Here is a 232917-nt window from a genome sequence, read left to right as displayed (position 1 = left end):
ACCAATGTCAGAAGGCAGCTGAGAAGGTAAAGGATTCTGCCCTGGCTTTTAAGGAGCCGACAGATGTTGCTAATACTGCCCAGTTCTTTGAAGCTTTGTGACCAGGCTTGAAATAACTGAAGATCAGCCTCTGTGACTGCTCTCTGCGTGGACCTATGGATGAAAACAGCTTTGAAAACACTATAATGTACAACCAAAGCAGAATTTGCTAAGTCTCTCATCAATGACGGTTTAGAAAGCATGTGGTGCAGAGGGCTTAGTTGGACCCATTTATAAGGCTTGTGAAAATGTTAGCACTTTAAAGCTTATACCTGTTCACTGTGTTATTCAGCGAGTACCTTGCGAGAAGTGACTGAACCAGTTGTATCCATGGGAAACCTCATTTGTTTTATGACTAATAGTCTACCTGTTCCTTGAGCTCCGTCAGCAGTTGGGGCTGACATCTACCCTGACAGGTGCCACCTAATTTGTTTATCAAGAGTAAAGTTTGTAATTTAAAAGAATAGTTTAAATTGTGTGTGTTTGTACGTGTGCACACCCTGTGTGCACTCGCCATGGAACACTTGTAGAGGTCAGAGGGCAGCTTCATCGAGTTGGTTTTTTTCTACCTTTATGTGGTTTCTGGAGATGGAACGCAAGTCATCAGGCTTTCAAGGCAAAAACCTTTACATGCTGAGCTTTATCACTGGCCAAAAAGGTTATAAATTTTTAGCTTCTGACCTAATACAGATTTTTTTCTCAACAAGGAGAACCATCCTTAAACATTATTCTGAATACTGAATAACCTCAGAAAGAACTTCATGAGTTCTTGGGACTTGGTGTTTTTTAGAAGTTTGGTATTTTGGGGTATTGTTGCAAGTGCCAAGGGAATGTCTGCACATCAAACTATTTACTGCAGTTAAAGAGCTTCCACCAGTAAAACTAGAACCTACTCATGTGCCCTGTAATGACAAATACCAGGAAAAGACTCTAATCCTCTTAAAAATGCCTTCCTCCTCCTCCCAGAAGCCAGGAGTTGCCAAATAGAAGGCCCAGTGCCAGGTGTGGGATACCTCCCCTTGAGCTGTTGATCAGAGGTGTGCTGCAGACCCACAAAACAGTACAGGCTTTTGCCACTGCTCTTGGCTGTCCCCCAGAACTTGATGGTAATACCCTATTGCTAGAGACACCACACACTTCGGTTATAAGACATGGAGAGATCTAGCTGATACCAGGGAGCTTCCTCCTTATTGATGAGCTTTCATAACTATGCCAGCTACTGTGGGTGGAGGGGAGGATGTCAACACTTTTACACAGAGGTGAACAGTAAGGACCAGGTTGGTAAGATATGCCCAAAGGTGTGATAGCGGCATGAATGTTAGGGGGGCAACCAACTACTTTCCAATTGGCATTAAGGCCTGCTTCACAGGGGCAGACTCATGAACGGCACTATAAATCTGGCCAAGGACCCATGGCTGAGGTCATGAGTACCAAGGGTGAACGTACTATTCTGCCAAACAGACGTAATATCAAACTGCATTCTAAATTCATATCTCTATATCCACAAATTAGTACAGCTCTCAGACTTCAGCAAAAAAGTTTCTCTGTATAGTGGAGACTAAGGCAGAAACTCACAACTGCTCAGCCATAAATAGGACATCAATATCACGCCCTCCCCTCCCCCAAGGCTCAGGGACCATCATTTAAGAGCCAGAGATGGGGGGGGGGAACTAGAGGAAAAAAGTGTTGTCTGCAAATAATAGGACCACTGTACTCATACACTTAGGGCAGCTGTGGTTGCTTGCACAAGATAAAGCTAGTAAGCATTCTAAGATGGAAGAGGTAGCGTGAGTGTCCACCCCTAGCTGAGGAACTTTGGACAGCGGGTGGCTTCTGGATGGTTTAAAAGGATGAGGTAGGTCAGCCATGCTCAAGTAAATGGCCCCACACCTAGGAGCATAAGGTTTAACACAAACTGGATGTGGTGGGTTATTATAAACAAAAGACATGAAGTTGGGACAGGACAGGGTGGGGAGGTCAGGGGTGCACATATAGGAAAAGTGATGTGGAGATGAGTATGAACAAAATATATTGTATGAAATTCTCAAGGAATTAATAAAAATACATTTTAAACTATCTTTCAAGTTATGAATATGATTGATGTTCTAACTATGGCAGAAAGCAGCTGTTTATTTCAGCTAATACTTTGAGACTATGGTCCATGATTGTGAGGAAGTCAAGGCAGGAACTTCAAGTAGCTAACTGACATCCTCAGTCAGACGCAGAGAGAAATGAATGTGTGCATATTTGCTTGCACTGACCCTGATCTTTCCACTGGGCCCCTGCCTAGGCAAGCGTGCTGCACACTGGGCTGGGGCTTCCCACATTAACTTGAAACAGTTCCTCCCACAGACGTGCCCACAGGCCAGCTCAATATAGACAATTCATCACTGACACTTTCTTCCTAGGTGATTTCTAGGTTGACATGAGAGCTAACCATCATAGTTGATATTGTATGTTCATGGGCCAAGACCAATATTTGAAGGCATTTGCCTATTTAAAGATAGTTGTAAAGTGTGTAGACCCTCATTGCAGATGATTAATCAATGTTAATTTTAATAACATGAAACAGACCTCCAATTAACATTATCATAAAAATTATGCTTAATTATATCTTGCCTTTTATCAATACAATTGTGGAAAGTTTTTTAATCTCATTATGAAAGTATCACATAATGCTCTTAATTTGTTACTTAGCCTGAAAGGCCTAAAATACTTGCTGTGTGCACCCCTGATCTAGAACATTCATTACAAACTTCAGAAGCCTGGCAGGCAGATGTAAATAAGAGAAGGCAGCCAACAATAATGGTGAGAAGCACAGGAAGTATCAGTGAACACATGGGTAAAATGGCAAGTATATGGGAGTGTAAGTCAAAGCCCTATTTGTCTATCTGTAAGCATCTAAATAGTCTGTTCTAAAACAACCCAGGTAACATAAACTGATACAGGCCACGAAGCACATGTAATACAGATTATGAAGCATAAATGATAATATAGGCTATCCATTCATATGTATAAAGTGGAAAGAACAGTCTCAATTTAGTTATCCTCTAACAGACAAAATATGCAATATGCTTATAAATGAAATTATAATGCTTGTAATTATAAGCATTTTATATATGCTTATATATTATATATGCTTGTAAAAAAAGAATATTTGTTGCAGGCGGTGGTGGGTCACGCCTTTAATCCCAGCACTTGGAAGGCAGAGGCAGGTGGATCTCTGACCATTACTGATGATTCCTAGTATATGGATTTTTGATGAATTCAGAAGAAAATAATAACTGGGATGTATATAACTGATGTACAATGTTTAAACTTTATTAGTATTTTGATGAGTTTTCTGTCACTTATTTGGGTTTTAAAATCAGTGTGTGGCACCTGTTGACAGCCCAAGACAGCTCCTGGGAACTTTTGGATGAGAGCCTTACTGAGTCACATGATTCCGGACCCCCACCAATGCATCTTGTAACGTGTGTGTGTATTGCAGACCATTATTATTTGTTACCACTAGAGCAGATCTTCTCAACCTGTGGGTCATGACCCCTTTGGGGAGTCCCATGACCCTTTCACAGGGGTCACCTAAGACCACTGGAAAACACAGAGATTTTCATGTGTTGAAGGGTCACAGCATTAGGAAGGTTGAGAACCACTGTTTTAGAGCATGCCTCTGGAGCCTTACAACTTGGGTTTGAATCTTGGCTCCACAGTTTTAAAGGTGTATGCTCCTGGCAAGTTCCTTTACATCTCTATCTGCTAAAACAGAGGAGATGATAATAGGGTTGTTGTAAGGATTAGAAAATACAGCCAGGCAGTGGTGGCGCACACCTTTAATCCCAGTAATCAGGAGGCAGAGGCAGGAGAATCTCTTGAGTTTGAGGCAGCCTGGTCTACACGGCGCAAGTTCCAGGACACCCAGGGATACACAGAGAAACCCTCTTAAAAAACCAAACCAAAACAACAACCACAACAAAAAGAAAATACATGAAGCACAAAGTACAGTGCATGCACAAAAGTTATAAAATGGCTTTCTGTACTAGTACTGCAGAACAGACACTTATGTAGATGAAAGACGTGTACTCTCTGCCTCTGGAAAGAACTCCTGGGGAGGGGGTGAGAAGGAAGTACAGATTCAGTTTAGGATATTCCCATTGCTTACTGACACACTCTTTTCCTATTTCATTTACCTAACAGCGTCAAGTAAGGATTTCTAAGGTAGATGCAAAACAAAGCTTGAAAGCCTTTGAAATGTTCATTGATTAGCTCATTACCTTTAGATACATTAATTTCTGCACCCAAGTGCAGCTAAGTCCTAACCATAGGTTCATTGTATCACTTCTTTCATCAGATTTACAGATTGGACTTAAAAGCATGAATTCTCAATTAGCAAAAACCTAATATAAGGAATATGATGTACACACTGCAAAGTGGTCAGCACTGGATTTGGATTAAGAACTAACCTGTGGTCTAATTCTAACTTTTTACTGATTTCCATGTATAGTCTTGGCTTGTTCCATGTCTTTGTTTTCTCATTTATCAAAGATGAGAAGTGTTGTGACCACTAGTAAAGAAGTGGGGTACCACAAGATGGACTGAAACAGATCCCCACTTAGTAAAATAAGATGGCACTGTTACAGATGACCGTTAAGCTCTAAGGTCACCACAAGTCGTGATTCATTTAGCTCTCCACCCATAGGATTAGCATCTGTTGTGACAGAGATCTGCTAGACAATTCTTCACTTTCCTTGAAAAATAATGGTTCTCATCCAGGGGCCTATGGACAGACTCGCACAAGGTTGGGATGCTATGTGTATCCATCCTATCCATGTCCAAACTCTAAGCAAAACCATGAGTACAATAAAACCCCTTGACATTTGGGTGGAAAACTACATCAGTCTACAATTTATGCAGAGAAATTTCACTTAAGTGGTGCCTTTTCCAGTCTCAACATCTCATCATAAAATGAGCTCACATTGGCAGTGAAAGGCGCCATTGATGTATTAAGTTTTACTGGCTCACTTCTTTGAATTTGTCATTAAAGCGGGTTAATGCCGGGGCTCCGGTTTATCAGGAGTGTGGCTCGCAGCTGGGAACCATATTAGGCTGGCCTCTCAGGCACTGCACAATGCAGGCCCTGAGTTTCTCAGGCCGAGAAGCGTCATCCCAGTCAGGCTCACTTGCCACAGCCTGCTGGCAGGAGGGGATATGGCCACTTGTCTGGACCACTATTGAGAAGACATTAGAAAAAAAAAAAAGAAGTTTTATAGGAAAAATATAGACTTGGATATTAACACTGAATGTCATAATAAAAAAGGCATTTGGAAACATGTTCCAGAAAAACACTATAAGAAGAGAAAAACCACAAAATGTACCATAAAGTCAAGCTTTATTTAAAAAAATGTGTATATGTCTGTCAAGTCCATACATAGGGAAATCCTTTATTCCTTTCCTGTGAGATGAGGGTCAATGCTTCAACCCCTCTCTGAAGAACAGAAGCAGAAGATAAAGCTCTTCCAGGAGTCTAGAGGCAGCACACTTCGCAGCCTCAGTCAGACTGGAAGAAACACCTGGGCACAGCGGCGAGAGGCGGCGCAGCCTGGGCAGCTGTGTGCTGGGATTTTACACATCTCTTTCTTGCAAGCTCCTTGGTTTGGCTCCCAGATCCAAATCTTATGGTTTATCTGGGCTGCCAGAAAAGCCCACTGAACGCATCCTGCAGTGCCCTGTGACAAGCCAGAGAGGAGATGTAGCCACCAGCAAGGTCCTGCGGAGAGGCGGCTCGGACGTGGTTTAAATACCTAGGAGCAAACAGAGTGTAGACTGATGTGAAAAACCTGTAAGTTGGTGCCTTTTTATAAAGCAAGTATAAAACTGGCCCAAATTTTAAGAGGAATTCTGACAGTTCAGGCTTTTATAAATGAACCTTTAAAAGGAAACATGCCAACTGTATACAGTGTCTAACTACTACTCAGCTACAAAGGACAGAGAAATCTAAGGATGGTCCTGAAGGATTATAACTCAAGTTTTGATGAAATATGAACATGTTCACTGTTCCACAGTTTCCAGTGCTGATTCGTTCTGCTGGCTGCTGTTTAGACGGCCAGGAATGCTGTCCTTTCCAGCATGCTCTTCATCAATACACATCGTGACATTATTATGCTACGAACATTTTTACAAATGCATTTGAAAGCAAACCCTTCAATACTGAAAAGAAATGGGGCAGGGGAGAGAGCACACAATAGTTCAAAATCACCTCAGTATCCCAGAACCATATTGTCTCCTTCCTTGCAGGAAAAGAAACTTAGAAATTACATGTGCAAGAAATCTGAGAGTAGGTATAGAAGAATTGAACTGATTTCAAAAGATAGGATAACAATGTTTCTTCAATTTCTCTTTATACCAATGAAGAATTTCTGCCTTCATAAAAATAGACAAAACAGGCCTTAAAAAATAAGACAATCCAACCAGACAAATGACTTGTCAGCATGACCATCACTGCTGAAGGAAAACGAGTATTTCCAGCCTCACTTTTATGTGTCTGTAGGAAGCCACAATGTCCCTGGAAACAAAGCTGCTTCAACCGCTTTCAGAATTACGGGTAGGACAGATGAATAAATCAGGAAGCAGGACGTTTTCATAGCTTGGAACCTTTTCTACTCATTCATTCAAACTTCCTGTGTGTCAAGATCTTAATGCATGAGCAACTTCTTATTTGTAATATAATAACAAGTCAGGTTTTTTGTTTGTATCTATGTTTAATAAGCATGTATGGTTAAAATATATATATGGCAGTTTAAGGGACCAAATAGAAGAAGCTTGTCAAATGAAACGGCCAAGCTCTTGGAATTGGCTATAATGTATTCACATTGCGCAGACCATGGTCTTAACTCTGATCTCTGCTTTTCTGCCAAAGTTGAAAGTCAAAGGAGAAATAAATGAATGCTTACTGAGCAACAATCTAAACTACGTGGGTAGTATACTTATAGCACACTGAGTTATTTACACATCTATCCTCACAACTTATACATGCTATATAGAATACTAGTAATGGATAGTCTATGTAATATAATTATACACATTATATACAACTAGGGTATCTTATGAAATGTCTATAAGTGAAAAATTGAAGGAATAAAATAAAATACTGATTATGTCATCATATATGTCTCTGAGAATGCATCCTAGTTCAGTAACTAACATCATTAAGGGTCACTGATGAAATCCAGGTAGGGCCTAAGGTTTCACAGGAATTACAGAGGACTTCATTAAATCTATCACATGACCACAAAGTTATTTTCTTAGTGCCCTCCCAGAACACAATAAAATGCCAGCTGTTAAGATTCTGATGGATATGGCTAGGTTTGGTGATGCACACTTTTAATCCCAGCACTCAGGAGGCAGAGGCAGGTGTATCTCTGAGTTCAAGGCCAGGCTGTCCACATAGCAAGTTCTAGGTCAGCCAGGCATACAAAGTGAGATCATGTCACAAAAGCCCAAAACAAACAAACAAACAAACAAACAAACAAACAAACAAACAAACCAAAAAAGGATTCCTACCAATAAAGAAACCAGGCAGGTGGTGAGTGACCTCAGAAAGGAAAACTCAACTCCTACCCCTGGAAACTCAGTGATAATGATCATCACACAAATAAGTAATAGTTTTATAGGAAAACTGAATTTAAATACTCCATTTGGACCAGATGATGGCACCTTCCTCTCCTCAGCTCCTCAAAAGAAAGGTGGCCTTCTGCTTCCATCAGTTCACACCCAGCAGAATACAAGCACCACAGTATAGGTCAACAGTCAGAGGGCAACTATCACCAATGGAATTGGTTTCATGGTTGTAATAAAAACCAATGTGCAGCGAACTATTGATTCATTGCATTTGGTCTGGCTTGCTTCTGGGAAAGTTGAGTCACACCATTTCTGGCTTGGCAGGTCCAGTATAAACTTGCAGTGTGCACACAGCTTTTTATATGTTATCCCGAGAAACCCGAAACAGCTGCACCGCTGGCAGGCAAGCGCAGGGCCAGGAAAATACCTAAAACAGTTGCATCTTCTAATTTATGACTGTGCACTGTTTCCATAAAGAGTATATAAAACAGTTCAGCTTTTATAAGGAAAATGTAATAAACAGTCATACTCATTGAGGCCATAAATGCATTTTTAAGAGTTTATCTAAAATGATTAATTAGTGTTTGAAAATAGTACTTCTTGAACACAGTCATAGTCCAAAGCAATGAGCAAATATTGTTAAATTTGAGTTATTGATGGTAGGTTGTATGATACTCACTGCCAAAATAAGTCAATTAAAATTTCTTTGCGTAGCACTGAAGGAAACGCATTTCCCTTCTCCAATCATTTACATTAAGCACGCCTGGGACAGAGGTCTTTAAGAGTGCTCCTATTTATATTGTTCTTTTTGATCTCGAGGGCTATACAAAACTTGTACTGTTAAGTGCTTCAAAATAGTTGAACCAAGGAAATCGGTATTGATTCTATTTAAAAATATGGTTCACTCTTACTATTCAGTTGTAGGATTTTGTTTCTAGGTGTTTTACTTCACTGTTTAAACCCTTTAATTATTGTGGTATGCCAAAGCATTTTAAGGATCTGTCACATTGAAACCAGACATCAAGAAGTTAGTTTCTGCCTACTCTCCACCTTCCTCCACACCCATGGCTATTCTTCTCTAATCATTAAAATGGCATTTCTTGGGGCTAGGGCAGAGGTCAGCATCATTTTATGTATAACTGATGTAACAAAACAAGGAAAGCATCTCCGGCAAACTCATTTCCAGAAGTCAGGTATTAGGGCCTGGACACATCAGCTCTATTTGGCCAACGCCAAGACGCTGCTTCTGCCTTTCCTTGTTTCTGCCTTTCCTGATGTATAAATCTTGTAAGTAGAAACTAGTGTGGGGTTGCTTACTTTGGTAGTATACCATTAGTTTTACTGAAAACAGACCAAATTCAGATAAAAAAAATCATTATTTTCTTAATAAAGCCTAACAGTATGTTTTCAAAAAAAAAAAACAAAAACGTGTGTAATATAATTCTTACACAAAGGACAGCTTGAACTTTAATTTATGCTCTGCCTAAAGTTGCCTTCCTTTGCCACTGTGCATCAGAATCACTAGTGGACTCTGGAGACGGAGGATGAAAAAGGAACAGTGGACCTCAGGGAAGAAAAGAGCTGGGCATTAGACTTGTGGTTTTCCTGGACTTCGATTAGCACGTCACTCTGCTCATTTTTAGCAGCTCTTATTCCCCAGCAGGCGGTATAATTTACACTTGGCTTCAGAGACTTCACATCTTCAGGTCCTGACACAGAGCAGTTCTGAGACCACCCTTACTACAGCCTTTTCCAAAAAGCCCTGCCCGGACCACTTAGCAGTCAGTTCCTCTGGTGCTTCTCAAACAGCGCCCTCAGGAAGGGGCAGCGCATGGAGGGCTCAGCACCGACACAAGCACCAGCCAGGGCCTTTCCTTGACAACCCCAGGACGATCTACAAGTTTCAGTGTTGAAAGAGAAATGAGTTCACATTAGCCACGCCTCTTGTAAACTACGAGCCCTGTGAAGAGTTACACCTGGGGCCGGTTCAAAGGAAGACAGGAAGGTAGTGAGCCCAGGGGAATGGGCCCTGCTCTTCAAAACCACAGTGAGCGCTCCTCAGGCCTTGTGTTTTGAGACAGTCTTCCTCCATTTCTAGGGCTGGCCTCAAACTACTGAGCTCAAGTCATCTTCCTGTCTACAGGCTCACTGCACTCTGCCAAGCTGCAGGGAACCCATTTGAAGTTTGTGTGCAATGCCATCGTGCATTAAACAGACCTGCCCCAAACAGTTCTGTGTTTCCGATGTCAAGACTAAGAGCTCTCAGAAGAGGACAGACTTCAACCCACAGGCTAGGATGTTACTTGGTGGTAGAACACTTGACTGCCACGTTCAAGGTTCTTGTTTCAATTCCAAGCACTATCCCCCTCTCAATAGTTAGCCATGGCTACACAATATTTTTACTGAACCAGGGAGAGAACTCTGTCAGCAAAGTGCATGCTAGGCAAGCCGAGGGCCCGGGTTCAACACCTGGCACACAGATAAAAAGGCTGGTGTGGTGGCCCATACTTACAATCCCTGTGCTAGGAAGGTCGAGAAAGGACGATCCGTGGAGCTCACTGGCCAGGCAACCTGGCTTAATTGGTGAACCAGGCCAATGTGAAACCTGTCTCAAAGGAGGTGGATGATATTCCTGTAGATAACACACTGGCCTCTACATGTACATGCAGGTGTACTTATGCCCACACACACACATGCAATACATTCACAAAAACATAATTAAAAAAAATCCCTGAGCAATAGGGTACTCAGACAACTACTGCTAAAATAAGGCATTCTAAAAACTAAATTAGCCTAATCACACAGTAGATAACAATGAATAGATAATTGTATAAGCCAATATAAATGGGGAAGGCACTACGATTCAGATACTATTCATAATTCTGCAGGTAGTTGATTAGAAAAACATAGGGCTTCATGAACTCTAAACAAAAACACTATAATGGAAACCACTTCCATAGACACTCATCACAGTACTCCTTATGGCCTAGCCATTGGATCAGGATGCAAGGTGAATAAGCTAAATAGTAAAGCTGCCTCACAATTATACCAACATACTCAAGAACAAAGACAGAAAGTATGCCAGATGCTTGACATCTGAACAGTGAGGCTTAGATATGGAAATTAAAGACTGTATGATATCCACATATACACCAGGATTTACCATTCACACGCCACAACAATACATAGAGTCTAACTTCAGCTGAAGTAAACCACTGTGAATCAGTTCTGACACTATTAGCAGTAGACCATGAATGATGACAAAGGCCCCCTGTGGTGCTACACACCTGCAATCCAGCCTTTGGGAATCTAAGACAACCGCTCGCTTCCATATCTCCTCACCAAGATAGATTCTTACCCCTCTGGAACCATGAGCCAGACAAATTCTTCCTCTACAAGCTGCCTCAGCCCTGGTGTTTAGCACAGCAACAGAAAGGTAATGAATGCAGGCACTATAAAATAAACTTGGATAAAGTCAGCAATCTACGCAACAGCCAACAGACCAAGTGATTTTTGATAAATATTGAAAATACTTCACAAAGTCAGGAGGTATTTATAAAAAACAAATTGTTACATATTTGGCTAATTTTAGTATAAGATCTCCAACTTGAAACTGTAGACAGAACAAAACTCCATACGTAAGATACATACAACGTTCTATCATACAAATAAATCTACCAGGATTGAGCAGCTTGGGCTGCAAAGTGAATCCCAACTATTCTGGGCTACATCTCAAGAACAGAACGGAACAATAAACTGAGCCTAAAGCACACAGATGGTCAAGATCTGGAATAAGAACAACGCTGACAATGAGATGGCCTGTGCACAGAGGAAGGAGAAGCAGTCGGAAGGTAACCAAGGTAACAACCTAACCTTTGAAGTGACGTGTGCAAAGGAAGCACCAGGTCTCAGAACATGGGACAGATGCAGTCTGGTACTATGTAGCAAGCGCCAAGGGCTTGGGGTAAAGCCATACATAGCCTGCCTGCCATATATAATGTACAGAGAGAATAATCCTTATGCTCTCAAGAAGGAAAACTATACTTTGCGAGGCTATTCTTTGATTAAAGAATGTTATTGTGTTGTATTTCATTATTAGTTATTATGTAATCATTTACCTAATTTATAAATAAAATTATCATGTATACATATACATAGATGTATATGTAATGAGATTATATATGCATATGTGACAGAAAGTAAGCCAAATAAACTCTGCCTTCTATCAGCTGCCTTGGACACAAGTCTCCTGTCACAACATGCCAAAGGCTGGATTGCAGGTGTGCAGCACCACAGGGGCCTTCAACGTCGTTCATGGACAACAGTCAAGTGTCAGAACTGACATACATTATGCACATCCCATTACAGTCTTTTCATGATTACCAAATTATTCTTCTCTGGACAAAGGTCTACATGACTCTCATATATGGAGACACTAATTGGCTCCAGGCTCTACGAAGAATCAGCTCCAGATTCCTCAGCCTACCATTCATGGTCTATTATACTCGACTCCAATTCACATTTCCAAACATATTTCCAATTAATCATCTCCATTATCCTGAAGCAAAGCCAAAGGCCATCAGGAAGTGTTCTGTTACTCTGTTAAAGCCTCCCAACTTCCCCTCTATACCCTTACTCATGACGTCTCCCTGTCTTGGAATCTTAGAGAGTAACTTTGCTATAACACTACCACAGTTCAAGTGTCAGTCACTCAGTTCTGAACAAATACAAGAAGCATCCCTGACCCCCCCCCAAATGACTATAATAACAACAAATCAAATAAAGCAATCTTTAAGAAGTGTTTTGAATTATGTCTTTGGGGGTATGCACATGAGCTTGGTGTCCACAGATGCCAGCCAGAAAGGGGCATTAATCCTGGAGCTGGAGTTACAGGTGGTTGTGAGGCATCATTAATGGTTACAGTGAACTGAACTCTGGTCCTTTGCAATAGTAATAACAAGATTTTAGCCATCTCTCCAGTCCCCAAGTAAAATAATCTTAAAAGAAATCTTTCAGGTACCAGAATTACACTAGACGTCAAAATACGGACAGTTAACGTCCTAGCCGAGGTCTGGCTTTCTAACCATTGTAGACCACATCCACTCTCCACAGGGAGACAGAAGACAGGCCTCAGGCCTATCAGAGGAAAGGCTGGGACTGGCCTTGGCTCTCCACATATAACCTATCTCTATAAACTCAGGTCTGATCTGTGAAGCCAATTGTAGAAAAGATGCACGCAGCAGCCACAGGCAGCCACAGGCAGCTGGTAATGAAGCTTGTAGCTCACCTAGGGCTGGAGGGAAACAACAGCCAAGGCTGCCTCACCTCCATGAATTTGGACCAACTGGTCCTGATGCAGCAGCGCACCGGATTCTGGCAGAATCAAAGGTGAGTGTCTGTGAGGAGGGACTGTGAACAGATATCTGTTTCAGGCTGGACACCCAAGGCCTGTGGAAAACTATTCCCACTAACAAGAGGTTCACAGAGATAACAAAAACAATGTCACTTGTGGCAATAAAAACAAACACAAAAGATACAGTAAGTATGGATGGCAACCAGAACCACAGGTCAGAGAATAATCTGAGAGAAACAGAGGGGTATTTCATGTCAAAAAGAGATGAAGAAATAGACATCAAAAGCTGACAGAAGTACAAGGTAAAAAAAAAATAGGTATTTAAAAAATTAATACAAAGCCTTTACTTAAAAAACAAACAAACAAACAAACAAACAAACCCAAGCAGCTCAAATAACAAGTGAAGCAGGAGGTTACCCACAGATGGAGAGAAAATGAATTGAAATAGAAACAGAGAACACAGACTATAACAAAGCTTAAACCATGAAGATGGACAATACAAGTCAAGGTGAAAGCACCATTAAAGAGCTGCTTCAGCAAGGACATGCATCCAACACAAGACAGGACCAAGGGGCCAAGCGTGACCCCACAGAAGGAACTTAACGGGACCAAAGCAGCAAGAGAATCGGAAGTGTGGGGCTCAGCTTTCTGCAGGTGTTTCTTCAAGAGGAGGACAGTAACTTTAGAGACTTAGAGAACAGCATTCACTAATTCTGGACGGCAGGAGTAGTGCAGGCCTTTGCTCTTACCCTCTGTATTCTAGTGTTCAAAATACTCAGCAACTCTTCAGGTTATTATACCCTGCTAGGTTGTCTAGGTAGAATCACTACTTTGCTACTCTGAATTCACAAAACACTTTTATCTCTACCTCTCTTGTGTGCATGACTATATGTAAATATTATACATCCCATTCTAGCAAGCTGCTTGGTAATAAGACAGATATTTACTCACTCACCACTCATCATTTGGGTGAGAGGGGAATAAAGGAAGAGAGAGCTAAGTGGAGAAGGGGATGGGGCAGTAGAGCAGAGGGGCTGGGGGAGGACAACACTAAGTATATCTGAAAAATCATATGGAAACCTACTATTGCACACACACACACACACACACACACACACACACACACACACACACTTAACTGTTTATCCTACATAGGGGGTAATGCCATGGGTTACCAAAGTAAAAAGCCCAACATCAGATGTGAGATACTTCCCCTCAAATTGTTCATCAAGGGGGCTCCAGAAACCCACCCCAAATAATACACACTTACCATTGCTCTGGTTTCCTACCAGAACTTGATGGTAAGTCTTTATTGTTGAAGACACTTTGGTCAAGGAAAAAAAATCAAGCTGTTGCTGACTGAAAAGATTGCTCACTGCTGGCTGGCTTTCCTAATACCAGAGGTACTATTATACACATTCTGGGGCAGGGGATGTGGGAGTAATCAACAATCCTACCCAACTGTGAACCCTGAAAGCTACAATAATGATCAGGCAGTTAGGCCTCTAGGCACAATAGTCACTTGAATGTTATGGGGGCAAACAAGGATTTTTTGATTGGACTTAAGGCCTACTCTACAGAAAGAAACACACGCCTGGTACTATTATACCACGATACTATATTATTGTACCATGGGAAGTCATAGGCCTCATGGGTAACCCTTCTACTATTATTTTGTTAAATGGACATAGTATCAAACTACCCTTTAAATAAGTATGTCTATATCCATAGATTACTACACCTCTCGGTCCTCATCAAAGAAATTTCTTTGTGTAGTGGATGGTGGTTAACATAGAAACTCACAACTGGTCAAAGTGTGGAGAAGAAGTGTCTGTGGCATGTTCAGCCTTAAATAGACAAATTCACAGTCCCTCCACACAAAGCTCAGAGGATGTCATCCAACAAGGAGCAGAAAGATTTTAGGAACCAGAAGCATGAAGGAATAGAGCAAAAATAGTGGCTCTGGCCATCGGAAGGCTGATGTGCTCATGAACTCATGGCAGCTGGGCCTGCATGCACACGACAAAGCCAATCAACTTTCATGCATGAGGAAAAGGGTCACAACAAGCTCTACCCCACCTGAGGAGCTAATGACAGCTGGTGGTGTCTGCAGGCTGTCTGAAGAGCTGTGGCCCCCGATAGACACACCATGCTCAGCTGATGGACCCTCACCCACAGGCGGCACAGACTGGACTCGGTGGGCTAATTTAAAAAAAAAAAAAAAAAAAAGAGGATGTGAAGTTGGGAGGGCAGGGACCAGGAGAGTGGGTATGGAAGGAGCTGGGAAGAAAAATAGGGACACATATGAACAAATACATTGTAGGTATCTACAAAGTTCACAAGAATTAAAAATAAAAATATTTTTAAACAATCATCCTTTTTTAGCTGGAATTTAAACATATCAGGGCTTTGGTTAGCAAAGATACAGGCATAAATTATGGCCATGATTAACAGCTGACAGATTATAAAACAAGAAAGGAAGAAAAAAATTATCACTAGCAACTGTAAAGCTGGGGAAAAGGCAGAAATGCACTAGATTTCTGGAAATCAGGGGACACCCTAATAAAGACATGAAATGGGTGGAACACGGTGTAAAATTATTTCCTTCAAGATGTAAATACGTTTTCTTCATTATGTATATTTAAAACCCTTTAGATTTTAATTTATTCTGCCATGTAAGCTAATCTAACTACATTCATCAAAACTTTTAAGCTAAAAATGCATAGCATGATGTGATACAACTATGGATACAAAGACAAACAAGACAGCCAGGAGGGGCTAGAACAGCCAAAGGGAGAGAGCAATGTTTTCATTCCAAGCCCTATCCTAGCTCTTCTTCATACTCTGAAATCTCGTGATGGCAACGACTTGGATAAGACAACAGAAAAGAAGGAAAGGCAATATCAAGCAAAGAAAATAACTGATGCTTACTCTTAACAACTCTATTTTTCATTAAGTAAAAACAAGATCCTCAAACAGGGAACTCTCCGAAAGAGCAATGGCAGCAGACAAACGTGAAAAGGCTTCAAGTGTGCCAGCGGAGTGCACAGCAAGTGTAAATGGTGCCGTCTGATGAAGGCGCGCTTTAATACTTACACACTCAAAACTTGCACCCTTCCAAGAGTAAAACCAAAACATCACTCGGGGAAAGGGAGTCTCTGCCTATGATCAGTTCTGATGTGCCAACGTCAGCAATGGCCCAAATGCAGCTTTGCTGGGGCAGGGTGTGTGAACAGACGAGTCACTTAATGAGCTAAATATCATTTGAGACAAAATTTTCATGTGTAAAAAAAATATTTTCCTCTTATTTTAAAAATTATACCATTGCTTTTGTGTTCTATTTTGTTTCCAGATTACATTTTTTCTGGCAGTGCCTTGAAACTACACACATGTTATATAATATCATTTTTACAGCGCCCTCTAATAAGTTCCATATGACTTTTGCATCTGGGCCAGTTAAATTCTTTTTGTCAACTTGACACAAGCAACAGTCATCTGGGAAGAGGAACCTCAACCCAGAAACATGTCTCCATCCGATTAGACTGCAGGCAGGTTTGTGGGGGCACTTTCTTGATGTGGGAGGGCTCAGTCCACTGTGGGTGGTGCCATCCCCAGGCAGGTGGTCCTGGGTTATAGGAAAAAGCAAGCTGTGTGAGCCATGGTGAACAGACTTGCAAGCAGCTTCCCTTCTCCACGGCATCTGTTTCAAATCCTGCCTCCAAATTTCTGCACTGGGCTTCTGCTTTATTTCCCTTCATGATGGGTTGCAATCTGGGAGATGAAATAAACCTCTTCTTTTCCAAACTACTTTTGGTCATGGTCTTTATCACAGCTACAGAAGAAAGTGAATTAGGACACCATCCAAATCATGAATTTAAAAATTTTGATTTTACAGAATGTGCTTCAATACATTATAGATGTCTTGTAGTTTAAAACGTAGATGCTTTATTCCATTACTCTAAAAGGTTAAATGATATAAAACTGCTATTTCCTCAAATGACATTTTGAATGGCATGTTACCGAACTCTTCTGGCAGCTGGATTCTCTACATTGTTTACCATGGTCTAGCTGGCTGAGTCTGCCCGATCTCCCCTTCTGTGTACCCTTCCCAATGCCCCCACAAAGGTTTAGTCCTGGTCCCAAACCAGTGCCCCAGCTAGCCACCTCTGCCTACACCACTCCCAAACTCTAGGCTTCCACCAGGCCTTCCCTGATTGCTCAAAACCTACCAGTCCCTCCAACCTCCCTGCTTAGCCAGATCCTGCATATCCTTTGACAGGGTCTGGCCAGGTGAATCTACCTGACTCTACCCTCCATGCTCCCTCCCTATCTCCTAAATCTACCACCAAATTCCAGGCTTAGATGAGGACACACATCCTGCACACCAGGCCATCCCCCTGTGTCCATCTGATTTTAGTCTACCTAAGCCATGTTCAACGTTTAGGCCAAACTGGCCTGCATATCCTATGTTCTACCCCAACCTGTTCTTTCCATAACAGACACAGAACTAATAGAAGAATGCCACATGGCCATATGTCATCGAAAAAATACAAACAGTATGAAAAATCACCTCAGCTGAATCCATCAGTACTACAGAAATGCTCACCAATGAGAATTACTTCAGTGCCAGGCGGTGGTGGCACACACCTTTAATCCCAGCACTGGGGAGACAGAGGCAGGCCTGGTTTATAGAGCTTAAGAGAAGAAGAGGAAGAAGAGGAGGAGCAGGAGGAGCAGGAGGAGGAGGAGAAGAACGAGGAGGAAAGAAAGACAGACAGACAGAAAGAGAAGAATTCAAGGGGTTTAAAGAAGACACCAAGAAACAGCTCAAAGAACTTAAAGAGTACAAACACCTGAATGATACCCCCAAAATTACAAACATAAGGCTGATGGAAATCATGAAGACAGTACAGAATTTGAAAATGGAACTCAATAAAGAATTAAAATCAGCGAAGAGGATTCAAGCTGAAGTGAGGACAGACTTGAAAACCCTACTTACACAACTAGAAACTCAGGGAAAGAACTCCTTACAAACAGAACGGATCAAGCAGAAGACAGAATGCTAGAATTCAAAGATAAAGCAGAAGTTCTAAACAAAACAGGAAAGAACATGCAATGAACTGTAAAAACACAGGAAAGGACATACAGGAAACGTGGGACACCATGAAAAGACCAAACCGTCTATGTCCAGGCAAAGATGAAGTCAATGACACAGAGCAGATCCTCCACACAGAAGAAAAGGTCCCTCAAAGTAAGGAAAGACATACCCACATAGAACCCCAGATAGACAAGACCAGAAAAGACACTCCCTGCAGCATTAGCAGAGTTAAAATACTAAACGTATAGAACAAAGAAGAATGTTGAAGCTGCCAGAGAAAAACCACAAGTCACATGTGAAGGAAACCCCATCAGAGTAACAGCTGATTTATCGCTGGAAACTTTGAGAGCCAGAAGAGCTTGGAGAAACGCATTCCAAGTCCTAAAGGCCATAACAGCCAACATAGACTGATGTACCCAGAAATACTATATTCCATATTTGAAGGAGAAAGAAAAACTTTTTATGATAGAAACAGCCTAGAAAAATTTACACCCAACAGATCAAACCTAAAGAAAATACAGGAGGTGATATTTGGGGCTGAAAAGAGGAATGAACGATGCCAGGAGACTATAGAAGGAGAAATAAAACCATAATTACTGAAACACAAAGTACCACTGAGAGCACAAAAGCCACCAGCAAAACTCAACAACTCAATGACTGTAATCAAAACACACCTTTCAGTAATAACTTTAAATATTAACAGTTTCAATTCTCCAATCAAAGGACACAGGCTGGCTGAATGCATTAAGAAACAAACTGCATCTATCTGCTATTTATGGGAATTACAGCTTTAACGACAGGCTCCGCCTCTGAGTGTAAGGATGGACAAAAGTACCGCAATCAAACAAATGGCACCAGACAGCAAGCATGCATCGCTAGTCAAAGGTATTTCAGATTAACATTTCCCAGAGGAGATATACAAGGACACTTTATTCTAATAAAGAGAACAATTTGCCAAGAAGACATTACTATCCTAAACATATATTTACCAAACTCTGGTGCACACAATTTCATAAAAGTGTACTAGTAGAATTAAAAATGCAGATTACCATAAATCCATTAATAGGTGATTTGAATACCCTACTTTCTCTAATAAACAGGTTATCTGAGCAAAAAGTAAACAGAGAAACATCAGAATTAAGTGACATCATATACTAAATGGACTTAATAGATTATAGAATATTCTACCCAGAGACATAAGAATTGGCATTCTACTCAGAGGCCCACAGAAGCTTCTCTAAAACAGACCACATCCTGGGACACAAAACAAATCTTTACAAATTCAGAAAAATTCAAATAACATCTGGTATCCTATCTAACCCACAACACAATAAAAAAAAATTAACAGCAAACAAATCTCTAGTAAGTGCACAAGCTCAGGGGGATTAAACTGTTCGTTACTAAATGATGAATGAGTCAAAAAGAAATCAAGAGGAAAATTGTCCTAGAACAAATTAAAATGGAAATGCAACAAAACAAAGCCTCTGGGACACACTGACAGCAGTCCTGTTAGGGAAATGTATAGTGTGTCTACATTGAAAAATCAGAAAGAACACGAACAAATGACTTAATGGTGCAATGCAAACATTTGGAAACACAAGAACAAACAAAACCCAAACCCTGTAGACACCATGAAATAATAAAAATCAGAGCTGAAGTCAATGAAAGAGAAACAAAATAATACAGAGAACCAATGAGTCTAAGTGCTGGTTCTTCAAGGAGATAAACAAGAATGACAGGCTCTTGGCCCAACTAACCAAAAAAAAAAAAAAAAAAAAAAAGGCAGGCAGGACCCAAATGAACAGAAGCAGAAATGAACGCAGAAGCTGTACACCAGACAGCAAGGAGATTCAGAATACTGTAAGTGAATATTTTAAAAACATGTATTTTATTAAGTTGGAAAACCTAAAGGAAATGAATAAATTTCTAGTATCAGACAAACCACAAAAATTAAATCAAGAAGCTACCAATAATTATATCGATCCATAACACATGAGGAGATCGAAACAGTAACAAAAAGCTTTCAACTAAAACAGTCCAGGATCAGATGGAGTCACAGGAAAATTCGACGATCTATAGAGCTAGTCCTTCTTAAACTATTCAAAAAATATAAAGAGAAGGAACACTCCCAAATTCCTTCTAGTTGTATCCCTCTTAATACTGAAACGAGAAGATGACCATAACAAAAGAAAACAACAGTCCAGTATCCCCAATGAACACAGATCCAAAAATGCTCAGTAAAAATACCTGCAAACTGAACACTGACATTCAGCAAAAAGGGTATCTGCTATGACTAAGCTGGCTTTATCCTGGCGATGGAGGGTGGTTCAACACACTCGAGTTAATAAATGTAACAAACCACAGATGGACTTCAAGACAAATCACATGATCATTTCAATAGATGCTGAAAAGTCTGAAAAAATCCAACATATATTCATGATAAAAGTTCTAGAAAGAATAGGACTAGCGTGAACATACCTCAACATAATAAAAACTGTATATAAGAAACCCACAGCCAACATCATCCTAATTGCAGAAAAGCTTGAAGCAATCTCACTGAAGTCAAGAAAAAGACAGAGATGTCCACTATCTGTACTTCTTTTCAATGGAAATTCCCCTCAGCTTCTCTACCATTGTAAAGTTTCTTAGGATACATTATAGATTGAAATAGATGAACAACATCAGGTACAGTGGTTCACGCCTATAATCGCAGCTCCTGTGAAGCTGAGCCAGGAGGATCAGGAGTTTAAGAATAACCTGGATTACAGAGTGCGTCAGAGGCCAGTCTGGGCTACATGGCATCATGTCTTCAAAAAAACCGGGAAGTCTGGGGAGTGCTACATTCTCAAGAAAACTGATCTAAACAGAGGAAGGAGCTGTGGGTTGGGAAACAGTCTTAAAGCTGGCCCTGTTGAAGAAGTGAGTGCACGGTGACTTGTGTGAAAGGACTTGGCCCTGGAGGATGCTCCTGAAGGCTTTCTTAGCAGCCCTGAAGCTGACTTGTGGCTCACATTAGGCACTTAATTGCACCAACTGAATTTTTCATTAGCTGACCGTTTACTTATTTTATTGGCTTTGGGAAACTGCTATAATAATATTTACAGTAAGATGTTCCTATGCATTTATTTCCTCAGAATGAACAAAGGTTTTAAATCTCTTTAAGACTTTTGTTTGCAAGAAAACTCCTTGGAGTCATCATTATTAGTTTTTTTCCTATGAAATGATAGAGGCATTTTCAGAACTAGTCAGAAAACCAGAGATCATTTCACAATGAAAATTAAAGTACTTGTTTACCAGAAGCTTTTTAGACTTATTTTATGGAATTTTACTGGTATCCTGCAAACTAAAAAACAGACATACATGTTCACTGATTTAACCAAGCATCTTAGACCTATCTACATAAGATATTATAGCTGTCACCTTTAGTAATTTTAAAATAGTTTAACATGCTCTAACCAACGTTTCTTGTACACTGAGATAGCACACTGCTGCCTATGGCATTTTTTTCTATATGTATTTCAGTTTCTGGGACTGACTGACAGAATCACAGGACAATTTCCAGTTGAAATCTGATAACACAAATCCACTGTAGACATTAAAATTGTCCTCTGACCACACATACAATGCATCATGTACACAAGTATGTGCATGGCATGTGCTATGCACACACTAAATAGATGTAAATTTTTTTAAATACAATCTCACACATGAAATAAGAACATGGGTTTTGGCCTGGGAGAGGGCTCAGAGTGTAAAAGCACTAGCTGTACAAGCTTGGTGATGTGAGTTAGATTCCCAGAACCCACATAGAAAGCCACAGGCAGGGCCTGGTGTAGTGGTGCACGCCTTTGATCCCATCACTCAGCAGGCAGAGGCAGGCAGATCTATGTTCAAGGACAGCTTGGTCTACACAGCAAGTTCTAGGACAACCAGGTACATTGTGAGACCATTTCTATGTCGGTGATCCCAGCACTGGCAGCAAGATGGGAGGTGGAGAAAGGAGGACTGCCCGGATGTGCACATAAGCAGCACAGCATCAGAAAAACAAGAGGGCTCTGTCTCAACAAGGCGGAGGGTGAAAACCAGCTCCCGGAACTTGTCCGGAGACCTGAACAGTGTGCCATGGCATGGGCATAACCATGATTCCCCTTGAATGAATGAATGAATGAATGAATGGATGGATGGATGGATGGATGGATATGAATGAATGAATGAATGAATGAATGAATGAACAAATAAATAAATAAATAAATAAATAAATAAATAAATAAATGGGTGGATGTGTGTTATGAGCATGGTTTTTAATATCCTAATCTCTGAAATCTAATACATTAAAACTGGTTTGGGATGGACTGTGGAATAATTTTGTACTTCTAGAAAGAGTAATGTTTAAAACAATCAAGATGGTGAAGTGCTGATGGTTACAGTATAGCAATAATTACATAATATGTTTTACCACTGCCTAAGATAGACACAGAGACAGCACACTAGGGATATATTTTTTCTGGATAGTAGTTCATATCTTTAATTTGCAAAGTAAGGAGACTTAAATTACAAGAGCAACAATATGCTATAATAGAAAGTAATTATATACAAAATGACTAGACCCCATCTCTCCATTACCACTGTGTTTTCCAATAAAAGAACAATACTTTCAGACAGCTGAGAGGCTATCCTCAGGTCTTGTACCAAGAATAGGGAAATTTATATATGTATAAAGATAACAGGAGCATGATTTCTTAGGAAAGAAAATAAACTTTTAAATAAATGTATGTTTCAATAGTATAGGTAGAAAATGTTCAAGACTACAACTGACAAAGTTAACTGCAGAAGGCTGAAAAATGCTTACTGATGTAGCTTCCCCTAGCTTGTTCTCATCTCACTGTGCTCCGGCAGTCGCTTTAGACTGCAGAGTCCCCAAAGCATGCACATTCTGCTATGACCACTGAAGAGGCCTAACTTCACATTAGTGCAGCCATGACAGGCTGCAGACTAACAATACTGGGCCTAGGCCTCACCATTACAATAACCAGGGGAAAAAAAAAAAGCCAGTCTGTACCCTGCAGGGGACCAGTTAGAATTGAGACAAACATGTACTAAATGCTCTAGAATATAAAGGATAGCTCACATCACTTGTATAAAGTTGCCAATTTCTTTGCAGCAACGCCAGCACCGATCCCTGTTTGACAAGACTTCTGCTACCTCTCTCCTGCCCAATCAGGAGTTCAACTCCCATCTGAATCCAGAATTCCTCTACTCCCCGCTACACACTCTTTACTCCTTAAAAACCCCACCATAACTGGACTCAATGCTCTCCCCGACCCAACCACTGTGTCGGAATGGACAGGAAGCCCAAGCTTGAGCTTGTTTTTTGTTTGTTTGTTTGTTTGTATTTTTGTTTGTTTGTTTGTTTTTTAGTTTTTCGAGACAGGGTTTCCCTGTGTAGCTTTGCGCCTTTCCTAGAACTCACTTGGTAGACCAGGCTGGCCTCGAACTCACAGAGATCCGCCTGCCTCTGCCTCCCAAGTGCTGGGATTAAAGGAGTGCGCCACCACCGCCCAGCCCAAGCTTGAGCTTGTAATAAAGGCTCTTTGCTTTTTTTTTTTTTTTTTTTGGGGGGGGGGGGGTGTGTTTGTTTTTTGTTTTTGATTTTTCGAGACAGGGTTTCTCTGTGTAGCTTTGCGCCTTTCCTGGAACCCACTCTGTATACCAGGCTGGCTTTGAACTCACAGAGCTCTGCCTGCCTCTGCTTCCTGAGTGCTGGGATTAAAGGCGTGCGCCGCCGCCGCCGCCGCCGCCGCCGCCACCACCACCACTAGGCAGGCTCTTTGCTTTGCATATGAACTCAGACTCCTGGTGGTCTCTGGGGGGCTCATGGCGCAGGCATAACCACCACAACCCACTGAAAACTGTGTGAAATAGAGAGAAGAGAGTCAGAACTCAGTTCATCTGACTACTTCTTACTGGCTCTCAGTGACTCACTCATATTTAATTGACAAACAAATACAAGGCATTGATAAGGTATATGGAAAGATTAGATCTTAGGTTGGCTCTACAAAATATTTTCATATGCATGTTCTTGTTTGACCTTGGTTAGAATCCAGAAGTAAAGGAAAATATTTTCAACTACAAAGAGGGAGTCAAAGCTCAAATATTTGCTCAAGATACTGTTACCTCCGACGACAGGAAGAGGCTGAGACCTGAGCCCAACAATCCATAAAGTAATTATAGAACCGTGGTCACAGAACATAAATGTAAGACTACCAAAGTGAAGAAATGAGGGGCCAGAGAGATGACTGTGAGGAAAGGCACTTGCCACCAAGCTTAAGGAGCTGACTTCAGTTTCTGGACCACAGATGGGGGAGGAGGAGCTGACTCCTACTCACTGTCTTCTGACCTCATAAGTGTGTTGCTGTAGCATGTGTGTGATGCACATAAGCATGTATGTGCACACATACACATGGACATAACAGATAAACATTTTACATTTTTAAGGGAGTAATAGAGAAGGGAGACAGAGTAGCCAATAAAAGGGCATAAAGTTTTAGTTAAGCAAAACAAGTGAGTTCCAGAGCTCTGACACCCAGACCCAAACCTATAGACAGGACTACTTCAGCTGCTTCTAAACCATCATCACACAAGTCACCGCATTACCAAAGTAAAATAAAATAATTTACATGAGGCCAGCGTCTCAGAAGAAGGGTGGAAGTGGTTCTGAACTCCCACCCTCCGAAGCAACCCTGACAAACAGCCAAGGGGAAAGCCTCCGGATTCTGGGAGTGGATTCGGTTTAAAGGGCACTTTTAAATGTCAGAGAAGTGATGGGCATTCTCGTTTGCCATTGCCTCATGTCATCCCTGGCTTTGCTGCTGAGAAACCAGCGTGTGAGCGAAGCTTTGGTTCAAGAAAGCAGAGCAGACTATTACCAACAAAGCCTGGGAAGCAAGACTCGGAGAATGCACAATCACAATGGATGGAGCTAGAGATAAAGGAGAATTCACGAGTATGCAGAAGCTTAAAAACATACTTTTTTGTTTGTTTGATTCTTTTCAAGACAGGGTTTCTCTATGTGGTTTTGGTGCCTGTCATGGATCTCACTCTGTAGACCAGGCTGGCCTTGAACTCACAGAGATCCGCCTAGCTCTGCCTCCCGAGTACTGGGATTAAAGGCATGCGCCGCCACCACCCTGTAGTGGTATTGTGTTCCCCAAAATATTGTGCACACTAATAAACTTATCTGGGGTCAGAGACAGAACAGCCACAATATTAAACATAGAGGTTAGGTGGTGGCACTCACACCTTTAATCCTAACATTCCAGAGGCAGAAATCCGTCTGGATCTCTGAGTTCAAGGCCACATTGGAAACAGCCGGGCATGGTGACACAGGCCTTTAATCCCAAGAAGTGAGCCTTTAATCCCAGGGAGTGATGGTAGAAAGGAAAGATATAGGAGGCGTGAAGACCAGAATCTAGAAGCTTTCTGCTGGTTAAGCTTTTAGGTTTTTGAGCAGCACACTTCAGCTGAGAGGCATCCAGTCTGAGGAAACAGGATCAGCTGAGGAACTGGCAAGGTGAGGTAGCTGTGGCTTGCTCTGCTTCTCTGATCTTCCAGCATTTACCCCAATTAACTGGCCTCAGGTTTAATTTTATTAATAAGACTTGTTAAGATTCCTGCTACACCACCCAGCTAAAAACATACTCTTAAAAATGAATAATGAAGGTACTAGAAAACAGAAATACCATGTCAAAATGTATAGGGAAAATTATAGCAGTAATCTCACACTTAAAAAAATCTTTGTAGCTAGGCATGGTGGTGCAGGCCTTTAATCCCAGTGCTCTGGAGGGAGAGGCAGCTGGATCTCACTGAGTTCAAGGCCAGCCTGGTAAACAGAGCCCAGGGCAGCCAGGGCAGCCAGGGCAGTTACATGGAGAAAACCTGTTTTGAAAAACAAACAAAAAAAAAATTAAATTCAATAACCCACTATTATTAAGAAATTTTAAAAGAAGAGTAAATTAAACCCAAAGTTGGAATAAGGCAAAACATAATGGATGAACACAAATGAAATAGAGAACACAACAGTTATCAATAAAACCAAAGTTAGTTCTTTAAAAAGTTCAACAAAATGAGCTAGGTATGGTAATGCAGGCCTTTAATCCCAGCACTCAGGAGGCAGAGGCAGTCCTAGCTCTGAGTATGAGGCCAGCCTGGCCTACAGAGTAAGTTCCAGGACAGCCAGGACTACACAGAGAAACCTTGTCTCAAAAAAAGTGAAAAACAACAACAACAAAACTGACAAACTTCAGATTTAATCATAATATAATCTCACAATTCTACTTCTCTACATATAATAACAGAAATGAAACATCTGAAATAACTATATATGTAGACACATTTATGGCAGTGTTAGTCATAGTAGCCTAAAGGTATAAACAGTCAAATGCCAATCCATAAATAATAAATCAATAAATTATGTCATATTCATACAAAATATTATTTGATCTTAAAAAAAATCAATGGAGTACTGAGCCTCCAAAAAATTATGTTATATGAATGAGTAGAACCAAAAGGGGTAGATGCTATATGATTTTATTTCCATGAAATATTCAGAACAGATGGATAACCATACCGCCAGAGGCAAGCTGGCTCTTCCTAGGGACTGGGAGGCAAAGGACTAGATAGAAACCTTACTGTGTACAGGGTTTAATGCAGATGATGGAAATGTGCTGAACTACATGGTGGTGGTCACTATACAGCATTGTGAATGTCCTAAAACCCCAATGGATTTATATTTTTAAAAGTTTATGAGAGATTTATTCATTATTATTACTGTGTGTGTGTGTGTGTGTGTGTGTGTGTGTGTGTGTGTGTGTGTGTGTTTACATAGACCATCTGCATTCATGTTCCTATGGGGGCCTGGATGCCCTGGAACTGGAATTACAGATGCTTGTTAGCTGCCTCATGTGGATCCTAGGAACTGAACTCAAATCATGCAGAAGAGCAGTGAGTACTCTTAACTGCTGAGACATCTTCAGCCTCAAATTTCATTTTTAAATGTGTAATTGTCATACATGAGTTTCACCTCAATATATTACTTAGAAAAATACAGTGTAAATACACGAGGGATTCAGAATCCTTCCATCACATGTCAGACTTCAAGCCTGGAAATGATACATTTAAAATACCACTACTAATTACAATGAGCTCAAACCTTGAAGTACTTATTTAAGAGGTACTTTATCTCAGGACAACGCACTGAATAGCAGGACAAAACATAAGGATAAGGCAGAAAAGAACCTACTGTTCTAACTGCGTTAAGCTCAAGATGAAAAGCAAAATAATGTAGTAACAAATAGACCACTAACTTAGGTCCTGGACCATGTACTAGTTACACTTCCAAATGAAAGAGGTACCACCCTCTATGAGGCGTAACCTGGGGGAGGTGATTTCAAACAAGACCATCGGAGAAGTAAAGATACAGAGCAATCCAAAGGCTAGTGCACTGTTCTCAACACTGACCATCTCTGACACTGCGGCTTACAGGTTCTCAGCGCACAGTCACGTGGCTTCTTTGCTTCTGGACCTGATGCAAAGCACACATCACAGCCCCGGGTGGGTAAGGGAGGAAGCCGTTCACCACAGGGTCCAAGAATCAGAGAGCAAGGAAGGGTCTGGGGACGAGGCTCAACCTTCACAGGACGTGTCCCAGGAACCTGCTTCCTTCAGCTGGGCACCAGGTCCTAAAGTTTCCACCTCCTCCCAATTTAGTGTCACAGCTGGGGCCCACCTGCTCAACACATGAGACTATAGGAGGAGAAAATCCATACTGAAACCCTAACAGAGCTGAGTGTGACCCAGGGTGGCAGCAGGGGATTTGCCTTGTAGGACAAAAACAATTACTATTCTGAGAACCCCAAAAGGGAGAGTGGTTAGAAGGGGGGCTGTTGTAAAAAGAACAACGATTTTCTGTGGAGAAGATTATGGGGGACCCCTCATTCGAAGTGCCATGTTATTCTTAAAGACATCAGTTTTGTGTGCTTTAGGGAATATCACTCGTAAGCCTGGAATAAGACTCTGAATTCTGCTTGTGATTGAAAAGTAAAAAAAGAACATTATTCCTGTTTTACATAAAAATCAACTGATTCATAAAACCAAATCCATGAATTAAGATTAAAACCTAAATTAAATATACAATTTTAATACATTCCATAGCAAGTTATACAAAGTGGCTGTGTAAATTCCTACCAATATTGTCCAGAAACGATGCATTGACTAGTGATACAAGGTAAAACTACCCAGAGGAAAATGAGATTTTAAAAAATTCTACATACATGCAAATACTAATTGAAAACTAATTTGCCATATTACTAATAATCAACTCATAAATCTAGACTATAAGCCAGTAGTAGGAATAGAGACAAAAACCTAAAAGCTGTAACAATCCTCTAAGATTTAATATGCTTGTATGCACTTAAAAGTCCTCCTTATGCCTAGAAAAGGAAAATGTCTGTGGTATGTGCATATCTGTTCCTCTGTAGGAAGTGGATTCATTTTGGATAACAAATCACTTAAGACTTTTTATGAGAGCCCTAAGAAGAAAACTTCCCATCTTCAAATGTCTTATTAAAGTCAAAAGAACAAAGAGGGGCGGCACTAGGGTGTGTTGAGCCCAGGCTGGCCTTCTCTGAGAGAAGGAAGGAAGCTCCTACCTGAGGATCACGTTGGACGTTAAACTCCTCAGGAACATTCATGGTTGGTAGCTCAGTGCCTTTGACTTCAGTTCTGTCGCCGCACACCCGGCTCCCCCGACACTGGTCACTTCTCCACAAGAGGAACTTCATAGCACTATTCCCCTGGCTCAACATCCTTTACATCCTTAGTAATAAGATGTAAACCCACCAGTAGGACACAGAAATCCCTTAACTCCAAACCTGGTTTTCCAGCCTTTCTCAAAGTCCCTCTTCTCTTATCCCTTGAGCAGCCCCTGTTCCAGCAATAATGCTGTGTTTCCTGGAACCTGATCTGGTACTAGGCCAGGCTGCTAAGCTACTGCGCCTTTCTCCTGCGAGCTGACTTTCTTTCCGAGCACCTGGCAACACCTCCATCCTTTCCACCACTCTGGGCAGCACCTCTTGTAAAAGTTCCCAGATCTGGGCTCCGCTCTCCCTCCAAGACAAACATAGCATGCTGTTTCTGTACCGAGGCCCACATTCTACATAGCATGATGTCTGCATTTGTCATATGCTACAGTCCATAAAATAAGCTTCTGGGTTAAAAACTCCTATGTCTGCTTGTATTGCCAATTTCTACTCTACCTCAATATATCTACGGCTTGCTTCAACTAAGAAACAGGAGCAAAGGAAGAAAAAAAAGGGGGGGGGGAACGGGATTAAAAAAAAAAGAGGGGCAGAAAAGCATATAGTTTTAAGACTGGACACAAGGAAGTGTGGCCCACCTAACAAATGAGCGGCACTGCTTCCTGGAAACGGAAAACAGGAAGGGATTTCACACTAAGTGGCGGACAGTAAACCTGCCTGCTTCTTATCTAAATAGTTATCACTTAGCATGTTTCCTAATACATTCTACCTTTTAAATTCCATCAGTTTTACAAACGAACAAGAAAGCACACCTTCTGACAAATAAAGCCCCCCCCCCTTTTTTTTACATGTACGTGGGTGTTTTGTCTGCATGTGTTGCATCTGTGCACCACGTGCATGCCTAGTGCTTGTGGAGGTCAGAAGAAGGGGTCAGATCACCTGGAACTACTGGGAATTACATCCAGGTCCTCTGGAAGAGCCGCTAGTGCTCTTAACCACTCTTAGCCATCTTCTCCAGACCCCAAATCCCGTTTTTAAAAATCAGTTTCAAGTAGACCCCATTATGATCAGAAGATGGGTACACTCTGTTTTCTAAGTGATTTTCTCTCACACACACTCTGTGTGTGTCCACAGGTGCACGTGTGGACTAGAGGTCAATCTTGGGTATCCTTCAGGAACCCCCCCCCCCCCCGCTGTTTCTCATTGGCCCGGACCTTACCAAACAGACAAGGATGGATGGTCCCAGGGATCCATCCTCCTGCCTCCACCCCCTCAGTAGTGGGATTACAAGTGTGTCACACTCTGTACTTACTCACATGGAGATCAAACTTGTGTGACAAGCACTTTACCAACTGAGCCATCTCTCAGCCCCAGGGAATCTATTTTTAAAGCATGCTAACGTTTTAAAAGGTATGGTAATTAGACCATGTAAGTAGTGATTGATGTTAAAAATCACGACCCAAAATATTGGCATCAAACTTACAACTATATTATATCATTCATGTGCCTTTAATGACTTGGAGAAATCTACATCAGCATGAAGAGAATAAAAAGAACATAATTATTTGGCTTATTCTACTCCTTACAGAGACTGAGAGATGGGGATGCCTACTTAGGTTTTATAATGAGTGAATTTTGTTGTCTGGATAGTGAAACTTTATCTGCAACCAAAGCTCATTTCAAGCCTCACTCAGATGTTTCCCCCTTGTTCAAGATCTGAAACAAATTGTAATGATCTAAAGTGATTATACTTATAAACTTTTAATTACCGTTTTAATTGATTAAATTGGGTAAATTTTTACTAACTTAACACAAATGTCACTATGGAAAAACAAAACAAAACAAACAAACAACTGAACAAAATCCACCCCAATCAGAAAATCTTGAGTATATGAAGTTAGCTATAATACGTTTTATTATTATGGTAGTCATCACTGACGGTCTCAGGCATTGGCAGAGCCAAGACTGCTATAGCAGTGCCAGAGCACTATTGAAGGGGCGTGGTTTAAACAGACCAAGGAAGTCCCAACTCTGTGTGTGTGTGTGTGTGTCTGTGTGTCTGTGTGTGCACGTGTGTCTGTCTATGTGTGTGTCTGTGTGTGTGTGTCTGTGTGTGTGTCTGTGTGCACGTGTGTGTGCACGTGTGTGTATGTGTGCATGTGTGTGTCTGTGTGTGTGCACGTTTGTGTGTGTCTGTCTGTGTGTGCACGCGCATATGTCTGTGTGTGCACACACGCATATGTGTGTGTGTGTGTGTGTGTGTGTGTGTGTGTGTGTGACTGGGTTCTGTGGAAAAGCAGCAAGTGTTCTCCACACTGGGTCCTCTTTCCAGCCCCTCTTACTGTTAGCAATATTTCTCAGCAGAGGGCTGGAGAGATGGCTCAGGGGTTAAGAGCACTGGCTGCTCTTCCAGAGGACCTGAGTTCAATTCCCAGCACCCACACAGCAGCTCACAACTGTCTGTTATTTCAGTTCCAGGGGCTCTGACACCTTCACACTAATGCACATAAAATAAAGTTAAATAATAAAATTATTTTAAAAATTTTCTCAACAGAGGTGGGATGACTAAAGTCCAAAATTTTTAAAAATTAAAAAAAGAGAACTTGAAAAAAATTGAGCTTCTCAGAACTATATAATTTTAACTACATAATTTTAAGTTCTTTATAAATAACTAAATATTAATATTATCACTCCACATGCTGTGTCACAATCTTTAGGAAACTTGACTTTGTAAATATAACAGTGATCTTAAATAAAGCTAAATATATCATTTTGATTTATATATTAAATATTAATAATAAAAGACAGTATTGCTTAAAAGGTTATGGGAGGACAATCTTTGTTACGTCCTTGCCTAGTTTGTAATCCGAGACAGGTTTTTTGGCCACTCTGTCTCTTGGTTTCTCCCTTTATAAAATGGCCCCAGCTGATGGTGCTGCTTGGGAGATGGTTCAGCTGTGCTATGTACTGGTCATGGGAGCCAGCTTTGGGAATTTCCAGCCTCACCTTGCTTCTAGATGGCTCCCTGCTCCACGCTTATGGTAGAAGATGTGATCTCTCAACTTCCTGTTCCTGCTGTCATACCTGCTTCCTCCTCTGCCCATGATAGACTCTTAGCCTTCTAGAACCAAAATAAAGTCTTTCTTCTGTAAATTACATTAGCCATGGTATTTTATGACAGCAACAGAAACATAGCTAATAAAATCACCTGTCACATTTAACTGTCTTTGAGAATTAGTGCCCAGGGTGCAGAATAACACTATTAAGTATATGATAGTAATGAGAGATAAACACATTTAATTAAAGCGGCAAACTAAAATGCACTTAACATTTAAAGAATAAACACTGGAAAAAACCAAAACCAACCAGCTGAAATCCTTGAATGCTATACGATATTTTCTTGAACAACAAGGGGAATTTTGTTTGTTTGTTTGTAAAAACAGTAACCAGGCCAGCAAGTTGGCTCAGTGCTTAAAGGTACCTGTTCCCAAACCTGCCAGACTGAGTTTGATGCCCAAGGTCTCACAGGAGGAGGAACAAACAGACTCCAAAAAACTGTCTTCTGACTCCCACAAAGTAGCTAGGGTATGCCTGTGTGCCCTCATGCACAAAATAAATAAATGAGGTTTTTAAAAATGGGCAACTTAAAAAACTAGTGAAATTCTACACTAAGTGAAATGACAGTCTTGAGACACAGTGCATCTGAGATGACAGCAACAGTGAACACACACACAACAGTGAACACACACACAACAGTGAACACACACAAACAGTAAACACACAACAGTGAACACACAACAGTGAACACACAACAGTGAACACACACAAACAGTGAACACACAACAGTGAACACACTGACAACAGTGAACACACAACAGTGAACACACTGACAACAGTGAACACACTGACAACAGTGAACACACTGACAACAGTGAACACACTGACAACAGTGAACACACAACAGTGAACACACTGACAACAGTGAACACACAACAGTGAACACACAAAACAGTAAACTCAAAGTTGCTGTGGTTTTCCAAGGAAAAACTAAAACTAAAGATCTCTAAAAGCGCACTTTTTTAAACTAAAAGATGAAACACACTTTATGAAATATAAAAGACTCAGCTGACTTGTCAGTCTAATTTTAAGCTTTACTTGTAGAAGAAAAAGCAGTATTGTGTGGCTCAGGGCTTAAGAGTACTTGCTGCTCTTGGGCGGACGCAGGTTCAGTTCCCAACACAACTTTCTTTAACTCCAGTTCTAGGGAATCTAATGCCTCTTCTGGCTTCCACTGGTTCTGTATGTGCATGGTACACAGACACACAAGCAGGCAAACACTCACACACATTTACAAAATAATAATGATAAAGTAATTTTAAAAATGTTATTAAGAAAAATCCTGGCCAGAATGGAACACATCATTAATCCCAGAAACTGGGAGGCAGAGGCAGGAAGATCTCTAAAAATTTGGAGTCAGTCTGGACTATGTCGGAATTCCCAGGCCAGACAGGGCTATCCTGAGAAAATCTGTCTTTAAAAGCAAGCAAACAAACAAAAAGGGCAGGATTTGAATAAAACTGGAGTAAAACAGTTTTGTCTTTGTTTGTAAGTGATAATAATCTTAATGTTAAGTGGCCAGGAAGAAAAGGGGGAGAAGGAGAGGGAAGGGGAGAGATTAAGAACAGTGCCTGCAATTTCTTTTTTCAGGGACTTAAAGTTCTTGTCATATAGGTCCTTCACATGCTTAGTTAGAGTAACCCCAAGGTATTTTATATCATTTGTGGCTATTGTTAAGGGTGATGTATCTCTGATTTCCTTCTCAGCCTGTTTGTCTATTGTATATAGGAGGGCTACTGATTATTTTTAATTGATCTTGTATCCTGCAATGCTGCTGAAGGTTTTCTTAGCTGTATCAGTTCCTTGGTTGAATTTTTGGGGTCACTCAAGTATACTACCATGTCATCTGCAAATAGGGAGAGCTTGACTTCTTCCTTTCCAATTTGTATCCTCTTAATCTCCTTATGTTGTCTTATAGCTCTGGCTAGAACTTCAAGTACTATATTGGATAACTATGGGGAGAGGGGACAGCCTTGCCTTGTTCCTGATTTTAGTGGTATTGCTTTGAGTTTCTCTCCATTTCATTTGATGTTGGCTGTTGGCTTGCTGTAGATTGCCTTTATTATGTTTAGGTATGTTCCCTGTATTCCTGATCGCTCCAAGACCTTTATCATGAAGGGGTGTTGGATTTTCTCAAATGCTTTTTCTGCGTCTAGTGAGATGATCATGTGGTTTTTTTTCTTTGAGTTTGTTTATATGGTGTATTACATTGACAGACTTTCGTATGTTGAACTACCCTTGCATCCCTGGGATGAAGCCTACTTGATCATGGTGGATAATTGTTTTGATGTATTCTTGAAATCTGTTTGCCAGTATTTTATTGAGTATTTTTGCACCAATATTCACAAGGGAGATCGGTCTGTAGTTATCTTTCTGTGTTGCATCTCTGTTTGGTTTAGGAATCAGGGTAATTGTAGCCTCATAGAAGGAGTTTGGTAATATTCCTTCTGCTTCTGTTGTGTGGAACAATTTAAAGAGTATTGGTATTAAGTCTTCTTTGAAGATCTGGTAGAATTCTGCACTGAAACCATCTGGTCCTGGGCTTTTTTTGGTTGGGAGACTTTTAATGACTGATTCTATTATAGTTTATCTCATCTTGATTTAACTTAGGTATGTGGTAGCTATCGAGAAAATTATCCATTTCTTTTAGATTTTCCAGTTTTGTGGAGTAGAGGTTTTTGAAGTATGACCTGATGATTCTCTGGATTTCCTCTTGAGAAGCTTTTGTAGAGCAAAGGACATGGTCAACAAGACAAAGCGACAGCCTACAGAATGGGAAAAGGTACTTCTTTTAGATTTTCCAGTTTTGTGGAGTAGAGGTTTTTGAAGTATGACCTGATGATTCTCTGGATTTCCTCTTGAGAAGCTTTTGTAGAGCAAAGGACATGGTCAACAAGACAAAGCGACAGCCTACAGAATGGGAAAAGGTCTTCACCAACCCCACATCTGACAGAGGTCTGATATCCAGAATATATAAAGAACTCAAGAAATTAGACATCAAAATGCCCAACTGTCCAATTAAGAACTCTCAACAGAGGAAGCTCAAATGGCTGAAAGACATTTAAGGAAGTGCTCAACATCCCTAATTATCCAGGAAATGCAAATCAAAATGACTCTGAGATACCACCTTACACCTGTCAAATGGCTAAGATCAAAAACACAGAAGACAGCTTATGCTAGAGAGGATGTGGAGCAAGAGGAACACTCCCACACTGTTGGTGGGAATGCAAGCTTATACAGCCACTTTGGAAATCAATATGGTGCTTCCTTAGAAAATTGGGAATCCATCTCCCCCAAGACCCAGCTATAGCACTCTTGGGCATATACCCAAGGAATGCTCAATCATACCACAAGGGCATTTGCTCTGCTATGTTTGTATCAGCATTGTTTGTAATAGCCAGAACCTGGAAACAACCTAGATGCCCTTCAACTGAAGAATGGATAAAGAAAATATGGTACATATACACAATGGAGTACTACTCAGCAGAGAAAAACAATGACATCATGAGGTTTGCAGGCAAATGGATGGATCTAGAAAAAAATCATCCTGAGTGAGGTAACCCAGACTCAGAAGGACAAACATGGTATGTACTCACTCATACGAGGATACTAGATGTAAAACAAAGATGACTAGCCTTCTACTCACAACTCCAGGGAGGCTACCTAGAAAATGGCACCCTAGGAAAGACCCAAGGATCACCCAATGACAGAGAAATGGATGAGATCTACATGAACAACCTGGAGGACAGTGGGAGTGATGAAGGGCAAGGTTCGAAGGAAAGAGAGCTTAGGGGAGCAGGAGATCCCAGCTGGATCAAGAACAGGAAGGGAGAACAAGGAATAACAGACCATGATAAATGAAGACCGCATGAGAACAGGAAGAAGCAAAATGCTAGAGAGGTCCCCAGAAATCCACAATGATACATCCACTGTAGACTGCTGGCAATGGTGGAGAGAAAGCCTGATCTGACCTAGTCTGGTGATCAGATGGCCAAATGCCCTAACAGTCGTGCTGGAACTCTCATCCAATAACTGATGGAAGTGGATGCAGAGATCCTTGGCCAGGCCCCAGGTGGAGCTCTAGGAGTCCAATTGTCGAGAAAGAGGAAGGACTATAAGATTGTGAATTGTTGAGACCAAGATTGGAAAAGCACAGGGACAAACAGCCAAACTAATGGAAACACATGAATTATGAACCAAAAGCTGTGGAGCCCCCAACTGGATCAGGCCCTCTGTATAAGTTAGACAATTGAATAGCTTGAACTGTTTGGGAGGCACCCAGGCAGTGGGACCAGGACCTGTCCTTAGTGCATGAGCTGGCTGTTTGCAACCTTGGGCTTGACACTTTGCTCAGCCTGGAAGGAGGGGACTGGACCTGCCTGCACTGAATCTACCAGGCTGAAATGAATCCCCAGGGGGAGTCTTGGCCCTGGAGGAAATGGGAATGGAGGGGAGGGGCTGGGGGGAAGGTGGGGGCAGGGGCAGGAGTGGGGAGGACAGGGGAACCCATGGCTGATGTGTAAAATTAAAACACAAATATAATAAATAAAAAAAGAAAAGAAAAGAAAAAAAAGAACAGTGCCTGCATGCTTTTGGTAAGGAAATTCTTTTTATCCATTTGCTACAGGGGGTGCCAGCACACCAGTTTGAAGACATTTGTCTCTTTTTTATTTTTTTTGAGCTAAATCCCCAACCTGACATTTGTCTTTTAAAACGCAGTAAAGCAAGAAGTAGAAGTGGAAATGCAGAAGAATCTATGAAAGGAAGAGAAGTCTCTTTCCTGTTTTCTACTAAATAAATAGTGTGGGGGTGGGGAGGGAGGTTTAGTACAATCTAAAAGATGAAGGATCAGCACAGTGGTGCAATGCCATAATTCCCAAAGTTGGGAGGTAGAGGCTGGTGGATCTACATGAGTTCAAATCCAGCCTGGTCTACATAGTAAGGTGCAGGTCAGCCAAGACTAGTTAGTAAGGCCCTGTCTCAAACAAACAACAAAAGGGACAAGGGTGATTAAAAATCAATACACTGATCATCAAAAATTAACAACAGCCTAAAGGCAATTATTAAGGAGTCAACCGCCTCTTTCCGAAATCAAGCCACAATTTTAAACACTAAGACAAGCTTACAGTGGTGGAAATGCACCACATGACTAGAATGGCAAGGGCTGGCTCTGGTCAACTAGTCCAGATCATACCAATCTCCACAGTCATGGAAACAGAAGGAGAAGGTCATACAATAAGATATTCCATGCCACTGACTGAGCATTTTATTAAAATGGCACGTTTATTTTAGATCAACAACCAGCACAAGCAAGCACAGTGTACTAATAACAAGAACTCACTCAAGACGGCCCTGTGTGCACCAAGGTCACAATGTGACAACCAATGCAACTGATGAGCCTACTCACCATTGGAGCAAAATAAGTCGAACTTTTGCGCTCTTAAAATCACCAGCAGTGAATCCAAAAACAAGATGAAGAAAAGCAAAGAAGAAAATGTTTTTGTAGACAGGAAAACCCAAGGCATTTGTACAAAGCAAAAATAAACATTACTGGGGGGGGGGATTTATAATTAAATATGAAACTAATGGAAAAGATATTCTTACAACGTGAAATTGGTGAGACCTACAAATATTCTAGAAACAGTGAAGGGTTAAGCACAAGCTACCCAGTGTACTAATAACACTCATAGTTCCTGTAACAACTGAATATAAAATTTAAACAGTCTACTGGGTGTCTGGGGAGTAAAAGTAATGAGTTCACTGTTATTTGGGAAAACAGACTTTGGGGTTTCCTCTTTACAGACAAGCATTCTACTCCGGGTGTCACAACTCCACAGTTAAAATTCTTTAACACACATCTAAGATCAATTTTCTTAAAAGCGCGGGCGCGCACACACACACACACACACACACAATGATAAACCAAATCCTTGAGTTACACTCAGTGTGGAGAGTGAGCTTCCGGGACAAGGTCTCTCTCAATCTGCCTATTTTGATCCAGCCTAGCAGCTGTGGCAAGTGGTGGTCATCAAGCATCAGCAGGAAGCAGCAGCTGCGTGTTTTCTCTGGCGCAGAATAAATGCAATGCTCGTCCCAACAGACTGAGAAGGGAGGCCAAAGCAGCTGCCTCAGTCTTTCAGATGTTTGTCACACTACCTCACAAAGATGTGTGTCTGGTGGTAAATTCTGGAGACCTGCAGAACTGAGGGAAGCCTTGTCTCTGTGGAAGGCAGTGGAGAGCCACCCAGACAAGACAAAACCCTTGGCATCATCCCTGCCCATTCTTTCCCCTGCAGCCAGTTGCTGAGTCCTAGTGATGGAGTACTTGAAATCTCTCCTAAATTTATTCTCTCAAGCATATATATGCTTAGTGCTCAGATTTCTCTTGCTTGAGCAATTTATTTTAAAAAAAATCCTGGTCTTTCAAACACATATTCCATAAATACCTTTCTACAGCATAAATCTGACTACCCCACCTCCGTCAACCTCAACAGCTCCCCACTCATAAAGTGTATTTGTTTGGAGTCTAGTTATAGAAATAGCAGTGGGATTTCTATTTTGATTTAGCACACAGAAGAAAGGGAGCAAAGAAAGTATTATTTCATCCAAGAGACTGTTATGGAAAGTAATAGTCTTTGTGATCCGATCCTAACTAGTTTGTAATATTCTCTGCTATGAGCCCTGTTCTCTTGCTAGACTGAACTTTCTTTTCAATTTAAAACATTCTTTCACATCTGCTCCCTGCCACCCCCAGTCTCTAAGGTTTTACACAGCCATTCTCTAACGAGTGGTCTAAGCATGCTGTTAGCACTCATTCATCCTGGGTCCACTATGGTGCCTTGCTTGAGCCTCTCCCGAATTATGCTACTCTGCTTACATGACAGTCTCTCTTCTCTTTCCTCCTCCTCCTCCTCCTCCTTCTTCTGTCTCTCTCTCTCTCTCTCTCTCTGTCTCTCTCTCTCTCTCTCTCTCTCTCTCTCTCTCTCTCTCTCTCTCGTCCATCAGCTATTGAGAAGGGAGCCATGGCTGACAGGTCATAATCCTGGCCTACAATATGACCACATTTCATGTACTTCACAAGAAAGAATCTTGGTACTGAGTACTGTCTACCTCTCCAGTTGGACTTACTAAATTCTCAGTTTAAAGAGTTATTTCCCAATCAGCTGTGCCTCAGGAAACTGAGGAGTGAGCCAACACAGCGGCTCAGAGGGCAAAGGTATTAGCCACAAAACCTGACAACCTGGGTTAGATCAATGGAACCCACATGAAAGACCTCTTAGCCTGTGGGACATGACCTCTTTGGGGGAAGGGTCAAACACCCTTTCATAGGGGCCACTACGACCATTGGAAAACACAGATAGACAGCAGCAAAATTACAGTTATGAAGTAGCAACAAAAATAATTTTATAATTGGGGTCACCACAGCATGCGGAACTGTATTAAAGGGTCACAGCATTAGGAACGTCGAGAAGCACTGTGACAGACAGAAAGAATGAACTTCTTCAAGACTGAACTTCTGTGTTGTCTCTCACACACACACACACACACACACACACACACACACACACGGCTATAGACATTTTAAAGAGAATGTAAAGTAGGGTGACATGGTGGGGTAGGTTCACCACAATGAAATGAAGGAACAAAAATGACTTGCAGACACACTCAAATGGAGGAAGGCTGGTGATAGGCTGAAAAGAGGCCAAAGGAAAAGAACTGTTAAACATGAGCCATTAGTGATAATGATCTTCGAGGAGGGCGCCCTCCTAAGCAACTTCCAAAGAACCGACTGGCCTTAGTATTTATCTTACAGCCAAAACTAACACTCTCTAATGACCTGCAAAAGTAACTATAGAAACAAGTTTTGCGTTGTAGAATCCGTTATATTTTTCTGACCTCTAAATGCAAAACTTTGGAGTTTGAAGAAACAAAACAGACAATTGGGTATTTGCTTGTTTGGGGTTGAACATGGATGGTTCCCATCAAAACATTTAATTGTTTGAGAATCTACTTATTTCAAGATTTAATTATAAATTGACAAAAAGAGGTGAAGTGTTTCCCTATGGTTTTCACATTTCAACTTGGAAATGTCAGGTACAATGTGGCCTATGTATAATTCCAGCTACTTGGAAGGGCTGAAGCAGGATTGTTGATACTACGATATAGGACCAGCCTAGGCAACAATATAATCATACCTTGTCTCAAAAAGGCAAACAAACAAAAAGAAGTAACTAAAATTAGAAATTCATCAGATTTAATATATACTTGAATATTCACTAATACCATTTTAGATAGGCTCAAAGCTGAAAATGAAAAGGCACAATTTCCCAGATCAAGGAAAGTTCAGAACTCTATCACACAGCTTTGCAGATATGCACTAGGAATTACTGGGGACAAGAGGTTAAATACAGAGCTCTAAGGGAGGTCAGTGAAGAATGGAGTCCTTTCAGTAAATGGTACTGGACAGCTCAGCATCTGTGTGGGCAAAAGACCATCATGGATGTTTAGTTCATGATATACACAAGAATGTGGCCTGCTTGGATTAAGAATCAAAACTCGGGTTGGGGATTTAGCTCAGTGGTAGAGTGCTTGCCTAGCAAGAGCAAGGCCCTGGGTTCAATCCTCAGCTCCACAAAAAACAAAACAAAACAAAAAACAAAAACAAAACAAAACAAAAAAACAACCAAGAATCAAAACTCTAAAACTTTTAGAGGTAAACACAAGAAATCCTATCTTTCAGCTACATAGAAGTGTCTTAGATATAAAACCAAAAGCACAATCCAGAGGGAAAGATTAGTAAGCCGGACTTACCAAAACTTCCAGTATGTTAAAGACACAATGACGGGGGCTGGAGAGAGAGCTCAGTCAGTAAAGTCCCTGCTGTGCATGCACAAGTCCCTGCACTCCTCGGCAGCAAGCTATGTCCACATGTCTGCATCTGAGCTCTGCTGCTATCAGTTATCTACTGGCAGAACTTGTATGCAGACTCCCATACTACACGTATACCATTTCACTAGTTCCCACCTGAATGGAATCTAACTTACGGCTCAGCCCTGTGTTCTAGAAACAGGCATGCGACAGAACACATGGAATTTAATCTATTACCTATTTCAACCCGAGTCCCAGTAGTCAACTTTTCCACTCAATCACCCTTCCTTGCTGTACCCAATATCCCCAATAATGGAAAGTGTCAATGACACATTTCTGAGACCTTCATTCAGGTTATTTTTTCTTTGCATGGTCTTAGATTCTATCTATCTACCTATCTATCTATCTGTCTGCCTGCCTGCCTGCCTGCCTGCCTGCCTACCTACCTACCTACCTATTTTTTGTTTTTTCGAGACAGGGTTTCTCTGGGTATCCCTGACTGGCCTGAAACTCATTGTTGTAGACCAGGCTGGCCTTGAACTCAGAGATCAGCCTGCCTCTGCCTCCCAAGTGCTTGGATTAAAGAAGTGCACCACCACTACTCAGCTTTGGTATTTTTTTAAAAACATTTGTTTATTTTTATTTTGTATGTATAAGTGTGAGTACCTGTGTGTATGTATGTATGTGTATCATGTGCATGCCTGGCATCCTAGGAGGCCAGAAAGAGCATTGGATTTCCTGGAATAAGAGTTACAAGTGGGTGTGTACCATCTTCTGAATGGTGGGAATTGAACCCATGTCTTCTGTAAGAGTATCAAGTGTTCTTAACTCTACAGTCACTGTTCCAGCCTTTGAGCAAAGATAGGGACACCTGGGTTGGAAGAGAGACTCTTTTTTTCTGATTGATTTCACAGTACAGTATAAAGAGTTAATAATTCTTGTCTCTATTTCAAGTGGGCATGAGTTATCAACGATTTAAGTCCTGGACATATACCTGAAGAAATCAATGTCAGCATGTAACAGAGATAAGTGCATAGCCACCATACACTACAGGCAAGTTACAGGATCAACCTAAGTGTCTATACACAGATGAATGGATAGAGAAAAATGTAGTTTTACTTAGCCATAAAGAAGAGTGAAACCATGCTTTCAGAAAAATGGATGGAACTGAAAACCATCATGTTAAATGAAATAAACCTGACATAAGAGATGAGTGTCACATGTTTTCTCTCATATGCAAAGTCTAGATTTAAAGCTTTGGTTACTAAAGGTATAAATAGAAAGGAAATTATATCTTACCATAACCTGTACCACAGTTTGCTACATCTATGCAAAAACAAGCACAAACCCATACTAACTCTTTAATATCGACACACAGCTAGTGCTTCAAGCTGGGAAGCAAACTCTAGCTTTCATGGGTATGTAACATGCCAGTAATGCATACGGTCAAGACCTTTAAAAATTAAATAGATGATCATTACTCAGTTGAAGTTTGATTATGATTACAAACATAAAAAAACTAATTTTAATTTACAAAATCAATTTGCTTAAACAAATTCCATCATTAAAAACAAAATTAAAACTTCTGGAACCTATCGCCAGGTGTGGTAATGCACACTTTCAATCCCAGCTCTTGGGAGCAGAGGCAGGCAGATCTCTTGAGTTTGAAGCCAGCCTGGTCTACAGAGTGAGTTCCAGGACAGCCAGAACTATGTGGAGAGACCCTGTCTCTCTCAAACAAACAAACAAACAAACTACTGGAACCAGTTAAAGGAAAAACACTTGGTTTCTCAAACAAGTTTTGTTGTTGTTGTTCTTGTTTCATTTTTCACATTTCTCACTTTTATAATAAGTAATTATATTCATTAGTGTGTAAATGCCAGATGTAAAAAAAATCAGGCTTCAGCTAGGCCTTATAAATATAGCCTTCAACAAAGGGATTTTACCAGTGGAACAAACTGAAGATACTACCTGCACACAAATTTATCAAGAGTCTTTTTTTTGGGCTGTCCTTGATCTCACGCTGTAGACCAGGCTGGCCTCAAATTCACAAAGATCTGTCTCCCGAGTGCTGGGATTAAAGGTGTGGGCCACCACCACCCGGTCAAGAGTTTATTTACAAAAGGAACAAATAGGGCCAAAGAGACAGTTCAACAACTAAACTGTTTGCCAGGCAAGCAGCAGTCACAGGACCAGGGTTCAGATCCCCAACACCAATACAGTTGCTTGCTAGGTATGGTGGCCTGTCTGTAATTCCAGTGCTGAGAAGTAGAGATGGGTGATCCCTAGACCTAGACTAGCCATATCCATGGGTCAAATCAGATACCTACCTCAATGAATAAGGTGAAGAACATTCTAGCAAGACTCCCAATGTCAATCTTGGATCTACATATGTCCATGTGCCCACATATGGGAACATACACACATGCACACACATATACCACACACATACACATATTATTTAAATAAGAACAGAATATTTAAATAAGAATAAAATCTAAAAGCAATAAACAATGAACTAAATGTCTAATAGAAAAGTGGACAAAACAGTTAGAATATAGAGTGCTTTAATGGTGCACTAGATAGTCATTCAATGATAGAGGAAGAAAGACAGGCAAAAACTAACATAAGCACTTTTAATTCAACATTTAAACATGAAAATCTGAAACCAGGTCAGTATCACACATTTCCTCAAGAATCAGGGGGACAGATGAGAGAATTCTAGATTGCTATTTACTAAAATGCACCAGTGACCCTTACAGTAGTCCCTAATCAGCCACATCAACACTATTATTGTCAGAAATACACATTCCGGGACCTCCATACAAGTCTACCTAATCAAAACCCTAAATGTGAAGCTGACCAATCAGACTCCAGTGGTTCCAAGACAGGTGAAAGTTTAAGACCCACTAATCCAGACTTTTTAAAAATTAAAATCAGGATCTCTGTGAAAACTATGAACTCTTCTAGAAAAGCACACATTTGAACAAATGCACTTTTATACACAACATGGAGCAAAAGGTATCTGCATCCTACACCCAGGTGGACTCTTCTTTCAGCCTAAGACTCTTCACCTATGACAAGTATCTGTCATACAGAAATTGCCAAAACTAAATTCCAAACAAAAAGTGAAGAGCAAGCTGTGAAGCAAGCCCTTGAGATGACACACCAGAACCCTCCCAGTTTGTCTTCACTTCCTCAGATCCCAAGACTGACAAAATCTACAAGGCTTAACTTTCCAAACCTCTGAACTGTGCTATGTTTATAGATTTATAGTTTATGGACTAATGGCCTTTCCAATCGACAGTTATGATCATTATCATTTGGCGATGAGTTTTCCTGACCTCAGGAGTGAGCTTCTTAGAGAGTGTTTTTGAACTCACTGTTTTTCTCAGTATGGTACATGACTCATACCCTAAACCATGCACTTTAGGTAGATCCTCTATTCTCTTAGATATTCTACTAAGAACTAAGAGCAAAACTTACTAACTTAAAGTTAGAACAGTCCAAAAATTAAAATGTTAATTAGAGCATCTATAATTGTCAAACTTTCATTTCCCACACAATTTTAGGTTTCTGTGTGAATATATATGTATGTGTGTGAATACAAACATACACACACACCCACAAACAAAATAACAATGAATTGAACCACATTAAAATATTAATGTTAACCTAAGAAAAACATTCCATTTAAAAAAAATATTGTATGCACACCTGTTATTCTCCTATCAATTTAAGCAGGAAACCATTTCTCCTCTACATCATGAGCAATAGAAAAGTACTTATTAAAACATTAATCACAGCCCATTATATTCTGACTCACTGCCAAAAGTTCCCATTACATCACTGAAAATATCTATTAACCAAAACCTGCTCCTGACAAGTTACAGGAGTGCCCGTGTTTAGAATGCACTAATGTAAAAGTCAGTTTAAAAAGAACAGTTTGCACAATTGATTTTGCAGTGGCAGCAAAAATAATTAATTTTTTCCGACATTTGTAACTACAGAGTTGATTTAGCTAGTGTTTCTAATGTAAAATTATTCAAAAATATTTCAAACTTTAACTACTGTTATTAGACACATTTGCCATGAAAACATTACATACCAACGACTAAAATGTGAAATTAAATCACTTTAAACTGTGCTGACTATACCACTCTAAATAAAACTATATTCACTTGTGTAAATATGGGTCTTGTTTGGAGCCACATTTCACAGGAAATTGTCCCAAATGAAAACCATCCCTGTTTTCCACTCCCACTCTTTAGGATTTATGTTTTTACATTTAAAACTAGTTATGTAGAGAAATGGGGAGGGGGAGTGGCATTAGAGTAGAATAGTGACTACCCTGGGGATTCAGGACTTAGCAGAAATGCCTAGTTTGCACTTATGGGCTGCTTGTTTGGGAAGTGGTGACACCACTTTCCCAGACTAAGGCAGAGCCAACCCCAAACCAGGAGGAAAGCAAAAAATACTTAATTAATAAAGTGCTAAGGAAAAAGCAAAGGGTTTGTGGAACTGTTACCCAGGGCAGAAACCACTCATAGCTTATGCGTTCACATGGCAGAGGGAGAGGAGGCAGGCACCATACTAACATCATGGGTTATTTCTCCTCCTCCTTACTTATATCTCAAAGTTTTCCGATAATGACCAATGAACTTACTTTACTTTATCTTCTTAAGATTTCGAGGTTAACTACAAAAAGCATCTTGCCCTGACACATAATGCTCACTGCTTCTCTCAAATTTATACTTTCATAATATCTAGTTCCAAACATATGAATGGCCATTTCCCATAGCTCACATAAAATTCAGAATTCCTGGCATTTCTGTTTTATAATTGTATTAATGTTTATTGAGTTTCATTTAATTAAATGACTTGTGGTAGAAGGACTTACAGAAATTAAAAATGAATTCTATCTTAAGGAGAAAGAAAGGAAACAGACCAGGCTGAAACTTCCAGGCCACGATGCGTATAAATGAGCAGAGCACCGTGGTCAAGAGCCTGCGTGGTTTATAGTTGAAGGTTAAAGGCATCAGCAAATGACACATATCTATTCACTTCCCACCCGTCCATCTCCTTTTCTAGTTTTCTCTTTAGTCTCTTTAAATGGAAATGCAATTTCTACATATCTAATTGTAAAAAGGTTATCTCTACTTGAAAGTGTTTCTTAAGACAGTATGAATATTTCAAGACACAACAAAATTGGACAACTAAATCCCAGTTTTTGATCCCAATCGTCCAACTAAGAAATGAAGACTTCATGAAAGTACACCCTATTGTCGGTTTACTAAAGAGAGACTCTAACTACAATTCAGTTTCTGTTTGTTCTTTCTATCTCCTTATAACTAAAATGCAGTTCATTCAACCACACGGTGATGAAGCAATGGCAAATGGTCACTAGTGCCTACAACCTAAACTGATGGTACCCAAAAATGTAAAAGACACATACACAAGTATTTGGTAGTCAAAAACATCTAAATGCAAAATTAATCAGCTGACTAACAAAGGCAAAGCTTGGCATGCATGGGGGGGGGGGCTAGCTGGTGGGAAAAGCACTTGCTGCACAGCACAAGGTCTGAGTTTGATTAGCAGCACTCATGGAAAAGCCAGTGCACCCCCAGCGCTGAGTTCAATCAGTGAGGTCCAGGCTTAATGAGAGACTCTGCCTCAAAAAATAAAGTGGAGAATCACTGAGGAAGACACATCAACCTCTGGCCTCTACACAGAGACCACACACACACACACACACACACACACACACTTCCAAGTAATTTATATAGATACTGCACCATCAAGAAAGTGGAGAGTAACTCCCCACCCTGAAGTTTGGGAGAAGGAGGTAAGAGTAACTTTAGTGCAGAGAAGCCTAACACTTCCTCAGCCTGGGGATCAAGGCGGACATGCACTAGGACATGTTGACAATATATAGTCTTCTTTTGTTTGTTTTTCTTTTTTGTTTTTTTTCCTTTTTTGTTCCTGCAACTCAGTATGTAGACCAGTCTGGCCTCGAACTCACAGAGATCTGCCTACCTCTGCCTCCCAAGTGCTAGGATGAAAGGTGTTTAACACTACACCCAGCTAACTACACACACACACACACACACACACACACACACACACACACACACACATTCTTGATGTAGTGAAAACAGTAATCTCTACGGTACACTTCATGAACAAGTATAACTCTAATCTCATTATGAAGGGTAAAGAAGCAGATAAATGCCTATAAATGAACATTCTATAAAATACAGGAACGATATACTCCAGGTCACCAGGCACAAGTAACCTCTAACACAGTCAAAGCCAAGAAGGACCCAAGAGAAAGGCTAGTAAAGGTATCACAGGAACTTGGATAGAAACCTGGATCAGGGGAAAAAGAAAAAAAAAAAAATTAGGTAAAACTAAGATAATCTAAAGGAAGTAGGAATTTTAGTTAATAAAAATCAATCAATACTGATTAATTCTAACAAGTATACCATACCAATGTTAGCTGTTAGTAGGGAAACGTTGTAGGCTATGTGCATGAAATAATATAGGCTATGTGTATGGAAAATTGCTCTAATAGAATCACTTTGAGAAGGCCAGCAGAGATGGGTATCCCAACTCATTATGCACTAATTCCTTGTCTCTGCCTCCTGGGGTGACAGGCATGAGTTACTTCACCTGTAAAAGGCCTGTGTTTGTTTGTTGTTGTTTTGTTTTTAAGTCTAGCAGACCTTTTTGTAGTAATGTAGATGCTGACCCCAAAATTGGCATGAGTAGATGAAGAAGCCAAAATAGCAAAAATATAAAAAACAAACAAAACCCAACCAACCCTCCCCCCCAAAAAAAACCCTAGAGGACTGATGTCAATATTCAGAGTTATTATAAAACCAAAGTAATCAGGACAACACGACTCTGGTTAGCATCAGCAAACAAACCGCTGAGACAAACACATACACACACACACACACACACACACACACACACACACACACACACACACACACGTACAGTCACCTGATCTCTCATTAAGGCACAGATGTCATTCAGTGGAGAAAAGGCTGTCAACAAAATGGACAACTACTACTCAGCATCCTTAAGGCACTGAAAGAAACCAGAGCATCACTCACTCTCACCACATAAAAAAACGAACTGCAAAGGATCACAGACCTAAATGATGGCAAACCCAAGACAACACTAAAGTGTCTAAAAGGAAACACGCGAGAAGTTATTTTGACTTTGATTCAGGGAGAAAATTCACAGATACAAAGCCATAAAAGGAAAAATACAGCTAGATAAAATGGACTCAATCGAAATTAAAATCTGCGTTTTCCAAAGAACACTTAGGAATTGAGAAGATAAGCCATAGACTGAAAAGGGGTGTCTGCCAATTGTATCGGGCACCTTGAATCTACAACAGACCAAACACCTGTCAGCAAAAAACAACAACCCACCCAACAACAAAATGAGTGAAAGATCTGAGCAAACACCTCATCAGAGAAAGACAAACAAGCAGCAAAGCACAGGAAGAGATCCTCAGTGTCCAATCATCAGGGACACAAACTTTAAACCGCAGCACCACCACCCAGCTATTGAAACAGCTAAAGTGTGAAAAGACCGACTCTACCAAGCGCCAACAAATGAAGTAACTGGATCTCAGAGATCCCAGGGGAGGAGGGGGACATAAAATAATGCAACCTTGGTAAACAGCTGTGAGTTTTTTAAAAACGTATATAAACCCCTATAAATGACATTCTCTTCTTCTCCTAGGTATTCACATCAAAGTAAAGGAAGCAAACATGCATGTTCTGGTATGAATAATCCTATCAGATATATTTAAAAGACCAGAACTGTAGAGAGATTTGGAAATAATTCAAATACCCATCAGCAAGTGAGAGATAAACTGTGTTATATACACACAGTGGGACACTACTCTGCAATAAAAATGAATGACTCACAGATACACACTACAGCATGGACGAATGTCAAAGTAAATACACTATACTGACCCACACAAGTCACACAAAAATGAATGCATCTATTACCATTTCATTGATACAAAATGATAAAAGCTGTAAATGAGTGTACAATTCAGAAAGCTTATTAGTGGGTTCCTGGCAGGGAGGTAAGAGGTTAGAAGGAAAAAAATCACAAGTGACAGCAGGAAACTTAGAGTTCATAGATACATTTGTTCCCTTGATTGTGCCTACGAAAGCTTACCAAACCCTACACTTTAATCATGTGCTAAAGATGTAAGTTTATGTTGTGGAAAGCTACTCAAAGCTGTTTCCAATAGAATGAAACTTCTTCTACCTTAAATCGACAGGTGAGTGCAGCGGATCTTTTCACTTACATAAGAAACATTATGGGATCCGAGAGATCTGATTTTTATTACAGGTTGAAACATGTTTTATCATCTTAGAATTATTTCAATTATTTCCCACAATGCTAAAATGAAACAAAACAAAACAAAAGCCCAAACAGCAAGGGTCAAAGCACGATGGAATCACTTACAGGTTGATGCAACAGTTACGTGAATCACAGCAATTAGACCAATTCTATATTTCCTGAAAAACTTATTTCCCAAATTACTCCACCTATGCGGGTATAAAGACATTTAGCACACTATCTTCAAAGTCTTGTTTAAGCTTTCAGAAAATACATAATTTAGAATTTTGTTCTCAGTTCCTAACAACAAAGAAGAAGAATGCCAAAGGAAGACATTTTACTATTATTAAATAAACCATAAACACAAAAAGGTGAGGGGAATTGCTGTCACAATACACTGTTTTAGGTCATTGTAATAGTAAAATCATAACAGCTTTAAGCTTCGATTCAGGTATTAGCATTTACATTGTAAATAGATGATGGATGGATGGATGGATGGATGGATGGATGGATGGATGGATGGACGGACAGATATATAGAGATACACATACATATATTTTACTCATTCAATTGCTTTTCTATTACTTATATGGTATTAAGTATTGCTATGAGTGAGGTACTATTACTGCTTAACACTTCAATCCACAAAGCTATATAAAAAGCAAAACCTGTTTTGTTTTATAAAGGATGCTAGAATATATGTTTAGCTTATGTAGCTAAAAGTGAGTGAACACCTTAGGACAGTTGGGATGTTTAATGACTTCAAATCAAGCCATTACAGCACTTGACACACAAAGGAGCTTGTTAACTTGAACCCTGAACTGTTAAAGTGTTTCTCAAATATTCCTTCTTTTTATTACAACTTTATTATTTAAAACAATTTCTGAATTTAAATATATTTGATCATATTCTCCCCCTCCCCCAAGTTCTTCCAGATCCTCTCTCCTTCCCTACCTATCCAAGTTTAAGTTCTTTCTCAACAAACAAACAGGAACCCAATACAACAACAACCCCCCCCCCCCCAAACAAGAAAACAAAATACCCCCATCCCAAAAATCGTGCCATGCTCAGCTTTGACATGGTTCTGGGAACCAAAACTGAGGTCCTCATGCTGTGCAGCTTCTATTCCACTCACTAGACCGCTCTCCAGGCCGCTAATATCAGGCCTGGAAGATGTTGACACAGAGGATCACTATTAGCCTTGGCTGGCCTGGAGATTGTTCCATAGACCAGGCTGGCCTGGAACTCAGAGATCCACCTGTCTCTGCCTCTTGGGTACTAATATATTTTAAGTGTACAATTCAATGTTTTTTGGTAAATTTAAAGACTGTGCAACCATGACAATGCTATTTCAGAGAATGTCTCTCACCCCTGAACAGATCCCACATGCTAATCTGCAATCATTAGGGTCTATTTTTCAGTAAAAACAAAAAGGAAATGCCATCTCATTTAAATTGCCTACACCCTGCATAGTGTAAGCTTTGAGTAGTCATTAAACACAATGGATTGTACTGCACAATAATTAGAGGCAAGAATAGTACTTATTCACCCTGCTAATGGAATGTATGTCAATATTCTTCCACTTTTCATGATGCTCGGTTACCATAAAGAACTTGACACCATTTTATAGGCAAGTGTGTGGTATGTGTACCTATAGACTTCTGGAATAAAGAAAATCAACGTAAGAATGAGCAATTAATTGGATTGATCCTTTCAACTAATGTTCATAAACCTAAAAATAATGAGAGTGTATTATAATTATTGAGCAAGAGATGACAGTTGTCTCTTGAGACATATAAAAACCATTTATATTCAAAGTAACAAATTCTGATGTCACAAAAAGAGTAAAAGATAATAATTAAAGCTAAATATTATGTATACATTTAGAATTCTGGCTCCATACCACATCTTGACACAGAAATGCAAAAGGAGCTACATAATAAAAACTTCAAAATCATTAGGGATGTATTTGAAATCTGGACCTAGCCTACACAGGAGGCCATGTTTGTGTTCATGTGTGACTATCAGTTAGTTTTGGCTGAGTCAAAGGTATTATCAATTTTGGTTATACACACATAACAAGAAATAACAATCTAGGTGTGCTGTTTAAATCCTTGTTAATTTATCTGATAAAACTGTTTTTCACTGGTCACTTACTCATAAAATAACTTCAAAAATTATTTTTTAAAAAGGCAGAGGCAGGTAGATCTCTGAGTTTGAGGACAACCTGGTCTACACAGAGTGAGTTCCAGGAAGCCAGGACTACACAGAGAAACCCTGTCTCAGAGGGGGAAAAGGTTTTTAAAAAGGATTTATTGGAAGGGATACGGTAGGGCAAACTCCTTTTCCTATTGAAATGGGGGTCCCATGGAGTAGTGTAGTGTCTACCAGAGGCCTTCTCTGTTTGCCTGAGACTATGTTCATCTGTGTTCTTATGCAGTCTTCCTTAGACTTCAAAAGTACGATCCCTAGACTTCAAAACAATCAGGCAGTAAGCTTTTCTCTGGGCTTCTTGTTGAAATCTCTACTTCTCAAGTTGTTCATTCCACAACTAACGATTTTATTTTACATGAAAATCCACTGTAAGTGGGTATGGTATGCACACACATGCACATAACTAAAATAAGTTTCACAAAACAATACATTTACTACATAAGTATAATGTCCTTCATTAGTTTACTTTCTATTTTATTTCCTTTTAAAAATTCATATAGGCTGGGGATGTGGGTCCAGTCATCAGAGTCTGACTTGGTTCCCCCAAACATAAAATGTGGTGGCTCAAGTCTGTAATTCCATCACTTGGAAGGTGGAAGTAGGAGAATCAAGAAGTTCAAGGTCATCCTTGGCTACATGGAGAGTTGGAGATCAGTTTGGATTATATGAGACCTTGTCTTTAAAAAAAGAAAAATAGATATAATCTACAATTTGAAAGCAAGAATGATTAAGAAAATCCTCACTACATCATTTTCAAATATCTCAGTACTGTGTATGTTGAAGCTTAGAATAAGATTGGGTAAATTATGTGTGACAAACCACTTTCAGAGTCAAGAAAAGGACAGTCGCCACTAAGCCTCAGATCTTCACTTTAACCAATGAACGCTACAGCCTTTAACTACTAAGTCTTCCCAAGAAGAGTGACAGTCTCATAGCAAAGTCCTAGAGCTCCAGAATAACACAGGCTGGATGAGCTGGTGCAAGCCTTCAATAGAAGCATTTGGGAGGCAGAGACAGGAGGATTGTGAGTTTGAGGTCATCTTGGAATACATATTGAGAACCTGTCCAAAGACAAAGGTGTGAGGAGGTACTACAGAAACAGAATCTTCTCCCACACTGAAATATTTCAAAATGAAAAAACAAGCCCTAGTAGTCATATGATACACATTTTACCATTTTATTGATATTTTTCCTTTCAAAAACACAATCCCTTAAAAGAAATTCTGTAGGAGTGTTTCCAGAAGAAATGAGCATTTCAATAAGCAGTCTGAGTAGAGAAGATGCACCCCCACCCAATATCCAGCTCAATTGAAGGCCAAACCAAAAAGAACAACAACAGAAAAGCAAAAGAAGGCAAGTTCGTTCTATGCCAGAGCTAAGACATTCATCATCTATCTTCAGATGTCACAACTCCAGGTTCTCAAGTCCTGATCTCAGGACTTGAACCCAATTACCACCTCCACCATGCCCCACCTGCTGCTTCTCAGGCTTTCACCCTCCACCAAAACTCACAGCATCAACCTCACTGCTCTCAGTTCGGGAGACTCAGTGAATTGTTCTAGCAGCAGACAGCAGCTCATGGTACTCCACCATCATATGAGCCAATTCCCAGAACAGATCTCATTTAATACCACTGTGGGTCCTGTTTGGTTCTTTGGCAATAGAGAACTCTGGCTAAACCGTACACTAACAGATTTGATAACGTATTTTTATTGTTTGTTTTATTTCAGAATATTAAGAAGCATTTTCTTCTGTTTTGTTCACTGGCACCCAAAAGAGCGATTGTCCCACAGTAAACACATCATAAATACCTGCTGAGTGATAAGCAAATGAATAACAAAACAAACTTACCACAAAAAAATTCACTGCTTCTCAAAAAGCTTAAATACTAAAAAGTTTCATTTTCCAATGGAGACAATCTTATAGCATCTACTGGGTCTAACAAATTTTATAGTGATTTGGGAAGAATAAGTAACCAAATTCCACAGTAAACTGAACTTGCTCCTTTGGAGTCCTATTTTTAAAAACAACAACAAAAAAAATTATATTTCACTGTGCTAATTTATTATATTGGGAGCTGCTTTTCTGAGATTAATTTTAGAATACGTCTCACTATGTATTTTAATTAGCATTATGATTTAATATTGTTAAGGTCTTAACTACACAAATATGATTCTGGAACAGACTGCATAATTACATTTCCTCAGTGACCTTGCAATCTCGTGAGCATTTACTCCAGACTAAACAGCTTCGTTCAGCTGCCCTGTGTCTGACTGCTGGTGACAGACGCTTGTTTGACAACTGCTTCAAGCAGAAACACATTTGTCCATGACTGCATAAAGAGACTTAAAGTAGACCAGACCTCAGCCCGACTAGGAGCTAAGACACAAGGGTTCACGTTGATGTGTGAGTTGACTTCTAATTCAAATACCAACAAAAACAGATATGAGAGAGAAAGAGAGAAAGCCCCAAGCTAGCTTAGAAATACTTCAATGATCACAGTCAAGGATAATATAAATTATGTTAATACATGCACATACTGCAATTAATTTGTGATTTTTGTGTTTGCCTATATTTTTTGATTTTGTGATGCTCCTGAGGACTTTGGAAAGCTACGATATTATTTTAAATAAGCAACACTAAAGTATACTTAGACATTGTTTGTTGTTGAGAAAGTCACATCTTACTATCAGCAAGTAAAGCCCTTGACCAGAAATAGTACATAACATGTCATATTCTCCCTTGGAGACTTTAGAATATAAGCAACAATTAAGTGCCTTAAAATTCTTTTTGTTGTTGCTTCTGTTTTTCAAGACAGGGTTTCGCTGGGTAGCATGGCTGTGCTGGATCTCTCTCTCTCTGTAGCCCAGGCTGGCCTTGAACTCATAGAGATCTGCTTGCCTCTTCCTCCCCAGTGCTGGGGTTAAAGGCATTCGCCGCCACCACCACCAGGCAAAACAGTTAATGGTGTGATTTTGGTAGTGGCTGTACATGATATGCATTTGTCAAAATTCATGGAAATGTACAGGCAAAGCAGACGTATGTAAATTACACTTTAATCAAGCTGTTAAATAAATTCCCAATAAGTAACAGTGTTTTACGGCATTCTAGATTACTATCAATTATCTCATCAACAGAAACCTGAACTAATTCATTTAAAACAAATTTAAGAATCAGCTTTTCTGAAATACTACTCTAAATAACTATCTAGAAATATAAAGACTATTTGCTATTATTTTTTTAAATACTCTGAAAGTACACTAACACATGCAAAAGTGTACTCAATAAAAATAAATCTAAAGTATGTGGGCCAGCAAGATGATTTGTAAGGGCACTTGCTTCCAAGCCTGACTATCTGGGTTTAATCCTAATGACCCACAAACAAAAGGAAAGAACCAACTTCAGAAAATTGTCCTCTGACCTCCATGTGCAGGCACACATGCATGAGTGTGTATGTACATACAATAATAAATAACAAAATGTTTTTGAAAGAATATATGTACATGGCCGCTGAGTACTTGAAAAGATGTCAACATCACTAACCACATCGACAACACCCACTGCAACTGTAATGAGTGGCCACCTGCATGCATTCATATAGTTACTACTTAACCAGCAAGTATTTGTAGGGGTGAGAAAAAATGGAGCACTGGTACTCTATTCCTAGTTAGGGAAAACAGCTCAGCTTTTTGTTTTGTGGAGAATAGGATGGAAGTTCCTCTACAAAAACTAAAACCTAACTATCAAATGACTCAGCAACCTTATTTGGATATCTATCTAAAAGCAATAAAAGCAGGGCCCCTATACTGAATATCCTAATTGAACATCCAGGTTCACAGCAACACTATTCATAATAACCAACAGATAGACACAACTCATATGTCTACAGTGGAGAAAGAGGTATATACACACAACATGCCATGACTTAAGCTGAAAAGGCCATCCACTAAAGACAGGCTCGACGTGATTCTGTTATGAGGCACTTAAGAGCAGTCAGATCACAGAGACAAAGGGCACAGAGAAGGAAGAGGGCTGGAGTGTCATGTTTAATACGGATCCAGTATTGCAAAATGAAAGTTCTAGAGACAGGTCGTTCAGTTGGCTGGTTGCACAGCAATAGGAAACTCCTTAACAATACTAAGTTGTCCACCAAAATTTGTGTATGTCTGTTACCTCATCTTTAAAACGTTCATTTAGAGTTTAACATATGGAATCAGAGGCGTCGAACAAAGACAGAAAATAAAAAAGAGGAAATATTTGAAGGGATAATGGTTGAAGTCACTGCAAAATTGAAACAATAAAATACAGATCAAACAAACTCAAACTTTTAACATTTAATGAAATACAATAACATTTAAATTGAGTTCTTTAGTTACATTAGGCACATTTTAAGTGCGCAATAGAAAGTGACCAGTAGTCACCTCAGTGGACAGTATAGATCTAAAGCATTTATATCATTACAGAAATTCCCACTGCCTAGTTTACAACATTTACACTTAGGTTTTTGAAAAAGATTTGTCTGTTAATGTTATGTGCACGTATATGCACCACTTGTGTACAGTACCTGTAGACACCACATCTACAGGTGGGTGGCTCACAATCCAATTTGGATGCTGAGAACCCAACTGGGGGGACCTTCTGTAAGAGCAACCAGTGCTCTTAACTGCTGAGGATCTCTCCGGCCCATACATTTAACTCCCGATATCATTAAGATCTTATCTGTTGTCAGGCTATTTCTATTTTCTATTTCTCCTTTCTGTTTTCCTTTTCCTACCTTTCTTTCTTTCATTAAGCATTTTGTTTATTTTCCCATTTTCATGTATGTGGGGGTGGCACACTGTGTGAGTGTGTGTGTGTGTGTGTGTGTGTGTGTGTGTGTGTGTGAGTGTTTGTGTGTGAGCGTGTGTGTGTGTGTGTGTGTGTGTGTGTGTGTGTGTGTGTGTGTGAGAGAGAGAGAGAGAGAGAGAGAGAGAGAGAATGTTTGCACGTGGGTGAACAAACATTCGGAGGTCAAATGCTGGTGTCAAAATGTATCCACTGCCACTCCCACCGTATTCAATGAGGCAGAGTCTCTCGGCTCCAGAGCTTGCCAATATGGTTAGTCTTGTTAGTCAGCTTGCTCGGGGATGCCTGATCCCTGCCTTCTGAGGCTGGACTTACAAGGTTACCATACCCACCTGCATTTATGTGGTATCTGAGAGGCCTAACTCTAGACTTCACGCTCTTGAAGCAAGCTCTTTAACTGCGCTATCTTCCTTGTCCTAACTGCAATTTTTACGAACCCATTGTTCTCTCTGGTATGGGTTGAATAACTAATTATTCCTGTTTGCTTTTGTTATTTTACTCTTAGTGGCTCTTCTTGGCTTTATAACACACTACCGCAATGACAATGTGCAGACGTCACGACAGCCAACTTTCGTCTCCTTCCTGCCCTGTTACTGCTACTCTGAGAACACTGACGTGGCTTAGACGACAAAGGTGTCTGTGCCAAAGCTGATGACCTGAATTCAAACCCATATGGTGGGAGAAGAGGACCCCCCACACACCTCCCCATGGGCACCGTGGTAAATGGCGTTCTCTCTCTGTGTCTCTCAATAAGTAAATATTTTTTAACCCAAGACATTTTAATTTTCCATGTAATAAACCCAAGAATGCACTGCTATTAATCATGATCATTTCTATGATCTCATAAATATAGCTTTTATAACAAATTTATTAGAAAATGTGTAACACTTTAACAGAGGTAGTAGCATTATTTTAAATACTTAATCTTTACTGACATTAAAGATCCCAAGGAAGGATGAAAAATGATAGTTCTGGCTATTGGTAATTCAGCCAAAGATTTTCTAACCCAACGTCTGTGTTACATGTAATTTTTCTATGTCAAAAAGCACAATATTCTTGGGGCAGAAGGATAACATCTCAGTGGGTAAAGTGCTTGCCATGTGAGCATGGGGATCTGAGTTCAATCACTAGAACCCATGTCAAATCCAGATATGGTAGTACCTGCTAGGAACCTCTCGAATATTAATATAGGACCAACCTTAGTAATATTCTCCTCAGGGTCCCAGAAGAGAAACTACGAGTGGCGAGAATTATTTTTGGGAAAAGAATCTAAATACACTGAGCTCCTTGTCCGTCTACTTTACTCCTCTGGGATAAATCCTATCTACACAGCTTCAGTTCTGCTCTCATGCCTAGCTCCTTTCTTGCCCGGTTTCTCTCTACCTTCATCTGCTGTCCCCTCTAGGTTCTATCTTAATTCTCTCATCTTGGTTCAGCCCATCTTGGTCTTTCTCATGTAATCCTTCCCCATCCAGCGTTTCCTCATCTCCCCTCATTCTTCTAGTTCACCATCGAGTTCTCCTCTCTCCTCTCTTCTCTTGCTAGTCCTTCTCGGAAAATAAAACTGTCTTTTTATCGCTTCGACCCTTATCTCTCCAAACTTTCTCTGCTCCCACTGTTTCTGGTGAGTGGGCTCGGTCGCTGGGCAACTTGGCTAGGCAACTTCTATCACAGCTAGATCTAACTGTAAGCTGGAACCCTTTAGTTCTGAGTTAATTGTTAAGGGTGGACCTAAAACTAGAGATAAGACTTTGGAAAGGAGAAAGTTAAGCTTAATTGGCACATCCTCCAGGCCTTCTCAAACAGATAGTTGGGATGCTTAAGTCTGTTCTTAGAGAGTACAGAGGTATCTCTGATAAGGTAATTTCCTCTTTTTGGGGATGGACCTGCCTGGATGCTGCCAATGACGATAATTACAGAGAGGCTTAAACTGGGGTTCTGGAGTGCTCAGAAGGTTATCTAATATTCCTTTAGTAGAGGGGAAATGGTGTCCAATAAATGATGGAAAAGTTATAATAGCACATGAGAAATTCATAGTAGGAAACAGCTAATAATCAAAAGCCAGTATCACCAAGACTCCTTGAGCCTCAGCTTGACCTCTAGAAGGCCTTTGGCTTCTTCCATGCATTAGCTTGTCATAACCAGCTGAAATCCTACTTCATATATTTTTGTGGCTTGCAGCAGGAACCCACTGTGGAGGTGATGACAAGTGAGGCTGATCGTGAGTCCCGGATCCCAGTGAGCTATCTTGTCTCAAAACACAAAGCACATGGCTCCTGAAGAGTAACATTAAAGGCTGGCGTCTGGCCACACACACACACACACACACACACACACACACACATACACATGCAGCAGCACACATATGTGCACAGACACACTCTCTCAAAAATGCCTGCATACCTTATCTCCTTATTCTTTAACTTTTAGTGTATAGGACAAATATTTAATCAATGTGTTACCTCAAGGGGAGTTTTAGATTTTCCCATTTGGTTGACTTCACATTTGGAAGTTGTAGGATGTTAAGAGAACACAGAGATAAATTGTATCTATCCTTAAGAGCTATCCAATACCAGATAATTAAATAACAAGCCATTTTTACTTTAGGTCTACCATGCCTACTCAGAAATCACATGTAGTATACTATGCATCATCTTTTAATTACTTGGCCTCATTGTATGCATTGTTTTCTTTCCACATTATTCTCTCTTGTTAAGAAACACAATTTCCGAACGAGTCTTATATTCAAAAGTTTACACTGAAAAAGCAGACTAAAAAATTATTTCCTCCATCAAGCTCATCTGTGTCTGGACTTTGCAAGTGTACATATACCTCATTTGCTCCCATGAGAGACTATCTCCATTATTCACAAAAGCCATGCTCATAAATTCATTTCCAAAAAGAATACATACACTATGACTTTTGACTTTATGTTTTTACTGGCCTATTATTAACTGAGGTAATCTGTTATAGATTATTTTAAGGTGTGTTATTTTGTTTATGTTGCATTTGTTTAACTCTGTGAAGCTTTGTTACTTTGCCTGTCTAAAATACCTGATGGTCTAATAAAGAACTGAATGGCCAATAGCAAGTCAGGAGAAAGGTCAGGTAGGGCTGTTAGGCAGAGAGAATATATAGAAGGAGAAATCTAGGGGTGTGTGGGGGGAGTAACCAGTGAAGGAGGAAAACTCCAGGGGCCAGACACCTAGCTATACAACAAGCCATGGGGTAAGAGTAAGATTTACAGAAGTAAGAGAATGAGAAAAGCCCAGAAGCAAAAGGTAGACAGGATAATTAGTTAAGAAAAGCTGGCAAGAAACAAGTCAAGGTAAGGCTGAGCATTTATAATTAAAAATAAGCCTCCATGTGTAATTTACTTGAGAGCTGGGTGGTGTGCCCCCCAAAAGAGTAAGAAAACAACAACAGTAATCCCCAATTCAAAGAAACAAGTAGTAAGCTAAAACAGCCACTTCACCTATGGCTGCCAAAGATAGCCTCACAGAGAGAAAGAACTGTTGTATTCCAGTCCTACCTTCAAGAATCTAGTAAATAGACTGAAAAGTCAATATATTAAATAAAACTTAATTCAGTATTACTTACTTTTAAGAAATGGGATTAAGTTCTATAAAGTAAAAACTTAAGAATGTCAGAATGTCAATTAAATAAAAATAGCAACAGTGAAGCCCTACACATCAGCCTTCACTATGGAGACTGCTTCTGATGCTTACCCAAGTCTTCCTAACATCTCGAGCTCAGGAACTTGGGGCCCACAGGTCTCTATCTGCAGGGGCTGGTATTCATAGAGAGCTTCTTCAAGCTTCTGGATTGGTGCTAATGAAATCTGTTGACCCTGTAAGAGAAAAAAAGGAGATGCATTTTAATGATATTTTCATATTGTTCTTTGTAGTCATTTTAAAGATGGAGTAAATCTCTCACGATAAAAAGAACAGCCATTAGGGGCTGGAGAGAAGGTTCAGCAGTGAAGACCATTTGCAGCTCTTGTAGAGGACCTGAGTTCAGTTCCCAGAACCCAAGTTGTGCAGCTCACAACGACCTGTAACCCCAGCTCCAGAGGCTCCAACACCCTCTACTGGTGTTCTGAGGGCACTGCATGAACATGCACATTCCCACAGCTGACACATATATACAATTTAAAATATAAAATAAAATCTTTTAAAAATTAAAAAATAGCTATTCGGCTTATTATCCTATGGGTATAATGCATTACCATGACAAACTACATTTTATGATTAATATCCAGTCACACAATTTATGAAGGAGAATGAAATTTTGATGAAGAAAAAGAAATTTAATGAAGGGAAATGAAATCCATCATTAAATGCAGATTTTTGCCTTAATCAGTTTAGTATCAATATAACTAAGCAAAATATAAACAGAGTCCAACCTTACATTTTCCAATTTTTATAAAATACTTTCACAGATTTGGTAACTAGTGTTTTGGTTTCTTTTTTTTCCCCTTTTTTCTTTCTTTCTTTCTTTTTTTTTTTTTTAGTTCTAACTAGGGAAAGGGGCTAATAAAATCATTTTTGCAAAGCTCCATCACATAAATACCTTAATTTTTTACAACAAAATCAGGCTTACGAAATGAGTACTATCTGTACATATATACAAATACAATGCAAAAAAAAAATTGATGATGAAAACTAAATTCAATTGAATGTCTAGGTAGGTATCTAAAGATCACATCTGAATACAAGTATACCAAATAAAATGTCACTCTGCCATGGAAACATGCTTACATACACTGTACATATTTATCATATGCTTGGGAAAGAATTCTGATTCATACAAATTTCAGATTTCTGATTCTGGTTGTTACCATCATTTCTCTAATTATGACATCTCACGAAGGACGATACAGAATGTGTTCTTTCAAGACATGAATTTTTTAGCTTCCTTAAATCACAGCAGTGAGAAAGCCATGTACTAAAATATTGGCAACAACATCTGAAGTTATGGTATCTTACCATTTATTCTCTGAAGCGGGGGCAGAGGGGATATGTCAACAACCACCTCAGAACAATTCAGTGTAGCCAACACTTTGGTACTGCAACTTGATGTTGTCATCTACGAAGTTCACACTCAAGATCTATCTAATCAGGTTTAAAACAAATCACACACACACACACACACACACACACACACACACACACACACACACCTGGGAGTCAGGAACAAGAGCTGCAGTAAACAGGCAGAGAGACTGCATCAGGGTTCCATACCCCCGTCATATTTCTACCTTTATGTAATGCTCATTGTCCAGTGAGCAGGCCCACTCTGTCCTGTGCTGCTCTCGTCTCACCAATTCTCCCCTCTCCCTTCTCTCTCCTCCCTTCTCTTCCCTTTCCTCTCTTTCTTTGGTCTTGAGAGCAGGCTCACGGTCTCTCAGTCTCCTGAGGGATGAGACTCTAAGTAATTTGATTCCATTTCTTCCATTCACCCTGAAGCAGGAACTCCTCAGTGCCTGTCCCTGTCACTACTGCTCCCACGTTTCTTCTCTTCTCTTCTTTTTTGTTGTTGTTTTGTTGTTGATGTTTTTTTAAGACAGGGTTTCTCTGGGTAGCTTTGTGCCTGTCCTGGAACTCACTCTGTAGCCCAGGCTGGCCTCGAACTCACAGAGATCCTCCTGGCTCTGCCTCCCGAGTGCTGGGATTACAGGCATGCGCCACCACCACCAGTTGTTCCCTCTTTTCATCTACCTTTCCCTACGTGGTGTTTTATCAACTTGATACTAATCACTAGTCTTACTCTTTGTAATGGTAAAACTGATTGTTAACTTGACAGACTACAGAATAACCAAGGAGAAGAGCCTCTAGGCAGGTCTGCAAAGGATTCCAGATCAGGTTTGCTGAGGTGTAAAGACCCACTCTAAGTGTGGATGGCATCACCCCTCAGGCAGTGTGGCCAGCTCCCTCCAGCTCCCTCTAGTTCCCTCTAGCTCCTCCTCCAGCTCCTCCTCTATGACTTCCCCACCATGATGGACTGTAGCCTGGAACCCTGTGAGCCAAAATAAACCCATCCATCCATCCTTCCTTCCTTCCTTCCTTCCTTCCTTCCTTCCTTCCTTCCTTCCTAATATTGCTCCAGTCAGGTTTTAGCCACAACAACAAGACAAGTAACTAATATAAACTTTTTTTCATAGATATCAGCCTGCTTCTGCCTTCTGGGTGCTAGGATTAAAAGTGTGTGTGACCCCAAAATATAAAGGCAGTATAACTAATACCAAAACCAAATAAAGACAAAAGAGCAAGAAAAAATGTATAGATCAATTTCCCAATGAATCTCCTTTGTCAGCTGGTGAAGACAGACATGAAAAATTCTCAATTAAATGCCTGCAAATCCAAATAAAAATCACCTCAAGTTGTTTTATCCCGTAGACACAGGGATGAATCGTCATATACAAATAAGTACCACATGAATGGACTTCAGGACAGAAGTCACAGTATTATCTCAATAGATACAGGCAAGCATTCTGACAGGGTTCAACATGCCCTCATGATAAAAGTCCTGAAGTCCTAAGAAACATGGGGAACACATCTCAACACAGCAGAGGCTGTATATGACAAACCTATAGCCAACATTATACTGAAAGTGGAAAAACCCAAGACATTTCTACTGAAATCAGGAACAAGACAAGGGTGTCCACTTTTTCCACAATTACTCAGTATCATGCTTCAATGCCTGGATCGAGCAACAAAACAAGGGAATCAGAGACAAAACCAGGAGAGGACGAAAACAAAGTATCCTTATTTGCAGATATCACTTTATTCCCAAAAGATCCTGAGGACCAGACCAGAAAACTCATGGATCTGACAGACACTTTAAAGTGGCAGGATATAAAGAGCAAGAATCAGAGCTTTTCTATATACCAATAACATGCCAAGAAGGAAATCTGGAAAATAACTTCATTCACAGTTGTTTCAAAACAAGAAAGAAAGAGCCGGGGAGTGGTGGTGCACGCCTTTAACCTTAGGCCTTGAGAGGCAGAGGCAGGTGGACCTCTGAGTTCAAGGCCAGCCTGGTCTACAGAGTGAGTTCCAGGATAGCCAAGGCTACATACATAGAGAAACCCTGCCCAGAAAGTTAAAAGGAAGAAATGGCTATATTCCCAAAAGCAATCCAACATATTCAATTTAATTCCCATCAAAATTTCAAAGCAATTTGTTTTAAGTTTAGTGTTGTTTAAGATTTATTTTTATCTATTTATTACATGTTATGTGTGTGTCTGCGTAAATGTGAATGCAGATGTCCATGGAGTCCAGAAGAGGGTGTCAGATCTCCTGGGGCTGGAGTTACAGGTGATTGTGAACAGTAGTAGCCTGATATGGATGCTGGGACCCGAACTCTGCAAGAGCATTAAGTTCTCTTTATCACTGAACCAACTCTCGAGTCTCTCAATGCCATTCTTCATATAAACAGAAAAACAAAACCTTAACATTCATATGAGAGCACAAAAGGCCACAGATAGGCAAAGCAACCTGAGAAAAATAATCGATGCTGAAAGCATCCACACCTGACTCCAGGTTACACTACAGAGCCATGGTAACAAGATGCGCACACTCAAGGCTCAAAAGCAGACACACAGATCAACAAGATAGCCCACAGGTTACACTACAGAGCCATGGTAAGAAGATGCGCACACGCAAGGCTCAAAAGCAGACACACAGATCAACAGGATAGCCCACAGGACCCCAGGATAAACCCAAACAGCTGCAAGCACCTGACTGTTAACAAAGGTGCCAAAAATACACAGTGAACGCTAAACAATTTCCTTCACAAATCAAGGCCAGAAAACTGGACAGTCACATGTCCAACAATGAGAGGAGATTCCTACCTTTCACTTTTCACTAAAATCAAAGAACAAGGAGCTCAGTGTAAGACCTGAAACTCTGAAACAGTTAGGAGAAAACAGTAGGAAAGCCTGGAAGATAGAGGCATATGTAAGGGCTGCTGGGGAGGACTCTAATCACTCAGGAAATAATGCCGACAACAGGCAAATGGAACTCCAGGCAATTGAAAAATCTTCTCCTCAGTAAAATCTTCTGCTGACTGAAAGACAGCCTGTAGGATAGAAGAAAATCCTTGCTATCTATATATACACTTGACAGAGCGTTAATACTTCATCATATAAGGAACTTAAAGCCTCAGCAAAAAACTCAAATAACCCAGTCAATAAACTGCAAATAAAACACAGTTCTCAAAAGATGAAATAAAATGAATGGCAAAGACATGAAACACTCTTCAAGCTCGCTAACTAAAAGAGAAATATACATTAAAACCACAGGAAGATTCCACCCCACCCATTACAATGTCAATCATTAGGAACATAAATACTCAGAGGTTAAAGTGTACTCTTTGAGAGGAAGAGAGTGCAATACCCATGCCCAACAGCTCACAATCATCTGTACTCAACTCCAGGGACATGACTTCCTGGCCTCTGCAGGCACCTGCTTCACACAGAAATACCCACACGGACACAAACACACACACACAGATGTATATGTATATATGTAATTTAATATAATATATATTAAAAACAAATCTTTAAGAACACAAATAACAATGCTGGCTAAGAAACAGAAAAAAAAGAACCCTGTATAAGGAAACTGTTGATGGGAACACACTAGTCCAGAACTATGGAAATCGGTAATTATTCAAAGAACTAAAAATAGATCTATATATGACCCAGCAATACTACTCCTGAGTATTTAACTAAACTAAACTCTAAGTAAACAAGCCAAGAAATGCCTGCATATTGCTTATTGCAGCACATTCGCAATAGCTAAGTTATAGTACCAACCTAAGTGCTTATTAACAGAGGAATGGATAAAAAAAAATGTAGTAGATAAAAGCACAATGGAATATTTTCAGCCTTAAAGAATCAGGGTATGTCGTCTACAAGAAAACAGAAACAAATGAAGATAATCATATTTAAGTGAATTGAGACAGTCTCGGGCCAACAAATGTCATATGGTTGCCATGATTTGTGGTTCTTAGATTTTATGTGTATTTATATAAAGTCATGTATGTAAATATGACGTGCAGGAGGAATGACACCATCCAGATGATGAAAGGCAAGGATGGAGGGCAGTAAGGAGTGGGAAGGAAACATGGAAGGGCATGCTCAACTTAGCTTCCACACTTAGATGAAACTCATATAGCACAGTGCCACATACAATGGATAGACATGGTGAAATCTTTTCAAAAGAGAGAATCAAGGGTTAGAAAAGTCAATGAGTGGAAGAAGGGAACAGTGCAGCTTGTACTAGAAGAACTCAAAGGGTAAAGACTCCATGCGATGCACTAGGAAGAGCAGTGAGATTACCAGAGCAACGCGCTGTGCCTTCAGTGAGAGAACGTTAAGTAGGGAGAGTGGTCAGGAGAAATAGTGCCCAGATGAATCTGGATCGGAAGAGACAACCTGAACTACAACCAGAAGGATGTCAATGTTAATTTGAAATGCAAATAATAAGAACCAAACCCCTTCAAGCCAATACTGGAACATCTTCTCTCCATCAGAACAAATGGCAAGACAGAAAGCATGTTTGATGCAACAGCAGTCCACAGCAAGATGCTGTCACACAACTTTTATGGATATGAAAAGCAGTTTCATAAGCCTTTTAAGTACAATGAGTAGAAATTCTACCTGTAAGGATTTATAAGAAAAAGTCAGAGATACAATAAATTCTTATTGATAAGTCTATTTATTACAGTTTAATTTAATTTATATTGTGAGAAACCAATATGAAACAATATTGAAATGTGAGTTACCTTAAGTAAATTGTTGGTTAAATTATAAAAACAGTATGTGGCCATTTAAATTGTTTGAAGAGAAATCAATACAATATTATGTATAATGAGTGGGATAATTTTTAAATGTGTATAAAATCTATAAAAAATATTAACTATAGTTTTACCATGGTAATAAATGACATAAATTATCCCTATTATATCTCCATTGTTCTAGGTTCTAAATTAGCCAAATGGGTCTACTTTATATTTACAGCCACCACAGCCATAGTCAAATACAGGAGGAACAAGACTATGGTGGTTAGTCTGGACGGTCGACTTGACACAATCAGGAAGCCCTGGTAAGGGAGTCTCAGCAAGGGGGTGGCTGTCCAGACTAGGTCACCCTGTGGGCACATGTGTGGGGAAACCCACCCACAGTAAGTGGCACATTCCCTAGGAAGGGGGATTCTGAACTGCATGAAAGTGGAGGGAGGAAGCTGAGTACTAGCATACATGTGTTAATTCAGGCTCTCGCTCCTGACTACCCATAGGGTGGGACTGCTGCTTCAGGTTCCTCCAGCCCTGACCTCCTCACAACTGCAGACGGGAACTTGGAACTGTAATCCATATAAATCCTTTCTCCTTCGGGATGCTCTTGACAGAGTGCTGCATCACAGCAACAGGGTACCAAACTCAGACAATACTACAGGAGAAAACAATCAGAAGCAATAGCATTATTAGTCTGTCGTCTTGAAGGAATCGTCATGGGACAACAGAAAGGCATGGGGTAGATGAGAAGTGCTGCAGATGTAAAAGAGAAGAACAAAGACAGAGACACTGAGTCAGCGCGCATCTGGGGGAAAGGAACTACAGGGACAGCAGAGCTTCAGGTCAAACGAAAGCGCGTCTGCTCATTTTGTTTGGTGTAATTACAGCATTAGGACTGTGCATGAAATGTCCCATATAGGAACAAAATTAAGAATATAAAAGCATAACTTCATACAAATTCTATCTTAAAGTAGTTGAGGGGGAACATATATGAAGCAAATATACCAAATACTGAAAATTATTAAATCTGTGTATTTATCATATTATATTTATACTTTGCTAATTTTGAAAGTTTTCACTATAGGAATTTTTTAAATAGATCATGGAGAATTGGTTAGTTTTCAGAAAATGAAGCTATTTATTTTTAAAAATGAAAATAAAATAATACAAAAGAAAGAACAGTTAGAATCAGATGGGTCAAGTTTGTAGCCATTCTAATTATAGTCCACGGTTATTTATTTAGATTACAACTACTCATTGAAGAAAGATGATTCAATGAGTTATAATTCAAGAGGAAAAAGGATGATGATATATGGGAAAGGGGGAATTGAAAAGATTAAAAGATTTTTTAAGTGAGAAACAGACTGGGAGAAAACATTTCCAAGTCACTTATTTGACAAGTAACTTTTATTTGGAACATATATAAGCAACTTTTACAAATGAGTAACAAAAAGGCAAACAAACAAATACAGACCAAAGACAGGGAAATCCAGGGTAGACTCTAAATTATAGACCACAGACAGTGTTGGTGAGAATGTAAAGACATTAGAAATCTCTTATATAGCACATGGGAGTGAGCCACGAGCACACGAGAGTGAGCTTTGGAAAACAACTTGGTGATTCTCCCCTAAAATTACAAGTAACTTTAATATATGATTTACCAAAAAAAAAAAAAAAAAGTCACTTATAGATGCCTGTCAATAAAAATGAAAATCAATAATCACACACAGGTTTCTACATGAATATTCATAGCAGTATTACTTATTTTGCCCAGACAATGAAAATAATCTGAATGACCCCATCAACTCAGGAATGAACAGAATGGAGTATAGTCACACAACATGAATTTATTCACATAAAATGCAAAGGAACAGTAAGTAATGAAGCTTTGATATGTGCTACAACATGGATGAACTACAAGACAGCATATTATAATAGCTTTTATGTATATGGAATGTCCAGAAAGAACAAAACTGCAGAGACAAAATGCACATTAGTGATTGTTAAAGGACAGGGGCACTGAATGTGTTGTGATTCCAAATGAGTCTAAGTTACCTTCTTTTTTTTTTTTTTTTTTGAGCTGAGGATCGAACCCAGGGCCTTACGCTTGCTAGACAAGTGCTCTACCACTGAGCTAAATCCCCAACCCGTAAGTTACCTTCTTAAAGAAATAAAAATATTCCAAATGTGACTTACAGAAATTGTTGTGACATTCTGTAAACTAATTAAAAATCATTAAGTCATAAAATTTAAGTAAGTTATAGCACAATAGACTTGTACTTTTTAAGAGTTTAAAGCAGTCAAATTAATTCAATATTTCTACTTAAAAATCCAGGTAGAGTGTTCAGTAAGACAGTCAGAAATATAAAATAATCCCAAGAGAAACTATGCTATCATCAGCACCAAAGTAACAAACAAAGTCATCGAGTAAGCAAGATTGAAGAGGAGAGATGTATGAAGAGTGGGGTCGATGCACTGGGCCTGGAGGGACGGCTCAAAGGCCAGGAATACCTGCTGCTCCTCCAGAGCCCGAGTTCAGTTCTCAGGACCCATCTCCACAGCTCCCAATAGCCTGTAACTCTAGCTCAATGGGATCGATGTCCTGTTCTGGACTCTGTGAAAACTCCTCTCTCTGTCTCTGTCTCTCTCTGTCTCTCTCTCTCTGCAGATGGCTCTGGAAGTAAAAGTGTATACTGTCCTTACAGAGGATCTGAGTTTGGTTCCCAGCAATGACACTGGGAAGTTCTCAACAGCCTACCAACTTCAGCTCCATTAGATCTGTCACCTCTGACCTCTCAGGGCACCTGCAATTACCTGCACACATGTTCATTATACACACAGACATAATTTTAAAATTAATAAAATCACAAAAATATTAGTTTAAAAAAAGTATTAAGTAATCAGGTACATTCTATTGGCTTTCAAAAAAAAGCACAAAACTAAGACCCTTTCCATTTGTGTTATTATTGCCATATAATAAATACAATTTAATGAGAAGAGCCATAGGCAACCATGCAACCGTAAGTGCGTGTTTAATCACTCCTCTTGGGAGAGATGGGTAAATGGATACAAACCATGCACTCGACAATATAATGTATTCTTCCTGGCCTGAATCCATTCTTCCTGTAAGGTCCAGCTTGGAACCCAAGTGTGCAAGTGTGAGGACTAGAGTATGGCTCCCCAGCACCCACAGGAATGCAAGGTGAGTCAGGTGGTCCACATGTAATCCAAGCATGGGGTTGGGGGTTCGGGGGACAGAGGCAGGAGATTCCTGGTCTCTAGGTTCAACTGAGAGCCTTGACTAATGCGTGAGATAGAGGGTAATCAAGGAAGATGCTTGACATCAACTGCACACCTTTACACACACCTACATGTGTGCAGGCACACATATGCCTCCACACAACCATTCATGGACATCACCTATACATATATCAAGTGTGTGTGTGTGCCTTGCAGAGTTTTTATTTCAGCAAATCATATTATAAAGAAATTGTCTCTACTTTTATTTCTTAAGGCCACTGAAATAACACAGAAGGAACAGGGCAATGGGGGTTTCTGAGAACTAGCCCCTCTCTCAACGGTAAATGTATCAAATTCTGCACAGTTCGCTGCACTGCTAGCGAAGCTGGGACCCAGAACCGTTCACTTCTGTGGCACTGGCACCTCAGTTCTACAGTGACGTCCAGAGCCAGGAGCTACAGGAAGTCTGCGAGAAAATCAAATACACTATTTCTGTCGTTTCTATTTCGGTAAGTGTGCTAATAAATTAAACATGTGTGCATGTATATATGCATACATGTGTTGGTATGGATTTTTGAATGTTTCAAGAAGCAAGCGAACTGAAAGAATGTGGCTGGCACTGTCTACAAACCGCTTATTTAGAGTCACATTTCTGTGGTAGTTCAGGTATTTTCACTTTATTTTAGGAACAAGCAGAGTAATTTCTGTACTTTGCTGTTCCGGTCACTCCAGGGTGATGTCAGCCTGTCATCACTGAAACAGCTGCATGGAAATAACTTCCTGGTAAAACATCATTTCCTTGTAGGTACAGTTCATCCCCCGTCTCTGACAGACACAAAGAAATGACTTTTTCCCATTGTTTTTCAAAACTGACAGTAACTGTCGAGGAGGAATGCAGGGCGGAGGAGGTCTAAGGCTAGAAGGGAGCTATGCACCATGCTGGTGTTGCCCCTGGAGTCGAATGAACCCAGGAAAACAGTGCGGTTCTCCATGTCTCCTTTACACTGCCTGTAATGCGGCTGGGGAAGCCTGGGAGAGCAAGGTGGTCTGTCAGGAACCCATGGCCACTAAGCAGAAATAAGCCACTGCCTGTCCCTGTATCACCAAAACAAACAGGATTTTCCTCCAATTTAATAGATGTTTGACTCTCATCTATTAAAAACACCCAAATGGAAAAAACAAGCACTCACTTCTGTATTTCCCAGTTCTCTACTAAAATCATCAAACAAGATAAATGTTTTTAAATGGGTAGACTATAACTTCAAAAATATTACTTCTAAAGCATTCTAATGATGTTATTCCTAGAATCAGCCTTTATGATTCCTCTTTATCCTTCAAAACATGTTTGCCACCAACCCAGAAAATTTCCTTCTCAAACAGTATTTGCAAAATTAAAAAAAAAAAAAAAAAAAAAAAAAAAAGCCTCATGCTGCACACACAATGCTCGGATTTTGTAAATATGCTACAAACCATCAACGAATCTAACTTCTCAAACTGAACTTAAGCCTTGTTCACTGTTATCAATCAAATAGTCCTACCCTAAAGAACTATATTATATTCTCTTGGCCAAGACAAGACTTTTAAAAACTGTTCCTTGCACATTAGCTCTGAAACATCATTACAATCTGCCTGCTATAGGGGAAGTACTTTGTCATACAAATTCGTTTGCAATGTCTACTCTCAAAACTCATCGTCTAGAGTTCAAATACTACACAGAAGTTCTGTAATACTATTTCACCTTCTACTTTAGACATGTGTTGGTATACCAAGATAAACTACTGCAAAGAGTTTCAAAAATAAAAAGCAACTTCCTCAGAAGTATAAAGGTTAGGTGCCCACCTATAATCTGAGCATGCGGGAAGTGGGTGGGAGGGTCACGTTAAGCCTGACACTATGGAGGTCCAGGCTACACAGAAGACTTTGTCTCAAAAAGGAGGGAGGGGGAACCGAGGGAGAGAGGGTGGAGGGAAGGCTAAAACCCCAGGAATTTATTTATCTGTTTTTGTTATTTTAGGTTTATTTTTCCTTGGGCATTGACAAACAACACCATGTTGAGAGAACTGTTTTTAATTCTCTCCGATGCTTGTCTTACTGCTGGACTATGATTTGTTGCCAAGAGGACATAGCGTCCGGCAAATCATGTTTGTTTCTATAAAAAGACCAGAAAAGAAAAACATCAAGGGAGACTATCTGGTGAGACAAAACTCATTTCCTTAAAAATGATGGTCGATTGTAAGAAAAATAGCTTGCCAGAAATTCCAAAAATCAGCTTTTTAGGCATACAACATTTTAACTGATTTAAGTCCCTATAAAAGTAATTATTAAGAAAGAATTCTTACCTTGGTACCAAAAATGAATCAGTAATTACCCAATGATAATGATAACTTATACATATGTCTACACTTTTATCACAATAAAATATAATTTTGGTTTATGTAAAGTTATCTACATGTTCCATTATTATGTAAGCAAAACAAAACCTGATTGCTGTGAAAACATAACACAAAGCTATAAAGACTGAGTCATCCATATCCCATGCCTGGTACAGAGCTTGGTACATATTGGGAATGTTTATTTCAGGAATGAACAGGTGTTTTATAATGGCCCCTCCAATCCTCTACCTCACCCTCCCAAATTGTGTATGACAAATTTCTTGGTTTAGTTAAGGTCTTTGAACTACAGAATGAATAACTACTGTAAAAATTTCTTTCGTTACGTGTTATATTGTGGCAGCCAAACAAATATCTAATATCCCATCCATTTGGGGTTTTTTTGTTGTTTGGTTTGGTTTTTCCAGACAGGGTTTCTCTGTGTAGTTTTGGAGCCTGTCCTAGAACTCACTCTGTAGACCAGGCTGGCCTTGAACTCACAGAGATCCACCTGGCTCTGCCTCCCAAGTGCTGCGATTAAAGGCATGCACCACCACCACCTAGCTGGTTGTTGTTGTTGTTATTCTTTAAGGTTTGTTTGTTTGTTACTTTTGGTTTCAATGTGCACTGTGTGTATGTCTAGTGGCCATGGAGGCCAGGAGAGTGTTGGATCCTCTGGAACTGAAGTATACAGATAGTTACAAGCCACCGTCTAGGTGCTAGGACTGAACCCAGGTCCTCTGTAAGAGCAGCCAGTGCTCTTAACTGCTGAGCCATCTTCACAGACCTCCTACCCAGATTTTAAACAGTCCATTGCCAGAGATACCAAGCACTTACCTATTATAGGAATAGTTTAATTCATTTAGCAAATATTTAGGAAATGGTAGGCATTGTAATGCTGTGACCCTACTTTCAAGTATTTATCAACATGTACAAATTAAATGCAATAATATGAATTTATAGCCATTCATCATAAAGTACAAGTACTTATTTTTATATCAATATATAGGCTCTTTTTGAATGAAAGTTACATTAGTTTGCTAAAATGTCATCTGCAGAAAATATTTACAAACCATTTCTGAAAAACACTTGGACTTAGGCAAACTGCACTTGTCCTTAGATATGAAGTCTAATTTCTATGTATGTTTTCTTAGATGTTCAGTCTTCTTTTAATAAGCAAAAACAATTTCTTCTTCAAATAACACACAAATCGTTTTCTTACCATTATAAATTGTATACACTTTGAACTATGATCAGAAAGACTATTTCAACTATAAGGAATAATTCTTAGCAATGTTGACATAACTCCCTTCCAGGGGGCACTAAGCGAAGAAGCAGTTCTCTCTGCTGCACTTCATTTCACTGTGCCGTTGACAGTGCTGCACGCCCACTCTGTGGACTGGAAGAGCGCCACAGAACAGCCACAGCCCTTTAGACTTTTCATCCGAGAACACACGATCACTCAGTACATGTGCTGGTCCCACATAAGCAAAAGCATCTAGACTATCACATAGTTTGCTCTAGGTATTCTTTGTTTGCTTTTTTGTTTTAATTCAGGGAGATAAAAACTAATTTGACTCTATAGTCTTCCTTTTATCACAAAAAAAAAAAAAAAAAAAAAAGTACCTTGAAAAGAGGTACACCTAGTAAAACAGTAACCCAGAAGGCCGGGAAGAAGCTACCTTTCAAGCATTTCTCAGTTTTGCAGCTTGGTATTTAACGCCGCTAAGTCCTAACACAGGAGCAGTTGCTAGGACAGGTGCTGTTGCTGGTCAGCTGCCTTTGCCGAAGCACATTCTCCAGATTACCACTTCATCTCCCACCCACAGCAACCGCTGCCTGCTGCTCTGCTGTATCACCACTGCAAACAAACATGGTTACCAAAACAAGAGACAGGAATCAGATAGAACTTTAGGCAAAACACAGCTCAAGTAGGTTCTGCATCTACTTATTTTCTTCTATGGTTTTCTGGAATCCTTAGGTTAAACCCAAAGCTTCCTGGCTCTCACCATCTCTCTACAGACCATAGATAGACAGATAGACAGACAGACAGACAGACAGACAGACAGACAGATAGATAGATAGACAGATAGACAGGAAGGAAGGAAGGAAGGAAGGAAGGAAGGAAGGAAGGAAGGAAGCAAGGAAGCAAGCAAGCAAGCAAGCAAGCAAGCAAGCGTGCTGTTGTTAAATTCTGGCCCCACTGACCATATTAAGATCAGGAGAAACAGGATTTAATGCAGACACACACCTTCTTACCTTCTCATAACATCTGACCTCGCATTGGAACTCATCCACACTCCCCTGCCCTCAACCATAAGAAACTCCTACCCCCCCCCCCTGCACACTGTTTTTACACATTCAGAACTACCAAATAAAGCAATTTTTATGCATCAGGGAAATTAGGATAAAATTACTCTGAAGATTTTTTAAAGTATTCTTGTACAAGGTGCTGATAAAGTTCCTTTAAACTCATTTGGGAACACACTGAGAACTGTATTTGGTGTTTACTTTTATGATCTAACTATGCTTTTAATGTTTGATGTTAACACTGATTCTTAAACAGCAAGCAACACTGGGTTCTACAGTGTTTCTAAGCTACTTTTATTCCGCTGCACAAACCTGTGACCTCCACTGTGACCTCCATAAAGCAGTTGTACGCTTTGCTGTGGTGCAAATCCTCACAGACAAGTTGAACCTGTTCTTTTTGGCACTGAGCCCTTGTGCAAAACACACAGCTGAGATTTATTATAAAAGGGGAACTGAGGGGCATTATTTCACAACATCTATTCTTCACATATAGCCAAGTATAATCTTTGACAACCTTTGAAAGCTCTTAAATAAACAGATCATCTCTTAATTACAAAGTTTCTTAATTGTCACTAATTGCAGGGCATATTAAGATTCATTGTGCACTGGGAAAAAAAGCTAGCACATAAAGCTTATTAGTCTGTTAGTGTGTATTCAGAAACAATGCTACTTTTAATTTGGATCTTAGAATAATTACATCCTTTGCTGTCTTTAACAAGGTAAAAGCAAAATCATTAATAGAAACCTATGCTTATAGATCTGTACTTGAAGAAAGTAAGGTTTGCTTTGTTACTGGTTTATTCTTACATCACTTGTGGTCTTTTGAAGGCAGTTCAATGACAGACTGAGGTGCAGAGTAAGAGAGAAGGATGTCTGAGTCTACCTCTAACCTCCACAAGTACACACGTGTGTGAATGTACCAGAACACAGAGAGAGAGGACAGACAGGCGGACGGAGAGACGGATGGACCGGCATAGAGAGACATAGATAAAGAGACACAGAGAGAGAAAGAGAGAGGGAGACAGAGAGAGAAGGAGGGAGAGAGACAGAGAGCAGGAGAGACAGAGGCAGAGAAACAGGGACAGACAGACAGAGGCAGAGGCACAGAGGCAGAGATGGGGGAGGGGTCATCCTATATCTTCAACTGTATGCTGTGAACAAGGATGAACAGGGATTTTGTTTCTAAGTGTCAGTTTTGCTTATAAAAATATTTCAGAAATCAAAATATGATTCACCAGTGTCAACGTGCCCTTTATTATCACTGCTGCATTGTCTACATCATGAGGAGGAGGAGGACGGTCCTTCCTACCACCTCCATGTCATTCAATATCCCACCACACCAGGCCACCATCAACACATCAAATGTAACCCGACAGACTCTGTCTGTAGCCTGACGCAGTGTGGCAGGCTACAGAAGCTTCAGTGTGGAGATGAGGTGAGAAGATCAACAGTTCAAAGCCAGTCTGGACTTCATACTGAGTTCCTAGACAACACAGCCTGGACAACACAGCACAATCCTCCCCAAAAAGGCAAAAAACAGGGTTGGGGGTGGGGGGGAGAGAAGGAATCTGTTTATAATTAAATTACAACTCAAAACATCTTCCTGTAGAACGAACATAATTAATGACGGTATAATCGCAGACTGACAACATATAAAGCACATTAATTATCTTTAATTTAGTCTGGCTCTGGGAACAATATAGGAGGAAATCAAAGAAAAATTTACTCTCTCTTTCCTGGGCACATAGTTGGCCCTTGGGCAAAGCTTTGAAATTCAACTTTAGATTGTTTTGCATTTTGCCCTTTGTCCCTTTGTATTCCCATCTAGCATCTAGTGCCTTCCCCGGTACTCTTTGTCTCCACAGGAAGATACTACTAAATCCCAAGAAGAAACACCCCCTCCTACCACTATGAATCCTATTCTGCTCCCTGATCTTGAGCCACAACCTGAATCTACCGCAAGAAAAACTTCCTGACTTCAGTTAAGGTATTAGAGGAAGAAATCCAATTGTATGATTTACTTAAAAAAAACATCTGGATTTTGTTATTTCATTATTGTTTTTAAAAAGGCATTTATAAAATTTGTTGTTGTTGTTGTTGCTGCCGAGACAAGGTTTCTCTGTGTAGTTTTGGTGCCTGTCCAGGGATCTCACTCTGTAGACCAGGCTGGCCTCGAACTCACAGAGATCCGCCTAGCTCTGGCTCCCGAGTGCTGGGATTAAAAGGCGTGCGCCGCCGCCACCACCACCGCTCAGCGTAAACAAAGTAGTTGTTTTTAAAACAGATGAAGGATGTTTATATATTTTATGTCTTGCTTAATATTTGTGCATTTTAATTGTCAACAGAGATTATCTTTAACCTTTTATCCTTATAATTTCCTATTAAAAAAGAAAAAGACAAACATGGAACACTAGCATTTCCTCCCAGTGACTTAGAGCATGACCAGATACCCTGTAAGGAAGTACCTTGGAAGAGTACAGAAACCCAGGGTTAACTCAGGTCTACAAATAAGGGCACTCAGGGACTCTCAGAACTATTCAGGCTAGGAAAGATTGTCCCCAATGTTACTAATGTCTCGATTTCTGATTCTCTCTTCAATATCCTTGTGCATGGCTAAATGCTCACAACCTACCCACAAAGCACCAAAACAGTCTACAGATTGTCCCACTTGGTATCCAAACAAACTTACACTTCAGCGCCTGGCAATAGAAAGCACCACTCTACAAAACCAAACAAAATCCCCTCAACAGTCAGAGGCAAAAATCTACGTGGCACAGACAAACTTCTCTCCTTATCTGGAGAAGGAGTAAACCACAGTGTCTCACAAAAGTGGACCTAGACTTCCTGTCTCGTGAGACGTGACTTTTACCAAAGACACACACATGCAGCTTCTCTAACGATAGTGAACCGAGGCAGTTTCTGAAGCCCGAGTGCATCGGAGGCTTCGACACAGTGTGCATTCATGGTTTTGTTTCCAGCAATTCCAATGGACTACCAGACCGATGTCTGTCTCGTTATGCATTTAACCAGACCATATCTGCTTAGCACAAAATATTAAAAAGGAAGAGAATTACTCCTAGAATTCTAATTATCTATAAAATGTGATTATTATTTATACCATCTTTTTGATGACTTATAAACTCATTAATAGTTTATAAAAGACTGCCATTTACAGTTGGCCCATTTACAACTTAGAGCAAATGGTTCTCCTTTCCCTCATCTCTCTCTAAAAGGCTGAAAATCCTGGCAGATTCTGTATCCAAGTTTTGGTGGTTTTGTATTTGTTTTTAAATTTTGTGCATCTTTTACTGAAATCATGATTCTAATGTGTATCAGTTAGCAGTCTGTTAGCAAAATCATTTTCCATCACATTATTACAGGTCAACAGGACACGGGGAGGCATCGGTGAGACACTAGCTCTTAAGTCTGCTATTATGGAGACATCGGAAACAAACTTCAAGTACAGACCAGAACACTGCAGAAGACCTAAATAGGTGTTTTACAACATGAATAATTACAGGCTTTATCACTAAGTTAGCATGATATACAAAATATTAACAGGAATCACCTCTAGGTTTATTCGGATTACAGCAGCATATAGCATCTTTGGTATCTGTCCCATCTTTGAGTCTAGCTCAGGGGTTTACACTATTACCCTCTGAAACACTTCTTTGGGCACTCAAAAGACAGTATAAAAGATTAATCCTCCAACACAGCAAAGCCAAATAGAGTATGAGGAGAATCCGCCACACCCCCTGGCCTGTCTGCAAAACCTCCAATCTCTTCATCATGAGACACTATCATGAAACTGCTCAGCCTTTCTCTACCAATCCAATGAAGCTTCCAGTTATCTTTAGGGAGGCCAAAACCCACCACCAATAGCAATAGTTACAGCTGGTAACTTCTCCAGTCTTCCATTGAGTCCACCTGAGGCCAACTGTCATTCATAAAACCACCAACCAAGTAAATCAAAATTCACTTGGTACAACTGACTAGTTATCACCAGGAAGCCTGGACAACATTAGATCTGTCCAGCATGAGATTCAGAGCCCAGTCCACTCCCAAATCCATCATCAAAGTTCATATAGAACAAAACAAAGTCAATCACCTTTCTTTCTCACATTAATAGCATCAAGTTTGCCCAAGAGAGCCAAAGCTGCCACCACAGAAAATGAGAATCTTCTATCAATTTCTCCTCAAATATCTCCAGCAAAAGAACTGTTTTCTTTCTGTAGACTTTGAACACATTCCACTTTCTTTATGCCAGTAACAGTAACACTATCATATAGAGTCAGAATCTGAACAACACTAAAAGCCTGCAGATGAGGATCGTGTCCAGTGCTTAATGCCCCCCCCCACCCCCACACACACTCATGTTGACATGACTTGATAACACTAGTGTTTCCTCTGTTCATGAGATGAAGCTGCCCCGTGGGCTCCATTGCTGTCAAGCCCTAGATGCCACTAATTCCCAAATACATTCATGTATTCATAATCATCTTTCTTTGAGTCAAAAGAGCAATATAATCAGCATGTGTCTCCAATAACAGGGTGTCAGGTGCATCTGACTTGATGACATCCTTCTGCAGTATGCCCATGCCCAAACACCAAAAAGGCCTACCATATTTAAGTGTAAGATTGATCTTATGCATGGGGTTATTCACCTAATCACTCTGCTTTGATATCTTTGTTGTAAGTTTTGAAAAAGCTAATCTTTAAGTAAAAACTGTTAAATATGGGAAACAGTTTACCTTGAAATTAACATCTAAGACTATTCAAATGATCCTCTCTGAGCACTTCACTATCTTATTTTAGTCCTGTAAATATGACATTGCAATGTATGTTCTTAAGATGACCAAGGTTATCTGTCCAAGTCCCACAGGCATTAACTCACAGGACCAGAATCTGAATCCATCCAATTTGATGCTTAAGTCCTTACAGCCATCACAACTCTATTTTCTATAAACAGGGGTGTGGAGGGATTGTGTTCCCCAAAATATTGTGTACCCTAATAAACTTATCTGGGGTCAGAGAACAGGACAGCCACTAGATACAGAGGCTAGAAAATGGTGCCACTCACGTCTTTAATCCTAGCATTCCAGAGGCAGAGATCTACCTGGATCTCGGTGAGTTCAAGGATACAGCTAAGCATGGTGACTCACACCTTTAATCCCAGGGAATGATAGTAGAAAGCAGAAAGGTATATAAGGTGTAAAGACCAGAAACTAGAAGCTTTTGGCTAGTTAAGCTTTTAGGCTTTTGAGAAGCAGTTCAGCTGAGATCCATTTGGATGAGGACTCAGAGGCATCCAGTCTGAGGAAACAGGATCCATTGAGGAACTGGCGAGGTGAGGTAGCTGTGGCTGGTTCTGCTTCTCTGACCTTCCAGCATTCACCACAACAACTGGCCTTAGGTTTGATTTAATTAATAAGACCTTTTAAGATTCCTGCTACACAGGGGTTGAGGTTCTCTTGCTTGTATCATTAAGATAGAATAAAAAGAGAGCATAATTACTCTCCACTACTTCCCTTTCTCACCTCAAATAGCCCTGTAAGAAAGGTACAACTCACTGCTATGTAAGACACAAGGAACTAGGTGGATAACCTTTTAGAAAAGGGTAGTGGAGCTTTTCTAGAATGTGAAATAGCCAAGAAAAAGTGCACAACATCACTTGCCATTTCAAGGAACACAGGCCTTGTATGAGAAATTATAATTATATCTATGCCTATAATCTCTGAACTAAAATTAGTAATATAGAAATTAAAAATATCGTTTTACAGATGTTGTTGTTACTCTTTACTCTTTGCGGAGCCTGCCACTCAGCTCCCAAATAAATCATACATGGAGTCTTATTATTACTTATAAATGCCCAGCCTTAGCTTGGCTTGTTGCTAGCCAAGGTTTTCTTACATTAACCTGTCTACCTTTTGCCTCTAGGCTTTTCCCTTTTCTTACTTCTGTATACCTTTCATTACTTCTTACTCCTTGTCTTGCTGTGTAGCTGGGTAACTGGTCCCTGGTCCCCTCCTCTCCTCTTCTTCTTGCTTGATCTTGCTTCTCCCAGATTTCTTCTTCTATCTATTCTCTCTGCCTGTCAGCCCCACCTATCCTTTCTCCTGTCTCACTATTGACTGTTCAGCTCTTTATTAGACCATCAGGTGTTTTAGATAGGCAAAGTAGCACAGCTTCACAGAGTTAAACAAATGCAACAGAAAAGAATGCAACACATTTTTGCATCATTAAAAATGTTCCACAGCACAAACAAATGTAACACATCTTAAACTAATATTCTACAACATACAGATCCTTGTCAATTCCAATTATATTCATTAAAAAGAGCTAAATGTGGCACAGCTATGCAGAACCTACTACCATACATAATACAGTTGTTCAAGGAGAGATGGTACTTCCTGGATCAAGTGTTTACTGGTCTCTCTCAAACTTAACATGTTCAACACAAGAGGCACTCTCCTAAAGTAAATCACTATTTAACACACAAATAATCTAAAGCCTTGTACTTTCACCATATCTTGTGCTTAATGAATGTATCAGTAACAAAGGGGGATTGATTATTAATACCCGTATTGCATATATACACGGAAATGTATTCAACACTAGAGCATGCTCTTTCATCTTAAAATTTATTAACACAATTAACAGACAAGGAGTCTAGGAGCACAGACAGTTGCAAACACCTCACTACAGTGACTTCAGGTCTATATTTTAAGTCTCCCACTAACAACATCTATTTTTATAAAAGGCCATGGATAATAAGGAAATGTTAATAAAACTATCATTTATTTATATTAACTGCACCACGCAATTTAAATTTATGCTTTTGATGCTCCAAATATATTATTAAAATTATGATTTGAAAGAAAAAAATGTATTTTCTTAAGACAAGGGAAGGCCCAGAAATGAGAATAATCTGATCGTGTTTCTGTTACACCAATGATTTAGTGCTGCTCCAGAACAGCACATGAGAAGCTTACAATTCTCAAACATGCAAAGTATTTCCATGTGCTTAGGACAAGAATTAGGCAAACCAAACAAGGCTGTAGAACTGTACTGTTTTATTTCCCTGCCATCTGTCACCCCTTCTTGCCTCTCCTGCCTATTGTTCATAGTAACACTCTAAAGGCTGAAGGCAATGAATCAGAGCTGCAGCTGGGAACTGGAGTTCTAGACATCATATGGCAATGGATACAGTCCAGTGAAATGGTTACTGACATAAACACCTGAAGGAATATGCATTTCCTAATACAATCATAATACACTGTGCAAGTATCTCTTACTAGTATTCAAATATTTTCATTCAGTGTTTATTAAAAAGAAAATGTTTAATCAAGATCACACAGACCCATTAGGAAAAGCTAATACAGGCGGGCAGTGGTGACACACACCTTTAATCCCAGCACTCGGGAGGCAGAGCCAGGTGGATCTCTGTGAGTTCAAGGCCAGCCTGGTCTACAAAACGAGTTCCAGGAAAGGTGCAAAACTACACAAAGAAACCCTGTCTCAAAAAACCAAAAAAGAAAAAAGAAAGAAAGAAAAATAAAAGTTAATACTTCTGATCCTTGTCAACCTTATTTTTATACGTTTTATACTTGGTGATGATAAGCTTTAATTTTATCTAACATATATATAGAAAATGACTCCATGAGTTCAAAATCCTGTAAGGCAGGAGAAAGAGAATTAAAGCAAGAGTACAAAATGCTTTCACAATATGAACTAAAACACCATGTGCTAAGACAAGAACTGGACATAGTATTCCCAGCTCTCACTAGCAAAGATGTTGAAGTTGTCCCTCCTCAAAGGGATAGTACTGAATCTCATGGCTATGAAAACTTGAGGGAAAAGGCAATCAAATAAGATGAATTTGGGTTCCAAGGGTAAATATAATGAAACTTTTAAATTCCTGTTTGTACTGAAGCCTCAAACACATGACAAAATTATAAAAGCTGAAGCCCTAGTGGGGCTACAGACACATCTCAAGAGCATGCACACATAAAAATATTTAATGAACTGGGGGGGGGGGGTGCTGGAGAGATGGCTCAGTGAGTAAGAGTACTGGCTGCTTTTCCAGAGGTCCCAGGTTCTGTTCTCAGCCCACATGGTGGCTCACGACTGTTGGAACATGGTCCACGAATGAAGCTCTATGAGGAGATTTCCGAGACCTTGCGAGGAGACTGCAAGTGACCAACAAGTGTCTTGCAACCTGTGCCTCCGTAACACGGGTTACTCTTGGAATGTGCTCTCAAGTTCTTCCCATGTAGAGTATACGAGTGAGTTCACTCCAGACAACTCATTACAGTTGGCATTTGTTATTTGTTCACAGGTCTCTAAGGAAAAGCATGGTTTTGCCACATGTGGCTTGTCCTTGTGACTGTATGCTTTACTTAGGTGACTCTTCTGAACCCTCAGAGCATAAATTCTTGGGTGTTCTGAATAAAGTTGGCTACTGTGTAAGACTTTAGTCCGCCTCATTTTTAGGCCCTGTTCTCCCGGGTTCAACAACAACCATCTCCAACTCCAGTTCCAGGGGACCTGATACTTTCTTCTAGCTTCCTTGGGAACCAGGAATGCCCATATATGCATGCATGCAATGACATACATACATGCAAATACTCATACACATAAAACACTTTAGCAAGCTGAATCTACATATATGCTAGAAATATAAAATGTGAAATAAAATTAGAAACCTGGACTGTGGAAAGATTTTTGTTTTTAATGTTGAAAAATAGCAAAGCTAAAATATTCATTACAAACAAGAAAACACCTAAAATCAACAACTGAATTCTCATTAGAACCCATTAAAGCTAGGAGGTAGTACAACAAGATCTCCAAATCAGTAAAAGAAAACACACAAAACATACATATATATTGGAGACAGGGTCTTATATAGCCCAGGCTGGCCCTGAGTTCACCAGGTTGCTGAGAATAACCTTAAACTTCTGATCCTCCTGCCTCTACCTCCAAGTGCTGGGAGTCCAGACATGTGTCACCACACTAAAATCCATGCATTTTCTCACCCAACTAAACTGTATCTCAAACTTGGCAAAATGAAAACATTCATAGAACACTAGGATTAAAATTCAGTGGCAGAATATTTGTCTAGTCTGAGTAAGGGCTGTGTAAATGCAGAGGGTTATGATTATGATGGCTTGGATTAAACAATGACTGAGGAATTAGCAAAATTTATAAAAAATCCAAAAAGCTAAAAGGAAATGACAACAAACCATCATTACAAAGAATACTAAGCAAAAAAAAAAGTTATTATAAAGAATATTAAAAAGATTAAATTAAATAGATTAAATATAAATCACTAGATGAAAAAATTTATAAGATTCTGTAACTGCTCCTTTAAGAGGAAGATATATGTGCCAATAATGGCACTCAGAGAGGAGAACGGCGCCTGCGCCTGTAATCCTGTAATCCTGTAATCCTGTAATCCTGTAATCCTGTAATCATCCTGTAATCCTGTAATCCCAACCCACAGGGGCTAAGAAGGAAGATGGTCATAAAATCTGTGTCAAGCTGGGGCTACACTGTGAGTTCCAGGCCAGCCTGGGCTACAATATGACATGTGTCTCACAAAACAACATAAGCAAACAAACAAACTCCACAATGTCAGCACTCAGGACAGAAGAACAACACGGAGCTACAATGGATCAAATCATCTATGTATCTTTGGCACTTCATTAATATTAAATGAAGGAAGAGCCAGACAGAGTGGCTCACATGTAATCTAGCACTTGAAAGGCTAAGGCTGGAAGATCAAGGTTGAATTTAGGGCCAGCTTGGACTAGAGAAAGTAACTCTCTCTCTCTCTCTCTCTCTCTCTCTCTCTCTCTCTCTCTCTCTCTCTCAACACACACACACACACACACACACACACACACACACACACACACACGCAGTAATATTAATATCCATCTAGCCAGCAAAATTCAAAGAGAAGATTTAGAAATTTTATCACTATAACTCTTACAGTTGCATTAAGAGAATTTTGAGAAGATAGTGTAACAACTTTATGTCAACAAATGGGATATTTTAAGTAAAATCTTCAGATTCTTTAAAAATAAAAGTGGGATATATCTGAATAGCTTAAATCTATTTTTTAAAATATGTTTTATCAACTGCATATAAACAAACAAATTAGAATTCAATAGTTTCACTGGGAACCTACAAAGAATGTAACTAAGAATGACAGAATTTTACACACACTCCTTTAAAATGAAGAGATTTTACTTTCAAGCAAAGCAAAATACTTGACAAAACATAACAGACATACTGGTAAACGCACTACACCAAAGCAAGACAATGGTTTTCACAGCAAAGGAGACAGCAGATCAATGTAGCATCTCTTACAAAGACAGACACAGAAATCTTTATAAAAATATTAACAAGTGGAAGCCACATGTATCCTAGGACTAAACAGCTGAAAATGAAATTTAAAATAATTCCTTGAAAACTCTATCTAAAACATGAAATACACAGAACAGATATGATAGTAAGTCTATGACCAACCACTAAAAACTATCACAGCTGTGAGATAGAGACATCCAGTGCATAAATATCACCTTGCCCCAGGAGAAAAGAAAGAAAACAAACAAACAAACCCAAACAGTTGATAAATGAAAACCTAGAAATAACACAGGTGGTGAGCTGTCAGAATGAGATATTAGTAATGACGATGTGTATTTGTTGGTCTGGTTTTGTATTTTCAGACAGGGGTCTCACTTTGGCTGGACTCATCACGTGGCTGAGTCAGACCTCAAACTCATACTCTCCATGTCAACCTCTTGAGGAACTGAATGACAGGTCTGTGCTACCATGCCTAGCTAGTATAGCTAATATAAATATGTTCCATATGCGCAAGAAGATAGGGTGGAAAATGAACATGAGGAGAAAAATGAAAGATGCAAGTACCCAAACAGAACATTCCAGAAATAAAACATATACTTCATGAAATGAAAAATAAGGTGGTACATATTTTAGTCCCAGCACTGGGGATGGGGAGGCAACAGGCAGATCTCCATGAGTTTGAGTCCATCCAGGGCTCTGTAGAGAGACCTTGTCTCAAACAAAAACAAAAACAAAAACAAGACAAAATAGAAGAAAGGAAGTAAGGGAGGGGGGAAAGAGGAAGGGAGGGGCAAGAAAGGATGAAGAAATGAAAATATACAGTGGGTAAACAGCATATTAGGTAATATGAAAGAAAAATTAATGAATCTGAGCACACAGAAACAGTAGCTCCCAAAGCAAATACAAGAAATGCTTAGAAAAACAAATTGGACAAGGCATCAGATAACTATTAAGAAAGATAACTTATGGACAATTAAAATTACAGAGGAAGAGCCGGTGGTGGTGGTGGCGCACACCTTTAATCCCAGCTCTTGGGAGGCAGAGGCAGGCGATCTCTGTGAGCTTGAGGCCAGCCTGGTCTACAGAGTGAGTTCCAGGACAGCCAGAGCTACACAGAGAAACCCTGTCTCCAAAAAAAACAAAACAAAACAAACAAAATCACAGAGTAAAGTGAAGAGACAGAAGAACAAAAGCATTATACAAAGAAAACACACACACACACACACACACACACACACACACACACACACACAAACACAACTTCCCAATTTGACAGAATTTTTTAATAGACAAATCATCCAGACCCCCCTCCCCCCCAAAAAAAAAATCACTAAGAAGGTATCAGGAAGGAACTCTAAGCCAAGTGGCAGGAGGACTTTTATAAAACATGTGGCCAATAGCTAGAGAACACACATTCTTCTCTTCAGCAGATAGAACATTTTCCAAGAAAGATCATATATAGGTCACAAAATAAGTCCCCCAAAAGCTCTAAGCAATGAAAACATCATGTGTCTTCCCTAATAAATAAATTAGCAAAGTAACTTCAGAAACTGGGCAGACACCAGGGTTGGCAATGTGCTCCTGAGCACAATGGATCAATGAAAAAAGTAAAGGAAATTTTTAAAACGTCTTGAAATAAATGAAATAAAAACCCAACATACAGATACCTATAGCCACACTAATAAGTGAGTTCAAGATGAGAAATGCCTATTTAAAAAAATCTAGAAAAAAAGTCAACAAACATTTTTTTAAAACTAGTAATACAGCTGGTCATGGTGGCGCATGCCTTTAATCCCAACACTGGGAAGCAGAGGCATGTGGATCTCTGAGTTCCAGGCCAATCTGGTCTACAGAGCCAGATCCAGGACAGCCAAGACCAAAAAGAGAAATCTTGTCTCAAAAAAAAAAAAAGAAAAAAAATCAACAAACAACAACAAAACTAATAATACAAATAAGGAACTAGAAAGGCAAACCCGAACACAAATTTGACAGCAGATACAGAATAGAAGATACAGTCTATCCATCCATCCAGCAAGGGATTAATATCTGTAATGTAAGAAACTCAACCCAACAGTGAAAAGCAGTAGTAGATTGCTGTAGAATATTAGTTAAAGATGTGTTTCATTTGTGAGGCAATTTGTTTAATGATGCAAAGATGTGTTGCACTCTTGTGTTGCATTTGTTTAACTCTGTGAGGCTGTGCTACTGTGCCTGTCTAAAACACCTGATGGTCTAATAAAGGACTGACCAGCCAATAGTGAGACAGGAGAAAGGACAGGTGGGGCTGGCAGGCAGAGAGAGGATATAGAAGGAGAAATCTGGGAGGAAGAGGAAGGAAGAGCAAGAGAACAAGGAGAGGAGGACGCTAGGGTTCAGCCACCCAGCCAGCTACAAAGTCAACCACTGAGTAAGGATGAAAGTGAGGTTACAGAATAAGAAAGGAAAAGGCCACAGGCAAAAGGTAGAGGGGACAATCTAAGTTAAGAAAAGCTGCTAGCAACAAGCCAAGCTGTGGCCGGGCATTCATAAGAAAGAATAATCCTCAGTGTATTTATTGGGAGCTAGGGGGCTGGAGAGTTGGCTCAGCTGTTAAGAGCACTGGCTGCTTTTCCAGGACCCAGGTACCTAGCACCTACAACTGTCTGTAACTCTGACTCCAGGGTATCTGACACCTTCACACTGACAAACATACAGGCAAAACAGCAATGCACATAAATAAAAACAAATAAGGCTTTTAAAAATGTACTTAAAACCAACATTAATCCTAGCGCTCTGTGAGTCTGAGGCCAACCTGGACTAAAGAGCTAGTTCCAGGGTGGCCAGGGCTGCATGGGGAAACCCTGTTTCAAAAAACAAAAACAAAACAAGAAATCCACCAACCAATTAAAAAAACAAAACAAAACTGTTATTTGGGAGCTGGGTCTCTCTCTCTCTCTCTCTCTCTCTCTCTCTCTCTCTCTCTCTCTCACTCACACACACACACACACACACACACACACACACTCCCAAAGAGTAAAGAGCCAATAGAATAAAAACCAACCAAGAACAATAAATAAATAAATTAGAAATGGGGAGATAATACAAACAGATATTTCTTTAAAATATACAAATAACCAACAAGTAAATGAAAAGTGCTCAGGAGCACTAACCAACAGGCACAGAGGTAAAACCCATGTGAGATGTCAGCATCACCCACACCCCACACCCTTGTGTGCCCAGAAGAGCAGCTCTCACCAAAGGACAAGGGCTGGGCAGGTGCAGTGCAGGCAGCTCCCAGACACTGCAGGCGAGGGTATGAACAGCACAGCCACTATCTGACATTAGGAAAGGTCCTCCAAACACTAAAAACAGAACCACTAATGGGCAGCAATGGACTCTACCACGGAATAAACTCCAAAGGTAAGGAGGTCAGCACATCCGAGAGTGCATCAGCAGCCTGTGTTTCCTGCCGCACTATTCACCATGCCATGACAGCCACAGTCTGCACCAGGAGAACAATGGGGAAAAGAAGATGTGGCACACACTCACAATGTAATAGCAGCTGTAAAAATAAATGGAATTCTGTCTCTCGGCAGCATGAACAGAACAAGGAATATTAGGTAGCTGATGCCACAGACACAGAGAGTGATTAACAGTGACTGAAGGGAAAGGTGGATAACAGGTCCAGGGCAAGGGGGGGGGGGGGCAGAACAATTTCTAATGTTCTACTGCATGCATGTAACTATAGCCAAAGACAAAACTGCAGGTAGAATGGTCTCTGAATGTTCCCAAGACAAAGAAATGAAAAATACCTAAGGAATGGAAATATTACATGTTCTGAATTAGCAATTTTACTAAAATAATCATATTGCAACCCATAAACAAGTTTTATATATATGTGTATGTATGTATGTATAAATGTGCAAAGAGATGATAAATAGTCAGCTTTAGGAAATCCCAGAACCATATTGCGATGTCACTAGTGCCTTTTCAACACAGCTAAGATAGATTTAACTCACAATACTAGACGCCAGCAAGGATGCAAAGCTAACGGAAGTCAGGATGGGAGCAAACTCGGAAGAGGAAGCATTTCCTCAGCCTTGGATGGAAGCCTGCTACAGGAAGCCGGGGTCTCGTCCCATTTCATCTCCACACCTCCACTTTCTTTCCCTTACCGTCATGTCTCATAACTCCAAAGTCTAAACTCTACTTCTTAGTTAGTGCTGTTTTCTTTACACTACATAAGGATGTATTAATATCACCTGCATTTGGTGTTTAAAACTGATTATAAATACTTAATGCTATTTAAGTACTGCATACTCATGACTAAGTTAAATAAGCTTCTACCCCCAAGACATTTATCATCTAGTAACTAGCATGCACCTCAACATTTCAACACATGAAATAGGCAGTTTTAAGAATTGGAAAAAGTAGCTGGATGAAGAGAATTATGAAAGGAAAAAGAAAAATACACATCATTTGTAGATCAAACTTGGTGTTTGGGGTTGTTAAGCAAAGGCTTTTGTTAAGTAAAAGTGCTTGCCACCAACCCTAATGATCTGAGGTCAATCCTCAAAACTCCCATGGTGGAGAAAGAACCAACTCCTGTAGGTTGCCTTGTGTCCCCACATGAAAGCACTCTGTGGCACACAGAACATCAGGGCACTATAAAGACAGAAGTAAGAGCCTTGGGTAAATGCTAAACATGGTTAAAAAACAAATTCACACTAAGATACAGCTTCTACCAGAGTGGGAGAGAGAAGGGGAGGAGAGGGAGGGAGGGGGAGAGGGAGAAGGAGAAGGAGAGAGAGAGGGAGACAGGGAAAGAGGGAGGAAGGGAGGGGGAGTGGGGGAGGGGTGGGGGGAGAGGGGGAGGGGGAGAGAGAGAGAGAGAGAGAGAGAGAGAGAGAGAGAGAGAGAGAGATCTGTTCAACACAATTCCCCACCCACAAATGGTCAGAAAAACAGTGGCAGTGGGCATCTGCACCAGCAAACAATCATGGGAATCCATTCTTTAGTATTTGGTATCTCTGTGAGTCTTCAACATTGCTGACCCAAGCCAGAGAGTATTATCTACCTGTTAAACACTCAAGTTTTGCCTTAACGGCCACACACATACTCAAGGAGTTGACTAAAGTGTCCACAATGAAGAGAGATTGAGACTTCTTCCTGTCTCATGAGAAGGTGTGCTCCTGGGCCAGCTGTGCCTACATTTCCTAATCTCATCAAGGAAACACATGTATACAGACAGAAACCTTCCTCGTGTTGTGTTTATTACAATACATTTGTTAATCAATGATTGTTCTTCAAAAAGCTTTAAAGCTGACCTTAAATGTAGATGTACCTTTTTATCTGTGGGGTATTGGTTTCACCAAAAGCCAAGGACGTTCAAGGTCCTTAAAATAAAATGGCTCATCTTTCCAGTGAGTGGTGGTGAATACAGACTCCTGCTCAGCCATAAACAAGACATTGATACCATCCCACTAAGACTCAGGAAGCACAAGAGAAGAGGAGACAAGAAGGATGCAAGCACTGGGATACAGAGGAATGGCTAGGAAGTGCGCCTTCCGCTCAAAGCCCTCAACAAAAACCAATATGATGACTGCTTATAAACTACAGCCAGTGCTTTCCCAATCATTTAAGATTATTCCAATTGCCAGGTGGCAGTGGTGCACGCCTTTAATCCCAGCACTTGGGAGGCAGAGACAGGCAGATCTTCATGAGTTCAAGGCCAGCCTAGTCTACAGAGTGAGTTCCGGGAAAGGTGCAAAACTACACAGAGAAACCCTGTCTCGAAAAAACAAACAAACCAACAAACAAAAGAGTATTCCAAGCATGGTATTCCATAAAGACAAAGAGGCTTTGAAGTATTTGCATATCTTTAGTCTCCATTAATATCAACATAATGTATAACATTCACTTACCCAAAACATTTCATAAAACCCTGTTCTATTCTTAGTGTTAGGATTGCAAAATTTATATGCTAAACATAGAAATAAACATTTAAGGAGTTTAACAGTATAAAATACTGGCATGTGGGTAAAAAAAAAAAAAAAAGATACTTTAGACAGAACTATCAAAAAAATTCAGTGTATCTGGACAGTGGTGGCACACGCCTTTAATCCCAGCACTTGGGAGGCAGAAGCAGGCAGATCTCTGTGAGTTTGAGGCCAGCTTGGTCTAAAGAATGAGTTCCAGGACAGCCAAGGATATACAGAGAAACCCTGTCTCAAAAAACAAAAACCCAAAATTCAGTGTGGCTCAGTGCAGTGGTTCACTCCTGTAAAAAAACATCAGGGAGGTGGGGACAGATTGGCTGAAGATCATCTCCCACTACCTCAAGAGTTCAAGGTCAGCTTGGGCTACTTAAGATGCTGTCTCAAAAAGTGAAGGTTGACAAAAAAGTTTCTGACTAGAATGAACAAGCAGGGCAGGGCAAACATTCTGTTACTGGTACCTTTTGGTTGCATAACAGTCATTTCTTACACAGGTTTTGTTACTCTGTTAATTCTGCTAGGAATTTTGCATGGCTAACTGTCCATCATAAACTTATTAGTTCAAATGTCACTTTCTCATATATAAGAAGGAATGATGGTTAATATTCTGCATTTTACTCTAAGTGAACTGGGGAGACAAAATATTAAGCAAGAAAATTATCAACTTTTTTCAACATTGTTTATTTATCATTATCTATTCGTTTGGGGAACCACCCAAAAGGTTTAGAGAGTAGACCATGGGTGCTCAGAAGAGACCAACAGATAGCAACTAGCCTAGAAGGCAAAGATGAAGAAAAATGGGTGAAGTACAGATCAATTCTGAAATAGTCATTGAGATACTCAAGTTGCTGTAGCTAGCAAGTAGAGGGAATGGACTTGAAGAAAGTTACAGTGCGCTCTGTGGCTTCTACTTAGACTGTCACCTCTAATTATATACATTATGAAAAACTCCACAGAAGCAACTGCTGCATAATTGCTAACTAAGGTTGTGTGTTATCACACGCAAAGGGTAAGAAAAGGTCTGCGTGTTTTAAAGTTAGGGCACTGTCTCCAATGAGAACCATACTTGGACGTTTTTGAGCAATTCATTCTTGCACACCATTCCTGCAGGGAGAGAGGCATTTCTGAGTGTGTGACTGCTCTGTGTCATCTAAGCACTAGACTTCATGCAGAAAATGACTGGACTAGTCTTTCTGACTAACTTCTGCCGCCTCAATATCACATGTCCGTAGGAACAGCTTTGAAATACTCAGGCACATACAATGATAAAAATGACAAATGTCAACCAAAAAGCAGCACACCCCATCCTCTTAAGCTTTTCAAAGTGTGTGGGAGAGCAGATTCTCAATTTGCCAGGTTCTTACGTCATTAGAGAACCGATTAACACAACACAAGCTAAGTACACCCTGCTATGAGTGTACTTCTGTCTCTAGAGTTCATTCACCTCAGAGAAGCAACTCCAATGGCAAGACTATTCTACACATTGGTGGGGTTTTTTTGGTTGGTTGGTTGGTTGTTTTTTGTTGTTGTTGTTGTTTTGTTTTTTGGGTTTTTTTTTTTTGGTTTTTCAAGACAGGGTTTCTCTGTAGCTTTGGAGCCTGTCCTGGACTAGCTCTGTAGCCCAGGTTGGCCTCGAACTCACAGAGATCCTCCTGCGTCTGCCTCCTGAGTGCTGGGATTACAGGCATGCACCACCACGGCTACACATTGGTTTTTGTTGCATCTTTGAGGTAAGAGCTCATATAGCCCAGGCTGGCCTCAAACTCACTAAAGGGTCAAAGATAACCTTGAATTTTCTGATCCTCCTGCTATACTCCAGTGATGGGATTGCTGGTGTGCATTACTAAGCTTGAGAGTGCTCAGCAAGTACTATATCCTCTCAGCTCGCCCTGATTTACACAGTTCTATTACTGCTACTTTTATGACTCCTTTACATTACAGAAGATATTTGGTTTGGGTGCAGATGTGAATGCATCATGCACATGTAGAAACTAGAAGACAATCTCTGGCATCATTCCTCAAGAGCTATCCAACTTGATTTTAGGTCTGTGGCTCACTGGCTGGGCTAGACTGGCTGTCCAGCAAGCACAAGGATTCATTTGTTTCCACCTACCCAGTACCAGGATCACAAGCAACCCCACCCCACCATGCCTAGCTTTGACTGGACTAGGCCCTCTGGATAGGCGAGACAAGTGTTTGGCTTGAACTGTATAGGGGCCCCCAGGCAGTGGGATCAGAACCTGTCCCTAGTGCATGAGCTGGGTTTTTGGAGCCTAGTGCCTATGGTGAGATACTTTATGCAGCCTTGGTGCAGGGAGGAGGAGCTTGGACCTACCTCAACTGAATATACCAGGCTCTGCTGACTCCCAACAGGAGACCTTGCCTTCCTTGAAGAAGGTGGAAATGGGGGGGAGGGGAAGTTGGGGGAGAAGACTGGGGAACAGGAGGAGGGAGGACAGGAGAATCTGTGGTTGGTATGTAAAATGAATAGAAAATCTCTTAATAAAAACAAAATTTATTGGGCTGGAGAAATGGCTCATTGGTTAAGAGCACTGACTACTCTTCTAGAGGTCCTGAGTTCAATTCCCAGCAACCACATGGTGGTGACAACCACCTGTAATGAGATCTGGTGCCCACTTCTGGCCTGCAGGTACACATGCAGGCAGAACACTGTTATACATAATACATTTAAAAAAACAAACAAAAAAAAATGAAATTTATTTCATTAAAAAAAAAATGAGTTCTGAGACCTGAACTCCGGAACTTGAGCCTCTGTGGCAACTGAACCATCACCTCAGCATTCTACTTTAGATATTTTTAAAAGCAATATGAATTAACTTAAGGATGAAAAAATATTCATTCACCACAATGTCCAAGTGACAAATATTTACAGTCTATATCATTCACTAAGTGTTTTAATGATTGTCTTTAATACGGACTTTGGTACAATTCTGATCAACTGTCTGTTCATCTATTCTCCACCATGCATTCAGCAAACTAGCTTCCAAACAAGAGTTAGGGAATGCTCATTAGGTGATGTTTTTAGAGGAAAGAAAGAAGAAAGGTAAACGGACAATTTAAATATGATGATTGAAGGCCTTAATATAAAGAAATGTTCATGGGAAATTAACACTGGGACAGTGGTGGCACAAGAGAGAAAATTACAGAGAACATAACCAGCACAGCAAGATAAAATAAATTCTATTTGATAAAATTTATAACATGTATTAGACACTAAAATAATTTCACAACAGCTATAAATCTGTAAGTTTTAATTGATAGAACTTTCTATTTTGAAGTGAAATATTTTAAGAAAAATGGTAAATATATAAAAATTCTGTATTAATAAATACTATACATATGTTGTGGAAGGCCAGCTGGGGGACTGGCTCCCACATTTTACCCCAGGGTACTCTTGAGGAGTGGGGGATAAGAGATTTAGAGAGAAGGATAGAGGGGAGAGAAACAGAGAGAAACACAGGATAGCCTTGGGAGGGGCTGGATCCTTGTCCACTGGCCCCTCCTGTCTCTTCTAAAGGGCTTTTATAGGAATGCCAAGGGGTGGAACCAATGACCTCCCCTAGCTCAGCCAAGTGCAGACCCTTTCAACCACCTGGTAACCATGCACATGGTCAAGCAATCCTCTAATGCAGCTCTGCTGGGTAAAGCAAGCTCAGATCTCACTAGGAAACCTCTGTGGGCCTCCACAATATCTAGAGTATATTATATGTTATGAAAACAAGACTATTACAGAATACTGCAGTAGGCTAATTTTATTTCACACTTACAGATACTGTGTAAATGTCAAGCAGCAGTTAAGGAGCACATTATTCAGCCCTCAGCAGACTATTACAGAGAAGTAAATGACTTAACTTCATAGATGAGGACAATGAAAGCAGGCAAATTGGTCATGGTCATACAGCAATATTTAAATGCATGTCGAATTCCAACTCAATAAATAACAACAGAATGTGACCATATGGAATAAATGATAATAGCCATCCATGTAATCAACTCACGCTATCACTGATAATAATTACCCTCATTTATTGAGAGCTCACCACCAGCCAGGCACGATGTTGGCCATTTGTCTCACATTATCTCCTTTAACATCCTTGGTAATTTATGAACTATTTATTGTCATTTCCATTTTACAGATGAGGGGACAAACTTGACTTCACAGTCCAAATCTTTAACTATAATTCATCATGTGCAATACTTTTACAGTATTGTAATGAAACGGTTTTAAAATGTACTTAATCATTTGATAATCATACATTTTATTATAGCTACATCTCAAGACCCTGGATGGAAAGCGCATAGAAATTACTATAAAAAGTGTAAATTAGTCATAGGCCAGTGAGATGATTCAGTGACTTACTGCCAAGCCTGATGACCTGAACTTGATCCCCAGAACTTCCGTGGTGGAAGGAGAGAATCAATTCCTACAAGCTAACCTCCATACATGCATACACACACACACACACACACACACACACACACACACACACACTCACTCACTCACTCACTAATAGATGTATTTCAAAAGTTATATAAAACAAAAACTAGTAATTCTTAAACTATAGCAAAAAACTTCATAAACATATCCTTACTTTTGAATGGCTAAATTTAAACAATATTTTAATTCAAATCTCTCTATTCTTAGAGTGTATAGAAAGTATAAATGACATTAATACATTTTAAATATATTTATATAGAAAATAACTGTCTGTAGAGAAGTATAAAGTAATCCACTGCTCTATTTTATACCAGTAGATAAACAGCATATTAAACAAGCATATTTATGTACTTTTCTTTCGAGGAATGTTCACCTACAACTCCAGGTTTATGAAATAGGAACAACAGGACCTTGGGTGCAGCTCAGTGAAACAGCACTTGCCTAGCATGTACAATCCCTGGGTCCCATCTCCAGTAACACACACACACACACACACACACACACACACACACACACACACCACACCACACCACACCACCACCACCACCACCACCACCACACCACAGGATACTAAACAAAACTGTTTTGCATACTTTAAAAAGTATTACTTTTCACTTTCCTTATACTATATGTGTCCCTATTTCCAGACATCTGGTCTAGAACATACCTGTTCTTAAACATCTGAACTGTTCACTTTACTGTAGAAATTACTAGAGAACTTAAAAGCATAGCCATAAAAACTATCTTTCAAATTAGTGATTAAAATAAGGCTTACCATTTTAATGCCTGTGGAAAAGGTCACTGGCTTTGTGGATCTGGGCTTCTCTAGCTGCATTTCCAGCTGAGTAGATCTGTCTTTATGCTGAGCCAAGAGCAGAGCAACAGGGAGGTCGGAGCTCTCCTGTAAGAATGTTCAGCGTGAAACTTAAGATGGAAAAAATAAAATGCACAACTTTCAAAGTATGCCTCTTCTAGAAGCATATCATGTCAACTAAATATTCACTCTATGTACAACACTTTACAAAAGAATACTAACATTTCATTAAAAAGGTTGCTGTAGACTAATAAATCAAAATAACCTGCAAACAGGTGTTTTATAAAATCCACATTAAAGATAATATAATAGGGTCTTATTTCATCTACCACCAACCCATTTATTAAAGAAAGAAAGCTAATCAGGAAAAGAGCAGTAGAAAAGGCTGTAACTCAGATCAGAGGTTTATCTGAGACACATTCTTTTCACCCCAGAGTTCAAACCATTTGAAATGTTTCCCATTAGATTTCACCTGAGGCTGTTTGCAAATAATCCTTGTTCTGTTTCGCACAATGGAACTATTGTAAGTACTACCACATGCATATTTTATTTTTAAATTTTAAATCACATTTTAATCAAGTAACAAAATGATAAACATTTCATATCATACATTGTTACTATCCAGGACCACTGTTTACACAATCCGTATACACCCATATTTGAACAGCAAATCACTTTATCTTAATAAGGAGAGTGTTATTTATCCTGTTCAACATGAAGCACGTACATGCTTGAAGTGCAGTGGAGCTAATGTCTAAGCTAAAAAATACCTAGACTTTTACCTTTCTGAGGTGTCAGTCAAATAAGAACCCAGAAACACATGCAGAGAAACGATCTCTCCAGCCCCACCGTTCCCACACGAGAGTATACATTCTGTATCCAGAAACAACGATAAAAACAACCGAAACAGTACACAACCCACCACTTTTCTATTTCTTATACTGAATTTACACATGAAAGGCTATACAGCAAGTGCAAGGCCAGCCTGGGCAGTTTATTTATGTCATCTAAAAACACAAAATAGTGAAAGGGACGCAGCTCAGTGATGCAGTGCTGTGCCTAGCATATCTGAAACTCTAAATTCAATCCACAGGGCCACCAAAAAGCAGGGTACTGAGCAATAAAAATAGCAGTCAGCCAGAATTTAATCCTCAAGAAACTCCTCTGTTAACATCTCATAATACAAAAACAAACATTACTACAGAGTCTCATTTTCTTCCCAAATCTAACCCATTAATATTTTTAAGCACAATTGTAACTGAATAATACATTTAAAGTAACTGTTTTAAAGCTTCAGCACAGAAGCAGTAACAAGCAACTCGAGTCAACAGAATTGTTTGAGAATAAAGATGCACATTGAGGCTTCAATTTTTTTGTTGTTGTTGTTTTGTTTTTTGAGACAAGGTTTCTCTGTGTAGCTTAGCGCCTTTCCTGGAACTTACTTTGTAGCCCAGGCTGGTCTTGAACTCACAGAGATCCACCTGCCTCTGCCTCCCGAGTGCTGGGATTAAAGACATGCGCCACCATGGCCCAGCTGAGACTTCAATTTTTTAATTGCATTTATTTCTGTGTGTTTGAATATTTATCTCATATGCATGTTACAGAGCTTGGGCAGAGATCCAAGGACAACGTGCAGGACTTGGTTCTCTCCTTTCACTAACATCAAGATTTTAAAACATAGCAGGGCATGGTAGTATAGGCTGTGATACCTAATAGGAAAAGCAGGAGTTCTAGGACAAACTCAGCCACACAGTGAGTTCAGGGCCAGCCTGGACTACATGAGATCCTGCCTTAGGAAACACAACCAGGAGCTGGAGAGATGGCTCAGTGGTTAAGAGCACTGGCTGCTCTTCCAGAGGACCCAGGTTCAATTCCCAGCTCCCACATGGTGTCTCACAAGCATCTATAACTCCAATTTCAGGGATTTGACGCCCTCACACATACATACATACATACATACATACATACATACATACATACATACATACATGCAGGTAAAACACCAACACATGAAAAAGAGAGAAAGAAAAGAAAGAAACCAAAATAATTTTGCAAGAGCAATATCACAAACATTAAAACATACAAGGACACAAATTTCTTTATAAAACAGATGCTAGCCGTGAGTTTAGCAATAGTGAAGGTGAACAAGAAACAATAAGAGAGTAGTCTTCAACAGCTTTCATGTCCTACTCACGACAAAGCATTTGCACTGCTCCGCTGTGCACTCCTGCGACAACATTAGACCTCCACCAGGGATTTTGTAATAATCCATAACATTAAAGAAGATTTTAAATGGGCTATAGCCAAAAATGCCTTTTTAATATATCTTTTCATGTGCACAAACTGAAAAGAGAAAAAAATATTCTTGGCTAAAAAATTAAACCACGGGGTTAGGAAGATAGTTGAACAGGTAAAGGTGCTGGCCCAAAAGTCGGGAGACCTGAGTTCAACCCGCAAGAGCATATAAAAACAGAAGAAATAAAAAGCTCCATGTCCATACGCAAACACACACATCATGCACTCATACACATAATAACTAGTTAATTGATGTTTTAGACAAATGATGACTCAATGGTTAAAAGCATTTGCTGATCGTCCAGAGGACCTGGCTTTAGAACTGAACTCTCCATTTCAAAGTGTAAGCCTTAGCATTTAATGACTGAACTATCTGTCCGGCCCAGAGACCTGTGTTTGGTTCCCAGCACCACACTGGGCAGCTCATAACAGCCTATAACTCCAGCTCCAGGAATCCAGAGCCCTCCTCTGGCGTCTGGGAGTGCCTGCACTCACATGCACATACCCATACACACACACACACACATACACATAAATAATTAAACATTTTTAAAGTTAAATCACTGGCTTTTAATTCATATTTGCAAGTGAATGCAAATACTTATATATAATGGAAATTTATTCTAAAAAAGCAAAATACCACATATAAAAACAAGAAAATGGGGCTGGAGATACGGCTCAACAGATCAGGGTGCTTGCCGGCCCAGTACTTACATCAAGCAGTTAACCCACACATACAAAGAGACACATTAACACATACACATATTTTTCTTTTAATTTTAATGTAAGGCAGTGTGCTCACTTCAAATAAGCTGCTAACCAAGAGTGGATTGTTATAATCCTTGTTTCTCATTCTCATTAAAAGGAACTGATTGTTTAAATGGCTTCAGAGCTGAAAATTTCGTAAAAGTAAGTATTCTAGGTATCTCACTATCAAGCCACAGAATTTCCTTTAAGCCCATCACTTCTGCTTTAGCGCTCACGCCTTGGGAGCCTGGACGCCTTTGTGAACGCTAAAGCAGAATTAAGCATGGGCTCTGATGACAAACACATCTCCAGAGTGGACAAGCCTGTGAAACGTGCTCTGGAGAACAGAGACCATGCAGGTCCAGTTGGGGAATTACTCCTCTGTTCTGAGCATCACACGCCACCTTGGAAGGCTGCAGAGCCCACAGTAATTGCCTAAAGGCACGCTGTTTAATATTTAAAGAAATTTTAATAAGACTGCCTGTAATGCTCATTAAAAGCTTTATAATGACCATTTTTAAAGATTATTTTAACTGACTTTAAGCAAGCCATCTGGCAAACAATATTCCTAATAAGAATCAGCTACTGCATTTGACAACAGCATTAACTCATAAAATTTAAGACATAAACGGAACAGAATTTTCAAACAGGAATATAAAAAGATTTAATAACACAGAACCTGATTAAAATCTTTTTCCAAACTATTAAAAAATTGAATTTACAGTTAGGATTAAAATAAATGGACTTTTTAGCCAACATTATGGCAAATGCTAAGCCATAAACATTCAGACTGTAACCTTAAACCCTGTCATACAGTACAGTGTGCTGCCAGGACTTTTCAGAATGTTAAAAAGTGACTTTCGGCACAAAGACCAAACTTAGAAAGAGAAAGAAAAGAATTCTAATAAGTCCTCCTTACATAAGTGTGGTCCAGGGAATAATTCAAAGGCTAAATCATTTAGACATACTTACAAATGCCAATGCTAGCTTTCCTTTTTTTAATAAAAATCTAACATGAAAACACAGAAAAATACATTTTCACTTCATTAATACAGATTAATCAAGATAAAATAAACTTAATTCAGTTAGTCAAGGGTTAAAAGTTTTAAAAAAATTAAATAAAGATCAAAATATTAAAACTAAAAATCTATAAATGCAAATTTAAAAGCTGAAATCAAAAAGCCCAACTGCAGTGGTATTATACTAATAATGAGTACAGCGAATTACAAAGAATTATTTAACCACCATGTTACATGGTCTAAACAGTGAGAAAAATATGTGCAGTAATGACTTGCAGGTGAAGAAAACAGGAAGCGAGAGGCGGGAACTCACGAGAACCAGTATTAACTCCAGATCACACACACTGTACAACGCCGGCAAGAGCGGCTGACTTCACGCCTCGCTGCATTTGAGGGAGCTTGACGCCAGCAGCGCGGCTCCGGGAGGCAGCGGGCCGGTGCTTCTGAGCTAGCCGAACTGCGTGAAGGACTAGAGAGACTGCTCCAGAATGCAGTGGCTAAGGCACACGTTCTTCAGCTTCGACACGGCCAGCAAGTCAGAAGCAAACTCACTTTTACTCCCAGAAAGTCAGTTCTCTCCCTTCACCAAGTGGGTCCCGGGGATTGAACTCCGGTCGTCAGGCTTGGCAGCAAGCACTTGACTTGCTGGACCATCTCACGGCCCTAGACGGGCTTTTAGGATGAGCACTTAATGTGTAAGCCTCATTAATCCTCTTTTCTTATTTGTATTTATTTTCTCACCCACATCTAACTTAAGATGTAATCTTGCTTTTTATTTTACCTCTGGTTAACTGGTTTCAAATGCTTTTTGAACAAAGGCACGGTAGAAAATACATTTACATTTATTCCATCATAGAAGCCAACCCAGAAATTAAGACTGGGAGCACATACATCAACACTGAAGAAATGCCTCACGGAAAATGAATATATGAAGACAGAAGAGAAAGGGAATAACACAGGAAGACTTTCCCAGAGAACATTTTCTAGCTTTTTTTTTTTTTTTTTTTTTTTTTGGTTTTTCGAGACAGGGTTTCTCTGTGTAGCTTTGCGCCTTTCCTGGGACTCACTTGGTAGCCCAGGCTGGCCTGCCTCTGCCTCCCAAGTGCTGGGATTAAAGGCGTGTGCCACCACCGCCCAGCTATTTTCTTTGTTTTGTTTTGTTTTATTTTCTAGCTTGTGATGGCACCAGTATCACAAAGACTTAAAATAAGTATCAATAATACAGTATCAATTCCATGAACCACTTCTCAGACTATGGTCACATAGTGCTATTTGCTAACAAAGTTGAGCACAGAGATAACTGCTAGAATGTACTTATATTCTAACAACACTCCCACTTCATCCAAATATATTACTTTTCATACAAAAATATGACATGCAGTCATTATATTTCAGCACATAACCAATACATTCAAAAACCAGCTTGTTGGAAAACTCTTAAGAGAAAATGCTGTAAAAACAATGTTTAAGTAAGCTTAGAGACATAAACAATCTATTGAGTATTATTTATATTTATGTCAGTTAAGATGTTACCCTCTCATCTGTAAGTGAAATGAATATAGACAAAAAGCTGAAAAGGGGGAAGAGGAAAGGGGAGGGGAGGGGAGGAGGAAGGGAGAAGGGAGGAGGAAGGGGGAGGGGAGGGGAGGAAGAAGGGAGAAGGGAAGAGGAAGGGGGAGGGAGGGGAGGAGGAAGGGGGAGGGGAAAGGAATAGGAATACAGGGTTTCTATGTGTAACAGCCCTGGCTGTCCTGGAACTCACTTTGTAGACTAGGCTGAACTTGAACTCACAGAGATCCATCTGCTTCTGCATCCCTAGTGCTGGGATTAAAGGTGTGAGCCATCACACCCAGCCATTGACAGCCTTCTTTAAGGTCCAAAAATGTGTCGCGTCTTCATATCTTAGGATAAATCACTTTAACTCCTTTATAGAAGTTGGCAGGATACAAAAAGGGGGGGTGTGAGTATATGATAAAAATTATAATTAAAGTCATTTTCATGATCCTCTCACTTAACTCTCTTTGGGGTGGAAATTGGATATCAAATTCTAGGAACACATACTTGTTTTTGAGCAGATAGTACAGAAGAAGTGTTCCTAAGCAACCCACAAAGGGCAGAATCTCCGCCCATGCCCCTGAAATGGAGCAGGTCCTTCACTCATCAGTGTGTGTGCTGTGCCATTTTCCCAGCGCAAGCCTTTCAAACCACACCGTGTCTACTTCTTTACTCTTGGAATACTCCTTCCTCCAGCTCTGAGATACTGCACAAGATGTCCAACTACAGAAGCCACACTGGCGGCATAGAGACCTGAGAACATACTGCAGGGGAGAGGATTCCAAAGATCCACCTGAATTCTTTTTGGTTTGGTTTTGTAGAGACAGGATCTTACTCTGTAGCTCTGACTGTCCTGGAACTCACTCTGTAGACCAGACTGTCCTTGAACTGACAGATCCACCTGCCTCTGCCTCCTAAGTCTTGGTATTAAAGGCGTGTGCCACTATGCCCACTTGGATTCTTGACTCACAGAACTGTAAGCATAAGAATTATTTGAGATGAGGGATTGAAGGATATGTCTTACTATTCAGCAATATATATGATGGCATCAATAACTATCAGAAGAAAAAAAAAATGTTTCAGGCCATGGTGGTGCACGCCTTTAATCCCAGCACTCAGGAGGCTAAGGCAGGTGGATCTCTGTGCGTTCAAGACCAGCCTGGGCTACAGAGCAAGTTCCAGGACAGCCAGGGCTACACAGAGAAACCCTGTCTGGAAAGCCCTCTCCCCACTCCCCCAAAAAACCAACTAACAGAAGCAAAAGAGAAGTTTGCTCAGCAGATAAAAGCCCTGACTTGCCTTGCAATCCCAACCACCTGAGTTGAATCCTCAGAATCCACATAAAGCAAAAAACCAGCTCAACAGTACTGCCCTCTGGCCTCTACACATACACCATGGCGTGCCCATGTTCTCCACCCCACCCCACCCTTGCACACATAATAATAAATAATGTTTTTAATTTACATATATTAGGGAAAAGCTGAAAGTAAACTAGAGCAGGAGCACTCTGAAGGGCCGTTAGATGCCATTATTCGGCAAAATACCCGGGGACATTGGTTTTAAGTGGTAATCAGCGTTAGTACTGACCAGCTCGTCTAAGAAGGCCTGCTTGTTCTTCCTCTTCAGAATCTGCTGCAGCTCCTCTTCCTTCTGGATGAACAGTCTTCGCTGCTCGCTCTCCTGCCGCTCTACCTCCAACGCTTCCTCCAGCTCCTCCTGTTCCCGAGTCTAAACAGAAACGACACAGGGAATGGGTGACGTCAGCAAGCAACAGCAATCCCCGCTGTCCTCTCCCTCTCTATTCCCAGAAACTCAGAGCAATGGCTTCACTTGTGCTAGAACGGAACAATTCTACACGGAATAAACTAGGATACCTATTATTTCACGTGAGCCTGCACTATCCCAGGGAAGGACAAACACCCAACCAAGTAAACTAAGGCCAGAACTGAAGTGGAGTAACTGGTTAATACTGGGTGGGGTGGGGGTGGTAATCTGTAATTATTATAGACAATTTGGGGGGAGGTGTTTCGAGACAGGGTTTCTCTGTGTAGCTTTGGAGCCTGGAACTCACTCTGTAGCCCAGGCTGGCCTCGAACTCAGAGAGATCCGCCTGCCTCTGCCTTCCGAGTGCTGGGATTAAAGGTGTGCACCACCACCACCCGGCTTATTATAGACAATTTAAAGTCGTTCAATTTTTGAAACTTATCATGGATTTTCTTTTTCAGTTCATGTATTAGGCAAATTCCTCCTTTAACAAAACAAGTTTTCAAGGAGAAAAGGAGCTGTGCTCCTGAACTCTGAACTCAGTGTGTGCAAAATCAAGCAACCAGGTCCACTGTAGTCCTTATCCTGATGACAGCAAAGCCACCCCTCAGTGAACTCATTCTCAAAGCCATTCAGTTTGCCCTCTCCTTTCTGTTCTCCCTAAGTCAGCTGCTAAGTCTTGTGAACATTCTCTCAATCATTTTTACAAATTCCTACACCCCTGTTAATAAGTCGGTGCTTTTAATGCAAGCTTCCATTCGAGAAGGGAATGCAAACGTCATCCAGAAGGATTAGTAAGAGCATCTGTAAAAAGACGTATCTACATAATGTGTCTGAGTGTTCGCAATTAAGTGCATCACGTGTGGATCCTGCACACACAGCAATGACACTATTGATCTGCTCCTAAGTTTTCCTCGGGACTACAAGGAGAAACAGAAAGGGTTTTATAGTGTTGGTGGTCACCTGTGTCCCATGAAAAGAGAGGCTAAAGATCGACACCCTGGTACTAATAAATTTGACTTTATTTTTGGTGTGGAGTGAGAGGGGAAGTCTCTGCTGATATAATCAGATTAAGATGACATCCTACTGGAAATCTGGACACAGACACATGTGAAGATAGACAAAGCATGACAATGCTTGCTGGCTACCACCAGAGGCTAAGAAAGATCCAACCCTGGAGCCTAGAGATACTATGGCCCTGCTGACACCTGGATGTCAGACTTCTAGCCTTCGTAATAGTGAGAAAATAATGGCTAAGCCACCCAGGTTTGGGCAAATTGTTCTGGTAGTCCTAGGAAAGCAATACATAGTTTTAGAACTTCAAACAGTAGGTATTGGACGCCTGTCCCCCGACAGTACAACAACCTATTAAACAAACAGGGCAAAGACATAAAACAAGCTAGATTGTTTGGGGTGAGCAAGTCCTGAGATATGGAAGAATGTTTTAAATACAGCTAGAGAGAAAAGGAGGAGGAAGATCATGGCACTTCCCTAGAACACCAGAGGATCCCTAGGAAGACATTAGAGACCCCAAGGAGTGGGTTAGAAAGGTGACTAGAAGCAGTGAGACATGCACACAAACAGAACTGGGCTCAAGCTAACAGGAAGACCGGGTAGAAGAGCCTCCAAGTAACTTGACAAAAAGGCCCCTTCACTATGTACTACTAGAATTAGAAGAGGAGCCCGGTTTCCAACATAAGCCATCAACAAATCAGAGACTGGACCACGGCTGGAGCACTGGTGGGTACCAGCACCTTCACTGAGATGAGGAATACAATGAGAGACAAGACAGACTGAGAGTCAGAAGCCGTCACAAGAGACAAAGAAATACACAACAGAATGGTGAAAAGCTCAACCTACAAGAAAATATAAAAGTCATAGATGCATTCAGTATCAGGTCACCTAAACATCTAAGGCCTGTACAATGACAACTGAAGGCAGAACTAGGCAGCAACACAGGGAAAAATTAAATTGTCCACTTTTAATTAATGGACAAAATATCCAGACAGACTGTCAATAAACACAGGCCTCAAACAATACTATAGAAAATGGCACCAAAATACATACACAAAATATTAAAAGGAGCAGACTACATGTTCTTTTAAAGAACAAACAAAATTTTAGTCAGGACTGATCACAAAATAAGTCTTAGAAATTTTAAGGAAACTTAACCAAGCATAATAAATACTTCATGTATTTACTTACATGAGGTATATAAAACAGTCAAACTCAGAGCTCTGAAGAAAGCTAAAGCTTAGTTGGTCAAGTCCAAGAATGGAAATGAGCTTGATCAGCGTTCAAATGCAAACTTAACTGCTCAGGTAATAAAAAAGGTAATAAAAAAGACAGACACTAGCAGTAACAGCTGTCTACCTTAAAGATCCATTCCTTAAGAAGTGGAGTTTAACTTAATGTTGACAAAACGGTTTTTGCTATAGTAATGTGACTACCCCCTAACTACATGCATCTATACAGTAGAGCTCTATTTCTAGGAATTTAAATTTCTGTTTAAATTCCTTGTGAATATAACTGCTTTTAAAAGGAGGGTAGTTTCTTAAATATTCTATAAAATCTCCACACTGATTTCCATAAGAGGCTGTATCATATGATCCAGCTATATCCCTCTGGGGCCTATACTCAAAGAACTCCACATCATATTTGAAAGATACCTACTTATCCATGGTAATTTCTGCTCTATTCACAATACCAGGAAATAAACAGCCATTTTGTTTTTAATGGACACCACTAGACGCCATCAGCTGATGACCAGATAATGAAACTATGGTAATATTTTCACAATAGAATATTATTCCGCTCCAAGAAAAAAATTAACCCAAGGCTTAATGGCATGTGCCTTTAATCCCAGCACTTAGGAGGCAGGCAAAGGCAGGTGAATCTGTGAGAGTTTGAGACCAGTATGGGCTATATAGAGTTCCAGGACAGCCAGTGCCACATTGAGGGACCCATACCAGATAAAATTTGTAGGTAAATGGCTGGAGCTGGAAGCAATAATTTTGAGTGAGGTACTCCAAACCTAGAAAGTTGTTACGTTTTCTCTCATCTGTGGATGTTAGCTTTGACTCTTCAGATGTGTGCTTCATCTATAACGCCCATAGAGGACAGTACATCACTAATGGCCATGGGGAGGGGCTCTCAAGGCAGAGCAGTGAGACTGCACTGGCAAGAAGCGCTGAAAGGGACAATGGAATAGGAATGGGTAAACCGGGAGCAGAGAGAGGGTGGAGGATGGGAGAGACAGAAATAACACTAAAGACCTTTCACAAGCGATATAAGGAAACCTACTACTATAGAAGCATTCCAAAACATAAAATATACACACACAATAAAGAGTTAAAATTAAGTTACACTGCTACAGGGTAACAATATCCCTAAAAAATCTGAGAGGTTAACAAATAAACAGCCCATACCGGGTATGAGTTACTTCTTTTGGAATTACTGGCCAGTGAGGTCCCACAGAACCCCAAACATTGCAGGCTATTACCAATACTACTGGTTACCTTCCAGAATTTGACAGTGCAAAGAAACATACCTGAGTCCTAGAACCTGGTCCAATCAGCCCAGAATGGAATGAAAAGCTTTATTCCTACTATCTAGCTTCATAGTTCTGGAAGGTGCTACGCAAACTAGTGGAGAGAAAATCACTCATCAGTCGTCCTCAGCTATGAACCCTGCAAGATGCCACTGTTCTGGAAAGACACAGCCACTGGCACAACAGTGGCACAAACACTGTGAGAGTAACAAACCACTTTCTCGTTGGCTGCAAGTCCAGCTCCACAAGACGAAATCCATGCTTGGCACCATTGACGGGCTAGGAACTTACGGCTGGTAGACAGGTAATAGTGAGAATTCACTACCATTATGCCACCAAATGGATAGAGCGTTAAACCATCTCCTAATGACTTAGTGGTATACCCATAGATCCACATATCTATCAACCCCAACTTGAGAAACTTCTATGCACAGTAGATGGTGAGTAACAGGGATCCACAATTGGCCAAGGCGTACACACTAAGAAATTGCAGAATGTTCCACCCTCAATGAACATACATACTGCACAGCCCCTCCCAAGGCTGAAGAGGTGGCAGGCCGAGTGGAAGAGCCTGAGGAAGTAGAGGACTGCAAGGAAAAAGTGTCTTCTGAACACAGCAGAGCAGCTGCACACAGGACCTCGGAGCACCATCGACGGCATGTGCAAAACCTGTCCAAGCCCAAGCCAGACTAAACCCCAGCGTGGAGAGGAAGTTAGCCCACAATCCCACCCCTGGCCATGGAGCCACTGGCAACCAATAGCTGCTGTGAGAGGGAGAAACAATTTCTCCCAGAGTGTAGCTGCTGGTAACTCTCCAGTGAAAGAGCACACATCCAAGGATATTTGTGCAGCACAAACTGTCTGTGAAATGCTTTTTGTAAAGGACACAAAAATGGGTGGGTAGGGAAGGGAGTGGGAAATTGAGGAAGAATCAGAAAGAGTGGGGGTGAATATGGTTAGACTACACTGCATGAAACACTCCAAGAACTGATAAAATCTTGTTGAGTATTATGTGAAAAATTTTGTCACTCATACAAAAGAAGAGAATACTTAGCAACTAACCAGCTTTAACTTGTTTTTCTGAATGACATCTTTGTTTTCCTTTTGATATATTTCCATTTTCTTTTTGGTGTTCTCCAAATCCACATTGTTGGTCAAGTTGAAGACTGCGAAAGGAAGGAAGCAATGGCATGAAATGGTTTTAATATAAATCTTAAGATGATTATAACAGCCAAATACTCAGCATTTTGACATCTTCCTCATTGGAGTATCAGTCTTTACAGTTCTCCTGTGTCTTTTAATCATCCACCAATCTTATTGGGTCACTCATGGCAACCTTGAACTCTAGCTCCAGGAGTATCTGACACCTCTGCCCTCTATGGACACTGACACTGGCATGGACACACACACACACACACACACACACTTAAAAGTTAATAATAATAAAAAGTCAAAGTCTACCTTCCCTATACTGCAAATATCTATGGTATATGTAACACAGGCACTTGACCTAATTACCTCACTTAGCCTAATTCATACATTACAGCTATAGGGTTGTGTTTTCTACATTTATTAAATAAGAGAAAGAGAGTCTGTGTTCCACAGAGTGCATGTGAAGGTCGGAGGACAACTGTGGGCATCAGTTCTCTCCTTCCATCACATGGGTTCCAGGGGTGGAATTCAGGGCATCAGGTTTCCAACAGGGGCCTTTACAAATCACTTTGCTGATGGGGCACAGGTGACCTGGCCCTTCAAACGTGCATAAAAAAAATCTGACCCCACCCCTCATCTGTCATCTGGAGGGACTACCCTCCCCTATCACTCACTTCTCCAGGTGAGCCAGTCCAGGATGCAGGAGGGCAGGAGAGCTAACCCCACCCACTCTCACCTGCCCCGTTGTGGCAGGAGTGAGGGGAAGATGCCTTTCCCCCACCCCCCACCCCTAGCCACCTTCAGCAGGCAGGAGAGATGGCACTGGGGAAGAAGGATGGGAGAGCTGGTCTGCAATAGACAGGAGAGAGGGCCCTGGTGGGGTGGCTGTGGGCGGGCTGTGGGCGGGCATGAGAGCAGGAGAACCGGCCTCTCTCCTTGCTGCCTGCTGCAGCGGGGGAGCTAGCTGCAGCAATGCTGGAGAGCTTGACCTGGTGTTGTCCATGAGGGAAGCTGGCAGGCTGGCCAACCCAGCTAGCTACCACCCAGGCTCAGAACCAGGGCTATGACTTGGCCCACCCCAACAACCACAGCATCTAAGAACTGTTGGGGCATGTGAAGGGCTGGACCTGCAGATCCAAAGCTGCAGGATCTCCAGGACACAAGACAACAACAGGATATCCAAGAGGAACCCCGGGGAGAGCCCAGCAGATAGTGTAGCAGAAGCCAGAGTCCTCGGACCAGACCAATGACTCACTGCAAGGAACACTTACAAGTAAAGATGTAAGAACCAAAGAGTGTACCGCGTGACTCACTGGGTCACACCACAGCTTCCATACTAAGAATGCTGATGTTGTTGTGTTAGTTTTGGTTTTGGTTTTTAGTTTTCTTTTAAATTTTATTTTATTTTGTGGGGGAGGTTGCAAGGGCAGAAGGTGGATATGAAGGGACAGAGATACATAATGTGAAATCTACAAAGAATCAATTTTTTAAAAAAAAGCCAAAAACAATGAAAATTGAAGGTAGCCAGGAGCCAATGGAAATACATGCACTGAGTTAGAAACACAGTTTTACCAATAAAAGATTTGGTATTTACCCCCCCCTTCACACACACACACACACACACACACACACACACACACACACACAAAACCACTTTGCAGCTACAGTTCCCCTTCTGTGAATGCCAAAAGTACATGACTTCTTCTAGTTTCTTCTACTTTCTTTATACCCTATATAATTTTTTTCAATGTACATGTCTTATAAGACCTAGAATGTTCCTGTTTATTATTGGTTTAAACTTGCTGTTAAACATAATCCAAAAAGTAAGTAAATGTCAATTCTGAGTTCAATTCATATGGTTAGATGCAATTTGTTTCTTTTATAATTACAAATGCCATGAGAAATCCCAATAAAAGCAAAATAGACAATGTTTATTTCATTTTTAACTTGGAAAATTGAGGTATTGGCAATATAATAGAGGTGAATCATGATCACAGATAATACAATCACTTTCTCTCAAAAAATAAGAATCATGAAATGGAATTACTAACATAAAAATGTCTCAGATGAAGGAAGCTTATTGAGCCATAGTGAATTGGGACGGCACGGGAGCCTCAGAGAAGGGACAGAAGCTGACTTCCTATAACAACCATCTGACCCTTTATCTGTTTGTTGGTGTGACTCAGATGTTGACCTGACTCTAATCAAGAATTAAAAGCAAACAAAAACCCTATTATATTTTCTGGAAGATTTAATGTCATTTAAGTACAATTTTAAAAGTCTTTGGACATTCAGAATTTATACTTAAAGCCCTTCAGGCTTTCTTGCCCTTTTAAAATAAGTATTCTCTGCACCCAAAGAATAATCTGGTTATTATGAAGCTAAGAACAAACATTTGAGGAGATCCCTGGGGCCAGGGGGAACAAAAGGTTCTATGTGCCCATTGTCATCCCCACAGAGAAGGGCCTATTGTTAATGCCACAAGAAAGTTCATCTTCCTGTGTGTCTTCTATTGTAAGTCCTTGATATCATTATTCAAGACTGCACATTTTAATTTTTATACATGTGCTAGTCAAGGAATTCATAATGATATTTATATAACAAGATGTCTTCAGCTTCATTCTGTGACTCAGACCTGAACTGACCTCCTATCTCTAAGTCTCACTGTACGTTTAAGCATCCTTAACGCTACACTTCCACTACAAAACTAAAGTCACAACTCTTAACACCTGCCAAAAAACAGCTCTAGACAACTTCCTCACTGGTGGTGGGCTACTTAGTTGGTGTGAAGTCGTTCTTATTTGCTTACTTGTTTCTTTTATGAGACAGGGTTTCCTTTGCAACCCAGGCTGGCCTATAACTCACGACCACTTGCCTCAGTCTTTTGGGTACTAGAATTACATGCATACATCACCACACTAAGCCAAAACCCACATGCTACTCACGTGTCTCTGACTATTTCTCAGCATCCCATAGTCACACATAGACTACAAAGCACTCATTAGGCCTATCACGTATGTTCGGAGCACTGACAGAAGACTGTTGAGTCACGATTCACAACTTGAGCTCTTGGTGCTTGTTCTCCAAATACAAGAGGGCTATTAATGCCTGTCTTTTCAGAATTGTGAAAATTATAGTGTGTCAGCAGCTCACTCTGGTAATCAGCAGGTGTTTATTAAATCGGTATTTTGTTCTTTCAACTAACAGAGAAAGTCAATACAGATGGCAAGAACATGTAAATATCTTTGAAAGACAAAGCACAAAGGAGACAGTTACAGAAACAAGATTTTGAAAGAAGTTCTATTTCTACAGTAACAATCAGAACAATGCCACATGAAAAGTGGTAGAACCACACCCAACAGTTTTAAGGGTCCCAAACTAATGATTTTATCCTATCCCTCATTTCTGCAGACCGCCCATCTAACAAAACAAAACAATAAAAACCACGATTCTACAACCTTCGTTACCTTTTGTGGGGGAGGGGTCGTGTAGAGGGTGCAGGCACACATATGCATGCAGTGGAGGACAGAGGCCAGCCTTAGGTGTCACTTTCCATGACAGCCATCCACCTTGTTTCTTGAGGCAGGGTAGTTCACTGGCCAAGAAGTGCCAAGTAGGCTAGGCTGGCTGGCCTCAATCCCCATGGATCTGCGGTCTCTGGCTCCTTAGCTCTGGGATGACAAGCACAGGCCAGCGCAGCTGACCTGTTCGCCTGGGTCCTGGGGTCGAACTCGGGTCCTCACACTTGCCCAGCGCTCCCACTCGCCTTGTCTTAACACCCCTGACTGAAGTGTTCAAGGTCATATTTCAAGTCATCTGTGGATTCTTTCTAACCCACTTAGGATGTCAAATCAGTGAACAGTCTCTCTAAAATGTCTCTTTACTATGCCCACTACTACTGTACATTCTATGATTTCCTATTTCTCATCCACACTACTGAAATGGTCCCTTGTGGGGAAGTGGTGGCACACGCCTTTAATCAAGCACTTGGGAGGCAGAGGCCGGTGGATCACTGTGACTTCAAGGCCAGCTTGGTCTACAGAGCAAGTTCTAGGACTGCAGGGATACACAGAGAACCCTGTCTTGGAGGGGGGGGGGTGTCCCTTAAAAACCTCACTGGTTCATTGTGGGCCACAGACTAAATTTTACTGAAAGCCAAATTTACAGTTTCTTATTTCATATTTACCTTTTGAAAAAAAATATGTATTTGTAAGTATGGGTGTTTTGCTGACCTGCATGTCTGTGCAACTTGTGCATATCTGGTGTCCTCTGAGGCAAGAAGAGGGCTTCAGATCTTCTGGGACCAGAGTAAGAGACAGTTGTGTGATGCCACCTGGGTGCTGGGAATCAAACCTGAGTCCTCTGAAGAGCAGCCAGTGCTCTTAACCACTGACCATCTCTCCAGCCTTTTTAACAAACAACAATTATATACATGTATAGAGTACAATGTGATGTTTGGTTTATGTACATACACATGTGGAATTATTATAGCAAGCTAATTAACAAACCTATCACATCACACGCTCCTTCTTTGCAGTGGGACCATTTAACAGGTGGTATCTAATTATGATTTTAATTTGCATTTCCCTGATGAATAGTGATGTGAGCAATGTTGCATGTACCTGTTAGATACTTGTATGTTTCCTTTTGAGAAATGTCGACTTGTAAGGTCATTTGTATTCTTGCCACTGAGCTGCCAATGGTTCTTGTACATTTCAGAGATGCGGTGACTTGAACGAAATGTCCTCCAGACTCAGACATTTGAAAGCCTGGCCTCAGCTGGTGGTGCTGCTCAGGAAGGCTTAGAAGGCAGCGCCTTACTGGAGGAAGCGCATCACTGGAGGTGGGCTTTGAAACTTTACAAACTCCTGCCATTCCCAGTGTGTGTGCTCTCTGCTCCAGGCATGAGGTTCAAGATCTGAGTCCTCAGCTTCCGTTCAAGGTACCATGTCTGCTGCTTGCTGCCATGCTTCCCTCTGGGACAGTAAGCCAAAACAAACTCTTCCCTCTTCCAAACATTGCCGTTCTCTATCACAGCAACGGAGGAGGAGCTAATGCAGGAGGTGACAGCGGCTGATATTTCCTCCCCAGCTGCGGACTGTCTCCTTTACTCTCTTGGCTCCGCTGCCCAGTGAAGCTTCTGAGTTTGGTAAATCTCTTCCTCTCCTCCCTCCTCTCTTCCCCTCTCTGCCCTTCTGCCTTCCTCCTCACCTCCTCCCTCAGACTATTTTAATTTAAAAACACACACCATAACTATGCAGCTGTGACAGTTGGTTTTAATGTCAGCTTGTCTCAAATTAGAAACATCTGAGCAATAAGCCTTACCTAAGAGTTACACTGATTACCCTAACAGAAGCCGGAAGACCACACCAAATGTGGATGGCACCTTCTGGTGGCAGCCAAGACTTTTTAAAAAGGGACACAGCAGAAGGAAGATTACTAGCTTTTCGCTTGCTTGGCCTCTTGCTGCCAAGTGAATTGATCCTGTTGCCGCTGCTGCTGCTGCTGGCAATTCCTCTGTCGGTACTAGGACCAGCACTTCCAGGCTTCTACAGTGACTGCAGAACAGTAGCTCTCTAGGTCTTCAGCACCATACTGGGGCTGCTGAGGCACCAAGCCTCACGGACTGAACAACTACTGAGTTGTCAACTTCTCCAGTGTAAGACAGCCACTGTGGGACTACTCTGACTGGAAACTGTCCAGTCTCAAGGACCAAGCAACTACAGGTAGGGCAGCCTCTCAGATGTGAGATAGCTATTCTTACTATTTCAGTAAAAGATAATTACATCAAATGTAAAATGAATTAATATAATTTTCATTCTATTGATTCTGTTCTTCCAGAGAACCCTGACTAATACATCAATGTGGTAGCTTGAATAAGAATGGCCCTCATCAGCTCATATGTTTGAATACTTGGTCCCCAGTTGATGGAACTGTTTGGGGAGGATTAGGAAGGATGATCTTGTTGGAGGAGATGTGTCACTGGAGGCAGGCTTTGAGGTTTCAAAGGGTTCAAATCATTTCCAGGGTATTCTCTGTCTCCTGTTTGTAGATGAAGATCCAAGTCTCGGCCGCAGCTGCTCGTCCCTCCATGCTTTGCTCCACCATCATGGACTCTGACCCTCCGGAACTGTGAGCCCAAATAAACCTCCATGCTTTGCTCCACTATCATGGACTCTGACCCTCCGGAACTGTGAGCCCAAATAAACTCTATCGTTCATAAGTTACCTTGGTCACAGTGTTTCATCTCAGCAACAGAAAAGAAGCTAACACAAGCAGTCAACCTCCAACTGAATAATACACAGCCAATGTCTAGTCTTTAACAGGAGCTCAGCTTCTTTTTTATATAAATTGGAACTACCATCTACAGTGCTGGCTCCACTTTTTTAAGGGGAGCCAAAGCACACAGTTATATAATTTTCCCAGCATTATACATTATTGGACTAAATTGCATAAAATAATAAGCACAACTGGTCTAGGAAAGCTTAGTCACTGGTGCAAATAATCCCTGGTGCATAAATGAACTGGAGAGCAGAACAGAGACAAACTTGAGGACAGCTTTTAATGGAAAGCACTTACTATGCATCATTATGCTTTGGCATGAGTCAGCAGGCTATGGAAGGACCGAGAAATGTCAGCTGTCCAGTGAGACAGTTAACTAGACATTGGGTCAGAGTTTCTATATACTTTCCAGATACACCTTCAGGAAATATACATAATGGCATGATCATGTTCAGATCAAAGACACTGATCTATAGGTTCGTATCTGGTGAGGTATTACAGGGGAAGATGGTGGCTCAGTGGGTAAAGTGCTTGCCAAACAAGCACAAGAACCTTAGTTTGGATTCCTAGCACCCAAAACCAAGGCACAGCAGCATATACTTGTAACCCCAGCACTGGCATTCAGAGACAGGAAAATCCCAGGGGCCTGCTCACCAGACGGTCTAGCCAATAGGTGAGCTCCACATTCTGAAAGGGACCCTGTCTCAAGAAAGAAAGTGGAGAAGGACAGAAAAAGACACCCAACACTGACCTCAGGCCTCCATACGCACATGCATGGGGATCTCTACCCACATGCACACAGAGAAAGAGAAAGTATTACAGGCCAGCTGTGATGGTGCAGGCCTGTGATCTCAGACTCTGGGAAGCAGAGGCAGGAAGACTTTGCAAGCTCAAAACCAACCTGACCTCCATAACAATTATGGGAACACCCAGGACCACATAGTGACACAGAATCTCAAAGAAAAGGAAGAAGGTATTACATGCTGCATAGTCTCGCTATCTAAGCTTGCCCTGTTCTGTCGCTAGTGCCTACTTCTAAACATGAACCTGCGGGCCCCAGGCTGCTCACTCCTTCAAATTAGTTCATCTCACAGAAGAAAGTACATTTGCAGGCTCAACCAGCACGTCGTGAAAAGTCAAGGACCCCTTGCTGTTTCATTCTTGTCCTTCAATTTCCTTTAGCTACCTTGAACACCTGCTTAGAACTGTAACAGTGGATTCAACCTGCCCTGTGCTTTTACCTGCTTTGTATCACAGAGTTTTGACTAATCCCACTGATTTTAGTGCATCCGCAAACCGTTTCTTTGTGACAGCAATCCTCCTGCTTGTTCTACACATGAGCATCTTCAGTCTGTATCTACCGGTCCTTTGCATCAGCATCCACAATTCTACCGTCTTCTCAGTAAAACCCACAGGGACTCATGCTTGCTAATACACATAAAACATATACGATGACATTGAGAATGGAAAAGCAGCAGTTCTAAGGCACTAAAATATATCAGAAAAAAATCCTAAATTATGTTCTCCACATGCTTCTATTCTATTGTGGCATAACAAATAACTTGGACACTTTAGAAAAGTCCTGATAAGAAAGAGATGTCTAGATTTTCTCAGAAGGAAATTTTTTACAATTATAATACTAATACCTAAGGAATTAGAATTTTTTTAATTTGCCACATATGAAAACCTTCTAATGATTCTTTTTATCATATGTTTTAATAATAAAGTTATGAACTGGGAGAATAAAAAGATGACTCTTTGATCCTCACAGTTTCTGTCTAATTTTCATAGGCTACACTCTTATATCATTTACAAACCTGTACTTTGTAATAAATACAGGACTTTTTGTTTTCTATTTACCTATTTAATATGTACTTTACATTGATTTATTTAGTGCACATGTGTGGTGGTCAGACAACTTGGGGAGCTGGGGCTCTCTTCCACTGTGTGGGTCCCAGAATGGAACTCAAGTCTTCAGGTGTGGTGGTAAGCTGAGTCATCTCAACAGCTCCAACTATCACAACTTTAAAAAGCTTAATGTTTTTAATCAATGTATTACAACGTCCATACCTTTTAACAGTTCTGAAATTCTCTTTAGCAAAACAGAAACAAGGCTCAATCCCTAGCCAGCCCTGAAAGTGAAGGAAGCAAGCAGAGACAACACACTTTTGTGAGGAAGACACCTTGTGACTAATCAGATTGAAAAGAAGTACTACGATCATTCTATGTCTGCCTGGAAAACACTGACTAGTAAAATGCTACTCCATAGTCACCTGCTTCAAAGTCTTCCCAACCTGCTGTTCCACGGAAGCATAAACAATAATAAGCATTTTTGTCTTTTGTTATCATAGACAAAGTTAACAGAAATCCTACAAAGTAAGTCCAAGTATTTCTGTTTGCTTAAACTGCATTGGTAGAATTGGTACATGCAGCTAAGAAGTATTACCTCTATAATAATTTCTCTAAGACAAAATGACTTAAGAATACCCTTTACTTTGTATGATTTAAATTTGACAAATATAATTCAATTGCAAAAGAAAGTAACCTGTAAACCCCAACAAAACCATCAGGAGCCTTTTGTGTGAGACATTGTCTAGGCATCTAAAAGATAATAGCACAAGATCTCAAGGCCAGCACATCAAATTAAAACGTACCAATTTCCTCAACTTCTTCCAGGAAATCATTATACTCTCGTAGACTAGGAAAATCTTCTTCTCTTTTGTTGTATCTACAGAGAAAAAAACCCAAGTTATATATATCATGGTAGACCATTTCATATAACCAGCTTGCTCATCCCTACTTAATTGATGCATGGTATATAGAAAGAGATTGTTTACTGTGTAAAACATTGTGCTCTTGATGCTAGGTTTATAACTAGACCAAGAATGCAAGCTGGGTTTGAGGAAGGTTTTGTTGGGTTGATTTTCCTTTTGTTTTGTTTTTCTATTTATTTATTTATTTTATTTTTTTGTGGGGTGTGGAAGGCTGACTTTTGTTCACGATAAGCATGTGTTCTACCATGGTGCTATGCATGCAACCCAAAAACACTGCTCTGAAGATTCTTATGATTAAGAGAAGATGTAGAATCAGAAGAGAATGCTATCACATGACAATTCTTAAAGAACTTAAGTAAAAAGATTTAATGAGGTACTTCAGGGATGTGAAATGAACTTAAGTAAGACATATCATTAAAAACTATATTATTTATTTATTATAGTCATCAATTACAGAAAACTGAAGCTCAAATGAAAAAAGTTTTTCATGACAATAGTGACCTAAAAAACAGGTCACAAAACACATAAATATTGTAATGTATCAGTGAATAATAGCAAAAATGAAAAGGTTAAAGGTAAACAATCAGTAGGAAAAGATGACTTCCTGAAGTAGTACAAGTCAAGATCAGCTGGCCACTGATGAAGCATTATCAACTCAGCATCTAGGAAGATGTCACTAAGCCATATGACGCCACTCAAACAATGACTAAAAGGGGCTGGAGAGGTGGCTCAGTGGTTAGGAGCCTGTATTATGCTCAGGATGGCAAGGTCATGAGCAAAGGCAACAGGAGTGTTGCAGCCCTCTCTTCCGCCTGCCTTCTCTGTGTCCATGCAGAACTTCCAGCAGCAGCCAGAGCATCTGGGGTCCACCAGCTCCAAGGTCTGCTGCAGGCACCATGAGGATGGGAGGGCCGGGAAAGAACTTGCCACTTTCGGTGGAAAACAAGCGGTGCCTACTGGCTATGAGACCCTGTACTTTGGATCTGGATTTGCTGCACCTTTCTTTATAGTAAGACACCAATTACTTAAGAAACAAGGATGTTTAACTCACTCTTTTAACAGTTATAAAGAATGTTTAAGAGGTGTGATCTCTAACTCTTATGGATTAAACTGTTGAATTCTTATACTAAATAAGATTGTAAATAAACTAATAACATGAAAAAGAGAGACAGAGAAAAAAAAAGAATCTGTACTACTCCTGCAGAGGACCTGAGTTCAGTTTCCAGCACCCACATCTGGTAGTCTACATCTGTCTGTAACTCCAGCTCCTGGTGGAGCCAACATTAACACCTCTAGCTCCCAGGGAAACAGCACTCATATGTACATACCCACACATACATACACACTCACAAGAAAGATAATATAAAAAAATAAAATGATTATTTTTAAAAATTAAGAAGTAAGCCAGGCAGTGGTGACACGCCTTTAATCCCACCACTTACAAGGCAGAGGCGGGCAGATGTCTCTGTTCGAGGCCAGCCTGGCCCCAGAACATCCAGGGCCACACAGAGAAACCCTGTCTCAAGGGGGAAAAAGTCAATCGTGAGTTAGCTGTGTGGCTCAGAGGCAGAGCATACGCTTAGTGTACCCAAGGCATTGGGTTCACTCCCCCAACACCAAAAACACAAAACAAAACAAAACCTTAAGAAAATGTATTAATTTAAAAATAAGAAAGTACCTTATAACAAAAGGGCAAATAAAATGAACCTCAAAACGCCTAACAAATCATAAAAATGCACCTACACACATGCAAAAATAAAGTATAGCTAATATTTTATCTAAATAAGCTTCAAACTGAAACTTAAATGTTATTTCTTCAAACCTTAGAGTAAATGCGTTTTGTCTACTGCTTTATTTTCTTTTCTTTTTATTTATTTTTTTTTTGGTTTCTCCAGACAGGGTTTCTCTGTGTAGCTTTGTGCCTTTCCTGGATCTCGCTCTGTAGACCAGGCTGGCCTTGAACTCACAAAGATCCGCCTGCCTCTGCCTCCCGAGTGCTGGGATTAAAGGCATGCACCATGTGTGCCACCACCGTCCGGCTATTTTTTCTAACTCCCTATTATCCTACACTACTTTACTAGTAAGCCTCATGAGAACAAAGCTTATAGCTCTCTTACATATCATTTCTTAATTACTGCTAATCCATATCACATGGGCATTTGTTAATTAACTAATCAATAGCAAATGGGCAAGCTGTGAAAACACCAGCCAAGCTCTTCCTGTGCTCGCTTTGGCAGCACACATACTAAAGCTGGGCTGACACGGAGAGGGGCATGGCCCTGTGCAAGGGTGACATGGAAACTCATGAAGAACATTCTTCGTTAACAAACGTTAGATATTACAGTTACTATAAACTTAATACATGTTGTCAAGTAGGCATGCTTGCTAAGCTGTTCAAAATTACATGAGCAGGCAGCAGTGGTGACTACTGAAGTAACTGCTCAAGTTCTTTGCTGGCCGATCCCTCAACAGTGACACTTACATCTTCAGCACCTTTTTCCGAATCTCAACCTCCTTGTCAACGGTGGGATCTTCAAAGAGCTGTACCCTGAAGTTGCTCTTTCTCAGTGGAGTACCGCACTCAGGACAGTTCCCGGCTCCTCTCACGAACAGCAAATCCACACAGCTCTCACACCTGTAAAGACACACACGTAGCAATGTAGTAAGAGTAGTTAAACAAGAAGAGGCCAGAACAGGAGAGGGGGTTGAGGGAGTCAAGAAAAACTAGAGTAGGGAGAGGGAGGGATGAAAGGATGCAAACACAGCAGTCAATGAGTGAAATAAACAAACTTTAAAATGACAGAAAACATAGCATGTAAGGTAGTCTTTAAATCTACAAGCTTGAACAGTCTGCCCTTCAGGGAAGGATTGAGGTTGGGGGATGAAAATTTCATGGCTACTTACAATTTTGGAAAAAACAGAACTGCGGAATATCGCTTTTATTCGGCCATTACTTTTCAGACCCAGATAGCTGAAGAGATACGCACCAGTTACGGGAATATAAGAAGTAAAGAACTGAGTGAGAACAACGACGGCTCAGGAGAGGGAACAGAAGAAACGGGGGAGGATGAAAAGACCCCCATGCACTGTCAAGTCTCTTTCTAAGTGAGCCGAGCCTCCCTCTTCAACCCCAAGTGGGGGCCATGGCTCAATGAGCAAGGAGGACATGCGCGTGGACTGCCAGCACCCACAGAAAGACTGGCTGTGGCGGTGTTCCACTGTAATCCCAGTACTCAGGAGGCAGAGGGGGATCCTGTGATGTTCACTAGCAAACTGGCCTAGAGAACCTGTGAGCCCAATTCAGTGAGAGACTTCATTTCAAAACTTAAGGTGGAGGACAACTGAGGAACACAGCCAATATTGGCCTCGTGCGCGCGCGTGTGCGCACACACACAAACACACCCCACAGACCCACACACACACACCCTAAATGGTTCTGAAAGCTAAAACATTTTAGTGTTACCATGACACTGAGTAAGGAATTCCACATCATAAAATGTTGTTTCATACACTAAATTATTAAAATTATTATATAAAACTATTTTGGGTTTTGTATAGATAAGAAACAAATAAATGTAGTGTTTAAGCTGCAGCGGTGCATCCTGTAATTCCCAGCGCTTGGGGAGTCTAGACAGGACCAGAACCTCAATGTCATCCTTAGCCATTTAACAAAGTTGAGGCCAGCCTGGGATATGTTAGAAATCCTGTCTCAAAAAAATAGAACTAAACATTTTTTAAGAAAACTTGAAGGCAGTGGTGGCGGTGTATGCCTTTAATCTTAGCACTCAGGAGGCAGAGTCAGATAGATCTCTGTGAGTTCGAGGCTAGCCTGGTCTACAGAATGAGATCCAGGACAGGCACCAAAACTACACAGAGAAACCCTCTCTCAAAAAACAAATAAACAAAAACAAAACAAAAGAGTATGTTTCACATACATCACTTGAAAATCTCTTAATAAAAAAAATATTATTTAAAAAAAAAAAAGGAAGCCTTGAATCTCACTGTGCTTTAATCCCAGCGTGGGGAGGCAGAGGCAGGCGGATCTCTGTGAGTACTAGGACAGGCAAGGCTGTTCCACAGAGAAACCCTGTCTCAAAAGAACAAAACAAAGGAAATCCCAAACCTTGCCTCTCATCCCCAAGCTTCTCACCAGTGCCACCACAGACATGGGCAGGAGAGTCCTCGACAGGGAGCCTGCATTAAAGAGGGCCTGAGCACAGTCACTAAAACTGGCATGCCCCCTTCAGTCTTGCGAGGAAATTACTTTGAAATTCAGTTTATAAGGGAGGGTTGCTGCATGAACACTACCCCACAGGCTGTAGAAAGGACACACACAAACTCCCAGAGTGCTGTAGAAGGGAAGGACGGCCACAGCTTGTGCCGAGAGAGATCCCAGGGAGGATGGCTGCGTCTTAAGCTTTCCGCGCAAAGAGGGACCCTCTCTGACCCAAGCAGACTAACTACCCAGATGACAGAGATTGTTTCCCGATGACTGGGTGTCATCTCTCCAAACTTCTTGGGCAGTGAAATTTGGGGAAGGGCTCACAACTTCCTGAAGTCTTCAGTTGGAAAGGGGACTTGGAAAAGGAACTCCTCTCTTTAATGGGATTCCTTCCTTAAGAGATGGTAAGATCTGTTTGTAAGATGGTGAGACAGCATCTTATATTAGATGATAAGACACTATCCTGGAGGGTCTCTGTACTCCCACCAGCTCCTGACGAGGCTGGACAACAGGGGAAAGCAGCTTCTTTAGCTTGCAATCTTGAGGATAGAGGCTCTCCATGCAGGACAAGCCCATGGGCTGGACCAAAATGTAACATAACTCATAACTTTATATATATAACCTAACATTCAAACATTTGCTATCCTCAGGCTGTAATCTTGTGCAGTTCTGTGTGCCAGGGACACAGTGACCTAGCCATTCCTTTTAATAGCAATATCTGGAATTATTTCAGTCTCTCCTACAAGAATGTATTAATAGTATAATTTGTCAATTAGTACTCTATCCACACTGCCTGACTGCAGGTGGTGAGAAAATATTATGAGAAGAAATGAGTATGACAGGAGAGAAAGACAATTTTTTTTTTTTTTTTTTTTGAGACAGAGTCTCATTGTGTATCTCTGGCTGACTCTCTCTGCGGACCAGGCTGGCCTGACACTCAGAGATCTGCCTGCCTCTGCCTCCTGAGTACAAGGCCACCATCGCCACACCTGACAAGAAAGAGAAATCCTTATGAATAAGAGCAAGAACAATTTTTCCAAGTGAGTATTGGACTTCTGGGACACACGGGATGAGAGAAGCAATAAGGGTACTGTAAGAATCCAATGGTTAAGTGTGCCAGCACTGTCATTCAGTGTTCAGATGCAGGCAGAAAGACCGCTGCAAGTTCAAGGCTAGCCTTAGAGATGGTACCAAGCCAGCCAGAGCCACGACAAAACCCTGTCTCAAGAAGACCAAAAAGCATTAAAAGAAAAGAAACCAAGATCTTAGAATATGGCCAAGTATGATGGCATCAACCTGTGATCCTAACACTCAGGATACAGAGCCGGGAGAATTGGGAGTTCAAGATCATCTGTGGCTAAACAGCAAGTTGAAGTCCAACCTGGACTATTGAGATCCTGTCTCAAAAGCACATGAACGCATGAACGTTCACACACACACTAGCAAAATACTAACAATGAACTTTGTATATTTCCATCTTAACAGTCTCATTACAAAGGAAAAAAATAGCAGGTACATAGTAATTTCAAGGCCAGGCTGGGATACATGAGACCCTGTCTTAAAAGAAGACAAAAACACCCAAACTCAAGCAGACAGCCCTAACTAAATGCCAGGCATGGTAGTGCACACCTTTAATCCCATCAGTCAGGAGGCAGAGACAGGTGGATCCATGAATTCAAAGCCAGCCTAGTGGTCTATATGGTGAGTAGTGACGCTACATAGTGAGACAGTGTCAGGAAGGAAGGAGGGAAGGAGGGAGGGAGGGAGGGAGGGAGGGAGGGAGGGAGAGAGGGAGGGAAGAGAAAAAAAATTAAACCAGTGGGCCACAACAAGTCATGAAAAAGGGAAGGAGACTTTCCAGGAAGAAGAGGGATCCAGTGGGAGGGAGAAAGAGAAGAGAGAAGAGAACCGGGGGAATGATATCAAAGTGTAAGTGTCTATTTCTATACATACATATGTAATGGAATTATGGACAGACGACTAGGAAAAGAATCCAAAGCCATCCATGGTAGCTCATGGCAGTCCTCAGAGTCTGAGGCAGAGGGATCACTCTGAGTTTAAGGACAGCATGGGCTACATGTTGAGCTGCAGACAACAGAGAAGAGCTTGCTTCAAACAAAAACAAACAAGAAACTTGGAACCACAAAGAGGTGGTTACAGAAACAACTGTAAGCAAGGATCTTCCGAAAGGTTTTAAAGAGGGCCAGTAAGATGGATCCACAGACAGAGGTGGTCACCACCATGCTTGGTGACCCGAGGGTGACACTCAGAATCCAAGGGAAGAACCAGCTCTTACCGGTTATCTTCTGACCGCCACATACTCGCTGGCGCTCGTGCTCGCGCGCTCTCTCTCTCTCTCTCTCTCTCTCTCTCTCTCTCTCTCTCTCTCACACACACACACAATCAATATAAATTAAAAAATCCTAATGATAAAAATTTCACAGATCATAGCAGATGAACCAAACCTTAGGGAAAAAACTCTGAACTTGGAGTAAAGGAATGTTTCATTTCTATTATATCTTGAGGTTAGAAGAAATTAAACTCAACTACAGAAGTTCAAAATGGACATATTATAACCAACTACAGACATTTATAAGCAAGAAATCATCTGAAATATTTGAAAGGTAAAGAGCCTCAAAAAATTCCATATTTCAAAGTATTAAAGACTAGATTCATTTAATAGTTCAGTTACTCAGAATATGTTGAATACCTTAATATTTCTAAAATATTCATCATATTTTGGGCTGGAAGGATGGATGGATGAATGGCACATAAGGGCCTGAGTTCAGATCTAAGTCAAGAGTGGGGCGTGGTCACACATGCACCGTGGAGAGCAGAGATGAGAACTGACTAAGCTTGCTGGCTACCACCTAGCTCAAGGGTCAGTGATACCTTGTCTCAAGCAAACAGAGCACAGAGTGACAGGAGAGGACACCCAATAGTCCTCTGATTTCCAAGCAAGCACAGGGATGTATGCGCCTACACGTGCCCATGTGCATATACTACACACACATACACCATACTCAACATGTACACATATAATATACTCACAAAAACAAAATAAAAAACTATAAAGCATAAATATTTCTTAGAGTGTTATTATGTATTAGATATATATTGCTTGTTTCTAATCAACTGTGTATTTCCACTTTTTAAAAAAATCTGCCTTAATCATTTCCTGATGTCAAGGAACTGGGTGGCCAACAGCCTGCAGAACAACCTGTCCAAGTTCTGGTCCTCACATCTTTTTTTTTTTTTTTTTAAATATTTTTTAAACTTTATTTTATGTGCGTTGGTGTGAAGGTGCCAGATCCCCTGGAACTAGAATTACAGACAGTTGTGAGCTGCCATGTGGGTACTGGGAATTGAACCCAGGTCCTCTGAAAGAGCAGCCAGTGCTCTTAACCACTAGACCATCTCTCCAGCCCCTGTCCAAGTTCTGCTGTGACTACTGCAATACTCCCTATGGCTGGGACGAGACACCATGACCAGGACAGCTCTTACAAAGGAAAGCATTGGACTGGGGCACCTTTCGTTTCAGAGGTTCAGTCTATTATCACCATGGCAGGAAGCACAACTCACACAAGCAGAAACGGTGCTGGAGAGAGAGCTGAGAGCCACATCCTGACCTTCTGGCTGAGAGGCAGACTCTGGGCTTGGCATGGGCTTTTGAAATCACAAAGCCCACCCCCCCCACTCCCACCCCCCACCACCCCACCCCACCCCCACCCCCCCACCCCCCCACCCCCGGTGACACACTTCCTCCAACAAGGCCATACCCCCTAATCCTTTCAAATAGTGCTACTCCCTGGTGACCAAGATTTCAAATGGTCTATGGGGTCATTCTTATTCAAACCACCACAGATAGATATCTTACCCATGATTCTCCATCTATGAGAAAGACACACTACAGTGGCAGGAAAGAGGATGTGAAAAACTACTACCAGAACTGGATGAAGAGCGGGCCAAGAGCCTGATGGACAAAACAGCTCCATTTCAACAAGGAAAGACACTCCAGCCCCGCCCTCTGCTCCTCCTTCTGCAGGGCCATGATTCTGCTCCCTCCAGTCTCTGGTTCTCCCTGCTCTGGTATGATACCCACACCTCACATGACAGGCCTCCCACGACGCCAATGATAGATTTCCTCCCCCTGGGATGATGCCCAGGGGACTGGCTCCTGGAAAAGGGCCAAACATGGGAAACCACGTGCCCAAGATGCCCAGGCCTCCAATTATGAGACCTCCTTTTAGCCCCACAACAGGGGCCACTCGATCTGGAATGACCAAGCTAGGCAGACAGAGCACATGGGTTCCTCGTTGGGTTTATTTTACTTATTCTCTTTGCCCAGGAAATCTCATGCTGAGCCTGAGTGTTTTCTAGCTGTGTGATAAAGAAGACTTCCCCTTCCTAGAAAAGAGAATAGTTTTGAAGGAGAAAATGGGATAAAAATGCAGAGTTTTCATTTGTATGATGAAATGTGAAAATAAAATTATCACCTGTTTTAGTTTATTAAAAATTATGCTTTAAAGCCAAAATAACTGAGCTGTGGGTTGGCTGGATATTAAAATGTGGTTAAGGATAAATAGGGCCTTAGGTTCAATCCCCTGTGTGTATGCTTGCTCGCTCTCTCTCGCGCTCTCTCTCGCTCTCTCACTCTCCAGCTCTCCAGAAAGGGGTAGGGAAAGAAACTACCTTTTCTGAGATGTATTTATGTGTACATGTTTTGCCTGCATGTATGTATGTGCAGCATGGTCATGTATGGTGTCCATGGAAGTCAGAAGAAGGTGCTGGATCTCCTGAAAAATGGAGTCATGGACAGTTTTGAGCCATCATGTGAGTGGGAACTAAACCCAGGTCCACTGCATGCTTTTAACCACTGAGACATCTCTCCAGCCCCAACAAGCTACTTTAGAATTCTCTTACACTGTTTTTCATTTTATCTATCTATTTGCTTATTTACTTAATTTATTTGGGGGCTAGAGACTGAAACCAGGGCTCTGCGCATGCTAATTAAGCACATTTCTGAACGACATTCCCAGCCTTTCTCTTTCTGAGTTTTCCTACAAATACCCTTAATGTTTAAACAACAGGAGGTAAGGTATACAGAGAAAGACAAAGCTTTAGTTCATTCTGCTCTACATCTTGCGTCTAACAAACTGCTGGTTTTGTTTGGGTGGGCACATCTTTTTCTATGTATTTATAGACAACAGACATGAAAACTAGACACACAAAAAGAACATAAGAAAAGTTGATACATTGCTAGTTGTATTCCTCCGGCAGCAGAAGCACCGGGTCAGCAGTATGTGGGCAATCGCTTGCCTCCAACATTCCTGGGAATTCTTTCAAACAAAACCTCATATTTTCCAGAACGCAAGGAAAACTGCTGAAAAGATCTAAAACGGTTTTTCTTCTCTTTTTTAAAGACCAAGATGACATGCCCCCTTCCCCTCTGACATTTATCAGTGTCAGATTTTATTTTCTTTCATGAAAAGCTGAGGCCAGGAGTGCTGCCCACATCTGTAAATCCCAGAACTTGGAAGGCTGAGGCAGGAGCATTGCCATGAATTTGAGCCAACCTGGGCTACATAATGACCTGCAGGAAAGCCTGGGGCTCTATAGTCTATGAGGGTCTATCTTAAGCTGGTTTACAGAGCAAAACCCTACCTCAAAACCTCCTACCTGTCTGATGGTCCCCGGCCTGCCAGCCCCTTCCTAGAGACCTGGCCCGGCTTGCTTTATTAGTGCAGCCCCAGCCAACCCAGGCCTTCACCAGACAGAAACCAAGAGAAACCGCCTATTTGTGCCAGTCACGCTGAAAGCAGAACTGTTTGTAGTTTCTGACCCTCCCCCTCAAAAAAAATATGAATAACTTTAAAAACCAAAGCTAAACCTGCATGCAGAAGACTGAGGAGACCATGTACAAAACTTTACTAAAGCATATGAATGAGAGACAGAACAGCTAAACTGAACACTAGCAAAACACAGAGGGTAAGTCAATGGCTGTGAGCCGGGACTCTTCCCATGGCACCAAACACAGTGACAAAAGAGAGAGAGAGGACAGGCCATCTGAGTTTTACCAAACTTTTAAGAATTTGTACAGCGGAAACTGGAGAGTCGGCTCAGTAATGAAAGCACTGGCTGTTCTTCCAGAGGTCTGGAGTTCAGTTCCCAGCACCCACATCAGATATCTAACAAACACAAACTACAGCCCAGGAGATCTGAAGTAATCTTCTGGCCTCTGCAGCCACCTACACACACGACACAGAATTTTTTTTAATCTTTTTATTGTTTAAGTATTTGCACAGGAGGTAGGTGTGGTGGCACACCACATTAAACCCAGCACTCGGGAGACAGAGCAGGCAGATCTCTAAGTCTGAAGCCAGCCTGGTCTACAGAGTGAGTTCCAGGATGGGCAGCAGTACACAGAAAGACTCTATCTTGAAGAGAAAAAAAAAAAAGGAAGAAAGGAGAGAGAGAGAGAGAGAGAGAGAGAGAGAGAGAGATATTATTTGTGCAGCAGCTACTACTCAGAAGTAAAATGGCAATCTACAGCATGGAAAGGACAAAGAAAAGGTCTGCTGTCCAGAACAGATGAAGAAATCCTACAGATGCAGAACAAAAGAAATACTAAAAACACCTAAATCCAAAATAGATAGACAAATCTGCAAAGGTACATGAAATGCTCATGATTAGTCAGTAGAGAAAAGGCATGTTTAACTGTAACATCATGTTATTCATACACAGGTAACTATAATTTTTAAAGCATGCAAGTGTCAGCAAGAATACAGAGAAATCCAATCCCTCAAACAATACTAGTGTAGATGTAAATGAGTTCACCTGTTCTGGGAAACAGCTTGGTGGCTCCTCAAGAAGTTGAATAGGATTTATTACGTGACCAAGCAATTCTATTCCTGAGCATAAACCCAAAAACAGGTGCTCAAACAAATGCATGTGCAAGCACGTTCACAACAGCAGTGTTCACAACAACCGAAAGGAAGACAGCACCCAAATGTCCGCCCACAGATGAATAGAAGAACTAAGTGTGGTATGTAACACAATTGAATCATTCAACCAGAGAAAGGACCTTAGAAAACATATGCCAAGTCAAAGGAGTAAGACTTTACAAAAGGCCACATATTACACAATCCTGTGTTGTGCAAGACACAAAACAGGCAAGAAAACGGGCTGCTGGTTACTAGAATTGGGGATAAAAAATAATTTGTTTAACAGATAAAGGGTTTCTTTTGGTGGTGATAAAAAAGTTTTGGAATTAGAGGGGATATTCGCACAACACATAAGTGTATAAACTGCACTAAACTCTCCATTTTAAAATGGTTACTTTTATGTAGTTTATTCGTATTTATTCATTTTATGTGGGAGTTTTTAAGAGAGTGTCCCTCTCTCTAATCTGGGCTGGTCTTGAGGACACTATGTAGCCCAGGCTGACCTCATGGCAACCCTCTTGCCTCAGCCTCCCATCCGATTCCTGGGGTTATTAGACATGGGTTACCATGATCAGCTCTGAATTTTACTTTCATTTTTAAAAATCTACAGACAAAGGTGGAGGCATGTACTTATAGTCTGCTAAAAACTATACCACCTGCTTTGGAGGCCGATGCAAGAGGATCACGAGCTCAGGAGTTTGAGATTAAGTTTAGAAACGTATCGAGATCCTTTAAAGAGAAAAGAAGAAAGAAAAGGGAAAGAAGTCATGGCATCAAATGCAACCTAGCACTGAGGAGGCTGAGACGGGAAGATCTCAAGTTCAGGAGGAAATAAAGTCAGCTAACCTTTTCACAAAGAAGGAAAACATCTGGAAGGGACGACCAGGGCCAGCAGAAGGCAGGTTCTGAGATAGGCTCCTGCTCTCTATCAGCTTGCAGCAGAGGCATCTTTTGGTTGTTCCCCTGCACCCAGGCAACCTGACCTCTGCCGTGCTAACTGAACCCTAAGTTTTCCATAGGTTACAGGTTCAGAAATGCGCCAGGCACTTAATATGCTCTCAGAGAACACTAACTATCACAACAACCACTCAATGAACCAATCGGGACCACAGTTCAAAGGCACACTAATAGCAAGAATCCTAAATATAAAAGTACCCAGAAGAAACAGGTTGATTGAGCTGGGTCTTGAGAAATATAAGGTCTTTAAAGCACAAAATACTAACATCTCAAAATACAAAGCATAAAACATAACAAAAATAAGGGCCACTATGCTCATAATTTAGAAAAACAATATTTTGACACCCCCCCAAAAAAAGGAAAGAAGTAAGTTCCTGTAAGGTAGCCCCACTCTTTTCCAACGATACTCTGACAAACTAGAGGATAATGTACTTCCAAAAAGGCTGAGACACAGCCTCAAATGTTTCCCCAACCCTGCCTCAGGTCAACATTTCTACAAAATATAATATTTTATCTTTTAAAAATTCATGTCTCTATAATGGTCCTATTTATTTTACTGAAAAACACCTTCAAATGAATATCAATTATTAATTTTTTTCCTTAGGTAAAATTGACATTCCAGGAAGATATGTCTCAAATAAATTTCAATTATTAAATTCTTTTCTTAGGTAAAATTGACATTCCAGGAAGATACGTACAGATTCATTATTTTATCACTAAAATATCAGTATCAAGGAAAAAATATGCTTCAGTTTAAAAAGCATAAGGAAAGCCTGACAGGGTGGCTCACACCTATAACCCCGTCACTTGAAAGGCTGAGACTGGAAGAATATGAAGAGTTCAACACCAACCAGGGCTACATATGGTGAGCTCCAGGGTAACCCGGGTGAGGTTCGGAGTAAAAAAATGAAGAACAGAAAAGACTCATGCATACCTGAGACTTTGACATAGGAAAGACAGCATTATAATCAATATACAAAGGAATACTACACATTAAATGCTTGAGACACCACTGGCTTTCTAGATGAGGGGAAATACTTGTATACAAAACGATTTCATGTGAACAAATAGGTAAGAGAGAAAACTTTACATTTTTTTATGAAATTATTGAAAGACGTAAGTATGACATTGTGACAAGGATTTCCTAAAGGTAATTTTAAAACTTTAAATCATGTAAAAAGACTGATAATTCTCACTTTATACAAACTTAGCTTCTCTGTGAAAGGGTGGATACAATACTACAGAAAGCCCTGACACAAAAGCAAGGCAGTTTTCCCACAGTGCGTCAATTATTCAGACTATATATGGGTTCTACAAATCTATCATAAAATGCTATAGAAAAATGAGTGGCTTGTTCAAATTAAACCATCCAAACAACACTTGTCTCTTCAAAAAGGATCCCTTTAGCCAGAAGAACTTATTGAGGAGTCTTTCTTTTTCCCACAGGAAGCTAGTCAGGAGAGGAACGAACCCCAGCCTTGATGCTGCAGCTCATTTCCTGGCCATTACTGGCATCACCTCACACTAGAGTCCCTCATCTTCTGCCAACAGCTGCTGCCATGGCAACCTGCTATTATGTTTACCCAAACCCTTATCTCTAAAAGCCCGAAATGCCATGTCCCATCCCCTTTGCGGGCGCTGGCTGCTATCCTTGTACATTTAGCACAGTAATGCATTTGGGAGCACCAGAAGACATTCCAGTGGCTCCCTTGAGTGCCAGACATATTCTTCCCTGAACCCTCATGATGATGAAGAAAGTCAATTACCCTTGCTAGGATGGTGACTCCTTTGCTTCCCTAGCAACCTTCTGGCACAAGGAGCCCCAGGTGACTAGACAGCAGGCACGTCTTGAAGAAGCCCTCACTGTGTCTGTTCCCTAGTGGGACATTCCCCCTTGTAGAAGCGGGACCTCTAAACTCACGGGGTATAAAGTTACATGACCGGGAAGTAGAAAGGGTACCAAGTGTGAGCACTTCTACTCTTGTCCCCATGTTCAAGGACTCTTGTATTATATCCGCTGAGGACAGCCAACAGCCATCCACATAACGGCCATGTGTTCAAGGATACACAAGGATATTTTTGTAGATGGCTGCCTCCAATCAAACACCTCAAAAGTTTTTTGTTTTTTTTTTTTCTATTTTGAGAAAGCCTTGCTGCTTAACCCAGGATGTCTTCAAACTCACCATCTGCTTCTGCCTCTTGGAGGCTGGATTACAGGTATGTGTCACCAAGCCTGGTTCTCAGTTGTATCTTTATGAGACCAAATATAACTTCTATAGCAATCAGAGGATCACGGATAGGGCAAAACTGAGTTAGACCAAGAGATTCATGAACTGAGGCTCAGTGCCATAGTCCTTTCCTATAAAGTAACGAATATGTTAAACTCAGACTACATGGACAGCTGCACTTTGCAGAGCAGAGGAAGACTGGACTTTCCTAGAGACTTCTGCCAGTAACCATGCATGTCCATCCTAACTACACATAGAATGACTAGCAGGTGAGAACAGAAACCCACTACGAGCTAGACTTGAGTCAGGGCTCTGTTACACTCATCTGAGTCTTCTACAGCTCCTCATCCTAACACGGAGGAAGGAACAGAAGTTTGAGTCCTGAGATTTTAATGACAGACAATTCACATTCTATTCACAATCATTATTCATAGGTTTGCACCCCAAACTCACTAAGGCTATGTGGGCATAGTAAGACTGAATAGTGACTCCGGACTCTATAAAGAAGCAAACCAGCACACTTACTGGCAGGTTAGGATCATGCTATGGTTAAATCTTGAATGTCCTACAAAGGCCTATGTATTAAGGGCCCTCAACACATGGTATTACTGAAGTCATGGAACCTTTAGGAGGTGGAGCCTAATGAAAGGAATTCAGAGAGAGACCTCCAGGTCTTCACTTTCCTCACTGAGCCATCTCTAAGTGCCTCTCTATGCTTCCTGGCCAACATGAATGAAAAGGTCTCCTCCACCCTGTACTTCTACTGATGTACTGTGATGCCACACAGACTCAGAGCTCAGAACCAAGTAACCATGGACTGAAACCTCCGACACTGACTTAAAATCAGCCTTTTCTTCTTTTTAAGTAGATTTTCTTAGGTATTTTGTCATGTCACAAAGCGTATTAGCAGAGCCCAATAAAGAGCTTGAAGAATATATGGTAACAGGGTAATCCTCGGGCATGGCCAATAGAATGAACCCTCAGATAGCGTCTGGAACACAGCCCATTAAATTCAACCAAGTCACATAACCACCTTATATTAATATCATACTTATTGTCACATACTTTGCCTCGAATTGTAACCTTGCCACTAGAATATGTTTGTAAAGATAACACACATACACGTGTTACTAATGCAGTATTTTAGTTCCAGCAGATATCTGATGACATAGAAATAGATTGTACAGTCAACAAAGCTGGAAACAGATGCTTCAATGTGGAGAGAATCAAAATCCTTTCCACATATACATTGTGGAATGAGGTCGGCAAGGAGATCACAGGTTAACCATAGCAATTTTAGAAATTCCTATATAGCCCTGCATGGTGGCACACATCTTTAATCTCAGCACTCAGGAGGTAGAGGCATGTGGATTTCTGTTCTGTGAGTTCTAAGTCATCCCAGTCTACATAGCAAGTTCCAGGGCAGCCACTGCTACAGTGAGAACCTGTCTCAAAGTAAAATAAAAATAAAATCCTATATAAAAGTAAAAAAGCTAAGGATGACAGCACACACTTGTAATTCTACTACTCAGGAGGAAATGGGAGACAGGAATCCAGAGCCAGCCTTGGCTACATGGCAAATTCAAGGCCAACCTGGGCTACATGAGAACTTGTCTCAAATAAATAAATGAGTTTTAAAAATAGCATTTGAAAATGTTAAATGACTTACAAGTATGCACAAGTATATAATACCAAATCAAATGCTTGTATCTGGGTTCATGTGCATGCTTCAAATTTTAAATTAAAAAAAAAAAGAGGGAAAAACATCTCCAAATGATGTGCCAACCTTCTTAAAAACAAAAAAAATATATATATATATATATATATATATATATATATATATATATATATATGTAAGCCAATGGGATTATAAAAAGAGAGAAACACACACATGATCTAGAGAGCTAGTTTCCTAAAGCCATATCTTCCCGTACTAACTTTTTTGGGGGAGGGGAGACTGCCGCGCAGATAATCAAATTCAGGACTTCACACATGCTAGGCAAGTACTCAAGCCCTGAGCCATACCCACAGCCTCAGTTTCTTCACACTACCCAGCTCCTAAACTGCCTCAAATGTGGTATGCTTGCTTGCTTGCTGTCCCAAGCACTCTAATATCTACCACGTAACTCTGTTCACACTTACGTGACAATGACCAGAGACTGCACACACACACTCCAGACACTTGAACCAGTACTGTACTGGAACTGGAACCCACCACATTTACCTCAGTTATGGAATACTCATCCATCAAACCTACCCACCTGTCCAGCTGCAGCTGAGCAGCTAGGTTTTGCTGGAGAAAATCCTCGTATAATCTTACAGACTGAACTCATACACTCAACACTGCCCAATATTTCTTCGATACCGTCTACGTCTATTTATTTCCCTACTCTCTGAGAAAAAACACTGTGCTTTCTTTTCACTCCTCATACTTACACTTCCTGATCTAACCTCACCCAGAGCTGGTGAGCTAGGCTCATAATAAATTAATAAGATGTGATTAGACAAACATCACTTCATTTCAGAACACTAACTGCGTCAATGTTCCTGTCTCTATGTCACACTAACAGTGCTGCTTCGCAGCAAAATGAGAACACAACGCCCCCACTTTTAACTAACCAGTCCCTTCCCATCACTTGTGTCCTGCACGCCCTTCACTGGTCTCTACTGAAACCCTTTACCTTTCCAACTGACCCTTCCCCTGCACTATGAATACTTCCTCTACTGAGTTGTTCTTAATGCCCTAACACCAAAAACTTAAAAAATAATAATAATAAACAAAAAAGTCCTTTCCAGCTACCACACAATTTCTCTGCTCTCGTTCAGAGGAAAATTACATAACAAGAGTTGTCTATACCGTATCTTCACTGACATACACACACACACACACACACACACACACACACACACACACACCGCCCCATCCCACCCCCTGCCCTGCCCCACCATTATCCCTTGATCTCATTCTGATCAATTTTGCTTTCCTGACTTTCCACTCAAACACTTTCCTTGTGCACGTGGCGTGGCGTGGTGTGACGTGGCCTATGTGGTGTGGTGGGGTGTGTGTACAGACCAGAGAACTATTGGTGTCTTCCTCTATTTCCCCTTATTTTCCAGACAGGACTCTCACTGACTCGTTTGCTAGGCTGGCCGGCCCCGGACCCCCAGGGACCCTTCTGTCCACTCTAGCACTGGGATTGCAAGCTGTTCTGATGTGGGTGTTGGAGATCCAACTCAGGTCCTCAAGCAACAGACACTTTGCCCGCTGAGCCATCTCCCCTGCCCTCCACTGAAATATTTTTCAAGAACTTACCAATATTCTTCTCACTTTTGCCAAAGCCAATGATTAATGAATGGAGAACAATTATCTCTTCTCTACAGCAAACAATGAACAACACGAATGTAGCTGACCACCTCCTGCAGGTGGGAACAGACTGTGACCTCAGGACTCACCCTGGTTCCCTCATACCTAGCTGTTCCTTTTCTGTCTTTTGCTGACTTCCCTCCCTGTAAACAACCTGGAAGCTAGCATCCCAGAGTTACACCCTTGGCACGCTCCCTCCTCCTAAAAGACCACATTCTATGTAAACAGTTCTAAACATGACTGACTCTAGCTAGATTCCAACCTAGGCCTCAGAGGTACCCTGAACTCCAGAATCCAGCTCAACTACAGCCATTTTTCTAAAATCGCCTCAAGAATAACTAGAACAAGACAGAATGCCTGATTAGTCCATCCTCCTCTGTTTCGTGCTAAGTATCCACTTGTTCCAGGGAAAAACCTTGGGGGCTTCTGAGATTCTTTCTTCCTGCCTTCCCACATTTAATTTATATAAAGCCTCATTAACTCAACTGCTGAAGTAACTGCTAAAACATCCCCAGTGTTGGCCATCTCTGCTGCTACGCCACAGCCAGTATCACCTGAAGAAGCACGAAAGGTTTCAACTGCTCCTTACTTCCACGTTCTTACCCTTCAGACCTCACCCACTCCCTCCCCCCAATTTTCAAGGTAACTTATTCATGTATTTATTTATTTTGTGTGAGTGTTTTGTATGCATGTATGTCTGTGCACCAAATGCATGCCTCATGCCCCCCAGAGGCCAGAAGACTGTCAGATTCCCTGTGAACTGGAGTTACAAATGGTTGTGAGCCACCACATTGCTGCCGGGACTTGAACCCAGGTCCTCTGGAAGAGTAGCCAGTCCTCTTAACCACTGAGCCACCTTTCCAGTCCTGCTAACACCACAATTTTATATGTAACATCTGGAATAATCTCTAAAATGAAAACTAGCTCATTCATGCACTTGCTCATGACTCAACACTGTCTTGTGCTAAGTAGCATAAAATATAAATGCCTTCCATATATCCTTGAAGATCTTAAAAGATAAACCCCATTCCTGACTGCAGAGTCACTACTATCAAACTCCACCCTTCTTATTTCCTTCCAACACAGCAAGATCACTCCTGTCCTAGACACCTATCTTCTTTGTTAGAATCCTTCCTCCTAATCTCCCTATGACTGCCTCTTTTGGTCAAATGAAATGTCACTTTTGTAGAAAATCACTGGAAAAACTTCTCCTAATTAAAGCTAATTCCTCCACTTTTGCCATAAAGTAAGACCAAACTCTTACTAGAAATTGACATAGCTAAAACAGCTCCACTTTAGAGTAGGTTTTTTCATCACCCAATCTGAAGCTGGTGACCACGTTACTTTCTCTGTTAGCTGTCTGTGCAGACTGTCTGGAGGCATATCTACACCATTTCCATTGTTCCGTGCTCTCCAGGTCTGGAAAGCACATTTCCGGTTAGAACAGAAGCAAGTCTCTAGCAGCATGGCTTCGGTTTTCATTCTGCCTCGAGCGGTATCCACAAAAGTCTTGGGAGACATAACAACAGCAGAAGCATCACTCTCTTCCAGAGTGCTGGACACCACATGGGCGGCGGGAGCAGCAAACACGGGGTTCCTTCCCAGCAGTCAGATGAGCCTCCATGGACCCCCTGCTTCAGTGACAGAAACCACGGTGACTGACAGCAACTGTTCCTCCTGACTTCCGGAATGTGGATGTTTCTCTCCCTTTACTGCCCCACACTTGGAACAGTTTGTAAGCCTTCAATTGCCTTTGTCAAATTCCTAATGGCTTGAAGTAACTATGGTGTAGTCAGAAAAGACTAAACCCCAACTGATACACATCCTATTGTTGATAAACTACTTACAAAAACCACTTTTCAGAGACACAGCCTCATGTGAGGTAGCCTAGGTTGGCCTTACACTCTTGACAATTCTCCTGCCTCTGTTTCCAAGAGCTGGAGTTTATAGGCATGAGCCAACAAGATTGACTTAATAATTTTTGGTGTTTGTTTGTTTGTTTGTTTGGAGACAGGTTCTCACTGTGTAGCACACAGGCTGACCTCAAATTCATAGTGATCCTCCAGTCTCAACCTCACAAGACATGAGCTTCATATGCACTTGATTTCAGTGGTTTTCTATTTGTTAACCTTTCCTGCTAAATCACCACACAAACACAGGGCCACCCTAGTTATGCTCACTATAGTAACCTAAGTCTCATGTTCAGAACAAATATTTGGTGAATGAATGTAGCACCTTCGTAGTAAAATATAAAAATATTCACATGCATTATATCAAAGATAACAGCTCCAACACTCAAAAGAAGCTAAGGCAAAAAAATCATGAATTCAAAGACTTCCTGGGCTACAGAGCAGGACCCTAACCAGAAATTAATTAACTAATTAGTAAGTAAATAATTAGAGCTCTTGGAATGTGGCTCCCTTACTTCTTTGCTTATTCTGCTACTGTGGAAACTTGATATACTTTTGGTTTCTAGCCAGTACCCTGGGACTCCTTGATCTCACTGGAACAACACAAACAAGAGTAACACTCACTCTGGGCCCTGACTCGGCAACCATAAGACTGTCCATTTCGTGACAAACAGGAACTAAGGTTATCTGGGAGGTGAAAGCAATAATGCATCTGAATTTCGGACCTAAATAACTTATTTTGATCTTGATTTCAAATTCCCAAGGCCATGGGTCTAGATCAGTGGTAGGCCCTGATTCTCTAACAACACACAAAAAGTAAAATATAACAAAGTAAAGTTCTGCAGTGATTACTTATCATGAAACTCATAAAGGGCCAACTAGATGGCTCAGTGGGCAAAGGCTCTTACTACACAAGCCTGACAACCTGAGCTGGATCTGTGGAACCCAAGGAAAGGTAAGAGAGAGTCAAGTCCAGAAAGATGTGCTCTGACCACCACATATACATGCAAAACCATCATTAATTAATTTACATGTAATGTTAGAAAATGTTAATGTGCACTTAGAAGTCAAATAAATGGTAGACTTACAATCCTAGCATCAATAAGCTGAGGAAAAGTGGTCACAAGTTCAAGGCCCACCTAGGAACATGGGCCCTGTCCTCAAAATCCAAGAAATGTTCCTCAATCCAGCTAAGTGAGTGTCTGACAAAGGAAGCCGAAGTGTCTGCTGCGACTGAAAACAAATATAGCACTGTCTCCTGTATTCGTTTTATAAAAATTCCTATTTCTTCAGAGAGAGAAAATACTTGGAAAAGTTTACCTCATAAAAAGGGGGAGGGGGACTGGAGAGATGGCTCAGCAGTTAAGAACACTGGCTGTTCTTTCAGAGGACCAGGGTTCAATTCCCAGCACCCACATGGCAGCTCACAACTGTCTGTACCTCCAGTTCCAGGAGATCTGGCATCCTCACACAGGTATATATTCAGGCAAAGCACCAATGCAGATAGATAGATAGATGATAAATAGATAGATGATTGATAGATAGATAGATGGATGATAGATAGATAGATGGATGGATGATAGATAGATAGATAGATAGATAGATGATAGATAGATAGATGGATAGATGATAGATAGATAGATAGATAGATGATAGATAGATAGATAGATAGATGATAAATAGATAGACAGACAGATAGATAGATAAATGGGAGCATTTATTCACCAAATCCACACAATAAATATCACTTACTATATGGCTAGTACAATTTGAAACACTAGGAATACTCAGTGACCAAAGCAATGACCTCTGCCTTCATAAAGCCTGCGTTCTAACCCAGGAGTGTTAACTACACTACAGAGTATGTGAAAATGGCAAGCGCTGTGAAGAAGCTTAACAGGGTGAGACTCAAGAGCAGTGCATGGAGGAAGGTGGGCAGGGGAAGACTCCGCCTAGAAAGTTAAGTCAAGTCACAGAAGGAACAAGGCTGTGGCTCTAACTACATGAGAGGAGAATACCAAAAGGACTATAGGGCCAAAGGCTAGAGTGAGTGAAAGATTTGTGAGTGATTATCATAATCCACGTAGATCAAAGAAGACAGTGACCACAATGAAATGGACTAAGAAGTGGCCAGATCCTAGCTTTAAAAGCATTAGAGAAGGAGACACTGAAATCATCAAGGAGTACATAAAGGTAAGCACTGGAGAAACATACTTTAAAACTATAGTAACACAGCATTTCATATTCCAAAATTTCTTTAAAAAAAAAAAAAAAAAAAATCAAGAAGTCTGGGCTAGCATACACCTATAATCCTGGCACTCAGAATGTAAAGGCAAGAGACCTGTAAGTAATGGGCTACCTTGAGCTCAGATCTACATGACTAGAAGATATATATCTCAAAAAAAAAAAAAAAAAAAAAAGCCTGGGTTTGGGTTGTAACTCAGCGGTAAAATATTTGCCTAACATATTTGAAGCCCTGGGTTCGATCCCACCCAAATTCCTAACAATAGCAAATATTGGCAAAGACATAGAAAAACTGAATCTTTATAGGGAAGTTCAAACTATATAATCTCACTGGAAAACAATTTGGTATTTTTTCCTGTTATCATCACATGACCTAGCAATTGTATTCTGAATGCATATCTTAGAACAACCACCTTAACACTATAAAATAAATAAAAATTTGGAAGAGCTCACGAGTACCCACCCCTAACTGAGGGGCTAGTGACAGCTGATGCTGCTAGGGGAGGGTGTGGTCCCTGGCACATCAACTGTGCTAGATGGCTCCACAGCTATGCATATATGGGCAGCACAAAATGAACTCAGTGAGTTTATTAAAAAAAAAAAAAAGACATGAAGCTGGGATGTAGGCGTGGATTCAGCAAGAGTTAGGGGGAGAAGTAGAGGGTGAATATGATAAAAATACATAATATATTGTTGTTACATTTTCTTTTACTACAGCCCCACATTGGAATGCCAAACTGTTGTTGGTTGTTTTTTTTACTCTTTATACTTTGTTCTTTGTTCTGTTGGCTCTTTGGGGGAGCCCACCAGCCACCTCCCAAATAAATCACACACAGTGGCTTATTTTTAATTATAAATGTCCATCCTTAGCTTGGCTTGTTTCTTGCCAGCTTGGCTTAACTTAAATTATTCAGTCTACCTTTTGCCTCTGGGCTTTTACCTTTCTCTATTTCTGTAAAGCTTCTCTTTCCATCTTACTCCGTGTCTAGCTGTGTAGCTGGAAGGTTGGATGGGGCTTCTGAAGTCCTCCTCCTTTCTCTCGCTCTTTCTTCCTCCCCTCCCAAATTTCTCCTTCTATTTATACTCTCTGCCTGACAGTCCCACCTATCCTTTCTCCTGCCTTACTATTAGCCATTCAGATTATTATTATTATTAGACTATCAGGTGTTTTAGACAGGAAAAGTAACACAGCTTCACAGAGTTAAATGCAACATAAACAAATGCAATGTACCTTAAAATAATATTCTACAACAATATACATATATAAAATCCCCAAAGAATTAATTTAAAGTATTACAGAAAAAAACAAATTTGGAAACAACTACATGTCCATTAAGAGAATAGATGAAATGTTAAATAGTCAGGCAAACATCTAGTTACATGCCAGTCATTACAAAAAAGCAAATAGATACTAACACAATGGATACAAAGGGAGGATCCATCCTTCTGTTGCATCCAAGAAACAAACACACCTTAATATCAAGGATAGCCATCACCTCAGGTGGAAAAAGATATGCCAAGCAAATGGTTCTAAGAAGCAAGCTAGGATAGCCATTTTAATACCTGACAAAATAGATTTCAAACCAAAACCAATCAGAAAAGATAGAGAAAGCCACTACATATACATCAAAGAAAAAAGTGCACCGAGAACATTTCAATTCTTAGCATCTCTGTAACAAACACGGGGCAGTCAAGTTCCTAAAGGAAATACTAGTACAGTGTAAATCACATATTGACCTTCACATGTTGATAGTGGGAGACTTTAATACCTCACTCTCACCAACAGACAAATCGTCCAGACAAAACTAAACAGAGAATGCTGAAGCTAACTGATATAAACCAAATGGACCTAACAGATATTTACATCTCATACTGGCAAGGACGAGGAATAAGGGGGACACTCATTTATTGCTAGTGGGAATGGAAATGTGTACAGGCACTATAAAGTCAAGTCAACCTGATGGTTCGTCAGGAAGATGAAAATCAATCTATCCCAAGATTCAGCTGTATGACTGTTGGGCAGATACACAAAACTGCTTCATACTAGCACAGAAGACATTAGCTCAACCATGTTCACTGCTGCTCTATTTGTGATAACCAGAAACTGGAAACAACCTAGATGTCCCTCAACAGAAAAATGGATAAAGAAAATGTGGTACATTTGCACAAAGCAGTATTACTCAGCCAGTTAAAACGATGAAATTTACAGGTAAATGGACGAACTAGAAAAAAATCATCCTGAGTGGAGCTATCCCAGTCCCAGAAAGACTAATATGGTATGTATTTGCTTATGTGTGGATATACTAGCTGTTATCAATGATAACCAAGATACAATCCATAGAACCATGGAGGTTAGGTACAGAGTGTGGGGGGGAGCAGATAGATCTCATTAGGAAAGGGAAATAGAATACATATTTATGATGGGTGGGTGGGGCTGGAACAGGAAGATCAAGTGAAGAAGGGGAGGAAAGAGAGAATGAGGGAGGAAATATGCAGACAGACAGCTAAAATTAAGAGCCATTTGAAGAAGAGTAATGGCAAATGATTACCTAATTTGATCTAGTATAATAAAAATTCGGGAGTCGGAATTGAGATAAAGACCTGAAAAATCCAAGAAAACAGAGCAATTGTCTGACCCTCTCTCATCAGGTGATCATCCCCGCCCCCCGCAACCAGAACTCCTCCCAAGTGTCTTCCTATCCTCTCTAGCCACCCTTAAAAGTCTTCTAAGAACAGTGAGACTAATCCAGTCAGCCAATTGCTGACTCCACCCTGGATTCACTGGCACAGTGGACTGGCTGGACAGACAATTCTCCTGCAACAGTGTCCTGCCAGCAACACATTCTAGGGCAATGTTGGCACAAAGCCTGTGGCAATCACCAACCAACATGTGATTTGACTTAAGGCCTACTCCATGAGATGGAACCCATACCTAACACTGTTTAGGTAACCAAGAACAGAAACTTGATAGCCCAGGAGCCTAGGATAAAACAAAATACTACTGCTCTAAAGCAAACAAAAAAGTTATTACAGAATATTACTTTAAGATGTGTTACATTTGTTTATGCTGTGGAACATTTGTTTAATGATGCAAAAATGTGTGGTATTCTTTTATGTTGCATTTGTTTAACTCTGTGAAGCTGTGTTACTGTGCCTGTCTAAAACACCTGATGGTCTAATAAAGAGCTGAATGGCCAACAGTGAGGCAGCAGAATGGACAGGCGGGGCTGGCGGGCAGAGAGAATAAGTAGAACTAGAAATCTGGGGGGTGGGGAGGAGAAAAAAGATCAAGAAACAAGAGAAGTAGAAGAAACAAGAGAACATGGAGAGGAGGACGCTAGGGGCCAGCCACCCAGCCACACAGCCAGCTACATAGCAAGTAAGAAGGAAAGAAAAGGTATGCAGGAATAGAAAAATGTAAAAGCCCAAAGGCATAAGGTTGACAGAATAATTTAAGAAAAGCTGGGAAGAAATAAGCCAAGCTAAGGCCTGACATTTATAATTAAGAATAAGCCTCCGTGTGTGATTTATTTGGGAGCTAGGTGGCGGGAGCCTTCCAAAAGAGCAAAAACAAAAAGTAGCAATAAAATGACTCCTAATGACATTCTGCTATACACATATATTGTGCCTTGTTGAACCATCATCAGATAAGCTTCCTGCGGCAGCTGGGAACAAATACAGAGACCCACGGTCAGACACCATATAAAGAGTAATAGATCTTGAGATGCCTCTATCAAATCCCTCTCTTCAGGACTCAGGGAAACCTGTGCAAGAGGGAGTGGAAAGAGTACAAGAGCCAGAAGGGTTGGTGGACACCAAGAAAACAAGGCTCTCTAGCAAAGCTCACATGAACACACAGAGACCAAGGCAGCACGCACAGGGCCTGCGCCTATGTGCAGCAGGTCTTCTGTGCTTACATCACGGCTTCCAATTTAGTGCTTTGTAGGATTCCTGAGTGTGCAAACAAGTGGGTCTCTGGTTCTTGTGCCTTCTCTTGGGCTCTTTTCTTCTTGTTTGTCTGTCTTGTCCAACTCTTGATGAGTTAGTTCTTACTTTATTATATTTTAATATATTATATTTATTTTATTATTACCCCTTAGAAACCCATTTGTTTTCTGATAAGACAGAGAAAGGAAGTAGATCCACATGGGAGGGGACTGGGGAGGAACTGGAAGCAGGAGAGGCAAAGCCATAATCAGCATATATATGTGAGAAAAAACTCTATTTTCAATAAAAGGGAAAAATGGCAAAATAATAATAAATAAATATAAATAAATCCTTTTAAAAAATACTAAATGAGATAGTAAATATAGAATCTTCAGTACTATACCTGTGGCACATTAAACATTTCTTCAGGAATAGTAGAAGCTTTCAAAACCTTCCTAGGATGTTCTAATTCCCTCTTGTCCCAACTCCTTTTAATAAATCTGTTACTTCAAACAGTTACAAAAACCCTGTGCAGACATACCTTGAAAACTATTGCAATTTTTCCCCATCTTTCTGAAGGTCACACCATTTATAAAGACCACGACAAATTTTAACAAATGAAGCAAGGCTTTTAAATCAGCCAAACAGGAGGCTGGGGAGATGCCCAGTGGGTAAAGCAGCTGCTGTGCAGCTGTGAGGACCTGGGTTCAGACCCCCACCTCAATAAAAAAAAAAAAAAATTAGCAATCCAGTGTGTGAGAAGCAGAGACAGAACTAGAGGAAGCTGGCTAGCTCTGGGTCCCACTGAGGCCTTGCCTCAATGTATAAGGTAGAAAGCAATGGAGAAAGACACTCAACATCAACATCTAGCATCCATGTACATACCCCAGCAGCACAAACATCTGTGTCCCTCCCCATGCATGCAAACACACACACACACACACACACACACACACACACACAAGTATTAAACAACTCAACTGTCCCCGCCTTCAATATGACTAGGAAAATCTAAAAGGTCTCAGAGATTAAATTACTACTGGTTACTACTTGGGTTTTATTTACTCCCCTATCATCCTCGTTGTTTTAGATCTCTTAAATCTCTTAAGATTGAGCTAAATTTTCCCTACAAATATAGGTTACCCAAGAGAGAGTCTGTAGGGATAAACTGTATGTAGTGGAGGAAAACACTGGGCCAGACTGAGCACACATGTCAGACTACACTCTCTGGAGGAGTGATTTGCAGCTTCCAGAAACTCATAAAATAAAGTTACAAATCCATGAAGCACAGGGTTACTTGTAAATATTACTGTGGCATGCTCTTTTACTCACCTTCCAGAATGGAATGCAAGTTCTATTGCATTTCCAATCGAAACATGCACTGTTAACACCTCCAGAAGCATATGGAAACCATTGCCCTGACCTGTTACTGTATTTCAAATGTTCATCTAAAAGAAACAATGCTCTGAACACAATCTTACACATTACAGCACAAACTCTGAAACTTGATTTACTTAGAAATAGTTTTTACTACTGAACATATTTCCTTTATATTATCTGAAAACGTCTCTTTCTTACTACTTTTTTTTTTTTCAAGGCGAGGCAGGTTAAAACAAAGGCCCTCATACTATACCACAGAATGGCCCAGAACTCACTATGTAGCCCAGACTGGGCTTGAACTCACAAAAGTCTTCCTGTCCCAGCTTCAAGAGTGCTAAGATTACAGCATAAGCATGTTACAGGCATTTTTTTTGCCCACTTTTGTCATTTTTTCCTTGGTTGTTTATTTTTTGGTGATGGGCTGAGAGTGAACCTAGAGCCTTGTGCATGGCAGATAAGCAACTCTAGCAAGTGAGCTCCATTCCCAGCCCTATTTCTTAAAGGGCTCCCTTGGTCACTTGTTCTGTGTTGAATTGCTGAGTGTGAGGAGGACATTAACTGAAGCCTGAGATCTGAACTGATGAGAGGGAGGAAGATTTGAGACAGATTTAGGAGGTGGTTGAGATGTGCTGATTTTGTAACTATGAGACAAAGAAATAGTTTAACATGATTTGTCACATTTGGCTTAGGTCTTTTATGTAGCACAGGCTTGACTCAAAGTCTTGGCAATTCTCCTGCCTCAGCTTCTCAAATGCTGGATTTACAGGTATGTGCCACCATTCTTTATTCTTGGGCTGGAGAGGTGGCTCAGAGGTTAAGAGCAATGGCTGCTCTTCCAGAGGTCCTGAGTTCAATTCCCAGCAACCACATGGTGGCTCATAACCATCTATAATTTGATCTGGCCTGTAGGCAGAACACTGTATACATAATAAATAAATCTTTAAAAAAAGAATATTTATTCTTAGTTGGGAGTTGGTGGCACAAGCCTTTAATCTCAGCACTCAGAGACAGAGGCAGGTGGATCTCTATGAGTTCAAGGCCAGCCTTGTCTATAGAATGAGTTCTAGAACATCCAGGGGGTACATAAAGAAAACTGTCTCAAAAAACCAAAAACAAAAAAAAAGAATATTTATTCTCTCATTTTGTTTCAAGTTTTCAATTATATATGAAGTTCTAACAAATATCTACCCAAGTCACTGTGAAAACTCATTAAAAAATAATGAGATCACTAAACTATATTAATAAACCCCCATGAAATAAATCTAAAATCATATAATAAATAGCATTAAATATTCACTAGCCTACTTTTTGTATTTGAGCATTTCTCAAAAAGGTTCTGGGAAACGAGACACTGAAAATTGAGAGGAAGGAGCACGGACCCTCTAAGAGATGAACCATTACATTAATTAAGTCGTCTTCTAAGAGTATCTTCAAAAACAGAACCTGGGGCTGGAGTAATGTATTGCCACACAAGCAGAAGGACCTGGGTTTGCCGGAAGAAGCAAAGACAAGCGAGGTTCACTACTCAGCCAGGCTAGCCAATCAGGGCGCGCTGGGTTCAGTAAACACTCTGTCTCAAAAGAGACTGAGTGACATCAACCTCTGGTCTCCACAGTATGTGCACACGTGTGCATTCATATACACACCTACGTATACACAGTTAAAAACAGATAAAAATAATAATTAAAAAACGGGGCCAACAAGATGGCTCAGAAGTTAAAGGGTACTCACTGTCAAATAATGAACTGAGTTCAATCCTTGAAACCCACATGATGGAAGGAAAAAGCCAATTCTTATAAATTGGTCCTCTGACCTCCACATGTATGCCATGAGACATGTGCATTCACCCATATACAAACACACAACAAATGTAAACAAATTCAAGATAATAAAAATGAAAATTGCAATATTAAATCCAATTTTTTTAAAAAAGCATTTTGAAATTATCACTTTAATTTTACATGTTAGGATTTTATGTATTTTTCAGATCACAAGTCTAAATTTTGGAGACAGGTTTTAAGAACTGTACACTTAATTAATTCTCTCCTAGAATCATAATCACATTAAAAGTTCAGCCGGGCATAGTGGCACACGCCTTTGGTCCCAGCACTTAGGAGGCAGAGGCAGGCAGATCCACATGTGTTTGAGACCAGCCTGGTCTACAGAGTTCCAGGACAGCCAGGGCTACATTGAGAAACCCTGTCTCGACAAAAAAAAACAACAAACAAGGGTTGTGGATTTGGCTCAGTGGTAGAGCACTTGTCTAGCAAGTGCAAGGCCCTGGGTTCAGTCCTCAGCTAAAAAAAAAAAAAAAAAAAAAAAAAAAAAAAAAAAAGTAAAAGTTCAAAACCAAACAGCACACACTGTCTTAGATCAACTAGAAGTTGAGCAAGCAGACTCTAATTGTCTCTGCTTCCAGAGATCGTTTCGGGAGAGCACCCATACCTCTCATTGTTTAAGTGTTCTCTTGTTGCCACATCTCCCCCAGCACTGGAGACTCACCAGCCTGCTAGCTCACATTCCAAACTCTGCCTAAATCTTTCTGAACCACACTGCTAAGCCGTTATCCCTTGGATTTCCCTCGGATCTAGATGGCCAGATCTCTATCCTTTATACTTTCTTTCTCTAATTATAGCTCATGCCGAGTTACGCCTCTTTCTATAACCAACTTAGATATCATTTCACTGACCATGGCTGCTAATGGATTTGCTTATTCATCTACCTATATATCGTTGGCCCTATTCCAGGAAGATTTTTATTAAATCTTCAAATTTTCATTTTTCACATAACCATCAAAATTCCAAATGTGATCAGGGAGGGGTGGCACATACCTGTAAACCCAGCATTTGGGAAGCTGAGGCAGGAGAATCGCCAAGACTTTGAGTCAAGCCTGGGCTACATAAAAAGACCTAAGCCAAATGTGACAAATCATGTTAAACTATTTCTTTGTCTCATACTTACGAAATCAGCACATCTCAACCACCTCCTAAATCTGTCTCCAATCTTCCTCCCTCTCATCAGTTCAGATCTCAGGCTTCAGTTAATGTCCTCCTCACACTCAGCAATTCAATATAAAACAAGTGACCAAAAGTCTAGGTTCCAAATGAAACAGACCATTAACTCCTAACCTCTTGTGATAAGCTTTATCTATTTACTAACCTACTTGACAGCTAGTACATAGGATAGAGTCAAAAGACAATGAGCTCTGCTACCTGACAGACTGACAAGGAGGCTTTCTTTGCAAAGGGTCCTGTTACTACAGACATAAATACAGTTGTAAGCCAGGGAAAAGAAAGTAACAGACTGCAGACAAGTGGATGCTATAGGCAAGGAGACTTACTTACCCCAACACTGTGCAACTTAAGTGCTTGCTGTTTGCTCTCTATTGTAACTCAAGATTATTGTTATAAAGGATATTTACACATAACTCTTCATTTAATAGATGTACAGTAGTTCGATATGCACAGCACGACACTAACAACTATTGTGCCATGCTAAAAGAGAGAGTAAGTTGGGTTTTACTGCACTAAAAGGCAAGTCTTTAAAGACAGTACTATGTATAACTAGCAAAATAACAATCTGCCATGCCAAGCAGCAAGTAAACCCAGACAGTCAACAGTTGCACTGAAAGATAAGCCCATGTGACTGCATCTCTCGGAGCTTAAGTCAAACAAGTTTACACACAGCAAAGCAGCTTCCTAAGGAGCCATTTCTAAAGCACTTCTTTGTTTTGACAATAAGTAATTCAATTTTTTTTTTCCAATCACTGTGGCTCTGAAAGGTATTTTAAAATGTTATGCTCTACCGGATGGATTAATATGAACTTATTAAACTATGCTTACACTAATACTACTTCCTGGTCATTGTGTTTCTAAATTACAGATAATAATAGGTTTAGAAAAATGACTGCTCAATTACAACTCACCATAAATTCTGAGTTTTCACTACTTGATCATTAAATGATGTATGAAAGTACAAGATATAGCCAACACATTAATAAACTGGGAGTTTGCCAAGTAATGTTGAAGTCAGACAGCATTAAAGTCTCTATCAGTGGATTCCAACATACAAAATGCTTTAGACCAGAGATTTTGACCAATCAATCACTTAATGCCATGGTCACCTACTTTATTCATCTATAAAGTAAGAGCAAGGAATGGATGCTCTTGGTGATCTCTTCCAACACAAAAAGCTTAAGGTCCTAAGAAATTAAAATATCTATGCATGCTGCAAAATATGCTCACTTATCATTTTAAATGATATAGGTTATAGCTACAGCAATGAAGTAATGGCCATTTCATCTACAAATTAACAAGTAAAGACAAATAATAAACAAACAAGTGTGCTTGTTTGAACCTCAGAAAAGAATCTGCATTAAAGTCCACAAGAATTACACAGCCTAACTCCTTAGATATAAATTTCTTAACTTTACTAATTTTGTTTAACTGGGGGTAGGGGGAGACAACTCTGCATTCGTAAAATTCCAATATCAAAAATCCTAAAAGGAAAAAAATCTGTAATCTTATCCATTAAAGTAAATTGTGCCTGGGGTTGGGGATTTAGCTCAGTGGTAGAGCTCCTGGGTTCGATCCTCAGCTCCAAAAATAGATAGATAGATAGATAGATAGATAGATAGATAGATAGATAGATAGATACACAGACAGACAGATTGGTTGTGCCAGCCAGATAATTTATGGGGTGCCTTTGAGTTTCATGAAGTCCATGCACAGTAATAAATTACCTCTAAAGAGCAGCTGATAAATGCTAGGATCTTTTAGATACCAATCCCCTCTTCCCTGCTGAACTGGAAACTGAACTCAAGGCCTCATCCAGCTGGGCAAGTACTGTACCACTAAGCTGCTCCAACTTTTGTGTCCTCTTTAACTGTATGTACATGATCTTGCACAGCTCAGCAAAACTCTCTGACCAAGTGGTGGTCACAATTTAATTTTTGGTGAGGAACAAAGAAAAAAATATGTAAAATCCATTTTCAAAACATACCATAAAATACAGGACCATTTTACCATACAGCCCCTTAAAACACTTTTTTCCATCATTCTGTCTTGCTAGTCCACCTGAAGCTATCTAAAACCCATTAGACATTACTGAAGAAAACACTTTTTGTTTTGTTTTGTTTTGTTTTGTTTTGTTTTGTGTTTTTTGAGACAGTGTTTCTCTGTAGCTTTGGAGCCTGTCCTGGAACTCACTTTGTAGACCAGGCTGGCCTTGAACTCACAAAGATCCGCCTGCCTCTGCCTCCCTAGTGCTCAGATTAAAGGCATGTGCCACCACCCCAGCCTGAAAAAAAGTACTTTTTAAAAGTCATGAAGATGAGACTTATTTGTTCAGATGTAGAATGTGTGTGTGTGTGTGTGTGTGTGTGTGTGTGTGTGTGTGTGTGTGTGTGTTTTAAAACTAGGTGATTAAAACTAGGGCCTCATGTATACTAGGCAAGCATTCCACATTGAGCTATATATAGCCTTAATCCTTGTTTATTAACCTCTTAAAATCATTCTAAATCTTTATTCATTTATTCATATATGTGTGCATGTGTGAATGTAGGCACGTGTACATGCCATGGCGTGGCACAAGCGTGGAACAATTTCCTCAGGTTGGTTCTCCCCTCCACTGTGAGGGCTCCGGAGATCAGACTCTCGGGCTGGAGGCAAGCCTTATCCACTGCACAACCCTGCCAGCACTCTCTGCTGACGTTTTAGTTTGAGACGTAATTTAACGAAGCTGCTCAGATTGCTCTTGCACTTACTGTGTAACCTAGGCAAGCCTTGAACTTGTGATTCTCCTGCCTCAGCTTCCCAAGGAGCTAAGATAATAGGCCTACACTACCAGATCCAGCTAAATACAAAATTTCTAAACCAACTTTGGTCTCCTAAATTACTAGCTCAGATTACAGCAGTAATCTGCTCTGTGATGGGAAAGCAGATGGCTATAACAGGAAAAGGAAAAAAGACTTAAAGACACAGAACCAATAAAATACAGGAAAAGGGAACGTATAAATATGTGAGCTTTTTAAAACACATTTATGGGGTCAAGCATGGAGGAAGAAGCAGGTGGATTTCTCTGAGTTCAAGGCTAGCCAGAGCTATATGATGAGACCCACAGACCAGGTCATTTTATCCCAGTCAAGACATTACCTAGATACTAAGAATTGTTAACTTACACAAAAATAGGTTAAACGATACACATAAAACTATTTATAAAACAAGGTATAATAAAGGGAAACCACCATAAAATTTTTACTTTACTAAGAGTGACATTTAATAACCAGAGTCCTAGGACCCAGGACAAAGATAAGATCATTCTGTAAGAATTAATACATTTAACACTAATAGTACTCACTAAAGTATATAAAAGGAAAATACAACTTTAGAAAGAAACTGACCTCAGGCTGGCTCAGTGTTAGAGAGAGCACTCGCATAGTACACACAAAATTTAATTTCCAGTGATAAAGAAGAAAAAACTTCCAAAATAAAGTTTTGTTTCAACCACTTGATAATGCCTAAGTCCACTAAATATCAAATAAAATAGGTCATGCTTGCTATGATAGTTAAGACTCTGCTAAATTTTTAACAAATAAAGAGTTTGAGTCAGAGAGAGTTCAGCAATTAAGGGCACCTATGCAGAGCTTAGCAGCCTAAACTCCAGGACTGCAGACTGTGCTTGGACTTTCACACACTGGTGGCGGCACATTTACACCCACACACATATGCACAAACACCACATTAATTCACCCACGAATTAAACAATTTATAAACCTGAAAAAGAGATGCTCTTAAAGCAGGAGGCACTTACTTTTCCTCAGTTAGTAAAGTGATTAGTTTTTAATAAGGAATCTTTGTGTGTGTGTGTGTGTGTGTGTGTGTGTGTGTGTCTGTCTGTCTGTCTGTCTGTCTGTCTGTCTGTGTCTATACATGTCTGTGCATCTATCTGTGTATCTGGGTGTCTATGTGTCTATGGATGTGTTTGTGCTTGTCTGTCTGTGTGTTTGTGTGTATGCTGGACTCTGTGTGTGCAACTGTGGGTGTCTGTCTGTCCATCTATGTGTGCATGTGGCTGTGTTAGTGTTAAAGATCAAACCCAGGACATATCAGGCAAGTGCTGTTACACCAAGCTATATATCCCCAGCCCCAAAGACCTCCTGCTTTAAGATTGTTTTGAAATGTCTGACTTCGGTGAAACTCAAAACTTGTGCTTGGTATTAGGATTTAAAGGTCAATCAAATGACTGGGAGCCCAGAGTCCAATCTGAAGATGACTATTCCTAGATCTGGTGTGTGGAAAACTTTTGTACAGGGAACCTTTCCCACTCTTAAAATACACTTAGCTTCATTGTCTAAATTAAGTAAGTAGATCATGAGGCACAATCTATGCCCTGAAAAGTAACGTACATATCATACCCATTTTCCAAAGATGTTACAGTTCATCTAGCAAGAAAACTGGGTAGTAGACCAGACAAGCTGAGGGAAAGTCTTTTTCTTTTTTTTTTTTTTTTTTTTTTTTTTGGGTTTTCGAGACAGGGTTTCTCTGTGTAGTTTTGGTGCCTGTCCTAGATCTCTGTAGCCCAGGCTGGCCTCGAACTCCCAGAGATCCACCTGGCTCTGCCTCCTGAGTGCTGGGATTAAAGGCGTGCGCCACCACCGCCCGCAGGAAAATCTTCTCTAACAACCAGAAGGCGGGAATGTCTGGTTATTTCCATTTGTTACAGCTTCTTGGCATGAGAATACCAAGACTGCCATGATGAAAATCAGTAATGCACCTGGTCCTGGTAAGGCCACAAGCGGCTGAGGCACTGTGTGGAGTCCATCTTCCTCTGAAGGAGAACAGGTCTGGGCCAGGGAGCACAAAGTACTTACTTTCAGTCATGAGAGTCATTTTCCCTTCTCAAGCTTTCCAGCTGCCCAAAAAACAGATCCCATGGTGACTGAAATATGACACGATCACAGAAATAAGAAGTGGATCGGGTGCTTACCAACAACAGCCATTCACATAATTACATTCCAAATGCTCCTTCCAAGTTTTACTACTCAGAAAGTTAATTTCAGGCTAAAAATTTAACCTGTGTATCTGCTTCACATTAGAAACTTGCTAACTAAACACAAAGAGCAAAGATATTAGAAGACTATTGGAGATCCCAGTAAGTTAACAGAAACAGAGCTTTTCAGAAATCCCCAGTGCAGCGAAAGCATCTGGGGAAAGGAACACTTTTGTAAGTCGCTGCAGGGAATTAAATGGAACACTTCTTCACAGACAATGCAGGAAGAGCTACCCAAAGTTTAGCTTCCTACATTTGTACCACACACAGGGAAAGCATCCGATCTTGCTGTAAAGGATGTACAGTGTACCACAGGGAAAGTATCAGTCCATGCTGTAAAGGATGTACAGTGTACCACAGGGAAAGCATTGGTCCTTGTTGTAAAGGATGTACAGTGTACCACAGGGAAAGTATCGGTCCTTGCTGTAAAGGATGTACAGTGTACCACAGGGAAAGTATCAGCCCTTGCTGTAAAGGATGTACAGTGTACCACAGGGAAAGCATCCGTCCTTGTTGTAAAGGATGTACAGTGTACCACAGGGAAAGTATCAGCCCTTGTTGTAAAGGATGTACAGTGTACCACAGGGAAAGTATCGGTCCTTGCTGTAAAGGATGTACAGTGTACCACAGGGAAAGTATCAGCCCTTGCTGTAAAGGATGTACAGTGTACCACAGGGAAAGCATCCGTCCTTGTTGTAAAGGATGTACAGTGTACCACAGGGAAAGTATCAGCCCTTGTTGTAAAGGATGTACAGTGGACCACAGGGAAAGTATCAGTCCATGCTGTAAAGGATGTACAGTGTACCACAGGGAAAGTATCAGCCCTTGCTGTAAAGGATGTACAGTGTACCACAGGGAAAGCATCCGTCCTTGTTGTAAAGGATGTACAGTGTACCACAGGGAAAGTATCAGTCCATGCTGTAAAGGATGTACAGTGCACCACAGGGAAAGTATCAGCCCTTGCTATAAAGGATGTACAGTGTACCACAGGGAAAGTATCGGTCCTTGTTGTAAAGGATGTACAGTGGACCACAGGGAAAGCATTGGTCCTTGCTGTAAAGGATGTACAGTGTACCACAGGGAAAGTATCAGCCCTTGCTGTAAAGGATGTACAGTGTACCACAGGGAAAGTATCAGTCCATGCTGTAAAGGATGTACAGTGCACCACAGGGAAAGTATCAGTCCTTGCTGTAAAGGATGTACAGTGTACCACAGGGAAAGTATCAGTCCATGCTGTAAAGGATGTACAGTGTACCACAGGGAAAGCATCAGTCCACGCCATAAAGGATGTACAGTAGCACTCGGTGACACTCAGGATCCAGAACTGAAGGAAAAGAAAGCAAAAGTGCACTCTGATTCCACTTGTGAAATTTCAAACTAATATGGCCATACCATTTCATTAATTCCTAAGTTTATAAAACCCATTTACGATACATACACTATTCAATCATACAAAAACTGTTCGCAATTTTAGTCAAACTGAAACGTTTCCATTTCTCTCACTCTATCTCCCCAAAGTGATTTCAATTTTTGGCTCTGGTTTTGGTTTAAAACAGTCTTACTACAAAGCTCAGGCTGGCCTCACACTGAGAATCTTCTAGTCTCAGCATCCCAAGTGTTATATAGTTAGAAGCATGCACCACTGTGCATTTTTATTGCTGGACGGTGGTGGTGCATGCCTGTAATCCCAGCACTCGGGAGGCAGAGCCAAGTGGATCTCTGTGAGTTCGAGGCCAGCCTGGGCTACCAAGTGAGTTCCAGGAAAGGCGCAAAACTACACAGAGAAACCCTGTCTCAAAAAAAACAAAAGAAGAAGAAGGAGGAAGAGGAGGAGGAGGAGGAGGAGGAGGAGGAGGAGGGGGAGTAGTCAAATCTAAACTGAAGAGATACTACTTTAACTTCAAGGACACATTTCATTATCATCAGTGACAGCACAAGTGGTCTCGTTCAGAAGGTGCTAGGGCATTACTACAATGTAAAGGAGACCATCTGCTGTCAAGACAGACAGAGATGATTACATAAACACACACACACACACACACACACACACACACACACACACACACACACACACACATTTCCAGACAGGATCTCTCTATGTAGCTCTGGCTAGCCTGTTCATCTTTTTTAATTTTTTCCACATTTTTTTAGATTTATTTTTAATTATGTATCTGTGTATGGTACAGGCACCTGAGTGCAAGGGCCTAAGGAGGAAAGAAGAGGGCTTCAGATCCCCTGGGGGTAGTTACAGGGAGTTGTGAGCCACCCTATATGGGTGCTGGGAACTGAACTCAGGTTCTCTGTAAGAGAATCACCAAGCTATTTACACAGCCTCTACACTCATTTAGTATAAGAATATGTGCGGACATGTGTGCGTGCATACATGCATACCGTGTGCCGTGTGTGTGTGTATGTGTGTGTGTGTGTGTGTGTGTGTGTGTAAAACTGTGCACATGCCCATGCCTCAGCACACACGGATATAATAGGACAACTTGAGGTTCACTTCTTCCAACATTGGGTCCTGGAGATCGCAATCACCAGGCCTGGCAGCAAGGCAAGCACCTTTACCCACTGGCCTGTACCACTCGGCAACCTTCCAGCCACAGCTTCTCAAGTGCTGGATGTAGGCATCAATGCAGCCACCTGCAGGATGTGGGGACTGAGCTGACTAGGGCAACGGGAAGTGAAGGAAGGACAGCCGAACCTACAGGAAAGCTGGGATAGCGTGAGTGACAGGCTCTGATAGAGAGGGACCATCACCTAGAGACTCAGCCCAGAGGGTCAGCTACTCTCAGGATGGGGTCTCTGTAGGGGAGACACAACAGGCAGCACATCCTAGAGGAGGAGCCCCTGCTGATACTTTCTGCAAATACAATGCTACTCCAACCAGGGAAGGCCTTGCCATTCCCGAGGGTCTGCGGCTATGGTGTCCTTGACAAGGCCACCTCTTATCTTGAGTGCTCATTCATAGGGAATACACTCACTCCCGTATCCGCCCCCGCCTTATTTCTTAGATGTTCCCCATGCAGCCTGATGTCTAGTGCAGCCACAGCTCTGTGCAGTCTCTACAGCCTGACTAAGAAGAGAAAGAAAGAAAACAGGGCAGCCTCTAGCCTGGGTTATCCTCCTCTTTCTCAAGAACTAGAAAAACTCAAACACCAGTAAGGTTGTCCTCCTGCATCATGCCTCTCTCAGGGCTGCTTGTAAGCTCTGGGCACAACGTCTCGGGAGAATTCTTCTGGACCCTGGTGAAGCTACAACAAGGTTCTTCCCCTTTGGTGAGCATGTGCCATGCCTTCAAAAGGTCCTATACAGGGGCACATGTGCAGTTACAGCAGCTCCCTAGGCTAGAGTACACTGCACATGGTCCTACCATAATTCCGTAGCCAGTCCTGATTGACAAGTAATCGCTCCTCCGAGTTGAGGTCAGATTCTGTCATGCTTAGCCAATCGGAAGAGGCCAGGCATTGTCACTGAGGGTGTGCTGAGTAAGTCCTGTAGTATATAGAGCCATAGGCCCATAGGCTGCCTGTACACGTTGTTTAACGTCCTGTAAGGATTTGAATGGCAGAGTCTCAGAAGAATGCACCATTTGGTTTGGGTCTTGTAAGACAGGCTTCTCAAACATGGGAAGGCAGTTAAAACCATCAGGGTCTTACCCAAAATGCTCCATCCTAAACAAGGCTTGCAGTGAGAGGGTAAGTTTCTTCCCCCTCATATCTCCTGGTGGCCCAGACCCAATGGTTAAGTGACCACATCTTCACAGTCACTTTCCTCAGCATCTGAGGTACCAGGCGGGTTGGAGCAAGCACAACATGAAGTGAGTTTGCCTCTCCATCTCCTTTCTATCTCTGCAGGTCAGGGGGCACTGTTGGAGCTGCACTTGTGGCCCTCTGTAACTTTCTGTGACTGTATCTCAGGGACAAGGGGTCAGCTCTTTATAACCTGAGGGACAGGCCTCCAAGGTTGGACATCCCCAGATCAAATCTGACAGAGCCTGCCCTTTTATGAGCAAATGGCCATGAATCTATAAATCACATATAAGATTCCATATACCAAAAGTAAAAAGAGGAATACATTTGTGTCCTTCCGCCATATCATTCATTAATACAGGGGTACACTCGCTCCCCACATACACCACCAATCTTGGATCTGTAAACACATTTCTCTATTAATAATTAAGTCACAAAAGCATACAACTTTAGGCAACAAGGTTGTAACTATTAAAAAATACATAAATGACATCTTGACATCTTTGTGAATAACTGTATATTTCTAAAAATGCTCAATTTCACATTATTTTATTTCCATTTTAATTGATTTCCAATGAACATACCTGCCTACCACTGACATTAAGTTTTTTTCTATACTCCAACTGTTAAATGGTAAACAATCTTTAAGACACTGTAAAATCTAAGAAATATGATTTAAAGAAACCTCTGGGTATCACTACTGAACATCCAATCTCTTTAGCAATAGGGGGAAAATCGCTTTTTGAATTATATGCTGTAAAAGTTCACAATTTCATGTACAATATAGTGAGAGACATTACCAGTTCATGAAGTATTATCAAGCAGAAACTTTCTGAGCAAACACAGTATTTCTCAAAATGAAGAAATTCTGTTTTGAGCTTTTTGGATATAGCTTTTCCTCTGTCTTCAACAAAATATATTATATATACTATTTTCATGCTGACTAAACAGAGCTGTACTATTTTCCTGTATGTGTACTGGTGTTCACATATGTACATGTGTGTGTAGAGACCAGAGGGCTACTTCAGGTGTCTTCCTCAATTACTTTCCAGTTGTTTTTCTCTTAAAACTTGCTTATTTTATGTGTATGAGTGTTTTGCCTTCCTGTGTGTATGTGCACTGTGTGTGTGCCTTACGCTCACAGAGGCCAGAAGAGGGCAACACAGTGCCTGAAAATGGAGTCAAGGATGCTTGTGAGCTGCCATGTCAGTGCTGGGAACCAAACCCAGGTCCTCTGCAAGAGCAGCAAGTGCTTTACCTGCTGAGCATCTCTTGAGCTCTCTCCATCTTATTTTTTGAGACAGGGTTTCTCACAGAACCTAGAGCTGGCTGACTCAGCCAGACTGGCTAGCCAGGGAGCTCCAATGAGCCTACGGTCTCTGCCTCCCCAACACAGGAATTACACAAACACATTACTGCACCTAGTTTTTTGTTTGTTTGTTTGTTTGTTTTCCCTTTACGTGGGTACTAGAGATTGAATTCAGGTCTTCATGCTTATGCAGCAGGCAATTTACTGAGCCATCTCCCCAAAAACCAATAACATTTCTCCCCCTGCCTTGTAAACTTTATTTTTATTTTGTATGTATAAGTATTTTGCCTGCATGTATGGACGGACACTATGTGTGTACCTGGTGTCCATAGAGACCAGAAAAGAGCGTCAAATCCTCTGGAACTAGACTTAGAAACAGTTGTAAAGTCACCATGTGAGTACTGGGAACCAAACCTGGGTCCTCTATAAGAATAGCAGGTGCTCTTAACCTCCAAGCCATTTCCCCAGCCCCCAATATCATCTCTAATGACAAATTTCGAGTGAACAGATGCAGTATACAGTATTGCATGCATGTCAACACAATTCATCCTTTCATTTGTCCCCAGTTTGACTGCAATCACTGTCTTAAAAAAGGTAAAAGTTCTTCTTCCTTAGAAGCCACGGTGGTTTGAATGAGAAAAATCCCCACAGGCTCAGGCAACACTTGGTCCTCAGTTGGTGGTATTATCTGGGAAGTTATGAGGAGATGCAGCCCTGAATGAGGAGACTTCGAGAACTGCTCCACTTCCAGATCATTCTCTCTACTTCATGCTTGTGGCTGAAATATGATCTCTCAGCTTCCTTCTTCTGCTACCATATCTGCCACTTGCCTGGCCACCATGACAGACTCCTATCTTTGGAACTATAAGCCAAAATGCTTTCTTTCAGAGGCTGCTTTTGATCACGGTGTTTATCACAACAAAAAAAAAAAAAAGCAAGTGATACAGAAGTTGGTACCAGAGTGTGGGTTATTGCTGGAAAGACCCTGACTGCCTTGTTTTTTAAAGAGATGTGGAAGATTTTGGAACTCTGGTCTAGAAAGGCAGCTGAATGCTAGAAGCAGGCCTTTAAATGGCCATTCTAGTAAGAGCCTGGAAGACAGCAGTGCTAACAGCCATGTGGACTGTGGACGCCCAACTCAAAGAGTTTCGGGGGAAGCAAGAACTCTAAAGCAACTGGGCTACAAACCTTCTGCCCTTGTCCTCAGAACTTGCCTGCAGCAAATTAAAAAGTAATGGACTAGCCAGGCGGTGGTGGCAGACGCCTTTAATCCCAGCACTCGGGAGGCAGAGGTAGGCAGATCTCTGTGAGTTCAAGGCCAGCCTGGTCTACAGAGCGAGTTCCAGGAAAGGTGCAAAGCTACACAGAGAAACCCTGTCTCGAAAAACAAAACCAACAACAAAAAAAGTAATGGAGTAATTCCTTTGGCAGAGGAAATTTCAAGACAACATAATGTTGAGTCTGTCTGTGCATGGTTGCTCCTGATAGCATGTATGCAGGTCTAGAATGGAAAAGAGCAAGTGGGGCAGAAAAAAATACAAAATGTGCACTTTAGAGAGGGAAAAAGCACTAGGAAGCTTAACATTACATCCCAGGTATGTGCAGGAAGAGGCTGGAACTGTTAGGTGGATAGGTGATAACAAAGAAGAGGCCTCCTTCTCTGCATTAGTACCTCAGGCAAGACCCTACCCAACTAAGCTTCCAAACTATGAAGGCAAGCATATGGCATTTTCTACTCCTAGAAAACAACTGAATAAAAAAGCTTCTGCTAATGTGATTTAAGGGAACAAAGGTCCATCCCAAATTGGCAACAGAACTTAGAACTGCTGTCCACACAATGCTGAGTTTAGAAGGATAAAGGATGAAAGAATAAGGGGACCTGGACTCTTCCTCTGTAGTTTCAGAGAGCCACTGAGGCTAGGCAGTGTGTGGCAGAGGAATCCCTGAATAAAGGCCCTGAGAGGCTACAGTGTGCAGCTGTAAAAGTGAACCCTACTTCATAGTGCAGTCCTAAGATGTTGGAGATGCCAGAGTCATGGGATATCTACCAAAGAGAGCTACATACAAGGAGTAGAACCAGTCCAAGAGCAAGATCTACTTAGTAAATAGCAAAGTTTGAGGAGCAAAGTCACCTGAGCCCCAGACATTGGACATGAAGCTACAGGATAGGGTGCTTGCCTTAAAGGGGTCTTGTCCCAAACTTCCTCACTACATTCCCATTCCTTCCTTTAGAAAATGTATATTCTGTGCCATTATGCTGGAAGTGTGTAATTTGCTTTATTTCCTTGTTTGTTTTAAGGAGGTTACAATTAAGAATCTGTCTTGATGGATCTCTGAGATAGAAGTTAGCTTGGTCTACAGAGCTAGTTCCAGAACAGTCAGGGCTACATAGGGAAATCCTGTCTGGAAAAACCTTGAGTCTCAGAAAAGACTTTGAACTTTTAAACAGTATTAAAGACTATGAAGGACTATGGGAACTTCTGAAGTTCCACAAGATGAAGTTTGCATTATGGTGGGTCAGGGAGTGAAATGTGGTCACCTGAATGAAAAGTGTTCCCCCACAAGCTCAGACACCTCCACACTTAGTTCCCTGGCTGGTTGCACTGTTTGGAGAGATTATGGGGAGATGCAGCCTTGCTGGGGGAAGTATACCATTGAAGCCAGGGTTGAGAGTTCACAGCCTCATCCCCTTCCAGCTCTCTGCTTCGTGTCTGTGTATGAAGATGTGATCTCGCAGCTTTTCTGCCACCATGCCTGCCCCCTGCTGTCATGCCTCCCTGCCATGACAGGCTCCTCCCTCTGGAACTGTAAGCCAAATTAAACTCTTCCTTCCATAACTTGCTTTTGGTCGTGGTTTTTTACCACAGCAACATGAAAGTTACTGACACAGAAGCCTTCCATTAAGAAAGCTAAAGTGGGGCTGGAGAGATGGCTCAGCGGTTAAGAGCACTGACTGCTCTTCCAGAGGTCCTGAGTTCAATTCCCAGCAACCACATGGTGGTTCACAACCATCTGTAATGAGCTCTGGTGCCCTCTTCTGGCCTGCAGGCAAACATGCAAACAGAACACTGTATACATAATAAATAAATAAATCTTTAAAAAAAAGAAAAAGAAAGAAAGCTAAAGTGATTACTTCAGTAGAGATAAAGTAAACTTAAATAAAATAAATAAACTTCAACACAGGGCATTCCCAAGGAATGAATGTTCAATAAAAGGAAAGACCAATGAAAAGACATAACATTCATAAATAAACATTTGCTTTAACAGAGCTTCAAAATGTAAGTGACAACATCTGGCTGAATTAAAGATATACATAATTTCATAATTATAGTAGAAGGTCTTAAGACTTCATTCTCATCAACTGATGGCTCAATTAGACAAAAATCAGTGAGGATATAGATTTGACTAACAAGAAAAGCTTGACCCAGTCTATATGTATAGACCACGACACCCAATCCTGTACAACACACCTCTTTTTTGTTTGTTTGTTTGTTTGTTTTTCTAGACAGAGTTTCTCTGTGTAGCCCTGGCTGTCCTGGAACTCGCTTTGTAGACCAGGCTGGCCTCGAACTCACAGAGATCCGCCTGCCTCTGCCTCCCAAGTGCTGGGATTAAAGGCGTGCACCACCACTACCTGGCTACAACACACCTCTTTCTCTCATATGCATATGGTATTTAACAAAACAATGGTGAAAGCCACTAAATGTCAAATGTTAATGCAGCTACACATTTTCTGACCACAATGAACTTAAATTATAAATTAACAACAAAAGATATGTACAAAAGCAACAAATACATAGCAACAGATTTCTAAACAATTTAAAGGTAAAGTAGAAATCCAGAGTAAGAGAAAAATAATAAAGTTGGACAGAAATCAATGAAAGGCCAAATAGATAATAGAAAATAAAAGCTAACCACACTAAAAGCCAGACCCTTGAAGGAAGAAATAAAATTGACAAATCTCTAAATAAGAGTAATAAGACAAAAATAAAAACTGATTTTTATAAACATTAAAATAATAGACTGCTGAGCAGCCTTTAATCCTAGCACTTGGGAGGCAGAGCCAAGCAGATCTCTGTGAGTTCAAGGCCAGCCTGGACTACAGAGCAAGATCCAAGACAGGCACCAAAACTACACAGACAAACCCTGTCTCAAAAAAACAAAAAAAAAAAAAAGGGACAATAGACTACTATGAAAAACTTTATGCCAACAAATTCAACAATTAGAAGAGAGCAAATTCTTGAGAAACTGACACAAGACATTATATTATATACTGTTAAAAACATTAAATTTTAAAAAACCTTCCCTAAAGAAAAAAACACAGGCCCAGAAGCTAGTATAGGCAAATTCTAATAAGCACTCAAAGAAGGAAGAGCATCAATAGTATATAACATAAAATTTCAAAATATTAGGTCAGGCGGTGGTAGCACATACCTTTCATCTCAACACTCAGGAGGCAGAGGCAGGTGAATCTCTGTGAGTTCGAGGCCAGCCTAGTCTACAAAGTAAGTTCCAGGACAGGCTCCAAAGCTACACAGAGAAACCCTGTCTTGAAAAACAAACAAACAAACAAACAAACATACACACACACACACACACACACACACACACATACATATCACATATATATATATATAAAATTTGGGGAAATGATATGTCTTGTGCTAAGTAACTAATAACAACCCCATCCCTCTGGATACATGTTCTACAGCATCCTTTCCCCAGCTAGGGGACTTATTACCATATAACTGAATATGATATGTCCAAGATAAGATTTTTATTTTTATTTTGTTTTGTGTAACTCACTCTGTAGACCAAGCTGGCCTCTAATTCATAGAGATCCACCTGTCTCCACCTCCCAAGTGCTGGGATTAAAGGTGTGTACAACTACACCAGGCCTCCAAGATTAGATTTTAAAACAGAGGGGCCTGGAGAGATGGCTCAGCGGTTAAGAACCCTGGCTGTTCTTCCAGAGGTCCTGAGTTCAATTCCCAGCAACCACATGGTGGCTCACAACCATCTGTAATGAGATCTGGTTCCCTCTTCTGGCCTGCAAGCATGCATGTAGACAGAATACCATATACATAATAAATAAATAAATCTTTAAAAATTTTAAAATTAAAAAATAGAACAGAGTTGCAGGGCTGGAGAGATGGCTGAGCCCCTCAAAGCACTTGTTGCTCTTGCAGAGGACCCAGGTTTCAATTCCTAAGGCTTACATGATGGCTCACAACCATCCACAGGCATGCAAATGATGCACACACATGCAGTCAAAAGCATTTATATACATAAAATAAATAAATAGGAGAAATAAAAACACTTGTTTCCATGTTGGGGACTGAGCCTGGGGGAAGCCACCCTACCATGAAGGACAGGCAACTCAGTGGAGAGAAAGCATGAGCAGGTCTTCTCAGGCTTGCTAATATCACACAAGCAAATGTGACGGCTGATTACAGCACCAGTAACAACTGCAACTAATGTCATGCTTAGTGGTAAGAGATCTCACCTCATCACCCCAAAGATACAGAAGAAGATAGCGCCCACTTTTACCATCCACATCCAGCACCATGCTAGAGGTTGTATGCTATGGAATAATCTTTTTGTACACTGTGAAGGTGAGTCTTTGCCAAGGCACCTTCTGATTGGTTTAATAAAAGAACTGACTGGCCGGTAACTAGGCAGGAGGTATAGGCAGGGCAGCCAGGGGATGGTAGGAAGGGCAGAGTCTGAGGAGTCAGGAGCCAGACTCGGAAGTTCATACATGAGGTAAATGAGCCTTGGGGCAGCATGTAGATTAATAGAAATGGGTTAATTTCAGCTGTAAGAGCTAGCTGGAGACAAGCCTATTGGCCAATCATTTATAATTAATAATTAGTCTCTGAATGGTTATTTGGGAGTGGCTGCTGAGACACAGAGAAATTCTACCTACAGTTGTAGTTTGCATTAATACCAAATAACGGCATGCACGGTGGCACACACCTGAAATCCCATCACATGGGAAATGGAGGCAAAAGATTCAAAACTTCAATATATCCTCAACTACACAGAAAATTGAGGCCAGCACAGGATATGAGGCCCTATCTCAACCCCCATTGGAAAAAAAAAATCCTGACTAAATAAAGTTCAGAATGGATGAAACAAACCTGTCACATTTACAAATAATAATTGTAATAATAAAATAATAAGGGCTGGAGAGATGGCTCAGAGGTTAAGAGTACTGACTGCTCTTCCAGAGGTCCTGAGTTCAATTCCCAGCACCCACATGGTGGCTCACAACCACTTGTAATGAGATCTGGCGCCCTCTTCTGTGTACATAATAAATAAATAAACCTTTGTTTTTAAAAAAAAAAAAAAAAAAGCGGGGCAGTGGTGGCACACACCTTTAATCCCAGCACTTGGGAGGCAGAGCCAGGTGGATCTCTGTGAGTTCAAGGCCAGCCTGGACTACAGAGTGAGTTCCAGGAAAGGTGCAAAGCTACACAGAGAAATCCTGTCTCGAAAAAATTAATAAATAAAAATAAATAAATAAATAAATAAATAAATGAATAATAAATTGATTGCTTTACACTGAAAATCCTAAGGAAGACTACAGGCCAACTGCTGGAACAAATTTAACAAGACTGTATTATATAAAACCACTACAGAAAAGTTCAATTCTTATATTAGTACCAAATATCTAGAAAGTGAACTTTTTTTTAAAGTAGAATGAAAAACTACCTGAGAATAAATGCAGTAAATAAAAACAGCTGAGGCTGCTGCACTGACCACTGCTGACCACTACACTGACCACTGCTGACGTCTGAAATAAAGACCTAAATAACTGAGAGACTATATCACCGTCACAGGTTAGCTGACTCAGTCGTTTTTAAATGGCAGTTTTCCCCACATTTAATGTCAACCCCAATCAATTCTGTAGCAGGCTTTCTTTTAAGTTATCAAAATGGTTTAAACTTTATATGGAAAGTCTAAGGGCACAGAATAATCAAAGAAACTTTTTTTTTATTTTTCTTTAAGAAATTTTCTTATATTTTTGGTTGTGAGCCTAGCCTTTAACGGCTGAGCTATCCCTCCAGCCCTCTTAAAGAAATTTTCTACTCACTCCACATACTATCCAGATTCCCCCCTCCTCCCTCCTCCCACCCCCCAGCCCTCTTTCCCAAGCCACCCCGCATCCCCACATCCCCAAATCCCCCACTGCACCAAGGCTGTGCAAGGTATCACACCACAGGCACCAGGTTCCAGAAGCCTGCCCACAGACCAGAGACAAATCCCAATCCCCCTGCCTGGGTTCCCCACAAACAGTTTGAGCCAAACAACTGTCTTCCGTATCCAGAGGGCCTAGTCCAGTCCCATGGGGGCTCCACAGCCACCAGTCCACAGTTCATGGGCTTCCACTAGTGTGGCCGGTCATCTCCGCATGACCTCCCATCATGATCTCAACATCCCTCGCCTGCAGTATCTCTCCTCTCTCTCATCAGTTGGATTCCCAGAGCTCAGCCTGGTGCCTGGCCGTGGGTCTCTGCATCTGCCTCCATCACTCACTGGACAAAGGCTCCAGGATGACAGCTAGGTTATTTGCTAGGCTGGTCACCAAAGAAGACCGGTCCAGGCACCCTCTCAAAGAAACTTTATTTTTTGGGGGGGAGGGAGCAATTTAATAATTTCCAATGATTTTGTAAGTAAAGAAACTCCTAACTAGTTGTCTTTTTTGAAGGGTTTTTTTTCCCCCCTGCTGGCTCTTTAGGTTTTGACTTGATATTTTTAAGCTTTCTGGTTGTGTTGTCTTTGATATTCAACACATACAGTAGATCTCAAAAACAAAGAAACTTTTTTAATAAAAAGGTTAAAATAAGTTGGGGAGTGGTGGCGCACGCCTTTAACCCCAGTACTTGGGAGGCAGAGGCAGGTGGATCTAAGTTCGAGGCCAGCCTGGTCTACAGAGCGAGTTCCAGGATAGCCAGGGCTACACAGAGAAACCCTGTTTGGGTGTGTGGGGAGGAGGGGTGTAAAAGACTTACAGTGCCCTGGTTCCAATAGTTACTACAATAGTTTTGTAATCAAAGCAACCTGGGGATACTGGCAAAGTTACATATAATCAGTAAGAAGTGAACTCAGAAACAGACCCATTCTTGACTAATTACTGCCCCTGTCTCATTGGTTTCTTTCTGAAAAGGAGTTTCCCTAAGTGTACAGCCCTGGCTGTCCTGGAACTCACTTTGTAGACCAGGCTAGCCTGGAACTCACAGAAATCTGCTTGCCTCTGTCTCTAGAGTGCTGGGATTAAGGTATTCACTATCATCAGCTGGTGACATAGGAAATTTTATAAGGTGATAAAAATAATACGATGATGGTTTCATGGGTGCATATTTAAAAACTGATTAAACTATGTACTTCAAATATGTGTTTTGTATTACATCTTAATAAAATTGAGAGAAAGAAAAGAAAAATGGTAGCATTTACCAAAACTATAAATATGCACCCCACTTCTAGAAATACACCCTATTGAAGGCAGGTGCAGTGGTGAGTATCTGTAACTCCAACACTTGGAAGGTTCAGGTGAGATAACAAGTTCCAGACTGACTGAGGCTCACAGCAAGAACCTGCTGCAGGAAAGGAGGCACGGAGGGGGGGGGAGGGGGGGGGAGGGAGAGGAGAGGAGGGGGAGGGAAGGAGAATGGGAAGAAGAAATACAGTCTATTGGGGTTGATAACATGGCTTTACAAGAGCTACATTACACTGCCATCACCATAAGAAGGAAAAAGAAAATCCAAGTGTGGTAGTGCACAGCTATAATCCAAGCACTCCAGAGGCTGAGACAGGAGGACTACTTCAAGTTCAAGGCCAACCTGCATGACATAGTGAATTCCAGGCCAGCCTGGGCTATGAAGTATGTCACTATCATGAAAAACAGGGAGGGAGGGAAGGAGGAAGGAAGGAAGGAAGGAAGGAAGGAAGGAAGGAAGGAAGGAAGGAAGGAAGGAAGGAAGGAAGGAAGGAAGGAGAGAGGGAGGGAAGAAGGAAGGAAGGAAATAGGGAAGAAGGAAGGAGGGAGGGAGGGAGGGAGGGAGGGAGGGACAGAAGGAAGGAAGGAAGGAGAGAGGGAGGGAAGAAGGAAGGAAGGAGGGAGGGAGGGAAGAACAGAAGGAAGAGGGAAAGGAAAGAAAGTATATCCTTTATACTCACATACACACAAAGATTCAGGCACAGAAATTGCTACCTGTGGTTACATGGGATGACCAATAATCCTCAGTGTATTTGAATTTTCCATTATCGCAAACATCAGACATTCTATAACACTTGAGACTGACAGCATCACTCTAAGTAATAATCACATTACATAATATATTATGTGCCCAAAGAACATTAGCTACCATGTGCCAGGTTCAACATGGCAAATATCTCGTGGAGTGGGGATCCATTACAGCGGTAGAACAGGTTCTCAGCACACCCATGCCCCAGTGTGTGGAAGAAAAAAACATACACCCTGAGCTGATCCACTCTTGGGACTCTCTTGTGAACTACTACAGTCATCAATCTACTTGGGCTATGTTTTCAGTGATTTCTAGTTTATTACATACTAACTCCTTCACATAATGTACGTTTAGTTTCCATTCTCTTTTCAAATAATATAAATCCAAAACACATAAAATAAACAAGAAATGCAATGTATTTTCCAAGGAAAAGTTAGAAGCACTAAATTTACCCTGGTCATAGTTGTTATCATCGACAGGATTCCCCACTATAAAGTGTGTGACTTTGCATTTAATTGCAGCACATTACATAGATGGCTTTTTGCCATTAACCTCTAAAAGAAATTAAACATTAATGAATGCCTGAAATACAAACAAGGCATTCAAAATCTGAAAAATGCAGAAAGAAACATCTACTTCAACATATATTTTAGATCTCTAAAATGCATTTAAATTACCTTAAGCAAGAATTTTTTCCCTTTTCTTTTTGAGGCAGTCTTGCTATGTAATCCAGGATGGCCTACCATCTGCTATCCTCTGCCTCAGCCTTCCCAGTGCTGAAATTACAGGCATATGCCATCATGCCCAGCTAAAAGTATAAATTTTGTCTTTAAAATGTTGCTGGCACTGGGATGCAGCTCAGTTGATAGCGCTTGCCTGACATGCACAAACCCCCAGCACCAGATAAACTGAAATCCTAGCACCTGACAGGTAGCAGCAAGAGGAACCCAAGGTCATAGCTTCAGAGTGAGTTCAGAGCTAAGCTGCCATACACCATGTCTCAACAAATATAAAAACTGACTTTTACACACACTGCTGGTTGGGCTGGGAGGACAGCTCAACGGCTAAGAGTAGTCACTGCAAAGAACAAGAACCTGAGTTCATACTCCCAGCACCCATGAAAAAAGCTAGGTGTGCCAGGCGGTGGCACACACCTTTAATCTCAGCACTTGGGAGGCAGAGGGACATGGATCTCTGTGAGTTCGAGGCCGGCCTGGGATACATCGAGAAACCTTGTCTTGGAAAAAAAAAAAAAGAAAGCTTCAGTAAGAGAATATCTCAAGAGCACAAAGTAAAATGTGATAGAGCAGGTTTCCATGTGTGCACAGGTGAGCACACGCACTCATGCATGCACACACACACACACACACACACACACACACACACACACACACGTCTATTTGCTCATCAGTGTCAAAGACAGATCCCTTTGCTATCAATTGGGCAAAAAGTAAGTACAGATACAGAATTTGTATTTATTAACCCAGTATTAATTTATATATATATATTAGGCCCTGGCTGTTCTGGAACTTGCTTTGTAGACCAAGCTGACCACCACTCATAAAAACTCACCTGCCTCTGCCACCCAAGTGCTGGGATTAAAGGCAATAAGCCACCAACACCCTTCAGTAATAATTTTCTTAGATTTATTTATTTTGACATTTTATGTGTATGAGTGTTTGGCCTGCATGTATGTCTGTGTACCACAGGCATGTCTGGTGCATGAAAAGGTGGTAAGATGCCATATGGTACCAGGAATTGACCACTGAGTCAACTTTCCAGCCCCAGTAATCATTTTTAAAATATCAATTAAATATGACATATTTGGCAACATCAGAAACAATACTAAAATTTGAGCCTTGTTTATTTAAAAACAACTTATTTAAGGCAATAAAGTAAACACTATGGGATTACTTATGAAGAAACTATATTGAATACTGGTAGATTTCAAGGCATTTGTATTTTAATGGGATGAGTTGTTTACAAGTAAATCAGAGTTAATGTCAGATGCAGTTTGCTTCAGATACCTGGAATTAGAATAGCAGGCCCATTAAATATATATGAATCCATGATGCAGAGACACTGCACCATATTGATGGAGCCCTCATTAATTTTCAATGATGTAGCTAGCCACTATTATATTTGTGTTCTGAAAAGGGGGGTGTATAATCATTAGCCTTCATCTCAAAATTCTTGTTTTTTACATGTTTCAATATAGTTAAATAAAAATCTAACACTCCAAAGCACTTCTACTGAAGTTCATTAAACTTCACATTCTTTTCTATTTATAGAGAATTTATATACATATTTGTACATATATAATGTGTGGACACAAAGGACATCTCTTGATACACAACATGAAAATGAAATACAAGAAGTGAAGGTACTAAAATTATTTCCTCTCAAAAGTAATAAAACTCATTGAGCCTTCTTATTATCTAATTGGAGTTATGGAATAAATACTGACACTGTTTATAGACCAAAGATAAAGATGTGGCAAGATGCAGCAATGGCCCACAAAACTATTACTAAATGTTTAAAGTGTTGGCAGTGGTTTTATGTTTGTTTGTTTGTTTGTTTAAACTAGCACCCTGAAAAATAAAATGTAAAGAGAGAATTGTTCTAAGTTGTTGAAATTTGCCTTGATAATATAGTATTTTCATTTAATGGTATTTTCACTTCATCTATAGAATGTCAGAGAATTTTATTTAGTAAACATGATTAAAATTTAACTGAATAATCCCTAACAAATGTATACACAAAAAAGTGAAATGGGCTTTCGTTTCCCTGTGTGTCTGAAAAGGAGGGTGGGTACAGAGTACAGGCAAGAACTTTCCATTTTCTAATTAACAGGTCTTCCAACTCCCTGTCAATCCTGTTAATAAAATAAACAGCACACTGTAGCCTGTACTTTTGTTCAAATTCCTCACTAAGCCCAAGAGCCAAGTCAGACTCTCCTAAGGGGCTCTCCCCTTCTCTTCCCTCCTCATTGGCTGACTTAAACATCATTTACGCATTTGAAGCCAACCAAAAATTTTGTTCCCTTGGTGGTAACTTTAACCAGTTTAAGACATATCCACTAATCAAAGGCCCTTTTCCTAACTAGTTAGGTTGAAGGATTTCAAGCTTCTGACTCTTCTTCTTGGGTCTCATTACATAGCCCTGGCTACCCTGGGACTCTCTAGGTAGACCAGACTGGCCTCAAACTTACAGAGATCAGGCCATGCATGGCAGAGCACACCTTTAATCCCAGAACTTGGGTGGGGCAGTTGCATCTCTGTCAGTTCAAGGCCAGTACAGCCAAGACTATGCTGTGAAACCCTGTCTTCAAAAAAAAGAAAAAAAAAAAGTCATAGCACTCTACCTGCCTCTGCCTCTGCCTCCCAAATTCTGGGGTTAAAGGCATGCACCACACCTGCCAATAGGGCAAGTTTCTGTTAATTATTTCTTTAACAAATAGTACTTTTTTTATTTTTCAAGACAGTGTTTTTCTATGTAACAGTCTGACTGTCCCAGAACTCACTTTGTAGGCCAGGCTAGCCTCGAACTCACAGAGATCTGCCTCCCTCTGCCTTCCAAGTCCTGGGATTAAAGGCATGTGCCACCACTGCCTGGCAACACTGTCTGGGACATCAGTGTTTTGCCTGCACATATCTGTGTGAGTGTGTTAGATACCCTAAAACAGGAGTTACAGACAGTTGTGAGCCACCTTGTGAATGGGTGCTGGGAATTGAACCTGGGTCCTCTGGAAAGGCAACCAGTGCTCTTAACTGCTGAGCCATCTCTCCAACTCATCAATTACAAATTTTTACAACTAAATTTTCCTTGTAAAAATACAAACTAATTTCCTCTGCGTCACTCAAAAGAGCTAAAAATACAGAAGAAACAATGGCTGCCACTTTTTTTGGTATACGACTACTCTAGTAGTGTTTAAAAACTATTTGAACACAAGATTCACCTAGATAAGTAATAATAAAGTAGGGGTCTTCTCCCCACCCTGAAAAAATAACAGGGACCAGAATTCTGTATTTTAAGTAGACATCTCAGGTAACTCTTTAATATGAGGCAAGTCTGGGAATCAATGACCTGGAAATTTATTGAGTGTACAAGACAGACTGCAAAAATATCAATTACTAAAGAGCAGTAACTAATAAATTACTGTTGAGCCTTGCTTTTTTGTCTTTGAAAATAGATTTAACACACTGAAGCAAACTATCTCCAGGCTTACTTCTCATTAAATTATTCCCATTCCATATACCACTTTAGGCTCTTTTTGCTAAGTGAAGTGAGAAACAAATTCACATGCCTTTAATCCCAGCACTCTGTGTATTTATATGTGTCCTGATGAATTCAGTTGGACTTTAATTGTGTAAAGGAAGAAAATACAAACTCTAAGCAGCTATTCCGGAGATAGGTAATGGTTGGCTTTTATTGGGTGCACATTATATTGCAGACATATATAGGAGGCAGAGGCAGGCAGAACTCTGAGTTCGAGGCCACTCTGGTCTATAGAGTGAGTTCCAGGACAGCTAAGACTTTTACACAGAGAAACCCTGTCGTGAAAAACCAAAGTAAAAAAAAAAAAAAATTTAAAAAAATAAAAACAAGCAAATTGTCAGACTCCTACAACTTAAACCCAATAAACCATTTTTTATTACATTTATTTACTTCCTTGGGAGGAAAGAGTATGTCTCAGAGATCAGAGGACAACTTGCAGGAGTTGGTTTTCTCCTCCCACTCTGTAGGTCCCAGGAATTAAACTTAAGTCACCTGGCTTGATGGCAAACACAATTACCCACTGAGCCACATTGCCAGTCCAAGGAGCTATTTTTTTAACACAGAATATTGGCAATATCTCTTCATAGGTGAGAGTAAATTAATTCTTAAATTTACTTGAACTATGCCTCAAGTAATCCCTCACAGTGACCCTGCAGGGCAAGCACAACTATTAACGTAGGAGAGTGGATGACTAATTTTCACTAAATTTACACACTAATCTAGGGTAAGAGTCAAGAGGGCTATCATAATACTTAGTAGATATACTTCATGCCCATGAAAAAAAGAAGTGATGAAAAAACAAATTCATGTTATTTCTGTTTGAATTTATAATATAAAGGCCAGGCAATTAATATGCCATTGTGTCAGGCTCTTACAGAATAAAATAATTTGCATCTGAACGAATAATCCTTAAGGTTTAACATACAATTTCCTATTATCTGTTTGAGGCTTAGGCCACAAATTTAGCAATATGACTTCCTAGAAAAGAAGCCCTGAGAGGTACAGAAATGACTCAGAGGACCCAGGTTCAATTCTCAGCACCCACACGGTGGCTCACAACCATCTGTAATTCCAGGTCAAGGAGATCTGACTCCATATATAGAGGAAAAACACATGTAAAGTAAATCTAAAAAAATAGTCCTAAAAGGTGTCCATAAGGTCAAAAACCCTATGAAACTTTCTAACAGCAAAGTCCCCTCCTGCATACGCCCCAATATCAGCACTCTGGAGGCCAAGATAGGAGGATTTTGAGTTTGAGACCAGCCGAGGCTACCTAGCTAGTTCAAGGCCAGCTGAGCTACAAAGCAAAGTCCTGTCTCAACATGGGGAGGGGGAGTGGGAAGAGAGGTGCCGAAGAGATGGCTCAGTGGGTAAGAACACTTGCTGCACAAGCACAAAGACTGAACTCAGATACAAGTACCCAATAAAAAAAGCTGGGCGTGGCTTCAGGAGCCGGTAACCCGAGCACTATGAGGGTCAGCTAACCAGCTCCAGGCTTAATGAGAAACCCTGTCTAAAGGAATAAGGTAGAGAATGATACAGCAGGGCACTGAGCATCCTTCTTTGACCTCCATGCATATACCTACACACACAGGTGCACAGACACACACACACACACACACACACACACACACACACACACACACACACGTTAGCATGGTGGTGCATAGTTAATAACCCCAGCACTCAAACTAAGGCAGGAATATCAAGAATTCAAGGTTTGTCTAGGCTACAAGACACATTCCTGGTCAACCTAGGCTATATAGCAAGACACTGTCTCAAAAAAAAAAAAAAAAAAAAAAAAAGTAATAATAAGGACTGGAGACAGCCCAGAGATTAAGAGCAGTGGCTGCTCTTCCAGAAGACTTGGGTTCAATTCCTAGCATTCACATGGTGACTCACAACCATCTGTACCTCTAGTCCCAGGGGATCCAGTGTCCTCTTCTGGCCTCTGTTGGCACTGCATGCACATGGTGCACAGATGTATATTGCAGGCAAACACCAATACACATAAAATAAATAAATAGAAGTCTTTAAAAGACACATCAGTTATGCTTTACTGAATGGGTGGAGATCAAGTGTGGGAAGTTGGTGTGGCTGAAATTCAGAATGCAGCCAATTCCTCGACCAGAGATTTATGGAAGATACCCATATGTCTTCTAACAAACCCCAAGAATGAGTGCCTATTCCAAAGCTTCCTGTCCGAAGAGGGTGCTGTTTCCTAATTTGCACACTACTATAAATTACTTAAAATAAATAAACATCACTTACTAATTAGTCCCACCAACAAATGTATTAATTAAATATTAATCCGATAAAACTCAATATAGCTAACAATTCAGATATAATACAGAGGAGAGAAACACAGTAAACAAAGCCAGAGAGAGTCAGCAAACAAAATTCAGATTCCTTAGCAGGACAACTCCATCACAAACTATCCAGTATAACAGAAAATAAATGGGACGGCTATATCGCAGGCAGGCAGGCAGGCACACAAGGGGAGGGGGGGCACTTTGGAACTGGCAAAAAGAATGTTAAAAGCCAGAGATGGGGAGAAGTTCTATGAAACACTGTCATCTAGATATGACCCAGCCACTCCAATCTTGAGTGCATCGCAGCAATGGACATCTGCATTTCAACATTCTATCACAGACAGAGACGTCCAGGTGGTGGGGGTGGGAAAAGAGCATTTTTCAATGATGCAGCCACTGGTGGAGTATTTAGGAAGAAGTTCAAAGGGAAAAGAAGGGGAATAGAGTAGGTAATGAAGGATATGATCTCCATACATTGTGTGTATGTGTGTGTGTGTGTGTGTGTGTGTGTGTGTATGCTAAAAGAAAAACTGCAGAGAAATTGAACAAAACTTCTCAAAAAAAACTAATAGTGTGCCACTCATGGTAGCACATACTTGAAATTCCAGAACTTTTAGGCAGAAGATTTTAAAGTTCAAGGCCAGGCTGGACTATCAATTGAGGTCCAGTCTTTACAAGTACCAGATAATATACCAAAAGTATTCCCCCATTTCCATTTTCCTGCATTCCAGTCGACTATCTTTACTGTATGTTTAATCTTAAATTATTCAGTCATAGCTACACTGTCTAAAATAAAGGTTAATTAGGAAAAGGAATCAATTAATGAAATTAATAACCCTATTATGACAATTATAAATACAGCTCATGGTACAATTCATGTCTAAAGACCTTGTCTATCACACTGTAATCTACCTTTCATAAGAAGATTCAAACTATAGGAATATAGTACTGAAAAATTTATAGTACCTTTAATCTCAAACCACCTTTCACTAAATCACTTCACCAAAAAATTCTGGCAAACACTTTGACCAAATTCTGCACTTATTCTTCAAAATACACACAATCACTCTCCCTCAATTCACCACCAAGCAACCAAAATCACCTGCTTCCTAGAGCCACTTCCTGGGTTCCAGACTCTCAAGCCCCACAGTCCTGGGAAGTCTCAGGATCATTTCCTAGGATGAGGGAATGATACCCACATAAACTCACCATGAGATTGCTCATGGTGAAACGCTGCAGTGCCTGGAATCTAATGTGCACACAATAAAAGCCAACCATTACCTACCTCCAAAATAACTACCTAGAGCCTGTATTTTCTTCCTTTACACGGTTAGAGTCCAACTGAATTCATTAGGACACGTACAAACACACTGGCTTTTCCAATTAACCCATTCAATCAATAGCAACAGTAGACATCCTTCGTAAGTTTTCATAGCACGTCTCTTTTCAATAAAAAAACATTTCGTAAGGACTTGAACACTCCAATCCCCCACACTTTCAGCCAGAGAGCTGTCTGGAATCTAGCTAACAACACAAGGCGTGGAAACTGTCGAGATGTTCACTAGCTAGAAAGGCAAACTCCTGCGTGCCACAATCAAAACTCTTAAGTTCAAAGTAGGCCAGAGACGCCCGGGGCAAGCAGCTACAAACCTTTTAAAGGAACGACGCTCCTTTTTTCCATTTTTTTCGCCCGATGTTGAAACTAACCACACCCTTCATTGCCCCCGAGTTGCCTCCTAGTATCTCCCAGGACTGTCCTCCCACCCCAGGAATCCAGGGTCTCGAGACTTACAGAGTGTGTCCGCACACGTTCACCATCAGCTTCAGCGAAGGGTTCCGGTATTTGGTGGTCTTACACCTGGGGCAGCCCTGATCGTCCATGGCGTCTCCTCTGCTTTGGCTTCTCCGCGACGCCGACTTCAACCACTGGCACCTACGAGCACCCCCAGACCCGACGTCAAGCTGGCTCCTACCAACAGGCACTTGGCCGGAATGGTCCTTCGCGAAAGAGCGCCGGCTGGAACCCAGGCGCTGCAACACAAAGGTTCCGGGAGCGAGTTCTCAGGTCCCGGCGCTACAATTCCATCATAACCTTAGGTGAGGCAGCTCAGTATCTTGGGATGGGAGAAGGGATGCTTTTAAATTATACACTCGCATGTGGTGGCGCACGCCTTTAATCCCAGCACTCGGGAGGCAGAGCCAGGTGGATCTCTGTGAGTTCGAGGCCAGCCTGGTCTCCAAAGCGAGTTCCAGGAAAGGCGCAAAGCTACACAAAGAAACCCTATCTCGGAAAAAAAAAAAAAAAAAAAATTGTACACTCGTTGCCTAATTACATTTTAAAGATTTATGCTGGGCTACAGTCAATTACACAGACTAGTATTTTCTTTCAGAAAATTGGAGAGTCTTTACCGCATACGTCTTTATACTTGTGTAATCGAAACATAATCAGGCTCACATATATAAAGATTTAGAAAAATACTAAGTGTAGTAGCTCACACCTATAGTAGCAGCACTTGGGAGGCTGAAAGCAGGAGATTGCCATGAGTTGGAGCCCACTCTAGGCTACATAGTGAATTCCTTACAGCCTGTACTACATAGGGAGACCCTGTCTCCAAATTAATCATAATATAATAATAATAATAATAATAATAATAATAATAATAATGCAAAGTAATTGTTTAAGTTCATTAAAGTTATCTAAATACTATTCTTTGCACCCATAGTACAAATACTTGCTAAATGTCAGAATACTTCTATAAATAATATCTTGCACCTGTTCCACACAAAAGCCTTCCCTTCAAGACTGCCAGGCACACTGAATTGCACCACCTGACTCTCATATATCTTATCCCCAATAAAAAGCACATTTATTTTCCAAAATTTTGAATATGAGCTGGGTAGTGGTGGCACGCACCTTTAATCCCAGCACTCAAGGGGCAGAGGCAGGTGGATTTCTGAGTTTGAGGCCAGTCCAGTCTACAGAAAAAGTTCCAGGACAGCCAAGGTTACACAGAGAAACTCTGTCTCAAAAAAAAAGAAAAAAAGAAAGAAAAAGAAAACAGAAAGAAAGAAAGGAGGGAGGGAGGGAGAGAGAGAGGGGAGGGAGGGAAGGAAGAAGGAAGGAAGGAAGGAAGGAAGGAAGGAAGGAAGGAAGGAAGGAAGGAAGGAAGGAAGGAGAGAGAAAATAATCCACACAACTTTATTTCAACAATTCCAAAATCTGAGAGCCTGACTCTTTGGGAATTGTAAGCTACATTCATTGTATTAATAAGAAGACTTTGAAAGCTCTGTTAGATAACAAACTATTCTTACTGTAAGGGACACATCTTATTCATCTCTGAGACAAGGATTTATTGATAGTAAATGAATTAATAGATGGTCATCAAATAACAGTGAACTGTGGACATTTTTAATGCCAAGCATTTCTTGTAATTACCTCCATCTTACTGAAATTCTGTTTGAAGTAAACTTGTAGACAAGGTTTTTTTTTGGGGGGGGTGTTTCTTTGCTTGCCTGCTTGTATGAGTTGTGGTTTGTTTTTTTAATTTTTTTATTACAAGTGTGTGTGTGTGTGCGTGTGTGGTGTGTGTGTGTGTGTGTGTGTGTGTGTGTGTGTGTGTTAGTGTGCCACAGCATACATGTGGAGGCCAGAGGACAACTAACAGGAGTTGTTTCTCTCCTCCTACCACGTGGGGCCTGTAGACTGAACTCAGGTCCTTAGGGTTGGTGACAAACGCCTTCACCTGCTATGCCATCTCACCAGCCCTGATTCATGTTTGGTTTTGATATTATTTTTATTACTTATTTGAGAACTTCACACAATTTATTTTGATCATATTCAACACTCTCTCCCAACTCCTAGGTTCACCCTTACCCACTCCCTTCCTACCCACCAAATTTCTCTCTCTCTCTCTCTCTCTCTCTCTCTCTCTCTCTCTCTCTCGTCTCTCTCTTGATGGTGCACCCCCCCAATCCAGGCCAGTTTGTGTTGGCCAACTATTCTTAGACTTGGGGCCTACCCTAGAGTATACAAGTGATACTCCATCAAAGAAAATTGACTCTTCCCTTCCCAAAAGTTATCAAATGTCAATAGTTCCTCAGCTAAGGGTGGGACTATGTGCCCACTTCTGTTTTAGGGTATGGTTTTGGTTTTGGTTTTTGAGATAGGCTCTCAAACTGGCCTGTAACTTATTGTGTAGTGCAGGCTGACCTCTAACTCACGGCAGCCCTCCTTTCTCAGTATCCAGTGTATACCACACTTGTCTCAGACAAGGTTTTCCAAATTTGCACATTACTTGAATCCCCACTGTGTCCAACCTCAGCCGTTTTACCTCTCTCTCTACAGAATTTTCTCCTTTCAATAAAAACATAAACAGTCCCACCTCCTTTTAAAAACTGAGCATAGTAGTCATCCATAGGCTGAAAATAGAATTGGGGTTTCCATATGTTATGGAGGGGAAAACAGGACAAAGAGCTACATACTGCATTCCAGAGGAAACAGGTTTTGATGGGCTCGGGACTTGGCAGCAGTGTATAAACATCATTGACTCCCTTTATCAACTATATTCTCTCCTTGATCGCAACACTGCTCACTAGGAAAAGTTCATCAAATCCAAGTTTACTAAATAAGAAACCTGAAAGGCCATGCTGATCTGGAGGCCTGTCATCCAGCGCTTACTGTGAAAGGGCCCCAGCAAACCCATCACCAAGAGTGAAACTCTCCATAGTATAAAGGTAACGTGAGGGTCTTCACATTTTAAAAGAGCGGGAAGCTTCTGGTGAATCAGTGTGGTCCTCGAGCCAAGAAAGACAGACAATTTAGTCAAGATTTAGTTAAGATGCCATCCACTCCGCTGGTACTATTTGTTAGCACCAGGAAAGTCTTTGAAGAAAGAGAACTCCTAACCACACTGTAAAGTGAATTGCTCTTCTTTCCCTTCGAGCCTTAAGATCAAGGAAAAGCAAACATGAGTCTTGTGGGAGGAAACTGCTGGAAACTTTTCCATCTGCCAGGTAGGCAACTGCTGACAGAGAAGCCCAGAGACCACAGCTGACCTGAAACTCAGTCAGACACTTGGCTCCTGGTGATACATGCAGCAGAAAATGCTGTGTGTAGCTGTGAGCCATGGCACTAAGAAAACTGGGTGGAAATAACAGCTTCATCACTTACTAGCTACATGATGACTCAAGCGTTGGTTTTCCTGATAATAAATTGAAGATAACACTTGTCCAGACTGAATGGGATGTTTCATTTAAAATGCTTCACACTATACCCTGTTGACTCTCATTCATAGTAATAATGTGTTAGCAGTCACATCAAAAAGAAACAGTGTAACTGTAAGGGGAGCTTGACCTTTCAAATCGGACAGCTGTACTTGAGCCAAACATTTTTTAGCCCTTACCTGAGTTTTCTTCTCAGGTGTCTTATATTGATGAAATTGTAACATCACTTGGGTTCATGTAACAGAGGCAAAACACTGTCTTGTACAAAACAGAAAGTCTGAAATGTACACCATCATCACTCAGTCACACAGGACAGCAAGAAAGCTTGGAGAAAAGTATGGACAACACCAGATTTCTGATTCAAGCAGAAGCTCAATCTATGTTGGTAAACAACCACAAACCTGTCAAGCTTCCTCCTTTCTGAAGACAGCTTCCTGGTGAACCAATTAAGTACATCCTTGCTCTTGCCAAGTCTGCTGGTCCAAGTTAGCAATGTATCTACCTCCCAAGGCAGTGCTTTTTTAAATGCAAACTTTCTTCCTTGCCTCAGGGCTATAGATGCTCATCAGCTTTCCTTTTCAGGAAGGGCAGAGCCAGGCTGTTCTGTCCCCAAGCTAGAGATAAGATCTCTCCCTCAATTCCTACACACAAAAGAAAGAAAGAAAGAAAGAAAGAAAGAAAGAAAGAAAGAAAGAAAGAAAGAAAGAAAGAAAGGGAAAGGAGAGGAGAGGAGAGGAGAGGAGAGGAGAGGAGAGGAAAGGAAAGGAAAGGAAAGGAAAGGAAAGGAAAGGAAAGGAAAGGAAAGGAAAAGCAACAACAGAACTCCAGTACAGCCTAAGTGCTCCTACTGAGCCTATCCAGTAGGATGCAGGTCCTCAAACCTAAAGGTTGGCCTAAAACACTGAACTCATCAGAGATCCATCTGCCCTAGGGTCTTTCAAACTGGCAGGAAGGAAAAGCATCATTCTTTGATAATGTTCAAAGAATTAACCACGAACTATTGGGAGCCATGGAACTTCCCTCCTGAGGAAAGCTCCTTTGAAAACTAGACAAGGAAGGCAGACATAAGCAAAATAGTCTTAGTCTAACCAGCTCCATTTCTGACCTTCACATTGTTTGGTATCTATTAGGGTTTGACTATAAAACATGCTTGCAAGCTTATGTGGTCAATACTTAGTCCCCAGCTGGTAGCGCTATATTGAGAGGTTCTGGAAACTTGACGTGTTGAAGCCAGGTTGTGGGAAGTATGTCACTGAGGGCATACTTTTGAAGGATATACTTGGTCCCCTGAAACTTCCTTTCTCTCTGCTTCCCCTCTGTCATGATGTGGACAGCCTCTGCCACATGTTCCTGTGGTCATGATGTCGACTGTCTCTTCCCAGGCCCAGAAACATGGAGCCAATTGGGCATGGACTGAGCCCTCTACAACTATAAGCCAGCTCCTCCCCCACATAAGTTGTTCATGTCTAAAATCTTGTAGAGTCATGACAAAAGTCACTAACTCATTTACGGAAGCCAGTTCAATGAGTTTGGGGCTTCTGCAGAAATCTATACCATCACAGAGAGGAAGGAGCATTCCTATATGCCCAGGAGACCTCTAGAATCTTGCAGTTCATTATTTCTGTGTCTGTATTTCTTTTCTACACTGTAACCCATGTGACTCGCTGGGTCACGCCCTGCCTTACCTTCTGTTGATCAGTATACTACAAAGGCAGATAACTTGGTCACCAAGAACTTATAAGCATTTGTCCAAGGCTCTGAATACAAATTTTAATTTTTCTATCACAAAAGAAAACCCTTTTAAAAAGATTCTGATTGTTTTGGTTTGGGAAAGTACTCATTCTAGACCAACTGGCAGTGGCCATGATAGGATCCATAGACAACAACTACACAGGTTCCATATTTAACTACTTAGTATTTCAGAAAAAACTAAAATAATCATGGCTCCATGTGCTGTGGGATGTCTTTCTGTATGCTGTGAATATGTGTTGCTCTGATTGGTTGATAAATAAAGCTGCATTAGCCTATGGCAAGGCAGGATGGAGCCAGGCGGGAAAATCCAAGAGAGATAGTGGGGGGAGATAGGAGAAGCAGACGCTGCTGGCTGCCACCAGGAGAAGCAAGATGTAAAGTACCAGCAAGCAGCAAGCCATATGGCAAGGTATAGATTTATAGAAATGGGCTAATTTAACATATAAGAGCTAGCTAGCAAGAAGCCTGTCATGGCCATAGTTTAAAAATAATATAAATCTTTGTGTGTTTATTTGGGTCTGAGCAGCCGCAGGACGTGGCAAGACACAGGAAAACTTCCAACCACATCCATGCATTTCCCATTCTGTTCCCTTTGCCTCTAATGAACCAGCGTCCTTTCAAACTTCTCATCCTTCAAAAACTCAACTAGAAGTACACACACACACACACACACACACACACACACACACACACACACTCCTATCCTAGATTGTATTTATTTTAAAATATGTTGTATCTACCCCCACAAGAATTCAACACCCTACAGAGACAAAGACTCAGTAGGTTCATCCTTCCTCAGTTCCCAATGCAATGTCTTATGTTTCAGCAGGATTCAGAAAGTGACCACTAAATGAATGATCCTTCAGAAATACTCACTACATAGCAACCATCCACATTAAGTAGCAATGGAGGGGGGTTGACTTTAGAACCCAACCTACATTTGCTCTCTGAAAGAGGAAGAGCCTGCCAAGAAGCAAGCCAACGTTAACTTGCAAGTAGAAATTCCCATTCTGGGGCTGAAGGAATAGGTCTATGGCTCAAGCCTGTTGATGGAACCCATGTAAAACTGAAAAGAGAGAACTGATTCCACAGACATGTCCTTTGACTTCCACACATGAGCTGTAGCACATATGTACACCAACACACAATAACAAAGATAATAATATGTTTTTAATTTAAAGAACTCAGCTTTCACCGGATGGTAATGTTGCACACCTTTAATCCCAGCACTTGAGAGGCAGAGCCAGGCAGATCTCTGTGAGTTCGAGGCCAGCCTGGTCTACAGAGTGAGATCCAGGACAGGCACCAAAACTACACAGAGAAACCCTGTTTGGGGAAAAAGAAAAGAAAAGAAAAAAGAAAAGAACTTGGCTTTCTTGGTTAAAAACAAAATAAAACATAGGAACTCAAACATAGCATATACTGAACCAGATTTCCTTCAAGACACTAAGATGATAAGAAAATCTGCATATTTTTATCCAGTGTCATCAGTCTAGAAGGAAAAAACAGGGAAACAAGGATCCTGGTCTTCTCCTGCTCTTCATACTCACACAGTCTCAGGCTCCACTCCTCCAGATCACAACACAGCATGACAGTGCATGCCAACACAACAAATGTTCCCAACATGGCAGAGGGATGAAAGAGGGCAATTGCCAAAACCATTTGGTGCAGCCAGTGCTCCAAGATAAACTCGACATAAAACCTAGCATTCCATTCCTATGTCACTGGCCAGGTGTGAATCCACCAGGAACTGTGCCAGGATATGCTCTGAAGCTCAGCCTGCTTAAGAAACCCCAAGACTAAGATTTCTGGCTCTAGAAGCACCTTCTCCTGTAACCGGTATATAAATTCACAAAATGTGAATTCTGTAACAGGACTCCTTGTATCTCCTAGGAATGGAATCATTCAAAATCCCAAGGTCCATGGTTTCCATAGACTCACTATTGTAGACCTGACAGGGCCACCGGTGCTTATGAATAATCTGATATACTTGGTACACTAGAGACAATATATACAGAAGACATGAAAAAGCCAAAGTCTTTTCTAAGTTTTGCACTATATTTGATTGATAATAATTCTGAAGCCAACTCCTATGATGCCATAAGCTGGCCCAAGGAATTTTAGGTATATTATATAATATATAAAACTTTGCATTATCAGTAGGAAGATAACAATTATTTACAGAAGATTAATTATATATCAAGTTATTTTTGGAACAACTTTTAAATCATTACCATAACCTTCTTTACTTTTTTATACTCAAGTAAATGGCAGAGCCAGGACTAAACCCAAGTCTAGCTAGATGAACCTTAAATATGTATCATTTCCATGAAACCACACGGCTTCGTGTCTACTTTGCTCTGATAAATATCCTTTTAAAAAAAAAATCAAAGAACCAAATGCAATATAGCCACATAGCTGGGGCTGCAAAACAGAAAGTAGCAGAAAAAGAAATGAACTCCAAATAATAAAATCTAGAATTAATTAATAACGGTACATAAAAGGCAAATGTTAATTTGCTCATACAAATGTATTCCTATAAGGTATCAGTATTAAGGGCAAGTATATGAAGGGTAAGTAGGAATGAGCTCTTTACAATTTTTGTGACTTCTCAGTAAGTCAAAATTATCTCAAAATAAAAGTATATTTAAGTACAAGAAAGAAAAAAAAAAAAAAGCAAGGAAGTTTGAAACTCAGATATTGTCCTGAACGTCATGGCTATCTACCAAAGATGTCACTTCTGGTTCTGTCACATTAGAACAGTATTTTTGAAAGAAAGAAAAAGAGGAAGAAAGAGTGAAGGCTGGTGAGATGGCTGAACTGGTAAAGGCACTTGCCAATCCCTGACCACTGGAGTTCAATCCCCACAATCCATATGGTGGACGAAGAAAATCAGAGAACCGACTCCCAAAAGTTGTCCTCTGACCTCCACGTGTGTGTCATGTGATGGCTGGCATGTGCATGTGCACACACACACACACACACACACACACACATAAATAAATAAATATTTTTAATAGAAAAATTAGGTTCTGTATCAAATATCTTGGCTGACCAACAATAAAATGCAGCCTGGTAGCAAAAAAAGAAAAAAGAAAACCTCACCAAATTGATGTGACAGCAGGTGACCCAAACAGCTGCTTTGTAATATGCTGAAATAGGCAGTTATGACCAACTGGGAAGCAGAAACGATACAAGGCCACCCTGAACTAGAGGTTAGGGGGAAGGCATTTAACTGGTAGATTTTTGAGAAAGAGCAGCCATAGACAAATCCAACTGATGCACAGTGGCCACAGAGACAGCGACAGGCTCATCCCTGTCTGAGTTATGACTCCAACCTCAAACCCTGAGACCAGTCTTCCATTTGTGTTTGGCAAGGGCTGCTTGATCCTGTACTGACCTCCAAGATGCATGCACACAGAGATGGTGTTCTTCCCAGACCTATCACCTTCAAAGAGAAACTATCCATCCCAGCTCGCACCACACTGGGGAAAGGAGGACCCAGTGTGGTGCACATATTTGGAGCGGTAGGTAGACTGGTGTTTGAAGGCCATTATAACCTAAGATTTAGTTCTCTCCCTCAAAATCACTTCACCAGGATAAACATCCAGTTTCATTTTCTATATGCTTATTTGTATCAGGTTCATCTCAGTTAGGGTTTCCAGGCCTTTGGGTGACTTTTTTTTTCCCCTTTTAATGTTTCTTACTTTTATCTTCTCAGTGGGCTGCACACACTGTTTTCGATCAGTTCTCCCCCTCCGGAATTCCCATTACTACCAATGCTTCTCTCTCTCTCAGAACAGTCCTTAGTAGTGTTCTTGACCCTTGTGAATACACATCCTTAATACAGACATCTCAAAGTGGGGGAGGAGAGGAGTGAGGTGCTGGGAAACTTGGGAATTAGTCTCTGAAGTTTTGTCATCTACATACTGAGGGTGGTCTCTTTGTTAAAATTTTAGCCGTCCAGACCTTAAGGGCACACGATTAATATTCCTTTGGGAATCACGGGGCCCTTCTTTGAAAGAGCTGTCCAGTTTACACTAGGTAACTGCCCATTCAAAAGCAGGGCCAGAAAAGAATGTCGGTGTTTTCCGGGCAGGTATAGGTGCCTGGGGGTCAGGGAGAGAAGGAAAGGCAAGGGGTGGAGTGGGAGGCGGGTGATCGACAGGGATAGAAACAGTGTCTCCTCCTCCCTCTGAATGCGAAATAGCCAATGGGGTGACGCGGCCGAGCCGGCCCGGCGGCCAGTGCCATATAGTATGCAGCAACCGGAGGAGTCACGTTGGGGAAACGGCAGAAAGCAGCTATCCGTTTACACTACTTTGCTCTAGCAGCTATCTTAATGGTGACTGCGTGGCCTGGGGGAAACCTGATCGGCCAGATCCAGCCGAAACCGGGAGGGAGGGAGTGGGCTTTCCGGAGGGGGGGGGGGGGAGGGAGACGAAGAAGGAGGAGTAAGAGAGGGGGAAAGAAAGAGGAAAAGAGTGCGAGGGAGTGAGGGAGGGAGGAAAATAAACAACAAAAAAATGTCCTCTTCCTCCCCCACCGGGCAGATTGCAAGTGCGGCGGACATCAAGCAGGAGAATGGGATGGAAAGCGCCTCGGAAGGACAGGAGGCGCACCGAGAAGTGGCGGGGGGCGCGGCGGCTGGGCTGAGCCCCCCGGCTCCAGCCCCTTTCCCTCTGGAGCCGGGGGACGCCGCGGCTGCCTCCAGGGTAAGCCGGGAGGAAGGGGCAGCGGCGGCGGGAGCGGCAGATCAGGTACAACTCCACTCGGAACTTCTGGGCAGGCACCAGCACACAGCCGCCGCGCAGCCCCCTCTGGCCTTCTCGCCGGACCATGTCGCCTGCGTGTGCGAGGCGTTGCAGCAGGGGGGCAACCTGGACCGCCTGGCCCGGTTCCTGTGGTCCCTGCCCCAGAGCGACCTGCTACGTGGCAACGAGAGCCTGCTGAAGGCGCGAGCGCTCGTGGCCTTCCACCAGGGCATCTACCCGGAGTTGTACAGCATCCTCGAGAGCCACAGCTTCGAGTCGGCCAACCATCCGCTGCTGCAGCAGCTCTGGTACAAGGCGCGCTACACCGAGGCCGAGCGAGCGCGCGGCCGGCCGCTGGGCGCCGTGGACAAGTACCGGCTGCGCAGGAAATTCCCCTTGCCCCGCACCATCTGGGACGGCGAGGAGACCGTGTATTGTTTCAAGGAGAAGTCGCGCAACGCGCTCAAGGAGCTCTACAAGCAGAATCGCTACCCCTCGCCCGCCGAGAAGCGGCACCTAGCCAAGATCACCGGCCTCTCCCTCACCCAGGTCAGCAACTGGTTCAAGAACCGGCGGCAGCGCGACCGGAACCCCTCCGAGACCCAGTCCAAAAGGTGAGCGCCAACTTTCCTCCTCCTCCTCCCCCTTCCCTCCCCCCCGCACCCCCACCCCTCTCCCAGCTTTCTTTTCCTCCAAGCGCTCGCAAACATGGCGCTTACCTTCCCCACCAGCCCGGTCTGGCTGCCCACCTCTCCCCGCCCCCCACCTCGCTTCCCTACCGGGAGGTTGGGGAGAGGGGGGGGTGATGACGACGGTGGCAACGAGCTGGGGGGGGGATCCTCCCTCCTCCCCCTCCCCCTCCTGCCCCCAGAAGTTTCTGGTCGCCCGCCTAGGTCTCAGTCCCCGCCCCCACCTCGGCTGGTCACTGCTGCCCGGCTTCCCACCCCCATCCTGCTGCCTTTGAAGTTGCCACTCTCTCCTTGGTTCTCGTAGGGAGCGTGTGTGCACGCCGGCGAGGCTGCTCTCACTGCGGCTCCCGTCCCCGCAGGGGCTGCCGGAGCCGGCCGGGGGCGCGCGGGGGGGGGGGGTGTCTCTGGCTCCTCGGGGTCACTCGGAGCCTGGTGTGCGCACATGCTCCAGGATGCCCAGGATTCGACCGAGCCCCTAGCCTGCCCTAGAGGTCACCAGAGCCGCCCTGGAAGGAAAAGGAGCGTTAGTGGAGACTAGTGACCCAGATGGGGTCTGGGGACGTCGAGGCTTGAATATGACAGAGTTAATCATTCACCCTGCCCGCCGCGGTTCTCCTCGCGGCTGGGGCAGCGTGGGGTGCGGGTGCAGCTCGTCTCTGCGGTGTTTTGAAACCTGATTCTGAACAAGTTCGGATCGGGTTACAGTGCTTCAGAGGTGGCAGGGCTGAAGGGCAGTTTCTTGGGCCCCCTAACACAGCATGGTTCCCTCCTGGTGGGGCAGTTGGGGACAGGCGACAAGCTGGCATAAGGTGGACAGCCGGAAAGAAGTGGGGAAACGATCCACTCCGTCCTTCTGCCCCCACTCTATCCGGTTTTAACTTCATTGTCAGTGCTTTTCCCTTCTTTAGTAGAAAATGCACTTTTTTCCCACACCTTTTGTGTGTCCTCTCAAGCCAGCCGCTTGGGTGTATATGCGTATTTATGTGTCTCTGTGCGTGTGTGTACCGGTGGACAGGTAAAGTGAGAAAAAGGTTTAAGGATGGTGTCTCCTGCCCTGAGGGGATTGGAGAGAAAAGAATCCAAATGCAATGCAAATGTTCTGCCCCGGGAAGGAACCGGCGGTCCGGGGAGCCAGCCCGCCTGGGCCAGGTGAAGGTGATCACCCTGCGCATTCCAGAACCGGCAGCAGCCCGCCCTCGCTGCTTTGCCCCTGCGCCCGGGTGGAGTCCCGAGGCCCACAGCTGGCCCCAGGCAGAAGAGAGGCTCACTGTGCAGCCCTGGCTCTGGCTCTCGGTAACCATAAACAAAACATGCCCGGCACCCTTCCTCGGTCTTGAGGGGCGACCCAGAGAAGGAGCACTGGTTAGGCGACGCTATCTACCCTGGAAAGTTCTGCAGACGCCGGGAAGGAATCTGCTAGGCCAGGGCACTGGGTATGAAGCCCATGCCCCAGGCAAGCCAGCTGTCCTGCAGACTTTGCTACGGAACCGGCCCAGTTCCCAGGATACACACACACACACACACACACACACACACACACACACACACACACACACATCCTGAGCCATGTTCTGCTGACTTTACCCTCCTCCCCATTAACTCCACACCCTCAACCCCCAGGCCCAATTGCCTGGTATAGGCCCCTCTCCGGATCTACCTCCCACCCGCACCCCTGGTGAGTCACCCTCACCAATGGCGACGGCTGCTCAGCCTCAGCTCATAAATCAAAGCGCTTTCTGCGCTCCTGGCCCCAAAGCCCAAAGCCCGGGTAATCCCCTCCCCTCAGCTTGAAAGGGAACCGATCTCGCTGGGATGTTGGATCCTCCGCTGGACCAAGTCCCACCACGCTTCCAAGCTGCTTCTGTCCTGCCCCGCCCAGACTCAAACCAAATGGGGAAAACTCCCACCCTTCCCCCCTGACCTGAACTTGGTATTTCCTTTAAGTCGGGGATCCTGGAATAAAAGGACTTGAAGAGATGGGACGGAGCCTGATAGTTACAAGACCACTGAGTGATGCTCACGTCTTCCCTCCCACCTCACCAGGGCACTGGACCGTGTATGTTAAATAGGCCCCTATGGCTTCCTTTGGATTCAAAGGCAACTGCATATCTTGGGGGGCAAGTGTCTTTCCCACAAGGGCAACCACTTTATTGAATGAGATTGTCAGTCTGGTGGAGTAGAACTTTGGGAGTAGGTGAGAAAATGGTTTCTTGTTAACTAACTGGAAAAGAAAACTGAACACCTCTGACACCTCCTGCTCCTCCGGCAATTCCATCTACCTTCCAAATCACACTAACCTGAAATGGCGTTAGGAAGGGAACAGCTCTCCGAAACAGGGAAAAACACATTTCATGAGTTGTTTCTATGGCAGAGGTAGTGGTCCCTTTAACAGTTGGAGTAGCACAGGGATCCTATAAGAATGAATCCTATAAGTTATTCCAGTTGCGTTTTACATTCTCCAACCCTCTGGCCTCTCTCTGAATTTACTATTAAAAAAATTATTAGGATCTGAACACATCTTCTCACTGTCTGGCTGGGCAGGATTTGTTTAAAACCTCTATAGTTTCAACAGGGTCATCAGAGAGCTGTTGTGCTTTGCGTAAATGCCGCCTTTAATGGTTCTGAAGGATGTTTTACAAACTACACAGATTGTCATCCCCTTGACCTTCCAAACGTCTTCTCTCCCCGAACAGCGAATCAGATGGTAACCCCAGCACTGAAGATGAGTCCAGCAAGGGACATGAGGATCTGTCTCCTCACCCACTTCCGGGTGCATCTGATGCCGTCACCAACCTCAGCCTTTCTAGCCACCTGGAGCCAGTATATATGCAACAAATTGGGAATGCTAAGATATCGTTGAGCTCTTCTGGAGTTTTGTTGAATGGAAGCTTGGTACCTGCAAGTACTTCACCTGTCTTCCTTAATGGTAATTCTTTTATTCAGGGACACAATGGCGTTATCCTGAATGGACTGAATGTGGGAAATACACAGACGGTGCCGCTGAACCCACCAAAAATGTCCTCGAACATTGCGAGCAACGGCATAGCCATGACGGACATCTTGGGGTCTGCCTCCCAGGATGTGAAAGAATTCAAAGTCCTCCAGAGTTCTGCTGTGAACTCAGCGGCCACCACCTCCTACAGCCCTAGTGCCCCTGTGTCGTTCCCAGGGCTGATACCCTGCACTGAAGTGAAGAGGGAAGGCGTCCAGACAGCTGCCTCCCAGGATGGGGACTCTGTGGTGACTTTTACTACACCAGTGCAGATTAACCAGTATGGCATTGTCCAGATCCCTAATTCCGGAGCAAATGGCCAGTTCCTTAATGGAGGCCTTGGATTCTCTCCACTGCAGCTGCCTCCTGTCTCGGTAGCAGCCTCACAAGGTAAAAGCTTCATTTGGTACCATAATGCACCAGGGCGTGGGTTGGTCAGCTGCTATAAATGACGAGTTTAGAGAAAGGTATAGATGGATGTTATTTTTTCAGATACTTCATTGGTTTACACAGCTACAGAATAGCCTTGATGTGATTCCTAGTGCCTGAAATACTATTCAGCTTTCCTGATTTTCTTACATCCTGAGCATGGAGTTTAATTTCCCCAAACAGAATGGAAAAGAACAGTTTATTGGCAGATCTTGCCAACTCTACAATTATAGGAATATGATAAGTCAATCAGTGCTGATGAAATAACCCGGTACTTGGCATTTTAAAATTAAAAATTAATAAAATTGCTAGGAACATGAAATTAGTCGAGCAGTTATTTATTTGACCAGAAAATGTTTTAAAAGAATAAACTAAAAGACAGAATCTATTCTTGCTTGCATTGTGTTCTTCCTATAACTAATACTAAGACCTAAAAGAAATTTAGAAGAATATGTGATTTTTGTATTGCTCTAGATGTACATTCATTTCTCAGCTATGTGGGTTTATATTTATGAAAACAACTGTGTCATTGTGTATTTGTGGCTTTACAAACCATGTCTGTTAGAAAAAGGAAACAAGCCTGAGGCTGGCCCGTTAATTCTTCAGGAACATGACTAAAATCTAGATCACTCGTCATTTTTCTCCATCTAGAAACAGGAACAGATAGATTTGGGCATTGAAAGTTACATGGTTTCTAGCTCTCAGGAGTGGGAAATGGTGATCATGTTTGCCTTCCTATAAGCAAATCTGAAAGTCCAGATTTTTACCAAAGCTTAACCTTCTGAAGCATAGTCAATTTTATACAACTTCTATTCCTATAGTCTCCTTCAACTTATTGGAGGCATTAATGAAAAAATGGTAGTGCATTTCATTCCACATATTTGTCTTCCTTAAAGTAAGCCACCATGGTCTTGTAACACCCTCTTCAGATGTCCATTGCTCTAGGTTATATAAAGAGTTAACTCAAGTCACTATCCAACTTAGAGACAAGAAACAAATGCCCTAGAGAAAGCCAAAGTGCTTAATTTTACAATAATTTACAACTCTAACCCATTTTCCTTCTTTATGAAAATTTCCAAGCAGTTTGTAACATTTTAGAAAGCAAAGTTGCCCAAGAAGTATGAACATACATGTTGGCAGGAGAAATACAAGAATGCTTTTCATCTGTAATCAAGAAAAGTGCTATCATAGAAAAGTACTTCATAAGTAATAGCTAGGGTTTTTTTTTGCGGGGGAGAAGTATTGTTTTCTACTCTTTTGTGTCTTAGTTTTTCAAGACAGGGTTTCTCTGTGTAGCCTTGGCTGTCCTGGAACTCACTCTGTAGACCAGGCTGGCCTCAAACTCAGAAATCTTCCTGCCTTTGCCTCCGAGTGCTGGGATTAAAGGTGTGCACCATCAACCAGCAATACCCGGCCATTGCTAGTTTGTAAATGAGATATTTACTAGAAATATGAATAACATTGCCAGTTACAATAGCCAAGACCAAATGACAGGGCTGTCAACCCTTGACTCCCTGGGCCAACAGATTTTTAACCAGATGGCTCCCCTAGGCAACATTTCTTTGTAGTAGTGGTGAAAGCATTTTGGGAATTTGAACTTTATTGTAAAAAAAAAAAAAAATGCTAAGATAGGATATAGTGGTAAATGCTTATGATCCCAACACTTGGGAGACTGAAGCTGAGATTGGGGAGTTCAAGGCCTACCCAAGCTACATAGTGAGTTTCAAGCCAAACCAGGTTCCATAGTAAGAGACTATCTCCAAAAAAATACCAGACCAAATCAAATCAAACTTACACTAAACATTCTTTAAAATGTCCTGAAACGTAGTCCTGTCTTCCTAGGTAGCTGAAAAAGTTATGATTACATGGAAAAACAGACTATCTATATCTTTATTCATTTTACTTTTTTAAAAAAGATTTATTTATTTATTATGTATATAGAAGAGGGCGCCAGATCTCATTACAGGTGGTTGTGAGCCACTATGTGGTTGCTGGGAATTGAACTGAGGACCTCTGGAAAAGTAGTTGATGCTCTTAACCTCTCAGCCATCTCTCCAGCCTCATCTTTATTCATTTTAGAATAAAAGAGGGTTTTTCCCCTCTTAGCATCATTGTAAAATTATACTTTGTACCTGGGATTTTTAAGTTCAGTTTTTTTTTTTTCATTAACTGATTTTAAATCATTGTTTAATTCGTAACTCAGCTGCAACTACACTTTAAGATCATGTTTTAGCCAGGCATGCTGGTACATGTCTTCCTTAAGCCTATCACTTGGGAGGCAGAGGCAGGCAGATCTCTGTGTGTTTGTGGTCAACTTGGTCTACTTTGTGAGTTCCAGGACAGCCAGGACTACCTAGGCAGACCCTATCTCAAAACAACAACAAAATCATGTTTTATGTGTGAGGCGTTGGATTCAATCCCTAATACTGAAAAAAAAAAAAAAAAGTCAAAATTATCCTTTGGAATATATCTGTTTTTCCCTTCATTTATATTCGTTAAAGTTTTTTTACATGTACAGAGTGTTGATCTACTGTGTTTAATAGCTATTGGGGAAATGTTGCATATGGTGTTATTTATGACTCTATCAAAGAAGTAACCATTTTGTACACACCTCTGCTAGTAAACAGTTTCACAGACACACACAAAGCAAAGTAAACATTGACTGTGGCTTTTTCCCCTTTACAATTTTGAAGCCTACAAGACTTTTTAAACATACTTGAAGCCAAAAGGTTTAAAATAGAAACAGTCTGTTCCGTTTGTATGGCCTGAAAAACACATTTATGTTAGAGAACAGCCCAAACATACACAGAAGTGTTTTTTCTTAACAGTCTTTCTGTGATGAATATTTACATACTAGTAGTTAACTTTTTTTAAAAAAGTTTTTTCAAGACAGGGTTTGTCTGTGTAACAACCCTAGCTCTGTAGACCAGGCTGGCCTCGAACTCACAGAGATCACCTGCCTCTACCTCCTGAGTGCTGGGATTAAAGACAAGTGCCACCACCGCCCGGCTCCACCTTTTTTACAGGAGTTCAAATCTAGTGTTTTCTCTTTTTTTTTTCATGTAAAGACACTCTTTTGCTTACATAAGGCACTTAAAATGTTGGAAGACATATAAAAGGCATTATGGCACTCATTAACATAGGTGGTACTATAATTACAGCTACTCTAATAATTCAAAAAGGCAATGTTGAGTGAATTACTTACTTTAATATTAGCCTTTTTTTTCTGCACTCATAAAGGAGCTGATTCACCTCTAATTCAAGTGCAGGGTAGATAAGTAACCCATCCTACTTCTTCCCCAGGACTCTCCTCAAAGCCGCCTTTCCCTTGTTGGTAATATTTGGGGACCTGGGTCATCTAATTACCCTCAATTCACTTTGTAAAGACTCGGGCGGGGTTGGGGTGGGGTTATTGGATGGAGACTTGGGTCTGCATCTTCCAGTCTCCACCGAGAGATAGTGAGAGCCTGGAAAGACAGACGCAGGCCTTTGAACGAGCTGAACGAGGCGTTAATTCTACTCCTTGTGTTCGGTGTGTTAAAAATAGAGCTTCAGTGTTACCATTCATTCTTCCCATCACTACAACACTGAAGACCAGCACAACAAAATGGTGTGTGTGTGTGTGTGTGTGTGAGTGTGTGTGTGTGTGTGTGTGTGTAAACCCCTTGAGGGCTGTGTTGACTGGAGACTGCTTCATTGGTGGTTTGGTGAAACTCTGTGACTTGTCTGGACAGGTTGATGTGGTTAACTTGAAAGTTCCAGAGAAACTCATTTTATGTGGTATTTCCCACATTTTCATTTAATATCTTACGTCAGTAACGGGGCAGGCCTAGCAAAAATATTTTACCTTGTATCTGTGTTCTCTCTTTCTAACTGGCAGTGTTAGTGATCACTACCAACTAGTTAAGAGGTGGTAAGTCTGTGGTAAAAAAGTCAGAAACTTGACAAATATCAGGACTTGGACAAGAATTTCTCCTCCTCCTCCTCCTCCTCCTCCTCCTCCTCCTTTTTTTTTTTTTTTTTTTTTTTTATCTTTTCTTTTCCTTTGAGCCCAGGCTGGGCTCAAATTCAGTCTTCCTGCCTCAACCTTGTCCCCAGCTCCCACATACTTGTTTGCATTGATTGGCTGGCTTTTATTCTTGTTTTAATTTTTGATGATGCTGAGGATTGAACCCAAAGCCTGCTCCGTGCAGGCACCCTCACTCCCCAGGTCCTACACGTACGTGCTCTTTCACTTGGTTATGACAGTTGCATGGGGAGTTAACACAGAGATCATCTGGTAGAACTTTTGCCCAGTGTGTAGACGGCTCCGAGTTCCATCCACAGCACTGCAGAAGAAATAAAATATACATAGAGAGAGTATGTTAGTCTGACTGAATTCTGAGCCTGGGACTCTGCAGCTTACAGTGTCCAAACTGGACTCAGTGACACGTGACTCTCCATTGATACTATACCTGAGGAAACATGTGTGTTACAGAAGTAACTGGTTTGTTTGTTTGTTTGTTTGTTTGTTTGTTTTTCTGTATCATTTGCATTAATGCCAATTGGTCCTTTTTTTTCCCCTAGGTAATATTTCAGTAAACTCAAGCACTTCAGATGGAGGTACGTTTACAAGTGAGTCCACCACAGTCCAGCATGGTAAACTTTTCCTGAGCCCTCTTGCTCCCAGTGCAGTGGTATACACTGTTCCTAATTCAGGCCAGACTGTAGGAGCTGTGAAACAGGAAAACTTGGAAAGAGGCCTGGTTTTTTCTCAGTTGATGCCTGTCAATCACAAGGCACAAGTAAATGCAAGCCTATCTCCTGAAGATGTCTCTGGGAGTGGCCTCCATCCCCTGGCTTCTTCGCTAGTTAATGTGTCCCCAGCTCACAGTTTTTCCCTGTCTCCCCCTACACTACTAAATCCCACAGAGCTAAACCCTGACATTGCTGAGAGTCAGCCAATGTCTGCACCTGTGGCCAGTAAATCCACTGTGACATCTGTCAGCAATACCAACTATGCAACCCTTCAGAACTGTTCCCTTATTACTGGTCAAGACCTTCTGTCAGTCCCTATGACTCAGGCTGCCCTGGGGGAGATTGTTCCTACAGCTGAAGAGCAGGTGGGTCATGCCTCACCAGCAGTTCACCAAGATTTTGCCAGAGAGCACCGCTTGGTTCTGCAGTCAGTGGCCAACCTAAAAGAGAATTTCCTACAAAATTCTGAGAACAAAGCAACAGACAACTTAATGATGTTGGACTCCAAACCCAAGTACGTCCTGGATGGGATGGTTGAAACTGTCTGCGAAGAACTGGGAACAGATAAAAAAGAGCTGGCCAAGCTCCAGACTGTCCAGTTGGATGAAGACATGCAAGACTTATAAGCCTGATTCACTACGCACGGTATACCCCTTTTCTCCTCCATCAGCAGCAACTTTTTTTTCTCTGTGAAGCCCTGAGGATGAAGAGCCTTTACTCATTTAGAGGAAAGCACTCAGTTTGTGAGAGCAAAAGTAATCTGGATTGATCTGCATGAAGATCATAGTTAAACATACGGGAGTGGATCTGCATTGCTGAAGCCTTTCTGTTCACATCGTGTCCGCTTTTAAAGATACGGCGACAGGCAACAAGCGAAGTGTATCCAACCATCATATATCATGTAGTCAGCAATATAATTCTAAGGTCGAAATGGAACGTCATAGTGTTTTAAATTTAAACTGTATACACCTAACTTAGAAAATTAAATAATAACTACAGGCTCTTAGAAGCAATGCGGTTTTTTTTTTTTTTTTTTTTTTTTTTTTTTTTACTTTTACTCTATGGGCATTGAGGTGGTTAAGAAACAATGGTACTCCAGATTATTATAAGTGTATATTTTTCGAATTAAGTAGCTTGTATATGTGTGTGTTTGTGTGTCCATACACACGTTCGTCGTTTTCAGCATTTGGGGGAAAGACTTGGTTTTAAGTCTCTACGAGTTTCCAAATGTGATTGCTAATAGTTAAATGTGGCAGAGAGAGTTTGGAATTCCACTCCACTCTGGCGCAGCCTGGGTATGGATGTAAATATGCCAGTTCTATAAGTAGGATTTGAGAATGTACGGTGAATTTTTATTTATACCATGTAAGTCTCTCTCTTAGTCTTCAGGCACTATGAACTGAAAAGAAAAATGTTTTCTTACTGTTTAATTTATATTTATTGTTTGAGCAGGAATAGAACATCTTTGTTTTCAAGCGAGTTTTATTTTTTATTTTTTTGTGATTTTTATCAAGAGGCTCTCAAGGTCAATGTTAACACTGAAACAGGAACTTTTAACCCCTAATACTGGAATTTCTGGTACTTCTTGTCATATCCTTCTTTCTTTAGAAACTTTGATTCATTTAAATATGTTTTATATAGAATCCTATGTGCCTTTTTACCTTGTGGCCTTTTTATTAGCAGTAAGGTACAGAAGTGTCAACGAAAGTGTCGATGGCTCTTTCATACTGTCCAACAGGGTTGAATTTACTGCAGAACCCCTTTGTCTGCAGAGGACTTCAGTTTCACTGAATGGCATGTGTAATGCTTGTCATGCGAATGGTAAACAGTTAGCTTTGATGCTTTCCATTACAATGAAAGTTTAAAAAAAAATATGGAAGACCATGGAACATCTATTCTGCAGGTTATGAAAACATCCATTTTTAAAGTAAACAAAGCATACTTAAATTTGCATTAAACAAAACTCCGTCTCGTTGAAGTTTCCTTCTCCATGTTTTGAATTGGTTGGTACACTGTGACACATGACTGTTGCCTGTCCTATGTTATCATGTCTATATTACGAAGCAAATCCTTTGTTTTTCTGCAGGATGGTCTCTTGTATGATGCTGTTGGCTGTGTTTAAAAGTTTTAGCAGGACTCTGAACCCAAGATGTAACAATTCAAATGCCTTCATGTCGTTAGTACCGAGCATCTCAGATTTAAGAAAGTGATCTTTTCAAAGGTGACTTTCGGTGTTAAGCATAAAGATAGAACCACACCCTATTTTCTTTTAGATGAGAGAAAGAACTACTTGATTGCTGGCACGCTCCTCATCTGAGCCCCTCCAGGAAGGGTCACCAAGTGTTTAGCATTTGCTGTTATTACAAAGGGAACTTTCAGTCTAGATGAAGGGCCCTATGAAGAATTCCTTGCCATCATTTTGATTTAAAAAAAAAGCTTACATCCCATTTTTGTGAAATTGGTGAATATCCCTCAATTGCTGAAGTGTGTGATTTGGGCCAGAGGTTGTTTGTTTTGGAGTTTTTGTTTTGTGTAAACGAAGGCAGTTGTCTTAGTGTGGTCCTTGGTCTTCCACTCTGCCACTACTGCCACAGTGTGATTGTCCCCGTCTCTCTCCCGGATGTGTGCTAACCATGTTAATGTGATTAGTTCCATAGTGTTGTAGTATAGTTTACATAAAAATGATATTTTCCACTAGACTGCTGCAGATATCAAGAGTTAGTTATTTTAGAATACCTGTCTGGTAAGGGAAGTGGGAAAGTCAAAAAGTTATATGAGGGGTGGGTGTGGTGTGTGTGTGTGTGTGTGTGTGTGTGTGTGTGTGTGTGTGTGTGTGGTGGAAAACTTTCATATATCTGACGAAAGTATCTCTTTTATTCCGAGTTCTTCCTCTTTTTCTCCCTATGAAAAAGAAAAGAGAGCACAAAACTAAATACTTACCTGGGAAATGTATTCATATTCCAATGCGATGTGCTTCTAACCTTACAATTACTCCAGGTAGCTATACAACCCACCAGGTAAGAATCAGCGCACATTATAAGAACTTACTGTTCTTGTCTATTCTTTCAGTAAAATAAGGGCCATTTGATATGTGTAGCCTGTGTATATGTGAATGGAATAAGATAAACCCCATGACCTCCTTGCACAGATTTTTTTTTTTTTTTTCAATACCAAGGGCCAGCCTCAGAGCCCTTGGAATCCATATGGCAGAATATCCTTTTTACATAAACAATTGCTTGAAGATGCTGCAAATTACCCCCTAATGATTCAGGAAGAGGAATCAGAATAGGGGTAAATAACTCCCTTTGAACATCAACCACTGCTGCTGGCTGTGGGATTTTTTGGTGTCAGCCTATCTATGCACTCTATAGCCAGAATTGGCATTCAGCTCTTAGTTGCATCTAGTAGAGAGGATGGTCTAGCATTCAAAGGAGGTGCATTTTTTCCCACAATCAAGCAAAAGCACCTGTGTGTTGTACTGAATAAATATCTCATGTAGATTTATAGTAAAGACTGACTTATATGTGTTTTTGTGCCTTTCTTGTGTTGTGAAAGGCAGGTAGATGTTATAGCCATAGATTTTTCTTTTTAAAAATCCATAGTTGAATTGCACACTGACCTTAACTCTCTCTGTATGTACCCTTGTTATCTAGCATGTTAAAAAGTTGGGTTATTGGGCATGTGTAGCAGACTATCTTGCTACATTCTCAATATGTGTGCATTAGTATATAACCACAAGTCCTTCATTCTTTAAAATGTTTTGACAGGTCATCTCATGAAAATAATTCAGGAAATTTGTGGGGAAAATAATTATATTTTACAAAGGCTGTTTCAAAGTCTTCCTAAAACTTAGATGATAGAGCCTAATGGTTATTTTATGTCTAATTGATACATTTCAATTTAATTAAATATTATCACCATATATTTTATTAATCAAAATTATATAGCATGTGACTCTTGGCTTTCAGGGTTTCTCAAAAAAAAAAAATGTACCATTTTGTTGCATGTACTGTACGTATAGAGGCAACCGGTTGTATACTCAGTATGGTTTTCCTGTGCCTTACATGAAGAGAAACCACACAGAATGTATAATGTGGGGTGGGGAACAGAGCCTCTACTGCACTGTTAGGTGATGGCACACAGCATGTCCCAGAACATTTCTGTGCTTAATTACCCAACCAAAGAGATCTAGAGTATGTATGTTGTACTGTAATGGGGGGTTATGCCTGGACAATTAAGTGTTTTATTTGTTTTCTGAAATGATGTGAACTTATTTTTCTAAACACTATGCTGAATAAACTTTATATTTATACATACTTTGTGTTGAAAAAAATTATTTGGGGAATACTGTTCTTTTAAAATGTGAGTAGCCCATTTCAGTAGACAAGAAATGGGAAATGCCGAACAGTGATGGCGCACGCCTGTAATCCCAGCACTCGGGAGGCAGAGGCAGGTGGATCTCTGTGAGTTCGAGGCCAGCCTGGTCTACAAAGCGAGTTCCAGGACAGCCTCCAAAGCTACAGAGAAACCCTGTCTCGGAAAAAAAAAAAGAAAAGAAAAAGAAATGGGAAATGATTTTGATTTATGTATACCTAGAGAAGCAAAGAATGAGAAAACACAAATATTTCGGCTGGCAAAAACTTAGAAGGCAAATTGGAGTGGTTTAAGAGAGGTAACATGGGGCTGGGGATTTAGCTCAGTGGTAGAGCTTTTGGCTAGCAAGCGCAAGGCCCTGGGTTCAATCCTCAGCTCCACCAAAAAAAAAAAAAAAAAAAAAGAGGTAACATGTTGGTCTTTGTACAGAATTATGTAGCTCACTTAGCTGGACTACAGTCAGAGCTAAACCATAGAGTTTATCCTTAGAGACAGGCAATATACCTTACTCATTTTTATCTCCCTAGAGCTGGACTCAGAATATGGCACCTAGTAGGTACTCTCCAGGTTTACACAGAAAGAGCCAAAGATCTTTCTATTACTGACTCGATTAAAATTGGAACTCTGTTGCTCACCCCTAGGGCACTGCTGTTAGCCGAGCTGCGGTTATACCCCAGTTTGACAAATACATTTAGCCAGAACTGCGTTTCTGTTGAGTGGAGACGGTTGAGCGTTAATCTAGTTTGGTCCTAATTTTATAATTACATAAAGTGTGGATGCTATTCTCCTACACAGCACAGGAGATGTTTAAAAACCAGACTGAGAACTAATTGTAATTCTTTTATTAATCTTGTTAAAGCCATCCAGTTAGTGTCGGGTGGAATGTCTAGACACATTCTTATCGTTCATCTCACTGGGCAGTGCTCTGTGTAGTAGTTAAACCAGTTAAGCACCAAGTGAAGTGATTACATTTCATAACTTTTTAACCAAACAAGCATTGTAAAACATTTGAAAGGTGGTTGCCCTGTTTCAACTATGTTTGTGGCTCCTCAGAAAATAGCAAATCTCATAAAATTCAACAGAAACTCGAAGCCTTTGGCTACCTGGTTCCAGCCTGCTTTTCCAATCTCCCATAAGAAATAATAGATTCGGAAATGTGCCCTTGTACACCCACTCCCAGGACACCTTGGTAGCATATAAACAAGATACATTCACATGCTTAAAGGTCGGCTCCATAGATGTAACAGAAAAAGGGAACTGCAGGTGGGGAGTGGTTGGGTGGGAGGCAGATTGGCCAAGAAAGGTCTGAGCAGTGCCCCCTTTCAGCAGTGATGTTTGAATGATATGATTCAGAACTAAAATAAGAATGCTCCAACACAAGGGTCAGACGGCAGGTTTAAACTTCCGGAGAGGGAATCAGGCCTCAATTTCAAGGTTAACTTTAGGCATCATGTGGTGGATCCACTCAGAGAGATGCAAGGGTCACACATCAAAGGTCGTGCTCTCGGTCGGTGCCAGATACTTTGGATTTGAGTCTGATAAGCCATTGGTGGCTTTTAGCAAGGAGTCATATAATGATTTGCACTTTAAAAATGTCAGTGTGACTACTCTGGAAAATGAACCTAAGGAGGACAAAAGGCAGGAACTGGGAAGCTAATGCCGGGTTGTCCTGAGATGTCTGACAGGAAACAGTCAGGAGCCCTGGGACAGCGGGAGGGCCGTTTGCCCACAAAGGTCTCCAGAATGGTATGACCTCTAGGCACTCTGCTGAGGCAAGCCAAAGCCACTCTGTGTCCTGAAATCCAGCCTAGTGGATTCCGATTCCCAGTGGACATCTCCCAGAATGTCCTCATCCCCTAACCCTACCTGTGAACAACGAAACTACCTTCTCCCAAAGCCTTTTAGCTATGTTTCAGGGCTAGGGATAGGGATAGCCTTGTGCATGCTAAAGTGCTCTGTGGAGTCTCCCAGTCTCCAGGTCTGCCTTTTTATGGCCCCTCAAGGTAATTTCTTCTCCCTTACTAGAGTTTCCCCTGTTGTTTTCTGGGTTATCATTTCCCTGCTGAATTACTGCTGCTCAGTCTATCTGGTGTCCCGGTAGCTGCTCCTCACTTTGGCCACATTACAACTCCACGGAGATGGAGCATTCAGAACTAGAGACATAACCCAACTTAAAGCCTCCGTGCTGTTATCTAAGAAATATCCCTTAAATTGGGAGCATACAATGCCCAAAGTCCACATGAAAGTGTTTCCTAAAAGCGCCAGATTCCTTACATACCCGGTCTCAAGAATGGCTGAAGGTCACTCGTCTGCTGGGAGGCATCGCCTCACCCCCTCCCTCCCATGTAGAACGACAAAGGGCCTTTTCTGAGATCAAACAGAGATTTGTGTCTTCCTTTCATTTACTTTTTCTCTTCGGAGATTAAGGACATTCTGAATTATGCTGTACCTCTGTTTCCACCATCTTTTAAAGTCATTTTCCTTACATAGATTAGGTAACCATGTGGTTACAATATTATGCCCATCCTCCTCACCCCACCCCCCACCCCCAGTGCTGGGGACAGTACCAAGGACTTTTCATATACTAGGCAAGTGCTAATACCAGCGGGGCACATCCCAGCCCTTACCACCCTTTAAAGCTCAAAAGCCAATCAATACATTTAGGGATAGAGTCTGAGTGGTTCTTTGAGTCTTCAGCATTAGTGGATGGTTTTTATGGTAATTGTTTTCCTTTTTTTTTTTTTTTTTCACTCACTTCCAAGTTTGAGGCTGGGTTCCAGATGACAGATGATGCCTTATAGTCTGACAGACACGAGCAGCGTTAGCCAAAAAGAATGCACTCACTGGGCCATCTTAGGCCAATGTCTCAAAATAGCACAGAAGAGCTGTTGATACTTAGGTGTAGGTACACTTTCCAAAAAAAATTTTTTTTTTTTTCCCTGTGGATGTACCCGTACTCGTAGCTGAACCAAGCAGACACGCGCAGAATCTGTGAGTAAAGTAAACGAACAGCTAAAATGTGAGTTCCAACTCACCCTAGGACTTTGAAAACATCAGCTCATCTCTCTTGGCTCCATTGTTTTGTGCTAAGTAGACATCAGCTCTTTCGAGACTGAGGTCTCTACAGTTTGAAGGTATGTATAACGTATATACGTAATGGTTTTAGTGAAAGGGTATACGGCGCTGGTGGCTGGCGCTAGATCAACTTGGTCAGCAGCGGAAGAGTCATGAGTCATGGTTAGCAGAGTTAGAATGGGCTTTATTAGAGAGGAGAGGTGACGGGACGGAGAGAGAGATGCAGAGAAAGAGAGAGAGAGAGAGACCCAGAGAGCGCGTGGGGGTGCACGTCTGGCTTTTAGGCTGGGATGCAGTCGCCTGCTGTGGGGGTGCACGTCTGGCTTTTAGGCTGGGATGCAGTCGCCTGCTGTGGGGGTGCACGTCTGGCTTTTAGGCTGGGATGCAGTCGCCTGCTGTGGGGGTGCACGTCTGGCTTTTAGGCTGGGATGCAGTCGCCTGCTGATGATGTAATAAGGCATCCGATGAGACACCCCGCCCCCCACCCCCATCCCCAGCTGGGCGTATGCAGAATCCTTACATTTCGTAGACAGTCAAACCAGGGTGGGAGTGCACAGTGGCCAAGGACAGCAGATTTAAAATAAAATGAGTGGGGACTGGAGAGATGGCTCAATGGTTGAGACCACTGGCTGCTCTTCCAGAGGACTTGGGTTTAATTCCCAGCGCCCACATGGCAGCTCACAACTGTCTATAACTCCAGTTCCAAAGGATATGATGCCCTCTTCTGGCCAACACAGGCTTCTACATGCATGTGGTACACATATATACACTCAAGCATACACACAGACACATACAAAAATAAAAATATATTTAAAATAAAATAATTAATTTAAATGATTGCTATGAGTGTAGCTCCATGAGATGAAATATTTAAGGTATGCAGCTAGGCAAAACAGGTCTGGTATTTAACTCATGTCCCTGCTTCCCCTGTATCCACCTGGCCCTGTATAGGGCTGTCTTCCCTTGGTCACTACCCTGCTGCCCCAAATACCATAAGTGACCATCTGGTGTTGGTGCTTTGCATTTTAAGGTGTGATGAGCCCAACACTCCACCTGGGTGGAATCTGCCTTTTGGAAAACTTTTGAAGGGCAAAGCATCAAGCTGTAGTAACATGTGTTCGTGGCTGGTTACTAAATCAAGAGCGGACCATCCCCTTTGTAAGGGTGGCAGCAGACTGGAGGCTGGGTAAGTGGGGGAGCCTGGAGTATGTCATTCTTTGTCCTCTTCCTTCCCTGTGCACCCCTTCCTGCTGGGCATCAAGCAGCAAAATCCAGCTTGTGGATCTTCTGAAAACAACAATGGAGTTTCTCCCGTCCCAGAGCCTAGCAAAATCCCAGAAGATTCCTGTGTTGAAAAGGTAAGTCACTAACGATAATTAAAGCGTAAGATAACTGTAGGAAAACAAGGGTTCTTTGATTCACCCCCTTCTCCATCCCCTCCCTCCCTTTCTCCCTCTCTCCTTCAAAACAGTTGTGTGTGTGTGTGTGTGTGTGTGTGTGTGTGTGTGTGTGTGCAGGCGTTGGTGCACAGGTCAGAAGATAGCCTTCAGGAGTTACTTCTCTCCTCTCACTGTGGTGGACAGGCTTGTGCGACAAGAGCTTTTACTCAGAGCTGTCTCACCAGATCTTTTAATTTCTCTTTTTGAGCCCACAGAGTTCCAGATGTGCAAAGTGTTTGCCACCGTGGGTGTGGCCCTAGAATCAATCCAAATCAATGCCAACGGCAAGGATAGGGATTGCAAGTTACATGGTTACAAAAATAGAGTTTAAAAATATTTTTTGCATTTTATCTGTGCATGAATGTGCACACATGTGGAGTGTGTGTGTGTGTGTGTGTGTGTGTGTGTGTGTGTAAAACTTGCAGGAGTCCCTTCTCTCCTTCCAGCATGTGATTCAGGAACTCCAACTCAAATCATCAGGCTTGCATGGCAAATGTTCTTACCAGCACAGCCATCTTGCTGGGCCCTAACAACATACTTCCCTGGCATGTATGAAGCCTTAGTTTCAATTCCTAGAACTACTCAAAAAAATTTTTTTGTTGGAAATTAGGGAATATTTTGGGACAAAAATAAAGCCAGGTGTGGCTCACTATGCTTGTAATCCTATTTAAAAAAAAGGCAGATATAGTGGTACATGATTTTTCATCCCAATACTCAGGAGGCAGAGGCCAGCCTGGCCAACAAAGTGAATTTGAGGCCAGCTAGGGCTACATAGTGAGACCTTAAACAAAACAAATCAAAACAGAATAAAAACAAAAAACAAACAAACAAAACAAAAAAAAAATTTTTTGTATTCTCTAATTTTCTTTTTAAAAATTTTAGTGTGTGTGTGTGTGTGTGTGTGTGTGTGTGTGTGTGTGTGTGTGTGTCTGCCTACAGATGTGGAGGCTAGATGTTGATGTTAGGTGTCTTTCTCCATCAGTCCCCATATTATTCATTGAGGCTGGGTCTATCATTTGAAGCCAGAGGTCACTCATTGACTTGGCAGTTCTGGAAACAGACTTGCTCTGGGGATCTCCTACCTCAGCCTTCAGATTGCTGGAATTGCAGAGGGTCCCTGTGACTGCTGGGCATCTGGACTCTGGTTTTTACATTTGCATAACAAGGACATTATCCACAGAACCATGGCCCCAGCCCTCCAATTTTTTTAGTTTGTTTTGTTTTGTTTTGTTTTTTGTTTTGTTTTGTTTTGTTTTAAGACAGGGTTCCTCTATGTAGCTTTGGAGCCTTTCCTGGAACTCACTCCATAGCCCAGGCTAGCCTCGAACTCATAGAGATCCACTGGCTGTTTCCTGAGTAACTGGGATTAAAGGTGTGCGCCACCACCGCCCAGCTTAGCCCTCCAATTTTTAAAATTACTTTTTGGGACAGGGCCTTATGTAGTCCAGACTAGTTAAGGATGACCCTCCTGCCTCCATCTTCTGAGTGCTGGGGTGCACTTCTGGGTGCACACACGTACTACAACACCCAGGACAGAACCCAGGGCTTCATGCATTCAAGACAAACATTTTATCAACAGAATTACATCTCCTGGCCCTTTGTGGGTTTTTTGTTTGTTTTGTTTTGTTTTTAATTAATATGGCTGAAGACACTCCTGGGCCAGTTGCTAGAAATGATGGGAACCAGAGTCTACTTCTATCCCTCCTCTGATATCCAAATCCCTGATTTGGGGGGTCAGTGTCTGCTGTGAAAGATCTGTCTTCTCCTTACCAGAAGCTGCTAGAGCCACAGATTCTAGTTTTACATAGAAAAACAAAGAATTGGATTGGGATGTAGCTGGGTGGTAGAATGCATGTACACAGGAAGTCCTTGGCTCAATAATCAGAAGTGCAGCATTCCCCAAGGAAAGAAAGTGGGGGGAGAGAGAGAGACAGAGAGAGACAGAGAGAGAGATGTTCCCCATTGTTTAAAAAGGCCGGGAGTGTTCTCTATAACCACCCCAGTACAACGCTTTCATCTGTCCATTTTACCTGCTCCTTCCTTCATTCATTCCTTCATTTGTTTTCTGTGGTGCTGACCACATAACTCAGGACCTTTCCAAGTTTTTGTGCATCCTCATATGCCCATTTTCGATCACATCCCAAGCATGACCCAGTCACAGTGGACAGACAAGGTAGAGATACTGTGGTTGGCCAAGATGGAGAAAGCCATGGACCAGGATGCAGGTTTTTAAGAGAGGATAGCAGCACCCAGTGGACAGGTAGGACAGAAGCACATAGCATGTAAGGTGCCTAGGAGACAGTGGCTTAGCCATCAAACAGTGACTGTCAGGCTAGCAAGATGCTCAGCAGGTTAGAGCACTTGCTGACCAAGCATGTACCGAGGAACGTAGCTGGAGAGATGGCTCAGCGGTTAAGAGTGTACATTGTTCTTAGGACCTGAGTACAAGTCCTACCATCTACATCAGGCAGATCACAACTACCTGTAACTCAAGCTCCAGGGGATCTGACATCTATCTTATCTCCTTTGATACATACACATAAATAGATAAATAATAATAAAAATGCATACACATGCTTTGTTTGTTTGTTTGTTTGTTTTTGGAGACAGAGTTTCTCTGTATAGCCCTAGTTGTCCTGGAACTCACTCTGTAGACCAGGCTAGCCTCAAACTCAGAGATCCTCCTGCCTCTGCCTCTCACGTGCTGGGATTAAAAGACCTGTGCCACCTCACCCAGTTCATAATAAAAATATATTTGAAAAAGTCAGGTGTGGCCACACCCTGAAATGCCTGAAAACCTAGTGCCGTGGAGTAGCTTGGCTTATGCCAACAAGCTCCAGGTTCTATGAGAGACCTTTTCTCAAGGGAGCAAAGAAGGACTAATTAATACCCAAAGTTCTCCTCTGGCAAGCACCTGCACACACAGGTGTGCATACAACATACACACCACCACCAACATACACACACACACATAGAAAATGTCCACCGGACTTTCCAGTGAACAAATTTTAACTTTGATAATGGCGGAGGTGTTATGAAGTAAAAAACCCAGCCCCTTCTCTTTTTCCGTCTGGCCCTGAGACTGACTGGTACTCCTGAACTACTTCCTCACAGATCATCTAGTGACCGGGAAAATCAGTCACATTTACCTACTGGTTAGAACCTGGAATTGAGCTTGTTGACCCCAAACTGGCCTGATGATAAAATACTGTTGTTGGTTTTTTTTTCTTTTTTTCTTTTTGGTTTTTGGAGACAGGGTTTCTCTGTGTAGCTTTGTGCCTTTCCTGGATCTCGCTCTGTAGACCAGGCTGGCCTCGAACTCACAGAGATCTGCCTGGCTCTGCCTCCCGAGTGCTGGAATTAAAGACGTGTGCCACCACCGCCTGGCTAAAATGCTGTTTTCTAATACCCAGGGCCTCACTAGCTGGTTTCTTCCAGGCACGGACACGGATCTTATCCGAGCCCTAGCTGCTGGCTTGGTTTTGAAAGGAAGTTCCTTCCTCAAACCCTTGTTTCCATATTTCTCTGCCTTTCTTAAACTGGCAAAGTCTGTTTATTAACTTTTAACTCACAATACAAAATACCTCTGTTTGCTTTGGCCGGTCTGCTGGTCAACAAGTACTGCCTGAGTTTGCCTTCCTTGTTTGATTAGCTAATTCCACTGTGTATATTAGTTACATTTTGTATATACCACCAGACACCTTGTTAATGACTATTTCAGATTCTGAAGAAAAGGAAGATGAGACAAAATGTTCTCCTTTCTCAGGATTTAATTCATTGCTTTCTGTGAAAGTGTGAAACTAGCCACCCGCCCACAGGAAAACACTTGTTGCACATTTCTTTTCAGTGGGGTGTTTTTCCAGACAGGGTTTCTCTGTGTGACAGTTCTGGCCATCTTGGAACTCACTCTGTAGACCAGGCTGGCCTTGAACTCAGAGATCTGCTTGCCTCTGTCTCCTAAGGGCTGGGATTAAAGGCGTGTGCCACCACCATCGGCTACTTGCTACACATTTCTAAATACAGCAAACCAGCTAGTGTTTCAGAATTAAAGTTATGTTGTAAAATTATAGAAATGTTCTACTTTCACATTTTGGCACATGCAACCACACACACACACACACACACACACACACACACACACAAAGAATAAACAAATAGATGTGTTTGTGTGTACATATGTAATTATACATCATTGAAGAGGAAGTTCATCTAGTCCTCTTTATTTTCAATTTTGGTAAAATAAATATAACATAAAATGTACTGGTGTAGCTGGGTGTGGTGGCACACGCCTTTAACCCCAGAACTCAGGAGGTGGAGGCAGGGGGATCTCTGTGAGTTTGAGATGAGCCTGGTCGACAGAGTGAGTTCCAGGACAGCTAGGGCTACACACAGAGAAACTTTGTCTCGGAAAAAAAAAAAGAAAGAAAGAAAGAAAGAAAAAATAAAAGAAAAAGGAAAGAGACACATACACACACACAAATGTACTACTGTAACCTTTTTACAATATGCAATTGACAGCTGGAGAGATGGTTTAGCAGTTACGAATACTTACTATTCTTGCAGAGGACCTGGGTTTGATTCCCAGCACCCACACAATGGCTCCCAACTCTCCCTAACTCCAGTTCCAGGGGCTATGATGTCCTCTTCTGACCTCCTCAGGCACCAGGTACCCACATGATGTATATAAACACTGGGAAGCAAAACACTCACATACGTAAAATAAAATAAATAAATCTTTAAAAAAAAAAGTGTATGCTGTTTAAGCGGACGTGGTTCATACCTGCAGTTCAGGCACTCTGGAACCAGAGGCAAGGGGATTGCCACAAGTTTGAGACTAATCTCAGAAAACCAAAACAAATCAATGTACAGTTTAGGAGCCGGAACTATGTGGGGCCATAGCTCAGAGCCAGAGCATGTTCTTTGCATTGTATACTGCTGTTCCCCTTCCCTTACAACGTCACCATCTTGCATCTTATTATCTTAACTATTCTAGGTACCTCACATAAGTGGAATTACACAATATGTGTTCTCTCTCTCTCTCTCTCTCTCTCTCTCTCACTCACACACACACACACACACACACACACACACACACACACACTTCATAGCCTGTGAATTCCCAATCCTCTTGTCATGGCTTCCTGAATATGGGGGTGATAGGCTCATGTTGCCACCCCAATGCCCATGTGTTTTTGTGCCCCTGACCCTTGGGTTGCACTCCATTCCACCAGAACAAGTGCCCACTCTGTCAACAGAGCTTCCAAGCACTCCTCTGTCAGGGGCAAGGACTTCTTCCTTTGCGTTACCACTGTTTCCTCAGGGTTTAGAATAACTCCTAGCAGATAACAGATGTTTGGTAAACACTTGTTCCATGAGTCAATGGAAGGCAAGCTTGTCTTTTTTTTTTTTCATTAGTGGTAACAAGGAATCAGAACCCATCTACCCATCTACAGTCTGAAGTTTTTATTATTATTATTATTATTATTATTATTATTATTATTATTATTATTATCATTCCATGCTGTGCTGAAAGCTGGTACCCAATTTGTTTCCTTTTCCTTTCGCTCTTAAACTCTATGATAAATCTCTTGATATGTTTTCAAGAAAGTTAAAGACCAATTATATTCTAATTTGCAAAAGTCAAGAATGATCGGGAGAGGCAGCATGCGTCTCATGCTAATACTAAAGTAGCAGAAACTTCTACATTGTAGTTCACTAAATCCTAAGACTGCTGCAAACTTCCCACCATCTCCTCTCATTCCACAGCTGAAGATTCAGACTAGGACTCCGAATTTTGGTCCCTAACCCATCCCAAAGATGAGTGAGGCTCCAAGATTTGAAACCAAATCTGCCAACGCCTTAAGAAAAACTTTTCAGTCTGGAAAAGCTTTCCCTAAGATGGCCAGCATGTGACAGAGGATAAGGAGAGCTGCCCTAAAAGTCAAGAAGGGGTGAGGGGGTAGAGGAGAGTGGGGAGGTGGCTTTATCGCTTAAAGTGCTGGCTTTGCAAGGCTGAGGACTGCAGCTCAGTGCCCAGAGCCCACAGAACTGCCATGTAACTCCACCCTTGCAAGGTGGAGACGGGAATCTGGGCTGAGCTGGCTGGTATGACTAGCCATATTTGTGAGCTCTGAGTTTGAGGTAGAGACTGTCTCGCTGAGTAAGATGGGAGAGCGATGGAGGTGAGTCCATACATCAACCTCAAACCTCCATGCGCTGGTGCACCCACATGCACGCACACTCCTACATGTGTAATTCCATGCATACAAATACACACACACACACACACACACACACACACACACACACACACACACAAGCATGGACAAAGAAAAGAAGTCAAGAATATTCCACCCAGGTTTCCAGAACTACTTGATCTAAAGTCTTTCTTTTCCTTTTGTTTTATTTGTTTAACACAGGGTCTTCCTACGTAGCCCAGGCTGGCCTCCAGCTCTCCATCCTCCTGTTTCATGGCACTCTTGTGGTCTTGCTGCTATACTGAGGACCAGGGGCTGGAGACAGTACTTTCTGGTGTTCCAAATATATAAAAATGAACACTTGACTCAAGATTTGTCTGTCAGTGTAATGTCAAACCTGGCAACTGGGGGGTGATTAACATACTTGGGAACTGTTGGAGCTTGTATTAAAATATTGCTCCTCTTTAAAGTTTAAAAAAATTTACCTCTTCTTTGTTTGAGACAAGGTCTTGCTATGTAGCCTTAGGGACTGGGATTTGCAATGTAGACCAGGCTAACCTCAAACTCATAGACACCTACCTGCTTCTGTCTCCCAAATGCTGTTACTAAAAGGTGTGCCATCACACATAGCTTAAAAAAAAAATCTTTGTGAAATTTTGCTTTTATATGTATGGGTGTTTTGCTTGTACATGTGTGCACCCGGTGTCCATGGAGGCTGGAAGATAGTCAGGAAAGCAGTTATAGACTTCATGAACTACTGTTTAGGTACTGGGCATTGAACCCAAGTCCTCTAGAAGAGAAACTAGTGCTTTAAACCACTGAGCCATCTCTCCAGCCCCAGCTTGTTTCTTCTTAAAGTTGTTAAACTAAGAAAGGATGAGCCAGGCCTTCAAATGTTACATGCAACCCAGAACACTGCATGATTGGGCACTGATGGAATTCCTTCACCCATGTCAAGCACAAGTATTGACTCTGGCGGTACATTCTCTATGCCTAAGTGACAAAATCTAGAGGTGACACCCAGTCCAAATTATACCCTCAGGTCACATTCCCTCACCTTGAGGTAACTCTACATGGGGCCACAGATGCCCTTCTGGCCATTTATTCCTTAGTCAAGATGGTCTCAGTCCTTTAGAGATACTTTGATAGCACTGAATCACAGGAAAAGGGTTTTGTTTTGATTTGATTTTTCGAGAATTTGTGGAAACTCACTCCTTTCACTACTACCTACTCTCTCCATGGTCCACCTCTGCAAAGCCAGGGCTGTTGATAAAAGTGGCCTTTGTAGACTCACAAGATTCTGTTATACCACTTTCCACTAGAGGCCAGGGGGTCTACTCGACATACATTTGCATGACTATGACCATTTCCCTGGTGATTCTAAGGAACAAAAAGGGCCCAGATAATATTGCTGTTTTCAAAGCAGTGACAGTGTTAAGTGTACCTGGGCTGCAGATCCATCCAATCTACCCACCTCTTGTGACACACACACACACACACACACACACACACACACACACACACACACACGAGAGGGGCCCACCCCACTCACTTTGAGCTAAGGTTAACTTTTCCAGGGTGCACAGTCCTAAATAGTGCTATGGTCTGTGACTGTACACACTTTAAAGTCCTCAGTTAGAAAACCTAAACAGGTTTGAACATGTTAAAATGTTCTGTGAGTTCTACCATTAAAATTGTAGGATCAAATTTAATAAATATTTTTGGTTATGGTGACATCAATCCTAACAAGAGAGTAAAACAGGCAAACTGTTATAGCTAAGTAATTGATAGACTCCAAAATCTAAATATATCATCTATACTGATTTGAATGAGAGTGGTTCCCATAGGCTCATATATTTGAATACCTGGTCCCCAGTTGGTGGAACTATTTGGGAAGGATTAGGAGGTGTGGATTTATTGGAAAAGATGTGTCACTAGGAGTGAATTTTGGTGTTTCAAAAGTCAACGCCATTCCCAGTTCTCTCTCCCTCGTGCTTCTGGATGAGATGTAAGCTCTCATCTATCAGTGTCATGTTTCCCTGACTGACTCTATGCTCCCCACCATGGTGATCATGGACTCTGACCCTCTAAAACTATAACCCCCAATAAACTCTTTTCTCTACAAGTTGCCTTGGTCATGGTGTCTCCTCAGCAATGGAAAAGTAACTAAGACATCACACTTTTGGGCATTCTCTGTTTTAAAGATTTGTCAAGATTCGAATTATCTCACTTTGTGATGGAGATGTATGTGGCTCAGCAGTAACGTATTTATTAGCACAAGTAAGGCCCTGTGTATGTTCATGTGTGTGCATGTGTGAGTATCTATGTATGTGCATGTATGCACATGTGTGTGTTTGCATCTGTGTGTGTCTATGTATATATATATATATATGTGTGTGTGTGTGTGTGTGTGTGTGTGTGTTTAAACATAGCATACTGGTTATAGGTTTAGATCTGTCCTCTGTAGATCTGGCCACTTGTGAGTTGGTGAGAGACAGATTCTTTCTTAATTAGGTACTTATCTCCCTTTTCATGTTCTGTTATGAAAATTAAATGACAAAAATAAAAATAGTAGTACCATGCAGCTAGTCTGTGCCAAGCAAAGAAACAAACAAAACAAAACACATCATCTATTGCCCGGTGTGGTGGTGCACACTTTCAATCCCAGCACTTAGGAGGAAAAGGCAGGTTGAGCTCTGTGAGTTTACGTCAAGCCTGGTGTATATAATGAGTTCCAGGTCAGCTAGAAGCACACAGCGAAACCCTGCCTTAAAACATGTTGCAATTAACATTATGTTTTTCTAATTGAAGAGCTATGCTGGACGTGGTGGCATAGTCTTAGAATTCCAGCACTTGAGGTAGATACAGAGGCAGGATCCGGAATTCAAAACCCATCTTGGCTACACAGTATGCTTGAGGTCAACCTGGACCACTTGAGGTCTTGTCTCAAACAAAAAAAGAATTTCGTGTCAAGACCACTTACTATGTAGAAAGTGTTACCAGTAGCCTTCCCACCAGTGACATTGCCATGTCTATGGCCATTGAAAGCAACTTACATAGACATATAAAATCATATATTTTGAAGCATGCCATTAGTCCCAGCACTTGGGAGGCAGAGACAAATGGATCTCTCTGAGTTTGAGGCCAGCCTGGGCTAAGACATAGTCAGTTCCAGGACAACCAGGGCCACATAGTGAGACCCTGTATAACAAATAAATAAAAGAAAACCAAAATAAAATAAATAAAATAAAATAGTTAATAGATTTTTTTAATCTTTTTAAAAATATGCCTATCTTTCTAAAATGCATAAAGCAAAAAATAATTCAATAGAGAAGAATTAGTCTCTTGTTAGTGTCCTGATATTTAAACATTTAGCTCAAGTATTGATTCTTTTTGCATTTAAATCAATTTTAGATCTTAACAATAGATAATCAAATAACCAATGACCCTATATTAACACAGGAACACAAATCACAGACATGAAGTACATTTTAAAGACAGACAACAGGTAATTCTTGACTTTAAGTTCGTTGAGGTTATTGATCAAACCCAACATAATTTCTCTTTCCAAATGGAATTCTAACCCTGATTCAGGAATAAGGAAGTAACAGCATCCCCTGGAAAGGCCCATCAGGCCTCCCTGACGAGGTTAAGATGTCAATTGAAAAGAGGAAATGAAAATTAAACATTACAGCTGAGACACAGATGGGAAGCTGGATAAGCTAAGCACCCTATATTCTGATTACTACAACATTTGTAAAGACTAAACAACTGACCTGCCTCTGGGAATGACAGTTCTTCCGCTAGAAAGGAAGGAAATGAGCGATCCCATCAACATCGTGATATGGTTGAGGTTTATCTGCATCTTATCTAACGGTGCTTGGGATATGTTGAAAATCTTGATCTGTTTTGAAGGTTCCAATTTGGCAGAACTTTCTTCCCTGTCAGCACTCAGGAAAGCCTTTGAAGTGGATAAGAGCTCTGCAAATGAAGAAAGAGCGAGAAATGGAGTGAACAGAGCCCCAAACATCTTGTAAAACTCCAAATTTTCTTTTCTACAGTCATGGGCTCCTTTCCTGATTATGCTACATTCTTTTAAATTTTTTGTTTATTTTTATTTTATGTGTATGAGTGTTTTGCATGTGTGTATGTGTATCTCTCTCTCTCTCTCTCTCTCTCTCTGTGTGTGTGTGTGTGTGTGTGTGTGTGTGTGTGTGTGTGTGTGTGTGTGTGTGTGTGTCTGTGTGTATCATGTGTCTGCCTGGTGCCCATAGATGTCAAAAGAGGGGATTGGGTCTCCTGGAACTGAAGTTATGGATGGTTGGGAACCACCATGTGGGTGCTGGCAACTGAACCTAGATCCTCTCTGCAGGACCACCCAGTGCTCTGAACCAATGAGCCAATCTCCAGGCCCTGATATGTTCACCTTAACAGAGATTTCAGTGAACCCTGGCTCTAGAAGCACCAACTGTATCCTTACTGTGGTGGTTAGAGTTGGCAGAGCCTTTTCCTGCTTCAGGCCTCTCCTCTCTTCACAGTTGGCTGGGGTGGGGCCACAGTGAACCAGACAGATACTCATTCGGTCACTCTTTAGCTGAATTCCAGTGGTCTGCAATCTGTTTAGAGGAAGCTGGCTCGCTCTATCATACTGCTGCCTGATTCCATCCCACTGCTCTCCCACATCCACTCATTAAATGTGGTTAATCGTGCTTGTTGATAATTGCAGACATTTATTATTGGCTTAATCATCAGGCAAAAACATATAAGGACTGGGGGTGTAACTCAGTGATGAAGTACTCACCTAGAACATGTTCTGAGGCTCTAGGTTCTGAGGCTCTAGGTTGATCTCCAGCATAATGGATAACAAACAAACCAATTTACAACTCAAAACCCACTGGGCTTCCTAAGGAATATATTTTCCCTACTTGACCTCTAGTTTGGCTTTGTTGCTGAAGGTTTGATGTTGCTGTTGTTTGCTTCTGTTTTTTTGCTTGCTTGCTTATTTAAATCAGGGTTTCCTACTAAGTCTGGTCTGAATTGAATTAATAATCCTTCTGCTTCCACCTCCCAAGTGCTGAGCTACCATGCTGAGCTAGCAAGTGTGGGCCACCATATCCCATTCTCAAACTCACACTCTAAAGATGGGTGTGTGCCATCAGGACTGATGAAGTCTGTCAGAACAAGTGGAGTCTTTCAGCCCTTGGACTTTGGTTCCCCTGCCTTATTGTTCTAAGACCAACATGGACATATGCCTGAGGAGATTTAGAGAGGATGTGGTGTTTTCACATAACTGTGCTAATGGAGGTTAAAGCGCCAGGAAGAACTACCCTCATCTGCTTTGGTATTTGGGGAAATGCCTATCTGGACCATCTGCCCCTAACACCCTGAAGGACTCCTGTCATTCATTTGTCTACACACATATGCAACACCTAGCTCAATTCAGGGCAAAGGGAAAAAAAACAACAACAACCAAACTTAGTTCATACACACCCAGGAAAAAAAAGAAGAGTGAGAGACTGGGGATGTCTGTATGTCCTTAGTGAAAGAACTAATCCACCAAGGAAATCCAATTCATAAAACACAAGAAACCACAAGAAATTCCCACTAGTGACTCCAAGAGGAGATACTACAATCATTAAACCAGAAGGGACTATCATAACAAGGGAGCAACTGGAAAAAAGTAGTTTATGGAGATTAACAATACAGTCACCAAAAGAAAATAAGTACATAGAAATCAGAAAAGACAAAGTGCAGAAATATCTCCTGGGAAGACAGACAAAATATCAACAAATAGACAGACACATTAGGAAAGAAATGCCAAGGTAAATAGAACAGCTACAAATGCCCAACAAAAGACACAGGGATGAACAACTCTCAGACTTGATATGTAAAATTTTACTATGTATAATATATATTAGAGAGAAAGAGGAAAAGATAGTTTCATCATAGCATAACTTTTTAGCTACATCAAGTTTATACATAACTCTTTTTTATATCCACAGGCTTCAGATAATTAAAAAAATATTTTTGTTGGGGATTTAGCTCAGTGGTAGAGCACTTGCCCAGCAAGCACAAGGCTCTGGGTTCGATCCTCAGCTCAAAAAAAAAAAAAAAAAAATAGACTTTGAGCCGGGATGTGGTGGTGCACGCCTGTAATCCCAGCACTCAGGAGGCAGAGGCAGGTGGATCTCTGTGAGTTCAAGGCCAGCCTGGTCTACAGAGCTAGTCCAGGACAGGCTCCAAAGCTACAGAGAAACCCTGTCTTGAAAAAAATCCTCCCCCCAAAAAAATTTAAAAATAATCTCACTATAAATTGCGTTAGTCTAAAGGCCAAGATTCCAAAAGAAAATTATCCTCAAATAATGACAATTCTACATAATAGGTAAAAATAGACATTTTTAAAAGGAAAAAGTGCTAGAATTTATTTTAAAAGAAATAGTATGGCTGAAGGTATTCAGTGGTAGAGCACGTGCTTTGCATATGGGAGACTCTGGGTTGGTCTGTACCTCAGACACACATACACACACACACACTCACACACACACACACAGAGAGAGAGAGAGAGAGAGAGAGAGAGAGAGTAAAAATAAAAGAGTAAGATACTAGAGAATAGACAATATGTCTGAGGCAAAAGTAGAGGAGAGGAGGTCTCTCTTAGAAGAGGACCTCAAGGTTTAAGTGGAGATGGGGACAGGAGGATGGAGTTAGAAAGGGTGAGCAGCTGGGCGGTGGTGGTGCACGCCTTTAGTCCCAGCACTTGGGAGGCAGAGCCAGGTGGATCTCTGTGAGTTCAAGGCCAGCCTGGGTTACCAAGTGAGTTCCAGGAAAGGCGCAAAGCTACACAGAGAAACCCTGTCTCAAAAAACCAAAACCAAAACCAACACCAAAAACAAACAAACAAACAAAAAAAAACCAAAACCAAAAAAAAAAAAAAAAAAAGAAAAGAAAAAAATAGTTCAGAAATCGGGTTGGGGGTTTAGCTCAGTGGTAGAGTGCTTGCCTGGCAAGCACAAGACCCTGGTTTCGATCCTCAGCTAAGAAAAAGAAAGAAAGAAAGAAAGAAAGAAAGAAAGAAAGAAAGAAAGAAAGAAAGAAAGAAAGAAAGAAAGAAAGAAAGAAAAGGGTGAGCAGAGGTTTCATATATATATATATAAAGCGTGTGTGTGTGTGTGTGTGTGTGTGTGTGTGTGTGTGTGCGCGCGTGTGTTATACAGGAGCTAGAGAGATAGCTCAGTGGTTAAGAGAACTGGTTGCTCTGCTGGAGAATCTGGGCTCAATTCCCAGCATCCATATTAGAGGTCACAACTGTCTGTGACTCTGGTCCCAGGGGACCCAACACCCTCCTCTGGTCTCCACAGGCACTGCACAAAGGGCGCCCAGATGTACATACAGGCAAAACATCACATACACACAAAATAAATAAATAAACATACACATTTAAAAGCACGCAAACTTATTTGTATATATGTGAATATAGAAAGGCTGAGCAGATGTACCCTGCATGGGTGGATGATGCTGATTCTAGGTTCTCGACAAAATTCCCAGTGACAAGGTGGCACATCCCTTAGGAGTTGTTAGTCAGGAAGGCCCCTAAGATCCAAAACAATAGCTCTTGCTAATGCTTTTTGTTGCCCACCAGAAGAGCTAGATGGTGAGACTTTATTAACAAAGATAGCTCGTACTTTGGTCGATCTTCAATGCCCACCCCCCACCCCCCCAAAAAAAGTTGTTTTTCTACATCCTCGGCAGTGGTTAGATGGCTGATTGGGAGTTTAAAGATTTTATTTGTGCTTGGCATGGTGATACATCTTGTGATCTTAGCACTGAGCAAGACAAATGAAGGGAGATGGAGGATGTTCAAGTCTAGAGTCAACTAGAGGGTAATCTCCAAGCAGCCAGGACTACGTAGGAGACCTTGTCTCAAAAAATACAATCAGCTTTAATTTTAAAAACCCTCCAAGACTTTATTCACAATAGCAATAAAAACTACTTAAGATTAGGAATAAATTTAACTTTAAAATTCCAGATTTATGCTAATAAACTCTAAAACTTTCCCAGAGTGCTTTGTATTGAGTTACTATGCCTGGCACAGGTCACCAGCAATTGGGATGCCTGAAACAATAAGAAAGTGTTCTGTCTCCTTTCAGAACCCGAGAGTCCTGAGGGAAGGAAGGGGTTTGTTGATTGGCTTCTCTTGGCAGCTCTAAGGGCAGCAACCTCTCCACCACTCCATCTGTTTCCTATAGTTCAGTCAATTCCCAGAATCCCTTGGCAGTGTGGGCAGTTGTCTTCACTTGGATGCCTTCTCTGCACCCCTGTGTCCTTTTCTATCTCCCATTGGATTTAGTGACCACAATAATCCTGTATAACCTCATCTATGGGTGTCTTAAATTTCTATGGAAAGACCTCATTCCCAAATAAAATTGTATGCTAGGATTTCAGGGAAATGTATATTTTACAGGGATAACACATAACTTCCTGAGCACTTGACATAACCTGAGAAAAGAAAATTACTGTATTCCTGAACAGGAGGATTTAATGTTTTAGATAAACCATTTTGTAATTGCTAAAAGAATAATAAAAATCAGATCAAGGGCTGGAGAGATGGCTCAGTGGCTAAGGACACTGACTGCTCTTGGAAAGAACCCAGGTTCAATTCCCAGCACTCACATGGCAGCTCACCACTGTCTGTAACTCCAGCTCCAGGAATTCTGACATGTTTATGTAGATACAGATGAAGGCAAAACACCAATGCACATAAAAAATAAAATTAAAAAAAATCACATCAAGATTGCTGTGACTTGAAAGTAAAAGGAACCTCCATAGGCTCATATGTTTGCACAAGTGACCTCTAGATGGTGGCACTGTTTGGGGAGGCTGTGGAACTTTGGGGACTTAAGCACTGCTGAGTTAGGTCACTGGGGACCAGCCTTTGAAACTTCCAGTCAGGCCCCTTTGTCTGTGTCCTGCTTCCCATGACATGAAGAGCTGCCTGTGGCCCCTCACCGCCATATGTAGGGAAGGAGCATGGCAAAGCAGAAACTAATTTTTAAAGAAAAGATAAAAAATTCATTTACACTAAGGTATATCAAAAAGCTCATTCTATAAATATACTTCAGGGTTTTTATATATAAGACTAAATTATACTTTGTTCCTTAGAAACATTCTGGAAGCAAAGGCGTGGATAATTTTAGAGAACGGCAAGAGGTCAGCATGAAAACGCCAGCCAAAGCTTATTAGTACAGCACACGGACATTCTGGTGTGAAGAGGGTTGGTTTCAATAGTAAGAACTAAGAATTCTAAGTTAATATGGATATAGTATTATAACTTTAAAATGTGTAAAGTTGATGGGTGTGGTGGCACACGCATTTGATCCCAGCACTCAGTGGGCAGAGTCAGGAAGATCTCTGAGAATCAGAAGCCAACCCGGTCAACAGAGTGAGTTTCAGGCCAGTCAGCATCTACATAGTGAGACTCTGTCTCTAAATGAATAAATAGGGGCTGGAGAGATGGCTCAGCAGTTAAGAGCACTGGCTGCTCTTCCAGAGGACCCAGGTTCAATCCCTAGCAACCACAAGGCAGCTACTAACCATCTCTAACTCTGGTCCCAAAGGATCCAGTGTCCTCTTCTGGAGCCCAATGGCAATTTATGTGCATGCCACACAGACATACATGTGGGAAAACACCCATACACATAAAATAAAAATAAGCAAAATCTCAAAAAATTTTAAATAAATAAGTAAAATAAAATTCATTAAGCCAAAATGGCCTAAGCCAAAAGGAATAGTGAACAAATCAGTCTACAATCTGTTTTGTTTTGTTTTGCAAAACAGAGTTTCTCTGTGTAGTGCTGGCTGTCCTGGAACTTGCTTTGTAGACCAGGCTAGCCTTGAACACACACACAGATTTGAAAGATTTGCCTGTCTCTGCCTACTGATGCTGGGATTAAAAGCATGTGCCACCACTGCCCAGCCAGATCTACAATCTTTTTTTTTTTTTTTTTTTTTTTTGGTTTTTCTGAGACAGGGTTTCTCTGTATAGTTGTGGTGCCTGTCCTGGATTTTGCTCTGTAGACCAGGCTGGCCTCGAACTCACAGAGATCTGCCTGGCTCTGCCTCCTGAGTGCTGGAATTAAAAGTGTGTGCCCCCACTGCCTGGCCAGATCTACAATCTTAATTGGAAGTTTTAATGTACATCTTTCAGCAATTATTAAAAGGGAGACAAAAAAGTCAAACACTAATAAGTAACTTGACTTGGTGGATATTTATGGAACACCATAGCCAAAGTGAAAAGCGCTTAGAAGGAAACCCATGACCTTTATTTACTGAATACATTAGAAAAGTTTTCATCTCATGAAAGTATGAAAAAGAAGAACAAACAAAATTGGAAGTGGAGAAAGGAAATAATAAAGTACAATCATCAATGATACAGAAAATACCTATACAACACAGAGTAATCTTCAAAACCAAAAACTTGTTCTTTAAACAGAGTAACGGGGAGCTAGGGAAATGGTTCAGTGATTAAGAATACTTGTAGCTCTTTTGTATGACAAGCCTTTCCCTGGGGACATGCTGCACACACTCACCCCAGATAGGGAGCCCACAATTGACCAAAGTGTGGATACAACCAAAGCTCAGCTGGGAGAGCAGAAGAGTTTTATTAGGGCTAGTTACAGGAACAGAAGTGACTCCAAGACAGATGTGTCACCAAAGCCCACCCCAGCATGGGTAACAGCTCACAAAAACTGGGAACCTGGAGCACACGGGGCAGGCAGCTCAACTGTTGGAGAGTGTCCCTTCCAAGTAAGTCCGGTGGTCTAAGCTTCTTCCACAGGCTCTGGTTAGTTTCTGCTTCTTCCAGGAAGGTGGTCTGGTCTCCAGTCTTCTTTGCAGCTTGCCTTGCTTACTCTTGAGAGGGGGCTCCCAGTGAATCTGGTCAGTTTCAGGGAATTCCTGAAGCTACTTTGAGTTGTATACCATCTGGCTTAAGGAACTTCCCTGCTGGATGGAATATTTCAATCTCAGAGGAAACAGCTACACAACCAACTTCGAGAGGACCCGAGTTCCGTTCTCGGAAGCCGCATGAGCGGCTCATGACTGCCTGTAGCTTCAGCCACCTGAGTGCTAGAAACTGAACTCAGATCCTCTTAGCCATGGGGACATCTCTCTAGCCCCAACAATTTCTTCCTTTCTGTTTTGTTTTGTTTTTGAGACAGGGTTTCTCTGTGTAGCCCTGGCTGTCTTGGATCTCACTCTGTAGACCAGGCTGGCCTCGAACTCAGAGATCCACCTGCCTCTGCCTCCCAAATACAGGGATTAAAGGCATGCGCCACCATGGCCAACGTCAACAATTTATGCCATTTCGTTTATTTATTTGAGATTTTGTTGGGCTGGAGAGTTGGCTCAGCGCTTAAAAGCCTTGGATGTGAAGTGATCAGGACTCCCAAGGCTAAGTTCTCAGCGCAAAAGAGATTTATTTGCCCCAGAGGGACAGAGGGCAGGGTATAAGAGACAAAGACAGTTGAAAGAGGATGAAGGAGAAGGGAAAAGGAACAAGGGGTGGGGGAGGGATATTTGTACTCAGAGGGAGGAAGAATAGAAGGGAGACATACGTGGCCCATAGGCAAATGGTGGTTTATAAAGGTAAAAGGGAAAACCCAGTGTCAGGATGAGGTGTTAATTTTGACTGGCCATGTTAATTAGGTGAGCCAAACCGGGCTTTGGATTGGTGGGCTTCAATACTTTTGATAGCTGGACCTTAGTGGTCAGCCTCAGGAGGAGGATGTGGCCAAACAAGGAACAGACCTTGGTGGAGAGCTTTAAGAATGTAACCTAATGGTTTTTAGCAAGGCAGAGAGAATGGGAGAGAAGGCAGGGCCTATCATGCTTGCCATGCTTGAGCTGGCTAGAGTCCCTTCAGGATGCTCTTCCAGAAGACCTGGGTTTGATTCTCAGGATCCACATGGAAGGTCACAACTGTTTGTGAGTCCAGTTCCAAGGGATCCAGTGCCCTCTTCTGGACTTTCTGGGAATGAGGCAAACACATGGTGCACAGACATACATGCAGGCAAGCATTTGCACATAAAATAATAAAGTAAATGAATAAGATAACATTTTGGTTTGTTTGTTTGTTTTGAGACAGGGTTTCTCTGTGTGGCTTTGCACTTTTCCTGGAACTCACTTGGTAGCCCAGGCTGGCCTTGAACTCACAGAGATCCACCTGGCTCTGCCTCCCGAGTGATGGGATTAAAGGCGTGCACCACCACCGCCTGGCTTTTTTATTTCACATGTATGAGTGTTTGTCCACTATGGTGGTTTGAATAAGAATGGTCTCCGTGGGCTCATAGATTTGAATGCTTGGTCAGCAGGGAGTGGCACTATTTGAAAGGATTAGGAGGTGTGGCCTTGTTGGAGGAAGTGTGTCATGGGGGTGAGGGGTGGGGGGGCCGTTCAGGCTTCAGAACCCTATGACAAGCTCAGAGTCTTCTTCCTGTTGCCCGAGGGTCCTGATGTGGAACTCTCAGCTCCCCCAGCACTATGTCTGTCTGTGTGCTCCTATGCTTTCCCCATGCTTTCTGCCTGCTGATATTGGACTAAACCTCTGAACTGTAAGCAAGCCCCAATTAAATGCTTTCCTTCGTAAAAGTTGTCATGGTTATGGTGTCTCTTCACAGCGATAGAACATTGACTAAGACACCTGCCGTTTTAAAAGAATGGTCACAAGACATGAATAAGAGCTACATAAAGGTTAGTATCCAAATGGCCAGTATGCCTAGAAGTCATGTTGGGCCAGACCTCATGGCACACACCTTTAATCCCAGTATTTGGGGGCAGGGACAGAGACAGGCAGATCTCTGTGAGTTTGAAGCCAGCCTGGTCTACAAAGAGTGTTCTAGGCAGCCAGGACTACTACACAGAAAGACTTTGTTTCAAAAAACAAGATCAAAAACAAACAAACAAAAAACAAAAACAAAAAAAAAGAAAAGAAAAAAGAAAAAGAAAAGAAGTTATGTCGTTATTCAGGGGAAGTTAATCCACACCACAAGATACCATTGGCTGTCCAGGAGAAAGTCTGACTTTCAAAAGACTGAAAGTACCAGAGTGGGAGGCAAGTAGAGCAACGGAGCCTACGATTGGTGTGACTCTGGAAAACTGCTTGGTAGTATCTATGAAATCTAAAAGGACAGAGCCAGTGAGACTGCTCAGTTGATAAACACATTTCAGCCAAGCCTAGGGATCTGAGTTCAAGCCCGGGGAACTCACGTGGTAAGAAGAAAGAATGGACTCCAAGAAGTTTTCTTCTGACCCCCACACAAGCACTGGGGCACACAGGCACTAAATAAATGTATTGAAAATAAAACAAACAAACAAACAAAATCCCAAAAACATGCCTACTCAAGGACTTGGTGATCTTTTCACAAGCTGTGTTGAGCTTCAGCTGAAACCATATATATTATAGTATTCAATATGATATACTGCTATATGTACACATTGTTAAGCAATTACTACAAGTAACTTAACATATATTACTACATGACTTAATTATCTGTGCGTGTGTTGAGAACATTTAAGATCTATCCTTTTTTGTTTGTTTGTTTGTTTGTTTTTTAGTTTTTCGAGACAGGGTTTCCCTGTGTAGCTTTGCGCCTTTCCTGGAACTCACTTGGTAGCCCAGGGTGGCCTTGAACTCACAGAGATCCACCTGACTCTGCCTCCCGAGTGCTGGGATTAAAGGCGTGCGCCACCACCGCCTGGCTAAGATCTATTCTTAACAATTAAAACATGTTTTTCCTTACTCTTGAGAATTTTATACCTGTATAACAACAATATGAACTATTGACTCACACAAAATTGCACGGATTAATCCTTCAGATGTTCGGGAGAAAAGACATGATAAGACTGCTTAATTTCACTTATATGAAGTTCAAGAGCAGGTTAGATGGGTAAATGTTGATATGAGAAGAGTGATAACTCTTGGATAGCCAGGGAAAGTGGGCAGCTTCCTGGGGTGATGGATGTGTTTTAGATGGTCATTCAGATGTAAAGAGCCATGAAGTGGTGTGCTCCCTTTATTATTATTATTATTATTATTATTATTATTATTATATTTGTGTTTTAATTTTACACATCAGCCATGGGTTCCCCTGTCCTCCCCACTCCCGCCTCCACCCCTACCTTCCCCCCATCCCCTCCCCTCCATTCCCACCTCCTCCAGGGCCAAGACTCCCCTGGGGATTCATTTCAACCTGGTGGATTCAGTACAGGCAGGTCCAGTCCCCTCCTTCCAGGCTGAGCAAAGTGTCCCTGTGTAAGCCTAAGGTTCCAAACAGCCAGCTCATGCACTAAGGACAGGTCCTGGTCCCACAGCCTGGATGCCTCCCAAACAGTTCAAGCTATTCAATTGTCTCACTTATCCAGAGGGCCTGATCCAGCTGGGGGCTCCACAGCCGTTGGTTCATAATTCATGTGCTTCCATTCATTTGGCTATTTTTCCTTGTGCTTTTTGCAATCTTGGTCTCAACAATTCACAATCTTACAGTCCCTCCTCTTTCTCGACAGTTGGACACCTGGAGCTCCACCTGGGGCCTGGCTGAGGATCTCTGCATCCACTTTCATCAGTTATTGGACAAGAGTTTCAGCACGACTGTTAGGGTGGTTAGCCATCTGATCACTAGACTAGGTCAGATCAGGCTTTCTCTCGACCATTGCCAGCAGTCTACAGAGGATGTATCATTGTTGATTTCTGGGGCCCTCTCCAGCACTCTGCATATTCCTGTTCTCATGTGGTCTTCATTTATCATGGTCTGTTATTCCTCATTCTCCCTTTCTGTTCTTGATCCAGCTGGGATCTCCTGCTCCCTAAGCTTTCTTTCCCTCAAGTCTTGCCCTTCATTACTCCCACTGTTGTCCAGGTTGTTCATGTAGATCTCATCCATTTCTCTGTCATTGGGTGATCCCTGTGTCTTTCCTAGGGTCCCGTTTTCTAGGTAGCCTCCCTGGAGTTGTGAGTAGCAGTCTAGTCATCTTTGTTTTACATCTAGTATCCTTGTATGAGTGAGTACATACCATGTTTGTCCTTCTGAGTCTGGGTTACCTCACTCAGGATAGTTTTTTTCTAGATCCATCCTTTTGCCTGCAAACCTCATGATGTCATTGTTTTTCTCTGCTGAGTAGTACTCCATTGTGTATATGTACCATATTTTCTTTATCCATTCTTCAGCTGAAGGGCATCTAGGTTGTTTCCAGGTTCTGGCTATTACAAACAATGATGATATGAACATAGCTGAGCAAATGCCCTTGTGGTATGATTGCGCATTCCTTGGGTATATGCCCAAGAGTGCTATAGCTGGGTCTTGGGGGAAATTGATTCCCAATTTTCTAAGGAAGCCCCATATTGATTTCCAAAGTAGCTGTACAAGCTTGCATTCCCACCAGCAGTGGAGGAGAGTTCCCCTTGCTCCACATCCTCTCCAGCATAAGCTGTCTTCTGTGTTTTTGATCTTAGCCATTTGACAGGTGTAAGGTGGTATCTCAGAGTCATTTTGATTTGCATTTCCTGGATAATTAGGGATGTTGAGCACTTCCTTAAATGTCTTTCAGCCATTTGAACTTCCTCTGTGGAGAATTCTCTGTTTAGTTCTATAGCCTATTTCTTAATTGGACTGTTGGGCATTTTCATGTCTAATTTCTTGAGTTCTTTATATATTCTGGATATCAGCCCTCTGTCAGATGTGGGGTTTAGAAGTATGTGCTTCCCTAAATCACAGTATCTACTTTAGACACAGTTCAAAAAGATGTTAAACTGCACAGTCATAAAAATGGAAATGTTTAAATCAATCACATCTTTCTAATTGAATTGGCAGAGATTAAGGAGACATTTAGAGCACTCAAGAGCCAGAGGAAGCTTTCCACAAGTTCAAAGCCAGCCTGCTCTCCATAATGACTTTCCAACTCATCAAGAACTACATAATTTGACCAGCTCTCAAAACAACAGCAACAAAATGAGAATAGACATGTAGGGGGAAATAGTTTTGTATACCATCAAGACAAATCCATAATGGTACAAACTCTTTAAGAACAAATTTATCAACAAATATGAGAATTAAAATGTAAGGGGTTAGCCGGGCAGTGGTGGCACATGCCTTTAATCCCAGCACTTGGGAAGCAGAGGCAGGTGGATCTCTGTGAGTTCAAAGTCAGCCTGAGCTACAGAGTGAGTTCTAGGACAGGTTCCAAAGTTACACAGAGAAACCCTGAAACCCTGTCTCAAAAAACCAATAATAATAATAATAATAATAATAATAATAATATTAATATTAATAAATAATAAATAAATTTTAAAAAGTGAGAGTTTGGGGTTGGGGATTTAGCTCAGTGGTAGGACACTTGCCTTGCACGCATAAGGTCCTGTGTTCAATCCTCAGCTCAAAGAAAAAAAAAAAGTGAGAAGTTAGAGAGACAGCTCAGCAGTAAAAAACACATACTGCCCTTTTAGAGGACTGCTGTGGATATCGCTCTGTGTAAATAAAGTTCTGATTGGCCAGTGGCCAGGCAGGAAGTATAGGCGGGACAAGAAAGAAGGGAATTCTGGGAAGTAGAAGGCTAGGGAGAGACACCGCCAGCCGCCGCCATGAAAAGCAACATGTAAAGACACTGGTAAGCCACAAGCCATGTGGCAAAGTATAGACTAACAGAAATGGGTTAATTTAAGAGAGAAGAAGTAGATAACAAGCAGCCTGCCACGGCCATACAGTTTCTAAACAATGTAAGTCTCTGTGTGCTTTCTTGGTTGGGTCTGAGCGACTATGGGACTGGCGGGTAAGAGAGATTTGTCCTGACTGGGCCAGGCAGGAAAACTCTAGCTACAGAGGACCAAGTTCAGTTCCTAACACCCACATTAGGAAGTTCACAGTGGCCTGTAACTCCAGTTGTACAGAGTTTGGCTCCCTTTTCTGATCTCTGAGGGTACTTTCATATATGTGGTGCATATACATACACTCAGGCCTACACACATACACATACCTTTTAAAAAATCTACATATGAAATCTTTGACTTAGCAACTTAACTTTCAGCATTTTTATCCTAACACAATATTCATACTCAAAGATATATACAAAAATACAGTTATAGACTCATTTATAATATAAAAAGACTAGGGGGAAAATGTTCATTGTAGGCAAATAAAATCGTATTCATGAAACATCTTAGAGCCATTGAAAAGCTTCAGGTACATCTATATATTTTGACCTGTTGAAAACAAGACTATGAACTAACTATGCAAACAAAGGTGGCACACCTCTGGCTTCTGGCACCATATGTAACCACTTAGCCATTCTTTGTATCAATTTATTTATTTATTATAGATAATTTATTATTTATATATAATGTTAATAATATTAGTTCTTCTAATCCATCTCACAAATGAGCATCAAGTATAAGAAGCCCTTTAAAAATCAAGAAGTTCAGGGCTGGAGAGATGGCTCAGTGGTTGAGAAAGAGCACTGGCTGCTCCTCTAGAGGACCTGGGTTCAATTTCTAGCACCCATGGCAGTTCACAATTGTCTATAACTCCAGTTCTAAGGGGTCCATAGAACCAGGCATGCATGTGGTGCAGATATCTGTGCATGCAGGCAAAATACTCATACACATAAAATAAAATTAAAAAATCTTAAATAAATAAAAAGTTCATCCAGGTATGGTGATACACCCTTTTATTCCCAGCCCTTAGGAGGCAGAGGCGGGTGGATCTTTGATTCTACATAGTAAGCTCTAGGCCAGTTATGGCTACAGAGTAAGCTCTTGTCTTAAAACAAAAAAATTTCTATAGAGGTATAACTTATCCACAAAATAACATTCTTTTATTAGTCAAAATATAGGTACTCCTTTTTAATTAATTCATTTTATTTTATGTTCATTCGAGTTTTGCTGTGGGTTTCAGGTCCTCTGGAACTGGAGTTATAGACAGTTGTGAGCTGCCATGTGGGTGCTGGGAATTGAACCAGGGTCCTCTGGAAGAGCAGTCAGTGCTCTTAACCACTGAGCCATCTCTCTAGCCTCCAAAACCTAGGTAGTTTTAAACCGGATTTACTTTTCCTATCGTTCCTTTAAACCTATGTTCCTCAAAATGGTTGTGAGTGTCAAGCCATAATGAAAACTCAAGGTAAGGCAGGTTGGCGGTGTCACCCATAGCCCCCGGGGTCCTGAGGATGCTGAAGTGGGAGACTCACTTGAACTCATGATGAGACCAGCCTGGGCATCTGATAGAGACTGTCATTCAAAAGGAGGAGGCCAGAAGATGGCTCAGCAGGTAACACTCTTGCTGTGTGAACCTGGAAACCCATATCTAATTCCCAGAACATGAGAGAGAGAGAGAGAGAGAGAGAGAGAGAGAGAGAGAGAGAGAGAGAGAGAGATGACTCCATAGTGTTGTCTTCTGATCTCCACATGTATACAGTGGCATGCATTATGTCCATGTATCACACACACACACACACACACACACACACACACACACACACACACCCCAAATATATAATAGTATAATTTAAAGAAGGGAGGGAGGGTGAGAATGAAGGAAAGGGAGATAGGAGCTGTATTGAGCCTAAGTTTTGGATCCTCTACTTTTGATGAAAATATTACTCTTCTCCTCTCCTCTATTCTCCTCCTCCTCCTCCTCTTCCTCCTCCTCCTCCTTCCTTGGTCCCTGGCCTTGTACACATATGCATTCCTTCTTGTGGATATTCCTTCTTAAAGGCTATAGGCATCTTCCTCTAATACTTCCCACCTTCCTTTTGGAGGCAGAATTTCTCACTGAACCTAGGACTCAGCAGGTTGCTAGGGAACCCACTGTCTTTGTCCTTTAGCATGGCAGAGGTGGGTGGCTTGCAGATGCACTCAGAAGCACATGGCTTTCCTGTAGATGCCTGAGACCTAACTTCTGCTCTTCATGCTGGCAAAACAAGCATTTTCCCCTACAGAACCATCTTCCCAGCCCGCTTGCTTGCTTGCTTTGCTCTCTCCCTTTTTGTGTTTGAATGTTGCTAAGGATTGAACTCAGGGCTTCGTGAATGCTAAGCCAGTGCTCTAATCATGAGCTCCCTTTCTTCTTTCATTGAGAAGAATCTGGACTGACTCCCACTCACAGTCACCAGGCTTCAGGCTGGGTTTGATCTGTTTTGGCTTCTGGTTTGCCCTTGCGATGTGAGTCACATAGGATGGTAAGGTAGTTCGTTTGTTCAACCCCAGCAGAAGCCAAGTGAGCATTCGGTGAAAAGAGCAAACGCAATTACCATTTTACAAACATGCACTCAGTCACTCAGTCAGCACTAAAGACTGTGGCTGCTGCAACACACTGTCTCCCGGGCAGCTGCTTTGCCGACTGTCCCCAATTAACTCACCAGAGACTCAAAAATAGAAGGCGGCCTCTGTCTGTTATATAATAAACAGTTCTTTATTTGAAATGACAATATTTACTTTTCCTATAGTGAGTGTGCAGCCTAGTAGGCAGTGGGCAAACAGTAGAAAGACCTAAAATGGAAACTTGAGAGAGCGGTTTAGCCAGCGGTGTTCACTCCAACTTTCTAGTTTACCAACAGGGGACTGGAGGAACCCTGCATGCTATTCTAATAGCTTGTCTAGTTTCTGTAGGCTCAAAGATGCACGTGACTTGCTGTCACTACGTGTATCTTTCTTGTCTTAGCGAATCTGGAAGCATACAAGACAGATGTAAAGTAATGAGTTGTCCAACATGATAGTGTTTCATTTTTATTTTACTTTCTGTGTTTGGGTGTTTCACCTGCATGCATGTCTGTGCATCACTTGCAAGCCTGGTGCCTGAGGAATCAGAAGACGACATTGGATTTCCTGGAACTGGAGTTACAGGTGGTTGTGAACCAGCATGTGGGTGCTGGGAATCGAGCTAGGGACCTTTGTAAGAGCACCCAGGGTTCTCAATCACTGAGCCATCTTGTTGCCCCCATGGGAGTGCTTTAAACAGAATTAAGAATGTTTTTGTAGAGATTCTTCTAAGGTGGGCAGGTATACCCCAGCATGGTGGTGTGTCCCTGCAACCACAGCACAGGCCAGATTGAACCGGAAGATAATGGGTCAAAGCCAAACTGGACTTTTTAGCAAGACCTTGTCTTAAGGGGAAAAAAAAGGCTTATCTCAATTATAGAACTGCTGCCTAGCATTTGAGAAGCCCTGCATTCTGGTCTCAGTAACACACATACACATACACATACACACACATAGACATACATGCACACACACATTAATAAAAATAGCAAATAATTTAAAATTCATTTATAAACATTTATAAGTAACAAAGCGCTACTATATGCAGTGTAGGCGACATCTAACTTCCTGGAAGATCCTGTCTGCCACTATTTTGTCCCATAGAACCTTCCAGAGCATCTCTATTTCTTGTAAATATAGAGGAGAAATCCAACTGAGCTATGCTCTGCTACAATACTCAGGCACAATAGAGAGATGTGCCAAAGAGAAAACAAAACAAAACAAACAAACAAACAAAAAAACCTTTGGCTTTGCCAAACATGGTCCATCATGTCTTTAATCCCAGCATCTGAGAGGCAGGTGGATATCTCTTTGAGGCCAGCCTGATCTACATAGTGAATTCCAGAACAGCCGGAGCTACACAGCGAGACTCTGTCTCAAAAATAAATAAATAAATAAATAAATAAATAAATAAATAAGTAAGTAAGTAAGTAAGTAAATAAATAAATAAATAAATAAATAAATAAATAAATAAAATGAAAACCAAAAGCAAAAGAAAAACACCCCTCAGGTTTTATGCTCATGTTTAGGAAGCAACACTGATACCGCGTTGTCCCTTGGACAACGAGACTTGCTTTGATTTTCCTCAGAGACCTTTTGTCTCTTTGTGGCTGCTGGCCTGTTGTTAGTTGTAGTAACTCATTCAGCAAGACTAGTCATTTATTTTTATTTAGCTCTACTGTGGTTCTGAGGCTGTAGGTCAGTGCCTAAGCACATGCTCGACAAGGGTTCGATCTCAGGGCACACGCCGCTCCCCCAGCCCCAGAATAATCATTGATGGAGGACCCGTGAGTGACTAACGTAACCATTAGCTGCTCAGCTTCTCATCTCTGCAGGATTATTCCGGAACCCAGTCTTCTCTCTCTCTCTCTCTCTCTCTCTCTCTCTCTCTCTCTCTCTCTCTCTCTCTCTCTCTCTCTCACACACACACACACACACACACACACACACACACACACACAGAAATCGAACCTAATTTTCTTCAAAATGGTGTGAAAAATTGGGTTAATAAAAATTGGGAAGTTTAGCTTTATTCTCTTTGAAAGGTCCTTTCTTTTATTTTGCTCTGACTATAGGAGAATGATACTTTTTTTCTCAAGATATTGATCCCCAACCAGCTGCATCCAAGTTACCTGCAGTGTTTGCTCAAGTGACAAGTCCAGGACCCTTCTTTAAACAGGAGGAACTGGCCACCGGAAGGGCGGGCCCGGGGCCCCGGAAGCTGCATTCCCATCAGTGTCTCTTTTGCCTGTTCCAAGTTCTGAAGCACTGCCCTAGAAGTAACCCGATTCTTAATTTTGTAGAACTTTCACTATTTTTTTTTTCTCTCCAATAAGTCAAATAAGCAATTCAAAAATAGACCAGGCCTTGTCAAGGATATGTTCTCTATCGTGACCCTGTTTGTGAACACTTAGTAACTTCTCCGTGGGACAGTTCATAGCCCCATAATCGCGGTCTCCCACCAAGACAACAGCAATTTCCGGGCAGGATGGAAGAACTACGTGGGACAATTCTACTTCCTGTTACTTCTTTTCTTCCTGGCAATTTAAAAACATTTATGAAATGTCTCAGGTATCTTGACCCTGTATTACAGAGTCTACTTTCAGAAGAAAGGTGTTTTTTATAAGATTTGCTCTTTGTTATTATTGTTTTTGTTTTTAGTGTTAGGGACTGAATCCAGTGCTACAGCCATGAGCCGGCTAGGCAAAAGCAACGTTGATCATTTATTTCTGTATGGAAAGCTGCTTTTTTAAACAAAGAGGGGCCTGGAAGCATAAGTTCAGGGGTTAGAGCACTTGGCTAGCTAGCATTTGGGAGACCCTGGATTTATTCTCGAGACCACAACAAGTGAATTGATGCTTTAGGAAGACTCTGGGATTCATAGCACTTGTTCCCAAACTGCCTTTCAATTACACCACCATGGGAAAATTGTTTATACTCACTGCCATGTTTTTGTTTTCTTAGTCAAGGTCTCACTAGGTAGCCCAGGCTGGCCTGGAACTCTTGAAGCTCATGCCTCAGCCTCCCAAATGCTAGGATTACAGACATGTGCTGCCATGCTCCGTTGGGCCGTGTTCCAATAATAGGTATAATCATCCTTTGTAGTAGACATAATACTCCCCAAAGATCTGAGACGATGGATGGGCACGGGCTTGTAAAATGTGAAGAGTTCTTCAGTGAGGGATGCTGTAAGAGGAGAAAATTATTACTATTCCTTTTACAGGCCTTTAATGAGTTGTCAACCTGTCATTGATTAATCTGTTACGTGAAATAAATCACTCCTTGTTTTTTTTCAAGATTACTAAAGAGACATAAACTATCCTGAGATTTTTGGGGAGAAGGAAACTTTAAAATTTAATAAAATTAAATAAAACAAGCAACATTACCTCTTTTGCATATATATGCACATATATATCACAAACACATGCATTCTCCCCCTCTTTCTCTTTCTCTCTCTGACCATAATGTGCATCTTATTTTCACTTTTTATTGACTAGATTGATTGAACTTACCAAACCATTTGGGTCATCGAAGCCTCAAGTGCTTTGGGCTTTGGGTTAGCTAAAGTATCACCAAGTCCACTAGCTCATTAGCAGTAAACAGTAAACCCTAATGTAGGAGAGTGATTAGAAATAAATTATTTACTTGGTGCCATTCTTGGTTGTGAAATCATTTGGCTCATCCTTTGTTTCGGTTGTTATTATGCACAAACCCCTCTTTTAAAATTTTGCTTATTCAACAGTAACGATTTTTGAGATTCTAAATAGTTATAAAGAAAACCCCAAAGCTCTCTACATGTTACAATCGTTGCATTCTTTACAAAGGCTCCTGATTGGCTCAAGAGGATGCCTAAAGACCACTCCAGGGTTTTCCATAGCAGAGTGGAAGAAAGATTTCTGAAATACCATTGAATATATTTGTTTAGAGTTGGTTATCCTCGTTGTTGTCTTCTTTTTAAAAATTTATTTTATGAGCAAAATTGGTAATTATTATGGAAAAGAAGGAAAGGCAGGAAAAACACCCCAAATCTGGTATTCAGAGAGAAATGAATAACGGAGTTAACAACTATAAAGAAAAACTAAGTGAGAGATTCCTGTACAGCATCTGAGGGCTGCAAGCAGTAAGTTCATGTGGAGAAGTTTCTGGAACTGGGTCAACTGAATAATCACATTGAGAACTCCCTTGCAGAGTTTTATGACAGATAACCATTTTTATCCACCTTTAGAATGGCTACAAAGAGATCTGGGGATAGTTCAGTTGCCTGAATTCAGCTGACTTCACTTCTTGAACAAATTGAAGGATTAAACACTCACAAATGTTCCTAATATCTCCTGAAGGAGGAAGAAGGATGTTAGCATTTTCGCTCAGTCCTAAATGCACCATCACACCATCTTTCCATCAGCCTTCATTTTATGCCTTGTAGAGGAATCAGTGTATTTTAATTTGAGCATTTTTTTCCCACATGGTAAAAATAAAATGAAATTTCAATAACTGGCCTGAAACATTTTAGGAGTACTCAGGAAGTTTTCAGGAATAAAAGCTTTCACATGACATAGAAGTTTTAAAGTTCAGTAAATTATGTAGCCATGTACAGGAGTGAAAGGTAAATTACCCACTCAGAGGGGTAACCCTATAGCCCACATGTCTGGATCTATGTATGCAGATGGACAGATATACTTCATTTCTCCTGGGAACTTAGATTTCTAAAAAGCCATCACTCAGAATGGACAGTTTTATGGTTGCATAAAAAGAAAAGGGAAGACGGCAGAATTGTTAGAGAAACCAGAGGCCTTTTGGTGTATTCATAGCTGAAAACATTAGGACTTACCGAAGATGTGAGACCAAATCAGCCTAAAATTCAAACTTAAGGGGGAAAAAAAAAGCTTGAGCAGAGGGTCTGAAGCATATGGACACCCACCCAGTAGGCAGCGGGGGCAAAGGGAACTCCAGACTTTAGCTTATTAAAGATGACCTTTCCCCTCTCTGAAATTTCAAAGTTGACGTTTCAAGTGCTG

The 232917-nt window shown here is 41.3% G+C and overlaps 2 protein-coding genes and 1 pseudogene across 3 annotated transcripts; 1 reads left to right on the top strand and 2 right to left on the bottom strand.

The window, feature by feature from the left end:
- Positions 1–5408: 5408 nt before the first annotated feature.
- On the bottom strand, positions 5409–174955 carry Mnat1 (MNAT1 component of CDK activating kinase). Its single transcript, XM_036206682.1, has 8 exons — positions 174737–174955; positions 119300–119452; positions 116698–116771; positions 107672–107775; positions 102883–103023; positions 95642–95767; positions 60070–60191; positions 5409–5837 (listed from the first exon to the last, which is right to left on the bottom strand). Exons 1-8 carry the CDS (start codon positions 174823–174825, stop codon positions 5717–5719), a joined length of 930 nt encoding a protein of 309 aa, XP_036062575.1. The 5' UTR covers positions 174826–174955; the 3' UTR covers positions 5409–5716.
- Positions 77761–78659, bottom strand: LOC118595605 (annotated as a pseudogene).
- Positions 174956–184206: 9251 nt separating the features above from the next.
- Six4 (SIX homeobox 4) lies at positions 184207–194514 on the top strand. Of its 2 annotated transcripts, XM_036206411.1 has the most exons (4): positions 184207–184264; positions 184473–185287; positions 188056–188744; positions 193350–194514. In XM_036206411.1, exons 1-4 carry the CDS (start codon positions 184262–184264, stop codon positions 194144–194146), a joined length of 2304 nt encoding a protein of 767 aa, XP_036062304.1. In that variant the 5' UTR covers positions 184207–184261; the 3' UTR covers positions 194147–194514. The 2 variants fall into 2 exon arrangements, with proteins under 2 accessions (XP_036062304.1, XP_036062303.1); XM_036206410.1 differs by lacking the exon at positions 184207–184264 and having other exon boundaries at positions 184446–185287.
- The last annotated feature ends 38403 nt before the right edge of the window (positions 194515–232917 follow it).

Source organism: Onychomys torridus, chromosome 14 (assembly GCF_903995425.1).
Source record: "Onychomys torridus chromosome 14, mOncTor1.1, whole genome shotgun sequence".
Classification (NCBI taxonomy): Eukaryota; Metazoa; Chordata; class Mammalia; order Rodentia; family Cricetidae; genus Onychomys; species Onychomys torridus.
The sequence above is the reverse complement of the archived record's forward strand: the minus strand, read 5'-3'. Positions and strand labels throughout refer to the sequence as shown.

Excerpts from the sequence above, each read along its gene's own strand:
- Mnat1 (XM_036206682.1), bottom strand. The coding sequence starts at position 174,825 with ATGGACGATCAGGGCTGCCCCAGGTGTAAGACCACCAAATACCGGAAC. Across the intron at positions 119,453-174,736 it reads AACGTGTGCGGACACACTCT|GTGTGAGAGCTGTGTGGATT; the intron begins GTAAGTCTCGAG and ends GTGTCTTTACAG. Across the intron at positions 116,772-119,299 it reads CGGAAAAAGGTGCTGAAGAT|ATACAACAAAAGAGAAGAAG; the intron begins GTAAGTGTCACT and ends TTTTCTCTGTAG.
- Six4 (XM_036206410.1), top strand. The coding sequence starts at position 184,446 with ATGTCCTCTTCCTCCCCCACCGGGCAGATTGCAAGTGCGGCGGACATC. Across the intron at positions 185,288-188,055 it reads TCCGAGACCCAGTCCAAAAG|CGAATCAGATGGTAACCCCA; the intron begins GTGAGCGCCAAC and ends CTCCCCGAACAG. Across the intron at positions 188,745-193,349 it reads CTCGGTAGCAGCCTCACAAG|GTAATATTTCAGTAAACTCA; the intron begins GTAAAAGCTTCA and ends TTTTTCCCCTAG.